At 30.4% G+C, this 288,358-nt stretch overlaps 5 protein-coding genes across 28 annotated transcripts in view; 3 read left to right on the top strand and 2 right to left on the bottom strand.

Annotated features, from left to right (window-relative positions):
• The window catches only part of LOC142222316 (uncharacterized), a 17,107-nt gene extending 5,211 nt beyond the window's left edge, over positions 1-11,896 (top strand). Inside the window, exons 1-2 of the mRNA XM_075292374.1 lie at positions 1-2,623; positions 7,632-11,896. The exon at positions 1-2,623 is cut by the window's left edge and continues 5,211 nt beyond it. Coding sequence (XP_075148489.1) covers positions 1-2,623; positions 7,632-11,821 — 6,813 coding nt within the window. The 3' untranslated portion in view covers positions 11,822-11,896. The remainder of the gene's footprint in view (positions 2,624-7,631) is intronic.
• The window catches only part of Syp (synaptotagmin binding cytoplasmic RNA interacting protein), a 529,002-nt gene extending 429,208 nt beyond the window's left edge, over positions 1-99,794 (bottom strand). For 3 of the 21 annotated variants that reach the window (XM_075292386.1, XM_075292409.1, XM_075292401.1), the window contains exon 1: positions 99,558-99,792. In XM_075292386.1, coding sequence (XP_075148501.1) covers positions 99,558-99,594 — 37 coding nt within the window. In that variant the 5' untranslated portion in view covers positions 99,595-99,792. Of the gene's footprint in view, positions 1-97,401; positions 97,421-99,557 lie in introns of those variants that run through there. The other 18 variants (XM_075292408.1, XM_075292400.1, XM_075292397.1 and 15 more) reach the window with 13 other exon arrangements.
• LOC142222315 (uncharacterized) lies at positions 26,698-30,386 on the top strand. Its single transcript, XM_075292373.1, has one exon. The coding sequence runs from the start codon at positions 26,992-26,994 to the stop codon at positions 30,307-30,309; it is 3,318 nt and encodes a 1,105-aa protein (XP_075148488.1). The 5' UTR covers positions 26,698-26,991; the 3' UTR covers positions 30,310-30,386.
• A 1,057-nt stretch (positions 99,795-100,851) lies between the features above and the next one.
• LOC142222314 (uncharacterized) lies at positions 100,852-117,224 on the top strand. The gene is made up of 7 exons (XM_075292372.1): positions 100,852-101,987; positions 102,164-102,459; positions 102,540-102,720; positions 102,789-102,906; positions 108,026-108,555; positions 114,280-114,397; positions 114,463-117,224. Exons 1-7 carry the CDS (start codon positions 101,074-101,076, stop codon positions 114,727-114,729), a joined length of 2,424 nt encoding a protein of 807 aa, XP_075148487.1. The 5' UTR covers positions 100,852-101,073; the 3' UTR covers positions 114,730-117,224.
• Positions 117,225-139,440: 22,216 nt separating this feature from the next.
• LOC142222313 (solute carrier family 35 member F3) lies at positions 139,441-284,204 on the bottom strand. Of its 4 annotated transcripts, XM_075292371.1 has the most exons (11): positions 284,104-284,204; positions 283,809-283,955; positions 202,708-203,755; positions 192,555-192,733; positions 192,246-192,374; positions 187,904-188,093; positions 183,490-183,579; positions 183,225-183,354; positions 182,753-182,822; positions 162,515-162,544; positions 139,441-140,436 (listed from the first exon to the last, which is right to left on the bottom strand). In XM_075292371.1, exons 3-11 carry the CDS (start codon positions 203,561-203,563, stop codon positions 139,900-139,902), a joined length of 2,211 nt encoding a protein of 736 aa, XP_075148486.1. In that variant the 5' UTR covers positions 203,564-203,755; positions 283,809-283,955; positions 284,104-284,204; the 3' UTR covers positions 139,441-139,899. The 4 variants fall into 4 exon arrangements, with proteins under 4 accessions (XP_075148486.1, XP_075148482.1, XP_075148484.1 ...); XM_075292367.1 differs by lacking the exon at positions 182,753-182,822 and having other exon boundaries at positions 140,174-140,436; XM_075292369.1 differs by lacking the exon at positions 182,753-182,822 and having other exon boundaries at positions 140,174-140,436; positions 284,098-284,200.
• Positions 284,205-288,358: the final 4,154 nt, after the last annotated feature.

Below are 288,358 nucleotides of genomic sequence, written 5' to 3'. Positions count from 1 at the left end.
GAGCTAAAAGAGTTTGGAATGCAGGTAGCACAAAATGATATAGATTCTGAAGAAACATTTACCGTAGAACCTTTAGTGCCGGATATAATTTATGAAATAGCAGAAAAAATTGAAATTGGCCTGTATACATTGGTTAAACATCAGGGTTCAAGTTATATATGGACCATTATAAGAAATATTATAAAGGAAGATAAATCACTGCTAAAGGGTTTTGTCTGCTGTATGCAATGCCATAGAGTATATCCTTATACATATCAATCGAATTTTACACAACACAAATGCTGTCGATTATTAAAGGAAATAGTTTTGGAAGAATGGAAGGAAGAAGATGATAATGATAATGAAGCGCATGGGGAGGAACTCCAAAGCTTAGTGGATTCTGGAAATGATCTTTTAAAAGATATACAAACTAAAATCGAACAAAAAATTTACCACTTAACTAAAGATCCTCGGAAAAGTTACATTTGGCAAATTACCCAACGTATTGTAAAAGAGGATAATACTTGGTTCAGCAACTTTGTCTTTTGTATTGAATGTCATAAAGTCTATGCTATATCTTATAGACGAGATATTTATCATCACCAATGTGTGGAGAATTTAAAAAAATCCATAATAAAGAATATCCACAGAAATACATATGAACCCGATCGTAGGCTAAGAAGATTGTGCCGCAATGATGTAGATGCTACTGATGGCGATTTACTGAGAGAGATAAAAAATGGATCGTACACCCTGCTAAAGGATGATCGTAAATCATACATCTGGCACATGCTAAGATATATTGTGAAAAAGGATAAAAGCCTTTGTCAAGATTATATGTATTGCATTAAATGTGAAAATATTGTCAATGCTAATAATCGAACCAGTCTTCATAAACACAAATGTTGCAAAGAATACAAATATTCGTTGAGGCAAAGCGAGAGAAAAGAATTGGTCGAAACAAAAGAATGTGGATCCTCAAAAGATGTGGAGAAAAAAGTCGATGGTAGCAACCAATATGACATAGTCTATAAAATTGAAAATGGCATCTATACATTGACCCAACGTTTTGGTAGAAGTTATCTATGGAAAATTATGAAAAATATCCTCAGAGAAGATCAAACTCTTGTCGAGGGCTATGTTTGTTGTATGAAATGTCGTAAAATCTATCCGGATGCTAACCATGCCAATCTTCATAATCATAAGTGTTGTATGAATTATAGAGAGGCAATATGGAAACAAATAATACAAGGTGATGACATTCTATCGGATGAAGCTCAACCAGATGAAGAAGAAAACCATGAGCATGACCATCGTACTATAGCTGAAGCCATCTCTAAGGGGATATATAGTCTGGCCGAATATAGTAAGGCTCCTGGATTCCTGGGTAAAATCTTCAGATCTATAGTTAAAGAAGATAAAACACTATTCGAAAATTATGTATATTGTTTGCAATGCCAAAAATTCCAATCCTCTCATCCCCTGGCCATGCTTTATAATCACAAATGTTGTAAAGAATTGCAAGAGACCATGGTTAAGAGGATCAAAGATTCTGGAAGTCTAGAAAATACCTCTCAGCCGCAAGAATGCCAAGCAGATATATTAGAAAACATTAGACAGGGTATATACACATTGGCCCCTCATTATGGTCGAAGTTATGTCTGGAAAGTATTCAAAGATATAGTAAAGCAAGATCATACCATACTGGAGGGTTATGTTTATTGCAGCCAATGTCATAAAGTTTACTCATCCTATTACAGATGCAATTTAAATTCACACAAATGTAGTAGAAGATTAAATTATTCTCTTGAAGCCGACGATGACAACGATGAAGATTCAAATCTGGATCAAGAAATTTCTACCAAAATTTCCTCCATAACAAATCATATCACTTCGGGTCTCTATACATTATCCAATCGTAAGCAAAATACTGATGATGATAGTGGAATGTGGAAACTTTTCTCTGAAATCCAGAAAGATGATGAAACCTATATCGAAGACTACGTGTGCTGCTCCATATGTCATAAAGTATTGCAATACTTTGGTAATGAAACTTTGCAAAAACATGCTAAACACAAATGTTTTGCCAATAAAATATCCCATCTGAATGTGGCTGGCACTTTAAAAACAATGCCTATCAGACGTCTCCATAACCTAGCTGGCCGCTATTTAAAGGACACTAAAGAAGTCGCTGATCAACTAGCTTTTGGTAAATATAGACTATCACCAAAAATGCCAACTAGTAGTTATGTTTGGAAAATTGCTGGAGAAATCTTAGAGGAGAATGGCCAATTAGTCAAGGGTTTTGTTTGTTGTCGCAAATGTAAACATGTGATACGATATTCAACGAGACATACATCGAGTTTATATCGACATAAATGTGTAGTAGCCTTTAAGAGATCAATGAAGCTAGCAGATAAAACATTTGATATGACTATAGCGGATTTACCAGAGGACGAGGAGGATAATACACAGGATACTTCCCAGCGACAGATCGAAAACGAAGAAGAAGATTCTCTATGTGATGATGACCAAATTGATGTGGATTTGATCAAAATTGAACCTTGCTCTTTGCAAGAAAATTCTTCATTTCTTGAAGCACCCATTTTAAAAGCCGATGACACCATTAAAGTGGAAGATTATGGTAAGTTTGAAAATATTTATTGATTGATTTTTGAAATTAAACAAACAATTTTTGGTAGTTCAAATTAAAAATTTTCAAATGTTTGAGAATTTATTGCGAAGAAAATTGTAACTGCACTCTTAGAAGAATATGTTTTTCATATGTTCCGATATAAACAAAATGTGTTTCGGGCACAATTTTAAAACACAATATATTTAAGTGCAAACAAGGTATGTTCCTAAACTAACACTAAATGTTTGGGACATCTATGTTAATATGTTAGAATATATTATGTTTGGGGCATGAATGTTTCATAAAAATCATATGTGTGAATGCAAACATATATAAATTTACAAATTTCGACAAAACATACATATGTTGTGATATTTTATTCAAAGCGACAGAGAGAGTATAGAGAAAGAAATAGAGATGGAAACCGGGAGAGTTGACGGGAGAGTCCACGTGGCAAACAAATGTATGTTTCTGCTAAATAATGTTATGTTTGCATGGGCTCGTGGGCGCTGCAAACTATGCTATATAAGTGTAACTTATAACGATAATTATCTACTGGTGACTATAACAGCTACGTAGTCCAGTGGGTAGTTTGTTGGCTTACAAACTGTATAGTCCTCGGTTCGATTCTCCGTGCAGGCGAAAGGTAAAATTTAAAAAATTTATAAAAGTGAATAATTTCTTCAACATTATTTGTATTACAGAAAAAGGTGCCAAGAACTAAAATATTTCGAGGAAGTGAAAATTACGAGTATGTTAGGCAATGAGCACAATCGTCTTTGGGAAAAATTCTTCCAAGCATATAATATTTTTGGGCTCAAAATGCTTCCAAACATATGATATGTTCACATAAAACAAACATATTAATGTTTCGGCAGTATCCAATAATATATGTGCTTCCTGCAAAATATGTTTGGAACATATGTTAAAGAAGCGATTTTTTTTGAGGGTGTGACTGATCAACCGAAGTACCTTTTATTTTTCGGGATTAGAGATCACATATAAATATTACTCATAGGTTTATTGCTTTTCTAAATGTTCCCCCATGCGCTTGAAGCAATTGTGGAAGCACTCTTGCCACTTTGATTGAGGTATCGCCAAAACATGCATTCTGGAACACATCAAAAGCTTCTTCAGGTGTCGCAAAATGTTGACCTATTATTTTACTTTTTAACTACAGGAAGGAAAAGTCAGTAGTATGCAGCGGATGCCTCATCAAATTGATCCATTTGCTTCAGCCGATATGTGAGAGTTCGCATTGCCATGGGGAAGAGTGATCTATTTTCGGTGATTGGTTTTCTTGGAAGAAAACTTTTAAACAAATCGTGTTGTACCACTCAGAATTGATTGTTCTGCCTTTTTCTAGTGGTACGATTGCGAAAAAAAAACTGGCGATCAGTTTCTTGGAAGTGGTTTGTATGCGAGAAACTTTTGTTGGATTTTGCTCATCTTGAAACACCCATAAAGTTTCAACTGCTGTTTACTTTCGCGCTAATACGTCACGATACCATAGACCTGCTTCGAAGCACCGCGATCATATTTTTGAGGTATTTCTTTCGACTAATCGATACGAGACTTTTTTTAAGCGATTGACAAATTTTTTGACGGTCATGCAAAATTGCAAAACCACCTCCACCTCATTGGATGCATGTTTTTGCAACTTCACGAAACGGCGCAAAAACTCTTGAAATGATCTCGCAATTGCGCGTGTTGTCTGGAGTAAAAAAAAACTTGGCATCTAATGTATCGGTAATTGTCTAAGCATTTAGAATCCGCCATTAAGAATTCGCGAAAACTTCTAACCGATCTGGCAGACATTTGTATATTTTTCATTTCGATACACAAAAAATACCATATGCTTGAGAATAATGACGAACCATCTTTGGACGGTGATCGAATAGGAATGCTTACCAAGAGCATTTGTGCCATAGCCTTAATTTTGAGAATAATGGCATAAAGGGTGATGCGGTCAAAATTTGGTCAATATAAACTTGACGTATTTCTTTCAATTTTGCATTTAAAAAACCTGAACACACCTCATATTGAAGGTGTGTGTGTAGAATGTTGCTCCTATTTTGATTTTGGAATTCACTCTTCAGTTGTCAAAATGCCGTCCAAGCAAGGAGAGCAGCGTATCATATTTTGCTCGCGCATCGCGAAAATCCGAGCTACTCGCACGCAAAGCTGGCAAAATCGGTAAAAGTTGCCAAATCAACCATTACAAATGTAATTAAAGTGTTTGGGGAACGTTTGTCGACAGCCAGGAAGTCTGGATCGGGGGGAAATAGAAAACCGGAAGCCGCTGAGACGACAAAGAGAGTTGCCGGTAGTTTCAAGCGAAACCCTAACCTCTCTCTCCGAGATGCCGCAAATAAGCTGGGTGTATCGTCTACAACCGTGTATCGAGCCAAAAACGAGCCGGACTATCGACTTACAAGAAGGTAGTGACTCCAAATCGCGATGATAAACAAAATACGACGGCCAAAGCGCGATCCCGCAGCTTCCGGGACAGGAGTTTTATACGGCAAAAGGTAGGGGAAAGGTAGCAGATATTTTCAAGCACATAAAACTGTCAAAGTTCGCAAAGAAATATCTGGTTTGGCAAGCCATCTGTACCTGGGGCTTGAAAAGCAGCATTTTCATAGCTTCCGGGACTGTCAACCAAGAAATTTACATGAAAGAGTGTTTGAATAAACGTCTGCTGCCTTTCCTGAAGAAACACGGTTGTTCCGTACTGTTTTGGCCGGATTTGGCATCTAGCCATTACGGTAAAAAGGCCATGGAGTGGTACGCTGCCAACAACGTGCAGGTGGTTCCCAAGGACAAGAACCCTCCCAGCACGCCAGAGCTCCGCCCAATTGAGAAATACTGGGCTATTGTCAAGCGGAACCTAAAGAAGACCAAAAAAAAAAAAACTGCTAAGGACGAGTAGCAGTTCAAGGCAAACTGGCTTTCTGCGGCGAAGAAGGTGGACAAGGTAGCTGTACAAAATCTGATGGCAGGTGTCAAGCGTTAGGCCCGGCAATTCGGATTTGGAAAAGCGAAAGCCTAACTGAATATTTTTCCTGAATTGTATACTAATTGAACTTGAAAAATAAATTTAATTTGATTTTTTAAATAAACGATTTCACCGATTTACACGCGTTTTCCCTTGACCAAATTTTGACCGTATCACCCTTTACTAACATAGTACTGTTGAGCGCCACCGTGTTCCAATAGTTTCCCGTCGTGCACAGCAAGGGTCTTGGGTTCAATTTCAGTTTCCACCCTCTCAGTAATGTTGGTGACATTTCTGAGTGTATTAAAAGTTCTTTAAATCATGTGGTGAATTCGGCCAGAAACTCAGTGATACCAGAGAAGTTCACAACGGATTGAATAGTCTAAGTGAGCCTAAAATAACGGGCTGCTACTATGCCTAACCTAACCTATTACATATAGACACTTCTAGTTTTTACCGTTGATGCCACTCGATTATTTGCCTAAGTTAAAATGTTCCATGTCTGCCAGTAATCTAAAGCTACCCTATGGATCAACCACAGGTCCGGTACAGAACTTGTCCTGTCACTTTAACATGGGTTAATCATTGACGAGGTAAATTTTTGGACACGTCTGGGCTCATTCCAAAGGACACGCTCTGGGACAATTTAGCAGGAGCACGCCACAGACAAGTCCTCAGGAACCAGTCGGACAAACTTTTAGAAATCTGTTTATGTTTCACCCGAAACTAACTAACTGGAGCACCGGTACCAGTTCTGCGATAGGTCCGTCAGTAACAATGTATGTGCCCCCAAGATTCGCTTACGACATGAGTTTATCATTGACGGGGTAAATTTACACTTTAGGACACGTCTTGGACTCATTCCAGAGGACACGCGCTGGGACAATTTAGCAGGAGCAAGCCACAGACAGGTCCTCAGGAATCAGTCGGACAAACTCTTAGATCTTTTTCATTTTGGGCATCCGAATCGCACCCGAAACTAACTAACTAGCGCCCCGGTACCAGTTCTGTGTTAAATCCGTCAGTGGCAATTTGCACCAATTTCCCGTACTGTAACGTGCCCCCAAGATTCGCTTACAACTCGCACAAAATACCCCGCACAGTCACGCAAGAGGTGTTCAATTAATTACTTTTCCTCCGCATCATGACAGCTCATGCACTAGTCTTTATATTTGACGCCAATAGATTTTGCAAATTCGCCTATCCAGCAGCGAACCGTTATGGCAGATACCAGGAATGATATCTGAGGTCTTGAAAACACTAGCATATCCAGTGTGCGCAATATGAGCTTGCAGGTAGCTGGAGACATCCCAATAGATTATAGTTCACCTGGAATATGTACGTTAGTTCCTAGCCTTGCTAACACATCCGCTTCGTAGTCCCCTAGTATGTACCATATTAGACCCACCTCGTTGAGAGACTTGCGGCATCGGAGTACATATATATGCCAACATTTGTTGGAATATTCCTTCCCAGCCAATTTGCCACCTCATTCACAGCAAATATTTCAGCCTAAAAAATACTCAAAAACCTACTTGTCCATTCAATTTGGAGCCATCGGAAAGTGCCACAGAGAAGCACTTTGCTTATAAGGCATACTACCAATTTTGAACTAGGTTAGGTATAGAGGCAGCCCGATATTTCAGGCTCACTTAGACTATTAGGTCCATTGACCTTCTCTTCTCCCCCTGACTGCTGCCAGATTCTATGTTAAGCTAATTGATAAGGGACCTCCGAGTCCGAACGGCGAATTTTGAACTAAGTTATTTCCAAAATTGTATGATAGTGAGAGGTTTTGCTGGGTACACTTAATAAATAAGTGTACCACTTAGTAAATAAGTGAGTTAGTAAATAATGCTATCTTGTTTTAATACCCAAAGGATCGCCTTTTTGCCAAATTTTACGATTCTGGTTTCAGAGATTTAGTCTAAGGGATAATCAGTCAGTTACCATTCAATTAGAAATTTTATCTAGTATTGAAAACTCTTCATGAAATAATATTTTACTCGATTATTTCAGGAAATTTTGAACAAACAGTACAATCTAATGACTCAATCTTCAGAATAACGTCTATAGATTATTGTAATAATCCCGAGTTTAATGAAACCTATTCGCCAGATATTTATGATGAAAGTAAATCCATCTCTCAACCATGGGAGGCAGATCAATGCATTTCTCCAAAGGAAAGTGATGCATCTGAAGAGAGAGAAAATCATGAAATTATATTTGATATAGAGTCATCATCATCATCTCAGTGCCTTAGGGATAAAACGAAAACGAGTGAAATACAAGGAAAAGTTTCTTCAGTGGACGATGATGAAGAAAAACAGGAGGGCGATGTAGTAGAAATATCAGATACAACCACACCCTACGAAGATACAAATCTTAATAATGATCTCAATGCTGCAAGAGTTAATGATATTGCAAAAACGATAGATGATGAGACGATAACTTCTACTTACAAGGATACAAATCTTGATTGCAATACAGTTGAAGATACTTCAAATGATACAGCAGCCGAAAATCTGACTTGTAAAACATTAGATGACATGACGATAACTTCCACCACCTCTAAACCATTGGAAAGGAATGATTCTACACCAGTATTAAACAGTGGTTTAATTGCCAAACAAATAGATGCTGGAACTCTTAAATTGGTTGAATTAGAAGAAGGTAAAAGTTGCCTATGGGAAATATTGGCTAAAATCCAGAGAAAAGATGGATCAGTTGTCAAAAACTATATTGGTTGTCTAAATTGTCGTAGTGTATTGAAAATCTCTATGGATGGAAGTCTATATCAACATAAGTGTATTGCGAAGGTTTTAAAATCTGCAAATGAACCAATAAGCATTTCAACTAAGGAACTTCAATCATATATTAGTATACCAGAATCTAGTCAAGTGGCAAGCACTTCAAAGAGAGCGATGGGTGAGAAAGAAGATGAGGAAATTACTAGAAAATCTATAAAACTGGATTCACAGAATCTGTCAAGCGATCGAATAGGAACTTCAATGACAAGATATAATACTTCTCGTATCTCCAGTGATGATTCCCATAAATCACAAGAAGTTGATATATCTCTTCACAATCAAGAAGAGTTTATAGAATGTGAACCATGTGCTCCATCTAAATCTTCAACTTCAAAGACTCTATCTGTGATGGAAGCTATGCAAAATATCACCGCTACTTCTCGTAAGAGGAGGAATACATCACAACCCGTTGTTGGAGAGTTTATTACAGCAGGAACTTCTATTTCAATAGGTTCTCATTCTATGTCTTTAACATCAAAAATTCCACATTTGGAAAAATCTATACAAGTTACCAGGAGAGGAATAACTTCACGAATTTTAAGTGATCATTCCCCCAAAACTGGGGAAGTGAATACATCACATATCACAAATGATCAGTCTATGCCATGTGAACCTTCCTCTATATCAACAGATTCTCAATTTAAATCGTCAAAATCCTCAACATTGAAGGAAGTTAGCAGTGGAAACATCAAAGCACTCAAGAGAAAGAGAAATTCACGAACCTTAAGTGATCATTCCAATAGAGCTGAGGAGTATAATACATCGATTATTACTGATGAAGAGTCTATGACATGTGAACCTTCCGCATTTTTAACAGATTATCAATTTACGAAGTCCAAATCGTCAACGTTGAAAGACGTCAGCAGTGGAAACATCAAGGGGAAGAGACCTTCTTTTACCTTAAGTCATCATTCCAATAAAATTGGAGAGAATAATACATCACTGGTTACTGATGAAGAGTCTATGGCATGTGAACTTCCCTCTATTTCAACAGAATCTCAATCCAAGTTATCAAACTCGTCAACATTGAAGGAAGATTGTGATGAAAACACCAAACCACGTCCGAGGAAAGACACTTCACGAATCTTTAATGATCCTTTGGAAGAATCTATTACCAGCAGGAGAACTTCACGAATCTTAAGTAATCATGAAGAAAACAATACATCACTTATCACTGATGAAGAGTCTATGGCATGTGAACCTTCTGCTATTTCAACAGAATCGCAGTATAAGTCATCAAAATTGAAGAAAGTTAGTGCCATAAACAAGAGGCAAAGGACTTCACGAATCTTTAGTAATGGTTCTAATAAAACTGACGAGCATAAGACATCGCATATCACTGATGAAGATTTTTTGACATGGGAACCTTCCGATATTATAAGAGATTCTCAATCTGAAACCTCAAAATCGTTAATATTGAAAGAAGATAGAAAAGGATCTTCATGCATCTTAAATAAGCATTCCAATGTCATTAAAATCAATCGACTTCCTTTGAATAAAACACAAAAATCCTCTATATCTCACCATAAAGATTTAAAGAAGAAATCATTTAGCGACGCAGCTTTAAAAAATTTGAATACTGAAGAACCTTTTGAAATTCTCGGAAAAATAGAGAAAGGCATCTATCGCCTATCTAAACGTAACAATGGTCGAGACTACATATGGTCCATATTTAATGATATTCAAAATGAAAATGGTATATATTTTAAGAATCGTGTGTATTGCCTTAAATGTCATAAAGTACTAAGAACTGGTACTGACGATGGAAATCTATACTTTCATAAGTGTAGCGTAGAACTTAAGAAAGAAATGGAAAAAGAAGCCACTATGAAATTGCTGAGTAATAAAAATGATGCCATAGAAGCATGTATGGAATGGTCAATTGATAACTGTATGCCTTTTTGGGCACCCAAGGATTCCCCATTATTCCATCTCATGGATTTCATAAGCAAATTGGGTTCAATCAATGCAACAGATAGAGATTTCACTCAGCTTAGATTACCACAAACTACAAAAATTATAAAAATATTGAAAATGAAAATGAAACAAAGATCATTGGAGCATTTGCAGTATGACCTAAACAATTTGGCCTTGAATGGTTCACTATCAGCTTCTCTAACAATGTGGGCTGACCCCAAAGAGAAACGGAATTTCCTAAGTGTTACTTTACACTATCACAACGAGGAAAAGTTCTATAATACAGTAATGGGTATTAAATCATTGCGGTTTCATAAATCTACACCAGAAGAGTTATTAAGAAAACTCAAGAGCTTATTTGAAGAATTTGGTATAAAGGATATTACCAATATAAAATTCATATCTTCAGGTGAAGAGCTGATTATCAAATCATTAGATTCTTATACTCATCTCTACAGTAATAGCCATTTACTTTCGGAAATATTGGATAAAGCATTTCAACAAATACCTGAGTTAGAGGAATTATTAAAATCTTGCAGAGATCTTATGAAAAATTTCCGAAAATTCTCAAAAACTTTTGATGTAGCAACCAAGGAGATTCCAGATACCATCATCACGCCATCATGGCTTAGATCTCTTCAAATTTTGAAAACCTTAACGAGTAATTGGACCAAAATAAAACAAACATTAATGGAGCATACTGAATATATGGCTTGCTTAAATCTCGATATAGATCTCGTTAGAGTTCTAACACAATTCTGTGATAATTTTGAAATAATTCTTAAGAGATTACAAGAAACTTCTTCTCCCTCTTTATGTTTTGTCATACCTTCAGTAAGAAAAATACAAATTCTTTGTGAATCTACAAATACTGATCTTCCAATAATGTCTGCCCTAAAGCAAATAATTTTGAAAGAAACCAATGAAATATGGTCTCCCAAATTGAATATATGGCATAAAGTTGCTTTTTTCTTACACCCCCTTACAATTTCCATGCAAAATCGAGATGATTTCGAGGAAATTAAAAAATTTTGCATTTCATCTATGAAACAGTATGAACAAATTTCTAAAACTTCCCTGCCACATGAAGATGCTGCCAGTCCAAATACTTCAAAATCACAAGATATACAATTTTCCGAAAAACATGTCATGGAATTTTTCTTCTCCGATATATTACCCGCTTGCAATGAGAATGAAGATTCGCATTATTTAAATCAAGAAATTAATACATATATGACAACAATTGTTTCGTTTGCAAATAAATTCGATGTGATACAATGGTGGTCTCATAATGCCATCAACTATCCAAATTTATCGAAATTGGCAATTCAAATACTTTCGATTCCAGCTAGCTGTATAACATCTGAGGAAGCTTCGATATTGGCGATCAATCTTATTGCAAGCAAACAAAATGGACTAACACCAAAAGTTAGTAACGATTTATTGTGTCTGCATTCTTGCAAAAACAAATATGTACAATAATAAACATTAGTCAGTATGTCTTACTGTGTAAGTCGACTACTTTTAAATTTAATAAAATTAAAAAAAATATATATATTCTATGGGTTTCTTCATTAATGAGCATATAATCAAATAAATCGTCGATATCATGGCCCTTCTCTTAAGGATATTGGTACTGATTCGGAGCCAAAGACAACAAAGACAGCTTCCATATTAGGTAAACCAAGTATACGAAAGTTGCCTTTTATATTTCAGGATTAGAGAATCAAAGCCAGTATTAATAATCGAAAATCGTTTTATTGTTTTTCGAAATATATTTATACACATTTGCATGCATTTAAACTGAAGCTGTCATTCGGGATCAGTTTATATAAATCGTCGCAGTCGACACTGGTCTAAGGGTCGTTTATACTGAATGAAGACACCAATTTATTAATAAAACAAGTAAGGAAAGCCTAAAAGCGGGCGAGACCGACTATATTATACGCTGCACCACTTTGTAGATCTAAATTTTCGATACCATATCACATCCGTCAAATGTGTTGGCTGCCATACATATATAATGGTTTGCCCCAACTACATCCATTTAAATATCACTCGATCTGGACATAATTTGATAGACATCTACAAAATGTATAGACTCAAAATTTAAGTCGGCTAATGCACTAGGGTGGAACACAATGTTAGTAAACAAATATCGGAAACATTAAATCTGAAGCAATTTTAAGGAAACTTCGCAAAAGTTTATTTATGATTTATCGCTCGATATATATGTATTAGAAGTTTAGGAAAATTAGAGTCATTTTTACAACTTTTCGACTAAGCAGTGGCGATTTTACAAGGAAAATGTTGGTATTTTGACCATTTTTGTCGAAATCAGAAAAACATATATATGGGAGCTATATCTAAATCTGAACCGATTTCAACCAAATTTGGCACGCATAGCTACAATGGTAATTCTACTCCCTGTGCAAAATTTCAACTAAATCGGAGTAAAAAATTGACATCTGTGGTCATATGACTGTAAATCGGTCGAAAGCTATATATGGGAGCTATAGCTAAATCTGAACCGATTTCAACCAAATTTGGTACAGACTGTTGGAATGTTAATTCTGCTTCCTGTGCAAAATTTCAAGTAAATTGGAGTAAAAGATTGGCCACTGTGGTCATATGACTGTAAATCGGTCGAAAGCTATATATGGGAACTATATCTAAATCAGAATCGATTTCAATAAAATTTGGCACACTTGACTACACTACTAATTGTACTACTAGTGCAAAATTTCAACCAAATTGGGTTAAAACTCTGGCTTCTGGGACCATATTACTCCATATCGGGCGAAAGATATTGTATGTGTGCGGGAGTAAGATCAACCTGTTAGAAGTGGAATCTCGTGAGCCGAAATAAAGTCAAATCTATTTGGAGTAATAGTTGACTTTGTACTCCAGATGGTAGGAAACGATCCAATATTAGTACAGTGGAACGAAAGAAAACACAAAAGGTTTGATTTTAGATGGGTTGTACAAAATTGGATTTATTTCTTTTCATTGGACTTCTTACCAGTATGGATGTTGATTTCAAACAGAGAGGATGATTTTATGATTTTTTACGGAAGTTGTTCTTCGACATTGCTTGACAGTATCGTTAAGTTTGGTTGTCATTTTGTATTGTTATCGTTTTATTTTTAGCTGTATCTTTTAAGTAAATAGGGATTTTAGAAATCCCAATAGGGATTTCAATGTTAGGGTGTTAAGGAAAAATGGGGAAAAGATTGGAGTTTATTTGGCATAAACAGATATATATCGGAGCTATATCTAAATCTGAACCGATTTCAATAAACTTAACCAGGGCTGTGGAGACGATTTAATTTTGCTCGACTCCGACTCCAGCATTTCTTATTAGCCTCGACTCCGAAGTCGACTCCAAGTGGTGTACCTTAAAAATTCAGAAGGTTATGTTCTACTGTTATATTGCCTTAAAATTGTACCTTTATCAAGAGTATATATAGGGTCAAAAATCGATATTTTAATATGTTAAATATGGACAATGCAATTGACCAATTTATTCCATATTTTAGTCAAACCTAATTTTTACATCACCGTGAAATTTCACCCGTATAAATACACTTTGAATGGCCTAAAATCCAGGACTTCGTTTTTCGATTGAAAACACTAATGGAATTTAATTTGTCGAAATATTTCTTTAGTTAGAAAGATATGAAGCGTTTTTCAAATTTTGTTTCGTCGGAGGCAGAGTCGAGCAAAATTTCTACGTCTCCGGCCCCGACTCCACAGCCCTGCATTTAACTATATATGGGAGCCCGGTCTAACAAAGAAAAACACATTTTTTTTATCAAAATTCGTTTTTATTATTCAACATAGTTCTTTTCAAGAAAGAGGCCATTACTTTGCCAGCGGACTTTTGAGTATTTCCACGCTTCGGAGACGGTTCACCGGTCGCTCTCCATTCAGCCGACTGTTGATTGGACTCAGGAGTGTAGTGATGGAGCCATGTTTCATCCATTGTCACATATCGACGGAAAAACTCGGGTGTATTACGAGTTAACAGCTGCAAACACCGCTCAGAATCATCAACACGTTGTTTTTGGTCAAATGTGAGCTCGCGCGGCAACCATTTTGCACAGAGCTTCCGCATATCCAAATATTGATGAATGATATGACCAACACGTTCCTTTGATATCTTTAAGGCCTCTCCTATCTCGATCAACTTCATTTTACGGTCATTCAAAATCATTTTGTGCATTTTTTTTTTTGATGTTTTCGTCAGTAACCACCTCTTTCGGCCCTCCACTGCGTTCACGGTCCTCCGTGCTTATTTCACCACGCTTGAATTTTGCATACCAATCAATTATTGTTGATTTCCCTGGGGCAGAGTCCGGAAACTCATTATCAAACCAAGTTTTTGCTTCCACCGTATTTTTTCCCTTCAGAAAACAGTATTTTATCAAAACACGAAATTCCTTTTTATACCCTCCACCATAGGATGGGGGTATATTAACTTTGTCATTCCGTTTGTAACACATCGAAATATTGCTCTAAGACCCCATAAAGTATATATATTCTGGGCCGTGGTGAAATTCTGAGTCGATCTGAGCATGTCCGTCCGTCCGTCCGTCTGTTGAAATCACGCTAACTTCCGAACGAAACAAGCTATCGACTTGAAACTTGGCACAAGTAGTTGTTATTGATGTAGGTCGGACGGTATTGCAAATGGGCCATATCGGTCCACTTTTACGTATAGCCCCCATATAAACGGACCCCCAAATTTGGCTTGCGATTGCTCTACGAGAAGCAAATTTCATCCGATCCGGCTGAAATTTGGTACACGGTGTTAGTATATGGTCTCTAACAACCATGGAAAAATTGGTCCATATCGGTCCACTTTTACGAATAGCCCCCAATAAACGGACCCCCAAATTTGGCTTGCGGAGCCTCTAAGAGAACCAAATTTCACCCGATCCGGCTGAAATTTGGTACAAGGTGTTAGTATATGGTCTCTAAAAACCATGCAAAAATTGGTCCATATCGGTCCATAATTACAAATAAGGCCCCTTATAAACCGATCCCCCGATTTGGCTTGCGGAGCCTCTTAGAGGAGCAAAAGTCATCCGATCCGATTGAAATTTGGTACATGGTGTTAGTATATGGTCTCTAACAACCATGCAAAAATTGGTCCATATCGATCCATAATTACATATAGCCCCCATATAAACCGATCCCCCGATTTGGCTTGCGGAGCCACTAAGAGAACCAAATTTCATCCGATCCGGCTGAAATTTGGTACATGGTGTTGGTATATGTTCTCTAATGACCATGCTAAAATTGGTCCACATCGGCCCATAATTATATATAGCCCCCATATAAACCGATCCCCAGATTTGACTCTAAGAGGCTCCGGAGCTCTTAGAGGCTCAAAATTTTATTTCTATACAAAATTTTGTCAAACTTAATTATATACGTATTTAATCGGCCTTTTTAGTTTAATATATACTACGTATGGACTACCTTGCAATTTAGAAGATAGTGTTTGGAGATACCTTGCCATCGGCAAGTGTTACTGCAACCCAAGTAATTCGATTGTGGATGACAGTCTTCAGTAGAAGTTTTTATGCAATCCATGGTGAAGGGTACATAGGCTTCGGCCTGGCCGAACTTACGGTCGTATATGCTTGTTTTCCATTTTTTTTCACAATAACAAAAGTTGCTTTACAAAAGACGCTCTATCTCACAAACTAATTGACTTACAGACGTCAAATTTTGACACGAATCATTTGAAGGTTGGTACTATATAAAAAATAATACTAGCGACGCCATCTATGTGTCAGACCGGGGACATATCAGCCAACCTGTTACAATTTCATCTTTTAAAATTAATAGATTCTAAAAAGAAACGGAAATGCCTGTTTTTCGGCTGTTTTCGAAAACCGAACGACATAGTACCAACCTTAATAGGGATGTTTTCTTTTAGCACTGGATGCAACATTTGTATGGGCTATCCAGAAGATCGTTGCACTGGTGATCTATCCAGAACATCATTGTATTTTGATAAAGTGAGCGTCTTCGATTCACAATAGCAATTTATTGTGACTAATTTATCGAGAAACAAGAAATTCAAAGTGGTACAGTGTCATAAATAATCGCAGCAGTAAATATTTATTACTAATTCGAGCATTTCATACATTAAAAATGCAAGATTTCACTTCTTTTCTGTGATTGTTTTTAAACAGCTGATGACAGTGTTGCATATTTTTGGAGATGTCCTGGATAAGTGTGTAACTCTGTTTTCTTTTAGTTCTTCACGGCTTAGAGTATCCAGTGTTAAAAGAAAACAGCCCTACTATATAAAATTTGCTTAACAACATACAATGCCCACTATAAACGCATTGTCGACTACTGTATGTTAGTTGAGTATGGTAACTCTGCATCTTGGCCTCTCTGAGAAAACTGAAGCATGAGTGTGTGTGTGTGTGCGTATGTGCGCGCGCATTTATCGACAGCAATAGGACTGGTATGTACAGTAGTAACAGATCAACCCTCAAATCGTACAGTAGCATATCGCGAACAAAGAGAAACGAGTACAGGATGATCGGTAGTAATCACATCATAAAAAATGACTCAAAATATATTCTTGATCAAATTGCCAGTGGTTTCTATGCGACAAGAAAAAGACCCAATGGACGAAGTATTGTTTGGGAAGTTTTTCACGAAGTGGTAAAAGAAGATCAAACAATCTATGAAGGATATGCATATTGTTCACTATGTCATACACTGATACGATTTTTCAATGATCAAACATCGAATCTTAATCGTCATACATGTGCAAGAGAGTACAAGAAGAGTGTTGAGCAAAAACTCAAATTGGCCAATGTGTCAACTTATGTGGAAAATATTCCAAATAATAGTAATTGCCAAGAGTCCACCAGGACATTTGAAGGGCATCGACAAAAAATTGCTATATCTACGAAAATACAAAATCCATCATCATATTCATCTTCAGACGAAGAGTTCTTGAAACAAGAACCGGAAAGCGATTTGGGCGAGGAATTTCTAACAGACGATGAAGCCGAATCGAAAAATGCCGCCTTCATTGCGGAAAAAATAGCCAAGGGTTCTTATACGCTATCGGAAAAACGAAAAGGAAGAAGCGATATATGGACAATTATGGCCGAAATTTTAAAAGAAGATAACACCATAGTAGAAGATTTCATTTGTTGTCGCGTGTGTAAGCAAATATTAGATTCTAATACGGGCAGAATTCGTCTTTATCGCCATAAATGTTATGTGATCCACAAATGGGGTGATGAGAATGATCAAGATATTGATCCGGATGAAGCAGCTCTCTTGCAGGAGAAAATTACCAAAGGAATTTATAAAATTTCCAAACGTCTTAAAGTTACAAGTAATCTTTGGCACATCATCTATGAAATTCGTCATGCGAATAATGATTCCAAAGTGAAAGGACGGGTGTATTGCATAAGATGCCGCAGTATTTTAAAATTAAGTACAAAATATTATACGAATCTATATAGGCATAAGTGTTATCGGGAATATAAACGATCACTGGAAGGTGGTGGATCGCATTCCCCAAATTTGAGAAGAGAACGAGAAGAAGAGACCGTCGTAGATCTTTCGACATCCGATGAAGATAATACAATGGAGAAAGTGAAACCTTCAGATGATAATAGAAAGGAAGCTTTTGATTTGTGTACAAAATGGATGACTAAGGAAGATTGTGGACCCATTTCTAGTCTCAATACCAAGGAATTTGTTAAACTTATGAATTTTTTCTTAAAAATGGGCTCTACTAATGATCAGCGATCTAATCTTGTTTCTGATCCCAGAACATTTCTCCCCAAGTTTGAAAATTTGGCTGAAGACATTAAATTCGAATTAACTCAATATATAGCAGAGAGAGTAAAATATCAAGAAATGTGCGCTACCATGGATATGTGGAAGGAGACGACTATAAATCGAACGTTTTTCACAATCAATCTGCATTATCAGAAAAACTCAAAACTTTGCAAACTATTTTTAGGTATTATATCTTTCGAATCACAAACATTTTCTAGAGAAGATCTTTCTGAAGAACTTTTACTTATATTCAATGAATTTGGTATATATGACTATGATATAAGTGCCATCAAATTTGTATCTTCCTCCGAGGAATTATCTTCATTACTAAGTAAAACCTTCAAGAATGCAAAACAATTTAGAAGCAATTGTCATTTATTATCAGATGTGTTGGATAAAGCTTTCGTAGATACTAAAGAATTGGATATTATAATTCAATCATGCCGAAACCTAAAAGAATTTCTCAATACCCTAAAACTACAAGAAGGATTATCGATAACGTCCATAATTAATCAAAAATCTACACCAGACTGGTATTCATCCTATACCATGATAAAATCTCTATACAATAATTGGTCATTTATTGAAAAAATACGGGAATCACAAAGAGAACCTCAAAACGTATTCAATATAAATACCAATTTATTAAAGTCGTTTCATAAATTAATGAGAAATTTCGACAAAATATTTAAGGAATTACAAAAATCTACCACTGCATCCATATGTTATGTTATACCTTCAATCCAAAAAATTAAATCATTATGTTCGCCAAAGATTTCTGATCTTCAAATTATAGCAAAGCTCAAGCTCAACATATTAAGAATAATAGACGTGATGTGGACAAGTAAATTGGATATTTGGCATAAAACAGCATTTTTTCTATATCCTCCCGCTGTGGGATTACAAAATCAGCAAGATCAAGAAGACATAAAGAAATTTTGCTTAAAATCTATGATCAGTTTAAAATCAAAGGAAACTTCTGACATTGAAACATTTTCCATGCTGAAATCCAAATATTTCTCCTCTGATGAGTTGATACCAAATGATAGTAATCCAGAACAAGAATTACAAAAATATAGTCAAGAAGTTGTAGAAGTATCACAACCATTTGATCCCATTCGTTGGTGGACATATAAAGCAAACATTTATCCCAATTTATCCAAATTGGCTCTTCAAATACTCTCGATTCCTGCTAGTAGTAAAATGCCAGAAGAAATATTGGCAATGAGAGATAATCTCGTATTCGAGAAGCTATATAACCTTCCCACAGAAACAATTAATAATCTATTGTTTCTTCAATCGTACAATAATACAAATAAATTAAACTAAACTAAATAAAAAAAAACAAAGTAATTCTTCATTTCATCTTAATTTTTGTATTTATTTTATATAAAAGATTTGTAGAAATGTCTTATAAAGCGTATACAAAACTTGGAGGGGGACCATTATTAACCCTCTAATGCCCAATACCGCCTTTGGGCGGGCTTCATTCAATAAGGAAGTTTTTAGTAAAACACACCTTAAGACAACAAAAATGGGTAAAATAAAAAGAAAACTTATGGCGATTTCGATTGGGAAAAAAGGTGCAACATTCCCGAAATTGATTGCCACATATGAAGGACACTGTCATAAATTTGAAAATTAAAAAATTTAATAAGCTGGCAAAAAATGTCCGTCCATCTGTCTGTGAATACTTTTTTGTAATAAATGTCTAGGCCGCAATTTTAGTCCACATCGTGGAACAGTAGGAGACGAGATAGACACATTGAGTCTTTGGCAATATTCTCAGGATCTGGATATGTGGATCCACAAAGTGGTGCATGGTATAAAATTGTCGATCCCGCCCGACTTACACCGTGGTGCAATGGTTAGCATGCCCGCCTTGCATACACAAGGTCGTGGGTTCGATTCCTGCTTCGACCGAGCACCAAAAAGTTTTTCAGCGGTGGATTATCCCACCTCAGTAATGCTGGTGACATTTCTGAGGGTTTCAAAGCTTCTCTAAGTGGTTTCACTGGAATGTGGAACGCCGTTCGGACTCGGCTATAAAAAGGAGGTCCCTTGTCATTGAGCTTAACATGGAATCGGGCAGCACTCAGTGATAAGAGAGAAGTTCACCAATGTCGTATCACAATGGACTGAATAATCTAAGTGAGCCTGATACATCGGGCTGCCACCTAACCTAACCTACACTACCCAGCAAAAAAAAGAGCTTCCAAAAAAGTAGTTTGGATCCCCAATCTGTGATCCGGAAGTAGTGCAAACTTGGATCATCTCCAATGAATTTTACATGGGCTTGTCATAGAACGGAAGTACTCCCTTTTTGGATCCTTTGTATTGCTTTAGAAGTTGTGCCCTGGAAGTTAATAGGTTGGCTGATAAGTCCACGGTCTGACACAGAGATGGCGTCGCTAGTATTAAATGCTTATTATTGTTATATAGTACCAACCTTCAAATGATTCGTATCAAAATTTGACGTCTGTAAGTCAATTAGTTTGTGAGATAGAGCGGCTTTTGTGAAGCAACTTTTGTTATTGTGAAAAAAATGGAAAAAAAGTTATATATATCCCTCAGATAAAGCGATTTCCAATCGCACAAAAATTGGTCCATATCAAGTTCATAATTGTATATAGCCCCCATATAAGCGACCCCCATATTTCAATTCTGGCTGTCTACGTCCGTGCAAAAAGTCCATATCGATTCGTAATTATTTGTAGACTTAACTATACATAACTTTTTTGTCTAATATATACCACGTATGAACTAACTCACAATTTAGAAAACGATGTTAAGAAGTTTTAAGATACCACAACCCAAGTATTTCGATTGTGGATGACAGTCTTTCGTAGAAGTTTCTACGCAATCCATGGTGGAGGGTACATAAGATTCGGCCTGGCCGAACTTACGGCCGTATACACTTGTTTTTTTTATAAAATTTAATTGTTTGCAATTTGCACTTAAAATAGCCTGATTGACTTCTTTTTAAAACTTGTCCACAAAAACTGTATCGGAAGTAGAAAAAAATCATTGGGGGATCCCAAGATGCGCTGTAGATGAAATGTTTGTGCACTTGTCCAAAAGGACTGCATCGGAAGTGGAAAAAAATCATTGGGGGATCCCACGATGCGCTTTAGAAGAAATGTTTGTGGATTTGTCCAAAAGACTTACTGCATCGGAAGTTGAAAAAACTCGATTGTGGATTCTGGGATGGGCTTTAAATGAAATGTTTGTGGAACTTCCAATTTTTTTGCTGGGTATTTAATATTAGTTATAAACAAATTTGCTTTGATATTTAGTGAAAATGCTATATTTTCTGTCTTCGTTACCATTCCCATATATTTCCAATCAATTTCAAAAAGTTGTTATTTTTCAATATTACAGAAAAAATATCAAATTTATCTTCATTGCATATTCCAATAATTATTTACACTATGTTCTGCTTGGAGTTTTAAAACTCAAAGCAGTTAAGAAAATTTTCAACAGTACATATAAAAAAGAAATTACTTTTCTTCGAAATGAAATTGTTGGCATATAACTCTAATTAAAAGTATGTTGCATTCGAAAATTAGTATTTTTTGGCATATTTCGTTTTAAATATGAAATACTAAAAATCTTAAGGATTTCCAATAAAAACAGCTAAAATCCTAAATTATTCATGCATTGACAACACTTATTACACGTTTAGTTCCAATTAAAATGATCATGAATTTGAAACATACTCGCCCTATTGTTTTAGGCACATGTCGATTTAAATAACCCTAAAACTGTTCCATGTTAAAAGATTTCCATTAAAATCTTAAATGCTTGAATCATTGACAACACTTATTTACTCAATTAGTAAACTCTCTCTCTCTCATTTATTTGCAAACACCTTTTTGAACTAATTGAAAACAGAAACGATTATATGGAGTTTCGGCATTTTTTGCAATCGTACTATGAGCCAAACAAGTAGAGTATTCTATAGCTCTTCATTTATTTGAAATAGCCCGTGTATACGAACACACACATTCATATGCATGTTTGTATGTACATCTATAAGAGAATGAACACAACGAGAACCGCAACATCGCTACAGTCATCCAATCATCCATAGTTATACTCGAAGCAAATAGAGATGTCAATGGAGATGCGAAGTTAGATAGAAATTGGGATAATTTAATTTAGCATGCATGAGGTACACTAAAAAAATATGCAATATTAAACCTAAATTTTTGGACACGTAATTTACCTATTTACATTTTTAATTAAAAGGAATTTTATGATATCTGCTTCGAAAAATTTTTTCAATTAAATTTAAATTAAAAATAAAGTCGTATGTATTTGAACTAAGGGAAAATTTCTTTAAAGTAAAGAAAAACATTTTGATTTAAAGAAATCGTCTTTAAATTAACTGATATTGCATTTTTAGATTTAACCAAATTTTCATGAAGCTCCGTTAGTGTTACACAGAAAAAAATTTCACGAAAATTTTTCCAATTAAAATCTTTATTGGGTTTAAAAAAAAAAAACCAATTAAAAATTTAATTGATTCAACAAATTGTTTTATTGAATCAAAAATCAATCACACAATTTAATAGTATCAATTAATTTTTTAATTGAATCGATTAATTTTTAAATTGACTGTCACCTTTTTAATTGATAAAAAATTAATTGGATCAATCACAAACAAAATGTTTGTGTGTACCTAACTAACAAAATTTTAAACCCTACTATGGACATATCTGTCATCTTGCCTATATATTCCATATGCCAGGTAGGAACATAACTGCTGAACTTTTGTGAGAAGATATTTGCCATTTACTTTCTATTAATTGGCAGCTGAATCCTATCTGAGCTACATAAAAATGACTGTTAAGATAAGAACGCTCCAATTATAGAAGACTTATTTTGCATCTTTGGTTTAAAGTTTGGTTGGAATTAAAAAAAGTTTTTATTTAGAAATTTGGATTTTAAACAGATTTTTTGGACGTGAATAGCTTTATTAATATACCACAAAAAAGGAATAATTTTAATTTTATTGATCCTAGATCTAAACTACAAAAATGTTTTTATTTCAAAGAAGCTGTATCTTTGGTAGGTAATACCAAAGTCCTTAAGGGTAGGTCAAGATCTTCGGTTCCAAGTAAACTTTTTTTTGAGTGCAGACGAATCTCTACCTAAAAGCAGGTACTATGTTCGGTTTTAACAATGAAATAGGATCATCAAAGGGATTTATTTGGTCTTAAACTAAAGTGATAAATTGTTATTTTTCCGAAGAATATATGAGGGCAGTTCGGAAACTTCTTAGCCTAGCACAAAAGCGCGGTATAAACATCTCTGTTATGAACACATGTTAAATTTTGTTTCGATGTGGCAACTCCTTCATATCGAAACAGCTGTTCAAAAAAGACGCATCCCCAATCTTTTTACAATGGAAAAATTAGAAATGCGTGCTGTCATTAAATATTTACAAAAAAAAGGTTTATCGGGACAAGAAATTCATAATGATATGGTGAATGTGTTAGGTGAAAGTGCTCCTTCATATGCAACAGTAAAAAATTGGGTTGCTGAATTTAAACGTGGTAGTACAAGCATTGAAGATGAACGACGTAGTGGACGTCCAAAAACAGCAACAACAACATAAATTGTAGCCAAAGTAATATGGTATTAAATAGAGGTGTGCACGTGAGTAATAGTTTACTCACGCTCACGCACACTCACGACTGAAAAATCATACTCACGCACGATATTTTTTTGGTAGGACTCACGCTCACGCCCATTCACGAAAAGAAAATTTGTACTCACGCACGAAAACGTCGTGACTCACGAAAAATACCGTGACTCACGAACAATTTTAAGATTAATTTACCTTACCGAAGTGTCTGAAAACATGAGCATTATTAAAATCGAGAGTGTTATTAAACTCTTAACATCTCAGGTGTCACTAAAATTGTAATTGAATTTAACTCTTAAGCGTTTTATGTTGGTGATCAGGAATATTTTCGTGAGTGTAATTCGTTACTCACGCACACTCACGAAGGTATTATTTTCGTGACTCACGCTCACGCACGACATTTTGGTTTGTTAATCACGCTCACGCACACTCACGTTGTTGTCATGAGCGTGACTCACGCACGAATCACGAAAATTTTCGTGAGTCACGACAATTTCGTGTCACGTGCACACCTCTATTATTAAATGATCGACGAATAAAAGTGCGTGAAATTGCTAATATCATGGGCATCTCAAATGATTGAGTCCATTTAGTTTAGCATGAAGAACTACAGATGAAAAAGCTTTCTGCAAGATGGGTGCCGCATTTGTTAACAGTCGATCAAAAACGCATAAAAATGAACATATTTGAAGACCTTGAGGAAAACTATTTTAATCAAGGGATAGAATTGCTAAAAAATAATTCTTTTCTCCCAAACGAAATTTAAGACAAACAAAGTTCGTTTCTCATTTGCTTTTCGTTGAAACGAAGTGTATTTGGAAGAAAAGTATATACTTTTTGTGATAAACGTTTATTCTTTTCCAGGATGTAAAAACAATTTCATAAAGACTAACTCAAAAAAATGTTTTTTCTGACTAATTACATTTTCCCTCACATCTTTCTCACTTCCACGAAGTTTTTTAGTTCTTTGCACCTTTTACTGTAATACAAACAATGTAGAAGAAATTATGCGATTTTATAAATTTTTAATTTTTTTTTACCTTTCGCCTGGATGGACAATCGAACCGCGGACCGTGCAATTTGTAAGCCAACACACTATCCACTGAGCTATGTAGCCGTTATTGTCATCAATAGACAATTACCCATATAAGTTATATTTATATAGCATAGCTTGCGGCGCCCATGAGCCGATTAAACAAACAGAAAAATACATTTAGTTGGGCACCGTGGAGCAGTGGTTGCTACGTCCGACTTGCATGCCAAGGGTCGTGGGTTCGATCCCTGCCTCGACCAAAGTTTTTTTTTTTTTACATATATTACACATATGGTTGGACGATTCCGAAAAAATGTTCAACATTACACTCTACTATATTAAATTTTTACTATGAACTGTAAAATGTGTCTTATTAAAGACCTAAAGTCAGAAAAGGACAGTGTTTGATATAAACGAAATGGACTGTGTTGTTGGTTCAAAAATAACTTTTTTATTGAACAAATAAAAATTTTGTAAAAAACGATTTTTTTGGTGATACAAGTGTATACTTTTCGAAGCAATTCAAAAAACTCTGACACAAGAAAAACGTTTTCGGTACACGTTTTCCAAACGTTTTTTTTCTTTGCGTGTATGGGCCCATATAAATAATAAAACTGTTTTTAAAAATATAAGTAAGCAGTTCTCATTTTTAAGTAAAAGGATTACCAATAAAATTATTCCATACACACAAAAAAATTTCACGAAAAAATTTTCAATTAAAATTTTAATTGAGTTTTAAAAAATATTCAATTAAAAATTTAATTGATTCAACAAATTTTTTAATTGAAACAAAAATCAATCACAAAAATAATAGTATCATTTAATTTTTTAATTGGATCAATTAACTTTTTAATTGACCTTCAATTAATTTTTTAATTAATACTATCATTTCCGTGATTGAAGACATTTCAATTAAAAATTAATTGGATCAATTAATTTCGTGATTGAATCAGAAAAAAATTTTTTTTGTGTGTACATCAACCCAATTCAGTTAAATTTTTGTATTTTTAGGATGGTGGTACAACATAAATGTAGAAAAATGCTAACTATAATATAGGACGAGTTCTTCCTAATTCCTACGAAAATAATATCGTTGAAACAAATAAAAATATCTTTGGGATATATGAAGTTAAACTTTTTTCAACAATAGTTCATTTTAGCTTAGAAGAGGTCACTTTATTTTGAGCGTACCAATATCAATAAGGGAAGATCAAATCAAATACCTACAATTTCATTTTGTCGTTTTTAGGGTAAAAAATCAACTTGGATATTCATTAAAAAAATAGTTGTTAAAAATAATCTGCAGTATTTCTCTTAATTTTTCTCTTAACTTTTCATTAAAAAAAAAAGTTTTTAAAAAATAATCTGCAATATTTCTCTTAATTTTTTTAGGAGGAAAATATTTGGTTTTTATATTTGATTCTAATTTTATTACAAAAAAATTTCCTTCACAGCATTTTTTCAAATATAATTTTTCCCAAGGTTTCACATTTAATTCCATTATAGAATTTCAATAAATTCTTTATTCCTAAACTGGCATCCCTATCATGTCGTTATATGAGTAAACACATATATACAAATATGAGAGAGAGGAGTAAATTGCTTTTCTCTTTAGTTTTCTGTCAGCAAACAAATGCCATGTGAATATGGTGAGAGTTTAATTGCGGTAACCGCAATCTGCAAGTCAACTAAACACATATCTGACTAACTCTTTGCAACTCGGCTTGATTTTGGTATTGACATTAACTCGGCAGATTGCTTGAATTGAACTGGGTATACATACAATGGTATACACAAATGACGTAGTAGATTTGAATTTGCTTTAGAGACAGTAGCGTATAGCGTTATAAGAACAAAATATTTCACCACTCTGGATGAATACAAACGTAGCAAACGAATACATACCACTCACAATACAGGGTGGTAATACTTTAACACCGCCACTCAGAGAACCACGAAAAGAGTGTAAATATTGCCTGAGAGTATTAATGCTATGGATAGCAACACATCGCTACCGCGTTGATTGACGACTAGTCATATTGCAACCCTCTAAGTGTTCGGTATAGTTTAAGAGCGGAGCGGTTAGTTAATTTTGCATTTCGGTATTTGCAAATATTGTATTATACAACAACAATGGCGTGTCATATATCGAAGCAAATAGAAATGGGAATTTACACAACGCAAAAACCAGAAAATAAGCAAAGTTTTATATGGAATGTTTTGGAGGAAATTAAAAAGGAAAACAATGAGATTGTTCAAGGAATTGTTTACTGTGTCAAATGTAAGACAACCATAACATACAATGATACTCTGTCATCTCTTTATACACATGAATGTTGCAAAGAATACAAACGATCACTTTTGGAAAGTCTCGGCGCAGCAGATGATATCGAGCAATTAAATGAAAAAAATGATCTGTCTCAGTCGGAACATGAAATTGATGCAACGGCCCCATGTATATATGGTGAATTTATAGAAACATCTAATATAAAAATTGAAGCTTCACATTCTGATGAATCTGATGATAAGGAGTTCCTCGAAACGAATTCATCGCTATTACCTAGAACCCCGCAAAGTACTGGAAAATTTATATTAACTACCGATCATTCATCATCTGCAGGACCACATAGAGTAAAAGCTCGAAATTCATTGCATATTTTTGATAAAGTACAAGATGGTATTTACACTTTCTCCAAGAAGAGGAGAAAAGGTCGAAGTTTCATATGGGAAGTTTTAGCTGATATTTTGAGAGAAGATGGTTCGGTGGTAAAAGGATATGCAGGATGTCGCAAATGTCATACTATCTTAAGATACAAAAACCATCAAACCTCGAATCTAAATCGGCATAAATGTTGTGTACAGTTTCGAAAGTCATTATCAATGAGACAGCTTGCCACTAACTATGCAGTAAGATATGAAGTCGCTCCCTTATCTAAAAGTACGACGACAAATCAGGCGGTAGAAGAAACATCTGATGAAGAGTTAGATTCCACAAGGGCATCTCGTAAACGTACTAAAACCTCGTTTGATACCTTCGGAAGGAGTGATGATACAGTTTTCTCAAATTCCAGTTTGCAAACAGATAAGAATCCAAGAATTAATACCATCTCAGGTGAAGAGGAATCCAGAGAAGCCCACTTTTCCAATATGTCCAACTTGGAGGAGACTACTACACATAAATCTGATATTAGAAAGGAGGAGAGCAATAATTCCCGAAAAAATATTGATAATCCCCAAGGGGATAGTGAAGCAACGAACCCCTTATTAAAGTCTTCAACTTTGGAGAGAATTAATCAAAATTATCCCGCTGAAAATATCATTGAAATTGCTGAGAAAATCAATGCTGGAATATATACAACTGCTCAACGGGAATATACTACCAATTATATATGGATAGTCCTGAGGATTATTCTAACTGGTGATGATGTTACACCCTTAATTGGATTTGTTTATTGTTCCAAGTGTCGCAAGGTTCTTTCTAGCCAACAATCAAATTTATATCGTCATGGATGCTGTGAAAAAGTCAAGGATAAACTATTGCAAGGCCTGAATGAGGATTCAAATAAAACTGCCCCCAATGGAATAGAAAATACTGGGGATTTATCTATTACTGAACAAATAGAGAAGGGTATTTTAACCATATCTCCAAGAGAAAAAGGAAAAAGTCCCTTTTGGAATATTATGGCCGAAATTAAACGGCAAGATGGAAGTATTTTACCTAAATATCTTTATTGCTTAAAATGCCAAAGTATCATAGAATTTTCTGTAACTCAACCAGCCAATATATGGGACCATGAATGTTGGATTAATTTTGTAAAGTCTTCAGGAGATGATAACAAGCAACAAGTTGACATGAGTATGCAATTTTTAGATCTCTGCTATGAACATTTTCGTCCCGAGGAAACCTTGACAAAATCCCCAATTTCCAATGAGGTGAAGAATGAAGTTGCTAAAGCTTGTGCCACATGGGCCATAGAAGATTGTTGCCCTTTGTCATTGATTCAAGGTTCAGGATTTGCAAAACTGGCAAAAGTGTTCATTAAACTCGGAGCTACATACGGTGAACATCTAGAACTTTCCGATTTTTTACCAGATTCAAAATCACCTTATGGGGAACTTGAAAAACTCGCTGAACAAAACAAAAATGAAATACGCCATGAGATAATTGATGTGTGTAAAAATCAAGGAGCCTCAGCCAGTATAGCTATCTGGTCAGATAACTATGTGCAGAGAAATTTTATAAGTGTTTGCCTACACTATCAGAAAAATGATCAACTTTCAAATAAATTATTGGGAATTAAATCCATGGATTTCCAAAAGTCCACTAGTGAATATGTTATAGGGAAATTGAAGAACCTTTTCCACGAATTTGGTATACAAAATCTACAACATATAAAATTTGTCTGTCCTCTAGGATCATCTATCTCCGGTAATCTGGGAGATTACACTCAACTCAATAGTAGCAGCCATTTACTATGTGATTTATTAAGCAAAGCATTTGAGATAACTGAAGAAGTCAAATTGATTGTCGATTCCTCCTGGGAGCTATGCAAACAATTTAAGAAATGTCACAAAGATCACAAGACTACTAAAAATATGCCACACTGTGATATCTCCACAAAGGGATGGTATTCAAAATATAAAGTGCTTAACTGGGTCATAGACAATTGGTCACAAATCAATGAATATTTAGCAGGAATTGAAACATTAAAAAACATCACCTTATCTAAAGTGGAGAGTCTAGTGGAAATTTGTAGAGATTTTGAGAAAATTCTCCAACGCCTCCAAGAAATTACTACACCATCGTTATGCTTTGTAATTCCATCAACCAAAAAACTTAAAGCTCTTTGCATTCCCGGCAGCAAGGATAATTCCCTAATATCAAAACTCAAAAGAAATATTTTTAAGGACATCGATGACATGTGGATTAGTAAGCTAAATATATGGCATAAGGTAGCATTTTTCTTATATCCCCCAGCGATTGCATTCCAAAAATCTGAGGATCTAATTGAAATTAAAAAATTCTGTACCACGGCCATTAACGAAATAAAATCTTTTTCGTCCGAAGAATCAGGACTCTCGGAAACTGTACCATCAAAAACTCAAAAAACCAATTCAATCGAATTCTTTTTCTCCGATTTATTAGGAGGAGATTGTGGCCCGAAAATTACTCCCGATACAGATCAAGAAGTTAGTCGATATTGTTCGGAATTGGTTGAAATAAATAATGAATTTGATGCTATCAAATGGTGGAAACATAATGCCATAAAATATCCCTATTTATCAAAATTGGCTTTACAAGTTCTTGCAATTCCAGCTAGCTCCAATATGGCAGAAGATTCAGCGTCATTGGCAGCCCGTCTTGTAGTATCAAAGAAAACTAAAGTCCATGTCAAGGAATTCGATAATGTAGTATTTTCACATTCTTGGAATAAATATTCTATGAACTAAAAATTATATTTAAATTTAAGATCATTTATATATTTTTAATTGTTTCTTATAATTCAGAATAAAATTTAAAAACTAAATCCATTTAGTATTAAAAAAAAAAAACAAATCCGTGTGGAGTTAACCCTTATTCTCCCATCGGACGCGTCCTCAGGTGGCGGATAGAGGAATGCCATGTGTAACCACATATACATAAGCTAGGTGGAATTACCACCCGCGGACCAAAAAAGGGGATAATTATCAAAACGAGAAGCTTATTGGCTGGAATGTAAACTAATAGAAGGTTGGGTTAGGTTAGGTATAGTGGCAGCCCGATATTTCAGGTTCACTTATGGCGATTTCGATTTGGGAAAAAAGTGCAACATTCTCGAAATTGATTGAAAAATATGAAGGACACTGTCATAGATTTTGGATCATGTATACCTCACAATATCATGAATTAAAAATAACTTTGGAATGACACTATCATTTGGGCGAAAATACAATGAGGGGAAAAGTAGTGTAACACCAAGGCAACATATTTTTTGCGAATCGAAAACGCCCTTAGACTATTCAATCCATTGTGATACCCCAGCGGCGGAATCGAGAAGGACCTTACAAATTCAGGCATGTTAAATGCCTTAAATTGGAAGGAGTTGTGTTTATAAGACATGCATGTGTACTGATTTTACATTCATCGTAGGCATTCTAAAATCAGACCTGTAATTAAGCATTGCGTTTCATTTACTTTTTCATTTTATACACCCGGACATTCTCTTTGCCTTCTTTATAGAAGTTGTATAGCATGGGTGTTAAAATGATGTAGCAAGAGAGTTATCTTGTGCTCTCGAGCTTTAAAATTGTTTGCATCCCTATTCATTTATAATTAGAATGCATTTGTAATGCCTTTGGAAGTCAAGTGGTTATTTCATATTATGTCAGAAAATATGTTCATTAATTGTCTTTGCATATGTTAATAAACGATAATAAAAGTGCATAATAATTTTGCGGACGCCAATTCACGCCATTCGTTCGTTCAGTTTTGATTTTGTGAAGTACAGACGCATTCCTTGTTTTGTGTTTTTAAATTTGTGAAATTGTGAAAAGTTAAACTTACAGCATGGGTGTTAAAGTTATGCAGAAGGAGCTATTTAATTATAATTACAATGCATTTTCAATGCCTTTCTAAGTCAATCGCTCGTTTTATAAAATCCCACTTACAAATATAAGTAGACAAGCATCTAACATAATTGGATTGCCTTCAATTTCCCAAAAAGGGCCATTATTTTTCTATAATTTCTTGAATTTAAATTCTTCCAGATCTCAACAACAAATGTGGCGAAAGAAGTCCTGACTTAAAAATTTGTATATTTTTTTTTTTTTCTTTAATTTTATATTAATTATCTATTTATTTATATATCTGTGAACTCGAAACTTCTTATTGTAACAATAAATCTGAATTAAAACAATAACTATGTCTAGTAATGAGAAAGTCATTCTTTTGAGAACGTATAGGGAAGACCGCTCTGTACTACAGAACACCTTCTTGACGTAGCGCTGCAACATGCCTGTAATAAGAAGGAGCGAAGGTGTGGTTTTATTTTCAGTAATTATGTAGGAATTCTTATATACACCCCTGTAGAACTCCTTCTGTTTAGAGGGCTGGTGAACGCCAAAGAAGGCCTTGCCCTCCAATCTCACCCTATGTTAAATGGAAAGGAAGGTGTAATGTCCTAAACAGGCCTCTGTAATGCCTAGACAGGCCTGGAAAAAGGCCTTCCAAGCACATGAACTACGCCGCTGGGACCATAGTGTTGAACGTCTCTCTTATCACTGAGTGCTACCCGATTCTATGTTAAGCTCAATGACAAGGGACCTCGTTTTTATAGCTGAGTCCGAACGGCATTCCACATTTGATCCGATGGACGGACCAAATGTATTTTGATAGACTTTGGTGCATTTTCATCAAATTTGTAATTTTTTGAGTTTTTTTTTTTCAATCACCAACTGAAATTTTTTAATTCACATCGTATTGAAATATTTGAATTATCATCGTATTCATACATTTATCAAGCGTTTTTCATTTGGGTTGAAGTTTAACATAATAATTAATGGAGTTGTCCAATTAATTGAATCAATAAAAAACTTAATTGTAATTTTCAAATCAAATCAATTAAATTTTTAATCAAATATTTTATTATGCCCAATTAAAACTGTGACTGGTACTATCATTTTCGTGATTAAAGACATTTCAGTCAAGAAATTGATTGGATCAATTAATTTCGTGATTGAATTAAAAAAAACTTTGTTTGTGTGCGTTTTTTTCATTTTCTCGTTATCATGAAGAAAATGAGTATGGACTGACTGGTAAGGATAAATTTACATATTTATATGTGATTGCTAATTTTGAGATTATTAGAGACATGTCTTTTATATCGTTAATATGGGTAATATGGCACTATTTAAATATTGACTGATGTACATAATTTTTTCTACGATTGTTAAATGGATATTGCGATCATCTAGTATGTACCACGGGCAACTAACAATGTTTTTTTAGAAATGTTTTTTCCTTGAATTTGGACAAATGGTCCGCTGGTTACGGTTGCCACTCGAATAATCCAAAATGCCAAAAATAATCTATCACAATTTGAAGAAAATTTTACCAAATTCAAAACAAGTAAGGAAAGTCTAAAGACGGGCGGGGCCGAGTATATTATACCCTGTACCACTTTGTAAATCCACATTTTCGATACTATATCAAATCCGTCAAATGTGTTGGGTGCTATATATAAAGGTTTTTGTCCCAAATACATACAGTTAAATTTGACTCCTTCTGAACAAAATTTATAATCTATAGACTTAAAATTTAAGTCGGCTAACGCCCTGGGATGTTAGTATGTTATATATGGGAAATATTTTAAATTCGATAGATATGTATTAGAAATAAAGGATAATTTGAGTAATTTTTTTTTCGACTAAGCAGTGCGATTTTATAAGGAAAATGTGGGTATTTTGGCAATTTTTGCCCAAATTGGAAAAACATATATATGGAAGCTATATAGAAATCTGAACCAATTTCAACCAAATTTGACATGCATATTTAGTACTTTAATTCTACTCCCTGTGCAAAAATTCACATAAATCGGACTAAAACTTTGACCTCTGTGGCCATATGACGGAAAATCGGGCGAAAGATACATACGACCAAGTGTAATGTTTGTACAAAATTTATTTCTATAGAAAATTCTGTCAAAATTTTATTTCCATAAAAAATTTAGCCAAACTTTTTAATTCTATAGAAAATTTTGTCAAAATTTTCAATTCTATAGAAAATTTTGTCAAAATTTTATTTCTATAAAAAATTGTCAACATTTTATAGAAAATTTTGTCTACATTTTATTTCTCTAGTAAATTTTGTCGAAATTTTATTTCTATAAAAAATTTTGTAAAAATTTTATAGAAATAGAATTTTGTCGAAGTTTTATTTTCATAGAAACTTTTGAAAACTAAATTATTCCTATAGAAAATTTTTTCGAAATTTTATTTCTATAGAACATTTTGTCGGCATTTTATTTCTATAGACAATTTTGTCGACCTTCTTTTTCTAGACAATTTTGTCAAAATTTTTAATTCTATAGAAAATTTTGTCAAAATTTTTAATTCTATAGAAAATTTTGTCAAAATTTTATTTCTATATAAAATTTTGTCACAATTTCATTTCTATAGAAAATTTTGTCTAAATTTCATTTTTTATAGAAAAATTTGTCGAAATTCTATTTTAATAGAAAATTTTATTTTTTATATATTTTTTGTCAAAATTTTTAATTCTCTAGATCAATTCTATAGAAAATTTTGTATAAATTTTTATTTCTATTAAAAAATTTGTCAACATTTCATAGAAAATGTTGTCTACATTTTATTTCTCTAGAAAATTTTCTATAAAAAAAATTGTCAAAATTTTATATAAATACAATTTTGTCGAACGTTTGTTTCCATAGAAAATTTTGAAAACAAAATTATTTCTATAGAACAGTTTGCCGACATTTTATTTCTATAGGCAATTTTGTCAAAATTTTTATTTCTATAGAAAATTTTGTCAAAACTTTTTTTCTATAGAAAATTTTTTCAAAATTTTATTTCTTTTGAAAATTATGTGGAATTTTTATTTCTATAGAAAAGTTTGTCAAAATTTTTAATTCTATAGAAAATTTTGTCAAAATTTCTAATTCTATATTTTGTCCAAATTTTATTTCTATAGAAAATGTTTTCAAAATTTTATTTCTATAAAAGATTTTGCCGAAATTTTAATTCCATAAAAAATTTGGTCTAAATTTTATTTCTATAGACAATTTTGTCAAAATTTTATTTCTATAGAAAATGTTGTCAAAATTTTATTTCTATAGAAAATTTTGTTAAAATTTAATTTCTATAGAATATTTTGCAGTGTTATGTTTGTACAAAATTTATTTCTATAGAAAATTCTGTCAAAATTTTATTTCTATAAAAAATTTTGCCAAACTTTTTAATTCTATAGAAAATTTTGTCAAAATTTTCAATTCTATAGAAAATTTTGTCAAAATTTTATTTCTATAAAAAATTGTCAACATTTTATAGAAAATTTTGTCTACATTTTATTTCTCTAGTAAATTTTGTCGAAATTTTATTTCTATAGAAAATTTTGTAAAAATTTTATAGAAATAGAATTTTGTCGAAGTTTTATTTTCATAGAAACTTTTGAAAACTAAATTATTCCTATAGAAAATTTTTTCGAAATTTTATTTCTATAGAACATTTTGTCGGCATTTTATTTCTATAGACAATTTTGTCGACCTTCTTTTTCTAGACAATTTTGTCAAAATTTTTAATTCTATAGAAAATTTTGTCAAAATTTTTAATTCTATAGAAAATTTTGTCAAAATTTTATTTCTATAGAAAATTTTGTCTAAATTTAATTTTTTATAGAAAAAATTGTCGAAATTCTATTTTAATAGAAAATTTTATTTTTTATATATTTTTTGTCAAAATTTTTAATTCTCTAGATCAATTCTATAGAAAATTTTGTATAAATTTTTATTTCTATTAAAAAATTTGTTAACATTTCATAGAAAATGTTGTCTACATTTTATTTCTCTAGAAAATTTTCTATAAAAAAATTTGTCAAAATTTTATATAAATACAATTTTGTCGAAAGTTTGTTTCCATAGAAAATTTTGAAAACAAAATTATTTCTATAGAACAGTTTGCCGACATTTTATTTCTATAGGCAATTTTGTCAAAATTTTTATTTCTATAGAAAATTTTGTCAAAACTTTTTTTTCTACAGAAAATTTTTTCAAAATTTTATTTCTTTTGAAAATTATGTGGAATTTTTATTTCTATAGAAAAGTTTGTCAAAATTTTTAATTCTATAGAAAATTTTGTCAAAATTTCTAATTCTATATTTTGTCCAAATTTTATTTCTATAGAAAATGTTGTCCAAATTTTATTTCTATAGAAAATGTTTTCAAAATTTTATTTCTATAAAAGATTTTGCCAAAATTTTAATTCCATAAAAAATTTGGTCTAAATTTTATTTCTATAGACAATTTTGTCAAAATTTTATTTCTATATAAAATGTTGTCAAAATTTTATTTCTATAGAAAATTTTGTTAAAATTTAATTTCTATAGAATATTTTGTCAAAATTTTATTTATATAGATAATTTTGTCAAAATTTTATTTCTATCGAAAATTTTGTCAAAATTTTTAATTCTATAGAAAATGTTGTCAAAATTTTCAATTCTATATTTTGTCCAAATTTTATTTCTTTACAAAATTTTGTCAAAAATTTATTTCTATAGAAAATTATTTCGAAATTTTATTTCTATAAAAAAATTTGTCAAAATTTTATAGAAATACAATTTTGTCGAAATTTTATTTTCATAGAAAATTTTGAAAACAAAATTATTTCTATAGAACAGTTTGTCGACATTTTAATTCTATAGCAAATTTTGTCAAAATTTTATTTCTATAGAAAATTTTGTCAAAATTTTATTTCTATAGAAAATTTTGTCAAAACTTTTTTTCTATAAAATTTTTTTTTTCAAAATTTTATTTCTTTTGAAAATTATGTGGAATTTTTATTTCTATAGAAAAGTTTGTCAAAATTTTTAATTCTATAGAAAATTTTGTCAAAATTGTATTTCTATAGAAATTTTTGTCCAAATTTTATTTCTATAGAACATTTTGTCAAAATGTTATTTCTATAGAAAATTTTGTCAAAATTTTATTTCTATAGATAATTTTGTCAAAATTTTATTTCTATAGAAAATTTTCTATAGAATATTTTGTCAAAATTTTATTTCTATAGAAAATTTTGTCAAAATTTTATTTCTATAGAAATTTTTGTACAAATTTTATTTCTATGGATCATTTTGTCAAAATGTTTCTATAGAAAATTTTGTCAAAATTTTATATCTATAGAAAATTTTGTCAAAATTTAATTTCTATAGAGAAATTTGTCAAAATTTAATTTCTATAAAATATTTTGTCAAAATGTGTTTTCTATAGATAATTTTGTCAAAATTTTATTTCTATAGAAAATTTTGTCCAAATTTTATTTCTATAGAAAATTTTGTCCAAATTTTATTTCTATAGAAAAATTTGTCCAAATTTTATTTCTATAGAAAATTATGTCAAAATTTTTAATTCTACATTTTGTCCAAATTTTATTTCTATAGAAAATTTTGTTAAAATTTTTAATTCTATATTTTGTCCAAATTTTATTTCTATAGAAAATTTTGTCAAAGCTTTTTTTCTATAGAAAATTTTTTTCAAAATTTTATTTCTTTTGAAATTTTATGTCTATTTGTCCAAATTTTATTTCTATAGAAAAGTTTGTCGAAATTTTTAATACTATAGCAAAATTTTGTCAATATTTTTAATTACATATTTTGTCCAAATTTTATTTGTATAGAACATTTTTTTCAAAATTTTATTTCTATAAAAGATTTTGCCGAAATTTTAGTTCCATGAAAAATTTTGTCTAAATTTTATTTTTTATAGAAAATTTTGTCGAAATTTTATTTCTATAGAAAATTTTATTTTTTATAGACAATTTTGTCAAAATTGTTAATTCTATAGAAAATTTTGTCAAAATTTTATCTCTAATTTTGCAAAATTTTATTTCTATAGAAATTTTTTTTTTTTTTTTTGAAAATTTTGTCGAAATTTTTAATTCTATAGAAATTATTGTCTAAATTTTTAATTCTGTAGAAAATTTTTATTTCTATAAAAAAATTTGAATTGTCTTATAATTAGAGAGGAACATTTTGGAAAATCTACCAAAACATAAAGAATACCAAACAGTAAAAAATCTACGATTTTGGTAGAATTCTACCATCTGTAGCAACCGTGCCGCTGGTGCGAATGTTGGTCCAAAATAAAATTTCGCTATGGCAACTCTGCATGAGAGCTACTTGACAGTGTTGTCAACTAGCGCAACCATGTTTTATTCATACATTTAATTGCCACAATATTTTTTCTATTTTATTTCAATTTACAATTGATGCAGGTATACAATACGGAATTTATAGAAATAATGTAAATAAAACGAATGTAATATTATTCTTACAATGTGTTAATATAACGAATTCTACAATCGGTCCATATTAAAAAAAGTGCTAAGTGCATAAAGGCAATGAAACAAACAGTTATTTCTCTGTGCTTATCAATTCTTCAACAGTACTACCGTTTTCTATTTATTCGAAAATTGATAACACTCGTACACATTAGGCATAACTACCAAGCAATTACGATTTAGTTGGCAACTCTTACTGAGACTCTCAACAAATCCACAAAACGGTGAGAGTTTGACTAATTTATAGAATAAATAAAAAAAGAAAATCTTTCGGCCATCCATATTCATTCGTTTCTTAACAGCGACTGATTAAAAGAGAGCAAGTATACATGTGAATTAAACTGGTCATATGATATAAGGGAGAATGCTGTATTAAAACAAGTAGTTGCTGATTGTCGTTTGCCGTGTCTGGAGGGAGTTTTTTTTTTGTGAGCATAGAAGTTGATTAAAAAATACAGAACACTCATATAATATGTTATATTCTTAAAACGATGAATACTTTAAATGATCAAAGGGATATAGCGTTCCTCATTGGTGGTAAAATTAAAACCGGCATTTATACTATAAGAAAACGACCCAAAAGAAGTCTAATATGGACCATTATAATGGATATAGTAACGGAAGATAATAAATTAATTGATGACTATGCGTACTGTACAAAATGTGAAAATGTATTGCGCGATCCTAAACGAAAGGGGAAAATTGTCTATAAACATAAGTGTTGGCAGGAGTTTTGGAAAAAATTATCGAAAAAAGATGATTGTATGGACATCACTGAGGATATAATCAAAATTGAACAAACCAGTGGAGAAGAAGATGCAAATGAGGAAGAAGAGTTTATAACAGAAACTGCGCCATCTCTGCAAAGCAGTGTGGTAAAAGAAGAAGAGGAAGAGTTCATAGCAGAAAATACGCTGTCCCTGCAAAGCACGATTTGCAAAACAAATGATAGTGCTGCAACTTGCCTTTTACCTCCAAATTGGAATAATATTACCAAGCAAACAGATAAAACAAACACTAAAATTGCTAATAGAATTTCCAGTGGCATCTATACAATAGAAAAACGAAATTCCGGTAGACATTTAATGTGGAACATTATGTATATAATTCGGAAACAAGATGGTAAAGTATTGAAAGGATATTTATTTTGTACCAAATGCTATAGATTGTTCGAATATAAATTGAAAGGCTATACCCGGTTAAGGCATCACATCTGCTGCAGAAAATATGAGGAGCTAATAATGAATAAAGTTTTAGAGAGCAATGAGCCAGGCCTAGTTGACAATAATGGTCCTTCGATCTCCGCCGCCGCTCCGAAACCTGATGATCCGATCAAAGAAATAATTAATGAACAAGGTCTTGGTGCCGCTTGTATTGTTGCCACAAAAATAAAAAAAGGCATTTACACCATACACCAACGCAACGTTGTCCAAAATTATGTATGGAGGATAATGGCCGAGATACACCGAGAAGATGGTTCTATTATTCCCAACTTTGTATATTGCCAAAAATGTCGTAATGTCTTCCACCATCATGCAACAAATCTGAAGCGACACATTTGTTCTCGAAATTTTAGACATAAATTTCCCTCAACGGAAACAGTTGATACAGACGACTTTGAGGGTTGGCTCAATGAAATTCCTTCGAAAAGAACTAGGAGGGGAAAACGTAATCAGGAAGTTGCAAATAAACCCGGCGAATCTTTCGAACTTACTTTTGCTAAAGAGGACTGTCGTCCATTTTCTGCAATAATGAGTCCAGAATTTATAAATCTTATGAAATAGTTTACAAAACTAGGGGCTAAATATAAACAATATACAGATGTTGATGATGTATTACCTCAAAGGACTGAAATCGCTTCCCACTTACAAAAGATGGCCGAGCAAAAGAAACAAAAACTTCAAACAGATTTATTGGAAGTATTTAAAAGTGGATGTGTTTCAGCTTCAGTAGATATGTGGACCGATGATTGTTTGCAACGCATTTACCTTGGTGTCATGCTACACTATCCAAAAAATTCACAACTTTCTAATACGATATTGGGTATAAAATCTATGGATTTGAAAGATTCCAATGAAATGAATATTTTGGAAAAAATAAAAGCTTTATTCACCGCTATTGGTCTCGATAATATCCAAGGCATAAAATTTATATCATCTGACACTGGATCTTTGATAAAAGCTCTGAGTAATCATATACATATTATCAGTAGTAGTCACTTGTTAACAGATTTATTAGATAAATCATTCAATAAATCCCAACAATTACAAAATTTAATAAATTTATGCAGACGCCTTATAAAAGATTGCAAAAACAATAAAAAGTTACAAAATAAATTGTGTGAGGATATGCAACACTTAAAAGAGTATCCTACAAACAGTTGGCAACAAATCTTCAAATTATTAAAATTCATTTCCACGAATTGGTCCTATATCAAAGAAATATTGGAAGCAAATGGAACTAATGAAATCTTCACTAATTTGGATATTTCCGATATAAACCCCATCTCTGAATTATGTTGCGATTTCGAACGAATTTTTAAACGTTTACACAATACTACATCACCTTCTTTGTGCTTTGCTTTAATATCAATTCCGAAAATTAAAAATCTTTGTTCCCCCGATAACAGGGACTCTAAAGCAATGGCTGAATTGAAATTGTCAATCTTAAATGACATTGATGCGGTATGGACAAATAAATTAAGCCTATGGCATAAGGCGGCATTTTTCCTATATCCACCGGCTGTAAGCTTTCAGCGAAATGATTTCATACATGAAATGAATAAATTTTGTATTGAAAACATGAAGCATGAAACGCCATTAACAAAACCAACAATAACGGAGAACTCATCAAATATTATTCGATTTCTATTTGAGGGATCAATAATCCAGTGCCAAGCGAAAATACCCACACCACTTGAACAAGAGATAGATAATTATCGTAAAGAAATGGTTCCATTGACAGATAACTTCGATCCCATACATTGGTGGACCAATAACAAAACCATTTATCCTAATTTATCAAAATTTGCTCTACAAGTCCATTCCATTCCAGCAAGCTGTTATACAGCAGAATTAGCTTTTTCAATGGCAGGAAATCTAACTATGGAGAATAGATATAAGCTGTTACCTAAAACTTGTAACAATTTGTTATTTTTAAATTCCCTTAAATTCGAATAAAATCATATTTTTTGTCTATGCAAATAAATAAAGTGTTTTTTATTTCCAGTAAACATCAATTTTTTGTTCTCAATAAATACGAGTATGGTGCAATAAGTACTTAGACTCATCGTCAGATGTGAGCTTCTCGCAATTTCGAAAGTAGCACTTTTAATAAAAAATAAAAAAAAAATAAAATTTTGATAAAATTTTCTATAGAAATAAAATTTTGACAAAATTTTCTATAGAAATAACAGTTTGACAAAATTTTCTATAGAACTAAAATTTTGACAAAATTTTCTATAGAAATAAAATTTTGACAAAATTTTCTATAGAAATAAAATTTTGACAAAATTTTCTATAGAAATTAAATTTCGACAAAATGTTGTATAGATATAAAATTTTCACAAAATTTTCTATAGAAATAAACTTTTGACAAATTTTTCTATAGAAATAAAATTTTGACAACATTTTCTATAGAAATAAAATTTTGACCAAATTTTCCATAGAAATAAAATTTTGACAAAATTTTCCATAGAAATAAAATTTTTGACACCATTTTCTATAGAAATAAAAATTTGACAAAATTTTCTATATAAATAAAATTTTGACAAAATTTTCTATAGCAATAACATTTTCACAAAATTTTCTATAGAAATAAAATTTTGAAAAAATTTCCTATAGAAGTAAAATTTTGACAAAATTTTCTGTAGAAATAAAATTTTGAAAAAATTTTCTATAGAACATTTTGTCAAAATTTTATTTATATAGAAAATTTTGTCAAAATTTTATTTCTATAGAAAATTTTGTCAAAATTGTATTTCTATAGAAAATTTTGTCAAAATTGTATTTCTATAGAAAATGTTGTCAAAATTTTATTTCTATAGAAAATGTTATCAAATTTTTATTTCTATAGAAAATTTTGTCAAAATTGTATTTCTATAGAAAATTTTGTCAAAATTTTATTTCTATAGAAAATGTTGTCAACATTTTATTTCTATAGAAAATGTTGTCAAAATTTTATTTCTATAGAAAATTTTGTCAAAATGTTCTTTCTATAGAAAATTTTGTCAACATTTTATTTCTACAGAAAATTTTGTTAAGATTTTATTTCTATAGAGAATTTTTGAAAATTTTATTTCTATTGAAAATGTTGTCAAGATGTTATTTCTATAGAAAATCTTATTTCTATCGACAATGTTGTCAAAATTTTATTTCTATAAAAAATTTTGCCAAAATTTTATTTCTATAGAAAATTTTGTCCAAATTTTATTTCTATAGAAAATTTTGTAAAAACTTTATTTCTATAGAAAATTTTGTCAAAATTTTATTTCTATAGAAAATTTTGTCAAATTTGTATTTCTATAGAAAATTGTGTCAAAATTGTATTTCTATAGAAAATTGTGTCAAAATTGTATTTCTATAGAAAATTTTGCCAAAATTTTATTCATATAGAAAATTTTGTCAAAACTTTATTTCTATAGAAAATTTTGTCAACATTTTATGTCTATAGAAAATTTTGTCAAAATTTTATTTTTATAGAAAATTTTGTCAAATTTGTATTTCTATAGAAAATTGTGTCAAAATTGTATTTCTATAGAAAATGTTGTCAAAATTTTTTTCTATAGAGCAATTTTTGAAAATTTTATTTCTATTGAAAATGTTGTCAAGATGTTCTTTCTATAGAAAATTTTGTCAAAATTGTATTTCTATAGAAAATTTTGATTTCTATAGAAAATTTTGTCAAAATTGTATTTCTATAGAAAATTTTGTCAAAATTTTATTTCTACAGAAAATTTTGTCAAAATGTTATTTCTATAAAAAATTTTGTCAAAATTTTATTCATATAGAAAATTTTGTCAAAATTTTGATTTCTATAGAAAATTTTGCCAAAATTTTATTTATATAGAAAATTTTGTCAAAATTGTATTTCTATAGAAAATTTTGCCAAAATTTTATTTCTATAGAAAATTTTGTCAAAACTTTATTTCTATAGAAAATTTTGTCAACATTTTATTTCTATAGAAAATTTTGTCAAAATTTTATTTTTATAGAAAATTTTGTCAAATTTGTATTTCTATAGAAAATTGTGTCAAAATTGTATTTCTATAGAAAATGTTGTCAAAATTTTTTTCTATAGAGCAATTTTTATTTCTATTGAAAATGTTGTCAAGATGTTATTTCTATAGAAAATTTTGTCAAAATTGTATTTCTATAGAAAATTTTGATTTCTATAGAAAATTTTGTCAAAATTGTATTTCTATAGAAAATTTTGTCAAAATTTTATTTCTACAGAAAATTTTGTCAAAATGTTATTTCTATAAAAAATTTTGTCAAAATTTTATTCATATAGAAAATTTTGTCAAAATTTTGATTTCTATAGAAAATTTTGTCAAAATTTTATTTCTATAGAAAATTTTGTTAAGATTTTATTTCTATAGAAAATTTTGTTAAGATTTTATTTCTATAGAGCAATTTTTGAAAATTTTATTTCTATTGAAAATGTTGTCAAGATGTTATTTCTATAGAAAATTTTGTAAAAATTGTATTTCTATAGAAAATTTTGATTTCTATAGAAAATTTGTCAAAATTGTATTTCTATAGAAAATTTTGTCAAAATTTTATTTCTATAGAAAATGTTGTCAAAATTTTATTTCTATAGAAAATTTTGTCAAAATTTTATTTCTAAAGAAAATTTTGTCAAAATTTTATTTCTACAGAAAATTTTGTCAAAATTTTATTTCTATAGAAAATTTTGTTAAGATTTTATTTCTATTGAAAATGTTGTCAAGATGTTATCAAAATTTTATTTCTATAGAAAATTTTGATAAAATTTTATTTCTATAGAAAATTTGTCAAAATTGTATTTCTATAGAAATTTTGTCAAAATTGTATTTCTATAGAAAATTTTGTCAAAATTTTATTTCTATAGAAAATTTTGTCAAAATGTTATTTCTATAGAAAATTTTATCAAAATTTTATTTATATAGAAAATTTTGTAAAAAATTTGATTTCTATAGAAAATTTTGTCAAAATTTTGATTTCTATAGAAAATTTTGTCAAAATTTTATTTCTATAGAAAATTTTGTCAAAACTTTATTTCTATAGAAAATTTTGTCAAAATTTTATTTCTATAGAAAATTTTGTCAAAATTTTATTTTTATAGAAAATTTTGTCAAATTTGTATTTCTATAGAAAATTGTGTCAAAATTGTATTTCTATAGAAAATGTTGTCAAAATTTTTTTCTATAGAGCAATTTTTGAAAATTTTATTTCTATTGAAAATGTTGTCAAGATGTTATTTCTATAGAAAATTTTGTCAAAATTGTATTTCTATAGAAAATTTTGATTTCTATAGAAAATTTTGTCAAAATTGTATTTCTATAGAAAATTTTGTCAAAATTTTATTTCTACTGAAAATTTTGTCAAAATGTTATTTCTATAAAAAATTTTGTCAAAATTTTATTCATATAGAAAATTTTGTCAAAATTTTGATTTCTATAGAAAATTTTGTCAAAATTTTGATTTCTATAGAACATTTTGTTAAAATTTTATTTCTATAGAAAATTTTGTTAAGATTTTATTTCTATAGAAAATTTTGTTTAGATTTTATTTCTATAGAGCAATTTTTGAAAATTTTATTTCTATTGAAAATGTTGTCAAGATGTTATTTCTATAGAAAATTTTGTCAAAATTGTATTTCTATAGAAAATTTGTCAAAATTGTATTTCTATAGAAAATTTTGTCAAAATTTTATTTCTATAGAAAATGTTGTCAAAATTTTATTTCTATAGAAAATTTTGTCAAAATTTTATTTCTACAGAAAATTTTGTCAAAATTTTATTTCTATAGAAAATTTTGTCAAAATTTTATTTCTATAGAAAATTTTGTTAAGATTTTATTTCTATTGAAAATGTTGTCAAGATGTTATCTCTATAGAAAATCTTATTTCTACAGAAAATGTTGTCAAAATTTTATTTCTATAGAAAATTTTGATAAAATTTTATTTCTATAGAAAATTTTGTCAAAATTGTATTTCTATAGAAAATTTGTCAAAATTGTATTTCTATAGAAAATTTTGTCAAAATTTTATTTCTATAGAAAATTTTGTCAAAATGTTATTTCTATAGAAAATTTTATCAAAATTTTATTTATATAGAAAATTTTGTCAAAATTGTATTTCTACAGAAAATTTTGTCAAAATTTTATTTCTATAGAAAATTTTGTTAAGATTTTATTTCTATAGAGCAATTTTTGAAAATTTTATTTCGATTGAAAAAGTTTTCAAGATGTTATCTCCATAGAAAATCTTATTTCTATAGAAAATGTTGTCAAAATTTTATTTCTAAAGAAAATTTTGCCAAAATTTTATTTCTATAGAAAATTTTGCCAAAATTTTATGTCTATAAAAAATTTTGTCAAAATGTTATTTCCATTGTAAATTTTGTCAAGTTTTTATTTCTATAGAAAATTTTGTCAAAATTTTTTTCCTATAGAAATAATTGTATTTTTTTCTATAGAAATAAAATGTTGACAAAATTTTCTATAGAAATAAAAACTTGACAAAATTTTCAATGGAAATAACATTTTGACAAAATTTTCTATAGAAATAAAATGTTGACAAAATTTTCTATAGAAAGAACATTTTGACAAAATTTTCTATAGAAATAAAATTTAGACAAAATTTTTGATAGAAATAAAATTTTGACAAAATTTTCTATAGAAATAAAATATTGACATTTTCTTTAGAAATAAAATTTTGTCAAAATTTTCTATAGAAATAACATCTTGACAACATTTTCAATAGAAATAAATTTTTCAAAAATCCCTCTATAGAAATAAAATTTTGACAAAATTTTCGATAGAAATAAAATTTTGACAAAATTTTGTATATATTTTTTTGTTGGATAGTTTTTTTTTTGGAAGAATTTTCTCAAAATTTTGGTAGATTATTTTTGCCTCGAATGACAATCGTGTCTGTAACCCATATTTTAAATGTAGAACAAATAGCAGAAACCATATCAAAAATGGCTAGATTTCTAGTTAAATAGCAATTTTACAATTTTTCTAACAACTCAAAAACATAAATAGCTAGATCTAGCTATAAAATAGCTAAATTGGCATCACTGCAGAAAATTCATATTTACCGATTCCCTTATGTGGTTCTCACACACACACACGAACAAGTATTGAATACAATGAGCAATATGACCGCCGTACCATATAAGAAATAAATGTTTATAAAAAAGTCATTTAACAAATAAACCTAAACGTATCAAATTATGATTACTTATGGTGTAAAGACCTAATGTTTTGTATAGAAAATTGTTCACCAGATAAAAACTTATTCCTACAAAGAAAATCATTGTGACTGACTATTTTTCACCACTTTTTTTTCTTTTTGCTGTTTAGAAAAACATTGTGACTGAATATTTTTCACCATTTGTTTTCTTTTTGCTGTTTAGCTGGTTATTGTCGATGTGTTTGATTAGTTTTTCGATAATTTCTGTAATGAAACAAAAAGAAAAAAATACTCAAACTCTCTCTCTCTCTCTTTAGTCAAACAATTTTAGCAATTCTCTTCTGTTGTTCTCACGGCATTGCTACACGCACACACATATGCACAAGTATTAAATGGAATGAATGACATGAATATAAGCATGTTTGCTGGTTGAGAGCAAAGTAGTTGTGGATTTTCGTTTCTTGTATACGGTCGTTTGGTAACGTTGCAAAAAAAAATCTCTATCGAACGATATAAGTTCCCAAGCCAGCCTACGTGTACAGTCATCGTTATTCAACGCTACAAAACAAGTATGGGTGTTTCCTATGAACAAGTGGAAATGGCTGTAGACATCAGTGAAAAAATTAAAAGTGGTGTTTATACTACAAGACGACATCCTAAAAAAAGTGCCATATGGAAAATTTTATTCAATATCCTAACGGAACGTATGCAAACCGTAGAGAAATTTGTATATTGTGTTATATGTCAAACAGTACTGCGGTGTCCAAGAGATATGGGAAATGTTTATAAACATAAATGTTGGAAGGATTACATGAATGATCTAAAGGAAAAATCAATTTCTTCTAAGAAAAATGATCGTATGGATACTGGCGAGGATATAATCAAAATTGAACCAACAAATTGGGAAAATAAACTACAGGAAAATGCTGAAAATCCATCATCATCCCTACCGAATTCGAATGTGGCCAGTACTACTACAGGATCGGAAACAGAAACCGCAATGGAGACAAATGATGGGACCTATCATCTACCTCCAGGGTGGAATGATATAATAAAACAAAAAAACGAAAGAGGTGCTATGATAGCCAATAAAATTGCAAGTGGCGTTTATACATTAAGCCGTCGAAATTCGGGTAGAAGTAGCATATGGAGTAAAGCGTACACAATTCTACAAGAAGATGACACCGAGTTGGAAGGTTATGTATTTTGCATTAAATGTTACAAGGTATTCAGAGAAAATGCAAATATGCGATATCATAAATGTCAAAATCGATATGAAGAGATTAAAAGTTTAATCGCCAAAAAATCAGCTGGTGGCATTAGTGGCACCGATGCTGTGGATCCAATTGAGGAACTAATTGCACTAAGTGGCAATAATATGACATATTGTGTTGCCGCAAAACTAAATAGAGGCATTTACACCCTACACCAACGTGATGCCCTCGGAGATTACGTTTGGAATATAATGGCCGAGATTCACAAAGAAGATGGCACAGTTGAGGATAACTTTGTATACTGCCAAAAATGTGAGAAAGTTTTGAACAGTCATAAAGAGGATCAATCTAATCTGAGGAAGCATTCGTGTTGTGTAGAATTTGAGAAAAATACTGGTCTAGATATACCCGAATGCGCCAATGAAATTGGATTTGCTATAGAGGACTGTCGCCCATTTTCCGGCATTATGAGTCCAGAATTTGCCAAATTTACGGAAATGATTGCAAAACTAGGGGCTAAATATAATGATTTGATAGACATTGATGATGTACTACCTCAGAGGAATGAAATTACTTCGCATCTCCAACAGATGGCAGCACAAAAGAAACAGCAACTTCAAACTTATCTATCAGAGATGATCAAAAATGGATGTATTTCAGCTTCATTAGATATGTGGACAGATGAGTGTTTGAAACGTAGCTTTATTGGTGTGATGATACACTATACAGAAAATTCCCAATTATGTAATAAATTGCTAGGCATTAAATCTATGGATATGGAGGGGTCTACAGAAGAGGACATATTAAGAAATTTAAATGCATTGTTCCATGACATTGGTGTAGATGACATCAAAAATATTAAATTTGTTTCTTCTGCAACACCATCTATATGCAAAGCTCTAAGTAATCACACACATATCATCAGTAGTAGCCATTTGCTAAGTGATTTATTGGATAGATCGTTCAGCAGATCTCGAGAACTTAAAACCATATTGAATTGGTGCACATGCCTTGTAGACCATTGTAAAATCAAGACCATATTAAATCCCCAATTGAAATTACAAATACTAGAGCTGAAAGTGTATTCACCATGTGGGTGGCATGAAAAATTCAAAGTATTAAAACTTATTTCCGATAACTGGTCCCAAATCGAAGAAACATTGCATGGGCGAAAATATATTGAAATGTTCTCCAGCATACAGATGTCGTATATAAAAAGTATAACAGAATTATGCAATAATTTCGAAAAGATTTTTAACAGATTGCAAAATACCACATCACCATCTTTATGCTTTGCTTTGATATCAATTCCAAAAATGAAAAATCTTTGTTCCTCGAATGACAATGACTCAAAAGCAATGACGGAATTAAAACAGCAAATCTTGAGGCATATCGATGAGTTGTGGGCAGATAAATTAAACATATGGCATAAGGCAGCATTTTTCCTATATCCACCGGCCGTAAATCTCCAGCAACAGGACTTCATACTAGAAATGAAGAAATTTTGTATTGAAAACATGAAACACCATCAATTGCATTCTGAGCAATTGTTGGAACCAATAAGACCGCAATTTTCGGATGCTATTCAATTTATAATATCGGGTTCAGTTCCAAAAACTCTAACTATAACACTAGAACAAGAAGTGGATAATTACAGCAGAGAGACTGTTCAATTAACAGAAAATTTCGATCCTATACATTGGTGGACATTAAACACAACAAAATATCCTAATTTATCGAAATTCGCTTTACAAGTCCATTCCATTCCAGCCAGCAGTAACTCGGCGGAGAAAGCTTTTGCAAAGGCGGGAAATCTTACTGCAGAGAATCGATATAAACTGTATCCTAAAACATTAGATACTATGATATTTTTAAATTCATGTGAAAATAATATTGAATAGATCGTACATAAATTATATTTCACTTGTGTTTTGTTTTTGTAATAAACATTGTAGTTTATATAATAAACTGGTTAATTTTTGCTCTCAATAAATAAATTAATCTTCGGATAGCAGCTTCACAATTTCCAATCAGGCCATTTCCTTTGTGAACAACTTTTGCTATTTGGGCAGTTTGATATCCAGTAACAACGGTAACGGAGAAGACGTCGACAACCGGCTGAAAAAAACCAGATCAGCGTTTTGCCGAATGAAGAAATATATAGCATGATACAAAGTAAAGGTCTTCAACTCGTGCGTAAAGTCAATACCATTCGGAAAATGGCTCTCAACACCAGAACCGGTATAGGACTAGTAAGTGGTGTATATGGACCAGCACCAGTTCCGGTCAATATGTATGGAAGGCACCGGTCACTTTATCATGGGTTTGTCACGACACGACGTGGACTCGTTCCAAAGGACACGTCATGGGATAACTTAGTAGAACTACTCAATAAACCGGTAGTAATGAATCAGTTTGGGAAAAATCTTAGTAATCAGTTTCATTTTGAGCATCAGAATTGCTCATAGATCGACCCTGGAATGGAACTTCCAAGGATCAAGAATACCGTGACGACCCAAAAACACATGGTACAGAACCATCCAAAATGAGTTATTAAAAATAAACAAAACGCTAAATGATATTAAAATTATATGTAGCGATAAAAGCAGATACAAGATTCTTGTCTATGCCCCAAGAGGAACAAACCAGGAAAAAAATAAGTCCGATGTTTCCTTCCATATTTCGAGATTAGGCGAGTTGCAATCTGCTAGCTGACAACTCTATCGCAACACAAAAATTTTTTTCTGATTCAATCACGAAATTAATTGATCCAATTAATTTTTTAATTGAAATTTCTTCAATCACAGAAATGATAGTATCAATTAAAAAATTTATTGCAAGTCAATTAAAAAATTAATTGATACTATTAATGTTTGTGATTGATTTTTGTTCCGATTAAAAAATTTATTGAATCAATTAAATTTTTAATTGAATATTTTTATTATTAAGACTTTAATTTGAAAAATTTTCGTGACATTTTTTTCTGTGAACGCTTAACATTTTTGAGGTTATACGTACTCAGAACATATATACGTACTCAGAACATATTGATGATTCCGTTTTGTATTGTTTACACGAACTTAAGATTCATCTCGTGAACATTTTGATGCAATTACTTTTTCCATATTTCAACGTGGATTAACTCAAGAACAGTGATTCAAATTCGGTTTGGTGATGAAACTCCAGCGTTTATCGTTAGATCTTAATGGGGAATATTTTGAAAGATAATAAATTGAGGTAAAGGTAAATCTCGTATGATCACTTCAAGCCAATTGACAAAATTTGGATGGAATGGAAATAAAATTTTGATAACATTTTCTATACACAGAAAAAAAATATCACCAAAATATTTCCAATTAAAAATTTGATTGACGTTGAAATTTTTTTTTCAATTAATAAATTGATACAATTAACTTTTTAATCAAGATAGAAACTTTAAGTTAATTAAGTCAATGATTGACAATTTTAAAATTTTTAATTAAAAATTAATTGATACAATTAACTTTTCAATCAAACTCGGAAGGCTGAGTCAGTTAAAAAAAGTGATGGACATTTTTTAAATTTTTAGTTAAAAATTTATTTCAAACAATCAATTGTTAATCAAACTAAAAACACTAAGCCAATGCAGAAAGTAATTGAGAATACACAGAAAAAAATTTCACGAACATTGTTCCAATTAAAATCTTAATTGAGTTTTAAAAAATGTTCAATTAAAAATTTAATTGAATCAACAAATTTTTTGAAATTGAACTAAAAATCAATCACACAAATTAATAGTATCAATTAATTTTTTAATTGGATCAATGCCAATTAATTTTTTAATTGATACTATCATTTCTGTGATTGAAGACATTTCAATTAAAAAATTAATTGGATCAATTAATTTCGTGATTGAATCAGAATTTTTTTTTGTGTAGTTACTTTTTTTAAACAAAAAATTTAGTTTTGCAATCGAGATCAATTAAAATTTTAATTGTATCAATTAAAAAATTGACATTTGCTACTGAAATCAGTTAATTTTTTAATCAAGTATTTTTTTATACCCAATTAAAACTGTGATTGATACTATCATTTTCGTGATTGAAGACATTTCAATTAAACAATTAATTGGATCAATTAATTTCGTGATTGAATCAGAAAAAAAATTTTTGTATGTAGAAATAAAATTTAGATAAATTTTTCTATAGAAATAAAATTGTGACAACATTTTCTATAGAAATGAACTTTTGACAAAATTTTCTATACAAATAAAATTTTGACAAAATTTTCTATATAAATAGAATTTAGACAACATCATCTATAAAAGATAAATTTTAACAAAATTTTCTATAGAAATAAAATTTTGGCAAAAATTTTCTATAGAAATAATATGTTGACAAAATTTTGTATAGAAATAAAATTTTGACAACAATTTGTATAGAAATAAAATTTTGACAACAATTTCTATAGAAATAAAATCTTGACATAATTTTCTAGAGAAATAAACTTTTGACAAAATTTTCTATAGAAATAAATTTTTGACAAAATTTTCGATAGAAATAAAATTTTGCAAAATTTTCTATAGAAATAAAATTTTGACAACAATTTCTATAGAAATAAAATTTTGACAAAATTTTCTAAAGAAATACAAATTTGACTAAATTTTCTCTAGAAATAAAATTTTGACAAAATTTTCTAGAGAAATAAAATTTTGACAACAATTTCTATAGAAATAAAATTTTGACAAAATTTTCTAAAGAAATAAAATTTTGACAACATTTTCTATAGAAATAAAATTTAGACAACAATTTCTATAGAAATAAAATTTTGACAACAATTTCTATAGAAATAAAATTTTGACAACAATTTCTATAGAAATAAAATCTTGACAAAATTTTCTAGAGAAATAAACTTTTGACAAAATTTTCTATAGAAATAAAATTTTGCAAAATTTTCTATAGAAATAAAATTTTGACAACAATTTCTATAGAAATAAAATTTTGACAAAATAAAATTTTGACAAAGTTTGCTAAAGAAATACAATTTTGACTAAATTTTCTCTAGAAATAAAATTTTGACAAAATTTTCTAGAGAAATAAAATTTTGACAACAATTTCTATAGAAATAAAATTTTGACAAAATTTTCTAAAGAAATAAAATTTTGACAAAATTTTCTATAGAAATAAAATTTAGACAACAATTTCTATAGAAATAAAATTTTGACAAAATTTTCTATAGAAATAAAATTTTGACAAAATTTTCTAGAGAAATAAAAGTTTGACAACATTTTCTATAGAAATAACCTTTTGACAAAATTTTCTATAGAAATAAAATTTTGACAAAATTTTCTAGAGAAATAAAATTTTGACAAAATTTTCAATAGAAATAACATTTTGACAACAATTTCTATAGAAATATTTTGACGAAATTTTCTAGAGAAATAAAATTTTGACAAAATTTTCTATAGAAATAAAATTTTGACAAAATTTTCTATGGAAATCAAATTTAAACAACAATATCTAGAGAAATAGACTTTTGACAAAATTTTCTATAGAAATAAAATTTTGACAAAATTTTCTATAGAAATAAAATTTTGACAAAATTTTCTATAGAAATAAAATTTTGACAACAATTTCTGTAGAAATAAATTTTTGACAAAAAAGATTTTCTATAGAAATAAAATTTTGACAAAATTTTCTATAGAAAAAAAATTTGACAATTTTTTTTAGAAATAAAATTTTGACAAAAGCTTCTATACAAATAAAATTTTTACAAAATTTTCTATAGAAATAAAATAAAATTTGTATAAAATTTTCTATAGAAATAAATTGTTGACAAAATTTTCTATAGAAACAAAATTTTGACAAAATTTTCTGTAGAAATAATATGGAAGTAGAAACAAAATTTTGATAAAATTTCTATAGAAATAAATTTTTAACAAAATTTTCTATAGAAATAAAATTTTGAAAAAATTTTCTGTAGAAATAAAATGTTGACAAAATGTTCTATAGAAATAAAATTTTGACAATTTCGAAAAAATGCTTTATACACTGAAAAAAAGCATATCCTGTTCCAAAAATTTTGTCTTTACTTTAAAAATTTTGGTATTGATTTCGAGCCAAAGAAGCGGAGAATACAAGTAAGGATACTTTTAAGATATAATTCTCTTTTAAATTTGGGTTTTGTGTACTTGCTTCTAGGAAGCAAATTTTAATTTTTCGTTTTTTCAGCTTTTTTTCTTCATATGCTATTAAAGTTCTTTAGAAACGAGTTAACGACAACTTTTTTCCAAATTCAGACTCGATTTCCAGTAGAAATTATGCTATGTTTCAAGTAAAAAACGTCTTTAAAATGAAGTTTTGAAAAAAATGTCGATTTTTTTAAAGACAATTTCATTAATTTTAAAGAATTTTTCTGAATTATACGACTTCATTGAAAAGCTTATCGACTTTTGGACAAGAAAAGCAAAATTTGCATTCGTATTTTCAAGACATAAAATCTTTGACCTTACGACACCATTTTTTTCAGTGTAGGCGTTGGAATATCAAAAACGTACAATTTCAACACAAATGTGGCCTCAAATGTCCTTGGTCGACAGCCTAAAATACCCACATAATCCATTGTGTTTTTAGAAACGTCGTTAAGCCACCATGGTACTTACAATTTGAAACATCATTCACATATAACTTACCTGCAAATAGAAAATATAACATAAATTAGACAAAATACATCTGCTAATCATTAAGAAAAATTACAGGTTATATCTACAATATAACAGGTATAAATGAACAATTTTAAAACTCTATTATAAAATAAAATATTTGTTCTAAAAACAATTGGAATATTTAATGTAATGTGTTGTTTTTATTCAAATCAGTTTTTATTAACCAGTTACGATAGAGCTCGTTCGACATACAGAAACAGGCTGTATATTTGTATACATAATTCATATGTTGAACATTTCATTGGCACTTATGAGCGGATCTGTCATGTCGGCTGGCTCTTTTTAAAAAGTGCCCAGCTTTATGTGTGCTCCGGCACTCAAATAAAAAAGGGTTGTTATGTACACTGAAAAAAATATTGTCGTGAGGTCAAAGATTTCATGTCTTTAAAATACGAATGCAAATTTTGCTTATCATAGAAGACGCATTTCTCTAATATAAAGTTTTTTTCCTTGTCCAAAAGTCGATAAACTTTTCAATGAAGTCGTATTGTCCTTAGTGATTTCACTTAAAAATGGGTATCATAACATGAAAGAAAAAATGTTTGGGCGAAGTTCAACTTGACTTTAATAATTCAGAAAAATTCTTTAGATTTAATGAAATTGTCTTTCAATTTGTTGTCTTTTTGCATCTTGACTACAAAGCAAAAAATCGTTCAAATATAGGACATGTTTTTCAACACTTTATTTTAAAGACGTTTTTTACTTGAAACACAGCATAATTTCGAGTCTTAATTTGGAAAATAAAGTCGTCGTTAACTTGTTTTTAAAGGACTTTGATGGCATATGAAGAAAAAAAGCTGAAAAAGTGAAAAATTAAAATTTGCTTCCTAGAAGCAAGTACACAAAACCCGATTTTAAAAGAGAATTGTGTCTTAAAAGTATCCTTACTTGTATTCTCCGCTTCTTTGGCTCGGAATCAATACCAATTTTTTTAAAGTAAAGACAAAATCTTTGGAACCGGGTATGCTTTTTTTTCAGTGTATTTTCAGCTCATTTTTGAGCAAAATTCAAAATCCAGAAAAAGTAAAAAAAAAAATGTGAATAAATAATTTTTATAATTTTTTATGATCTTTTATGCATTCTAACGCTTGTATGAAATTGTTGAACTAAAATGTTTTCAAAAACGCAATTTTGCTAGAATCGAAAAAAAGTTAAAATTTCCCATTAAAAATGTGAACTAAAGTGAATTAGAAAAAATTGAATGAATATAACTTCCTGTGGTTACAATAAAGAATATCTTTGGGAGGACATTTTTGGAAGTGGAAGTGCTTTTAAAGTTGTGCCTTTAGAACAACTTCCAAATTTTTTTGCTGGGTATGAATGAAAAATACAGAACAAATCTTACCAACGGTAATTTTTTATCAAATATTTTTCCAAAAAAATATTTTTTTTTAAATCGTTTTTATTTTGTTTTTTTTCGGCATATTTTTTTTGTAGAAATATATTTAGTGTAAAAAAATATTTTTTCCATTAAAAATCAACAAAATATGTATCGTAATTTGTAAAACCTTCTCAAAAGAACTTCCATAAAAGTGAAAAAGTCAAACAGCACAGGTTCAAATCTCAAAAGAACTTCCATGGAAGTGAAAAATGTCAAACGGCACAGATTAACTTTGTCATTCCGTTTGTAACACATCGAAATATTGCTCTAAGACCCCATAAAGTTTATAAAGGGTGATTTGTTAAGAGCTTGATAACTTTTTTTTTTTTAAAAAACGCATAAAATTTGCAAAATCTCATCGGTTCTTTATTTGAAACGTTAGATTGGTCCATGACATTTACTTTTTGAAGATAATTTCATTTAAATGTTGACCGCGGCTGCGTCTTAGGTGGTCCATTCGGAAAGTCCAATTTTGGGCAACTTTTTCGAGCATTTCGGCCGGAATAGCCCGAATTTCTTCGGAAATGTTGTCTTCCAAAGCTGGAATAGTTGCTGGCTTATTTCTGTAGACTTTAGACTTGACGTAGCCCCACAAAAAATAGTCTAAAGGCGTCAAATCGCATGATCTTGGTGGCCAACTTACCGGTCCATTTCTTGAGATGAATTGTTCTCCGAAGTTTTCCCTCAAAATGGCCATAGAATCGCGAGCTGTGTGGCATGTAGCGCCATCTTGTTGAAACCACATGTCAACCAAGTTCAGTTCTTCCATTTTTGGCAACAAAAAGTTTGTTAGCATCGAACGATAGCGATCGCCATTCACCGTAACGTTGCGTCCAACAGCATCTTTGAAAAAATACGGTCCAATGATTCCACCAGCGTACAAACCACACCAAACAGTGCATTTTTCGGGATGCATGGGCAGTTCTTGAACGGCTTCTGGTTGCTCTTCACTCCAAATGCGGCAATTTTGCTTATTTACGTAGCCATTCAACCAGAAATGAGCCTCATCGCTGAACAAAATTTGTCGATAAAAAAGCGGATTTTCTGCCAACTTTTCTAGGGCCCATTCACTGAAAATTCGACGTTGTGGCAGATCGTTCGTCTATTCATGATGAAATGTCAAAGCATACTGAGCATCTTTCTCTTTGACACCATGTCTGAAATCCCACGCGATCTGTCAAATACTAATGCATGAAAATCCTAACCTCAAAAGAATCACCCTTTATACTCTGGGTGGTGGTGAAATTCTGAGTCGATCTGAGCATGTCCATCCGTCCAACCGTCTGTTGAAATCACGCTAACTTCCGAACGAAACAAGCTATCGACTTGAAACTTGGCACAAGTAGTTGTTATTGATGTAGGTCGGATGGTATTGCAAATGGGCCATATCGGTCCACTTTTACATATAGCCCCCATATAAACGGACCCCCAAATTTGGCTTGCAGACCCTCTAAGAGAAGCAAATTTCATCCGATGCGGCTGCAATTTGGTACATGGTGTTAGTATATGATCCTTAACAACCATGCAAAAATTGGTCCACATCGGTTCATAATTATATATAGCCCCCATATAAACCGATCCCCAGATTTGGCTTGTGGAGCCTCTAAGAGAAGAAAATTTCATCCGATCCGGCTGAAATTTGGTACATGGTGTTAGTAGATGGTCTCTAACAACCATGCAAAAATTGGTCCACATCGGTTCATAATTATATATAGCTCCCATATAAACCGATCCCCAGATTTGGCTTGTGGAGCCTCTAAGAGAAGAAAATTTCATCTGATCCGGCTGAAATTTGGTACATGGTGTTAGTAGATGGTCTCTAACAACTATGCAAAAATTGGTCCACAACGGTGCATAATTACATATAGCCGCCATATAAACCGATCACCAGATTTGACCTCCGGAGCCTCTTGGAAGACCAAAATTCATCAGATTCAGTTGATATTTGGTACGTGGTGTTAATATATGGCCTCAAACACCCATGAAAAAATTGGTCGAAATCGGTCCATAGTTATATATAACCCCCATATAAACCGATCCCCCGTTTTGACCTCCGGAGCCCCTTGGAAGAGCCATGCCAAAAGTGGTCCATATCAGTCCGTAATCATATATAGCCCCCATATAAACCGATCCCGAGATTTGGTTTTGGAGCCTCTTGGAGGAGCAAATTTCATCCGAGTCAGTTGAAATTTTGTACATTGTGCTAGTATATGGCCGTTAAAAACCATGCCTAACTAGGTCCATATCGGTCTATAGTTATATATAACCCTCAGATAAATCGATCCCCAATCACACAAAAATTGGTCCATATCAAGTTCATAATTGTAGATAGCCCCCATATAAGCGACCCCCATATTTCAATTCTGGCTCTCTACGTACCGTGCAAAGAGTCCATATCGATTCGTAATTATTTGTAAACTTACCTATACATAACTTTTTTTGTCTAATATATACCACGTATGGACTAACTCACAATGTAGAAAACTATGTTAAGAAGTTTTAAGATACCACAACCCAAGTAATTCGATTGTGGATGACAGTCTTTCGTAGAAGTTTCTACGCAATCCATGGTGGAGGGTACATAAGCTTCGGCCTGGCCGAACTTACGGCCGTATATAATTGTTTACTTTTTTATTGATTTTCTATTTTTTTTTTTTTTTTGAAAATGAAACGTTTGAGGAACAACTTCCAATTTTTTGTTGGGTATTTACATATCTATAGCCCAATTCAGATGCTTCCACAGATTTGATTTCATGGACATTTAAAATGCTTACTTTTCACCCGATCAGCCTGTCATGTCGGTATGCCATACAAAGACAATTTAAAATAAAAACAAAACTGTTAAATTCAGTTAAACGAAAATAAACTTTGCCTAATTTCATTTATAAACAAAGTTCTGCGATATTAAATGTTGCCAAGAGAGTACAATGGCAGGAAATGGGTTAAGTAACCATATAAAAATTTGTCCATAAAGGGTGATACGGTCAAAATTTGGTCAAGGAAAAACGGGTGTAAATCGGCGAAATCGTTTATTTAAAAAATCAAATTAAATTTCTTTTTCAAGTTCAATTAGTATAAAATTCAGGAAAAATATTCAGTTAGGTTTTCGCTTTTCCAAATCCGAATTGCCGGGCCTCACGCTTGACACCTGCCATCAGATTTTGTACAGCCACCTTGTCCACCTTCTTCGCCGCAGAAAGCCAGTTTGCCTTGAACTGCTGCTCGTCCTTAGCAGTTTTTTGGTCTTCTTTAGGTTCCGCTTGACAATAGCCCAGTATTTCTCAATTGGGCGGAGCTCTGACGTGTTGGGAGGGTTCTTGTCCTTGGGAACCACCTGCACGTTGTTGGCGGCGTACCACTCTATGGCCTTTTTACCGTAATGGCAAGATGCCAAATCCGGCCAAAACAGTACGGAACAACCGTGTTTCTTCAGGAAAGGCAGCAGACGTTTATTCAAACACTCTTTCACGTAAATTTCTTGGTTGACAGTCCCGGAAGCTATCAAAATACTGCTTTTCAAGCCACAGGTACAGATGGCTTGCCAAACCAGATATTTCTTTGCGAACTTTGAAAATATCTGCTACCTTTCCCCTTCCTTTTGCCGTATAAAACTCCTGTCCCGGAAGCTGCTTGTAGTCGGCTTTGACGTAGGTTTCGTCGTCCATTACCACGCAGTCAAACTTCGTCAGCATCGTCGTGTACAGCCTTCGGGATCGCGCTTTGGGCGTCGTATTTTGTTTATCATCGCGATTTGGAGTCACTACCTTCTTGTAAGTCGATAGTCCGGCACGTTTTTTTGGCTCGATGCACGGTTGTAGACGATACACCCAGCTTATTTGCGGCATCTCGGAGAGAGAGGTTAGGGTTTCGCTTGAAACTACCGGCAACTCTCTTTGTCGTCTCAGCGGCTTCCGGTTTTCGATTTCCCCCCGATCCAGACTTCCTGGCTGTCGACAAACGTTCCCCAAACACTGTAATTACATTTGTAACGGTTGATTTGGCAACTTTTAGCGATTTTGCCAGCTTTGCGTGAGAGTAGCTCGGATTTTCGCGATGCGCGAGCAAAATTTTGATACGCTGCTCTTCTTGCTTGAACGGCATTTTGACAACTGAAGAGTGAATTCCAAAATCAAAGTAGGAGCAACATTCTGCACACACACACCTTCAAAATGAGGGGTGTTCAGGTTTTTTAGTGTAAAATTGAAAGAAATACGTCAAGTTTATATTGACCAAATTTTGCCCGTATCACCCTTTAATTAGATATAGACCCATATTGACGATCCCCATATATTAAATACAATGAAACCTCTGAAAGGTGAACACCCACAGTCATCTAAATTTTGTCCACATTTAAGAGGTGTCCAGGTATTTTTCTTAATATAACAAACGTCCCCAGACAACTGTCCACGTTTGGGAGCTGTCCGGTTTTCAGAGTGTCCAAGGTTGAGAGGTTTCACTGTATTGCTTCTTCCCAAACAGAATTGGTTTGTGTCTTGACTAGGTAAATTTACAATTTATCCTTAAGCACATATAATACCAGCGTATCATTAAATCAAATACAATATGGAGAAAACAATTTTACCAGAGAAATAATATTTTTTGCACACAAACTAAATTGCCGCGCTACCCAAAATGTTACAGTTAAAAAGTGCAAAAACGTATCATACGACGTCATAAGCAGACATAACAAGAGAGAGGTCATTGCTCGGCTGTCGTTATATTCAAATAAAGTCAATTTTTTCTGGCAAAACTAGAATCCAAATCCTTCACCCTAATTAACCCCCTTGGCTCGAATGGACGAGATATCATTGATATCTTTTTTTTTGTGAGTTACTCGTGAACTCGGTTGAAATAATCCCTAAGAAAGTGAATATTGTTCATCATCTCATTATCAGTGCATGCCATCCAAAATTAAAGAATAACTTAAGAATGAATGCAATAAAAAAAAAAAAAAACAAAAAAAATATTTGACTGAAAATTGCAGTGGCATTTTTGTTTTTGTTTAAACCACTATGAGACCATTGTTATGCACTTCTTGATTTCACTTCTTCAATTCGTATGCACTGAAACAATTAAATCTTTGGCAATGGTTATTCCCTCCCGTTTTGGCTCAAATTTTTATATGTTGTGAAGATGTGATCCTCTTTGGATGAAGAGTTCTTCTTTTTGCAAAGCTTCTTATATGCGTTTTTTTGGTTTTGTTTTCTGCAAAATATAGAATTTTTGTAAAGATATTCATGCATAAAATGCTTTTATTCCACATCACACAGCTATCGAGGGGACGAACCTAAGAAAAGCAAAAACAAAAATTACGATAACTCAAAACGTAAAGAAAACATATTTTGCAAACAAAAACAATACCAACAACTACAACACTTAAAGTTATGCATTTTTTTGTGTTCAGAAAATTTTAGGAAACAATGCATATCCTTTTCTTTTGGAGTACATTCACTCTCCTTCTCGACGATTTGAATACGGCAACGTGATGCAGAAAAATTGAAGATGAAAAAAACCCCACTACTTAACGTGCAAACATATAAATCATCTTCTATTTGAGTTAAAAAAGTACACTAGTGGGAATATATTTAGCAATGGATTATCTGTGGAACTAAATCAACCAAGATGAGCAAAAAGGGAACATTTTTCAAATTTTATATGTTTTTCAAACTTCTGCAAAATAACGTTACTTTTACAAACCTCAACAAACATCGGCTCGTTTGCGCCGAAAACTATGCTTTACAAACAGCGTTGCCATTTTTATTTTTGATCAAGATTTTTCCAAAATTGGACCAAAATCCTACCAGCGGATCATTTTTCCAAATTAAATTAATATCATTTAAAAATAAAAATTTTTTCAAAATTTTACTTCGATAGAAAACTTTGTAAAATGTTTATCTCTATTCAAAATATTTATTTCTATTTTATTCTATAGAAAATTTTGTCAAAATGTTATTTCTATAGAAAATTTTGTTAAAATTTTATTTCTATAGAAAATTTTGGCAATTTTTTTTTCTATAGAAAATGTTGTCACAATTTGACTTCAATAGAAAATGTCGCCAAAATTTTATTTCTATAGAAAATTTTGACAAAATTTTATTTCTTTAGAAAATTTAGCCAAAATGTTATTTCTATAGAAAATTTTGTCAAAATTTTATTTCTATGAAAATTTTGTCAAAATTTTATTTCTATAGAAAATTTTATCAAAATTTTATTTCTATAGAAAATTTTGTCACAATTTGACTTCTACAGAAAATGTCGCCAAAATTTTATTTCTATAGAAAATTTTTTCAATATTTTATTTCTATAGCAAATTTAGACAACATTTTATTTCTATAGAAAATTTTGACAAAATTTTATTTCTATAGAAAATTTTGTCAACATTTTATTTCTATAGAAAATCTTGGCAAAATTTTTTTCTATAGAAAATTTTGGCAAAATGTTATTTCTATAGAAAATTTTGTCAAAATTGTATTTCTATAGAAAATTTTGTTAAAATTGTATTTCTATAGAACATTTAGCCAACATTTTATTTCAGTAGAAAATTTAGCCAACATTTTATTTCTATAGAAAATTTTGTTACAATTTGACTTCTATAGAAAATGTTGTCAAAATTGCATTTCTATAGAAAATTTAGCCAAATTTTTATATCTATAGAAAATTTTGTCAATATTTTATTTCTATAGAATATTTGTCAAACTTTTCTTTCTGTAGAAAGTTATCGCAAGTAGAAAAGTAGGTTAAACTTTTAGTTTATTAGAAAATTTTGTCCAAATTTTTTTCTAAACAAAATTTTGTCAAAATTTCATTTCCATAGAAAATTTTGCCAAAATTGTATTTCTGTAGAAAATTTTGTCAAAATTTCATTTCTATAGAAAATTTAGCCAAATTTTTATATTTATAGAAAATTTTGTCAATATTTTATTTCTATAGAATATTTGTCAAACTTTTCTTTCTGTAGAAAGTTATCGCAAGTAGAAAACTAGGTTAAACTTTTAGTTTATTAGAAAATTTTGTCCAAATTTTTTTCTAAACAAAATTTTGTCAAAATTTCATTTCCATAGAAAATTTTGCCAAAATTGTATTTCTGTAGAAAATTTTGTCAAAATTTCATTTCTATAGAAAATTTAGCCAACATTTTATTTTTATAGAAAATGTTGTCAAAATTTTATTTCTATAGAAAATTTTATCAAAATTTTATTTCTATAGAAAATTTTGTCAAAATTTCATTTCTATAGAAAATTTAGCCAACATTTTATTTCTATAGAAAATTTTGTCAAAATTTTATTTCTATAGAAAGTTTTGTCAAAATCTTATTTCTATTGAAAATTTTGTCAAAATTTATTTCTGTAGAAAATTTTGTCAAAATTTTATATCAATAGAAAATTTTTTCAAAATTTTATTTCTATAGAAAATGTCGTCAAAATTTTATTTCTATAGAAAATTTTGTCAAAATTTCATTTCTATCGAAAATTTAGCCAACATTTTATTTCTATAGAAAATTTTGTCAAAATTTCATTTCTATCGAAAATTTTGTAAAAATTTAATTTTATAGAAAATTTTTTAAAAATTTTATTTCTATAGAAAATGTTGTCAAAATTTTATTTCTATGGAATATTTGTCCAAATTTCATTTTTATAGAAAATTTAGCCAACATTTTATTTCTATAGAAAATGTTGTCAAAATTTTATTTCTATAGAAAGTTATTGCAAGTAGAAAACTTGGTTAAACTTTAATTCCATTAGAAAATTTTGTCCAATATTTATTTCTAAACCAAATTTTGTCAAAATTTTATTTCCATAGAAAATTTAGCCAAAATTGTATTTCTGTAGAAAATTTTATCAAAATTTATATTTGTCAAACTATTATTTCTATAGAAAGTTATCACAAGTAGAAAACTTGGTTAAACCTTTAGTTCATTGGAAAATTTTGTCTAAATTTTATTTCTATAGAAAATATTGTCATAATGTTATTTCTATAGCAAATTTTGTCAAATTTTTATTGCTATAGAAAATTTTGTAAAAAATTTATTGCAATAGAAAATTTTGGCAAAATTGTATTTCTATAAACAATTTTGTCAAAATTTTATTTCTATAGAATATTTTAAAATTTTATTTCTTTAGAAAAGTTTGACAAAATTTTATTTCTATAGAAAATTTTGTCAAAATTTTATTTCTATAGAAAATGTCGTCAAAATTTTATTTCCATAGAAAATTTTGTCAAAATTTCATTTCTATAGAAAATTTATCCAACATTTTATTTCTATAGAAAATTTTGTCAAAATTTTATTTCTATAGAAAATTTTGTCAAAATCTTATTTCTATTGAAAATTTTGTCAAAATTTATTTCTGTAGAAAATTTTGTCAAAATTTTATTTCAATATAAAATTTTTTCAAAATTTTATTTCTATAGAAAATGTTGTCAAAATTTTATTTCTATAGAAAATTTTGTCAAAATTTCATTTCTATCGAAAATTTAGCCAACATTTTATTTCTATAGAAAATTTTGTCAAAATTTTATTTCTATAGAAAATTTTGTCAAAATTTTATTTCTATAGAAAATTTTGTAAAAATTTAATTTTATAGAAAATTTTTTAAAAATTTTATTTCTATAGAAAATGTTGTCAAAATTTTATTTCTATGGAATATTTGTCAAAATTTCATTTTTATAGAAAATTTAGCCAACATTTTATTTCTATAGAAAATGTTGTCAAAATTTTATTTCTATAGAAAGTTATTGCAAGTACAAAACTTGGTTAAACTTTAAGTCCATTAGAAAATTTTGTCCAAAATTTATTTCTAAACAAAATTTTGTCAACATTTTATTTCCATAGAAAATTTAGCCAAAATTGTATTTCTGTAGAAAATTTTATCAAAATTTTATTTCTATAGAATATTTGTCAAACTTTTCTTTCTATAGAAAGTTATCGCAAGTAGAAAACTTGGTTAAACTTTTAGTTCATTAGAAAATGTTGTCCAAATTTTATTTCTAAACAAAATTTTGTCAAAATTTCATTTCCAAAGAAAATTTAGCAAAAATTGTATTTCTGTAGAAAATTTTTATCAAAATTTTATTTCTATAGAATATTTATCAAAATTTTATTACTATAGAAAGTTATCGCAAGTAGAAAACATGGTTAAACCTTTAGTTCATTGGAAAATTTTGTCCAAATATTATTTCTAAACAAAATTTTGTCAACATTTTATTTCTATAGAAAATTTTGTCAAAATTGTATTTCTATAGAAAATTTTATCAAAATTTTATTTTCATAGAAAATTTTGTCAAAATTTTATTTCTATAGAAAATTTTGTCAAAATTTTATTTCTATAGAAAATTTTATCAAAATTGTATTTCTATAGAAAAGTTTGTCAAAATTTTTTTTCTATAGAAATTCTTCTCAAATTTTTTTTCTATAGAAAATTTTGTCAAAATTTTATTTCTATAGCAAAGTTTGAAAAAGAAAAATTTGAAAAAAATACCGATTTGACAAAAATGGACCAAAATCAACCAAATCCCACTTGGTCCGACCATCGGACGAAAGTTAAAAATTAATAGTTTTTTGGACCAATTTTGTCGGATCGGGCCAAACTAGCAACCCTGTTTACAAATGTAACTGCTTGACTGTAGCCCAGTGGATAGTGTGTTGGCTTACAAACTGTGTGGCCTCGTTTCGATTCTCCTTCCAAGCGAAAGGTAAAATTAAAAAAATATATAAAATCAAACAATTTCTTCTATATCGTTTGTCTTTCTTTGCGTATACTATCAAAATTAGACATCGCCATTTTTTGGTAAAAAAGTCTAACTTGAACGCGCCTGGAATTATGCTATACACATGCACACAACTGTAAAAATATCCTCGAGAATATAAATGATATAAAGAAATTTAAATATTTAAATGCAATTTTTGCAAATATGCACAAGAAACAAATCTCTGCACAATAATGCTGACTATGATGCTAAGATGAGGAAACAGCAACAGCTAAACATTTTTGTTTTTGAGGGACCAAGACTAAGACTAAAAACTTATGAGAAATATTTTCATAGTCTTTTGGTAAATATTTCTTATGCATATGGAGTGCACGCACACACATTCTATGGCTGCTGATTCCATTTGGACGTTTTGCATGTGCATTCTTCATTCATCCACCAAAAGCGAGCAAGAAGTGATTTCAAAATGGGTCCAAAAAAACCATATGAAGAAATCGATGCTGCACAACGGCATCGAGGAAAAAAGGAATCGCTTAAATGAAACAGGAAATGATTGCTTAGGCTTTGGGATTGAATCCATTCATTTTGGTATTCTACATTATGAAATTAATACGCATCAAACGTTGAGTAATGAAAAAGGATGTTTGTCCTGGTTTTGCTTGCTTGCATAACAATAACAACAGGCCCAATAGCATGTGTGTGGAGTAGTGTATGCGCAGCACACATAATAAGGGGAGTAGATACAATGGAATCTTTGATAAATTACAGGACCATTCATTTATTATTCGCGATCGCCTCGCCTCGACAAGACAATAAAATAATCAAAACAATAATAAAAAAAATGTGCATTCTTCAAAATAATTGAAGAATACCAATGTCTCTTTTTTCGTTCTCACAATAATGGGAAAATACAACAAGGACTAAGCGGAAAATTGTTGAATACTACCTTGAAATATGATGCAGTTATTGCAGCGTTTTTGTGTAAAAATTTGTTAGGGGCGAGTCCCAGCTGAAAGCTTATTGCATTCATCGGAGAAGATAAATCAGTTGGAGAAACGTGTGCGTATGCACAAAAAACTACTTCATGATAATTCCAGGATGCAATATCTTAAAAACACAACTTAACCTAGTTTTATAGCCCAGTAAAAAGCTGGAAGGCATTACTTTTAATATACATCCCAAATTCCATCTTCTAGAGATGGACTTAAATTTCACCGCACAAAAAGTTCTTTTGGTTTGATATATAAAAACCCACACAGTTTTCGCAATAAATTTGTATAATTTGAATTTTTCTGTAAGGACAAATCGAACAATGGGAATTTGTTAAAATTATTTGAAAATTGTATCGATCCTTTTCTCGGCCGTCGTGGAATTTGCGATAAAATATTTTCAATTGGATGCGAAAATTGGGCGGGATCGGCTAGAGATGACATAGTTTGGGATATATGCATCAGACAATACTGATGTTCTTTCATTTTCAATATGTGTCATTTTGAATTTTTTTTTTGTTTGCTCTTAATATGTCAAGTTTGGTGGCAAAAAAAAACTTCATTTACGGGAAGCTGCTCCAAAGGACAGCAGTACAAACGAATTCCAATTTCAAAATCCAAATTATGTTAGGTACTTAAAAGTAAAAACAGTTTTCTTAATGCTAAAAACGCTTTAAACCAAAGATGCAAATCATTAAAATAAGTTTTAGCCTATATTTGAAGCGTTTTTATCTTAAATTTAAAAATGCAATATGTCAGTTGAGTTAAAGACGATTTCTTTAAATTAAAAATGTTTTTCTTTATTTTAAGGAAAATTTGCCTTACTTTAAATATGTACAACTTCAACAGAGGGACGCAAAATTTCAAGATTTGTGTTCTAAATTTAATGAAAAAAAATTTTGAAACAAGGATTATAAACTTTCTTTTAATTAAAATGTCATTATTTAAAGAATTTTGTCCTTAAGATTGCGTAAATTTTGAGTCCTAAAATTTAAGCTGCATAATCTTCCATATTAGGTCAATATTTTTTTCAGTGTTAGTTATGCCTCAACAAAGCCAAATATTAATGGAAAGAAGCTAATGCTGTATAGTTGGTGGAAGGTTTGCCATTTTGATCCGATCGGACCAAAATTGGTGCAAAAAATTATTAATTTTTAAATTCCGATGGTGGAACCAAATGGAATTTTGTTTGGTCCATTTTCGTCAAATCAGTATTTTTTTTTAAATTTTATATAGAAAAAAATGGGCAAATTTTTCTGTAGAAATAAAATTTTGACTAAAATTTCTATAGAAATAAAATTTTGCCAAAATTTTGTACAGAAATAAACATTTAAAAAAATTGTATAGATACAAAATTATGCAAAAATTAGTATACAGATCCCATTTATCGTTTCTCATTACACGGTATATTAATAATTTAATATTCACTGAAAAAAATTCACGAAAGTTATTCCAATTAAAATCTTAATTGAGTTTTAAAAAATATTCAATTAAAAATTTAAATGATTGAACAAATGTTTTAATTGATACTATCATTTCTGTAATTGAAGACATTTTAATTAAAAATTAATTGGATCAATTAATTACGCGATTGAATCAGAAAACAAATGTATCAGTAAATGAATTTTCTTTTAATTAAAATGTATTTATTTTAATAAAATTTGTCCTTAATATCAAGGAAAAAAATATCAATAAAATATTTTGTTTGTTGTTTGAAACGTATTCAATTAAAAAATTTAACTTTTTAATCAAATCAAAAACATCGATTAGGAAAATGAAAGATTTTACATTTTCAATAATAAAAATTTTATAGTTACTTTAATCAATTAATATTTGAAGTAAATAAAAAATTAAATTAATTTAATTGTGTCTCAATTCTAAAGAAAAATCCTGCTATAAAATAAACGAAAAGCTCAAAAGAAAATATTTTAAAATTACAAGAAAATTATTATATCTAAAGGAAAAAATTATAAATGCTAAAATAAATTCAATTTTTTTTAGAGAAATAAAATTTTGACAAAATTTTCTAAAGAAATAAAATTTGGACAAAATTTTCTAAAGAAATAAAATTTTGACAAAATTTTCTAATGAACTAAAATTTTAACAAAGTTTTCTAAAGAAATAAAATTTTGACAAAATTTTCTAAAGAAATGAAATTTTGACAAAATTTTCTAAAGAAATGAAATTTTGACAAAATTTTCGAGAGAAATAAAATTTTGACAAAATTTTCTAAAGAAATAAAATTTTGAAAAAAAAGATTTCTAAAATAATAAAATTTTGACAAATTTTTCTAAAGAAATAAAATTTTGACAAAATTTTCTAATGAACTAAAATTTTAACAAAGTTTTCTACAAAAATAAAATTTTGTCAATTTTTTCTAGAAAAATAAAATTTTGACAAATTTTTTTAGAGAAAAAAAATTTTGACAAAATTTTCTACAGAAAAAAAAATTTGACAAAATTTTCTAATGAACTAAAATTTTAACAAAGTTTTCTGCAGAAGGAAATATTTGTCAAATTTTTCTAGAGAAATAAAATTTTGTCAATTTTTTTTAGAGAAATACAATTTTGACAAAATTTTCTATAGAAATAAAATTTTGATAAAATTTTCTAATGAACTAAAATTTTAACAAAGTTTTCTACAGAAAGAAGTATTTGTCAAATTTTTCTAGAGAAATAAAATTTTGTCTTTTTTTTAGAGAAATAAAATTTTGACAAAATGTTCTAATGAACTAAAATTTTAACAAAGTTTTCTACAGAAAAAAATTGTGTCAAATTTTTCTATAGAAATAAAATTTTGTCAATTTTTTTTTTAGAGAAATAAAATTTTGACAAAATTTTCTATAGAAATAAAATTTTGATAAAATTTGAAAGTTAAAACTTTCTTGGAAAAGTTTTAACTTTTAAATGATATCAATTTAATTTGGGAAAATGGTCCGCTGGTACGAATTTTGGTCCAATTTTGGAAAAATGTTGGTCCAAAATAAAAATTTATTGTGGCAACGCTGGTTGGTGGAACCAACTGGGTGTGTTGTACTAACATATGAGCTGCTGCAACAGAGTGAAACGTTCACAGGAGCTTTGTATTGAACTCAATCGATGCGTTTGAAGCGAGCATTGCATTGGTAAACAGCCCACTCGGCCGAATCTTGCAAAGCCCGCAAACTTATTTGGAAAACTCAAAAGAGAAGTCCTAATCCACCCAACATATAGCCCAGATATTGCTCCTTCTGAATACCATTTGTTCTGATCGATCTATGGCTCATTACTTGCATGAGGAAGCCAAAAATTGGGTCGATGCGCGGATTGAGTCAAAAGATGAGTCGTTTTTTTTTGCGTGTGTAGTCAGAAAGATGGGCAAAAAGTTGTGGTTACACTGAAAAAAAAAACCCTAAAATACGAATGCTAATTTTTCTTAGCATAGAAGATGGTTTTTTTTGTTAAGCATTTTTTTCCTTTAGGGCAAATTCTATAAACTTTCTATAAACTTTTAAACTTTTCAAGACGTTTTGTCCTTATAAAGGGTGTAACGGTCAAAATTTGGTCAATATAAACTTGACGTATTTCTTTCAATTTTGCATTTAAAAAACCTGAACACCCCTCATTTTGAAGGTGTGTGTGTAGAATATTGTTCCTATTTTGATTTTGGAATTCACTCTTCAGTTGTCAAAATGCCGTCCAAGCAAGAAGAGCAGCGTATCTAAATTTTGCTCGCGCATTGCGAAAATCCGAGCTATTCGCACGCAAAGCTGGCAAAATCGCTAAAAGTTGTCAAATCAACCGTTACAAATGTAATTAAAGTGTTTGGGGAACGTTTGTCGACAGCCAGGAAGTCTGGATCGGGGGAAAATCGAAAACCGGAAGGCGCTGAGACGACAAAGAGAGTTGCCGGTAGTTTCAAGCGAAACCCTAACCTCTCTCTCCGAGATGCCGCAAATAAGCTGGGTGTATCGTCTACAACCGAGCATCGAGCCAAAAAACGAGCCGGACTATCGACTTACAAGAAGGTAGTGACTCTAAATCGCGATGATAAACAAAATACGACGGCCCGGAGGCTGTACACGACGATGCTGACGAAGTTTGACTGCGTTGTAATGGACGACGAAACCTACGCCAAAGCCGACTACAAGCAGCTTTCGGGACAGGAGTTTTATACGGCAAAAGGAAGGGGGAAAGGTAGCAGATATTTTGAAGCACATAAAACTGTCAAAGTTCGCAAAGAAATATCTGGTTTGGCAAGCCATCTGTACCTGTGGCTTGAAAAACAGCATTTTCATAGCTTCCGGGACTGTCAACCAAGAAATTTACGTGAAAGAGTGTTTGAATAAACGTCTGCTGCCTTTCCTGAAGAAACACGGTTGTTCCGTACTGTTTTGGCCGGATTTGGCATCTTGCCATTACGGTAAAAAGGCCATGGAGTGGTACGCCGCCAACAACGTGCAATTAAGAAATACTGGGCTATTGTCAAGCGGAACCTAAAGAAGACCAAAAAAACTGCTAAGGACGAGCAGCAGTTCAAGGCAAACTGGCTTTCTGCGGCGAAGAAGGTGGACAAGGTGGCTGTACAAAATCTGATGACAGGTGTCAAGCGTGAGGCCCGGCAATTCGGATTTGGAGAAGCGAAAGCCTAACTGAATATTTTTCCTGAATTTTATACTAATTGAACTTGAAAAAGAAATTTAATTTGTTTTTTTAAATAAACGATTTCACCGATTTACACGCGTTTTCCCTTGACCAAATTTTGACCGTATCACCCCTTTATACTTGTTATTATAGAAAATTTAAAATCTTCCATTTTCCTAATTTTTGATTTGATTAAAAAGTTAATTGTAACAGTACATTTTTTAATTGAATACGTTTTAAACAACAAAACAAAATATTTTATTGATATTTTTTTCCTTGATATTAAGGACAAATTTTATGAAAATATATACATTTTAATTAAAAGAAAATTCATTTACTGATACATTTGTTTTCTGAATCAATCGCGTAATTAATTGATCCAATTATTTTTTAATTAAAATGTCTTCAATCACAGAAATGATAGTATCAATTAAAATTGCCATTTAAATTTTTAACTGAATATTTTTTAAAACTCAATTAAGATTTTAATTGGAACAATTTTCGTGAAATTTTTTTCAGTGTACGTGAATATTAAATTATTAATATACCGTGCAATGAGAATGAATATTCGATAAATGGGATTTGTATTCTAATTACGATTTTATTGATGCCATATAGGCCACAAAAAATGTGTCTATTTTAAAGAAGCCGGAGTCAATATCAAAATACTGAAGGGAATGTCAAAATCTTTGGATCCAAGTAAACTTGTTTTTAAATGCAGAATTAATAAGTTTTTCAACTAAATTCAATTCAATTAAATATTTAATTAATTTTAATTATTATTTAATTATTTAGAAAAACGTCCTTTTCAATATTTTGTTAGTTCGTAGTATCTTACTCCAATGACTTCCAAATTTTATTGGCATATTTTTTTTTGTGCCGCGTCTTTGATTTAATATTATTGGCATTAATGTCCAGCTAAGCAAAAATTTGTATTCACTATTATTGGAATCAGTGACTACAGGATAGGAAATCATCCAAATACAGCAATATTCTCTTAAAAGAAAAACAATGTTTTTTTGGCTTGCATATTTAGAGAAAGATTTATGCGAGTACATCCAATTGAACGCATTTAACTAATTTCTTGGCAAAGAGTTTTCAAATGCACATACAAGAAAAAAATTAAATACCATCAGAAGGCAAGCCCAGCATGAGAGTGTTTTTTTTTTTTTTTGAAAAATAACTGGAACTAAATCAACCATAGAAAGCGCAATCCAATGAACCATCTCTCCCCCTCGAGGAAGAGACCTTTCTATATTATACTTTTTTGTAGGGGGGAAGCAAATGACAAGGAATAAACCCCTCCATAAAGAATCGAGGAGGATATATCGAAGAAGAATAAAATAAAACTCTTGAACTAAGAATTCATTGGAGACAAAACGAAATTTCTGAGAGAAGCATACGAATCCAACCAAAAAAAAAAAAATGGGAATGTTATCAGTGCTCTAAAGCACCATGATTTCAAGACGTGACAAGTGGACGAATGGACAGACAGCACAGGCAGCAGAGAATAAAGCAGCAGCAAATGAAGAAAAATTGAAGTAGAAATTCTGCATGGAAAAGCACAAACCATCCAACCAACCAGTCAGCCAGCCAGCCAAAAAACAAACAAAAAACAAGAGTAGAAATTCAAAAGCCAGACACGGAGACAGACAGACTGACGGGTTAAGGGACAGACGGACCCCAAAACACAGTCACATTTCAAATGGCGGCTTGCAAAAAAATTTCAAATGATTGGCATGGGGCTGGCAATTTCAAGAGTTTTTAAGGTTTAATGAAATTTTAGACCTTACAAAATACATCACCATCACACCGCCACAAGCCATAGAACTTGCAGCCCACACACTCCATTATTTTGGGAGCTACCTAAGCAAACCAGTCAGGACTTAAAGAAATCACATCTAATATTTGATACAAAGGCAAAAGTACATACGTAGTTCTAAGAATAATAAAAGGGGAAATCTGGAAAAGAAAATTGTATTCGGTCACATGAGGATGACTACAAGAAGTACATATGTTTGCAATATTTGGTCAAGGATTATATGTTGATATAAATAACGTGAATTGTAAGTGAAAAATAGATTTTTCTATACAATATTTAGGAAAGGCATTTTTATTTTTATATATTGCTACCAAGTTCATACTACCCTGAAAAAATATTGTCGTGAGACCAAAGATTTCATGTCCTTAAAATACGTATGCAAATTATGCTTAGCATAGAATATGCATTTCTCTGATATAAAGTTTTTGTCATTGTCCAAAAGTCGATAAACTTTTCAATGAACTCGTTTTATCCTTATAGATAATTGATTCGACTTAAAATTGGGTATCCTACTAATATGAAAGGAAATTTCGTTTTATTACGCTCAAATTGGCTTTAATATTTCTGAAATATTCTTTAAAATTAATGAAATCATTTTTAAATTTATTAATTTTTTGTATCTTGACTACAAAGATAAAAAGTGATGTAAAAGGAGGTGTTTTAACACTTTATTTTAAAGACGTTTTTTACTTGAAACATAGCATAATTTCTACTTGAAATCGAGTCTGTACTGTTACTGTACTGTAGTTGTCGTTAACACATTTTTAAAAGACTTTGATGGCACAGGAAAAACAAAAGCTGAAAAACGGATAGATTTTAATTTGTTTTCTAGAATCAAGTACGCAAAACTTAAATTTAAAATAGAATTGTGTCTTAAGTGCAGCTTCACTTCAATTCTCCGCAGCCAATTAGTGCAAAGACAAAATTCTTGGAACCGGGTATGCTGTCTTTTCAGTGTAGGAACTGTAATGAGAATCACATAGTCGGCAAAACATAAAAAAGTCGTCTTTTCGGTTTCTCAATAATAGAAAAAACTCAACTTTCCGGCTTTATACAAAAAAGTTGACCGATTTGCTTGAAATTTTCGTTGAAGGTTGGGGTTGGCATCTAGACAAAGATCCGCTACTTTATATTTCGATATTTGGTGGCGGAGGGGGACCTCCCCTTTGATCGACTTTTTTTTTTAAAGTACAGTGAAAAACTCAAAATTCTCTAAATTATCTGAGATTTACAAAGAACATGCGGTGAGGTTATGGAATTAATATGGGGTACCTGATGATTTCATATGTGAACGGGTAGGGGGACCTCCCCCTTGCCCCACTTTTTGAAACTTGGAACCAAATTATGCGATTTGCTTGAAATTTTCATTGAATGTTGGGGTTGGCATCTAGACAAAAATCCGATATTGGACCACCCCTTTGCCCGACTTTTTTTTAAAGTACAGCGAAAACAAAACTAAACTCCCCCGACTGAAATTTTACGAAAAAATGGGTGAGGTTATGAAATTTATTTTTTCCTGATTTTTTTTATAAAAATAAAAGGGCATAGGGAGACATCCGCTTCTCTTATGTACATACAGAGAAACAATTAAACTTTACCGAGTTACTTGAAATTTACAGAGGACTGGGGAGAGCTTACGATATTAATAGTTGATACCTGATTTTGTGATATTTGGACGGAAGAGATGCCGCCCCTTTGCTTATAATTTGCTTGACATTTTCTGGGACGTTTACAAAAGATACGCTACATCACTTTTCGATATTTGGTCGGGGAGGAGGTCCTCCTTTAAAATTGCAAAAGAAAAAAAATAAACAAAAATTCTTAAGTTTTCTTGAAATTTACGAAGGCAGTGGGGGAAAGGTTATGAACGAAGAGGCAATCTTCCCTGCCCCACACTCGAAGAAAAGTTTCAAGAATTTTCAGAGAAGGTTAGGGGCTATTCACTACGGTGTTTGTCGATATTATATCGGGGAAAGTGACGCCCCTTTAAAACAATAGAGCAAAATTTAAGCATCTCCGATCTACTTGAAATTTACAGGGAACGTGGGAGGAGGTGATTAAATTTATACATGATTTTTAATTTAATATATGATATCTGGTTGGGGAAGGGGAAAATTTAAATAAACTTTGTCGATTTACTTCGATAAAATTTATAGGGACCATTGAGTAGTTGTGAAATTAATATTGGGTACGTGATAGTCCGATATCAGGTCGGAGTGGAACGAAGGTGGGGAGAGGGTTCGCTTTTGTCTGTTTTTTTTTTTTTTTTTCTTAAATTGAAAGTAGAGGGTTGTCCGTAAATGGGAACTCGGTACATAATTTTATGATTTTTTAGCAAAGAACTTTAAGTTACATGAAATTGGCAGCCAACGTAGAGGGTGCATCATTTTCCAACATTTTAGCAAATGTTAATGTGGTAAAATTGTTTACCACTTTTGCTTTTTCCGATTTATTGGATGGGAAACAGTAATTCTTTGTATGTTATTATAATATAGTGCTTAATTTTCAGATATGTTGAGGAGAAGGATACCTTCCCTTGACAAACCACACTTAAAATTCACATTTTTTAAGACGAACCGTTTTACATATGGATATCCGCCGTATTTGTACCTACACAGAAAAAAAATTCACGAAAATTTTTCCAATTAAAATTTTAATTGAGTTTGAAAAAATATTCAATTAAAAATTTAATTGATTCAACAAATTTTTTAATTGAAACAAAAATCAATCACAAAAATTAATAGTATCAATTAATTTTTTAATTGGATCAATTAATTTTTTAATTGACCTTCAATTAATTTTTTAATTGATACTATCATTTCTGTGATTGAAGACATTTCAATTAAAAAATTAATTGGATCAATTAATTTCGTGATTGAACCAGAATTTTTTTTTTTTTTTTTGTGTGTATAAACGAAAAAGCAAGTAGTCCGATTTGTTTGAAAGAATTCAAATCTTTTCGAATTTGTTTTCAACACGAAAAATATGGTTGACTAAGATGTTCCTACAAATACGCATCGGAAGGCGCAGCGAAGCGGGCCGGGTTACGCTAGTATTTTATAAATATAGGGAAGGTCAAAATATTTATGAACAAAAATGTTTACATTCCTAAAACCAAGAAAAAATAAATTTAGCAAATATATAATTTGACAATTTTTAAAGTTTTGGAGTTTTTCTACGCAAAATGGATAATTTACAAAGGACATCAAAAATACGATATCTATCCATTGTGTTCTAAGCACGGTTGCTACTCGTGCCACAAAAAAAAAATCTAACAAAATTTTACCAAAAATCCACCAAATAAAAAATTCCTATTTTGAGGTTTTTGTCAACATTTTATTTCTATAGAAAATTTTGTCAAAATTTTATTTCTATACAATTTTTTTTTTAATTTCATTTCTATAGAAAATTTTTTCATAATTTTATTTCTATAGAAAATTTTGTCAAAATTTTATTTCTAAGAAAATTTTGTCAAAATTTTATTTCTATAGAGAATGTTGTCCAAATTTTATTTCTATAGAAAATGTTGTCCAAATTTTATTTCTATGGAAAGTTTTGTAAAAATGTTATTTCTATACAAATTTTTTTCAAAATTTTATTTCAAAGAAAATTTTGCCAACATTTTATTTCTATAGAAAATTTTGTCAAAATTTTATTTCTATACAAATTTTTTTTTAATTTCATTTTTATAGAAAATTTTGTCAAAATTTTATTTCTATAGAAAATTTTGTCAAAATTTTATTTCAATAGAAAATTTTGTCAAAATTTTATTTCAATAGAAAATTTTGTCAAAATTTTATTTCAATAGAAAATTTTGTCAAAATATTATTTCTAAGAAAATTTTGTCAAAATTTTATTTATAAGAAAATTTTGTCAAAATTTTATTTTTGTATAGAGAATGTTGTCCAAATTTTATTTCTATGGAAAGTTTTGTAAAAATGTTATTTCTATACAAAATTTTGTCAAAATTTTATTTTTATAGAAAATTTTGTCAAAATTTTATTTCTATAGAAAATTTTGTCAAAATTTTATTTCAATAGAAAATTTTGTCAAAATTTTATTTCAATAGAAAATTTTGTCAAAATTTTATTTCAATAGAAAATTTTCTCAAAATTTTATTTCAACAGAAAATTTTCTCAAAATTTTATTTCAATAGAAAATTTTCTCAAAATTTTATTTCAAAACAAAATTTTGTCAAAATTTTATTTCAATAGAAAATTTTGTCAATATTTTATTTCAATAGAAAATTTTGTCAAAATTTTATTTCAATAGAAAATTTTGTTAAAATCTTATTTCTAAAAAAATTTTGTCAAAATTTTATTTCTATAGAAAATTTTGTCAAAATGTTATTTCTATAGAAAATTTTGTCTACATTTTATTTCTATAGAAAATTTTGTCAAAATTTTATTTCTATACAATTTTTTTTTTAATTTCATTTCTATAGAAAATTTTTTCAAAATTTTATTTCTATAGAAAATTTTGTCAAAATTTTATTTCTAAGAAAATTTTGTCAAAATTTTATTTCTATAGAGAATGTTGTCCAAATTTTATTTCTGTGGAAAGTTTTGTAAAAATGTTATTTCTATACAAAATTTTGTCAAAATTTTATTTCAAAGAAAATTTTGTCAACATTTTATTTCTATAGAAAATTTTGTCAAAATTTTATTTCTATACAAATTTTTTTTTTAATTTCATTTCTATAGAAAATTTTGTCAAAATTTTATTTCTATAGAAAATTTTGTCAAAATTTTATTTCAATAGAAAATTTTGTCAAAATTTTATTTCAAAAGAAAATTTTGTCAAAATATTATTTCTAAGAAAATTTTGTCAAAATTTTATTTCTAAGAAAATTTTGTCAGAATTTTATTTCTATAGAGAATGTTGTCCAAAATTTATTTCTATGGAAAGTTTTGTAAAAATGTTATTTCTATACAAAATTTTGTCAAAATTTTATTTTTATAGAAAATTTTGTCAAAATTTTATTTCAATAGAAAATTTTGTCAAAATTTTATTTCAATAGAAAATTTTGTCAAAATTTTATTTCAATAGAAAATTTTCTCAAAATTTTATTTCAATAGAAAATTTTCTCAAAAATTTATTTCAAAACAAAATTTTGTCAAAAATTTTATTTCAATAGAAAATTTTGTCAATATTTTATTTCAATAGAAAATTTTGTCAAAATTTTATTTCAATAGAAGATTTTGTCAAAATCTTATTTCTAAAAAAATTTTGTCAAAATTTTATTTCTATAGAAAATTTTGTCAAAATGTTATTTCTATAGAAAATTTTGTCTACATTTTATTTCTATAGAAAATTTTGTCTACATTTTATTTTTATAGAAAATTTTGTCTACATTTTATTTCTATAGAAATAGTTGGAGAGGAATATTTTGCAAAATCTACTAAAACACTTATCTACCAAACTGTAGAAAACCTTGGTTTTCGCACTATTTTGTGGGTTGATTATAGAGTATATTATTGAATAAAAATATAAAATTCTTTTATTTTGTTTAGAAATAGTTCTAAAACATTTTTATTTTTGGAGTATATTTTTGGTGAAAACCCCTCATTGTAACAACTAAGAGAATTTCGATGAACGAGTTTTTGTCATGTATTGGGTTTTATACTATTATTAGGTTTTTGTTTTCGATATAAGATACAGTTTTTGCTTATAATACCTCAAAGTACCTTCAGACCATACCGGTCCACCTACGGACGACTTTTTCAATTTTTGATTCCCTACTTTCGATTTTTTCTTTAAAGTACGATTAGTCGACTTTGATCAACATCTAAAGTAGAGATAAAAAAGTCGAAAAAAAGACTTTACCTAATCGATTTTTTGTCAAAAGGTGTTGAGTAGTAGAAGCCTATTTTTTGTAATTTTCAAATTTGACTATGATTTTTGAAAATTGAAATTTCATGTTAATTTCCAAAATTTCAACTTTGACTTTTGTCGATTATCGAAAAGTACATAACGTCACAGTAATGGTAGGTTAATAAATCTAGTCATGACATGTACCAAGGAACATTGTACAATTTAACTAATATATATTAAAAAAAAAACAATTAACTATAACTAAATTTAATTAGTATGAGGCGTTTAGTAAAAGACAACGACAGTATGTGATTGCTTTCTTAGCAATGGCATCAAATGTCCTTCCAAAATAGTTAACAAAATAGAGCAATAGCCAAAGATCCAAACAGTACCCAAAAAATAATAAAGCAATGTCCAAACTCCTACATAGCAATGACCGACAACGAAAAACAATCAGATGAGACATCCATAGCAAAAATTATGAAACTCCATGAAATTAAAGAAGGAATCAGATATAAATAATAACACAAAACAATTCAGAGTGATTGTCCAGTAAAAGAATAAAAGAAACATTCAATACTTGAAAATGTTGAAGCATACAATCAAATATTAGGAGGGCTATGCCACAAACAAAGATGTACCGGAAAAATGAACATAAATAAACCGCCACAACCAAATTTCGGGTTTTCAGACAGTGAATACCAACCAAACAACATAGCTCCACAGACAACCACGAGGAGGATACTTTCAAAGAGCGCACACACAAAAAAAAAATCACATTTCAGTCAAAGTTTTTAAACCAAAATAAAAATACGAAATAAAAACAAACACAAAAAAACAAAACAAAACAAAAAAGTGAAGAGCAGCTTCTAACATGGATAACCACGCACTAGGGTTGCCATATACCAATAAAATAGAATTGAAAAAGTTTAGTTGCTTAATAACTGTATCACATCATCTTTGTAAAATTTCTCAAAAAGACTCACTTAGACTATTCAGTCCATTATGATACTCTCAAACATTTAACTAAAAGTACCCATTACATATGGGCACTTCTAGTATTAACCACTGCAACTTCACTATTATTTTCTTTTGTTGAACCAACCAGATTGTTCCAAAAACATTAACAGACTGCTGAAGTTAACGTTTTCCAGGTCCGCCAGTTATCTAAAGCTATATGCCCCTAAAATTCGCTTACGCCTTACACAAAATGCAGGACACTCACACAAGAGGTGTTTAATTGATTCCTTTTCCTCCGCATCATGACAGTAGTCATTATAACAGGTTGGCTGATAAGTCCCCGGTCTAACAAAGAAAAACACATTTTTTTCTCAATATTCGTTTTTATTATTCAACATAGTTCCCTTCAAGAGCGATACAACGATTATAACGACCTTCCAATTTGTTGATACCATTTTGGTATTACTCCTTCGGTTTTGCCTCAAAATATGCCTCAGTTTCGGCGATCACCTTCAAGAGCGATACAACGATTATAACGACCTTCCAATTTGTTGATACCATTTTGGTAGTACTCCTTCGGTTTTGCCTCAAAATATGCCTCAGTTTCGGCGATCACCTCTTCATTGCAGCCAAATTTTTTCCCTGCGAGCATCCTTTTGAGGTCTGAGAACAAGAAAAAGTCGCTGGGGCCAGATCTGGAGAATACGTTGGGTGGGGAAGCAATTCGAAGGCCAATTCATGAATTTTTGCCATCGCTCTCAATGACTTGTGGCACGGTGCGTTGCCTTGGTGGAGCAACACTTTTTTCTTCTTCATATGAGGCCGGTTTGCCGCGATTTCGATCTTCAAACGCTCCAATAACGCCATATAACAGTCACAGTTGATGGTTTTTCCCTTCTCAAGATAATCGATAAAAATTATTCCATGCGCATCCCAAAAAACAGAGGCCATTACTTTGCCAGCGGACTTTTGAGTCTTTCCACGCTTCGGAGACGGTTAACCGGTCGCTGTCCACTCAGCCGACTGCCGATAGGACTCAGGAGTGTAGTGATGGAGCCATGTTTCATCCATTGTCACATATCGGCGGAAAAACTTGGGTGTATTACGAGTTAACAGCTGCAAACACCGCTCAGAATCATCAACACGTTGTTGTTTTTGGTCAAATGTGAGCTCGCGCTGCACCCATTTTGCACAGAGCTTCCGCATATCCAAATATTGATGAATGATATGGCCAACACGTTCCTTTGATATCTTTAATGCCTCTGCTATGTCGATCAACTTCATTTTACGGTCATTCAAAATCATTTTGTGGATTTTTTTGATGTTTTCGTCGGTAAACACCTCTTTCGGGCGTCCACTGCGTTCACCGTCCTCCGTGCTGATTTCACCACGCTTAAATTTTGCATACCAATCAGTTATTGTTGATTTCCCTGGGGCAGAGTCCGGAAACTCATTATCAAGCCAAGTTTTTGCTTCCATCGTATTTTTTCCCTTCAGAAAACAGTATTTTATCAAAGCACGAAATTCCTTTTTTCCATTTTTTTCACAATAACAAAAGTTGCTTCACAAAAGACGCTCTATCTCACAAACTAATTGACTTACAGACGTCAAATTTTGACACGAATCATTTGAAGGTTGGTACTATATAAAAATAATATGCATTTAATACTAGCGACGCCATCTATGTGTCAGACCGGGGACTTATCAGCCAACCTGTTACTTCGCACCAATAGTTTTTGCAAATTCGCCTATCAGGCAGGGACCCGTTATAGCAGATATTAGAAGTGATATCTGACGTCTTGAGAACACTAGCATATCTAGTGTGCGGTTCAAGTTTATATGGGGCCATATTTGCTTGGTGTCGTTCTAACCCTAGCAATTCTCCCATCGAACATATGTCATCATGACAGCCTTCTCACGCAGTAAGAGCTTGCAGGTAGCCAAAGACAAACCAACAGATTCTAGTTCCCCTGGAATATGTAAGGTAGTTCCTAGTCTTGCTAACTCATCTGCTTCGCAGTTCCCCGGTATGTTCCTATGGCCAGGCACTCATATTAGGTCAATATTGTACTGCTCAACCATCTCTTTGAGAAATTTGCGGTAGTCGATGGCCGTTTTCGAGTTTGGGACCACAGAGTCCAAGGATTTTATTACAGGTTGACTGTCTGAGTATATATTAATGCCAACATTTGTTGGAACATTACTTCTCAGCCAATTCGCCACCTCTCTTATTGCTAATATTTCAGCCTGAAAAACACTACAGTGATTAGGTCATCTTTTCGCTATTCGAAGTTTCAGGTCTTTAGAATATACTCCGAAACCCACTTGTCCATCCAATTTGCAGCCATCATTGTAGAAATCTATATATCTTTTATTCCCCGGGGTCTGTGTACACCACGCCTCACTGTTGGGAATTAGAGTTTCAAACTTTTTGTCGAAAAGTGGTTTCGCCAGAGTGTAATCCACTTGAGGACCGAACTGTGACCGTACATTTTTTCCGACCACAGCGATAGCTCGCGCAACCGCCGTTGTTGCAGCTGACTGTTTGGCCAAAATGTCTAAAGGCAATAGATGCAGCATGACATTAAGGGAATCTGTTCCAGTCATACTGAATGCGGCTTAGATACACAAGCACGAAATACGCTGAACTTTATCTAAACCTGTCGGTTGCTGAAGTGCCGGTCACCAGACTACAACACCATATAGCATTATAGGTCTAATCACTGCCGTGTCCAATACACAATTTTTATCCAATACACAATTTTCGGTTTTAGTCCCCACTTTTTTCCTATTGCATTTTTGCAAGAATACAAAGCTATAGTGACTTTTCGCGCTCTTTCTTCAATATTAAGCTTAAAGTTCAGCTTCCTTTCCAGAATAACGCCAAAGTATTTTGCACACTCACCAAAGGGAATTTCAATACCCCCTAAGGATATGGGCTTCACCGTGGGAGTTTTGCGATCTTTGCAGTACATGACTAATTCTGTCTTTGCAGGATTTACTACAAGACCATTCTCTTTCGCCCATTTCTCAGTCATCCGGAGGGCTCTCTGTGTAACATCTCTGATTGTGGAAGGGAATTTTCCCCTGACTGCTAGAGCCACATCGTCTGCGTATGCCATCACTTTTATCCTTTCTTTTTCTAGGGAAACCAGAAGGTTGTTTATAGCATCATTCCAAAGAAGATATGATAGAACTCCTCCTTGGGGAGTGCCTCTGTTCACATACCTTTGTATGTTTGCTTGTCCTAGTGTGCCCGAAATACGTCTCCTCATTAGCTAGACGAACTGCTAATGAGGTCTAAGTATACCTGGATCAACTTTCAGAGTAGCCAGTCCATTGAATATAGAGCTCGGATGGACGTTATTGAATGCCCCCTCGATGTCTAGAAACGCCACGATTGTGTATTCATCGACAAATAGTGAGCTTTCAATAAAGCTGGCTAGTTCATGCAAAGCCGTCTCAGTAGACCTGTCCTTTGAGTATGCATGCTGTATTTTCGAGAGCAAACTTGAATCTACGCTAGTTCTAAGATAAATATCTAGCATCCTCTCCAGAGTCTTAAGTAGGAATGAGGATAAGCTGATTGGTCGGAAATCCTTCGCACTCGAGTGAGAGGTTTTTCCCGCTTTAAGTATGAAAACGACTTTTGTTTCCCTCCACATTTTGGGGAACATATGCTAAGTTTATACATCCTTTATATATCACCGTCAACCAGGGGATAATTCTTTCATTCACTGCTTGTAACTCCGTCGGAGTTCCATCAGGTTCGGGGTATTTGAATGGCCCAAAGCTATTTAACGCCCTTTTATTCTAGATTCCGATACAATTTCCTCGATAAGAAATGACCGCTGAGCCACTGTGGCACCGCCAGAACATAGGTTAGGTTAGGTAGCAGCCCGATGTATCAGGCTCACTTAGACTATTCAGTCCATCGTGATACCACATTGGTGAACATCTCTCTTATCACTGAGTGCTGCCCGATTCCATGTTAAGCTTAATGACAAGGGACCTCCTTTTTATAGCCTAGTCCGAACGGCGTTCCAAATTGCACTGAAACCACTTAGAGAAGCTTTGAAACCCTCAGAAATGTCACCAGCATTACGGTTCGGTCGAAGCCGGAATCGAACCCACGACCTTGTGTATGCAAGGCGGGCATGCTAACCATTGCACCACGGTGGCTCCCGCCAGAACATGGTTCAACCGTCTGATTTCCAGGAAAATGTGTGTCTCCAGCGTCTCCTCACTGGACGTTGTCCAGTTGCCCTCCGATGTTTTAATGAAACCTGGAGCGGAGTTAGTGGATGCTAGTACCTTGCGTAGTCTGAAAGCCACGGACGTATTCTCAATACTGCTGCAGTAAACATTCCAAGAGTTATGCTGAGCCTTTCTCAGTTCTCGCTTGTATCCTCTCAGATTCTTCTTGTAAGCATCCCAATCCTCAGGAGCTCTGGTGGACTTTGCTTTGTTAAAGAGCTGCCTGCAGGATTCCCTCATATTACTTAACTCCGTAGACCACCATGGTGGTCGATTTTCCCCCCTTGGCTTCCCTCTAGGGCATGCAGCTTTCAGTGAGATGTTGAAAGCCTTAGTAATCCTCTCCACTGCGTATTCGATATCTTCTTGCACAGTACTCATATTTGTCTCTGTTATTTCCGGTATCATCATATCGAACGATTCCCTATACCTATTCCAATGAGCTTTCCTACACGCAGAGAAGGAATATGATCACCTCAAACATGTTTCAAGAGCAAAATGTTATTTTTGTGTGGTGACCATGTTTGTCACTAAAATGTTATTTTCTCGTCAAATATAACCTGCTTGCCGAAATCAGATACATGATTTCCGAGAAAATAACATGGTTGCGAAAGCCATGTTATATGGTCACCACCCAAAAATAACATTTTGCTCTTAAAACATGTTTGAGGTGATCATATTCCTTCTCTGGGTGTAACATTTGGCGGAAAGTAGGGATACAAAAGTGACTAAGATTTTTTAAGATTTTTCAATTATATTCATTTTTATTTTAAATTTATTTTGTGGTAACCCTAAATTATTGCATACAAAACAACAAAAACAGCAATGAAACCGCATGGAATAAAAACTCTGGAAAAAGGCACAAACCCAAAATGTTGTTTTTGCCCAGGGTTAATGACCCAAAAATCTTTACACACACACACACATAGACACAAATGCTGACGAATGAATACTTTGCCACCAAACCGCCAAACGAAAGGCTTTAAATCAACAACAACAACAACAACAACAACAAAACTAACAACACCCATTGCATATAGCTTTTGCAGAACAAACAGAGAAGCATTCGCATGGCATCACATCCTATGGCCTATATCACCATTCAATGCTCAATAATAAAACGAGCCAAAAGTGAGGGAAAATAAAAAAAGAGATTCAATGAGACAGTCGACTGATTATGCCGGTGTTATTATCCGTTTGGCAGAAATATTAGATGATTTTTTTGTTTGTTGCCTTGTGATTGTTATGGTGGGAGGGGAGGGGTCATTCCCTTTGATAAACCATCAATTGGTTCTTGCACCATCATTACCACCCATTGTAAAATTGCATTAAAAAAGATTTTGCCATAATAGAATTGTGGGATGTACATATTGGGGCTACATCCTTAGTTCCACGATTCGTCTATAGATAAAGGTCGATAACGAAATAATGGTAACGTTTATTTTTCTCCGAAATGATGCATATTTCCGACGTAAGCAATTTTCTTTACACACTAAACACTCTGGAAGCGAACTGATGAGCACGTGGAAATCCGAAAAATTTTCTTTCCCAAGAGTTTGAGCTGAATTGCCCAGAGGGAAAATTGCAAAGTACCGCATAAATCATACCTTCTTAACCCATGATTTTCGGATCCTTAATACCTTCCCATATGCCTTCTCCAATAATGCATGCTAAAATGCCTTGCACTTCCTTTCTAAAAAATGCCCGCAAACATTATTCTGTGCCTGTTCTTTGAGAATTGGAAAATGGAGGACCTACACAGAAAAAAATTTCCGTAGTTAAACTAACGCTAAATTTAACTTATTTTTATTGGAAAAAAATTATTTGCTAGTAGTTAAATTTTATTATTTTTTCGGAATTTTCTACAGCTTAATGAAATCTTACTTTTTTTAAGTATGTCTCAAAAATTTTGTGAACTAAACGTGGGTATAAAGTTCAATGACCGTAAATATAAAGTTCGTACGATTCTCAAAAATAGTAAGAATGAACTATTGTATAGTTAAAATGGTGATGATTTGGCGCCAATGATTTTCTTCTTTACTTTTAGTTCATTTTTTCTTCTATGAGATGATGTAATTTCGTGAAATGCACCCAGCAAAAAAATTTGGAAGTTCTTCCAAATGCACAACTTTAAAAGCACTTCCAGACGATGCACTCCCAATGATGTTCTTTATTTTAACTACCCAGAAAGTTCTTTTAATTCAATTTTTATAACCTGGTTTTTTTATACAACGCCTGTTGAAATGGAGGACTTCCGTCCTGTGACAAGCCCATGTTAAATTCATCGCTTCTGCGACAATTTTGCACCACTTCCGGATCCATAAAGAACATTTTCATTACTTTTTTGGCGACGCTTTTTTTGCTGGGAAGTTAAAAAGTACAACAGGGCATTAAATTTTCCTGGTTTTAACAACGCTTTGGGGAAATCTCAAAATGTGGAGTAAAATTTAGTTCAATTTTCGTGCGAGGTAGTTCATTCTTCCTATAAAACAGTTCACTTTTTTTCGGTGTACATTATTGTTATAAGAACGAAATTTCAGTTTTACAGACTGTTTTAATCAAATCTTGAAAATCCAAATTGTAAATATAGTAGACATACAGGATATATCTACATTGATGTTTATATCCTGCAACCTTAGTTATACAGGTGTCTTACAAAACATGTCATATGCTGTGGAAGTCACACTCTTCAACTTTTTTGTTGCTTATAAAAGGAGCTCTAGTTGTCCTATTTCTCTATGCAAAGAATAGCACATGTCCTGGGAATTGTATCCTAAAACCAGTTCTAAACTACATTGTGAAAACGAATAAATTCTCTAAGCAATCGTTATCCTTGTTCAAACGGCAGCAAAAAAAAATTAGCTCACTTAGGTCTTCATGTTTCCAACATCCGTCACACCTTTGCTCCTGTCCTCTTCCTTGAGGAAGCAATAGTTTATTTTATTTATTTACATTACATACTAACCCGATATGAAAACAAGCACCAGAAATACAACAAGGATTGCTGTCCGTCATAGGTATCGTAGGTCATTTTAATTTGCTTTTTCAATTCACTTCATTTTGTTGTTTTATGATAACAATTTAGATCTCCCCTTGTATATGTTTAATTCACCCCCAGAGAATATTCCCCATATAAAAGGAAAATGTTCTTCACTAGCAATTGTACAAGAAGTATGACGACAACAAGAACAATTGGTCGGTGATCGAAGATACATGCATAGAATCGCAGGACAACGTCAGGACTATGAACTGTCCTCAATGAAGGTAGTGAAGTGGAATAACAACAATAGGCAAATAAAATTGAATACAGGAAATGAGAACTTTAACTCGTTCACTACGATAATGTTTAACCCTATCAGTAAAGAGTCTTATGGGATTCTTGACTATTGCGCATTCTGTCTCCTAATGTAGATGTACGCAAAAAGTAGTTATTTTTTGTAAACCTTTGCCCTAATGCTGATCAATGAAAGACAATTTAGTAGGGAACATTTTTGGTATTATCCTGTCAATAAGGATATTGAGACAACTACATGTGGATAATTAGCTTAGAACAAAGGAAATAGCATGCCTCCTAGGAAATGTGGCGGCAAAAATAACTACAGTGAAATGGATGAAGTAGCCAGATAACATACACTGAAGGAAAATGTTCGGTATTTGGGTTTGCGATTAGAATATATGCTGGTTAGTGGAAAACCACGTAATAGTGGTATTGGAAAAATTCCTGGATTTACAGTATCGTTCAGACTGGATCAGAGGATGTGGATTGGGGTGAACCCTGTTGAAACAGAGCCGGTACTCTTCACTAGTAGAAGCAAGATCATTGGATACCAAGCTCCTCAATATCAAGGGACGAAATTAAGTCTCTCGAAATCAGCACGATACTTGGGAGTTCTTTTGGACTCTAAACTGAACTGGACGGCAAGATGATGACATTTGCAGAGGTTGTTTGCACCCGGAAGTTACGGAAGACTCGTACTACTTCTGCAACCTTCTGTCCGGCATTATCCTTTAGAGATACTGGGGCTCCATTTCATTCAGACTTATTTTTTCTATAGAAATAAAATTTTGTAAAATTTTCTATAAAAAATACAATTGTAAAAATTTTCTACAAAAATAAAATTTTGTAAAAATTTTCTATAGAAATAAAGTTTTGTAAAAATTTTTTATAGAAACAAAATTTTGGACAAATTTTTCTATAGAAATAAAATTTTGACCAATTTTTCTGTAGAAATAAAATTTTGACAAAATTTTCTATAGAAATAAAATTTTGTAAAATTTTCTATAAAAATAAAATTTTTACAAAATTTCCTATAGAAATAAAATTTTGATAAAATTTTCTATAGAAATAAAATTTTTTAAAAATTTTCTATAGCAATGAAATTTTGACAAAATTTTCTATAGAAATAAAATTTTGACAAAATTTTGTATAGATATAAAATTTTCTACAGAAATAAAATTTTTGGTACAATTTTCTACTGAGTAGAAAAACAGACAGCGAAGTAACAAGACAGCGGAAAAAAATCCTTGAAAACGGTTCTGACGAAATATCGGAAAATAAAAAAAGACAAGAAACCAACAATTTCAAGTTTAATTTAGAGACCTATAGCCGAGATTATGAGATAAAAAATCATAAAAATTAAAATAAAAAGGTCAACAATATCAACAACAAACACAAAATAAAATTTTTACAACGTTTTCTATAGAAATAAAATTTTGACAAAATAGTCTATAAAAAAAAGGTTTGACAAAATTTTCTATAGAAAAAAAATTTACAAAATTTTCTATAGGAATGAAATTTTGACAAAATTTTCTATATGAATAAAATTGTGACAAAAATTTCGATCGAAAAAAAGTTTTCTATAGAAATAAAATTTTGCAAAAAATTTTATACTACTGCAATAGATAAAGTAGACGAGAGCAGTGATGCTCCATTAAAATAGTAATTGTTTTGGGATCATTGGCTCATATATCAAATCGCCTCTGAAGAAGAAATTCAATGATAAATGCGAAATATTAGGAACGATGGATTAAAAATAAATAAAGGAAACTAAGATCTCAAGCTTTATAAAACTATTGCCATTTATTAGAAAGAAAATGTTGACAAAAATTTTCTATAAAAATACAGTTTTGACAAAATTTTCTATAGAAATAAATTTTTAAAAAATTTCCTATAGAAATAAAATTTTGAAAAAATTTTCTATAGAAATAAAATTTCTATAGAAATACATTTTTAAAAACTTTCCTATAGAAATAAAATTTTGACAAACTTTTCTATATAAATAAATTTTTAACAAAATTTCTTACAGAAATAAATTTTTTTAAAAATTTTCTACAGAAATAAAATTTTGCAAAAATTTTCTATAGAAATGAAATTTTGACAAAATTTTCTATAGAAATAAAATTTTGACAAAATTTTCTATAGAAATAAAATTTTTGACAACATTTTCTATAGAAATAAATTTTGAAAAAATTTCCTATAGAAATAAAATTTTGACAAAATTTTCTATTGAAATAAAATTTCTATAGAAATACATTTTGAAAAAATTCCTTATAGAAATAAAATTTTGACAACATTTTCTACAGAAATAAATTTTTAAGAGAATTTCCTATAGAAACAAATTTTTTTTAAAAATTTTCTGTAGAAATAAAATTTTGCAAACATTTTCTATAGAAATGAAATTTTGACAAAATTTTCTATATATAATTTATATATATAATTTATATAGACAAAATTTTGTATAGATATAAAAGTTTCTATAGAACTAAAATTGTTGGTACAATTTTCTACTGAGTAGAAAAACAGACAGCGAAGTAACAAGACAGCGGAGGAAATCCTTTAAAGCGGTTCTGACGAAGTCAAGCGAAATATCGGAAAATAAAAAAAAAAAAACAAGAAACCAACAATTTCAAGTTTAATTTAGAGACCTATAGCCGAGATTATGAGATAAAAAATCCTAAAAATTAAAATAAAAAGGCTAACAATATCAACAACAAACACAAAATAAAATTTTGACAAAATTTTCTATAGCAATAAAATTTTGACAAAATCGTCTATAAAAATAAAGTTTTGACAAAATTTTCTACAGAAAAAAATTGACAAAATTTTCTATATGACAAAAATTTCGATAAAAAAATTCTATAGAAATAAAATTTTGCAAAAAATTTCTATAGAAATAAAATTTTGACAAAATTTTCTATAGAAATAAAATTTTGACAAAATCGTCTATAAAAATAAAATTTTGCAAAAATTTTCTATAGAAAGAGAAAAATTGACAAAATTTTCTATAGGAATAAAATTTTGACAACATTTTCTATATGAATAAAGTTGTGACAAAACTTTCTATAGAAATAAAATTATGACAAAATTTTCGATCGAAAAAAACATTTTACAAAAATTTTCTATAGAAATAAAATTTTGCAAAAATATTCTATAGAAATAAAATTTTGTAAAAAATTTCTATAGAAATAAAATTTTGACAAAATCGTCTATAAACATAAAATTTTGCAAAAAATTTCTATAGAAAAAAAATTGACACAATTTTCTATAGGAATAAAATTTTGACAACATTTTCTATATGAATAAAATTGTGACAAAACTTTCTATAGAAATAAAATTATGACAAAATTTTCGATCGAAAAAAAATTTACAAAAATTTTCTATAGAAATAAAATTTTGGCAAAAATTTCTGTAGAAATAAAATTTTGACAAAATTTTCTATAGAAGTAACATTTTCACAAAATTTTCTATAGAAATAACAAAATTTATTGGTAAATTATATTTGGGTCGAGTGGCAACCGTGGACCCTAGCCACTGAGGTAAAAATCTGTGGAACAAGTAAATTTTTTGATTCTATAGAAATAAAATTTTGACAAAATCGTCTATAAAAATAAAATTTTGCAAAAATTTTCTATAGAAAGAAAAAATTGACAAAATTTTCTATAGGAATAAAATTTTGACAACATTTTCTATATGAATAAAGTTGTGACAAAACTTTCTATAGAAATAAAATTATGACAAAATTTTCGATCGAAAAAAACATTTTACAAAAATTTTCTATAGAAATAAAATTTTGCAAAAATATTCTATAGAAATAAAATTTTGCAAAAATTTTCTATAGAAATAAAATTTTGACAAAATCGTCTATAAACATAAAATTTTGCAAAAAATTTCTATAGAAAAAAAATTGACACAATTTTCTATAGGAATAAAATTTTGACAACATTTTCTATATGAATAAAATTGTGACAAAACTTTCTATAGAAATAAAATTATGACAAAATTTTCGATCGAAAAAAAAATTTACAAAAATTTTCTATAGAAATAAAATTTTGGCAAAAATTTCTGTAGAAATAAAATTTTGACAAAATTTTCTATAGAAGTAACATTTTCACAAAATTTTCTATAGAAATAACAAAATTTATTGGTAAATTATATTTGGGTCGAGTGGCAACCGTGGGCCCAAGCCACTGAGGTAAAAATCTGTGGAACAAGTAAATTTTTTGATATGGTTGTTGCTCTTTAATCTGGTCTTTCTGCACTCAAAAAAAAATTACTTTTATCCAAAGATTTTGACCTTCCCTTAAGGATTTTGGTATTGATTCCGAGCCAAGGATGCGGCTTCTTTGAAATGAAGTAATTTTTAGCGACCTATCTGGTTTTAAATCTAGGACCAATAAAATTAAAATTGGGATACATATCTCATTTATCAAATGTTCATTATCTTTTCGCGGTTTATTAATAAAGGTACTCACGTACAAACAAATGTCAGTTTAAAAATCCAAATTATAACGGATACTTCAAAGTAAAAAATGCTGTCTTAATTCCAAAAAAGCTTTAAACCAAATTCGCTAAATCCTAAAAAAAATCTTAGTCTATATTTGAAGCTTTTTTATCTTAAATCTATAGTTTCAATATTTCAGTTAATTTAAGGAACATTTCAGTTAATTTAAGGACATCAAAATGTGTTTCTTTACTTTAAGGAAAATTAGACTTAGTTCCAAGACATGCGACTTTAACGGAAGGGCGCGAATTTACAAAATTTGTGTCATAAAATTTAATGAAAAAAAATTGAAGCAAAGATTATAAACTTTATTTTAATTAAAATTTTATTATTTTAAAGAAAATTGTCCTTAATATTTTTAAAATTTCGCATCCTAAAATTTAGGTTGCATAATCACGTAAATATTTTTTTCAGTGTGACTAAAAATTTTTTGACCTCACCCAATATCCTGGTTTGGTCCTTCTCTGTTAGGAGTTTTTATTCTCCTGCCAAATTTGTTTAAATAGTTTTTGGAATTTTTTTAAGTTTGATTAGTGCCTTTACATTGATAACATCTATGATACGACCTCACTTCAAAAACAACAATTTTTCTTTGACTTTAAATTCGTCGAAAGTTCTATGAAAGCAAATAGGACCAGTATTTCTCTTCCGATTGCTGTCATGAAACTATAATTTTCTACAGTAATATGCTGGCATTGCCTCCTCTAGGGAGGTGGCCAGGGACACATTTATATACGGATGTGTGCTATTGTATGTACATCTAACTGCATAACCTTTACATTGCACCTTAACATGAAAATGTCAAGCAATTTACTTTGTATCCTGTAAAATGTGTCCATTTTTTTTGTGATCAAGTGAACAGTGAACAAGTAAAATATAAAAAACAAATGTCCAACAGGAAACCTAGGTCCTGTTTATTTGCCATGTGACTCTTTTGGTATAATTTGCTTCATGTAATGTCGCCATCCCCCCTTTGAGATTGCAAACAATTTGTAGAAAATTTTTGCTAGCATAGGAGAATATTTCATTTTTTTTATTATAGGCCAGCTATAATGTACGCCGTCTATAACACCGCACTAGGCAGTAACTTTGCCCTAGAAGTGTTGGTGATGACCAATCCGCCGTACTACATAACAATGGACTGCATGATATTGGTGTTTTTTTGGCGCATTGTAAACCATTATTCCCCGTGTTGGTGATGTTCACTATTTCCTATTGTTTTTAAAATTTGTTTTGTCTCTTATTCATGGTACTTTTTTTATACATGACAGTGTAGGTAAATTCCTGTATGTTTGCATCAATGTTCTTTATTTACTCTATTTTGTCTGGGACATCAATTAAACTTTAATGTCCACAGACAAAAACAGATGTCATAATTAATTTACAAATTCTGATTTGAGCTAGGGTTACTAACATACTTGTCTAACAATGCCGGAAGGTTGTTATATTGGGATTTCAGAGAATAGAATGAAACGTATATACGAAAAGACAAAATTAATTCCGTAAATTGTCTGAAATACACCTTAAACCAAGTGGTATTTTACGCCATATGCGTTTTTCAACTTTACGAACCCTACTGATTTTGGGTTTATTGGGACATTTGGGCGATGTTATATCAGAGCTGTCCTTGTGTAATGGTTAGCACACCGCTTTACATTTATATGTTTTTTATTTCAATTTATTTTAGCACTTCAAAGCCTTTAAAAGACCGATTTAGAGCCACCGTGGTGCAATGGTTAGCATGCCCGCCTTGCATAAACAAGGTGGTGGGTTCTATTTCTGCTTCGACCGAACACCAAAAAGTTTTTCAGCGGTGGATTATCACACCTCATTAATGCATTTGAGCTTAATATGGAATCGGGCAGCACTCAGTGATAAGAGAGAAGTTCACCAATGTGGTGTCACAATGGACTGAATAGTCTAAGTGAGCCTGATACATCGGGCTGTCACCTAACCTAACCTACTCTTCATCACAGTTTTAAACGAACACCAAAAAGTGTTTCAATTACGTTTTAATCTTTTCTCAGAGTTACTGACCATTTCTGAGAATTAACGTCTTCATATCATCTATTCCAATTCCATCAGGCAGTATTGAGGTGATGTATTACACAGTGCAACACAAAAAATCCAAACAAAAGATCACTCAACCCAGCCGAAAGTACTCGATGAGAAAAGAAAAGTAAATATTGGATTTTGCTAGATTGGTTTCCGTTCGACTTTTATGCGCCTCTAAATTTTTGTAGCCAAATTCGATTTTGAGCACTTTTTGCAATTTACGTATGGCCATAGCTCGAAAAAGGCTGTGAATTTATTTTTGATATATTCAGCAAAGTTGTAGCATTTGACTTGGCCAACAAAAATGCTGAATAAAGTAAGCCGGGAAATGTTCACCTTCATTCTCAAAATCACAAAAATGTCGAAAAAAAATTAACACTTTTATCACAGATTTTTTCGATTTTCGACTACTGCTCTTAAACTATTGAAAATTTCACCAAGTAGATGAGCAAAGAAATGAAGCCTATAAAACTATGAACAACTTTGTAGTACATGCTAACTTCATATGACCACTCCTTGATACAGATTTTGCCATACAAATGTGGTTGATTTTCATTTTGAATAACAACAACGATTCGATGGCGAAATAATTCCGACAGTGAACTACCCCAAGATACTCGGGGTCACATTCGGCAGCCTTTTTAAGTCGTCTGCCCATGCCACTGCAATTTGTAACAAGCTCTGTGGTAGAAACAAGGTCCTCAAGTCACTTGCCGGCAGTACTTGGGGTGCGGACAAAGAAACCTTGTTGACTACCTATAAGGCAATTGACCGGTCAGTAGTAAACTAGTGTGGACACCTCAGACAAGCGGCACGCAGTGGAATAACATCCAGACCTGTCAGAACGCTGCCCTTAGAACAGCAACAGGATGTCTCCGCAGTACACCCCTGGATCACCTTTATGCGGAGACCAAAATCATCCCGGTGCGTCGACACAACTAAATGTTGTCAAAGCAGTACCTCCTGGGTTGCTATCGAAGTTGTCATCCAAATAACAATCTTGTGGATAGGCAACCTCCACCCAGGAATGTAAGGGTTGATCTTCACCTTATAGAGCCCGAGATCCAGCGTTACAAAAGTGAGCCTCTAGATCAGGCAACATATCAGACAGGTCTGAACAGGATTCATGAGGATGCTGCAGCTGAAGCGGTGAGAAGCTACAAGGTTAATTCTGTTCTCGGAGTCCGACCACCGCCCATAGCATCGGAGGAAAGAGAGCTCCCAAGGCAGACTAGGGTAGTTTTAGCCTCAATTCCTACCCATCAGTGATTGATAGCAGCGTAGCTGACGTGTGTCCCATCTGTAACCAAGGGCCACATGACACTCATCACCTTTTTGCCTGCCCAGCTAAACCTACCCGACTCACCACCAGATCACTCTGGACGCACCCCACTCTTGTCGCAGAATTCCTAGATCTGGACATCAGCTGAAGCACAAAAGCATTGAACAGATTGGATGAAATTACATTAAAACTGTTACAACAATTTGTAAAAATAAAAATAATAAAATTGCAAAAGGAGTATGAAGGAGTGGTCTATGAAATTTATCATAAAACGAAAGAACATCAAAATATTGTGCAAAAATTAATATAGTTCGTGAAAATTCTTACACCCATATACTCTTTCACATTTACAGGCTGCATAGGTAGATGATAATCAACTGAAATCCCATCATATGCACATGGACAAACCTCCAATCAGGGCTGCCAATAAAATTTTAAGAAAAATCGTCACTTTTTCCCGAAAAAATCGTCATAATCGGCACTTGCATTATAAAAATCGTCCAAAAATCGGAAATTTAAATTTAAATAAATGCATCCAGATTTTATATCCTAACCCACATAGTGTTTAGGAAATAATAACTTTTATTGACTTTAGACTCCATAAAACATACTGATCGACTCAGAATCACCTCCTGAGTCGATCTATTCGTATTCGTCCGTTCACTGGTCGGTCTGTCTATGTATTGTTCGCACACCCATAGAAGGAATATGATCACCTCAACCATGTTTCAAGAGCAAAATTATATTTTTGAATGGTGACCATGTAACATGTTTGTCGCAACCATATTATTTTCTCGGAGATTATGTGTCTGATTTCGGCAAGCATATTATTTTTGGCGAGAAAAAAAATATTTTTGCCATAAACATGTTACATGGTCACCATCCAAAAATAACATTTTGCTCTTGAAACATGGTTGAGGTGATCATATTCCTTCTCTGCGTGCAGGATTCCGGTCGCAATTATTTTGATGAAACTTGATTCAGTGCTTTTTGGGCACAAGGACGAACGCTATTGAATTTGGAAAAAAATCGGATCACATTTAAATACAGGCCCCATATATATAGGCATCGCTCAATTTCAACAAGTGGCGTCGTATTGAGTTAAATAGGTCGTCTTCAAATTTAATACCAAGTAATTAAGTATTCTTAAAGTAAGCAAAATTTAATCAAAATCGGTTTTCGAATTCGCTCGATTTTTCCAAATTTTTGAACCGAGTAAATATCGTCATTTTCGAAGCAAAAATCGGAAACTGCTATTTTTTGAGTCAAAAATCGTCAAAATGCCGATAAATCGGCAAAATTGGCAGCCCTGCCTCCAATATATAATTTCACTTTCCGCTTGGGTAATAAATAAGGCTATGGTAGATTGCAGCAAATATAATTATAACTGTCCCAAAACTATTTCCAATGTTAAAGGATAGTAAAGATTAAACAAAACGAAATAGTTTCCGTTTTATGACTAACATTTATTTCATTTTCCCTGACGATCTTCCCTGGTCATTCAAGATTATCACTTATTTCCACATGGGGTTTCGCGGTATTCAGGGTTTATTGTTATTGTTGTTGTGGCAGTTTGTTGTGTTTTCATCCTTTTAATTTTGCGCTGTTGGTACATTATCTTTTCGAGATTTGAAATCTACTTTTTATAAGGCAAATGATAGTTGAAATCTATTAAAAGTGGATTTTGGAAGTGTAATGTGAATGAGGTATTAGCTTGTATCTAGATCGAGAGACCCTGCGACTTAGACGGGATACGTCCAGAGTGATGTGGTAATGAGGCGAGTAGGTCTGTCTGCATAAGCGAAAAAGTGAAGCGTTATGTAGCCCTTGATTACACAGGGGACACACGTCAGCAATGTCGCTATCAATCACTAGGAATTGAGGCGGTTGCACTTGCCTGATCTTAATTGGGTCAAAAATAATCTACTCTTTGGTGGGAGGTCTCTTTCCTCCGGTGCTATGGGCGGTGGTCGAACTCCAAAAACATGATTAGCTGTGTAGCTGTTCACCACTTCAGCTAAGGTATCCTGAAGAATCCAGATCAGAGCAGCCTTGTATGCTGCCTTTCAGGGTTTTTTTTTGAGGATAGTGTTGATAGAGGCGTTATTAGTCCATATAAATTAAAAACGTAATCACTCAACCAATGTCCAATGGAACCTTAGCCTTAATCTTAAATTATAATTATATTTTCTTATGGACTTTAAAAGAATCAACATCACTCCATCTATACGGGTTTTCGAAAACAGATAGGAAACTTTGTCCTCAACAAGAAAAGCTTATGAAGGGATCCACCATGAAATGTCATGGTTGTGTTCATGTTCGTAAGATGCATGATTTCCGGCAAGCTTTCATTTTATATGATCATAATTAATTTTGCAACACATTTATTTCCGGCCATATTGAATATCCTTACCGATTGTTTCAATTGACGTTGATACTTTAGGTTATGTTACTTTTTCTAATAATTTTTTAAAAGAAATGTACATATGTATAAGAAATTGTCTAGCTCACCTTTCTTTCTATAAATTATAGACTTATCTATACGTTGGAAAGACGAAAGCAGCAATAATGGCTTGATTTTTAAATGCAATAACAAATTCCGCGGTTTTTTTGTGAATATTGTTTTTTCAGTTTTTGTAATAGTATACACTCCGTTTTTACAACAGCACTTAAACACAATATCGAAACTCGCACATTTTTTACACAAATTTTCTATTTATTTCAGCGTATTGATTTAAGAGAATTTTTCTTTTTTATTTGCCATAGAACATTCGAATCTATTTTCTTTTCACTGACAATTCACAATGACAATGCAACACTGCATAGGAATGAATGAAATACAAAAACAAAAACACCCACAACTGTTATTACCGGTAGTAACAAAATAATGTAGTTGCCACATTATAGGTATTTGTTGAATGTTATATTTGAATCCATTTGAATAACGGATTTAATAAAATTCAAACAAAAAACACAACCCTAACGCTTGACTATTTGCCGTCAGTATTTAAACGTTGTGGATAATATGAAATTCTGACCAATAAACACAAGAATGTGCAGTTTTCATATTCAGCACCTTCTAAATTTGGGATTATACCCCATTCTAAAAATAAATTCAAGTGGCCGTACTAAAAAGTTAATCCATCATGAAAGATAGTGTCGATTTATTTTAGAATTTTAACTAAAATATTTTAATAATTCCAATATAATACAAATAACTTAATACTTTTCGTCAAATTGTAGAAAATTTATTATAAATAATGCATTTTATTCTGAGATATTTTTGAAGGAAAAATTGGATTTAACAATTTTTAAATGTCTTCATTTAACTTCTTTACAGGCATACCTTATGTAAATGTTATACATTTTAGAAAACTACGATCCTAATTTAATTAAAATTAATTCATTTTCAAAAAAATTTGTACTATTTTGTGCGAATTTGCATTATAGTAAAATTATATATCTCACTGTATAAACCTCTTTTTAATTGTTACTTTTCATGTCATTAAAGGGCCTGTTCGAAACCAAAACTTTTTACTAGCATTGGTAAAAATTTAACGTAAATCGAGGTGAGTATAATTTCACTATCCCAGGGCTAGTAAGAAATTTGACATTTGCTGAAAATTCGTGGCATTTACGACATCACTAGGCTTGGCATGTTTTGATTATATCAAAACAAACAAAAAGTAGTTTTATTTGTTAAAGAAATGAGTACTCCAAATTAGCAGTTGGTTTTCACCATAATAAAAAGTTTGGGTTTCGAACAGACCCAAAGTAAAGGTGGGGTATTAAGTTCGAGTTTATCCGCTAAAATCGTCATTTTTTTCACTTTTCTTTAACAATCCATTTTAAGGAATACAAACTTTGTGAAAATTTGCTTTGGGCTATTCCCCATCAAGTTGTAATAAAATTTGCAATAAATATGTCTAATTTTATGCCTCGAACTTAATACTCACCTTATGCGAAAAAATAATTAGAATAGGTAAATATTTCTCAAATTTGCGGCAATGTTTAACCAAAATCAACTAATTTTCACGAGCACAATAAAGTTAAACCTCCTATAGAATTTTCTTTTTGTCTTCCATAAGGGTATGAAATATAAAAATTAATCTCAAATTTGTGCTAATGAAAACCGATTTTTTTCACAATTTCTTAAATTAGAGCTCTCATCATTATTAAAAACAATTTTTGAGCTTATTTTAAAGTTTATACCCTGTTTTCTAACTCAATTTTTCTTTCGTATTTCAATGAAAGAAAATTTATTTTGGTTCTTCCACTCCGAAAGGCAAGTCACCACATATTTTGAACGTCAAGAAAACATTTTTATAATTTTTTCTTAGTTCAAAAATATAAAAGTATTCGATTTGAATCGAATTCCAGTGACTGCTTTCATACAATTTACAGGAACAGGACATTCGTCAATTAGAAAAGCTTACAAATATTACCAGCATTACTAAGAAGAGATAATCCAAGGCTGCGAAACTTTTTGATGTTTGGTAGAAACTGGCATTGAAGCCTTTAGCCTTTTTATTAAGAATTTCATTTATATGAGCTATTATGATTCAACTTATTAATTCATGCCTCTCGTCAGTAGGTTCAAAAATACAGATATTTCCATTTTTTATGAAGAGGTTATATTTTAAAATTTGTAACAAAAAATGTTTTACCTTTTTGTCGATAAACTGGAGAAAGAACCGATGCCATAGCTTTTAGAAAAAATCTTTGACCAAAATTCACAAAATGAATGTTATAGTTCGTTCACAGGGATCCGCTTTAAGTTTTCTTTATTTAATATTAAATTCTTTTTAATATTGCACAAGGTTATTGTAGATATATGGATTCTTTTAGAATTTTTTTTTTATTGAACCAATGATTCGATTTTTTGCCAAGAATGTTAGAAATTTTTAGATAAAATTTCAATGGTTTTAATTTTTTGACAATATCTCCGAAGCCTGCTTTGAGAAAATTTAAATCAATTTGAATGTTCTACCAATGCTGTCGTTATTAGTAGTTCACAATAGGTGTTGTTCATAGGAATGAATGGGAATGAATAACCTGCATAACTTATATCTGGTAATCTCACAAACCGTTGTTGCCATATATTATTACTTATGTAAATGATAGCAATATAGGCGGTGATCCGTTACTGAAATATGATATTAGAGATTGTAGTCAGTATCGAACATCGATATTTCCATCTATTTTAGAATGCTCATTGGGACAAAGAATGACTTTTTTAAAGACATCAACAACATATTTTACAATTTTTAAAAAATGCCTTTTAAAAACTTAAATTCATTTGTGGTTAAAGTTTGAGCTTTCCATTGATAAAACGCTGATTTGACTTTTGTAATCAATTTCCTCTAATCGTTTTTTCATAATTATCATTCATTTTCCATTTTCATTTATGTTATGAGGCCGAGAACTTTTCAATTGACCTCCTATTTCATTATTGGAGTTCGGATTCTAATATGGCAACACTTCCACCATTGATAACGGAATGGAAATGAATTTAGAACAAAATCTAATAACGTGACGTCATAAACCACTTGTTGCAGAGCTATGTTGAGTATGTACATTTAAATGTCTATTGAACATATTTCGTCTGTTGATTGTCCATTGGTGTATGGATATGTTCGTGTTGAAACCATTAGTTACATTCATCCCTTCAATTATTATGCGCAAGTGCGGATCTAGAGATGCCAACTTACATAATTATTCACATATACCGTTAAAATGGAAATAAGTTAAAATACTTTTAATTATTTTTTTTGCATTTTTTAGTTTAAAATAAAACCTTTTTGTATATATGACATATTAGATATACCAGCTCTTGCTAATTTTCTCTTGCCTTAAGTCATTTCTCTTCAATACAGCTTGGCAACACTGTTTTTGTTTGATTGTTTTGTTTTGTTGCTCAAGCCAGACACTGGTTTCATTTCCAACTCGTCTCAAGTCATTCTTTTTGAGGGCGTAGTTCGACAAGTGTCATTTACTCATTTTTTCTGTAAAGGAATTAGTCAATAGGGTCGTGAAAACACAAAGTGGCGTGCAAATAACTTTTATAATTTTATTTTAAGCTTGGCTTTATTTTTGTTGGTCATTTATTTTACTCTCATATTGGAGCGGCAGACCAGGAATTATTGATTATCTTTTTGGTGCTGGCGTTTGGTGTGTAGCATCATGTTTTTTGGGAGTGCTCTGGGGAAGAGCTTGTTGCTCTTCTTTATGATATTGGCCGTTGGTGTATTGGCCCAATTCGAGTGGCAAGCCAGAGATGCTTTTGATGAAATAAAAATCAAATATGATAAAGTAAATGGTGACAATTGTCCCATACAACATGTAAGCGATCTGTATTTGCCCGAAGATACCGTGTCCCACAAGCCAGATATTAAGGAGATCAATATAAATCCCATATTTCCAAATCGTACGGCTTTGCTGCATTTACACAACATGGCTCTGAGTCGAAGTTTCTTTTGGAGTTATATTCTCCAATCGAGATTTATACGGCCAGCCATTAATGATACCTACGATCCGGGTATGATGTATTACTTTTTGTCAACGTTAGCAGATGTCTCGGCCAATCCCTCAATTAATGCTTCGGCTATTTACTTTGCACCAAATAGTTCGTATACATCATCTTATCGTGGTTTCTTCAATAAGACATTCCCTCGCTTTGGGCCACGGTCATTCCGTTTGGATGATTTCAATGATCCCATACATTTGCAAAAGATCTCAACATGGAATACATTTGATGTGCGTGATTTAGGTGCCCATCCCCCAGAGTCTGTGTCGCACGATTACACATCAGATTTGTACAAAATAAATGAATGGTATAAGAAATGGTTGCCCGATGATGTAGAGGGTCGTCATGATACAAAGACAACATATCAAGTGGAGATACGTTATGCGAATAATACAAATGAAACATTTACATTCCATGGACCACCAGGAGCAGACGAAGATCCTGGACCAATTAAATGGACACGACCCTATTTCGATTGTGGCCGTTCGAATAAATGGTTGGTCTCTGCCGTTGTACCCATTGCTGATATTTATCCCAGGCATACACAATTTAGACACATTGAATATCCCAAGTGAGTAGGTTAGGGGTTAAACAAAGAAATAATTTCTGACCTTTCGAGTAGTTAAGATTGGAGACGGAATGAAATTTATACGAGTGCTAGCTATTCACTTCATGTTAATTAAAGAAAATGAGTAAATTATTTTCATTTTCAAAACATACATACTTCTTTTTATTTTTCTTTTATAGATACACTGCCATAGCTGTTTTGGAAATGGATTTTGAGAGATTAGATATAAATCAATGTCCCAAAGGTGAAGGCAATAAAGGACCAAATCATTTTGCTGATACGGCGCGATGTAAAAAAGAAACAACGGAATGTGAACCACTGCATGGTTGGGGCTTTAGGCGAGGTGGCTATCAGTGTCGATGTAAACCAGGTTTTCGATTACCGAATGTTGTAAGGCGACCGTATTTGGGAGAAATTGTAGAACGTGCTTCAGCTGAACAGTATTACAATGACTATGATTGTTTGAAAATTGGATGTAAGTTTTCCAACTTTTTAAAATTTTCAAGAACTCCAAAATAACTAACTCCTACTTTTTTAATTTCTTACTTTCGACAGGGGTCCAAAAGGTTCCCATACAATGGGAAAGAGCACCATATCATATACGTGAGAAATATTTAGATATGCGTCCAGAATATAGAAACTTTTCAACTGGAGCCAATGCTTTGCATACGGAAAATTTGAATATTGATCAGGCATTGAAGTTTATACATGGTGTTAATCATAAAACATGTAAAAAGTAAGAAAATGAAATTATTCTTATTTTGATTATTTATTTAATAAAAATATTTCATATGTTTTTTGTAGCTTCCATCCTCAAGATTTGATTTTACGTGGCGATGTAAGTTATGGTGCTGCAGAACAATTCGAGAATGAAGCTAAAATGGCCGTACGGTTAGCTAACTTCATTAGCGCCTTCTTACAGGTAAATATCAATTTTTCGTAATTAGTTTTTGTGTCAAAAGTTCCATTGAAACAATTCTTTGATTTAAAAAGTGTGCAGTGTATTCTTCAGTTAATTTTTATGAATTTCTCTTTGGGGCTGATGCTCCATTTTCTACTAAAAAGATATATAAATTATGTTTTTTCACGGTCACAATAGGAAAATATTTGACGGAAATCAAAAAAGTACTCGTTGCCACCAGCACCCATTTTTATTTCAAAAAGTGTACATAACATCACGATAGGAGTATTTTCCAAAAAAGGTACCAACATATACCGAAAATATTTGTGGAAAAAAGTTTTACGCTCATTTTTGTCAAATATTTGCCAAAATAATCGTGCCAAAAATAATCTACCAAAATTCGAAGAAAACTTTACCATAATCTATCATGTTAAAAAATATTATTTTGAAGTTTTTGTTCAAATATTTGTGGTATGAAAAAGCTGTTTTTTTCTCCTATTAGCTACAAATTTTTTGGTGTATAAATACCCTTGAATTGTAAATGTGTCAAATTTTATATGTTTTAAGGATTTTGTACAATCAGGGGAAAATTGCCACTTCTACAAAAAGGGAGAACTTATTCACAATGGACTTTAATAGTATGAAATAACAACAAAATTAAAATTTTTGAAGATATTGAATTATAAAAAATCTCAAGATTTTATTCATTTCTATAGAATTTTTTTAATCAAAATATTATTTCTATGGATATTTTTCTTAAAATTTTATTTCTTTAGAAAATTTTCTCAAAATTTTATTTCTATATAAAATTTTCTCAATTTTTTTATACATAAAATTTTATTTCTGTAGAAAATTTACTCAGAATGCTATATAAAATTTTCACAAAATTGTTTTTCTATTTCTGTAGAAAATTTACTAAAAATGTTATTTCTATAGAAAATTTTCTCAAAATTTTGTTTCTATAAAAATTTTTCTCAAAATTTTATTTTTATATAATATTTTCTCACAATTTTATTTCTATATAAAATTTTATTCCTCTAGAAAATTTTCTCAAAATTTTATTTCTATAGAAAATATTCTCAAAATTGTATTTCTATAAAAAAAATTCTCAAAATTTTATTTCTATATAACATTTTCTCACAATTTTATTTCTATATAAAATTTTATTCCTCTAGAAAATTTTCTCATCCCTACTATTAGCTACAATTTTTTTTTTTTTGGTGCATAAATACCCTTTGAATTGTAAACGTGTAAACGTGTAAACGTTTATTTCTTTAGTAAATTTTCTCAAAATTTTATTTCTATATAAAATTTTCTCAAAATTTTTTTTATACATAAAATTTTATTTCTGTAGAAAATTTACTCAAAATGTTATTTCTATAGAAAATTTTCTCAATATTTTATTTCTATATAACATTTTCACAAAATTTTATTTCTATATAACATTTTCTCACAATTTTATCTCTATATAAAAGTTTATTCCTATAGAAAATTTTTTTCTATAAAAAATTTTCTCAAAATTTTATTTCTATATAACAATTTTATTTCTATATAAAATTTTATTCCTCAAGAACATTTTCTCAAAATTTTATTTCTATAGAAAATTTTCTATCCCTCCTCTTAGCTACAATTTTTTGGTGCATAAATACCCTTGAATTGTAAATTTTCAAATTTTATAAAAATCTTCTCAAGATTTTATTCACTTCTATAGAAATTTTTTTCTAAATATTTCTATGGATATTTTTCTTAAAATATTATTTCTTTAGAAAACTTTCCCAAATTTTTATTTCTTTAGTAAATTTTCTCAAAATTTTATTTCTGTATAAAATTTTCACAAAATTTTATTACTATATAACATTTTCACAAAATTGTATTTCTATATAACATTTTCTCACAATTTTATCTCTATATAAAATTTTACTCCTCTACAAAATTTTCTCAAAATTTTTTTTCTATAAAAATTTTTCTCATCATTTTATTTCTATATAACATTTTCTCACAATTTTATTTCTATATAAAATTTTATTCATCTAGAACATTTTCTCAAAATTGTATTTCTATAGAAAATTTTCTCATCCCTCCTCTTAGCTACAATTTTTTGGTGCATAAATACCCTTGAATTGTAAACGTGTCAAATTTTATGTTTTATCGATGTTGCACCATCAGGGGAAAATTGCCACTTCTACAAAGAGGGAGAACTTATTCCCAATGGACTTTGATAGTATGAAATAACAAAATTAAAAGTTCTAAAGATATTGAATTATAAAAAATCTTCTTAAGATTTTATTCACTTCTATAGAAAATTTTTTCAAAATTTTATTTCTATTGAAATTTTTCTTAACATTTTATTCCTCTAGACAATTTCCACAAAATTGTATTTCTATAGAAAATTTTCACAAAATTGTATTTCTATAGAAAATTTTCACAAAATTGTATTTCTATAGAAAATTTTCACAAAATTTTATTCCTCTGGAAAATTTTCTCAAAATTGTATTTCTATAGAAAATTTTATTTCTTTATGAAAATATTCTCAACATTTCATTTCTATATAAAATTTTCTCAAAATTTTAAATCTTTAGAAAATTTTCTCAAAATTATATTTCTCTAGAAAATGTTCTCAACATTTCATTTCTCCAGAAAATGTTCTCAAAATTTGATTTAGAAAAATTTCTCAAAATTTTATTTCTATATAAAATGTTCATAAGATGTTATTCCTCTTAAAAATTTCTTCAAAATTTTATTTTTATACAAAATTTTCTTAAAATTTAATTTTTTTTTTCTATAGAAATTTTTTCAAAAGGTTTTTCAAAGAAAAATTTCTCAAAATTTTCTCAATTTTATTTCTATAGAAAATTTTCTCAATTTTATTTCTATAGAAAATTTTCACAATATTTGGGAGCCACCGTGGTGCAATGGTTAGCATGCCCGCCTTGCATAAACAAGGTCGTGGGTTCGATTCCTGCTTCAGCGGTGGATTATCCCACCTCAGTAATGCTGGTGACATTTCTGAGGGTTTTCAAAGCTTCTCTAAGTGGTTTCACTGCAATGTGCCGTTTAGACTCGGCTATAAAAAGGAGGTCCCTTGTCATTGAGCTTAACATGGAATCGGGCTGCACTCAGTGATAAGAGAGAAGTTCACCAATGTGGTATCACAATGGACTGAATAGTCTAAGTGAGCCTGATACATCGGGCTGCCACCTAACCTAACCTAACCTTCACAATATTTTATTTCTTTAGAAAATTTTCTCAAAATTTTATTTCTATAGAAAATTTGGTCAAAATTCAATTTTTATCGAAAATTGGAGTACCTCTTAGTTGCAGAGAAATATTTTGCAAAATCTCCGAAAACATCAAGAATTCTACCAATCTACCAAACAGTAAAAAATTTATCATTTTTTGTAGAATTCTACCAACTGTGGCAACCGTGGTCACCTAACCTAACCTAGACTAGTATATTTCGTACACCTTAGAACAATCGTTCGATTTTTGTTTTATCTGTTCTGCTTTTACTACATGAACACTTAATGATGGAAATTTAATTAGCTCTTCATAAAATTCACATTGAAGTTATTTCAGATCCAGGCCCATCTATTGATATAGGTCCTTATGCATCAATGTCCCGATACCGGTTTCTTACAAAGAGCTCAATTTTTTATTATGTTTTTTTTTCTGAAATTATGCTTGTTTGGATTCGAGTTTGGTAATTCAACTTTTGGAATTTTGATCTTTGGAATTTAGAATTAGCTCTTCATAAAATTCACATTAATGTTATTTTAGGTGCAGGCTCTTTTATTGATATAGGCCCTTATACATCAATGTCCCGATACCGGCATCTCACAAAAGGCTCCATCTTTTATCATATTTTTCTGAAAATATCCTTGTTTTGATTCGATGTTGACTATTCATCTTTTGGATAAGTCGACTTGTACTAAAATTTTGAAAAATTTATATTTAGACTTTTGAAATTTTTAAGAAGTACATTTTTCATAATCTTCGACTTTTGGCTTTTCGGTGCATTTTCAGCATAAAAAGAACTTCAGCGCATTCCCCTATCAATTCAAATTTAACTTTTTCCTTAAATTTCGTCCATTTTTGTCACTAACAAATGTCGAATAATCGATTTGAATGGATATGCAAACACTTCAAAAGACGATTTGTTGATTTTAGACATACAAAAATACCCACTTCGACTTTTTGTGATAAAAGGCCGATTAGTTGAATTTCGAATTCTGTGTCCCCTTATTGTGAATCAGTTTTACATCCAAAAGAGGATTTTTAGTCCCTTTTTTATCTGCCTTAGGATTATTAAAGTAATTTCCCAAGTAAAGTCTAATTATCCTAATCTATGTTGGTCATATTAACTTACAATTGGATCGACTAAAGTCAGTCAGCACAATTCTTTCTATCCCCAAGTTCCAATTATTGTAAATCAAATTCTTAATTTTTGTATTCGCGACTTACCACATTATCCTTAACCAAAAATTATTAATGATTTTATCACCTTTTCTTTTTATTATGCCCTTCATTGAAAGCTCTTAAGATGAAAAAAAAAACGAGTGTTAATAAAAATTATTTACGCCTCATAAAAGGAAGATAACTGGAAGATGTTCAATATTCTTGTTGTTTTTCTCTGCTATTTTAATCTCGTGTTCAACAACTTGTTTTTGCTAACACTGAATTCCTAGAGAAAAAATAGATGCCGCCTTATAGTCATCATTTTATGCAAATGAAATTATAAATTCAGTGTCAAATGATTTTTCTTTCTATGACATTATAAAAGAAATACTAGAAAAACTAGTTGGTCATTTTTATTTGCACAAGTTGTTAAAACTCCTTGTGGGGAATGTGAGCAACGAAGTTCTTAGTATTTGAAGGGAATATGCTATGATGAAACCCTAAAGACGCTAAAAACCTAAATTTACAAATTAAGATCCTTTAAGAGACAAACAGAACAACAACAGAAAGGCGACATTGGCAAAGGAGGAAAAATAACTTGAAGTTCTATGGTAAATTTGTTGTTTCCTTCCTTCGCCTATGATAGAGACGAGTTTTTTTCTATTGAAAATTATCACATCCATTTATTTTTAGATGTTTCCAAGTGATATTCATTCTTTTTTGTTATTATTATATTTTTTTCTAGGTTTCCGATCCCAATGAAGTATATACCGGCAAACGTGTGGCCGATAAACCACTTACGGAAGATCAAATGATCGGCGAGACATTGGCCATTGTTTTGGGTGACACAAAGGTCTGGTCGGCTGCCACACTTTGGGAACGTAATAAATTCACAAATCGTACATACTTTGCACCCTATGCCTATAAGACTGAGTTGAATACACGTAAATTTAAGGTTGAGGACATAGCACGTCTCAACAAGACCCACGAATTGTATACGGAAAAGAAATATTTCAAGTTTTTAAAGCAACGCTGGTCGACCAACTTTGATGACTTGGAAACCTTTTATTTGAAAATGAAGATACGTCAGAATGAGACAGGTGAATATTTGCAAAAGTATGAGCACTACCCGACATCGTATCGTGCAGCCAGTTTGAAGCATGGTTACTGGTCTCAACCACAATTCGACTGTGATGGTTATGTTAAGAAATGGCTTGTGACCTATGCGGCACCCTTTTTCGGTTGGGATAGCATTAAAGTAAAACTGGAATTCAAGTAAGTATTGTTTTTGTTCATACAAATAGATCTCTTGTTATTTCTATGAAAACAATTTGTTTTGGGGCGATGGTAGTGATGATAGCTTTTTGTGATTTCAAAAATGTGGAAAATTATATAAATGTTTTGTTTTGATAAAGTCATATATAAGTGTCATGCTGTTACTATTTGTCTATTTCAGAAGGGGTTTCACTATTGTTTGTATTATTTTTTTGTGTATCCTATTTTGTTATAGGAGAGGCCTATATGGTGGTAGTTCGGGAGTAGAGTACTTTTGAGATGGGTTGTGGTTGAATAGGATATCTATTGTGAAAATTTGTAATCGCATTTGTGTCATGTCATTGTTTCCCAAGTGTTGACATTTTGGTATACCTTATCAATTTTGCCGGTATTGTTTTGAAGTAAAGGCTTGATCATTATATTTAATATTAAGACGTAAAAGGGCACTCGTTAAGAGTGTTTATCATAGAAATTCTAATAATAAGGGGGAATTTTGCAATCATCTTGACATTCGGCATGAGTGTTTTATATATGGAACAGTTTAATGAAAACAATATCCTGCAATAAAAGGGAACCTATAATTCCTGCATGGCCTATAGAGGATATAAATTCAAATGCTACATGCAAATTCCGCAAAGAGAAGTGTACCATAAAATCATATACCTAAAGAAATTGGATAGTAGAAACAGCAGAAAGACCACTGAAAATAGGAAGCCAAAACTAAATTACACTTAAACATGTTTTAGTTTGACTGAAACAAAAGAAGTTAATCTATGTCTATTTTGACATCATATACGCACGAAAAATTTATTTTCTGATTCAATCACGAAATTTATTGATCCAATTTAATGTTTTTAATTGAAATGTCTTCAATCACGAAAATGATAGTACGTTAGGTTAGGTGGCAGCCCGATGTATCCGGCTCACTTAGACTATGCAGTCCATTGTGATACCACATTGCTTGACTTCTTAATTGAAATGTCTTCAATCACGAAAATGATAGTATCAATCACAGTTTTAAATGGATATTGGAAAAATACTTGATTAAAAAATTAATTGATTTCATTAGCAAAAGTTAATTGATGTTGACTGCAAAACTCAATTTTTTCATTCATTTTTAAATCAAAATTTAAATATTTTCAATCATTGACTTAATTAACTCAATGTTTCTATCTTGATTAAAAAGTTGATTTTATCAATTAATTTTTAATTAAATTTTAATTGGAAATATTTTGATGGTATTTTTTTTCTGTGTAAACAATATATTTAGTATATGTCTAGCATTTGCAAAACAGTATGAATATTTCTCAAATTAAGGCATAATAGCAACCAATTTCTGATCGAATTTAGGAGTTTTTGTGGATTTTATAGAACAGTTATGTTGAAGAAAGTATTAAGAAATACTTTGGGTAACATTTTAGATCATAAAAAATTTACAAATTGTTGTCCGTTGGAGCACAACTTCCAAAAATATAAAAGCAAACATTTATTGCCAGTATTGGGGACCCCCGCAATTGGGGATTCCCTCAAATCGGGGATATTTTTCAAGGATTGGGACCAGGGCTGTGGAGTCGAGTCAATTTTGCTCGACTCCGGCTCCGACTCCAGCATTTCTTATTAGCCTCGACTCCGACTCCAGGTGGTGTACCTAAATCTCATTTTAACAGTATTCCAACTGTATTTTTAAGGTTCCAAAAATAGCCCGATATAAGATTCCATTTTGCCATATGTGTTTATATGTTTAAAAAAACTCTAATTATACCCTGCGCCACACTGTGGAACAGGGTATTATAAGTTAGTGCATATGTTTGTAACACCCAGAAGGAGACGAGATAGACACATGGTGTCTTTGGCAATAATGCTCAGGGTGGGTCCCTGAGTCGATATAACCATGTCCGTCCGTCCGTCCGTCTGTCTGTGAACACATTTTTGTGACCAAAGTCTAGGTCGCAATTTAAGTCCAATCGCCTTCAAATTTGGCACATGTTCCTAATTTGGGTCAGAATAGAACCCTATTGATTTTGGAAGAAATCGGTTCAGATTTAGATATAGCTCCCATATATATCTTTCGCCCGATATGCACTAATATGGACCCAGCAGCTAGAGTTTTATACCGATTTGCTTGAAATTTTGCACAAGGAGTACAATTGGTAGTATAGTCATGTGTGCCAAATTTGATTGAAATCGGTTCAGATTTAGATATAGCTCCCATATATATGTTTTTCTGATTTCGACAAAAATGGTCAAAATACCAACATTTTCCTTGTTAAATCGCCACTGCTTAGTCGAAAAGTTTTAAAAATTACTCTAATTTTCAGAAACTTCTAATACATATATATCGAGCGATAAATCATAAATAAACTTTTGCGAAGTTTCCTTAAAATTGCTTCAGATTTAAATGTTTCCCATATTTTTTTACTAAAATTGTGTTCCACAATAGTGCATTAGCCAACTTAAATTTTGAGTCTATAGATTTTGCAAAAGTCTATCAAATTCTGTCCAAATCGAGTGATATTTAAATGTATGTATTTGGGACAAACCTTTATATATAGCACCCAACACATTTGACGGATGTGATATGGTATCGAAAGTTTAGATCTACAAAATGGTGCAGGGTATAATATAGTCGGCCCCGCCCGACTTTAGACTTTCCTTACTTGTTTTAAATGTTGATATGACTCGACGACAAACCTCAGCATTTTTGGGATGTAAAGAACTCTACATTTTAATTTCAGGCCAATAAATTAAAATACGACACAAGACTATATAGAGACCACATCAAATATGGGTAGACAACAACAACCTCCAGAATATGTATTTATAAAAACACAAAATTTCAAAAAATAATTAGGCTTCCAGAAGTTTTAGAAGTCAAATCCTGGTATATTGGTCTATATAGGTATTTTATAAAAAAATAAATTTACATAAAAAAGAAAAATAATAATAAAATCAAAATGTCGGACTAATCAAATAGAATGTTTAGATGTTAAAAAAATGTAATGTGTCGGATATATGTACAAAACGAACATAAACTGCCAAATAATAGGACGGGCGGAATTTTAAATAACATCTACCATACAACATATGACAAGAATAGCTGGGCAGTTAGGAATATTGCTATAGAAATAAAATGGTGAAACATCGATTTAGAAATGGTCTATCAGTTATGGACATTACAGGCAGAGAATTGTGTCTTAAAAGTATATTCTACGCTTCTTTGGCTCGGAATCAATACCAACATTTTTATGCCCGCCTTGCATACACAAGGTCATGGGTTCGATTCCTGCTTCGACCAAACACCAAAAAAGTTTTTCAGCGGTGGATTATCCCACCTCAGTAATGCTGGTGACATTTATGAGGGTTTCAAAGCTTCTCTAAGTGGTTTCACTGCAATGTGGAACGCCGTTCGGATTCGGCTATAAAAAGGAGGCCCCTTGTCATTGAGCTTAACATCGAATCGGGCACCACTCAATGATAAGAGAGAAGTTCACCAATGTGGCATCACAATGGACTGAATAGTCTAAGTGAGCCTGATACATCGGGCTGCCACCTAACCTAACCTAGAATATATGAAGATGGTTCACCTTCATTTTGATCTACCACCCAATTTTATTACTTGAGTATTTCCAAGCTAACTTACATTCATAAATACATGGTGAATGAACTGTCATTTTCATTTCTCGAGCATTTGGAAGATGATTACAGGTCTCCTGGTGTTGTGTTTCGAAGGGTTAATCTGGTATGACAAAAAATTTATAAATTTTTAAATTATTACTGATTTTCTACAGCAGGGCTTATTTCTTCAATTTTTTCACAAATACTTGTAAGACATTTATTGGGTATGTTTAAGAGGAATTTTAATTTTAATTGGGGATTTTTGGGGACGAAAGCGTCCTAATTTGAGGACAAAAGCAGAAAAATACTGACAACACTACCCTGCATCACTTTGTAGATCCACATTTTCGATAGCATATCAAATCAAATCCATTTTTGCCATTTTTGCCCAAATCGGAAAAACATATAATAAATGGGAGATATATCTAAATCTGACCCGAGTTCAACCAAATTTGACATGCATAATTACTATGTTAATTATACTCCCTGTGCAATATTTCACGTTAATCGGATAACGACTTTGATCTTTGTGGTCATATGGGGGAAAATCGGGCGAAAGATATATATGGGAGCTACATCTAAATATGAACCGATTTCAACCAAAGTTGGCGTGCATATCCAGAACCTCAATTCTACTCCCAGTGCAAAGTTTTAAGTAAATCGAAGTAAAACTTTGGCCTCTGCGGTTATATGGGTGTAAATCGGGTTAAAGATATATATATGGGAACTATATCTAAATCGATTTCTGCTTTTCCTTTTCCCTCAGACTTTCTGCTGTGTCTGCTAACAAATTTCTTTGAGTTTAGAACCTAGTTGCACTAATGACTACATTACAATCTTTATTTTACAATAAAACGAATTATCCCAGACACCCCGAAAATGTTGATTAATTGACAATTACAGAGCACTTGCGGTAACATCAACTAATTAAAGCCAAGAGAGTTCATTTTAGCGAAAATGTTCACGTTAGCGAATTTCAAAACATAACATTATTCGGGAGTTTTACACATTCTAGCGATATAGTCTTTTATTTTTGTTATTATTAATATTAAAAACTTAATTTAATTTCACGAAAAATTAAAAAAGAAAAAAGAAATCGGAAAAATATTAGTGGGTATGGAATTATAAAACAATTTAAATTAATAATTAAAATTCACGAAAAAAAAACCAAACTAGGTCACTAAAAAATTCCGAAAGTGTATTTGAAATAGTATTTGACAATGTGAATCTGCCTTTAACGTCAAATTCCATGTTTTTCGGCGTTACGGGTTAGTTGGTATAAGAAAAAGCGTGCTCACGTTAGGCGGTGTTTACTAGATAGGGTCACGAAAAAAAGTTGATGTGGTTTTCAGTTTTGTAGCATATTCGAAGACAATTTCAGAACACCAAAAAAAAAACGTGCACCCTACGATCCCCCGAAATATAATTATTAGGGGTATACGAAGTGAAATAAAAAAATTAAAAATCAAATTTGACGTTGGAGTCAAAAATGACCCCAGTTTTGTAGCATATTCGAAGACAATTTCAGAACAATTTCAGAACACCAAAAAAACGTGCACCCTACGATCCCCCGAAATATAATTATTAGGGGTATACGAAGCGAAATAAAAAAATTAAAAATCAAATTTGACGTTGGAGTCAAAAATGACCAATGCACGAAATATAGCCCCTGATCAACCACGAACAACGATATGCGTTTCTTTTCGATCGAACTTCAAAGGACGACACAGCACAATAAATTATATTTCGGGGGGTCGTAGGGTGCACGGAAAACAAATGTTTGGTGTTCTGAAATTGTCTTCGATTATGCTACAAAACTGGGGGGTGACCGCATCAACTTTTTTCCTTTCCTCTAGTGTTCACGTTACCCGCGAGTGCACTATATGAGCAACTACAACAAATTTCTACATTCTACCATTCGATTTATTAGTTAAGCCCCCGCCTTGTATGTAGTTGGAGTATCCAATACTTTATTTTTTATTTTTATTTTCATTATATAATTTGAAGCCACAAAAAATTTAAAAAAATATAGATATGATTTAATCAAACATAATTTTTGAACTAAAAATTCATTAATTTTGTTTTTTTTTACTTATTTAATTTTTACAGAGGTGTTGTTGCTGTCTCAATGGATATGATGCAATTGGATATCAAACAATGTCCGGATTGGTACTATGAACCAAATGCCTTCAAAAACACCCACAAATGTGACGAGAAATCATCTTATGTATGGATATACCCTAATCTAATAATTATGGTCAACTAAATTATGATTTTCTTAATTTTTTATAGTGTGTTCCAATTATGGGTCGAGGCTTTGAAACTGGTGGTTATAAATGTGAATGTCTACAAGGTTATGAATATCCCTTTGAGGATCTAATCACATACTATGATGGTCAATTGGTTGAAGCTGAATTCCAAAATTTAGTTAATGATATAGAAACTCGTTATGACATATTCAAATGTCGCCTGGCTGGGGCATCGGCAATACAAGCAGCCACTTCATTAATAATTGCATTACTGGGTTTTACATTGATAATGTTGTACAAATACAGATGAGTGGAGTAAATGGAGAATAACAACAGGAAGGTAAACATAATACCCCCCTCCCCTCATTATGGGTAGGTATTTGTGTGAAATGTAGTTTTGTAGTATTTTTTTTGTGTGTAGAAAAATAAGTTAAAAAAAAACGAATCCGTCCAAAAATGAATTCTATATGTTCTAAGCAACTTTCTCAAATATCATCATTGGGATAAATTCATGCAAACAAGATCAGTTGACTGGCTAGTAGGATCTAAAACAAAAAACAACAACAAAAATAAAACTTGTCACAACTTATTTCACTTCACTAACTATTAAATAGGAAACCGAAACACCATCAGCGACAAAGACAAATGGCCAGGGAAGAAGATGAGCTAAGTTCTTTTTATTTTCCTTTATTTTGTCCTTTTTATTTTAATTTCATAGAAAACATTGTCATCATTTATCCAAAGCGATTAAGTTGTAGACACAATCTATTACAATGAATCTCATTATTTGTCATGCTCCTTTGTGTGGTGTATGTGGCTGTGTGTTGTATTCATGCACCCTATATAGTGTGTTTATAATGTTGCTTTTCACCCGAAAAAGATAAATAAAAAAAGAGGTCCTCGTTAAACGAAAATTTCCAAGGCATCATATAACTTAAAATTAAAATTATGCACACTTTAGTGGCTCTGGCTCTGGCATCAGCATCATCATCTCTCATAGACAACAAAAATTCTAGAATGAGAAAATACAACGCCTCTCTTTTTTGTATCTCGTATTTCAGTTCAAGATTTTTTCCGGCAAAACAAAAAAAAAAAGCAATACAAAGATTTCATGTTGATTAATAACAAAAAGCGCAAAGCGGAAATACTTCGATGCCAAAGCCAGAAAAGAAGTAGAGAGCAGAAAAACCACCCAATGGTCAAAACTACAAAATCTTCTTTTTTTAATATCCATGAAGTTTTGTTGAATGATGATCTTCTCTGCTCAGGAACAGCTGTGTATTTGAGGCTTTCTGCAAAAGCTACAATCTAAAAGTAGGGAAAAGGTTGAAAACCTGTTAAAATTTATAAACTGCGAAGAGTATCTTAAGATTTCAAATGATTGGATAGAATCTCTTCCACACGCACACTCAAATAATTTTATTTGGATAGAGCATATGTGTTATAGGAGCAGTAGCGCAGTAGCAGCAGCGCATCAGAAGCAGCATTATTGATAGCAGCCTTGAGCGAGAGAGTAGGGTTGTTTAGTGGTACCATTGCCCAGTGTGATTTGCACCCCTTCCACTATGGTCACATTACAGCCATTGCCACTGCCACTGCCACTTTGCTCTGCCCAATGTCTTTAATGATCACCACTTTGGCATTGACCGTTGAGAAGTTTTGTGTGACTCTTTATTTATTTTTTTTTGTATACGCGTGCATTAATTTTGGACTTCCTCGATTAGAACCAAAAAGGATGGGGGGTTTCTTTTTTCACCACATAAAAGATATGAGGTACATTATTTTTTCTATATAGAACCAGGAGACCTTTATTATTTTTTTGTTCCTTCTTATGATGATGATCATCCTCATCATTTATTGTGTGTGAGTGTGCGTTATCATAGCCTGAGAACTTTTTCCAGCAAGAGTTTTTTTTTGGTACACAAACCAGTTTACCACTTGGCAAAATCGTATCTATAATTTTTTTATTATGATTTTGCGCACTACTTCCTTCCAAAACCAAGAAAAAAAATCGAAGGCAGCGTAACAGAAAAAAATGAGATGAGTATTATATGGAAAAAACGGACACCAACTGTCGCTGGATGTTTGTTTCAAAATATTTTCACACATTTTTCATCGTCTAGAGAGACAAGACACTGGCAGCCATCGAGTCATCCACTCTATCATCATCATTATCCATAGAGTGACCAATATCTAAAAAAAAACTATACAAAGGACCCTCTTTTGTTTAGGAGCTTTCAAGAACAATAGAAATCTTTGGGATTTTTATTCAATATAAATAAACTCCTGCTGTTTCATGTTGGATGTATATACATTTAATATTCTTCAAATAATTTCTTTCTATGCAAATTTTTTAACTGGACAACAGCAAAATTATGACTAACCATCTACTAGCTATTACTGATCTTGTAATTTATGAATTATGTCCATACTTAAACCGTTAATTAATGTTATCCATATTTGTTTTTTTTTTTATTGAAAGTAGATTTTAATGAAACTCACACATTTGTGCCTTGTATTGAAAGATAGTAGAAAAATAACAGCCCTTTTGTCAAAGTGCAAAAAAAAAGTTATTAATAAAACGACCCATTGGTTAAGAATAATTAGTTTATATTGACAATATTTTATATGGGTCCTTATAATAGCGTCCTTTTTATGTTTTGTGTAGTAGACATTTTATTTAAGATCATTTTAATATTATATAAAACGACCATTTTTTTATACAAATAATTTTTATATTAAGAAAAAACAAAAACAAAACTTGCAACATATCACAATAAAACAAAAATATTTACATATTATAAATATTGTGGTTTTCTTTGAATAGGTGAATCTTAATGATGGGGATCTTTTATTTTATTTTTTTTTATGGTTTTTAATAACCTGCACAACAAGAATTAATTCTTATAATCAGTGTTGCCAGTATTTTTCTGGCTCTTGTCCTCAAATTATGATGTTTTTGTCCCCAAAAATCCCCGATTTAAATTCCTCACGAAAATCAATACATTTTTGACAATTTCTTTTGGAAAAAAAAAATAAATAAATAAAGCAAAAGGCTCTGCTGGAGAAAATCAGTAATAATAATCCAGTAAGCTGCAATAAGATCAAGATTTCGAACCAGACTGTTGATCGTCTTCCAAATGCTGGAGATATGAAAATGGGAGTTCCTTGTATTTATGAATGAATATAGAAAAAACATTTTTGAGAAAAATTTCTATATAGAAATAAAATTTTGAAAAAAACTTTCTATAGAAAAAATTTACATAATTTTCTATAGAAAAAAATGTACAAAATTTAAATATAAAAAATAAAATTTCTTTCTGTAGAAATAACATTTTGGCAACATTTCCTTCAGAAATAAAATTTTGCTAAAAAAGATTAAATCGATTTCTCGCAAAAAATCCCCAAATTTATGGAAATTCCCCACCAAATCCCCATGTCCCCAACTCAAATATTTCGGCCCCATTCACAAAAAAAATATACCCAATTTTGGGGAAAATCCTCAATACTGGCAACACTGCTTATAATTACAGTACAGGCGTTTTAATAACCAACAATAATATCCTTAGATTACTTGAATGAAAATAAATAATTTGAACATAAGGAAATGCAGAAATTAAATTAAATATTACAATTTGTTTGTTAAAAAAAAAAAAAAAACGAATAAATAAATTATATAAATTTAAATTAAAAAAAGTAAAGAAAGTCGAAATTCGGGCGGGGTCGACTATATCATACCCTGCACCACTTTATAGATCCACATTTTCGATACTATATCAAATCCGTCAAATGAGTCTATATATAAAGGTTTGTGTTGCCATATACATATACTTAAATCTGACCCGATCTGGACAACAATTTTTAGACTTCTACAGAATCTATAGACTTAAAATTTATAGACTAATACAGTATCAAGTTCGGCCGGGCCGAATCTTAAATACCCTCCACCATGAATCAAATATACTAGTTTCCTTTGAAAATTTCAGGGGGGCTTGATGACAGATATTTTCCCAAGCAGATCAGTTCAACTAGTACGCTTCCCGAAGATAAATATATAGATTTTACCTATAAAGACTAGATCAGATTCAGGATTTATAAGAAGCATTTTTTAGAGGTATCATAAACATCTCTTGTAGGTGTGCAAGAAAATGATGAAATAACGCCTTGATTTGAAATCTAAAATCTGTAGATTTTCACCCCAATTATTTAAATGATTACGAGAAGTAAACCTTCTGTACCCTCAAGATCTGAAATCAGCCTATATGGAGGCCTTACCAAATGGACCGATAGAAACTAAATCATATACATTTTTCTTGTGGGTCTAAAATGCCAGTATATTTTCAATTTGTGGCACATTCGATAAAAATTACAATTTCTAGAAACCCTATGAGTTAAATCGGGAGATCGGTCTAATGGAGGCTATGCCAAAAACATGGATGGTTATATACAATATTCAGCACATCTATTCTTTATTCTTATTCATTCAGAGGGCTATATCAAAACTGTACCGATATACAATATATTCGGCACACCTCTTTATGGTGCTAGAATTCCTCTAGATTTCCAATTTCAGCCAAATTAGATAAAATATACGGATTCAAGAAGCCCAAGAAGTAAAATCGGGAGCTCGGTCTATATGGGGCCTACATCAAAACAAGATCCAATAATCACCATTTTCGGCACACCTCTTTATGGTCCTAGAATACCTCTAGATTTCCAATTTCAGGCAAATTGGGTAAAACCTACGGATTCTAGAAGCGGTGGAAGTAAACTCGGGAGATCGGTCTATATTGGGGCTATATCAAAACATGGACCGGTACTCACCATTTTCGGCACACATCTTTATGGTCCCAAAATACCTCTAGATTTCCAATTTCAGGCAAATTGGACAAAAACTACTGATTCTAGAAACCCAAGAAGTAAAATCGGGAGATTGATCTATATGGGGGCTATACTCAAACATGGAACGATACTCACCATTTTTGGCACACCTCTTTATGGTCCCAAAATACCTTAGATTTCAAATTTCAGGCAAATTGGATAAAAACTACGATTTCTCAAAGCCCAAGATCCCAAATCGGGTGATCAGTCTATATGGGGGCTATACCAAAACATGGTCCGATACCCACGATTTTCGACACACTTCTTTGTATTCCTAAAATATCTCTAGATTTCCAATTTCAGGCAAATTGGATAAAAACTACGGATTCTAGAAGCACAATAACTAAAATCGGGAGATCGCTCTATATGGGTGCTATATAAAAACATGCACTGATAGTCACCATTTCCAGCACACCACTTAATGGACCCAAAATACCTCTAGATTTTCAATTTCAGGCAAATTGGATAAAAACTACGCTTTCTATAAGCTCAAGAAGAAAATTCGAGTGACCGGTCTATATGGGGGCTATATCAAAACATGGATCGATACTCACCATTTCCAGCACACCACTTAATGGACCCACAATACCCTTTAGATCTTCACTTTCAAGCAAATTGGATAAAAACTACGCTTTCTATAAGCTCAAGAAGAAAATTCGAGAGACCGGTCTATATGGGGGCTATACCAAAACATGGACCGATACTAACCATTTCCAGTACACCCAAAATCCCTCTATATTTTCAATTTCAGGCAAATTGGATAAAAACTACGCTTTCTATAAGCTCAAGAAGAAAATTCGAGTGACCGGTCTATATGGGGGCTATATCAAAACATGGACCGATAATCACCATTTTCGGCACACCTCTTTGTGGTCCTAAAATACCTCTAGATTTCAAATTTCAGGCAAATTGGATAAAAACTACGATTTCTCAAGGCCCAAGACCCCAAATCGGGTGATCAGTCTATATGGGGGCTATACCAAAACATGATCCGATACCCACGATTTTCGACACACCTCTTTGTGGTCCTAAAATACCTCTAGATTTCAAATTTCAGGCAAATTGGATAAAAACTACGATTTCTCAAAGCCCAGGATCCCAAATCGGATGATCAGTCTATATGGGGGCTATACCAAAACATGGTCCGATACCCACGATTTTCGACACACTTCTTTGTATTCATAAAATATCTCTAGATTTCCAATTTCAGGCAAATTGGATATAAACAACGCTTTCTATAAACCCAAGACCCCAAATCGGAAGGTCGGTTTATATGGGGACTATATAAAAACATGGACCGATAATAACCATTTTCGGCAGTCTTCTTTGTGGTCCTAAAATACCTCTAGATTTCCTATTTCAGACAAATTGGATAAAAACTAAGGATTCAAGACCGCTAATCGGGAGGTCGGTTTATATGGGAACTATATCAAAACCTGGACCGATATAATAGCCCATCTTCGAACTTGACCTGTCTGCAGACAAAAGATGAGTTTGTGCATAATTTCAGCACGATTGCTTCATTATTGAAGACTGTAGCGTGATTACGGATGTGCTTATATCGTCTTAGAATTTCTCCTTGATCAAGAATATATATACTTTATGTAGTCGGAAATTGATATTTCGATATGGTACAAACGGAATGACAAACTTATTATACCCCCGTCACCATTCTATGTTATAGGAAGTATAGGAAAATTGGAGTCATTGTTAAAAATTCTCGACTTGGCAGTGGCGAAAATGTGGGTATTTTGGCCATTGTTGCCCAAATCGGAAAACATATATATGGAAGCTATATCTAAATCTGAGCCGATTTCAACCAAAATTGACATGCATAGTTACTGTGTTAATTCTACTCCCTGTGCAAAATTTCACGTAAATCGGATTACAATTTTGACCTCTGTGGTCATATGAGGAAAAATCGAGCAAAAGATATATATGGTAGCTATATCTAAATCTGAAGCGATTTCAAACAAAATTTCAACAGAGGAAATGTGTTATATTTTTCTGCGACTCAATGTTTGCATGAATCGGATGGTAGAAATTTAGTACGAAGTCTGAAAGGAAAGTCTAAATCCAAGAAATACAAACAGGTCCGTCCCTCATGGTGGGGACAATTTTATGGGTTGGGGGTATTTTTCTGGACAAGTTATTGGCCCAATTTATAGAGTTTATGGCAATATCACATAGCATTTTGTGCTATGTGATATTGCCATAAGCATTCCGGGAAATGCCGTCTTCATGGATTATTCAGCGCGATCAGCAGACGTGAAAGAAAGTAAAACAATGGATTTCGGATGAAAAGATGCAGGTGCTTGACTGGTCTACTCAGTTGCCTAATGGTAAAAGTCATAAAATAACCTTTGGAAAGTTGTAAAATGAAAAATTGGTATTAAATTTTTCCAAAAGGCTTATGATCTCTATTTGAACCTGAACCATAGGATATCATTGACCATTTAATCCATGTCAAACGACATGGCAATAGTATAAACTATTAACATTTATCTTTCAAAATTACGAAAACTTTAATTATTTTTAAATTTATGTGATACCTAATATTAGTTGCAAATGTTTTGAACTGTTGAAAACTCTCTTTTTTAAATAATTTTATAAATTATTACAAAGTCTTTGTCGTTAGTTCCCTTATTTCCTTAAATTTTTAAAATTGACACAATAAGTACAACCCTGCCAACATTTTTTTGAATTTGACGGCGCTTCTGAGAATTCCCACCACGTCGTATATGACATACAAAATACGTCGGAAAAGCGCCGTCACTTTTGAGATGTTGTACCACGCCAAGTTACTACAAAAAGGCATCGCATGAGTGCAATTATTAGGTGCCTATTTAGATACATTTAAGGCGACGCAACAAAAGGGCCCCTTCAAACTGTTAGAAAAAGTGCATTTTAAGATAGTTGTAAAAGAATCATTGTGGTCAAGTAATACACGATTGTTTAGATGTTTATTTTTTTGATTAAACATTTATAAATTCTTATAAATATAACATTCATACGACTATCACTTCACATTTAACATAATTTTTTGCATAAATAAAAGAATGATGTTGAGTTACAAGTAGCAAGTTACATGTTGCAGCGTCTATCAGTTTGTTTATTCTCGATGAAGGCAGCGTGTCTGAAAAACTACCACTTAATCCTTTTGGAAATACGGAAATTGTTCACCAATATACCTTTCACAATTTTAAGCGTAATAACTATGTTTTCAGTACTTCGTTTTGGTTTTTATTTAAATAAATTATAATTAGATAGTTGCGATTGGCGTTTCACAAAATATAAAATGGCTTTTGTAACAATAGTGATGGCAAAATACCTTCATATACATTTTGTACTTTCTGATACGCTTCCCCCATCACAGTTGGCGATTGTTGTAGTGCCACTTACGAGTCTGTGGTAGCGATGAGGATGAAATGGAACTTTAAAATGCTGGCAGGGAACATTGTATTAAAAGTTTTAATATTTTTATTTTCATTATAATTACGGCTTATTTTCAACAGGGAATGTGGTTGCAAATGTTTTGAACAGCACTGTATATGGGAGCCTATATCTAAATCTGAACCGATTAATAAAATTTTGCACACTTGACTACCACAGTGTGGCGCAGGGTATAAAAATTGAACAAAAGGAAATGCAAAAATTAAATATTACAATTTGTTTGTTAAAAAAAAATAAATAAATAAATTATATAAATAAATTAAATTAAAAGTTAATAATAAAAAAATTGAATAATAACAAGTGTATACGGCCGTAAGTTCGACCGGGCCGAATCTTATGTACCCTCCACCATGGATTGCGTAGAAACTTCTACGAAAGACTGTCATCCACAATCGAATTACTTGGGTTGTGGTATCCTAAAACTTCTTAACATCGTTTTCTAAATTGTGAGTTAGTCCATACGTGGTATATATTAGATAAAAAAGTTATGTATAGTTAAGTCTACAAATAATTACGAATCGATATGGACTTTTTTCACGGTACGTAGAGAGCCAGAATTGAAATATGGGGGTCGCTTATATGGGGCTATATAAAATTATTAGCTTGATATGGACCAATTTTTGTGTGATTGGGGATCGATTGAGGGCCATATATAACTATAGACCGATATGGATCTAGTTAGGCGTGGTTTTTAACGACCATATTCTAGCACAATGTACCAAATTTCAACTCACTCGGATGAAATTTGCTCCTCCAAGAGGCTCCAAAACCAAATGTCGGGATCGGTTTGTATGGGGCTATATATGATTATGAACTGATATGGACCACTTTTGGCATGGTTGTTAAATATCATATACTACCACCACGTGCCAAATTTCAAGCAGATCGGATGAATTTTGCTTCTCCAAAAGGCACCGGAGGTCAAATCTGGGGATCGGTTTATATGGTAGTTATATATAATTATGGACTGATAGGAACCAATTCCTGCATGGTTGTTGGATACCATATACTAACATCACGTACCAAATTTCAACCGAATGGGAAGAATTTTGCTCTTCCAAGGGGCTCTGGAGATTAAATCTGGGGATCGTTTTATATGGGGGCTATATATAATTATGGACCGATGTGAACCAATTTTTGCATGGTTGTTTGAGACCATATACTAACACCAATTTCAGCCGGATCGGATGAAATTTGCTTCTCTTAGAGGCCTCGCAAGCCAAATCGGGGAATCGGTTTATATGGGGGCTATATATAATTATGGACCGATGTGGACCAATTTTTGCATGGTTGTTAGAGACCATATACTAACACCATGTACCAATTTTCAGCCGGATCGGATAAAATTTGCTTCGCTTAGAGGCCTCGCAAGCCAAATTTGGGGATCCGTTTATATGGGGCTATACGTAAAAGTGGACCGATATGGCCCATTTGCAATACCATCCGACCTACATCAATAACAACTACTTGTGCCAAGTTTCAAGTCGATAGCTTGTTTCGTTCGGAAGTTAGCGTGATTTCAACAGACGGACGGACGGACGGACGGACATGCTCAAATCGACTCAGAATTTCACCACGACCCATTATATTATATTATTTATATGGGGGCTATATATAATTATGGACCGATGTGAACCAATTTTTGCATGGTTGTTTGAGACCATATACTAACACCATGTACCAAATTTCAGCCGGATCGGATGAAATTTGCTTCTCTTAGAGGCCTCGCAAGCCAAATCGGGGGATCGGTTTATATGGGGGCTATATATAATTATGGACCGATGTGGACCAATTTTTGCATGGTTGTTAGAGACCATATACTAACACCATGTACCAATTTTCAGCCGGATCGGATAAAATTTGCTTCGCTTAGAGGCCTCGCAAGCCAAATTTGGGGGTCCGTTTATATAGGGGCTATACGTAAAAGTGGACCGATATGGCCCATTTGCAATACCATCCGACCTACATCAATAACAACTACTTGTGCCAAGTTTCAAGTCGATAGCTTGTTTCGTTCGGAAGTTAGCGTGATTTCAACAGACGGACGGACGGACGGACGGACATGCTCAAATCGACTCAGAATTTCACCACGACCCAGAATATATATATATGGGGTCTTAGAGCAATATTTCGATGTGTTACAAACAGATTGACAAAGTTAATATACCCCCCATCCTATGGTGGAGGGTATAAAAATTAATAAATTAATTAATTTAACTAATTACAAAATGGAGGAAAAATGCTAAAAAACGCATCTTAATCCGATCGAAATTCTTTGGCCAATTGTAAACGGTTTGACATACGATCGTTATTTGTGTTATTTACAACAACTTAAAAATTTCATCTCGCCCAAAAAATGGAACTAAATTTTCCACGTGGATTAACTCAACAAAAGTGCATCGATGGATTTACATAAAGTTTTGGCGATGAAGCTCTTTTAAGGACCAGCCACCTGCAGGGATTAGCAACCCTGCAGGTGGCTGTATTGCAACCCTCTTCAAATTGCTATCATTTCTAAACCGTTTGTCTGGCAGCTGACATTTTTTATTTTAGTGACAGTTCATTTTATTATTAACTCTTTACAAAAGCATTTTGATCTATTGCATTCAAAAATGCAGTTATTCGCGATGAAATTCAAGTTTGGTAGTGTGATTGCTTTATATATGTGGCTATCTTTTGAGCCCACCAGCCCTTTTTATACCCTCCACCATACACTGAAAAAAAAGCATACTCGGTTCCAAAGATTTTGTCTTTACTTTAAAAAATTTGGTATTGATTCCGAGCCAAAGAAGCAGAGAATACAAGTAAGGATACTTTCAGGGAGCCACCGTGGTGCAACGGTTAGCATGCCCGCCTTGCATACACAAGGTCGTGGGTTCGATTCCTGCTTCGACCGAACACCAAAAAGTTTTTCAGCGGTGGATTATCCCACCTCAGTAATGCTGGTGACATTTCTGAGGGTCTCAAAACTTCTCTAAGTGGTTTCACTGCAATGTGGAACGCCGTTCGGACTCGGCTATAAAAAGGAGGTCCCTTGTCATTGAGCTTAACATGGAATCGGGCAGCACTCAATGATAAGAGAGAAGTTCACCAATGTGGTAGCACAATGTACTGAATAGTCTAAGTGAGCCTGATATATCGGGCTGCCACCTAACCTAACCTAAGGATACTTTTAAGACACTATTCTCTTTTAAATTTAGGTTTTGTGTACTTGCTTCTAGGAAGCAAATTTTAATTTTTCGCTTTCTCAGCTTTTTTTCTTCATATGCTTTCAAAGTCCTTTAAAAGCGAGCTAACGGCAACTTTATTTTCCAAATTAGGACTCGACTTCCAATAGAAATTATTCTATGTTTGAAGTAAAAAACTTCTTTAAAATAGAGTTTTGAAAAACATGTCCTATATTTGAACGATTTTTTGCTTTGTAGTCAAGATGCAAAAAGACAACAAATTTAAAGACAATTTCATTAAATTTAAAGAATTTTTCTGAATTATTAAAGTCAAGTTGACCTTAGCCTATAAATTTTTTCTTTCATGTTAAGATACCCATTTTTAAGGCAAATCACTTAATTATAAGGACAATACGATTTCATTGAAAATTTTATCGACTTTTGGACAAGGAAAATAAGTTTATTTTAGAGAAATGTGTCTTCTATGCTAAACAAAATTTGTATTCGTATTTTAAAGACATGAAATCTTTGACCTCACTACAATATTTTTTTCAGTGTAGGAGGGGGGTATATTAACTTTGTCATTCCGTTTGTAACACATCGAAATATTGCTCTAAGACCCCATAAAGTATATATATTCTGGGTCGTGGTGAAATTCTGAGTCGATCTGAGCATGTTCGTCCGTCTGTTGAAATCACGCTAACTTCCGAACGAAACAAGCTATCGACTTGAAACTTGGCACAAGTAGTTGTTATTGATGTATGTCGGATGATATTGCAAATGGGCCATATCGGTCCACTTTTACGTATAGCCCCCATATAAACGGAACCCCAAATTTGGCTTGCGATTGCTCTAAGAGAAGCAAATTTCATCCGATCCGGCTGAAATTTGGTACATGGTGTTAGTATATGGTCTCTAACAACCATGCAAAAATTGGTCCATATCGGTCCACTTTTACGTATAGCCCCCATATAAACGGACCCCCAAATTTGGCTTGCGAGTGCTCTAAGAGAAGCAAATTTCATCCGATCCGGCTGAAATTTGGTACATGGTGTTAGTATATGTTCTCTAATGACCATGCAAAAATTGGTCCACATCGGCCCATAATTATATATAGCCCCCATATAAACCGATCCCCAGATTTGACATCCGGAGCCTCTTAGAGGAGCAAAATTTATCCGATCCGGTTGAAATTTGGTACGTGGTGTTAGTATATGGTCTCTAACTACCATGCAAGAATTGGTCCATATCGGTCCACAATTATATATAGCCCCCATATAAATCGATCCCCAGATTTGTCCTCCGGAGCCTCTTAGAGGAGCAAAATTCATCCGATCCGGTTGAAATTTGGAACATGGTGTTAGAATGTGGTCTCTAACAAGCACGCAAGAATTGCTTCATATCGGTCCATAATTATATATAGCCCCCATATAAACCGTTCCCCAGATTTGATCTCCGGAGCCTCCTGGAGGAGCAAAATTCATCCGATACGGTTGAAATCTTAGTATAAGGCCGCTAATAATCATGCCAAAATTGGTCCATATCGGTCTACAGCTATATATAGCCGATCCCCAATCACACAAAAATTGGTCCATATCGGTTCATAATCATGGTTGCCACTCGAGCCAAAAATAATCTACCAAAATATTATATCTATAGAAAATTTTGTCAAAATTTTATTTCTATAGAAAATTTTGTCAAAATTTTATTTCTATAGAAAATTTTGTCAAAATTTTATTTCTATAGAAAATTTTGTCAAAATTTTATTTCTTTAGAAAATTTTTTCCAAATTTTATTTCTATAGAAAATTTTTTCCAAATTTTATTTTGCCAAAATTTTATTTCTATAGAAACTTTAAACTTAATTATATACGTTTTTAATAGGCTTTTTTTTAGTTTAATATATACCACGTATGGACTATGTGGTATATATTACGGTGTTAGGAAGTTTTAAGATACCTTGCCATCGGCAAGTGTTACCGCAACCCAAATAATTCGATTGTGGATGACAGTCTTCAGTAGAAGTTTCTACGCAATCCATAGTGGAGGGTACATAAGCTTCGGCCTGGCGGAACTTACGGCCGTATATACTTGTTGTTTCTCGTACCATTGCTCATTATCTTGATACTAGGAGTGTTGCATCGCGTCATATAGACGAATAAAACAGGAACAGTCCCAGGAATGATCCGAAAAGACAATGCCAATTTCGAACGAAATCTATGCCGCAGTGATAGAAATCCAAATCGTGACCTGAACATATCGCGAACAAGAGATTTTGAAAAAATGAACTTGGGCTAAAGTCATTGAAGTTTCAAAAAATGTAATTAGATGGGAAAGAGCCAAGGAGTTACTTCGCTTGCACAAAAGTGGCCAGTTATTGAATTCGATGGTTTTTCTCGTATTTTAACCATAAAACTTTGTCCTCTCGACAATTTTGTTTTTCAATATATTTAATCTTTAGACATTTGAAAATCATTTCTGGAAGTTGAAAGAAATAAAGTCCGAATATTATGGGGAAAAATACCTAAAGTCCGTATTGAAGAAGCCCTGGGCAGACAAACATTTCGGCCGCAGACAATGGCCATTCCAACAGGACGCCATCGGACTCAGGACGAGTCAATTAAGAATGTCCTAAAAAGGAGGTTGCACGCTTAATTGTTACTACATATTGGCCAACAAAACCTGCGTATTTCAATCCATTAGGATTTAGCGTCTGTTTGGCACTCAAAAATACTAAAGTGTCGATCTTTTCATGTCGACGCTTTGCCGAGAATGGACCAAAATACCGCAGAGCCACATTCGTGCAACGTGTGATGGTTTTGTCGACCGTTTGAACACAGAAAAAAAATATTTTTTGTCTTCTATCACGAAATTAATCGATCCAATTAATTTTTAATTGAACATTTTTTCGAATTCAATTAAAATTTTAATTGGAAAAATTTTGGTGATATTTTTCTGAAAAACGGACACCTCAAAAGTGGACAATTTTCTTTAGACGTTTCATATTTATATATCACATTAAAATTAACCTCTTAGAAGTGGACACGTTCCAAACCGGACAAAATGCAGGTGATCTTGGGTCGGAGAGAATTCACTGCTGCAGTCTTCATCTCAGCTCTTTAAAGTTCACTTGATATTTGTTTCTCTGATCAAAGTTGTCAGTTACATTCTCCCTGTGTATCCCTTATTCAAATCTTTGATCGTCGAAAATAAAACAAAAAAATCCAACACTTATTCATAATATGATTTATTGAGATTGACTATAGTTTCAGTTTATTCGAATTCAATTCATTTAAGTTTCCATTATGATTACCTTAATTTAATGTTTTTTTTTATTTATTTTGTTTTGGATAAATTACTAAATTTCTGAGTTTTTGTTTTGTTTTGTGTTGTGTTATGTGTTTATAATTAAGACATATTTTACTTAGTTACCATAAAATAACATTTACATTTTATTTTATAATTAAAAATTAATTCCAAACTATCACAAATTATTATTGGGGTTTTTTTTTAAGTTTTCATTTTTCGTTAACGAGATGGTTCCCTCTATCCCCTAATTCTATATAAACTATTTATAATTAATTGATAACAACAGTTAGGACAATACAATGTAATAATTGCATTTAGTATATGACAAAATCAACAAATTTAATGAGGTTGTCATTATGTAATTTATTTATTTTTGTTTTTACAAAAAAATATAACGGTAAATAGGACAAAAAACAATCATTATAAAGGGAGGTGTTTAGTGAAAATTATTTAATTAATTTTCATAAGATTGTTATTTATTTAATAGACATTTTTTTAATATTGTTTTTTTTTTTTTAATATATTATAGTTTTTAATACTTATTATTTCATTTTTTTTTAAATTTTACATTTTGTAGTCTAAAAGAATTGATAGAAATTTACAAATAATTTTTTTTATAAAGATTATTTGTCAAATCAACTAAAATGTTATATATTTGGGTGTGTGCAGCATCATAGTAAAAATTAAAAGAAATTTAAACCAGACGCGGAACGATATGGAGTTAGCTTTGATTATAACAGCATTTTTGAGGATAAATAAATATATTAAAAAAAAAAAATATTTTATTATATAAAAAATTATTTTATTATTTTAATAATATTTTATTGGAAAAATGTTTAAGAAATTCTAACCAACTCACATTAGCTTGAATCTAATTTGAATTCAACACACTTGCAAATATTCGAATTCGGCGGATACTCTTTGTTTCCAAAGTCTCTCGCTGAGTACAAATATCAGTTGAATGACGAATGGAGCACTCGAATTGAAAGAAAATCACAACTTTATTTTTTGTGGGCTAAGTATTTACCACACTCGGTTACAAAACCAATTGGAGGGTAAAAAAAAAATTGTTAAATTTATTTATTTTTTTTTTTTTGCAAAAATTAAAACAATAGTAACCCTCAATTGGTAGAAAAATTTTACTTCTATAGAAAATTTTGTCAAAATTTAATTTCTTTAGAAAATTTTGTCAAAATTTAAATTCTATAGAACTTAAATTTTGTCAAAATTTAAGTTCTATAGAAAATTTTGTCAAAATTTAAGTTCTATAGAAAATTTTGTCTAAATTTGATTTCTATAGAAAATTTTGTTGAAATTTAATTTCTATAGAAAATTTGTCGAAATTTTATTTCTATAGAAAATTTTATTAAAATTTATTTTCACTAGAAAATTTTGTCTAAATTTTTTTCTATAGAAATTTTTTTCAAAATTTTATTTCTATAGAAAATTTTGTCAAAATTTTAATTTCTATAGAAAATTTTGTAAAAATTTTTTTAGTTACCCTAAAAAAATTAGTAATACGTTTTTTGTGATGTTTTGAAAATTCCATTAATATTGAGCCAATGAAATTTATTCATTGATATAACGAAAAGTTTCATTGACATAATAAAGCATTTACATTAACACAATACAAATTTTTATTAATAGTATGTATGTTATTAGGTATAGTTCAACATAATTATAATAAAATATTAAAAAAAAAACATAATTATATTCAACTATATAAAAAATTAAAATTTTATTTATATAGAAAATTTTGTCAATATGTTATTTTTATAGAAAATTTTGTCAAAATTTTATTTCTATAGAAAATTTTGTCAAAATATTATTTCTATAGAAAATTGTATCAAAATTTTATTTCTATAGAAAATTTTGTCAAAATTTTATTTCTTTAGAAAATTTTGTATAATTTTTATTTCTATAGAAAATTTTGTTAATATTTTATTTCTAGAGGAAATTTTGTTAAAATTTTATTTCTATAAAAATTTGTTAAAATTTTATATTTAAATTGTTTCAGCATTTTATTTTTAGAGGCAATTTGTGAAGTACCTCTTAGTTGGGGAGAGACATTCTTCAAAATCTACCAAAACATCGAGAGAAATAAAATGTTAAAAATTTTAACAAAATTGTTTATAGAAATACAATTTTGACAAAATTTTCTATAGAAATAAAATTTTGACAAAATTTTCTACAGAAATAAAATTTTGACAAAATTTTCTATAGAAATAAAATGTTCACAAAATTTTCAATAGAAACAAAATGTTGACAAAATTTTCAACGGAAATAAAATTTTGACAAAATTTTCTATAGAAATAAAATTTTGACAAAATTTTCTATAGAAATAGAATTTTGACAAAATTTTCTATAGAAATAAAGTTTTTACAAAATGTTCTATAGAAATAAAATTTTGAAAAAATTTTCTATAGAAATAAAGTTTTTACAAAATGTTTTATAGAAATAAAATTTTGACAAAATTTTCTATAGAAATAAATTTTTTTTACAAAAATTCCCATAGAAATGGAATTTTGACAAAATTTTCTATAGAAATAAAGTTTTTACAAAATGTTCTATAGAAATTAAATTTTGACAAAAATTTCTGTAGAAATAAATTAAAAAAAAAAATCCACAGAAATAAAATATTGACAAAATTTTCAATAGAAACAAAATTTTGACAAAATTTTCTACAGAAATAAAATTTTGACAAAATTTTCTGTAGAAATAAAATTTTGACAAAATTTTCTATAGAAATAAAGTTTTTACAAAATGTTCTATAGAAATAAAGTTTTTACAAAATGTTCTATAGAAATAAAACTTTGACAAAATTTTCTATAGAAATAGAATTTTGACAAAATTTTCTATAGAAATAAAGTTTTTACAAAATGTTCTATAAAAATAAAATTTTGACAAAATTTTTTATAGAAATAATTTTTGTTTACAAAAATTTCCATAGAAATGGAATTTTGAGAAAATTTTCTATAGAAATAAAGTTTTTACAAAATGTTCTATAGAAATTAAATTTTGACAAAATTTTCTGTAGAAATAAATTTTGTTACAAAAATTTCCGTAGAAATAAAATATTGACAAAATTTTCTGCAGAAATAAGATTTTGATAAAATTTTCTATAGAAATAAAATTTTGACAAAATTTTCTATAGAAATAACATTTTGACAAAATTTTTTATAGAAATAACATTTTGACAAAATTTTCTATAGAAATAATTTTTTTCTTACAAAAATTTCCATAGAAATGGAATTTTGACAAAATTTTCTATAGAAATAAAGTTTTTACAAAATGTTCTATAGAAATAAAGTTTTAACAAAATGTTCTATAGAAATAAAATTTTGACAAAATTTTCTATAGAAATAGAATTTTGAAAAAATTTTCTATAGAAATAAAGTTTTTACAAAATGTACTATAAAAATAAAATCTTGACAAAATTTTCTATAGAAATAATTGTTGTTTACAAAAATTTCCATAGAAATGGAATTTTGACAAAATTTTCTATAGAAATAAAATTTTGACAAAATTTTCTATAGAAATAACATTATGACAAAATTTTCTATAGAAATAACATTTTGACAAAATTTTCTATAGAAATAACATTTTGACAAAATTTTCTATAGAAATAAAATTTTGACAAAATTTTCTATAGAAATAATTTTTTTTTTACAAAAAAATCCATAGAAATGGAATTTTGACAAAATAAACATATATTAAAAATTAATCAGATTTATTTTTATTTGTAAACATTGCTCCAAACTAATTTGAATTCCACACACCTTCAAATATTCAAAGTCGGTGGGTGCTCTTGATTCCGAACTTAATTTAACATTCTCGTAAAGCCCTTCGGTTGTGAAAATATTTTAAAAAAAATTACATATACCTGCCCTTATACAATCGCTTGAAACAAATTTGAATTCAACACACTTTCAATAAAATGTTTTTTCTGTTAGCACAAACGTTTAAATAAGGATAATTATGGTTGAACGTATGATGAATTAAACTAACACTCACGTCTATGGATTTATGTTGACTTGACAAATATTCATAGTATGTTATATCATATTTCAGTTCATTGTTATACATAAATCAATTTCAAATTATTCTCAAATATTCGGTATTAAAATCATTGTAATTTTCTCTTTTTGTTTATTTAAATGCATTTTATCGCTTTTAAGAAAATTAGAAAAAGATTTGAAAAATAAATCATTATATGCACAGTAATTTTGAGATTCATTAGATTAATTGTATTTTATTATAATTTTGCTTATAATCTAAAGTAATCTGTATAGCATTATTTTATTTGTATTTTAATTTGGAATAGAATCATGTTCTATGTATGTTTTCATTTTTTTTTGCATAATACTTTCGAAATTCTAATTTGGAATTATGAACAACGGGGTGAGTGTTCAATAAATTTATGTTTGAGTTCTTTCACGTTTAGATTTGTTGATATTGTTATTTAGTGTTATTTTTAATTGATTTAAACAATTGGCTTATAATTGGTATTGGTGGTTTTTTGTATTCATTATATGATATATTCTCTTAGATTTGCCATGATCTTTAATTAAGGGACATCATTTTCAACAAATATGAATAATAAATTCGTTTGGGCGATGAGTATTAAAAGCTGAATGCATTTCTTCGATACGGATTTTTCGTCTGAGTTACCCTAGAAAAATTAGTAATAAGTTTTTTGTGATCTTTTGTAGTCCACACACAATCAAAATTCCATTAATATTGAGCCAACGAAATTTATTCATTGATATAACGAAAAGTTTCATTGACATAATAAAGCATTTACATTAACACAATACAAATTTTTATTAATAGTATGTATGTTATTACGTATAGTTCAACATAATTATAATAAAATATTAAAAAAAAACTAAAATTATGTTTTTCAACTAAATAAAAAATTAAAATTTTATTACACACCAAGAAAATTCCAATAATATTGAGCGAACCAAATTTATTAATTGATATAAAGAAAATTTCATTGGTCTAACGATACATTAAGACAATACAAATTTTTATGAATAGTATGAACGTATTAAGTTTAGTTCAACAGAGTTTAAAAAAAATATTAAACAAAAAAAAATTATTAAAATATAAAAGAAAAATAAAAAAATATAAAAGAAAAGTAGAAAACAGCAGATTTTTATATATTTTTTTTTTCGTTTAAAACACGAAGGAAAACATTCCTATGAGATAGGGTAACAGGACATAAATTTTGGAATTTATTTTTTTCAATTTTAAAAAACGAAATTTCAAAATATGAACCTTTTGCAATCACGGTAGCCACAATTGGTAGAATTCTATAAATTTTTATTACTGTTTGGAAGATTGATAGAATTCGTGATGATTTGGTAGATTTTGTAGAATGTTCTTCCCCAACTAATTAATTTTGCAAAAATTTTCTATAGAAATAAAATTATGACAAAATTTTCTATAGAAATAAAATTTTGACAAAATTTTCTATAGAAATAAAATTTTGACAAAATCTTCTATAGAAATAAAATTTTGACAATTTTTTCTATAGAAATTAAATTTTGACAAAATTTCCTCTAAAAATAAAATTTTGACAACATTTCCTCTAGAAATAAAATTTTGACAAAATTTTCTATAGAAATAACATTTTGATAAAATTTTCTATAGAAATAACATTTTGACAAAATTTTCTATAGAAATTAAATGTTGACAAAATTTTCTATAGAAATAAAATTTTGACAAAATCTTCTATAGAAATAAAATTTTGACAATTTTTTCTATAGAAATAAAATTTTGACAAAATTTACTCTAGAAATAAAATTTTGACAAAATTTTCTATAGAAATAAAAGTTTGACAAAATTTTCTATAGAAATAAAATTTTGACAAAATTTTCTATAGAAATAAGAATTTGACAAAATGTTCTATAGAAATAGAATTTTGACAACATTTTTTATAGAAATAAAATTTTGACAAAATTTTCTCTAGAAATAAAATTTTAAGAAAATTCTCTATAGAAATAAAATGTTGACAAATTTTTCTATAGAATTAACATTTGGACAAAATTTCCTCTAAAAATAAAATTTTCACAAAATTTCCTCTAGAAATAAAATTTTGACAAAATCTTCTATAGAAATAAAATTTTGACACAATTTTATATAGAAATAAAATTGTGACAAAATTTTATATAGAAATAAAATTTTAACAAAATTTTCCATAGAAATAAAATTTTAACAAAATGTTCTATAGAAATAAAATGTTGCAACATTTTTCTATAGAAATAAAATTTTGACAAAATTTTCTATAGAAATACAATTTTAAGAAAATTCTCTATAGAAATAAAATTTTGGCAAATTTTTAAAATTTTGACAAAATTTCCTCTAGAAATAAAATGTTGACAAAATCTTCTATAGAAATAAAATTTTGACAAAATTTTCTCTAGAAATAAAATTTTGACAAAATGTTGACAACATTTTCTATAGAAATACAATTTTTGTCAATATTATAGAAAAATTTTCTATAGAAATAAATTTTTTCTATAGAAATAAAATTTTTGTCAGTATTATGGTAAAAACTTTGAAAAAATGTTCTATAGAAATAAAATTTTGACAAAATTTTCTATAGAAATAAACTGTTGACAAAATTTTCTATAGAAATAAAATTTTGACAAAATTTTCTATAGGAATAAAATTTTGACAAAATTTTCTCTAGAAATAAAATTTTGGAAAAATTTCCTATAGAAATAACATTTGTGTCAATATTTTCTGTAGAAATAAAATTTTTGTTAATATTTTCTATAGAAAAAAACTTTGACAAAATTTTCTATAGAAATAAAATTTTGACAAAATTTTCTGTAGAAATAAAATTTTGCCAAAATTTTCTATAGAAATAAAATTTTCTACTTTCTATAGAAATAAAATTTTTGTCAAAATTTTCTATAGAAATAAAATTTTGACAAAATTTTCTATAGAAATAAAATTTTTGTTAATATTTTCTATAGAAAAAACTTTGACTAAATTTTCTATAGAAATAAAATTTTGACCAAATTTTCTATAGAAATAAAATTTTAACAAAATTTTTTATAGAAATAAAATTTTAACAAAATTTTCTATAGAAATAAAATTTTAACAAAAATTTCTATAGAAATTAAATTTTGACAAAATTTTCTATAGAAATAAAATTTTGCAAAATTTTCTATAGAAATAAAAGTTTGCAAAAATTCCGTATAGAAATAAAATTTTGGAAAAATTTTCTATAGAAATAAAATTTTGACAAATAGAAATAAAATTTTAAGAAAATTCTCTATAGAAATACAATTCTGACAAAATTCTCTATAGAAACAAAATTTTGACAAAAATTTCTTTAGAAATAAAATTTTAACAAAATTCTCTATAGAAATAAAATTTTTACAAAATTTTCTATAGAAATAAAATTTTGACATAATTTTCTACAGAAATAACATTTTGATAAAATTTTCTATAGAAATAACATTTTGACAAAATTTTCTATAGAAATTAAATGTTGACAAAATTTTCTATAGAAATAAAATTTTGACAAAATCTTCTATAGAAATAAAATTTTGACAATTTTTTCTATAGAAATAAAATTTTGACAAAATTTACTCTAGAAATAAAATTTTGACAAAATTTTCTATAGAAATAAAAGTTTGACAAAATTTTCTATAGAAATAAAATTTTGACAAAATTTTCTATAGAAATAAGAATTTGACAAAATGTTCTATAGAAATAGAATTTTGACAACATTTTCTATAGAAATAAAATTTTGACAAAATTTTCTCTAGAAATAAAATTTTAAGAAAATTCTCTATAGAAATAAAATGTTGACAAATTTTTCTATAGAATTAACATTTGGACAAAATTTCCTCTAAAAATAAAATTTTCACAAAATTTCCTCTAGAAATAAAATTTTGACAAAATCTTCTATAGAAATAAAATTTTGACACAATTTTATATAGAAATAAAATTGTGACAAAATTTTATATAGAAATAAAATTTTAACAAAATTTTCCATAGAAATAAAATTTTAACAAAATGTTCTATAGAAATAAAATGTTGCAACATTTTTCTATAGAAATAAAATTTTGACAAAATTTTCTATAGAAATACAATTTTAAGAAAATTCTCTATAGAAATAAAATTTTAGCAAATTTTTAAAATTTTGACAAAATTTCCTCTAGAAATAAAATGTTGACAAAATCTTCTATAGAAATAAAATTTTGACAAAATTTTCTCTAGAAATAAAATTTTGACAAAATGATGACAACATTTTCTATAGAAATACAATTTTTGTCAATATTATAGAAAAATTTTCTATAGAAATAAATTTTTTCTATAGAAATAAAATTTTTGTCAGTATTATGGTAAAAACTTTGAAAAAATGTTCTATAGAAATAAAATTTTGACAAAATTTTCTATAGAAATAAACTGTTGACAAAATTTTCTATAGAAATAAAATTTTGACAAAATTTTCTATAGGAATAAAATTTTGACAAAATTTTCTCTAGAAATAAAATTTTGGAAAAATTTCCTATAGAAATAACATTTGTGTCAATATTTTCTGTAGAAATAAAATTTTTGTTAATATTTTCTATAGAAAAAAACTTTGACAAAATTTTCTATAGAAATAAAATTTTGACAAAATTTTCTGTAGAAATAAAATTTTGCCAAAATTTTCTATAGAAATAAAATTTTCTACTTTCTATAGAAATAAAATTTTTGTCAAAATTTTCTATAGAAATAAAATTTTGACAAAATTTTCTATAGAAATAAAATTTTTGTTAATATTTTCTATAGAAAAAACTTTGACTAAATTTTCTATAGAAATAAAATTTTGACCAAATTTTCTATAGAAATAAAATTTTAACAAAATTTTTTATAGAAATAAAATTTTAACAAAATTTTCTATAGAAATAAAATTTTAACAAAAATTTCTATAGAAATTAAATTTTGACAAAATTTTCTATAGAAATAAAATTTTGCAAAATTTTCTATAGAAATAAAAGTTTGCAAAAATTCCGTATAGAAATAAAATTTTGGAAAAATTTTCTATAGAAATAAAATTTTGACAAATAGAAATAAAATTTTAAGAAAATTCTCTATAGAAATACAATTCTGACAAAATTCTCTATAGAAACAAAATTTTGACAAAAATTTCTTTAGAAATAAAATTTTAACAAAATTCTCTATAGAAATAAAATTTTTACAAAATTTTCTATAGAAATAAAATTTTGACATAATTTTCTACAGATAGTTAATCCCATTTAAATTGGGTCAAATAAAGAAATTAACAATTTTATTTAAGACACTGACAATTTTCATTAATAATATGAAATGTTTCATTATTTAGTAACAAACCATTACAATATTATTGTTTCATTATGCAATTGTTTTGTTGGGCCAAATTTAGTGAAAACATTTGTTATATTATGAAACTTTTCTACCAGTGTAATATATTCCTCCAAGGAAGTGTGTTTTCCCTTTTTTTGAAAATCCTTTTAAGAAAAGTCATCTTTCTGAGACTGATTAAAATAACATACAATAAAATAAATTATATCATTTTAAATTAATGTAAATTAAAATAAGGTTAATTAAGCTTTGGTAAAATAAATTAATCAAGTTACAAGAATTAGTTATTTGTATTAATTAGTTATACATAAAATTGAATTAAAAAAAATTAAAATAATATAAATTAACTCATTTTGCTCCGCTGTTCCATTTTTCAAATAGTTAAAAACAACTTTTTCAAAAATATCTTTGTATGACAACGGTAAAATGTTAAACAAATTATGATATATGTATTAAGTCCCACCCTTCAGCAAAAAGTCATTTAATGAAATTTTCTGATAACCATAATTTTATATACATTTTTAAAATTAATTTTATAAAAAAAATTAATTAATGATATATTATAATAAATAATTACAAATAATAAAAAAAATAAAATAAATACAATTTAATTAAGTTAGTTATGTATGTTTAAACAAATTTAATCCCGTAATGGAAATTTCTGAAAACCGTATTTGTTGATATTTTTAAAATTATTGGTATAAAATAATAAAAAAGAAATAAAACTAAAAATAACCATGAAAAATTATGTTAATAAAATAACAACAAAAATATGTTAATAAAATACCAAACATAAAAAAATATAATTTACAAGCGTGTAAACACTGTTACCAGGAAAATTAAATTATTTGTATAAAAAAAACATGAGAAATTATTGCTAATATATATAACCGTTTTGCAAAACATAAAAAATATGATTTGCGAGTGTGTAAACTTCACGGTTAGAATTTCAAACACTGCTTCCGGGAAAACAAAAATGAGAAATTATTTTGAGCAGATTTTTGACATCAATGTGTTCTAATTACTCTAAGGAAGTGTTATTTTAAAAAATTAATCTCTGAGCGAAATTGTTTTTAGTTTAAAATAATTTAATTTAAAATTTAAAACATCGTCTGTTGTTTTGGAAAAGAGAACTCTTTAACTTATTTCGACCATTGTTTTTTCTATTAATTTTTGATAACCAATTTCTTTACATTTTCTGCATTATTTTATGCGTTATATTTTTTAATATCTCTAAGCGTATATGAGCATTCTCACCAGAAGCCTTATATAGTTACACTACCAATAATTGATTTTATAAGAGCTGCATTTGTTATACTAATCGGTGGCCGCATAGTAAACCACTGTAGATTTGCGACGAAAACCCAAATTGAAAAATGATGTCTCAGATTTTTTACGTTCATGTTCATGATCATTGCCAAAATATGAAAATAGACGGCCACCACCACTGCCAACTGGAGGAGCACGTATACTGCTGCTATGACTGCTTGTAGTAGCATGATGAACAGACCCAGCGCCACCGCCGGTTGCAAAACCTCCCCCGCCACCACCGCCTGCAGAGGATGACAACGAAAGGCTAGAGTATTGTTGATGATGCAGTGCCAGTATTTGCGAATGCGGTCCATGATGGGAGTTCTGATGCACAAGTGGTGGATGATGCAAATGGTGTTGAGACTGTTGCGAATGTTGCCGACTAAGGACATGATTGTTTTGTATAAAACCTGTAGGTGACAAATCAGTCATCTCACACGGCCAGAGGGTGACCGAAGATGGGACCTTATGTATCCCGTCCGATAATCGATAATGGTGGGATGCTGACCGGCTAACGAACCGTGGCGAGGACCTCGACCCCATCTTTAATGTTGTTGGCATGGTTGTTTGTTTCATTTGATTGTGTTTTATTTTTGTTTTGGTGAAAATACAAAATTAAAGAAAATAATTGAAATATTTGTATAAAATTTTAATAGAAGTTTTATGTGAAAAACATTAGTAATCTAAGTTCATTGCAAATATGTTAGGGAGCCCTAATTAAAGGTTCTAATTTTATGGATATATATATATATATATATTGAAATAAGTTGGCTTAATAAATTTAATACAAAAAGTGAAAAACGATATTCGTTCCAAAATCAAAAGATTTTTTTTTAATCAAAATAAAAGACCGATTAATAAATTTTGACGAACACAAAAAGTTGGAAACCCAATAACAAATCATATTAATTTTTAGGTTCACTTAGACTATTCAGTCCATTGTGAAACACAGGTGTCGAACTTGCCACAATTCTACCAAAAATGGTAAATTTTTTACTGTTCACAATTTTGAAATAGAAATAAAATTTTGAGAAAATTTTCTCTAGAATTAAATTACGACAATATTTTCTATAGAAATAAAATTTTAACAAAATTTCCTATAGAAATAAAATTTTAACAAAATTTCCTATAGAAATAAAATTTTGCAAACATTTTCTATAGAAATAAAATTTTGCAAAAATTTTATATAGAAATAAAATGTTGACAAAATTTTCTATAGAACTGAAATTTTGAAAAAAAATTCTAAAGAAATAAAATTTTAACAAAGTTTTCTAAAGAAATAACATTTTGTATGTTTTTTTTTTCTGTAGAAAATTTTGTCAATTTTCTATAGAAATAAAATTTTGACAAAATTTTCTATAGAAATACAATTTTGACAAAATTTTCTATAGAAACACAATTTTGACAAATTTTTCTATAGAAATTAAATTTTGACAAAATTTTCTAGAGAAATGAAATTTTGACAAAATTTTCTATAGAAATAAAATTTTAACAAAATTTTCTATAGAAATAAAATTTTGACAAAATTTTTTATAGAAATAAAATTTTGACAAAATTTTTTATAGAAATAAAATTTTGACAAAATTTTTTATAGAAATAAAATTTTGACAAATTTTCTATAGAAATAAAATTTTGAAAAATTTTCTATAGAACTGAAATTTTGACAAAATTTTCTATAGAAATAAAATTTTGACAAAATTTTCAAGAGAATTAAAATTTCGACAAAATTTTCTATAGAAATAAAACTTTGACAAAATTTTCTATAGAAATAAAAGTTTGACAAATAGACAATAGAAATAAAATTTTGACAAAATTTTCTACAGAAATAAAATTTTGACAAAATTTTCTATAGAACTGAAATTTTGACAAAATTTTCTATAGAATTGAAATTTTGACAAAATTTGCTATAGAAAAAAATATTAACAAAATTTTCTAGAGAAATAAAAAAATAAATTTTCTAGAGAAATAAAATTTTGACAAAATTTTCTATAGAAATAAAAGTTTGACAAAATTTTCTATAGAAATAAAATTTTGACAAATAGACAATAGAAATAAAATTTTGACAAAATGTTCTACAGAAATAAAATTTTGACAAAATTTTCTATAGAAATAACATTTTGACAAAATTTTCTAGAGAAATAAAATTTTGACAAAATTTTCTATAGAAATAAAAGTTTGACAAAATTTTCTATAGAAATAAAATTTTGACAACATTTTCTATAGAAATAACATTTTGACAAAATTTTCTAGAGAAATAAAATTTTGACAAAATTTTCTATAGAAATAATATTTTGACAAAATTTTCTAGAGAAATGAAATTTTGACAAAATTTTCTATAGAAATAAAATTTTAACAAAATTTTCTATAGAAATAAAATTTTGACAAAATTTTCTATAGAACTGAAATTTTGACAAAATTTTCTATAGAATTGAAATTTTGACAAAATTTTCTATAGAAAAAAATATTAACAAAATTTTCTATAAAAATAAATGTTAACAAATTTTTCTATAGAAATAAAATGTTGACAAAATCTTCTATATAAATAAAATTTTGACAAAATTTTCTATAGAAATAATATTTTGACAAAATTTTCTGGAGAAATGAAATATTGACAAAATTTTTTATATAAATAAAATTTTTACAAAATTTTCTATAGAAATAAAATTTTGACAAAATTATCTATGGAAATTAAATTTTGACAAAATTTTCTAGAGAAATAAAATGTTGACAAAATTAGAAATAAAATGTTGACAAAATTTTGTATAGAACGTAAATTTTGACAATTTTCTAAGGAAATAAAATTTTGACAAAATTTGCTATAGAAATAAAATGTTGACAAAATTTTCAATAGAACGTAAATTTTGACAACATTTTCTATAGAACTGAAATTTTGACAAAATTTTCTATAGAAATAATATTTGGTCAAAATTTTCTAGAGAAATAAAATTTTCCATTTGTTTTGTTTTGTTATTGTTGGTTTTGTTCTTTAAGCATTGTTGTTTTTTATTTCAGCTTAAAACCATACATTGACTAAACTACAAGAGTAGCTTAACCAACAGAGGAAAAGAATGTTTGTCAAATTTATTTGGGCAAAGCCCTATAGACTGCAAGATGGTTGGATGGACGCACGTTTCGGAATTACCACATTCCTCATCAGCATCCTCTACTTGCAGCAAAACTATCAACCAATTATCAGAATAAATTCAGGCAGTTTATTAAACCCAACAAAAACCACACTTGAACCCTCCGAAAAAAGGTTTTACATTGATAGCCGGCTTATGCCGAAATAAATTCGAAAACAAACATATCTCTTTTCCTATGCCACTGTCAAATCATCGATAAATAAATAAATAAATTTGACAAACATTCTTTTCCTCTGTTGGTTAAGCTACTCTTGTAGTTTAGTCAATGTATGGTTTTAAGCTGAAATAAAAAACAACAATGCTTAAAGAACAAAACCAACAATAACAAAACAAAACAAATGGAAAAAGAAGAGGAGGCACGCTCAAAATAAACCCAGCCATGTGAATTCAAATCGATGATTTGACAGTGGCATAGGAAAAGAGATATGTTTGTTTTCGAATTTATTTCGGCATAAGCCGGCTATCAATGTAAAACCTTTTTTCGGAGGGTTCAAGTGTGGTTTTTGTTGGGTTTAATAGACTGCCTGAATTTATTCTGATAATTGGTTGATAGTTTTGCTGCAAGTAGAGGATGCTGATGAGGAATGTGGTAATTCCGAAACGTGCGTCCATCCAACCATCTTGCAGTCTATAGGGCTTTGCCCAAATAAATTTGACAAACATTCTTTTCCTCTGTTGGTTAAGCTACTCTTGTAGTTTAGTCAATGTATGGTTTTAAGCTGAAATAAAATTTTGCAAAAATTTTATATAGAATTGTGACAAAATTTTCTATAGAAATACAATTTGGACAAAATTTTCTATAGAAATAATATTTGGACAAAATTTTGTATAGAAATAAAATTTTGACAAAATTTTCGATGAGAAATAAAAGTTTGACAAAATTTTCTATAGAAATAACATTTTGACAAAATTTTCTAGAGAAATAAAATTTTGACAAAATTTTCTATAGAAATAAAATTTTGACAAAATTTTCTATAGAACTGAAATTTTGACAAAATTTTCTATAGAACTGGAAATTTGACAAAATTTTCTATAGAAACCACTTAGAGAAGCTTTGAAACACCCAGAGTAGTATAATCCACCGCTGAAAAACTTCTTTGTGGTAGAAACTGGGATTGACCCACGCAATTTGTTGAAGCGTCTAACCATTCAACTTATTGTCCTTCTTGGATTTTCCATTATCAAATCATAGATTTTTGCCACTTTTCGGGTTTGGCCAGACCAGACTAGTTAAAACAAATTATTGATTGATGAGTCCTCAAAAGAAATGATTCACAGTATACAGCTTCCAAAAGCGCGTTGAGGATACCGCCACTCTCCTATGACTCTATGTTTCGGGATATTGGGTTTAGAATAGAGATGCAAAAATTGTTCATCTTGGTACAATATCCTCTTTAAAATCGACTATCTTATTTTGAGTGTTTTTTAAATAGAGCAAAATCGACTAATGGACTTTTGATGTTGGTCAAAATCGTTTAATCGTCCCTGTATAGCACCAATATCGACTTATCGGATATTACCGAAAATATCACGTAGCTCTTTTTATGCTTAAAAGACACATTTAAACATTTTTTAAACAGCGAAAAGACTAGATTCGCAAAATTCGAATTGTCAAAAATAAACATTTTCGAATTTTGAATAATTCGAAAAGTTGACTTTCCGAAATTTTGAAAAGTCAACTTTTTGATTCCCATCTTTGGTTTAAGAAAAATTCCTAGTCGACTTTCAGAAATGCCCACCCAAGGTCGCCAAACAATTTAGAAGACTATGTCAAGAGTTGACCACAACCCAAGTAATTCGATTGCCGATGACAGTCTTTAATATAACTTTGTTCACGATCCATGGTGGAGGGTAGGATTCGGCCTCATTTCAATCCTTGGATAAGGTGAGATTCTTGAATGCTATCCGTGCTAAGGCTTTTGAGATATTTCTGTGATTATTGTGAGAGTTCTCATCGATTTACTGCTGCTGTTGATGCAGAATGTTTGACCAAAATGTCTTATGGTATTAGGTGCAATATGTCATTAAGAGCGTTTTTTAAACCGATCAATCAGATTTCAATAGAATTTAGCATTACATGTCTTAATAGTGCTGTATACAGACACTGCATAGTTTTTTTTTTTTTTTTTGATTTAGTTGACCAAGTAAAAAGGGTTGAGGTTTTGGCTCTAAGTAACTTGTTGGACTTCAAATTGTTCTCTATAAAAAAATTAAAATTTTTTTTTTTCAAAAATAAAATTTTGTTTGTATATAATACCAACCAACTTATTTCAATATATTATTTTCATATGATTTTTTTTTTTACTTAAAACTAATTTGGTTTTGATTTTTTTTAATAAAAATTTGCTTCTAATCATAAACATTTTACAGAATTTTTTACTGATTTTACTGATAAATAGTAATGATACAAAAAGTACTTAGATAAGGGTGAAGATAGAAAATTACATATGAAATAAATTTCTATGATAAAAGATAAAAGAAAATCAAATAAAAAAATCAAACAAGAGAAGCTTAAAATTTGTATTTTTCATTTAAAAGCAGTGAACTAAATTTTAAGAAGGCGCGTGTTTTTAATATTTTCAAGAAACCAAGAACTAAAGCAAAAGCATTGTTTGTGCTGAAAGCGTACAAAACAAAACTTCATTAATTATTTCTTTTATCTAAGATTAAAAAAAAACATGAAAGTTCTTGATGGCAATATAGGCACTAAATAGGATTTAGAGTACCCAAGTACTTGGTGGTAAGCACACAAGAAGTGGAAATGTATGAAAGTTAGATAGGTAGTTTAGGGAATACAGAAGCACCAATAGGTAATGCATTACAATATAGACGACAGTATATTCTACTATAAATAATTCAGAGAGATTGTACAACACAATACAATTAAATTTTGTTTTGCAAAGAAACTATTTATATGAAATATATTCTATATTTTTTTGTTGACACCATTCTTTGTAATTCTTATATATGTTAGGAAGAGCTTTGGTGAACTTTGAATAACTTGATTATAAAAAATGTAATTGTTTATTATAAATGAATTTTCACTTATTATAATTAAAATTAAAAACTCGAAGAAAATCCAATGAACCCTTAAATGCACAAGAAAACCAATTCCTTCAAAAAATATATAATATGCATAATGGTAAAAAAAAAACATCTGCATAACACATTTTTTCTAAATTTTTGTTTTTTGGCGTTGTTTTGCAAAAATAGCGGTTGAATCTTAAAAGGTACAGTGCTCATTAAACATTAAGTTTTTAAAAATACACAATTTGATTGTAGTAGAGAATAGAGATATTTTTACAATACACAAATTTTTTACCAACATTCCTTTTATTTCTGGTAAAATTTAATTATTCTCCAATTTGTAGGTTTTTGAATTTTCGGGCAAAATTTCATTTCAATTTTGGCTTCAGTTTACACAAAAGTACTATAGATTTTGCGGAAAAAACATATTTTCTAAAACTTCGTTATGATGTTTTAAATGCAACAAACTTCATTTCATAGAATTCGGTCAAAATTTCAAGACGTATGAATTTTTGTCTGATTGTAAAACGAATAATTTAATTCTTTATTGCAAATCCTTATAAGATAGCAATCGCGGAAATACGGAAAATTTAACATAACCGACATCAAGAAAACCGGATCAAGTATAGGACCGAATCATTGATTCACTTCCCAGTAAAGAAAGCGTCACCAAAAAAGTAGTGAAAACACAGAAAAAATATCACCAAAATATTTCCAATTAAAAAGTTAATTGAAGTTGAAAATGTTTTCAATTAATAAATTAATTGATACAATTAACTTTTTAATCATGATAGAAACATTAAGTTAATTAAGTCAATGATTGAAAATTTTAAAATTTTTAATTAAAAAATTAATTGATACAATTAACTTTTTAATCAAATTCGGAAGACTAATTCATTAAAAACAATGCTGATTTTTTTTTTTAAATTTTTAATTAAAAATGTATTTCAAACAATCATTTGTTAATCCAAATAAAAACTCTAAGCCAATTCAGAAAGTAATTAAAAATAGTTACCTTTTTTAATTAATAAATTAATTGAGTTTTGCAATCAACATCAATTAAATTTTTAATTGAATCAATTTGAAATTTGCTGAAAAAATCAATTAATTTTTTAATCAAGAATTTTTTCTATGCCCAATTAAAACTGTGATTGATACTATCATTTTCGTGATTGAAGACATTTCAATTAAAAAATTAATTGGATCAATTAATTTGGTGATTGAATCAGAAAGAAAATTTTTTGTGTGAATGTTCTTTTTGGATACGGAAGTGGTGTAAAATTGGCGCAGAAGTGATTTATTGAACATGGGCTTGTCATAGGACGGATGTCCATCATCAACAGCCGTTGCACTGAATTTGCATCACTCTTTAAGGTGTGATTCGAATTCAGTGTTTTGTATGTGTCTTAAAAAAAATTTTGTAAAATTTTGGCAAAGAAATAATTTTGAAAAATTTTTATGACTTTTAATACATTCTAACAATTTTCTGAAACGATTGACCCCAAACATTCTCTGAAACTCGCAATGGAGCAATGTTGGAATTTAGAAGTGTGCACATGATACGAAATTTTCGTGGCTCACGCGTGATCGTGAATGAAATTTGCATCAGCTCGAATGAAAATCAAATTTTGTTTGTGAACGTGTGTGAATAAAATTTCTTCAAATTCGCACTCAAGAAAACAAGTAAGGAAAGTCTGAAATCGGGCGGGTCCCTTATACCCTGCACCACTTTGTAAATCCACATTTTCCATACTATATCATATCCGTCATATGTGTTGGGTGCTATATATAAAGGTTTTTGTCCCAAATACATAAATTAAAATCTGATCAATTTTGACCAAATCGGAAAAGCATACATATGGAAGCTATATAGAAATCTGAACCGATTTCAACCAAATTTGACATGTATACTTAGTATTTTAATTCTACTCCCTGTGCAAAATTTCACGTAAATCGGACTACAACTTTGAACTCTGTGGTCATATGACGGAAAATCGGGCGAAAGATATATATGGGAGCTATATCTAAATCTGAACCGATTTCAATAAAATTTAGCACACTTGACTACACTACTAATTGTACTCCTAGTGCAAAATTTCAACCAAAGTGGGCTAAAACTCTGGATTCTGGGGCCATATAAGTCTATATCGGGCGAAAGATGTATATGAGAGCTATACCTCAATCTGAACCGACTTCAATCAAATTTGACACACCTGACTATAGTACTTATTGTTCTCCTGGTGCAAAATTTCAAGCAAATTAGGGTAAAACTCTTGCTTCTGGGTCCATATAAGTCCATATCGGGCGAAAGATATATATGGGAGCTATATCTAAATCTGAACCGATTTGAATCAAATTTTGCACACTTGACTATACGACCAAGTGTTATGATTGTGCAAAATTTTAAGCAAATCAGGGTAAAACTCTGGCTTCTGGGTCCATATAAGTGCATATCGGGCGAAAGATATATATCGGAGCTATATCTACATCTGAACCGATTTCTTCCAAAATCAATAGGGTTCTATTCTGACCCAAAACAGGAACTTGTGGCAAATTTGAAGGCGATTGGACTTAAACTGCGACCTAGACTTTGATCACAAAAATGTGTTCACAGACAGACGGACGGACGGACAGACTGACATGGCTAGATCGACTCAGGGACCCACCCTGAGCATTATTGCCAAAGACACCATGTGTCTATCTCGTCAAATTTGAAGACGATTGGACTTAAACTGCGACCTAGACTTTGATGACAAAAATGTATTTACAGACAGACGGACGGACGGACAGACTGACATGGCTAGATCGACTCAGGGACCCACCCTGAGCATTATTGCCAAAGACACCATGTGTCTATCTCGTCTTCTTCTGGGTGTTGCAAAAATATGCACTAACTTATAATACCCTGTTCCACAGTGTGGCGCAGGGTATAAAAATACGTTCACGATGGAATTCAAGCTCACCATAAAATGCACGTTCACTATAAAATTCATGCTCTCGGTAAAATATATAGGCACACGAACAAAAATCACACTTACGAACAAATTCACTTCTCGTGAGTATGAGTCGGAATGCAAGTTTGACTGTCCAATGTTGTGATGTCGAGTATGCGAGAAAGCTCTTAGAAGTTAGGACGGAAATACTAAGAATGTGAATGAACGTCGCCACCGAGATAACGTGAAATGCACGACTATAAAGTGGTGGTCATAATCTAGAAATGGGACCTAAGGTTTAGTGGTGTGAACACACAAAAATTTTGATCCAATTAATTGATCCAATTAATTTTTTAATTGAAATGTCTTCAATCACAGAAATGATAGTATCAATTAAAAAATTAATTGAAGGTAAATTAAAAAAAAAATAATTGATCCAATTAATTAATTAAAATTAATTGATACTATTAATTTTTGTGATTGAGTTTTGTTTCAATTAAAAAATTTGTTGATTCAATTACATTTTTAATTGAATATTTTTTAAAACTCAATTAAAATTTTAATTGGAAAATTTTTCGTGAATTTTTTTTCTGTGAACAGATTTATCACAAATCCTATTGAGATCGGAAGAGGTAGTCAACTTTGCTATTGAACATATACAGGGTGGCTGATATGTCTTGCAACCCACTTCGAATTACTTTCATTTACAAACAGCTCGTCTGACAGATTAATTCAAGTGCACACAAAAAATGTTTTTTTCTGATTCAATCACGAAATTAATTGATCCAATTAATTTTTTAATTGAAATACCTTCAATCACGAAAATGATAGTATCAATCACAGTTTTAATTGGAAAAATTAAATTAAAAAATACATTATTAAAAAATTAATTGATTTCATTAGCAAATTTAATTGATTCAATTAAAAATTTAATTGATGTTGAATGCAAAACTCAATTAATTATACCCTTCGCCACTATTTTGGTACAGGGTATAATAGTTTGTGCATTTGTATGTAACGCCAAGAAGGAGTAATCATAGACCAAACTTTTAATATACGGATCGGCTTAGAATTAAATTCTGAGTCGATTTAGCGATGTCCGTCTGTCTGTTGATGTATTTTTGTGTGCAAAGTACAGCTCGCAGTTTTAGTCCGATTATCCTAAAATTTGGTATAGGGTCCTGTTTCGGCTCAAAGACGATCCCTATTGATTTTGGAAAAAATCGGTTCAGATTTAGATATAGCTGCCATATATAGTTTTCACCGATCTGGTCATAATTGGCGTGTATATCAACCGATCTTCCTCAAATTCCGTACATCTGAATATTTTATGAGTCTCGAAAAACTTGCAAAATATCAGCCAAATCGGTTCAGATTTAGATATAGCTCCCATATATAGCTTTCGCCCGATTTACACTCAATTACCCACAGAGGCCAATTTTTTGTTCCGATTTAGTTGAAATTTTGCATAGGGAGTAGAATTAGCATTGTAACTATGCGTGCCAAATTTGGTTGAAATCGGTTCAGATTTGGATATATCTCCCATATATAGCTTTCGCCCGATCTACACTCATATGACCACAGAGGCCAATATTTAACTCCGATTTAGTTGAAATTTTGCACAGGGAGTAGAATTAGCATTGTAGCTATGCGTGCCAAATTTGGTTGAAATCGGTTCAGATTTAGATATAGCTCCCATATATATGTTTTTCTGATTTCGACAAAAATGGTCAAAATACCAACATTATCCTTGTTAAATCGCCACTGCTTAGTCGAAAAGTTGTAAAAATGACTCTAATTTTCCTAAACTTCTAATACATATATATCGAGCGATAAATCATAAATAAACTTTTGCGAAGTTTCCTTAAAATTGCTTCAGATTTAAATGTTTCCCATATTTTTTTACTAACATTGTGTTCCACCCTAGTGCATTAGCCGACTTAAATTTTGAGTCTATAGATTTGTAGAAGTCTATCAAATTCTGTCCAAATCGAGTGATATTTAAATGTATGTATTTGGGACAAACCTTTATATATAGCCCCCAACACATTTGACGGATGTGATATGGTTTCGAAAATTTAGATCTACAAAGTGGTGCAGGGTATAATATAGTCGGGCCCGCCCGACTTTAGACTTTCCTTACTTGTTATACCCTCCACCATAGGATGGGGGGTATATTAACTTTGTCATTCCGTTTGTAACACATCGAAATATTGCTCTAAGACCCCATAAAGTATATATATTCTGGGTCGTGGTGAAATTCTGAGTCGATCTGAGCATGTCCGTCCGTCCGTCTGTTGAAATCACGCTAACTTCCGAACGAAACAAGCTATCGACTTGGAACTTGGCACAAGTAGTTGTTATTGATGTAGGTCAGATGGTATTGCAAATGGGCCATATCGGTCCACTTTTTCGTATAGCCCCCATATAAACGGACCCCCAAATTTGGCTTGCGAGGCCTCTAAGAGAAGCAAATTTCATCCGATCCGGCTGAAATTTGGTACATGGTGTTAGCAAATGGTCTCTAACAACCATGCAAAAATTGGTCCATATCGGTCCATAATTATATATAGCCCCCATATAAACCGATCCCCCGATTTGGCTTGCAGAGCCTCTAAGAGAAACAATTTTTATCCGATCCGGCTGAAATTTGGTACATGGTGTAAGTATATGGTCTCTAACAACCATGCAAAAATTGGTCCATATCGGTCCATAATTATATATAGCCCCCATATAAACCGATCCCCCGATTTGGCTTGAGGAGCCTCTAAGAGAAGCAAATTTAATCCGATCCGGCTGAAATTTGGTACATGGTATAAGTATATGGTCTCTAACAACCATGCAAAAATTGGTTCACATCGGTCCATAATTATATATAGCCCCCATATAAACCGATCCCCCGATTTGGCTTGCGGAGCCTCTAAGAGAAGCAAATTTCATCCGATCCGGCTGAAATTTGGTACATGGTGTTAGTATATGGTGTCTGACAGCTATGCAAAAATTGGTCCATATCGGTCCATAATTATATATAGCCCCCTTATAAACCGATCACCAGATTTGACCTCCGGAGCCTCTTAGAAGACCAAAATTCATCTGATTCAGTTGAAATTTGGTACGTGATGTTAATATATGGCCTCAAACACCCATGCAAAAATTGGTCGATATCGGTCCATAATTATATATAGGCCCCATATAAACCGATCCCCAGATTTGACCTTCGGAGCACCTTGGAAGAGCAAAATTCTTCCCATTCGGTTGAAATTTGGTACGTGATATTAGTATAGGGTATCCAACAACCATGCAGGAATTGGTTCCTATCAGTCCATAATAATATATAGCTCCCATATAAACCGATCCCCAGATTTGACTTCCGGTGCCTTTTAGAGAAGCCTGGCCGAACTTACGGCCGTACATACTTGTTTTTTCATTAAAAACGTACGCACAAAAATTTTTTTCTGATTCAATCACGAAATTAATTGATCCAATAAATTTTTTAATTGAAATGTCTTCAATCACAGAAATGATAGTATCAATTAAAAAATTAATTGATCCAATTAAAAGACTAATTGATACTATTAATTTGTGTGATTAATTTTTGTTTCATTTAAAAAATTTGTTGAATCAATTAAATTTTTAATTTAATATTTTTTTAAACCCAATTAAGATTTTAAATGGAAAAGTTTTCGTGATTTTTTTTTGTGTAACTATTTTTAATTACTTTCTTAACTGACTTACGGCCATTATCATGTAGCTCCGTTAGGCTTTAACTGTCAGTTAACAGAAAGTAAATTGCAAATAACTTCTCTCCAGTTAACTTTAACTGAAAAATTTTCGTCAGTTAAGTTCCTAACTAGCATATGGAATAATATATATGCAAGATGACAGCTTCGTTCATAATACGGTTTAAAAGTTGGTTAGTTAACGGAACACTAACAGAGCTTTATGAAAATGGGGGTTATTGTTTTTAGTTTGATTAACAAATTGTTTGAAATAAATTTTTAGTTAAAAATTAAACAAATTCGATCACTTTTTTAAGTGACTTAGTCTTCCGAGTTTGACTTAAAAGTTAATTGTATCAATTAATATTTTAATTAAAAATTTTTAAATTTTCAATCATTGGCTTAATTATCTTAATGTTTCTATCTTGATTAGAAATTTAATTGTATCAATTAATTTATTAATTGAAAAAATTTTCAACTTCTATCAAATATTTTGGTGATATGTTTTTCTGTGTTACAGTTCATTTGCCTTCAGAAATAAAGTAATTCGTGGTGGAATTCAAGCATGAAACACACAAAAAAATGTTCTGATTCAATCACGAAATTATTGTTGCAATTAAGTTTTTAACTGAAATGTCTTCAATCACGAAAATGATAGTATCAATCACAGTTTTAATTGGACATAAAAAACTATTTGATTAAAAACTTAATTGATTTGATTTGAAAATTTCAATTAATTCTTTAATTGATTCAATTAAAAATTTAATTGGTGTTGATCGCAAAACACAATTAATTTCTTTGAAATAAAAACGTAACTATTTTCAATTACATTCTTATCTGACTTTTTGTTTTTAGTTTGATTAAAAAATTGAAAAAAATCTTTTAATAAGATTGAAATTTTTATTTAAAAAAAAAATATTAAAAAAAAAATCCCATGACATTTTTTAACTGATTTAGTCTTCCGAGTTTGATTAAAAAGTTAATTGTATCAATTAATTTTTTAATTGGAGAATTCTCAACTACAATTAACTTTATAAGTAGAAATATTTTGGTGATTTTTTTTTTCTGTGTAGTGTAATTGAAACAGGATTATTTCGAGAAATGGACCGGTGAATTGGCCTCCGCGATCATGTGATTTGAAGCCACTCGATTATTTTTTTGTGGTGATACTGAAGTCTTTGGTTTACGTGGATAAACCAGCAATGATTGACGCTTTGGAAACCGATATTCATCGTCTCATTACTGAATGCTTGAAAATGCGTGGGAGCCACCGTGGTGCAAGGGTTAGCATGCCCGCCTTGCATACACAAGGTCGTGGGTTCGATTCCAGCTTCGACCGAATACCAAAAAGTTTTTCTGCGGTGGATTATCCCACCTCAGTAATGCTGGTGACATTTCTGAGGGTTTCAAAGCTTCTCTAAGTGGTTTCAGTGCAATTTGGAACGCCGTTCGGACTCGGCTATAAAAACGAGGTCCCTTGTCATTGAGCTCAACATGGAATCGGGCAGCACTCAGTGATAAGAGAGAAGTTTACCAATGTGGTATAACAATGGACTGAATAGTCTAAGTGAGCCTGATACATTGGGCTGCCACATAACATAACCTAACCTAACCTAATGCTTGAAAATGTCGTGGAAAATTTGACTTCCAGAATGACCTTTGTGCAAAATAGTCCTGGTGGCCATATGACCGACTATTGGCCAAATGTTAAATGACTAGAAGTTATATACCAAATAATTTTGTTGGGCCATTTTATAATTTGACATGTGTTTTATTTAAATGTCAAATCAGCAAGCTCCTAGAAAATCACCTTTTATTTGATATTTTACTAAAATGAGTAAAATTTACTAAAATGAGTAATTTTAGTATAGAGCTTAAGACTTTTCAAAAAATTTTAACTTTCCTTCAAAATAGATAATAGATAAAACCACAGAAAGAAGTGTTATTTGTAATTTTTAATTCAATTAAATAATTTAGTAATAAATTTAATTAATAAAATAATTACTTTAATTTTCTTCAATTTGCCAAAAGGTATTAACTCATGTGTGTCATTTTGCAATTAGCAAAATATTTTCTAAAAATCTCATTCCCTCCAGGGTCATTATAACCATTTATTTTAGTATTTAATTGACTTAATCATAGTTCACCAAAGCTTCTATTTCCTAAAAATGGTTCTTTGTGAGTTTTTCTGTTTGGTTCATATATACAGTGATTGGTGTCTTTTATTTTCTAAAAAAATTGCAAAGGATTGGGATTTTTCGCTAAAGCTCTTATAACAATATTTACACAAGCCGCTGGTAAAAAGTTGTAATTAAGAAAAGTTCTATTTAGATGAAGCTTAGATAAAAGTTCATTTGGAAAAGCTCACCCTTCCCCAATAAAGGTTTGGCTTGTCAAAATATTTGCTTTCGAAAACAGACTTTACATATACTGTTTTATTTTATTTTTATTTTTTGTTAATTCTTTTACAAATCACATTTTTATATTTTCATAATTTGTTTTTTTTTTTTTTTTTGTTTTCTTCGTTTAAGCAAAAGCATGAGTATTAACGGCATAATATTTTTGTTTTGTATAAATTTGTTGGGATCTGGAAAAATGATATTGCAACAATATACAAAAACAAACAAATCAAATTTTATTTTATTTCAAATATTTAGAAAAAAATGAAAGAATATATATTCTGGTATATATTAGATCATATAAAGAGAAAAAAGATTTTTTAAAAAATGCCTAACTGTTTAAAAAAAAATAACCTATTGTGAATGAAGAATTATGAAAATAATTGTTGTTGTTTTGAATTCCTGCTTTAGTACTTACCCTTGAGTTCATCGAGTCCTTTTTTTTTCTTATGAGATTTTTTGTTTTATAAAAAAAGCATAAATTTATATGCTTTTTTTGTTTTTTAATAAAACAATATGTTTGAGCAAAAAAACATTTGGCGTTTGTTGGATTGACTTGTAGTTTTCGAGTTTCAAGATAGTTTTTTTTTTATATATATAAATATAAATATTTTTTGTTTTGTTTGCAATTTCTTGTTTGAATACCTGTGTGTGCGTTTATCTTGTAGGTGGTGAGGCCACCACAACATCTCGTCTGCAAAATGCAGGACGACTAATTTCGAAATATATATTTTTGAGAACAATGAGTTTTTGTTTTAGGTGAAAGTTAAGCATAAGAAAAAATTCCAATTGATAATATTGAGTTTTGGGGTTTTGTTTTACATGAAAAGTGAAATAGAAAAGAATTTAGAAGCCATAGTTAAAGATTAGTTGTGTTAAGATGATTAGATTTTGTTTTTGTATTAGATAATTTCTTGGTTATATGGTAAACTAATAAATACTTATTGACTACTAAGAAAAATTGTCTACAAACAAATAATAATTTTAAAAATTCAGTTTATAACATAATAATAAAAATAACAAAAGAATTTAATCATATTTAAATAACAAAAAGTTTGAACAGAAATTAGAGTGTCATTAGTAGTTATAGTTTCGATGTGTTTTTTTTTTTTTTTTTTTTTTTGGCCAAATTTGCAGAAAGACAAAGGCAATTTATTTATGGTTCATTTTATATGCTGTGCATAAATGGATATTCGAAATTATTTTTAAGGATTCAGATACATTTTATATAAATACAAATACATACAAAGGTTCAGCCAAGCCGAGCAGAATCTTAAATACCCTCTATCATTGAACGCATTCTATTATGTTCTCGTTGTTCTTTTCTTTCTAATATTAGAATTTTGTTGATTGGGCTATACAAGATTTACATCGAAGCATTGATAGATATAAACTACATAGATATAAACTACATTTGGCACAGATCCCAAAATTTTCTATAGAAATAATATTTTGACAAAATTTTCTATAGAAATAAAATTTTGACAAAATTTTCTATAGAACTAAAATTTTGACAAAATTCTCTATAAAAAATAAAATTTTGACAAACTTTTCTATAGAAATAAAATTTTTACAAAATTTGCTATACAAATAAAATGTTGACAAAATTTTTTATATAAATGAAATTTTGACAAAATTTTCTATAAAAATAAAAGTTTGAGAAAATTTTCTATAGAAATAAAATTTTGACAACATTTTCTAAGGAAATAAAATGTTGACAAAATTTTGTAAAGAAATAAAATTTTGAAATTTTTCTATAGATATAAAATTTTGACAAAATTTTCTATAGAAATAATATTTTGAAAAGATTGTCTATAGAAATAATATAATGACAAAATTTTCTATAGAAATAAAATTTTGACAAAAAATTTCTATAGAAATAAAATTTTGACAAAATTTTTAAAGAAATAAAATTTTTCACAAAATTTTCTATAGAAATAAAATTTTCACAAAATTTTCTATAGAAATAAAATTTTGACAAAATTTTCTATAGAAATACAATTATGACAAAATTTTCTATTGAAAAAAAATTTTCACAAAATTTTCTATAAAAATAAAATTATGACAAAATGTTCTATAGAAGGTTAGGTTAGGTTATGTGGCAGCCCGATGTATCAGGCTCACTTAGACTATTCAGTCCATTGTGGTACCACAGTGGTGAACCTCTCTCTTATCACTGAGTACTGACCATTGCAAAATTATTTTCTATAGAAATAAGATGTTGACAAACTTTTCTATAGAAATAAAATGTTGACAAAATTTTCTATAGAAATAAAATTTTGACAAAATTTTCTATAGAAATAAAAGTGTGAGAAATTTTTCTATAGCAACACTCGTAAAATTTTTACATTTTCTAAGGAAATAAAATTTTTACAAAATTTTCTAAAGAAATAAAATTTTGACAAATTTTTCTGTAGATATAAAATTTTGAAAAAAATTGTCTATAGAAATAATATAATGACCAAATTTTCTATAGAAATAAAATGTTGACAAAAAATTTCTATAGAAATAAAATTTTGAAAAATTTTTTAAAAAAATAAAATTTTGACAATCTTTTCTATAGAAATAAAATTTTTACAAAATTTTCTATAGAAATAAAAGTTTGAGAAATTTTTCTATACAAATATAATTTTGAAAAATTTTTCTATAGATATAAAATTTTGACAAAGTTTTCTATAGAAATAAAATTTTGACAAAATTTTCTATAGAAATTAAATTTTGACAAATTTCTCTATAAAAAAATAAAATTTTGACAAAATTTTCTATAGAAATAAAATGTTGACAAACTTTTCTATAAAAATAAAATGTTTACAAAATTTGCTGTAGTATTTCTACAAAATTTTTTTTGACAAAATTTTATATAAAAATAAAATGTTTACAAAATTTGCTGTAGAAATAAAATTTTGACAAAATTTTCTATAGAAATAAAATGTTGACAAAATTTTCTATAGAAATAAAAGTTTGAGAAAATTGTCTATAGGAATAAAATTTTGACAACATTTTCTAAGGAAATAAAATTTTGACAAAATTTTTAAAGAAATAAAATTTTTCACACAATTTTTTATATCAATAAAATTTTGAGAAAATTTTCTATGGAAATAAAATTTTTCACAAAATTTTCTAAAGAAATAAAATTTTGACAAAATTTTCTATAGAAATAATATTATGACAAAATTTTCTATAGAAATAAAATTTTGACAAAAAATTTCTATAGAAATAAAATTTTGACAAAAATTTTAAAGAAATAAAATTTTTCACAAAATGTTCTATAGAAACAAAATTTTGACAAAATTTTCTATAGAAATAAAATTTTGACAAAATTTTCTATAGAAATAATGTTTTGACAAAATTTTCTATAGAAATAAAATTTTGACCACATATTCTATGGAAATAAAATTTTTCACAAAATTTTCTGTAGAAATAAAATTTTTCACAAAATTTTCTATAGAAATAAAATGTTGACAAATTTTTCCATAGAAATAAAATGTCAATTGCCTCTCAATGTCAATTGCCTGTTTCGGTATCAGGCTAACATGAAATATAATAAGCAACGATGAGCCCGTCGTAAAACTATGGAAAACACGACTAATGTACGCGTTAGAATTGTTGTTGTATCCTGGAAACCAGTTTCTGTAAGTTGTCACATGTTGTAGTTGACTGTAGAAACAATAAGCATTGTTCGACTGTTCACCACTTAGGTGAATTCTAACAAATTAGCTTTCTAAAAATAAATTTCGTGTTGTTGCATTACTATGTAACAAAACGAAATAAAAATAAGATTAAGGGACTTGTAAGTTATATGAAAAGATGATGTACAGTGGGAGAAAAGATGATTCAATTTGTAAGAGGAAATTTCCCAAATGTTTTCTCCATAAGGAGTTAGCATAAAGGGCCCAAAATTGAGTTATCTCTCCCAGCCAGATCTATACTAAAGGCTGTGGAAAGGTTCATTCGCCCGAACTGAAACATGTACAGTCCAGGCGAGTATAGCTTTGTATCTGGCGTTTTCTTTTCAATGGCTCTATTAACCATGTTCCTTAATCTATATCTGTCCATAAAGCTCGAAAAATAATTGTATAATTAGATATAATGCATTTGGACGTCAATTGCCTGTTTCGGTATCAGGCTAACATGAAATGAAATAAAATGTTGACAAAAATTTCTATAGAAATAAAATTTGATGACAAAATTTTCTATAGAAATAAAATGTTGACAAATTTTTCTATAGATTTAAAATCTTGACAAAATTTTCTATAGAAATAAAATGTGGACAAAATTTTCTATAGAAATAAAATTATGACCAATTTTTAAAGAAATAAAATTTTGACAAAATTTTCTACAGAAATAAAATTTTGACAAATTTTTCCATAGAAATAAAATGTTGACAAAAATTTCTATAGAAATAAAATTTGATGACAAAATTTTCTATAGATATAAAATCTTGACAAAATTTTCTATAGAAATAACATTTTGACAAAATTTTTAAAGAAATAAAATTTTGACAAAATTTTCTATAGAATAAAATTTTAACAAAATTTTCTATAGAAATAAAATTTTGACAAAAAATGTCTATAGAAATAAAATTTTGACAAAATTTTTAAAGAAATAAAATTTTTTACCAAATTTTCTATAGAAACAAAATTTTCAAAAAATTTTCTATTGAAATAAAATTTTGACAAAATTTTCTATAGAAATAAAATTTTGAACAAATTTTCTATGGAAATAAAATTTTTCACAAAACTTTCTGTAGAAATAAAATTTTTAAAAAAATTTCTATAGTAAAAAAAAAATTTCACAAAAGTTTCTATAGAAATAAAATGTTGACAAATTTTTCTATGGAAATAAAAAGTTGACAAATTTCTATAGAAATAAAATTTTGACAAAATTTTCTATAGAAATAAAATTTGGATATAATTTTCTATATTAATAAAATTTTTAAAAATTTTCTATAGAAATAAAATTGTACAAAATTTTCTATAGAAATAAAATGTTAACAAAAATTTCAATAGAAATAAAATTTTGACGAACTTTTCTATAGAAATACAATTTTGACAAAATTTTCTATATTTATAATATTTTTACAAAATTTTCTATAGAATAAGGGAATTTTTTCATGGATGTGTGTGTTTTTTTTTCATAAATTATTTGTGTAGCTTTTCATTTTGTAATTCTATATAACAAATTTCTATAGAAATAAAATTTTGACAAAATTTTCTATAGAAATAAAATTTGGATATAATTTTCTATATTAATAAAATTTTTAAAAAATTTTCTATAGAAATAAAATTGTACAAAATTTTCTATAGAAATAAAATTTTGGCAAAATTTTCTATAGAAATAAAATTTTGACAAACTTTTCTATAGAAATACAATTTTGGCAAAATTTTCTATAGAAATACAATTTTGGCAAAATTTTCTATATTTATAATATTGTTACAAAATTTTCTATAGAATAAGGGAATTTCTATATATAAGGGAATTTTTCATGGATGTGTGTGTTTTTTTTTTCATAAATTATTTGTGTAGCTTTTCATTTTGTAATTCTATATAAAAATATATAAATATTTTTTAGCCGTCTTCGTATTTTCTATAGAAATAAAATTTTGGCAAAATTTTCTATAGAAATAAAATGTTAACAAAAATTTCAATAGAAATAAAATTTTTACAAACTTTTCTATAGAAATACAATTTTGACAAAATTTTCTATATTTATAATATTTTTACAAAATTTTCTATAGAAGTAAAATTGTACAAAATTTTCTATAGAAATAAAATTTTGGCAAAATTTTTTATAGAAATAAAATTTTGGCAAAATTTTCTATAGAAATAAAATTTTGGCAAAATTTTCTATAGAAACAAAATGTTGAGAAATTTTTCTATAGAAATAAAGTGTTGACAAAAATTTCTATAGAAATAAAATTTTAACAAAATTTTCTATAGAAATACAATGTTGACAACATTTTCTATAGAAATAAAGTTTTAACAAAATTTTCTATAGAAATAAAATTTTAACAAAATTTTCTATAGAAATAAAATTTTAACAAAATTTTCTATAGAAATAAAATTTTTGGCTCGGAATCAATACCAAAATCCTTAATGGATGGCCTAGATCTTTGGTACTTAGATATAACTTTTTTTTATTTTTATTTTTTTAGGGTATATAAGATGCGGCCTGGCCGACCGTATATGCTACTTATATTTATCTGAACCCTTATCGTTATGTGGGATTAATTGTGATTGGTTAGGAAAAGAAGCATAGGACTTTAAACAAAAGCAGATTTAAGGAAATATAGAGCAAAATAAGACTGTTTCTTACTTACCTTATGTCGATTTTACATTTGAAGGGAAATAATTGGGAAAAACTCAGTATATGTACAAAACTACAATACTTTAAGCAGGTATGAAAGTGTTCAAGTGATAGAAATGCGATTTTGGTAAAACTTTGCGTTTAGAAAAATGTTTACAAATTATTGAAGTTACAAGTGTAGAAGTGTTACAACATTGAGATTTTCAATATAGAAGGGAAAAAATTACTTATATTCATAGCAATACCAGTAGTGGGAGTATAATCTTTAAATCTGCCATATCCAAGAATTTAGATTATATTTTAGTGTTATTGTAGTTTATGATGAATGTTGGATGTTTTTATTTTGGTTTTAGTTTTGGGAGATTTTAGTTTAGTTTTTTTTTTTGGGAATTTGGTTTTGTAGTAGTTCAGAGCACAAAAAACACACACGCACACAAACATATATAAAAAATGGTTTAAGAAAAAAATGTATGTTAAAAAAACTTTTTAACTTGTTAATTTAAATGTAAAATAATGTATATGTCTAAGTTTTATTGGTAGTTTTTTTTTTTTTTTTAATTTCCAAACCAACAAACAAACCAAATAAAATGAAAAAAACAATGTAGCAAAAATTTTGTGTTTGATCACAGGCGATTTAAACAAGAAACATATTTCATAAATATTTTTTGTTTTTAATTTCATTTTCTTTGTGAAGATAATTTTTGTTCATAATTTTGCAATAACAACAATGACACTCTTTTTGAATAATAGTAATCGATTTATTCTATTCTTAGAAACAATGCAAGGAAATCATAGAAACAAAAACTTCATATTTCTTATAAACGAATTATTTTGTTTTTTTTTTGTCATAACAAAAACATAAATAAAAATGTCTTTGAATTATATATTCGTGTAATATAGGCAAATTATTAAATATAAATTTGAAAATAATCAAAAAAAAAATTAAAAATTTCCAACCTATATTAATAAATATAACCTGCTGAGTTAGTAATTATATTCAAGTCCTGATTCAAATGAAAATATTTTCAGTTTATTTTGTTTTGCGTTTGTTTCTTAAGTCTTTTGTTTTGTTTGACATCAAGACGAAACTCACCTCGCGTTGTGACCCAATAAGATGATATTTCTGTAAATATAATTAAAATGTCAAAGACATTTGTTTTTGTTTAATCAAACATTGCTGTATTGGGAGTATATATGTGTGTGTGACTATATATAACTATAATGAGAATTTTGTACAGAAAATCTTTTCTTCTTTGTTTGTTTGGTTTATCAGCAGGTTTTTTTTTGTATGGAGTTTATTTATTCTTGTTGATTGATTGCAAATTTAAAGCATTTTGGTTTTATTATTTATTTGCTGTATAATTATTGCTAACATATTTTTTGGGTAAACATAAATATGAAATAAATAAAACATGCAAAATAATATTATTAAAAATTAATATAAAACAAAATTCATTTATTTTATTTTCTTTTTAATAGCTTCAGAAAAAGAGGTTGCTGATTTTTGATTTTCTCCTAAAAACTTTGCAGAAATTATTCTAAAGAAACTTTTTTGAATTAGAATGGCACTGGGCTGTGCCAATTTTTTTGTTTGCCATAGAAAAGGCTTTTATTATAATGAACCTAATAAGATGTATTTTATTGGCAAATTAATTAAAATAAGTATCGTAACAGAAGTACGAGTATATTATTTCCTAGCTCCCGATTTTGACGACATCTCTGTATTAACACTATCTTTCTCTCCCTCGGGATCACAACCATATTAACAAACGGAATGGTTTCAAAATATTAAAAACAAAGTCCTAAAGTGCAAAGCACTATTTTTTTATGTTAAATATGGTGTTTTGCAACCCGGTTTTTAAAGCTCATTTTATGGAAAGGTAAAGGTAAAATTGTGGCTTGTTTTTTTGACATTGTTGCAATATTTAATAAAATGCATCGGAGATTTTTTGGACCTTGGAATATATAAGAGTTTGTTGGCGATTGTGAATGTTTTCATTATATAAGGGAATTATTTCATGAATGTGTTTCATAAATTATTTTTGTAGCTTTTCATTTTGTAACAGGTTGGCTGACAAGTCCCCGGTCTAACAAAGAAAAACACATGTTTTTCTCAAAATTCGTTTTTATTATTCAACATAGTTCCCTTCAAGAGCGATACAACGATTATAACGACCTTCCAATTTTTTGATACCATTTTGGTAGTACTCCTTCGGTTTTGCCACAAAATAGGCCTCAGTTTCGGCGATCACCTCTTCATTGCAGCCAAATTTTTTCCCTGCGAGCATCCTTTTGAGGTCTGAGGACAAGAAAAAGTCGCTGGCCCATATCTTGATAATACTGTGGGTGGGGAAGCAATTCGAAGCCCAATTCATGAATTTTTGCCATCGTTATCAATGACTTGTGGCACGGTGCGTTGTCTTGGTGGAAAACACTTTTTTTTTCTTCATATGGGGCCGTTTTTCCGCGAATTCGACCTTCAAACGCTCCAACAACGCCATATAATAGTCACTGTTGATGGTTTTTCCCTTCTTAAGATAATCGATAAAAATTATTCCATGCGCATCCCAAAAAACAGAGGCCATTACTTTGCCAGTGGACTTTTGAGTCTTTCCACGCTTCGGAGACGGTTCACCGGTCGCTGTCCACTCAGCCGACTGTCGATTGGACGCAGGAGTGTAGTGATGGAGCCATGTTTCATCCATTGTCACTTATCGACGGAAAAGCTCGGGTGTATTACGAGTTAACAGCTGCAAACACCGCTCAGAATCATCAACACGTTGTTGTTTTTGGTCAAATGTGAGCTCGCGCGGCGCTCATTTTGCACAGAGCTTCCGCATATTCAAATGACCAAATTGATGAATGATATGACCAACACGTTCCTTTGATATCTACAAGGCCTCTGCTATCTCGATCAACTTCATTTTACGGTCATTCAAAATCATTTTGTGGATTTTTTTGATGTTTTCGTCGGTAACCACATCTTTCGGGCGTCCACTGCGTTCACCGTCCTCCGTGCTCATTTCACCACGCTTGAATTTTGCATACCAATCAATTATTGTTGATTTCCCTGGGGCAGAGTCCGGAAACTCATTATCAAGCCAAGTTTTTGCTTCCACCGTATTTTTTTCCCTTCAGAAAACAGTATTTTATCAAAACACGAAATTCCTTTTTTTCCATTTTTTCACAATAACAAAAGACGCTCTATCTCACAAACTAATTGACTTATAGACGTCACGAATCATTTGAAGGTTGGTACTATATAAAAATAATATGCATTTAATACTAGCGACGCCATCTATGTGTCAGACCGGGGACTTATCAACCTGTTAATTCTATATAAAAATAGAAATATTTTTAGCAGTCTTCGTATGGGGGATTTTTCATAGAACCATAAATGACTTGTTGGTTCAATATTCACTTATAATGTAACTGCACGGTCAAAAAGACTGTTTTTCATATGTTTGGGTGTAAAAATTATATGTTTAGAACACAAATTTATTAACACAATATTTTTAAGTGTAAGCATATAATGTTCATAAACTAGCATAACATGTTTGGGATGTTAGAACATATTATGTTTGGGACATAAACTGTTTGTAAATATAATATGCTTAGATGCAAACATATATTAATTTAGAAATAACCTATAAACATATATGTGTTTCGAGAGAGAGAGACCTAGAGAGTATGCTGCAAGTATAATAATGGAAGTAACCAATTGGCGCCTTAAAAATATATATCCACACAAAGAAAATTTCATTAAAATTTTTTTCTACCAGTGTATTCCCTAAAGTGAAACATAATATGTTTGAACAATACAAACAATATTTTGTTTGGACCAATCCTGAAAATATATATGCTTGAAGCAAAATGTGTTTGAGGTATATGTTACAGAAGCAATTTTTTTTGAGGGTGTGCAAATGAGATGAGTTAACAAGACTTCCTCATATATTCTAGTAGAACTGGATTCTGTTGTATGTCATTAGAAATGGTTGCAAAGTTCAATATTGCGAATATTGGGGATTGTCTTCCATGAATGGGTACAATATTTTTGTGTTGTGCACTTGTTGGGGAATTTCGAAAAATTTGGGGATTTTTTGGAATCTATTTATTAAGTCTTACTAACACAGACAGTTTCTCTAAATCGCATGAGCTTTTCCTTCCACTAAAATATAGATCTGGTTTGGACGTAGTAAAATGGGATAGATCAAGTTTGGAGTAATTTTCATTTACATGTTAGTTTCGCACGGATGATTTTTTTACTTCTAACAAAAAATGCCTTAAATAATTTTGCTTATCGAAAAATACACCGTATAATAAAGTTTTATTTTTATACCCTGCGCCACACTGTGGAACAGGGTATTATAAGTAAGTGCATATGTTTGCAACACCCAGAAGGAGACGAGATAGACACATGGTGTCTTTGGCAAAAATGCTCAGGGTGGGCTCCTGAGTCGATATAGCCATGTCCGTCTGTCCGTGAACACATTTTTGTAATCAAAGTCTAGGTCGCAGTTTTAGTCCAATCGACTTCAAATTTGGCAAAAGTATGTGTCTTGGCTCAGAATAGAACCCTGTTGATTTTGGAAGAAATCGGTTCAGATTTAGATATAGCTCCCATAGATATCTTTCGCCCGATATGGATTAATACGGTCCCAGAAGCCAGAGTTTTTCCCCAATTTGGTTGAAATTTTGCACTAGGAGTACAATTAGTAGTGTAGTCAAGTGTTCCAAATTTTATTGAAATCGGTTCAGATTTAGATATAGCTCCCATATATATCTTTCGCCCGATATGGACTAATACGGTCCCAGAAGCCAGAGTTTTTCCCCAATTTGGTTGAAATTTTGCACTAGGTGTACAATTACACGCACAGAAGCAATATGATCACCTCAAACATGTTTCAAGAGCAAAATGTTATTTTTGTATGGTGACCATGTAACATGTTTGTCACTAAAATGTTATTTTCTCGTCAAATATAACCTGCTTGCCGAAATCAGATACATGATTTTCGAGAAAATAACATGGTAGCGAAAACCATGTTACATGGTCACCACCCAAAAATAACATTTTGCTCTTAAAACATGTTTGAGGTGATCATATTCCTTCTCTGGGTGTAGTAGTGTAGTCAAGTGTGCCAAATTTTATTGAAATCGGTTCAGAATTTAGATATAGATCCCATATATGTCGTTCACCCGATTTACACTCATATGACCACAGTGGCCAATCTTTTACTCCGATTTAATTGAAATTTTACACAGGGAGTAGAATTAGCATTGTAGCTATTCGTGCCAAATTTTATTGAAATCGGTTCAGATTTAGATATATCTCCCATATATAGCTTTCGCCCGATTTACACTCATATGACCACAGAGGCCAATTTTTAACTCCGATTTAGTTGAAATTTTGCACAGGGAGTAGAATTAGCATTGTAGCTATGCGTGCCAAATTTGGTTGAAATCGGTTCAGATTTGGATATATCTCCCATATATAGCTTTCGTCCGATTTACACTCATATGACCACAGAGGCCAATTTTTAACTCGGATTTAGTTGCAATTTTGCACAGGGAGTATAATTAGCATTGTAGCTATGCGTGCCAAATTTGGTTGAAATCGGTTCAGATTTAGATATAGCTCCCATATATATGTTTTTCTGATTTCGACAAAAATGGTCAAAATACCACCATTTTCCTTGTAAAATCGCCACTGCTTAGTCGATAAGTTGTAAAAATGACTCTAATTTTCCCAAACTTCTAATACATATATATCGAGCGATAAATCATAAATAAAATTTTGCGAAGTTTCCTTAAAATAGCTTCAGATTTAAATGTTTCCCATATTTTTTTACTAACATTGTGTTCCACCCTAGTGCATTAGGCGACTTAAATTTTGAGTCTATAGATTTTGTAGAAGTCTATCAAATTCTGTCCAGATCGAGTGATATTTAAATGTATGTATTTGGGAAAAACCTTTATATATAACACGTTTGAAGGATGTGATATGGTATCGAAAATGTAGATCTACAAAGTGGTGCAGGGTATAATATAGTCGGCCCCGCCCGACTTTACACTTTCCTTACTTGTTTATAATATATTCGCCTAACACTCCATACACACACACACACACACACACACACACACACACACACACACATATATATATATATATATATATATATATATATATATATATATATATATATATATATATATATATATATATATATATATATATATATATATATATATATATATATATATATATATATATATATATATATATATATATATATATATATATATATATATATATATATATATATATATATATATATATATATATATATATATATATGCAAGGCGGGCATGCTAACCATTGCACCACGGTGGCTCCCATATATATATATATATATATATATATATATATATATATATATATATATATATATATATATATATATATATATATATATATATATATATATATATATATATATATATATATATATATATATATATATATATATATATATATATATATATATATATATATATATATATATATATATATATATATATATATATATATATATATATATATATATATATATATATATATATATATATATATATATGGGAGCCACCGTGGTGCAATGGTTAGCATGCCCGCCTTGCATACACAAGGTCGTGGGTTCGATTCCTGCTACGACCGAACACCAAAAAGTTTTTCAGCGGTGGATTATCCCACCTCAGTAATGCTGGTGACATTTCTGAGGGTTTCAAAGCTTCTCTAAGTGGTTTCACTGGAATATGGAACGCCGTTCGGACTCGGCTATAAAAAGGAGGTCCCTTGTCATTGAGCTTAACATGGAATCGGACAGCACTCAGTGATAAGAGAGAAGTTCACCACTGTGGTATCACAATGGACTGAATAGTCTAAGTGAGCCTGATACATCAGGCTGCCACATAACCTAACCTAACCTATATATATATATATATATATATATATATATATATATATATATATATATATATATATATATATATATATATATATATATATATATATATATATATATATATATATATATATATATATATATATATATATATATATATATATATATATATATATATATATATATATATATATATATATATATATATATATATATATATATATATATATATATATATATATATATATATATTCGTAGCAAAATTCTGAATAGATTTTATAGGTTTTTAAATTTCTATATAAAAAATTTCTATATAAATAAAGAAAGAAATCTTCATGATTTGGGCATTTAGATTAGAAAAATTTTGCGCAAAATTGTCTCTTTATTTTACAGTATTCTAGTCCATAAATGTAACCTTCCGATGGGTGGTTCTGAACTCTGTATATTATCTGATCTCAAACATGATAGTTTCTGTCTACTACTAATTAGTACAGGAATAACCATCATATTTAAATCATATAAAACACATATTTATGCATGAATAAAAGTCCAAGAAGTCCATAGGAACCTTACCACCCATCGGAGGGTTAACATAAATGTCAGTAAGCATAAATGGTGTTGGGGATTTTTATTGCGGAAATTCGGTTCAAACTGGGTATTTTAAGGGACGAAGGAGGACAAAAACTGCTAAAACTGGCCAAAAAGAGTCTCATCTAAACTTAATGAACTAGCACCCAGAGAAATGATTGGTTGGAATTCGATTATGACAACAGTTTGATAGTGGAAACCCACAAATTTTAAGTGTGTGGAATAATTATTATTTATATCTCTTGTTTGATAGTTTATATAATCAAAATAATGGTAGTGTGACCAAAAGTTGGTACACACGACCAAATATTGGTTGTTATTTATACATTTAAGTATCTAACCATTTCAATTTATTCCACCCTGTCGTGATAACTGATTTGTTTTGCCAATGTGTCACCAAACCCAACTGAAAGTCCGCCTAATCAATAAGTTGGTTGTGTTAACAAATTTTATAGTTATAAAGAGAATTTGTTGCTATGGACTACATATATGTGACAAAAAATAAGTTGTTTATTTCGGTTGATATATGAAACTCCAAAATTTAAATATTTGATGACGTAAGTTCAATTTTAAAAATGCAATCTACCCAACAGGGACTGCTACGAGTTATATCTAACCATCTTTTAAACAGTTCAAAATTTAATATAGTACAATGTAATGTCTTTTTTTGTGAATCTTCCGAACATATCTGGAATATATGTAAAAAAAAAAACAAACAAAAAACTTTGGTCGAAGCAGGGATCGAACCCACGACCCTTGGCATGCAAGTTGGACATAGCAACCACTGCTCCACGGCGCCAAACTAAATGTTTGTTTCTGTTAAATAAACTTTGTTTATTCGGTTCGTGGGCGCCGCAAGCTATGCTATATAAATATAACTTATATGGATAACTATCTATTGATGACCATAACAGGTACATAAGAGGTTGGCTGATAAGTCCCCGGTCTGACACATAGATGGCGTCGCTAGTATTAAGTGCATATTATTTTTATATAGTACCAACCTTCAAATGATTCGTGTCAAAATTTGACGTCTGTAAGTCAATTAGTTTGTGAGATAGAGCGTCTTTTGTGAAGCAACTTTTGTTATAGCGAAAAAAAAAGAAAAAAGGAATTTCGTGTTTTGATAAAATACTGTTTTCTGAAGGGAAAAAATACGGTGGAAGCAAAAACTTGGCTTGATAATGAGTTTCCGAACTCTGTCACAGGGAAATCAACAATAATTGATTGGTATGCAAAATTCAAGCGTGGTGAAATGAGCACGGAGGACGGTGAACGCTGTGGACGCCCGAAAGAGGTGGTTACCGACGAAAACATCAAAAAAAATCCACAAAATGATTTTGAATGACCGTAAAATGAAGTTGATCGATATAGCAGAGGCCTTAAAGATATCAAAGGAATGTGTTGGTCATATCATTCATCAATATTTGGATATGCGGAAGCTCTGTGCGGCGCCCATTTTGCATATATGATTGTGAGCGATGTTTGCAGCTGTTAACTCGTAATCGACCGAGTTTTTCCGTCGATATGTGACAATGGATGAAACATGGCTCCATCACTACACTCCTGAGTCCAATCGACAGTCGGCTGAGTGGACAGCGACCGGTGAACCATCTCCGAAGCGTAGAAAGACTCAAAAGTCCGCTGGCAAAGTAATGGCCTCTGTTTTTTGGGATGCGCATGGAATAATTTTTATCGATTATCTTGAGAAGGGAAAAACCATCAACAGTGACTATTATATGGCGTTATTGCAACGTTTGAAGGTCGAAATCGCGGCAAAACGGCCCCATATGAAGAAGAAAAAAGTGTTGTTCCACCAAGACAACGCACCGTACCACAAGTCATTGAGAACGATGGCAAAAATTCATGAATTGGACTTCGAATTGCTTCCCCACCCACCGTATTCTCCAGATCTGGCCCCCAGCGATTTTTCTTGTCCTCATACCTCAAAAGGATGCTCTCAGGGGAAAAATTGGCTGCAATGAAACTGAGGCCTATTTTGAGGCAAAAACGAAGGAGTACTACCAAAATGGTATCAACAAATTGGAAGGTCGTTATAATCGTTGTATCGCTCTTGAAGGGAACTATGTTGAATAATAAAAACGAATTTTGACAAAAAAATGTGTTTTTCTTTGTTAGACCGGGGACTTATCAGCCAACCTGTTACTACGACAGAGCCTATTTGCTTATTGTTTTTATAAAAACTCGGCAACGAAAGCACACCATTTTGGGGACAAGAGCCAGAAAACTACGGACAACACTGGTGTACCAATCTATTTTTCGGCGGACAACGCATATTTCCATGTCGGCGGACATGGAAATATGCGTTTTAGAGGAATCATAAACATCTTTTGTAAGTGTGCAAGAAATTGATGAAATAACGCCTTGATTTGAAATCTAAAATCTGTAGATTATTATTTAAATGATAACGAGAAGTAAAATCTGGAAATTTTGCATTCAGTTTCAAGCAATTTTCATGACCAGTGCACCTTCGGTACCCTCAAGATCTGAAATCGGTCTATATGGAGGCCCGATAAAAACTAAATCATATACACTTTTTTATAGGCCTAAAATGCCCGTATATTTTCTATTTATGGCAAATCGGATAAAAACTACAATTTCCAGAAACCCTAGGAGTTAAATCGGGAGATCGGTCTAATGGAGCTATGCCAAGAACATGGAAGAATAAACACAATATTCAGAACATCTAATTCTAGTTCTAGAATCTACACCCCAAATCGGAACCGGGTTATAAGGGGGCTATATCAAAAACTGTACCAATACACAATATATTCGGCACACCTCTTTATGGTCCTAGAATAGCTCTACATTTACAATTTCTGGCACATTAGATAAAAACTACGGATTCTAGAAGCTCAAGAAGTAAAATCGGGAGATCGGTCTATATGGGGGCTATATCTAAACATGGTCCGATAATCACCATTTTCGGCACACCTCTTTATGGTTCTAGAATAACGCTAGTTTTCAAATTTCAGGCAAATTGGATAAAAACTATGGATTCTAGAAGCCCAAGAAGTAAAATCCGGAGATCGGTCTATATGGGGGCTATATCTAAACATGGTCCGATAATCACCATTTTGGGCACACCTTTTTATGGTCCTAGAATACCTCTAGATATCCAATTTCAGGCAAATTGAATAAAAACTACGGATTCTAAAAGCCCAAGAAATAAAATCGGGAGATCGGTCTATATTGGGGGGCTATATTAAAATATGGTCCGATAATCACCATTTTGGGCACACCTTTTTATGGTCCTAGAATACCTCTAGATATTCAATTTCAGGCAAATTGGATAAAAACTACGGATTCTAAAAGCCCAAGAAATAAAATCGGGAAATCGGTCTATATTGGGGGGCTATATTAAAATATGGTCCGATAATCACCATTTTGGGCACACCTTTTTATGGTCCTAGAATACCTCTAGATATCCAATTTCAGGCAAATTGAATAAAAACTACGGTTTCTGTAAGCCCAGGACCCCAAATCGGGCGATCGGTTTATAACATATGGGAGCTATATCAAAACCTGGACTGATATAGCCTTCGAACTTGGCCTGCATGCAGAGATTCTGTGCCAAATTTCAGGACATTAGCTCTGTTATTGAAGATTGTAGCTTGATTACAACATACAGACAAACGGACATGCTTATATCGTCTTAGAATTTCTCCCTGATCAAGAATATATATACTTTGTATAGCCAGAAACAGATATTTCGATGTGTTACAAACGGAATGACAAACTTATTATAGCCCCGTCACCATTCTATGGTACACGCAAAAAAATAATTCTTTCCTCCCAAACGAAATTTTAGACAAACAAAGTTCGTTTCTCATTTGCTTTTCGCTGTAAGGAAGTGTATTTGGAAGAAAAGTATATACTTTTGGTGATAAACGTTTATTCTTTTCCAGGATGTAAAAACAATTTCATAAAGACAAACTTAAAAAAAAAATTGTTTTCTTGCTCATTGCATTTTTCCTCACATCCACGGGGTTTTTTAGTTCTTAACACCTTTTCCTGTATGTTAATACCAACAATGTAGAAGAAATTATACGATTTTATAAATTTTTAAAATTTTTTACCTTTCGCCTGAGAATCGAACCGCGGACCATGCACTTTGTAAGCCAACACACTATCCACTGAGCTATGTACCTGTTATGGCCATCAATAGATAAATATCCATATAAGTTATATTTATATAGCATAGCTTGCGGCGCCCACGAACCGAATAAACAAAGTTTATTTAAGAGAAACAAACATTTAGTTTGGCACCGTGGAGCAGTGGTTGCTACGTCCGACCTACATGCCAAGGGTCGTGGGTTCGATCCCTGCTTCGACCAAAGTTTTTTTGTTTTTTTTTTTTACATATATTCCAGATATTTTCGGAAGATTCCGAAAAAATGTTCAACATTACATTGTAGTATATTAAATTTTGAACTGTAAAATGTGTCTTATTAAAGACCTAAAGTCAGAAAAGAACAGTGTTTGATATAAACGAAATGGACTGTGTTGTAGTTTCAAAAATAACTTTTTTTATTGAAAAAATAAAAATTGTGTAATAAACGAATTTTTTTGGTGATAAAAGTTTAAAATTTTCGAAGCAATTCAAAAAACTCTAACAAAAGAAAAACGCTTTCGATACACGTTTTCCAAACGTTTTTTTTCTTTGCGTGTAGTGGGTATAAAAACCAAAATACTGAACAGCATCTGAAGAACTAATGCAAATTCAAGCAGCGAATTCTTCAAAAGAATGACTTCCGCCCTATGGGAAGCCCATGTAAAATTTACTGCTGCTGAGCCAATTTTGCAATGGAACCAAAAATATAATTTGCATTTTTTGGTTTTTTTTTTGCTGCTTGATTCAAAAAAATCCCATAAAAATTTAAATTTACATTGTGTCCTCAATAAATGAATAATAATTTAGAAAAACTAGGAAAAAAATAAAAATTTTCATTATGTTCAAACCTGTTAGTTTTTCATAAGTAAATAATTAAAACAAACATTGTAATTCCTCATCCTCTGTTATTTCTAAGCAATGCATTTCCAGCCATCGTAAAAACAGTAATGACGTAAAACAATGAATTTCCACTTATCATTATAATCATACCACGAACTCCTTGAATATTCAGTCCAGTCTAGGATTTAGTTCTATTTTCTGTCTCATGTAAATGGTTACAAATAATAATTAGAATTTCCAAATTTTTAATATTTTTTTCTAAAATTATTGATATCTGAAATATTTAAATCAAAACTCGAAATAAACACAATTGAAAATGAAAGGATTTTTCTAAATTATTTTAACAACATGCGTTTTCTTGTGATCCATTGGAAGCAATTGTGCTCAAAAATAAAAGAAACCAGAAAAAAATCAAACAACGGCCAACGTAATATCTTTCCATATATATACACAATAATAATAATTTATTAAACAAAAACTTATAATCATCGACTATAATAATAGTTTCCAATAAAATGCAATAACTATTTTATATTTTCTTGGTGAAACTATACTTTGACAGCCGCCCATAAATATCATAAAAATAACAATGGTGTCTTTAGTGTCTTCTTGTGGGACAGAGAGCTTTTAAAATGAAGTAAAAATCATATATAGAGGATTTCAGCCAAAAATATATTATTATACTTATGTATTTTATAAAAACAATTATATATTTTTTGTTTAATACATAGGAATATTTAACCACTTAAACAACAACTAGAGAAGGATCAATTAATGAAACAACCAAATTAATTAATTAATTAATACCATATGTATATAGGGAATATCTCTTTTTGTTTTGCTTTTATACAACACCAATTACAACAGCCACCAATTAAAAAAATGTTTGCTTAATATTACTATTCAAAATTTTATATCCATCAACAGCATTATAAGTAATATTTAATTCAAAACCATTTAAACAACCAACAAAAGTGGGGTGTGTACGTACAACACAACGGCAGCACAGCAATTCTTATAACGTATGTATGGAGATATAAATACGCAAACTGAGGCTGAGCGAGAGGGAGAGAGAGAGCGAGAGTAAGAGAAAAAATTCTGTTTTTTCGACTCTAATGATATCGGTAGTTTACAACAGCAGCCTTTTTTGTATAACGGGAGATGAGAAATTATCAAAGAAAAATAGAGGTTATCATTGAACTCAACCCAAATCACAAAGACAGAGAGAGAGATAGGGACAGAGAAAATTAGACTAGAGAAGGAATTGTTTTCAAAGGGCAGAGAGATAGTTTTTTTTTAGTTTGGAAATTGAAAGCCTAAATGTTACATTTAACTAAAATAAATTATTTTCAAAAAAAGCTTAATCAGTTGTTGTTCAGTAAAAAATCTTTTCTTATGGATTCTAATGAGAAATTCTAAAGAAATCGACTCGCAAGTTGAATATATTTGATAATGATTTGTGATTCGTTGTTCTCAAAGTAGTGTTTTTTTTTCATCTCAGCAAACAATAATGTGAATTATAATTGGTAAAGGTCATTTATTGGGATTATAATAAATAAGTTTACAGTGTGACTGATATGTATTGAAACCAACTTTGCTATTATTTCTGAGCCGACAGCTGACAGATTTATAAGCTTACAAAACAGAAATCACGAATAACTTGTGATTGTGTGACTGCATTATATTTGTTTTGAAAACCAGAAGGCGACCATCATTTAAATTTAAAAAATAAAAGCATTTGTTTCTCGTACATTTAAAAAATAAAAACATTTGTTTCTCGTACACGGAAAAAATTTTCACGAAAATTTTTCCAATTAAAATCTTAATTGAGTTTTAAAAAATATTCAATTAAAATTTTAATTGATTCAACAATTTTTTTAATTGAAATAAAAATCAATCACACAAATTAATAGTATCAATTAATTTTTTAATTGGATCAATTAATTTTTAATTGACTGTCAATTAAATTTTTAATTGATACTATCATTTCTGTGATTGAAGACATTTCAATTAAAAAATTAATTGGATCAATTAATTTCGTGATTGAATCAGAAAAAAATTCTTTGTGTGTACCATTGTTCGATACCGTGATCGCGTCAAGGACCAACACCAGAAATGATCCGAAGTTTAAGGTCAGATTTGATCGAAAAACAAACCGCAGTGGTAGAAAACTTGTTAGTGAGATTAACATATGACATATGAGCTTGGACTAAATCCCTTGGTGCTATGCTTAGCAAGCCCGCCTTGCCCACAAAGGATCTGAGGTTGAATCCCACACAGAAAAAAAATTCTCGAAAATTTTTTCAATTAAAATCTTAATTGACTTTTAAAAAATATTCAATTAAAAATTTAATTGATTCAACAATTTTTTTAATTGAAACAAAAATTAATAGTATTAATTAAGTTTTCAATTGGATCAATTAATTTTTTAATTGATACTATCATTTCTGTGATTGAAGACATTTCAATTAAAAAATTAATTGGATCAATTAATTTCGTGATTGAATCAGAAAAAAATTCTTTGTGTGTACCATTGTTCGATACCGTGATCGCGTCAAGGACCAACACCAGAAATGATCCGAAGTTGAAGGTCAGATTTGATCGAAATACAAACCGCAGTGGTAGAAAACTTGTTAGTGAGATTAACATATGACATATGAGCTTGGACTAAATCCCTTGGTGCTATGCTTAGCAAGCCCGCCTTGCCCACAAAGGGTCTGAGGTTGAATCCCACACAGAAAAAATTCTCGAAAATTTTTTCAATTAAAATCTTAATTGACTTTTAAAAAATATTCAATTAAAAATTTAATTGATTCAACAATTTTTTTAATTGAAACAAAAATTAATAGTATTAATTAAGTTTTCAATTGGATCAATTACTTTTTTAATTGATACTATCATTTCTGTGATTGAAGACATTTCAATTAAAAAATTAATTGGATCAATTAATTTCGTGATTGAATCAGAAAAAAAATTCTTTGTGTGTACCATTGTTCGATACCGTGATCGCGTCATGGACCAACACCAGAAATGATCCGAAATTGAAGGTCAGACTTGATCGAAATACAAGCCGCAGTGGTAGAAAAGTTGTTAGTGCGATGAACATATTGAAATATGAGCTTGGACTAAATCCCTTGGTGCTATGTTTAGCAAGCCTGCCTTGCTCACAAAGGGTTTGAGGTTGAATCCCACACAAAAAAAAATCTCGAAAAATTAAAATCTTCATTGACTTTTAAAAAATATTCAATTAAAAATTTAATTGATTCAACAATTTTTTTAATTGAAACAAAAATTAATAGTATTAATTAAGTTTTCAATTGGATCAATTAATTTTTTATTGATACTATCATTTCTGTGATTGAAGACACTTCAATTAAAAATTAATTGGATCAATTAATTTCGTGATTGAAGACAAAAAAATATTTTTTGTGTGCAGTTTCGACCAAACTTCAAAACGTTTTTTAAACGGTGGATTATCCCCTTTCAGTAATGTTGGTAACATTTCTGAGTGTTTCAAAGATTCTCTAAGTGGTTTCACCGCAATGTGAAACATCTTTCGGACTCGCCTTTCAAAAAACATCTTTTGTTATTAGATTAAGTATAGAATCGAGGAACACTCACTGATAAGTATGGTATGGTATAACAATGAATATTGTAAGTAAGCCTGAAATTATGGGCTGCCACTATACCTATACTAAGCTAACCTAAAACAAGTAAGGAAAGTCTAAAGTCGGGCGGGGCCGACTATATTATACCCTGCACCACTTTGTGGAATTTGATAGACTTTTACAAAATCTATAGACTCAAAATTTAAGTTGGCTAATGTACTAGGGTGAAACACAATTTTAGTAAAAAAATATGGGAAACATTTAAATCTGAAGCAATTTTAAGGAAACTTCGCAAAAGTTTATTTATGATTTATCGCTCGATATATATGTATTAGAAGTTTAGGAAAATTAGAGTCATTTTTACAACTTTTCGACTAAGCAGTGGCGATTTAAAAAGGAAAATGTTGGTATATTTTTGTCGAAATCAGAAAAACATATATATGGGAGCTATATCTACATCTGAACCGATTTCAATCAAATTTGGCACACATGACTATATTACTAATTGTACTCCTAGTGCAAAATTTCAACCAAATTGGGCCAAAACTCTGGCTTCTGGGGCCATATAAGTCCATATCGGGCGAAAAATATATATGGAAGCTATATCTAAATCTGAACCGATTTCAATCAAATTTGGCACACATGACTATACTACCAATTGTACTCCTTGTGCAAAATTTCAAGCTAATCGGGATAAAACTCTGGCTTCCATATAAGTGCATATCGGGCGAAAGATATATATGGGAGCTATATCTAAATCTGAATCGATTTCAACCAAATTTGGCACGCATAGCTACAATGCTAAATCTACTCCCTGTGCAAAATTTCAACCAAATTCGGCCAAAAATCTAGCTTCTGAGGCCATATAAGTCCATATCGGGCGAAATATATATATGGGAGCTATATCTAAATCTGAACCGATTTCAATCAAATTTTGCACGCTTGACTATACGACTAAGTGTTATGTTTGTACAAAATTTCAAGCAAATCTGTATAAAACTCTGGCTGCTAGGTCCATATTAGCGCATATCGGACGAAAGATATATATGGGAGCTATATCTAAATCTGAACCAATTTCTTCCAAAATCAATAGGGTTCTATTCTGACCCAAAATAGGAACAGGTGCCAAATTTGAAGGCGGTTGGACTTAAATTGCGACCTAGACTTTGATCACAAAAATGTGTTCACAGACAGACGGACGGACAGACGGACATGGTTATATCGACTCAGGGACCCCCCTGAGCATTATTGCCAAAGACACCATGTGTCTATCTCGTCTCTTTCTGGGTGTTACAAACATATGCACAAATGATCGACCAAAGAGGTCCATTGAAAATGTATACCTTCGATTGGCTACCAGAATTCAAGCGCCGCCGATAGTAATGTTATGGGTCGCTGTAACTGCCACTGGTCGCTCACCGCTCGTATTGAGGGGTCAAATAATGCCGAATTTTATAGGTATTGAATTCCTAGAATTCCTAGGCAGATAAACACTTCGACCGCTAACCTTGGACATTCCCAGAGGACTCAGCGCCTTCGTCGCATGCTGAGTGCCAACCACGAATGACTTAAAAAGGAGGTTTTTTATGTTAATTAATTTAAACCGCACAATGACCAGCAAAATATATAGATCTCGCGACGGCGGGATTGGACCAAAATACCGCAAAGCCACTTTCATGCAGCGTGTGATGGCAATGTCAATAGTTTGGAAATTCGTTCCAAAGGTGGCCAATTTGTACAAATCCAATGTTGCCAACTTGGATTTGCCGCTAGATTTTTTTTAAATATTCATTTCATAATTTTTTTTTTTAAGATTTTTAGCCTTTTTTATTTTCGCCTTGTTAATGGATAATATGGAAATGTCGACATAACTGCATCTAAGCTGTCAGAATAAGGGTTTCCAAATATTTCAAAACTCAATCTAAACATTAACAATAATTGCCACCTTTTTAATATAAAAACAAGTAAGGAAAGTCTAAAGTTGGGCGAGGCCGACTATATGATACCCTGCAGCACTTTGTAGATCCACATTTTCGATAGCATATCAAATCCGTCCAATATGTTGGGTGCTACATATAAAGGTTTATGTTCCATATTAAATTGAAGTCGGCTAATACCCTGGGGTGGAACACACTGTTAGTAAAAAATTTGGGAAAAAATTAAATCTGAACCAATTTTGAGGCAACTTTGCAAAAGTGTATTTATGATTTATCGGTCGATAGATATGTATTAGAAGTGCAGGAGTAATTTTTAAAAGTTTTCGGCGATTTTACAAGCAAAATGTGGTTAAAGGGTGATACACCTCTCATTTTGAAGGTGTGTGTGTAGAATGTTGCTCCTATTTTGATTTTGGAATTCACTCTTCAGTTGTCAAAATGTCGTCCAAGCAAGAAGAGCAGCGTATCAAAATTTTGCTCGCGCATCGCGAAAATCCGAGCTACTCGCACGCAAAGCTGGCAAAATCGCTAAAAGTTGCCAAATCAACCGTTACAAATGTAATTAAAGTGTTTGGGAACGTTTGTCGACAGCCAGGATGCCTGGATCGGGGGGAAATCGAAAACCGGAAGCCGCTGAGACGACAAATAGAGTTACCGGTAGTTTCAAGCGAAACCCTAACCTCTCTCTCCGAGATGCCGCAAATAAGCTGGGTGTATCGTCTACAACCGTGCATCGAGCCAAAAAAACGAGCCGGACTATCGAGTTACAAGAAGGTAGTGACTCCAAATCGCGATGATAAACAAAATACGACGGCCAAAGCGCGATCCCGAAGGCTGTACACGACGATGCTGACGAAGTTTGACTGCGTGGTAATGGACGACGAAACCTACGTCAAAGCCGACTACAAGCAGCTTCCGGGACAAGCAGCTTACGGCAAAAGGAAGGGGAAAGGTAGCAGATATTTTCAAGCACATAAAACTGTCAAAGTTCGCAAAGAAATATCTGGTTTGGCAAGCCATCTGTACCTGTGGCTTGAAAAACAGCATTTTCATAGCTTCCGGGACTGTCAACCAAGAAATTTACGTGAAAGAGTGTTTGAATAAACGTCAGCTGCCTTTCCTGAAGAAACACGGTTGTTCCGTACTGTTTTGGCCGGATTTGGCATCTTGCCATTACGGTAAAAAGGCCATGGAGTGGTACGCCGCCAACAACGTGCAGGTGGTTCCCAAGGACAATAACCCTCCCAACACGCCAGAGATCCGCCCAATTGAGAAATACTGGGCTATTGTCAAGCGGAACCTAAAGAAGACCAAAAAAAACTGCTAAAGACGAGCAGCAGTTCAAGGCAAATTGGCTTTCTGCGGCGAAGAAGGTAGGCAAGGTGGCTGTACAAAATCTGATGGCAGGTGTCAAGCGTGAGGCCCGGCAATTCGGATTTGAAAAAGCGAAAGCCAAACTGAATATTTTTCCTGAATTTTATACTAATTGAACTTGAAAAAGAAATGTAATTTGATTTTTTAAATAAACGATTTCACCGATTTACACGCGTTTCCCCTTGACCAAATTTTGACCATATCACCCTTTATATGAGTGTAAATCGGGCGAAAGATATATATGGTAGTTATATCTAAATCTGAACCGATTTCAACCAAAATTGGTATGCATACCCAGAACCTTAATTCCAATCCCTGTGCTAAGTTTTGGAGTAAAACTTTGGTCTCTGTGGTTATATGAGTGTAAATCGGGCGAAACATATATATGGGAGCTATATCTAAATCTCAACCGATTTCAATAAAATTTAGCACACTTGACTATACGTCCACAGTGTGGCGCAGGGTATAAAAATATATAGCGTGTTTTCTCGTTGGTAAAAATCTAGCGGTTTTTAGCGAAACCGTTCTTGCAACGCTGAATAAATTAAAACTGATTGTAAAATTTTATGTTATTTCCGACATTTTTGTTGTTGAACAATAAAACTAAACAAAAAATTTTTAATATATAACGATTTACCTCGTTGCATTACATATCAGCCACACTGTATATTTGTTGTGGTACAAAGGTGGAAAACCTACTTTTCTGGTTTTATATATACCTAGAATTACCACGTGGCTAATCCCTTAGTCCATTCCTTCTTCTTGAAGACAAGGCCTTTGGCACAATAACAAACGAAACCAACGAACTTTCTAACCGACTTTAAATTTGGCATAAGGTAATTTTTTTTAATACAGTGTTTTTGAAGGGACCACTGTTTTCAAAATTTAAGTTCAAAATTGATTTTTATTCCATCTATATTTTTTTCAAATTTTAATTAATGTTTAAATCTGGGCAAAATATTTTAAAAGCTCTGAGTCTCAGCATATTTGTAGTTACAGCTATTTCAACAAAAAATTTTACCACCATATGCAATAAAGTTACAGAATACTTCAAGCCTACTTTTGTCATATAAATTCATTCGATACACTTGGACATTAAAATTAAAGATTTTTGTCAAGAGTAATGGTACGATCAAACTGGGCAAATAATTGACAGAAATCCAATAACAGAATTCCTCCCCGCAGTCAAACCAGCAAAAATTTTTAATTTCACGAACATTTTTCCAGTTAAAGTTTTAATTGAGTTTTAAAAAATATTCAATACAAATTTAATTGATTCAACAATATTTTTAATGAAACTAAAATCAATCATAAAAATCAATAGTATCAATTAATTTTTTAATTTCAATTAATTTTTTAATTGATACTATCATTTCTGTGATTCAATTACAAAATTTGAATTGAATCAGAATTTCTTTTTGTGTCTATAACATCACGATAGGAGTATTTTCCAAAATGGTATCCAGATATTACGAAAATTAACTTAGAAAAAAACTTTGACACTCATTTTCGGAAGTATTTGCCTAGAGTGACCACACCCTAAGAATTTGACTAGAAATACTAGGTCCATTTGAAAAATTAAAAAAATCACAAATCATCATTTCTATAGCCAATTAGATATTAATATTTACTGTTTGTCGATTATTCGTAGAATTTCTCATATTTTTTCTCAAAATAGCCTTAGTTGTTTTTTTTATTTTTTATTTTAATTTGGTGATTGTAAGCACTCCATTGTGGATTTGCGATGCTACAAGTATGAAAACTAAGAGCATTTTCATATTATTCTGTGTGTCAGCGTGAACACGGCTATTGCATATTTAGGGATATTTCTTTTGGGTTTGCTACAACAACAAAAAAAAAATATACATATATACGATATAGGCCTCCTACCGAATGGGTATAGTGAATTTCGGCCAACTCACAACAACACTGATAACGCAGTATAGCACGACCACTTTTTCTGAAAGGCATTTCATACAAAAAAATATATATTCATTTTTTTAAGATTAATAACGAATTTTGTTTATAAGCAATGGAATTTTATCAAAAATTTAAAAAAAAAAATATATATATATAAAGTTTTTGATAAAATTCAATTTTCTTATTTTATTTTATTTTTTTTTTGTATTAGGAAACAGAAAAATCACAAATATATTCAAATATTATAAATAAATATAAAGTATTTAAATTGTTGTTTTTTTTTTCAAAATAACACATTAGCTTTAGGTCATTAATTTAGCATTAAATTTAAGAATGATGTTAGCATTTAATTTATAATGATTTTTTAACACATTTAAATAAATAAAAAATTGTACGGAAATTTAAATGGAAATTGTAGTAGAATTATTTTCAACCAACATACCTGAGCAGACGTGTTATATAGTCTGGCCAATTTTCCGGAAACATTACCAAAAAGAAGCCCACTGCAATTAAGATTACCCCAGCCAATTTCATTCCAGCAAAAGTGGCTCCATACAGAACAACATCCAGTGCTGTAATATATAAATAGAATATCATCCATCCAATCAATGATATAAACTGAAGCTCAATTAGTCGGCATGTAGTAATCAACAATGATTATTACATCAGTTGACCCCTCACCATATCTGAGAGGTTAATTCACTTACCTCCTGAGACAGGAACAGCTGTAATTAAACCTAATGTCACGAACATGTTGTAGGTAACAGCCGAGCTAAATTGCATTAGAATATGGAACACTGTAAATGTTGTAAAAAGATAATTAATCAAATGAGTAAGAAGAATATCATCATAAAATAAGGTATGGATGACAAGTTCTTCCTCTATGTTCCGATAATGGCAAACACAAAGATTTCGATAATCATATAACTTAAACAAACCCTTGTACAGAATAACTTAAATTTGAATTGTAATTAAGCAAAATTTTTAATTTACAGATTTTGATTAAATTATAAAATGGAAAACTTCCGATTGATTCTAACAAAAATTTTCTATAGATTAAAATTTTGACAAAATTTTCTATAGAAATAAAATTTTGACAAAATGTTTTATAGAAAAAAAAAATTTTGACAAATTTTTTATAGAAATAAAATTTTGACAAAATTTTCTATAGAAATAAAATTTTCACAAAAATTTCTATAGAAATAAAATGTTGACAAAATTTTCTACAGAAATAAAATTTTGAAAAAAAATTGTATAGAAATAAAATTTTGACAAAATTTTCTATCACCACTGTGTTGACTAAACTACAAGAGTAGCTTAACCAACAGAGGAAAAGAATGTTTGTCAAATTTATTTGGACAAAGCCCTATAGACTGCCAGACGCGCGTTTCGGAATTACCACATTCCTCATCAGCATCGTCTACTTGCTGATAAAATAGCAACCAATTATCAGAATAAATTCAGGTAGTTCACTAAACCCAAAGTGAACCACACTTGAACCCCCCGAAAAAAGGTTTATGATAGCCGGCTTATGCCGAAATAGAAATAAAATGTTGACAAAATTTTCTGTAGAAATAAAATGTTGACAAAATTTTCTATAGAAATAGAATTTTGAATGGAAATTAAATTTTGAGAAAATTTTCTTTAGAAATGGAAGTTTGACATAATTTTCTATAGAAATAAAATTTTCTTTAGAAATGGAATTTTGACATAATTTTCTATAGAAATAAAATTTTGACAAAAAAAAATTTATAGAAATAAAATTGTTGAGAAAATTTTCTATAGAAATAAAATCTTGACAAACTTTTCTATAGAAATAAAATGTTGACAAAATTTTCTACAGAAATAAAATTTTGAAAAAAAATTTTCTACAGATATAAAATTTTGAAAAAATTGTCTATAGAAATAGAAGTTTGACAAAATTTTCTATAGAAATAGCATTTTGACAAAATTCTCTATAGAAATAAAAATTTGACAAAATTTTCTATAGAAATAAAATTTTGACAAAATCTTCTATAGAAATAAAATTTTGACAAAATTTTCTATAGAACTACAATTTTGACAAAATTTTCTATAGAAATGAAATGTTGACATAATTTTCTATAGAAATAAAATTTTGACAAAAAAAATTTATAGAAATAAAATTTTAACAAAATTTTCTATAGAAATAAAATTTTGACAAAATTTTCAATATAAATAAAATTTTGAAAAAAATTTGTATAGAAATAAAATTTTGACAAAATTATCTATATAAATAACATTGTGACAAAATTATCTATAGAAATAAAATTTTGACAAAATTTTCTATAGAAATAAAATATTGACAACATTTTCTATAGAAATAAAATTTTGACAAAATTTTCTTTAGAAATAACATATTGACATAATTTTCTATAGAAATAAAATTTTAACACAATTTTCTATAGAAATACAATTTTGAAATATAATTTTCAATGGAAATGAAATTTTGAGAAAATTTTCTTTAGAAATGGAATTTTGACAAAATTTTCTATAGAACTAAAATTTTGACAAAATTTTCTATAGAAATAAAATTTTGACAAAATTTTCTATAGAAATAAAATGTTGAGATAATTTTCTAAAGAAATAAAATTTTGAATAGAAATTAAATTTTGAGAAAATTTTCTTTAGAAATGGCAGTTTGACATAATTTTCTATAGAAATAAAATTTTCTTTAGAAATAGAATTTTGACATAATTTTCTATAGAAATAAAATTTTGACAAAATCTTCTATAGAAATAAAATTTTGACAAAATTTTCTATAGGAATAAAATTTTAACAAAATTTTCTATAGAAATAAAATTTTGACAAAATTTTCTATAGAAATAAAATTTTGACAAAATTCTCTATAGAAATAAAATTTTTACAAAATTTTCTATAGGAATAAAATGTTGACAAAATTTTCTACAGAAAAAAAATTTTGATAAAATTTTCTAAAAAAATAAAATTTTGACCAAATTTGCTATAGAAATAAAATTTTGACAAAATTTTCTATAGAAATACAATTTTAACAACATTTTCTATAGAAATAAAATTTTGAAAAAAATTTCTATAGAAATAAAATTGTTGAGAAAATTTTCTATAGAAATATCATTTTGACAAAATTTTCAATGGAAATGAAATTTTGAGAAAATTTTCATTAGAAATGGAATTTTTACAAAATTTTCTATAGAAATAAAATTTTGAGAAAATTTTCTATAGAAATAAAATTTTGAATGGAAATTAAATTTGGCGAAAATTTTCTTTAGAAATGGCAGTTTGACATAATTTTCTATAGAAATAAAATTTTCTTTAGAAATGGAATTTTGACATAATCTTCTATAGAAATAAAATTTTGACAAAAAAATTTTTATAGAAATAAAATTTTGACAAAATTTTCTATAGAAATAAAATTTTGATCAAATTGTTTATAGAAATAAAATGTTGACATAATTTTCAATGAAAATAAAATTTTCTATAGAAATAAAATTTTGAGACATTTTCTAAAGAAATAAAATTTTGAGAAAATTTTCTATAGAAATAACATTCTGAATGGAATTTTGACAAAAAATTGTATAGAAATAAAATTTTGACAAACTTTTCTATAGAAATAACATTTTGACAAAATTTCCTATAGAAATAAAATTTTGACATAATTTTCTATAGAAATAAAATTTTGACAAAAAAATTTTTATAGAAACAAAATTTTCTATAGAAATAAATTTTTGACAAAATTTTCTATATAAATAAAATCTTGACAAAATTTTCTATAGAAATAAAATTTTGACAAAATTTTCTGTATAAATAAAATTTTGACAAAATTTTCTATAGAAATACAATTTTAACAAAATTTTCTATAGAAATAAAATTGTTGAGCAAATTTTCTATAGAAATAAAATGTTGGCAAAAGTTCCAATGGAAATGAAATTTTGAGAAAATTTTCTATAGAAATGGAATTTTGACAAAATTTTCAATAGAAATAAAATTTTGACAAAATTTTCTGTAGAAAAAAATTTTTACAAAATTTTCTATAGAAATAAAATTTTGCAAAATAAGAGTTTTTTGTTTGTTATTGTTTTTTTTTTTTTTGTAACAATGTCTTCAAATTTTGTTTGATTATTTGTTGGCTCGAGTGGTAATCGCTGTAATGATACGAGGAAAAACAATTTATTTACATTTAAATGTGAATAAATCGGTTTCCTAGCCACTTCTGAGAGGTTTCATTGTAGTTTTTCACAGACAATCCATGTGATTGTGTTACAGTGTGCGACTCTAAATTCAAAAAGACTTTTTCGACTACCAAATATTTCTAAGTTGATCATACTCTATCCAATCCAATTGATGTATGTACAATAGAGGTGTGCACGTGACACGAAATTGTCGTGACTCACGAAAATTTTCGTGATTCGTGCGTGAGTCACGCTCGTGAGCGTGATTAACAAACCAAAATGTCGTGTGTGAGCGTGAGTCACGAAAAAAGTTCATTCCTGCTCACCAACATAAAACGCTTACGAGTTAAGTTCAATTACAATTCTAGTGATACCTGGGATGTTAAGAGTTTAATAACACTCTCGATTTTAATAATGCTCATGTTTTCAGACACTTCGGTAAGGTAAATTAATCATCAATTTATTCGTGAGTCACGATATTTTTCGTCAGTCACGGTATTTTTCGTGAGTCACGACGTTTTCGTGCGTGAGTACAAATTTTCTTTTCGTGAGTGTGCGTGAGCGTGAGTCCTACCAAAAAATATCGTGCGTGAATATGATTTTTCAGTCGTGAGTGTGCGTGAGCGTGAGTAAACTATTACTCACGTGCACACCTCTAATGTACAATACTTACATAAAATGTCATATAAAACGATATAATATCTCTTAATAAAGAATTTTACTTGAGTATAAAAATAAAACCTAATAAATAATATTTTTTCCGTCAATAAAACTTAATCCTTATAAGTTGATTTACTTATTAACTTTTCAACATATTGAGGTTTTATGGTTGACAGGCCGTTGCAGTAAATTAAACAAATAAACAAAAAACGACATAGGAAACCACTAACCAATACTACTTAAACAAGTCATCCATCCATCCATCCATCCTTCTGACCATCCATGAAATACTTACCCAATAACAATATACTGGCAATCAATAAAATAATCCAAGGCATACGATCTGATGGCATTATTTCCGTCCCCGTCAAATATAATGCCACACATATTGGCCACATGAGTAGGGCATTTAAAAAACCCAATGTGGTAAAGGCAAAGGCAATTTGCCCAACCGGTGGATCACCCATCACTTTGCGAAACATGACCTTGATTAAATATTTAACAAAAAGAAAAACAACAATAATATTATATTGAAAAAGAATGGTAAGGACAATATTAAAAAAAACCAAAATAACAACAAACTAACTAAAAAACGACAATACCAGCCATCATAAGCCTAACCAGGTAATACAAAGCACTGAAAAAAATGTTACCATTAAATTTGTGATTAACTCAAAATAGTAAATTATTCAATTGCCAAAATAAATTATTTATTTTTATGTTAGTCTGCTATCAATGTTTTATGCCAAAATTAATTATTCTACGTACATATATTTTTACAATTGTTATACGAACTTGTTGAAGATGAAGGGAAGGGGATGAATTAAAAAGAAAATGACAGATATCAATCTAACCAGACGTAACTATAAGTTTTGGCAAATTTTCTATAGAAATAAAATGTTGACACAATTTTCTATAGAAATAAAATGTTGACAAAATTTTCTATAGAAATAAAATTTTGACAAAATTTTCTATAGAAATAAAATTTTGACAAAATTTTCTATAGAAATAAAATTTTGACAAAATGTTCTATAGTAATAAAATTTTGACAAAATTTTCTATAGAAATAAAATTTTCACAAAATTTTCTATAGAAATAAAATTTTCACAAAATTTTCTATAGAAATAAAATTTTCACAAAATTTTCTATAGAAATAAATTTTTCTATAGAAATAAAAATTCGCTTGCACGAAAGTGGCCAGTTACCGAATTTGGTATTCTCCGTTTTGTTTGCCAAAGAGTTCAGTTTAAAGTGTACACCACCTTCGATTGGCCACCAAAACTCAAGCGCCGCCAATGGAAATGGTATGGGCCACTGTAACGGTCGATGGAGCCACCGTGGTGCAATGGTTAGAATGCCCGCCTTGCACACACAAGGTCGTGGGTTCGATTCCTGCTTCGACCGAACACCAAAAAGTGTTTCAGCGGTGGATTATCCCACCTCAGTAATGCTGGTAACATTTCTGAGGGTTTCAAAGCTTCTCTAAGTGGTTTCACTGCAATATGGAACGCCGTTCGGACTCGGCTATAAAAAGGAGGTCCCTTGTAATAGAGCTTAACATGGAATCGGGCAGCACTCAGTGATAAGAGAGAAGTTCACCAATGTGGTATCACAATGGACTGAATAGTCTAAGTGAGCCTGATACATCGGGCTGCCACCTAACCTAACCTAACCTAACGGCCGATGGTCCCTTCCCGTAGGTTTAAATAAACGCCGAATATTATCGGGAAAATATCCTAAAGACATGGCAGACAAACATTTCGGTCGCAGACCATGAGCATTCCAACAGGATTCAGGACCGTCGCACTCAGCATGCGTCAACCAAGAATGACTTAAAAAATAAGTTCCTCGCTTCATTTCTACCGTACAATGCCCACCAAAATCTCCGGATCTCAATCCGTTGGAATTTTTGCGCCTGTTGCATTTTGCAGAGTAAGTTTTGTCGAAACACAGAAAAAAAATTCCCCAAAATATTTCCAATTAAAATTTTAATCGAATTTTCTAAAATATTCAATTAAAAAATTAATTGATTCAAAAAATTCTCCAAAATATTTCCGATTCAAATTTTCAAAAATATTCAATTAAAAATATAATAGATTCAACAAATGTTTTATTTAAAATAAAAACCAATCACAAACATTAATAGTACCAATTAATTTTTTTAGATGGATGAATTAATTTTTGACTTCGGTGATTGATACTATCATTTCTGTGATTGAAGACATTTCAATTAAAAATTAATTGAATCTAATTGATTTCGTGATTGAATCCAAAAATTATTTTTTTTTTTTTTGTGAATGGGTCAAAATACCCCAGAGCCACACTCGTGCAGCGTGTGATGGCATTGAGGGCCTTTTGAATAAATACAAATTGATTCTTAAATTTGACGTAATTTCTGAATTTTTTTCTTTTTATACCCTCCACCATAGGATGGGGGTATATTAACTTTGTCATTCCGTTTGTAACACATCGAAATATTGCTCCAAGACCCCATAAAGTATATATATTCTGGGTCGTGGTGAAATTCTGAGTCGATCTGAGCATGTCCGTCCGTCCGTCTGTTGAAATCACGCTAACTTTCGAACGAAACAAGCTGTCAACTTGAAACTTGGCACAAGTAGTTGTTATTGATGTAGGTCGGATGGTATTGCAAATGGGCGATATCGGTCCACTTTTATGTATAGCCCCCATATAAACGGACCCCCAAATTTGGTTTGCAGACCCTCTAAGAGAAGCAAATTTCATCCGATGCGCCTGCAATTTGGTACATGGTGTTAGTATATGATCCTTAACAACCATGCAAAAATTGGTCCACATCGGTTCATAATTATATATAGCCCCCATATAAACCGATCCCCAGATTTGGCTTGTCGAGCCTCTAAGAGAAGAAAATTTAAACCGATCCGGCTGAAATTTGGTACATGGTGTTAGTAGATGGTCTCTAACAACCATGCAAAAATTGGTCCACATCGGTCCATAATTATATATAGCCCCCATATAAACCGATCCTCCGATTTGGCTTGCGGAGCCTCTAAGAGAAGCAAATTTCATCCGATCCGGCTGAAATTTGGTACATGGCGTTGGTATATGTTCTCTAATGACCATGCAACAATTGGTTCATATCGGCCTATAATTATATATAGCCCCCATATAAGCCGATCCCCAGATTTGACCTCCGGAGCCTCTTGGAGGAGCAAAGTTCATCCGATCCGGTTGAAATTTGGAACATGGTGTTAGAATGTGGTCTCTAACAAGCACGCAAGAATTGCTCCATATCGGTCCATAATTATATATAGCCCCCATATAAACCCTTCCCCATATTTGATCTCCGGAGCCTCTTGGAGGAGCAAAATTCATCCGATCCGGTTGAAATCTTAGTATAAGGCCGCTAATAACCATGCCAAAATTGGTCCATATCGGTCTATAGTTATATATAGCCGATCCCCAATCACACAAAAATTGGTCCATATCGGTTCATAATCATGGTTGCCTCTCGAGCCAAAAATAATCTACCAAAATTTTATTTTTATAGAAAACGTTGTCAAAATGTTATTTCTATAGAAAATTTTGTCAAAATTTTATTTCTATAGAAGATTGTGTCAAAATTTTATTTCTATAGCAAATTGTGTCAAAATTTTATTTCTATAGAAAATTTTGTCAAAATTTTATTTCTATAGAAAATTTTGTCAAAATTTTATTTCTATAGAAAATTTTGTCAAAATTTTATTTCTATAGAAAATTTTGTCAAAATTTTATTTCTATAGAAAATTTGTCAAAATTTTATTTCTATAGAAAATTTGTCAAAATTTTATTTCTATAGAAACTTTAAACTTAATTATATACGTATTTAATCGGCCTTTTTTAGTTTAATATATACCACGTATGGACTATGTGGTATATATTACGGTGTTAGGAAGTTTTAAGATACCTTGCCATCGGCAAGTGTTACCGCAACCCAAGTAATTCGATTGTGGATGACAGTCTTCAGTAGAAGTTTCTACGCAATCCATGGTGGAGGGTACATAAGCTTCGGCCTGGCCGAACTTACGGCCGTATATACTTGTTGAACATTAAAATTAAGAAAAAACTAAAAAAAATATATAACGCTTTACATTGTTGCATTACATATCAGCCAACTTGTATACTCATTGGCTCATTAATTTTTTATTTGAATTATTTGCATTTTTTAATTGAATTGAAAAAAATGTGAGGTGAAAGGCCAATCTAAATAATTAAAAAAATAATAAAAATCAATAAAACTGTGCATTGAAAAAAATAAATTGAAAGTTCGAAAAAAAAATATTTAAATTTTGAATGAAGTATATCTTTGTATGTTTAATTAATTATGTTATTGCTTGTATAACTTTCTTCATTGAAGCAATTTCAATAATAAAATTAATTGGTTCTATTAATTTAGTAATTGAATTAAAAAAATTAAAAATGGTGTGCACATCATAGAAAAATATAAATTTCCTGACAATTTTGTTTTGTTTTTTTCAGTGTAACAAACAAAATTAAATATATCGCTCATGTGTCATCAATCGATGAAGATGGCAATGATGATGCAAAACAAAAACGTGGGCAATATACGACTTTGGCCTAGGCTACAGGTATTGTAATGTCGGTAAACCACATACTCGAAAGACGGCATAACAAGCAGCTGCCAAAGTGGCCAAGACCACCCCACTCAATGTGGGAGACTCTGTAATACCATCCATATAGGCTAGTAATGCTATTCCCGTATCACATAATATAACAGCGACAATCTACAAAAAAAGAGAAAGAAACAGACAAAGAGTGGGTGAAATGGTTATGCAGTAAACATAAGGGAAATGCAATTAATGTGCGTTTATAAATAATTTCATAAACATTTTTATTTAATTATAGCTTTCAGTCCACTTGGCCTGAGGCCTGAGCTTGTGAAACAAAAAACGACATTTACTTACCCGTACGCCTACAAATTGCTCATGCAATATCACCCAGGATAGGAGGTAAACGCAGGCCACATTTGTGGCAAACAAGGCCATAGCATCGGTGGCAAATAAGACACGCAAAGATAACGTATAAAGATAAGTCGTTAAGAGCCATAATATACAAAATGATAGGCAGCGATTAAGAAAACGTCCTGAAAAAGAAATTAAAAAAAAAATCAAATATAAAATAAAGGAATGGAAATGTGGCATGGATGCTTTTCTTATCTACTATATAAAATAAGTCGGTTCCTGACGCAATAACTCCAGAATGCACGAACCACGAGCTCTGTGAGGTTTATAGCAAAGAAAAGTTTCAACGGAAAAGCGGGAAATTTATTTCAAATACAGCGCACATTACAAAAAATTATAATTTGAATTCATCGCAGTTGCTTTTGTTATAAAAATTTTATTTTTTCACATGATAAATGTTCGGAGAACGTAGAGGGTAATCATGTGGGGAAAATAGGGTACCTCATTTTTTGATATCTGGTGGGGAAGGTGGACACCCCCCTTGCTCGACTGTGGTGAAATTTCCAAGGAAGGTTAGGGGTGATATCTAGACAAAGACCTGCTACTTTATTTTTCGATATTTGGTCGCGGAGGTGGACCACCCCTTTATACGATTTTTGTTTAAAGTACAGTAAAAAACAGATTTGTATCTGGCGTTTTCTTTTCAATGACTCTACTAATCATGTTCCTTAATCTAAATCTCTCCATAAGGCTCGATTAATATTTGTAAAATTAGATATAATGCATTTGGACGTTAATTGCCTGTTTCGGTATCAGGCTAACATGAAATACAAAAATCCTCTAATTTACTTGAGATTTACAGAGAACATGCCGTGAGGTTATGAATTTATTATGATTTGGCCGGGAAGGGGATTTTTTTTTTAAATATTTGGACGGGAATGTGCAACTACCCCTTGCCCGAATTTTTGAAAATTGGAACAAAATTATCTGATTTGCTTAAAATTTTGAGGGAAGGTTGAAGGGGCGTCAAAGAACAGCTACTTTATTTTTCGATATTTGGTCGAGGAGGAGAGCCTCTCCTTTGTCCGACTTTCTCTAAAGTACAGTGATAAAACTAAAATTTGTCGACTTACTGAAATTTTACGGAGAACTTGGGGGATTATTATGAAATTTATGAGGTATATGATTTTTTAATATTTGGTCGGGGAAACATAAAAGGGCACAGTGAGACCTCATTTCTCCTCAAGTACATACAGTGAAACAATTAAACTTGTCCAATGTACTTGAATTTTACAGATGATGTGGGGTAGGTTATATTATTATAATGGATATCTTATTTTGTGATATTCGGAAGAGAAGAGGGGCCCCTTGGCCTGCTGTTTAAAAATTGGGTTTATTATTTGCTTGAGATTTTCTGGGACGTCTACACAATATACGCTATATCATTTTTCGATATTGGGACGGGGAGGGAGACCTCCTCTAAAACTGAAAAAAAACTAGAATTCTAAAGTTTACTTGAAATTTACAAAAGCCGTAGGGGAAGGTTATGAAATCAATATGGTCTACTTGATTTTTGGGTATTTGGATTGGGACCTTCTCCTTGCCTCACACTATGAAACTTGAAGGAAAGTTTACAGATTTTCTTGGAATTGGCAGAGTGACGTCCCTTTACAAAAAAATAGAGCAAAATCTAACCTTTTTCGATTTACTTGAAGTTGGGAGAAGATGATTAAATTTATACAGGGTACATGTTTTTTCGATGACTGGCTGGGGACGGGGAATAGTGAAGTTGGGTAGTTTGTGAAATGAAAACAAGTTCGGCCAGGCCGAATCTTATGCACCCTCCACCATGGATTGCGTATAAACTTCTACGAAAGGCTGTCATCCACAATCGAATTACTTGGGTTGTGGTATCCTAAAACTTCTTAACATCGTTTTCTAAATTGTGAGTTAGTCCATATGTGGTATATATTAGACAAAAAAGTTATGTATAGGTTAGTCTACAAATAATTACGAATCGACATGGACTTTTGCACGTACGTACGTAGAGATCCAGAGTTATGGGATATGGGGGTCGCTTATATGTGAACTATATAGAATTATGAAGTTGATATGGACCAATTGTTGTGTGATTGGGGATCGATTTATCTGAGGGCTATATATAACTATGGACCGATATGGACCTAGTTAGGCATGGTTGTTGGCGGCCATATACTAGCACAATGTACCAAATTTCAACTGGCTCGGATGAAATTTGCTCCTCCAAGAGGCTCCACAACCAAATCTCAGGATCCGTTTACATGGGGGCTATATATGATTATGGACTGATATGGACCACTTTTCGCATGGTTGTTAAATATCATATACTACCACCACGTACCAAATTTCAATCAGATCGGATGAATTTTGCTTCTCCAAAAGGCACCGGAGGTCAAATCTGGGGATCGGTTTATATGGGGGCTATATATAATTATTGACTGATATGAACCAATTCCTGCATGGTTGTTAAATATCATATACTAACATCACGTACCAAATTTCAACCGAATCGGATGAATTTTGGTCTTCCAAGAGGTTCCGGAGGTCAAATCTGTTGATCGTTTTATATGGGGGCTATATATAATTATGGACCGATGTGGACCAATTTTTGCATGGTCATTAGAGACCATATACTAACCCTATATACCAAATTTCAGCCGGATCGGATGACATTTTCTTCTCTTAGAGGCTCCGCAAGCCAAATCTGGGGATCGGTTTATGTGGGAGCTATATATAATTATGAACCGATGTGGACCAATTCTTGCATGGTTGTTAAAGACCATATATTAACACCATGTACCAAATGTCAGCCGGATCGGTTGAAATTTGCTTCTCTTAGAGGCTCCGCAAGCCAAATCGGGGGATCGGTTTATATGGGGGCTATATATAATTATGGACCGATGTGGATCAATTTTTGAATGGTTGTTAGAGACTATATACTAACACCATGTATCAAATTTCAGCCAAATCGGGGACTATATATAATTATGGACCGATGTGGACCAATTTTTGCATGGTCATTAGAGATTATATACTAACACCATATACCAAATTTGAGCCGGATCGGATGAAATTTGTTTCTCTTAGAGCAATCGCAAGCCAATTTTGGGGGTCCGTTTATATGGGGGCTATACGTAAAAGTGGACCGATATGGCCCATTTGCAATACCATCCGGCCTACATCAATAATAACTACTTGTGCCAAGTTTCAAGTCAATAGCTTGTTTCGTTCGGAATTTAGCGTGATTTCAACGGACGGACATGCTCAGATCGACTCAGAATTTCACCGCGACCCAGAATATATATACTTTAGAGCAATATTTCGATGTGTTACAAACGGAATGACAAAGTTAATATACCCCCATCCTACACCCAGAAAAAAAGTGCCTTTGAAATTAAAGGAAAAAATTTTCATCAATATAGTTTATCCATTTTATTTCCATTAAGGTAAATTTTTGTGAAAAATAATAAAATTTACTCGTTTCAGTAAAAAAATCCTAAACTGTAAGCAGTTAGGAATAGTTCATTAACTAGAATAAGGCATGGAATTTTACTCATACTATTTTCTTCGCTGGGTATAAGAATTTACTACTGAAAAAGAAAATTTTATTCACCGATAACAAAGCATTCGTTAAAATAAACAAAAACCGAACTAAAACCAAGTTTCCTCAAAATTAGTAAAATTTCTTATAAAATGATAATTGCGACTTCCTTTATAATAGAAAGTTTTTCATACATACGAACAACACTTGGCATAGAAAAATATTTTAGTTCATTCGTACTAAGAAGTATGCAATCCTTTCAAAACTTAAGGAAACACACTTGTTAGAATATAGGAAATTTTCCTAAATTTCTATTGTCTACCTGTAATCGATACCTGTCATCGTAATCGATGTGTTTGCGCGTGGGTGTAATCGATATATTTGCGCGTCGGTTGTTTTTTTAGTTGGAATCGCGTTGTTTTGGTATACGGAGAGATTGTTAAAAAATAATATGGTAAAATAATATAATAAATAACAAATAAAATATATAAAATATTTGTTATTTTAAATTAGTGAGAAAAATTTTCGTTTTTTTAATAAATCTATCAATGTTCGTGATAGTGTATAAAGAAAGAAAACACCAGCAGAATAACAACCCTTTCATTTGTCTTCATTTTGGAATCTTCAATTATCAGGTAATATTCAGTGACGCTAACCTTTTGCAACAAAAATGTTTTATGATTTTTTATATTTGTAGGTATTGAAATTGTAAAAGGAGGACAAAATCGTTAGGCAGCAACTTATTAAAAGTGAAAGTACAAGAAGAAGAAAAAGTGCGTTTTACAGTTGATAATATCACACGGAAATTGGAAATAGTGGAATAATAAACTAATATTTCAAAGAGATTCGATGCTGTTGATTCTTAATAAATATATTCAATATATTAATAAAACATGTCTTTTATTGAAGATAAAGCTGCTTATAGAAATAAATAAAATTGTATTTAAAAACGAAGGTAAGCAGTTCTAATTATGAAGTAAAAGTTTTACCACAAATGTGTAAGATTTGTCGAAATGAATGAAAAAATTTCAATAAAATCATTCCATATATGAATTCAAATTAGTTAAATTTTTTCATTCTGTAGTATAGTGGTACATAAATATAGGAAAATGTTAACTAATATATGGAATACATTATTCCTAATTTCTACGAAAATCACATCGTTCAAACAAATAAAAATGGCTTTGGCGCTATACGAAGTTCAACTTTCTTCACAATGAGTTCATTTTAACTTAAAGAAGGGGTCACTTTTTCTGGGTGTATAGTGGAGGGTATAAAAAAAAACTTAAATTTAAATGAAGTGTACTGGCAACGTAGAGGGTGCTTCATTTTCCCTTATATGTTTGGGAAAGGCATGTTCTCCGTGTCCAACACTTTACCAAATGTTAATATGGTAAATTTTTAAGTACTTTTACTTTTTCCGATTTATTGGACGGTATGTTGAGGAGAAGTAGTAACAGGAAATTTAGAAGATTGTCCAATGATTTGTCCCTACCCGACGTTTGTTAAGCCGATCCGTTTTACATCTGCAAAACCGCCCTATTTCTGTATATAAACGAAAAGGCAAGTAGTCAGATTTTTTTGAAATGTACGGGACACGTGTGTGGAAAGCATGGAGTGATTGATCAGTACTTAAGTTTTTGTGTCAGATTTCCCCTGACCCTACTCTTTAAAAGAGTTAAAATCTTTTCGAATTTGTTTTCAGGGGGCGCAGCGAAGCGGGCCGGGTTATGCTAAAGGGTGATACGGTCAAAATTTGGTCAAGGGAAAACGCGTGTAAATCGCTGAAATCGTTTATTTAAAAAATCAAATTAAATTTCGTTCAATTAGTATAAAATTCAGGAAAAATATTCAGTTAGGCTTTCGCTTTTCCAAATCCGAATTGCAGGGCCTCACGCTTGACACCTGCCATCAGATTTTGTACAGCCACCTTGTCCACCTTCTTCGCCGCAGAAAGCCAGTTTGCCTTGAACTGCTGCTCGTCCTTAGCAGTTTTTTTGGTCTTCTTTAGGTTCCGCTTGACAATAGCCCAGTATTTCTCAATTGGGCGGAGCTCTGGCGTATTGTAAGGGTTCTTGTCCTTGGGAACCACCTGCACGTTGTTGGCGGCGTACCACTCCATGGCCTTTTTACCGTAATGGCATGATGCCAAATCCGGCCAAAACAGTACGGAACAACCGTGTTTCTTCAGGAAAGGCAGCAGGCGTTTATTCAAACACTCTTTCACGTAAATTTCTTGGTTGACAGTCCCGGAAGCTATGAAAATGCTGCTTTTCAAGCCACAGGTACAGATGGCTTGCCAAACCAGATATTTCTTTGCGAACTTTGACAGTTGTGCTTGAAAATATCTGCTACCTTTCCCCTTCCTTTTACCGTATAAAACTCCTGTCCCGGAAGCTGCTTGTAGTCGGCTTTGACGTAGGTTTCGTCGTCCATTACCACGCAGTCAAACTTCGTCAGCATCGTCGTGTACAGCCTCCGGGATCGCGCTTTGACCGTCGTATTTTGTTTATCATCGCGATTTGGAGTCACTACCTTCTTGTAAGTCGATAGTCCGGCTCGTTTTTTGGCTCGATGCACGGTTGTAGACGATACACCCAGCTTATTTGCGGCATCTCGGAGAGAGAGGTTAGGGTTTCGCTTGAAACTACCGGCAACTCTCTTTGTCGTCTCAGCGGCTTCCGGTTTTCGATTTCCCCCCGATCCAGACTTCCTGGATGTCGACAAACGTTCCCCAAACACTTTAATTACATTTGTAACGGTTGATTTGTCAACTTTTAGCGATTTTGCCAGCTTTGCGTGCGAGTAGCTCGGATTTCATAATCTCCCCCTAGTTGTCAACACACACTGAAAAAAATATCGCGTGATGCCAAAGATTTCATGTCCTTAGGTTAGGTTAGGTGGCAGCCCGATGTACCAGGATCACTTAGACTATTCAGTCCATTGTGATACCACATTGGTGAACTTCTCTCTTATCACTGAGTGCTGCCCGATTCCATATTAAGTTCAATGACAAGGGACCTCCTTTTTATAGCCGAGTCCGAACGGCGTTCCACATTGCAGTGAAACCACTTACACGCTCACAAAAAATCGCTTCTGTAACATATACTCCCAAACATATTTTGCTTCAAGCATATACATTTTTGGCTATTGCCCAAACATTTATATGTTTGATTTCTTCCAATATATAATATGTTTGAAAGCATATTGGTCTAAGCAATATATGTTTGGGTAGTCAATTTCCAAACATTTTGTATTTTTGCATCCAAATTCAATAATGTTGTCTTCCAAAAAACAATATGTTATTATGTGAACATATAATATGTTTGGAAGCATTTTGCACCCAAAAATATTATACGCTTAAAAAAATTCTCCCAAACAATATTGTGCTCAAAATTTTATTTATTTATTTATATATTTACAATCATAATGAATTATGAAAATAAACAGGTAATATAGGTGCTAACAACATAGGTTTTCGACCTGAATGCTCAAAATTTTGTTTCTGCCCAATTGTATATTCCCCCACATCTTTCTCACTTCCACGAGATTTTTTAGTTCTTAGCACCTTTTTCTGTAATACAAACATTGTAGAAGAAATTATTCAATTGTATGATTTTTTTATTTTAATTTTACCTTTTGCCGGACGGGGATTCGAACAGCGGACCACACAGTTTGTAAGGATCAAAGAAGTAGCTGATCAATTGCCCAAGGAAAAATAAAATGTTAATTTTGTAACAACAAGCAACAACCACCAACTTAATTCAATATCGCTCCCTGTTAAATAGCGCTCCAAGCTACTAAACACATATATGTTTATAGGCTATTTCTAAATTAATATATGTTTGCATCCAAGCATATTATAGTTAAAAACATTTTATGTCCCAAAATTAATATGTTCTAACATATTAACATATATGTCCCAAACATGTTATGCTAGTTTATGAACATTATATGCTTGCACTCAAAAATATTGTGTTTAAAAATTTGTGTTCGAAACATATAATGTTTATAGCCAAACATATGAAAAACAGTCTTTTTCATCCGTGTAGAGAAGCTTTGAAACCCTCAGAAATGTCACCAGCATTACTGAGGTGGGATAATCCACCGCTGAAAAAATTTTTGTGTTCGGTCGAAGCAGGAATCGAACCCACGACCTTGTGTATGCAAGGCGGGCATGCTAAACATTGCACCACGATTGCTCCCTGTCCTTAAAATACGAATGCGAATTGTGCGTTGCATTGAACACGTATTTCTCTGATATAATTTTTTTCCTTGTCCAAAAGTCGATAAATTTTTCAATGAAAGGGTTTTTCGTTATAATTAAGTGATTCGACTTAAAAATGGCTATCATATCGTGAAAGAAAATTTTTTTGGACTAAGATCAGCTTGAAAATTTCTTAAAATAATGAAATTGTCTTTAAATTTGTTTCTTTTTGCATCTTAACTACAAAGCAAAAAAGTGTTCAAAAATAGGACATATTTTTTTAAGACGTTTTTTACTTGAAACATAGCATAATTTCTACTTGGCGTCGAGTCTGAATTTGGAAACAAAAGTTGTCGTTAACACGTTTTTAAAGGACTTTGATAGCATATGAAGAAAAAAGCAGTAACAACGAATGAATTCAAATTTGTTTCCTAGTATCAAGGACACAAAAATCCAATTTAAAAGAGAATTGTGCCTTTATCCTTATTTCAATTCTCCGTTTCTTTGTCTCGGAATCAATACCAAAAGCCTTATGGCGATTTCGATTGGGAAAAAAGGTGCAACAATCTCGAAAGTGATTGCTATATACGAAGGACACTGTCATAGATTTTGGATCCTGTATCCCTCACAATATTATGAATTAACAATAACTTTGGAATGATACTATAATTTGGGAGAAAATAAATACAATGAGGGAAAAAGTAGTGTAACCCCAATGCAACATATTTTTTGCGAATCGAAAACGCCCTTAGTTTAAAGACAAACCGGGCATGCATTTTTTCAGTGTGTCCCAAACTACACTAAAAAAATATTTACGTGATTTTTAGGATGCGAATTTACAAATATTAAGGACAATTTTCTTTAAAATAATGAAATTTTAATTAAAATAAAGTTTATAATTTTTGCTTCAAAATTTTTTTTATTAAATTTAGGACAAAAATTTTGTAAATTTGCGTGTCTCCGCTAAAGTCCCATGTCTTTGAACTAAGGCTAATTTTCCTTAAAGTAAAGAAACACATTTTTGATTTAAAGAATTTGTCCTTAAATAAACTGAAATATTGAAACTTTAGATTTAAGATAAAAACGCTTCAAATATAGGCTAAGACTTATTTTGAGGATTTAGCGTCTTTGGTTTAAAGTTTGTTTTGGAATTAAGAAAACATTTGTTACTTTGAAGTATCCGTTATAATTTGGATTCTTAAACTGGCATTTGTTTGTGCGTGAGTACTTTTAATAACCCGCGAAAAGAGAATGAAAATTTGATAAATAAGATCTGTATCCTAATTTTAATTTTATTGGTCCTAGATTTAAAGCCAGATAGGTCACAAAAAAATTTCTTCATTTTAAAGAAGCCTCATCTTTGGCTCGGAATCAATACCAAAATCCTTAAGGGAAGGTCAAAATCTTTGGATCAAATAAACTTTTTTTGAGTGCTGTAAGTCAACAAATTTTAGTTTTTTTACTGTACTTTAAAAAAAAAGTCGGACAAAGGGGAGGCCACCCTCCTCGACAAATTTCGAGGAGGGTGGCCTCCCCTTCGTCTATGTTGTTCTTAGCCTTGACGCCTCCTTCAACCTTTCCTGAAAATTTCAAGCAAATCGGATAATTTTGTTCCAATTTTCAAAAAGTCCCTCTTCCCGTCCAAATATTAAAAAATCAGGTACCCCACAATAAATACTTAAATCCACGACGTGTTCTCTGTAAATCTTAAGTAAATCTTGTTGTTTTTACTGTACTTTAAACAAAAATCGTAGAAAGGCGTGGTCCACCTCCGCGACCAAATATCGAAAAATAAAGTAGCTGGTCTTTGTCTAGACATCACCCCTAACCTTCCTTGGAAATTTCACCCAAATCGGGGAATTTTGAAAAAGTCGGGCAAGGGGGATGCCCCCTCCCCCACCAGATATAAAAAAATGAGGTACCCTATCTTCACCACATGATTACCCTCCACGTTCTCCGAACATTTTTAATGTGAAAAAATAAAATTGTTTTATAACAAAAGCAACTGCGATGAATTCAAATTATAAATTTTTGTAATGTGCGCTGTAACATATATAAAAAAATAATTCCTGCTTTTCTTAAATTTTCTTTGTTATAAACCTTACAGAGCCCGAGACCGTGGAAATAGGTTCATGCGTTCTGGAGTTAAAGCGTCAGGAAGGAAAACCCGACTTATTTTTGTATATTAGACGATTTTGTCAATTTTTTTTTCTATAGAAAATTTTGTCAAAATTTAATTTCTATAGAAAATTTTGTCAAAATTTTATTTCTGTAGAAAATTTTGTCTAAATATTATTTCTGTAAAAAATTTTGTCAATTTTTTTTTCTATAGAAAATTTTTAGAATTAAAAATGCATTTTCACACTTACCTACGGTAAACCCCCGATCACGAAATCCCCTCAAGACATCACCCAATATTTCACCTGGTTTATCACATTTTCTCAAAGATACTCTCCCCAGGACATATATGGGAAAAAACAACAAAGAGAAATTTGTAAAAAACCAAGCAGCAAAAAATGGTGCACTAAAGATATTCGCTTGGGCTGGCGGTTCTGGTGGTATATGGAATATTTTCGTAGCATCTTCAACATCGTCATCGTCATTTATGGGCAACAGTGAATCGATGCCTAGATCAGGGCCCTCATGTACATCGGTGACAAAATCCAATTCATCGATACCCAATGTATCCAGATCATCAATGGCTGTCATATATGAGCTGCGATTTAAATATAAAAATTTAATACAATGCGTTGCCCCCACCCATGAGGCTGTGACGAGAATGGTAACGCATACACCGAAATACATTTTTTGTGCCAATTCGGAGCAGCAGGTTTCTTTGCAAGCTTTAAGGCGGGGAAAGCGAGTTGTAGCATTGTCATTTTGTCCTCCGGCATCTGTGGTTGGACTGTCCGAATCATTACCGCCACCACCTGTGGGTCCACCACTAGTAGTTCCACCTCCACCTGCGCCTCCTCCTCTTGTCAATGGTATTGGGCAGGATGTTTCTGGATGTATAGTTATAACTTCATTAGGATCCTGTTGACTAGACGATATTGAATCTTGGTGGGTTATTTGAGGATTACTGGCATTAAGGATGTTGGTGAATCCACCACCACCACCACCATATGGACCATTTGGTGAGTCTCCCGTCACCACAACAGAGGGCGTCCTAACCCGATGTTGTTTGGGATTGAAAATAGCTGGTATTTCACCGTCTCGCGTCATTCTCTGTTCGTTACTGATGTCACCTTATGTTTATGGTGGGGGTGGAACTGCTTTTGCAGCTGCCTCGTGATTGATGTTTGCAATAAAGAAGGTCGCCAATGTTTTTCACACATTTCGATTTTTTCTCCTGAAGTTACTGCATTCGATCATTGTGGTTTATTGCTGAGTAGTTGCGTAGTAGTAATACAATGACTGAAATTAAACAGATAGCAAAAGAAAAGTTATAATTTAATGTTGAAGAAGTCTCAAGAATAATATAACAATTTAAAAAGAAAAAACATTTCCGTACCCCAATTCAAGATGAAATGTCTCCAATTGAACAATATAGTTTCAAAAGGAGAAGTGACAAATCTTTTGGCTATTCTATCTCGATTAACATGAACATTGACTTGTCAGAAAAATAGTGCCAGTTAACTCCCACGTAGGTTACTATTCACCAGTCCATTAACATATTACTAAGAATGCATACAATTTCCAGTTTAAATTCTCAGAAAAAAAGTTCACGAAATTTTTTCCAATTAAAATATTAATTGAGTTTTAAAAAATATTTAATTACAAAATTAATTAATTCCAAAAATTTTTTAATTGAAGCAAAAACCAATCACAACAAGTATATACGGCCGTAAGTTCGGCCGGGCCGAATCGTTTGTACCCTTCACCATGGATTGCGTAGAAACTTCTACGAAAGACTGTCATCCACAATCGAATTAATTGGGTTGTGGTATCTTAAAACTTCTTAACATCGTTTCCATACGTGGTATATATTAGACAAAAAAGGTATGTATAGGTAAGTCTACAAATAATTACGAATCTATATGGACTTTTGCACGGTACGTAGAGAGCCAGAATTGAAATATGGGGGTCGCTTATACGTGTGCTACAAGGCCGTAGCCAGGATTTTAATTCGGGGGGGGGGGGGGGGGGGTGGTTCAACTTAACAAAACAAAATATTCATATAATCTCATGTGTAGAAAATTTTATTTATGCATAGGTATGTATACAATATTTTTATAATATTAAATTGAGCCGACGGGCTTTTGGGCAGCAAATAAATCAATGACTTCTTCAGACGGCACATTTATTCGGCGATGAACCGACATTAATGCCAATCCATTGAGTCTACTCTCGCTAGTCGAATTTCTAAGATACGTCTTTATTCTCTTCATTGTTGAAAATGAAAGTTCGGATGTGTACGTAGTAACTGCAGGGATGGAAAATGCAGTACTATAGTACTTTTTTCAATACTTTTTCACCCCAGAAAAAATTTTGCAACATTTTTTTTTCTACAGAATTTTTTTGCAAAATTTTATTTCTATAGAAAATTTTTGCAAAATTTTATTTATATAGAAAATTTTGTCAAAATTTTATTTTCTTTAAAATTTAGTCTCTTGACAATAATTTTCCAGTGAAATTTTTGTTGAAATTTAGTAAAAAGTACCTTTCCGCTCAAAAAATACCTTTTTTGTACTTTCTTAAAAATTGTATTTTCCATCCCTGAGTAACTGGCAAAGTGACCAAAATTTTTAAAAGAATATGCGCGTTTGGAAATATCTCTTTATTGCACTCTCCAAGTGCTTCCATCGCTGAATTAGGCAGGTTCTTTTCGCAGGTTTTGCGCCATTTCATTGACACATGTGTGTTTGGCTGTTTCGTTGTTGTTGCTATGGCCAAACAAAGCGAGTCATGTTCAAAAAACGAACAACAAACTCGAATAAAAAGCAGAAAAACATTTTTCAAAAATAAAATTTGTGGTGAGAGAAAAAAAACAATTTGTTTTTTTTCGACCGTCGTTTGACGGACTTTTCAACTAGTATTCTATGATTTGTGCAAGTTTTATAGGTAAGCGTTTTTCAAAATAAAACCTCCACCTTTTCTTCAACATCTTCGATAAGATTTTTCTATGCAGCTAAAAATATATATTTATATAAAAATATTCATTCATTTCGGGGGGGGTTTGATCCCCCTCACCCCCCCCCCCCCCCCCACCCTGAATACGGCCTTGGTGGGCTAAATACAATTATGAACGTGATATATATAACTATAGACCGATTTAGTTAGGCATAGTTGTTAACGGCCATAAACTAGCACAATCTACCAAATTTCAATTAACTCGGATGAAATTTGCTCCTCCAAGTGGCTCCAAAACCAAATCTCGGGATCGGTTTATATGGGGGCTATATATGATTATGGACTGATATGAACCAATTCCTGTATGGTTGTTGGATACCATATACTAAGATCACCAAATTTCAACCGAATCGGATGAATTTTGCTCTTCCAAGGGGCTCCGGAGGTCAAATTTGTGGATCGGTTTATATGGGGGATATATATAAGTATGGACCGATATGAACCTATATTTGCATGATCGTTAGAGACCATATACTAACACCATGTACCAAATTTCAGCCAGATCGGATGAAATTTGCTTCTCTTAGTGGCTCCGCAAGCCAAATCGGGGGATCGGTTTATATGGGGGCTATATATAATTATTGACCGATGTGGACCAATTTTTGCATAGTTGTTAGCAGGGCTGTGGAGCCGGAGTCGGAGTCTTGGAGTCGGAGTCTGAAGATTTTGCTGGAGTCGGAGTCGGAGTCGGAGTCGTAAAAATTTTGCTCGACTCCGACTCCGGCTAAACCAAATTTTTTAAAACACTTCACACTTTTGTAACTAAGCAAGTTTTTACGCAAATTAGTTTCCATTGTGTTATTCATTCCATCAATGTACAGCATGATTGTAAATGAAAATCAACTTCCAATTACGGCTATCTTTTTATGTTTCCTAGAATGTTAGACTAGCAGATGGGCTGGATCGATCCATTTTAATGCCCATATCAATTTATTTAAAATATTTCGAACAATCGGAATTATTTTTTTTAATTTTATTTTAAGGCCATATACATATGTGGAATATTGACAGAAAATTTTTTTCAAAGTTGTTTTTTATAGAAAATTTTATCAAAATGTTATTTCTATAAAAAGTTTTGTCAAAATTTTATTTCTATAGCAAATTTTGTCAAACTTTTATTTCTATAAAAAATTTATTCAAAATTTTATTACTATAGAAATATTTTTTTCTATAGAAAATTTAGTCAAAATTTTATTTCTATAGAAAATTGTGTCAAAATATTGTTTCTATAGAATATTTTGCAAAATTTTATTTCTATTGATAATTTTATTTCTATAAAAATGTAAATCAAAATTTTATTTCTATAGAAAAGTTTGCCAAAATTTTTGATAATTTTATTTCTATAAAAATTTAAGTCAAAATTTTATTTCTATAGAAAAGTTTGCCAAAATTTTGTAGTAATAGATTTTTTTATTAGAAAATTTGGTCAACATTTTGTAGTAATAAATTTTTTTTAATAGAAAATTTGGTCAAAATTATATTTCTAAAAAAAATTTTTGTCAAATTTTATTTCCATAGAAAATTTAGTAAATTTTTTTCTCTGTAGAATATTTTGCAGAATTTTATTTACTACACAAAAAAATGTTTAAAATTGTAGTTTTATTGATATTTTTTTCAAAATTTTATTTCTATAAGAAAAAATTGTCAAATTTTTATTCTATAGCAAATTTTCTCAAAATTTTTTTCTTACTGATGTTCACTGATACTCACTGCTATAAAAAATGTATTCAAAATGTTATTACTATAGAAATATTTTTTTCTATATAAAATTTAGTCAAAATTTTATTTCTATAGAAAATTTAGTCAAAATTTTGTTTCTATAGAATATTTTGCAAAATTTTATTTCTATAGAAAATTTTGCAAAATTTTGTTTGCTACACAATTTTTTTTAAATTGTATTTCTATTGATAATTTTTTCAAACTTTTATTTCTATAAAAAAATTTGCCAAATTTTATTTCTATAAACATTTTATACAAAATTTTGTTCATTTTTTGATTCCTTTAGAAAATTTTGCCAAAATTTTATTTCTAGAGGAAATGTTGTCAAAATTTTATTTTTAGAGGAAATTTTGTCAAAATTTTATTTCTATAGAAAAATTTGTCAAAATTTTATTTCTATAGAAGATTTTGTCAAAATTTTATTTCTATAGAAAATTTTGTTAACATTTTATTTCTATAGAAAATTTTGTCAAAATTTTATTTCTATAGAAAATTTTGTAAAAAATTTATTTCTATAGAAAATTTTATTTCTATAGAAAATTTAGTCAAAATTTTATTTCTATAGAAAATTGTGTCAAAATATTGTTTCTATAGAATATTTTGCAAAATTTTATTTCTATTGATAATTTTATTTCTATAAAAATGTAAATCAAAATTTTATTTCTATAGAAAAGTTTGCCAAAATTTTTGATAATTTTATTTCTATAAAAATTTAAGTCAAAATTTTATTTCTATAGAAAAGTTTGCCAAAATTTTGTAGTAATAGATTTTTTTATTAGAAAATTTGGTCAACATTTTGTAGTAATAAATTTTTTTTAATAGAAAATTTGGTCAAAATTGTATTTCTAAAAAAAATTTTTGTCAAATTTTATTTCCATAGAAAATTTAGTAAATTTTTTTCTCTGTAGAATATTTTGCAGAATTTTATTTACTACACAAAAAAATGTTTAAAATTGTAGTTTTATTGATATTTTTTTCAAAATTTTATTTCTATAAGAAAAAATTGTCAAATTTTTATTCTATAGCAAATTTTCTTAAAATTTTTTTCTTACTGATGTTCACTGATACTCACTGCTATAAAAAATGTATTCAAAATGTTATTACTATAGAAATATTTTTTTCTATATAAAATTTAGTCAAAATTTTATTTCTATAGAAAATTTAGTCAAAATTTTGTTTCTATAGAATATTTTGCAAAATTTTATTTCTATAGAAAATTTTGCAAAATTTTGTTTGCTACACAATTTTTTTTAAATTGTATTTCTATTGATAATTTTTTCAAACTTTTATTTCTATAAAAAAATTTGCCAAATTTTATTTCTATAAACATTTTATACAAAATTTTGTTCATTTTTTGATTCCTTTAGAAAATTTTGCCAAAATTTTATTTCTATAGAAAATTTAGTCAAAATTTTGTTTCTGTAGAAAAAAAATATTTTTCCAAAATTTTATGCTCACTGATACTCACTGCTAAGTCGAAAACTTGTAGAAATGACTAAAATTTTCAAATTTTTCAATGAATGAATCATAAATGCATTTTTGCGAAATTGTCTAAACAATTACAAATATTTCCCAAATATTGCCCGAGATTTTGTAAAAGTCTGATTTGAGATTTTATCAAAATGTCGATCTAAATACAAAGTTGTGCAGAGTATATTATAATCGGCCCGCCCGACTTTAGACCTTCCTTGCATTTTTATTTTTTGTTAAAGTTGTGTTACGTCCCATAACGTTAGATTTAAATTTTAGGTACATAGATTTTGTAGAAGTATATACAATTTTGTCTAAATCGATTCAGATTCAAATTCATGCGTATGGGAATATAAACCTTTATATAGCTCGCAACAAATTTATCAATAATTTTGGTCCACAAATACATATACTGTTGGTATCTTCTCATATTATGATGGGTATTTATATCATTATTTTTTTTATTAAACATTGTCCTAAAATTGAAATATAGAGTTCAATTGGCATCTAATGTGAAATTAAGACCTTTTTTTTAAAGACATAAATAAATAGGATACTTTATATCGATCCACTTACGGTACCCCCACAATAGAACTACAAATTATTGGTATTAAAATGAGATTTAGTTATATTACCCGGAGTCGACTCCGGAGTCGGAGTCGGAGTCGAGCTGATGAAAAATGCTGGAGTCGGAGTCGGAGTCGGAGTCGAGCAAAATTGGCTCGACTCCACAGCCCTGGTTGTTAGAGACCATATACCAACACCATGTACCAAATTTCAGCCGGATCAAATAAAATTTGCTTGTCTTAGAGGCTCCACAAGCCAAATCGGGGGATCGGTTTATATGGGGGCTATATATGATTATGGACCGATTTCGACCAATTTTTGCATTGGTGTTTGAGGCCATATATTAACACCACGTACCAAATTTCAACTGAATGAGATGAATTTTGGTCTTCCAAGAGGCTCCGAAGGTCAAATTTGGTGATCGGTTTATATGGGGAATATTTATAAGTATGGACCGATATGGACCTATTTTTGCATGGTCGTTAGAGACCATATACTAACACCATGTACCAAAGCCAGATCGGATGAAATTTGCTTCTCTTAGAGGCTCCTCAAGCCAAATCGGGGGATCGGTTTATATGGGGGCTATATATAATTATTGACCGATGTGGACCTATTTTTGCATAGTTGTTAGAGACCATATACCAACACCATGTACCAAATTTCAGCCGGATCAAATAAAATTTGCTTCTCTTAGATCGGGGATCGGTTTATATGGGGGCTACATATAATTATGGACCGATTTCGACCAATTTTTGCATTGGTGTTTGAGGCCATATATTAACACCACGTACTAAATTTCAACTGAATCAAATGAATTTTTGTCTTCCAAGAGGCTCCGAAGGTCAAATCTGGTGATCGGTTGATATGGGGGCTATATATAATTATGGATAGATGTGGACCAATTTTTGCATGGTTGTTAGAGACCATATACCAACACCATGTACCAAATATCAGCCGGATCGCATGAAATGTGCTTCTCTTAGAGGCTCCGCAAGCCAAATCGGGGGATCGATTTATATGGGGGCTATATATAATTATTGACCGATGGGGATCAATTTTTGCATGGTTGTTAGAGACCATATACTAACACCATGTACAAAATTTCAGCCGGATCGGAAGAAATTTGCTTGTCTTAGAGGATCGGCAAGCCAAATTTGGGGGTCTTTTTATATGGGGGCTATACGTAAAATTGGACCGATATGGACCTACATCAATAACAACTACTTGTGCCAAGTTTCAAGTCGATAGCTTGTTTCGTTCGGAAGTTAGCGTGATTTCAACAGACGGACGGACGGACGGACATGCTCAGATCGACTCAGAATTTCACCACGACCCAGAATATATATACTTTATGGGGTCTTAGAGCAATATTTCGATGTGTTACAAACGGAATGACAAAGTTAATATACCCCCATCCTATGGTGGAGGGTATAAAAATTAATAGTACCCATTAATTTATTAAATGACTTTAAATTAATTTTTTAATTTATCCTATCATTTCTGTGATTGAAGGCATTTCAATTATAAATTAATGAGATCAATTAATTTCGTGATTGCAGACAAAGAATATTTTTTGTGTGAATTATGCCTTTTTATCAGGACAGAACTAAGTAAATTGAGACAGATAATTGAATTGAAATGAGAAGCTTTGAAACACTCAGAAATGTCACCAGCATTACTAAGGTGGGATAATCCACCGAATCTGGGTTTGAACCCACGACCCTGTGTATGTAGGAGGGCATGCTAACCATTGCACCACGGTGGCTCCCAGAAAAATGGTAGGATCGAAATTATGCCTGAATCCAAATATTAACATTAGACCTACGGATCCAAAGCGTGGAGGTTATTCGATTGAAGACAATGGGAGCATAGGCTTATATAGGAAACATTACGAACTATCAGCTCATAATAGTAGCAGTAGTCCATGACCCTATACCCGAGATAACTAGGATCACTGAGTAAGTCTTTATGACACAGGACTGTGGGTCCTAGACCGGTGAAATACGGGACTGGTGGCAAAGGAGGTGGACCGGAACACCGATATCCTATTCCGACCACAACCCGTTTCTTCGACAATAATACTTCCATTCAGAATACAGCATCTTTATCTCCCAACGCCGCTGACGGGGCGTACAGTACTGGGATGTTTATAGTGTTTCCAAACCGAGAGTGTTTTGGAATTATGTGGCATGCGTTGTTTTGGAGTTTTACTCCACCTGGATGTGAGTCCTGAATCAAGAGTGTAATAGTGGATCGGAGAAGGACAGGACTGGAACCAAACGAGGTGAACCAGGACCCAGAAATTCTACTCCGACCACAATCTTTTGTTTGTAATGTTGCCATACTTGTAATACAGCAAAATCTTTTTCGGTCCTTATTATCCCCCAAAGCCTCTGATGGACGGTACAATACTGCACTGGTAGGAAGATAAAGATTTGAGAAATGCAGTTGTATGCGCCGTTCTTAATACTGCTCTAATCACTAGTGTTGCCGATCTTAAATCGAACCAAATGGCTCGTTCAGAAGGTGGCCTCTTTGTACTTATAGTGCTGTCTGCCCGAGAGAATTTTGGAATTCGGCGACATGCGCTGTTTCGTTGTTTTGGAGTTTTGCTATGAAAGGATATTTCTCCATAGAGGTTTCATACTGGGAGTCCACACCCAGAGAAGGAATATGATCACCTCAAACATGTTTCAAGAGCAAAATGTTATTTTTGGATGGTGACCATGTAACATGCTTATTGCAATAATGTTGTTTTCTTGCCAAACATAACATGTTTTCCGAAAACAGATACATAATTTCCGAGAAAATAACTTGGTTGCGGTAAAAATGTTACATGGTCACCATTCAAAAATAACATTTTACTCTTGAAACATGTTTGAGGTGATCATATTCCTTCTCTGGGTGCAGAAGTATGAACCTTGAACATGGGAATGCACGGATATGAATTTAGAGCTCTTGGGAGCCACCGTGGTGCAATGGTTAGCATGCCCGCGTTGCATACACAAGGTCGTGGGTTCGATTCCTGCTTCGACCGAACACCAAAAAGTTTTTCAGCGGTGGATTATCCCACCTCAGTAATACTGTTAACATTTCAAAGCTTCTCTAAGTGGTTTCACTGCAATGTGCAACACCGTTCGGAGTCGGCTATAAAAACGAGGTCCTTTGTCATTGAGCTTAAGATGGAATCGGGCAGCACTCAGTGATAAGAGAGAAGTTCACCACTGTGGTATCACAATGGACTGAATAGTCTAAGTGAGCCTGATACATCGATAGTCTAAGTGAGCTGCCACCTAACCTAACCTAATATAGAGCTCTTGAGTCACCTCTTTAGACAATGAAAATAAAGTGCTTGCTGGCGATTTGACGTCAAAATTTCCGGAAAATTAGCCCCTAACTTCAAGGGGGTAATCATTAATCTTCATCTTATTTTTTTTAATCTTCTGGTTTGGATGGATGTTGCGAAAATCTCGGTGTACGGTCTTGGCCTCAACAAGAGAATTTTCCAGAGGAGTAATATGGAGTTTGGTGCTGCATACTCTGAAAACAAATATTGTCTTGTGTACAAAGATTGTCATAAAATACGATTGCTAGTTTTGCTTAGCATAGGAGACGCCTTTCTCCTTGACCTAAAGTCAATAAACTTTTCAATGAAGCCTTTGTGTCCTTAAGGTTGGGGAATTGAACTCAAAACATGGTATCTTTATACAAAATATAATTCTATAGAAGGTCTATATGTCCTTAAAAATTGGAAACATATATTCAAAATTATATAATTATATTCAAAATTATTGAAAATCTGATTTAATCAGGAAATTAATTGGCCCAATTAATTTCTTAATTGATGTGCCTTCAATCACAGAAATGATAGTATTAATTAAAAAATAAATGAAAGTAAATTAAAAATTAATTGATACTATTAATTTTTGTGATTGATTTTTATTTCAATTAAAAAATTTGTTGAATCAATTAAATTTTTAATTGAATACTCAATTAAGACTTTAATTGGAAAAATTTTCGTGAAATTTTTTTCTGTTGGACTTCAAAGGTGATTAGCTTTCTGCCTTATGAACACAGAAGTCACTGAAATTTATTTATGATTCGCTACGATTTCAATTACACCTCTACCACATGCATTTCGAAGAATTTTAAATAATTCTTTTTGTGAACCCCTAAAGTCAAATAAGATGCATTTTAAAACGTGACCTTTGGCAGATTTTCCTTGGATTTGTCATTCTGTGAGGCTGTTGTATCCTACTCTACCCAGAATTTTTGTAATTTATTCCAATAAAAGCAAAATAATAAATTTATTCTCATTTATATTTGATATCAAATGGTCACATTAGACCACTAAATTGCATGTTCAACATGCACAATTATCATTGTTCTTGACAATGGATAATGCCATTGTCTTTGTATGGCTAACTACAAAGCCCCATAAGCAACGTTGGAAAATACCAATTTAATAGTTCTTAATACATGAATCCATAGAGTATACAATCTCAAAAAAATAAAAAAAAACAAAAACACCAACCTCAATATTTAAGGATACACTGCTTGGTTTGTATTTGCCTTGAAAATTGTGGTGCTGTGCTTGACTCTATGAATTATAAATAAGTTCAAGAATATTTTTGTCTATAAAAAAAGAGGACGGTTTGAAAATGGCTAGGGGATCGAGTTATGGTAAGTGGAAAATTATTGTGCGATATATGGTTTGCCATACCGATGTTTTGTTGGAAAATACGTAATATGGCCGTTTAAAGAGAAAATTTAAATTTGGACATTTTAATGTCTCAAAAAAGAATGGACAATCAATAAAAAAGTAAAGAAACAATGAAAAAAAATAAAAATTGTATTCTCGCGGGGATTTGAACCTGAGCCAATTGATTTTTTCACTCCCATAGAAGTTCTTTTGTGAAGATTTTATATAATTAAAAAAATTTCCTACAAAAATATTAACTTCAAAGCAAAAATGTTGTTCTTTTATTTTTGTTCCACCCTATGACATGGTGCAGCAGTTTGTGTGGTCGTAAGTATCATGTAGCCCTAAGTATTAAGTTAATTATTAAAATATAATATCTTTATTCTCCTTTTGACAGCATCTTCTATATAGAATTCTCCTTTTGATAGCATCTTCTATATAAATAAATTTTTTAAACAAAATTTCTATAGAAAAAAAAATTTTGACAAAATTTTCTACAGAAATAAAATTTTGACAAAATTTTCTATAGAAATAAAATGTTGACAAAATTTTCTATAAAAATAAAATTTTGACAAAATTTTCTATAAAAATAAAATTTTGACAAAATTTTCTATAAAAATAAAATTTTGACAAAATTTTCTATAAAAATAAACTTTTGACAACATTTTCTAAAGAAATAAAATGTTGACAAAATTTTCTATAGATATAAAATTAGAAATAAAATTCTCTATAGAAATAAAATTAGAAATAAACTTTTGACAAAATTTTCTATAGAAATAAAATTTTGACTAAAATTTCTATAGAAATAAAATTTTGACAAAATTTTCTATAGAAATAAAATTTTGACAAAATTTTCTATAGAAATAAAATTAGAAATACAATTTTGACAAAATTTTCTATAGAAACAAAATTAGAAATAAAATTTTGACAAATTTTTCTATAAAAACAAAATTTTGACAAAATTTTCTATAGAAATACAATGTTGACAAAATTTTCTATAGAAATAAAATTAGAAATAAAATTTTGATAAAATTTTCTATAAAAATAACATTAGAAATAAAATTTTGATATAATTTTCTATAGAAATAAAATTTTGACAAAATTTTCTATAAAAATAAAATTTTCTATAGAAATAAAATTAAAAATAAAATTAGAAATAAAATTTTGACAAAATTTTGTATAGAAATAAAATTAGAACTAAACTTTTGACAAAATTTTCTATAGAAATAAAATTTTGACAAAATTTTCTATAGAAAATACAATTTTGAAAAAATTTTCTATAGAAATAAAATTAGAAATAACATTTTGACAAAATTTTCTAAAGGAATAAAATTTTGACAAAATTTTCTATAGAAATAAAATTAGAAATAAAATTTTGACAAAATTTTCTATAAAAATAAAATTTTCTATAGAAATAAAATTAGAAATAAAATTTTGACAAAATTTTCTACAGAAACAAAATTTTGACAACATTTTCTATAGAAATTAAATTTTGACAAAATTTTCTATAGAAATACAATTTTGACAAAATTTTCTATAAAAATAAAATTTTCTATAGAAATAAAATTAGAAATAAGATTAGGAATAAAATTTTGACAAGATTTTCCATAGAAATAAACTTTTGACAAAATTTTCTATAGAAATAAACTTTTGACATAATTTTCTATAGAAATAAAATTTTGAAAACATTTTCTAAAGAAATAAAATTTTGACAAAATATTCTATAGAAATAACATTTTGACAAAATTTTCTATAGAAATAAAATTTTGACAAAATTTTCTATAGAAATAAAATTTTAACAAAATTTTCTATAGAAATAAAATTTTAACAAAATTTTCTATAAAAATAAAATTTTGACAACATTTTCTAGAGAAATAAAATTTTGCAAAAATGTTCTATAGAAATACAATTTTGACAAAATTTTCTATACAAATACAATTTTGACAAAATTTTCTATAGAAATAAAATGTTGACAAAATTTTCTATAGAAATAAAATTTTGACAAAGTTTTCTATAGAAATAAAATTTTGACAAAATTTTCTATAGAAATAGAATTTTGACAAAATTTTCTATAAAATAAAATTTTCTATAGAAATAAAATTAGAAATAAAATTTTGACAAAATTTTCTACAGAAATAAAATTATTAATAAACTTTTGACAAAATTTTCTATAGAAATAACATTTTTACATCATTTTCTATAGAAATAAAATTTTGACAAAATTTTCTGTAGAAATAAAATTAGTAATAAACTTTTGACAAAATTTTCTATAGAAATAAACTTTTGACAACATTTTCTATAGAAATAAAAATTTGGCAAAAATTTTCTATAGAAATAAAATTTTGACAAAATTTTCTATAGAAATAAAATTTTGACATTTTCTATAGAAATAAAATTGTGCAAAAATTTTCTATAGAAATAAAATTTTGACATTTTCTATAGAAATAAAATTTTGCAAAAATTTTCTATAGAAATAAAATTTTGACAAAATTTTCTATAGAAATAAAATTTTAACAAAATTTTCTATAGAAATAAAATTTGGAACAATTTTCTATAAGATAATATTTTGTCAAAATTTTCTATAGAAATAAAATTTTGACAACATTTTCTATAGAAACAAATTTTTGACAAAATTTTCTATAGAAATAAAATTTTGACAAAATGTTCTATAGAAATAATATTTTGACAACATTTTCTATAGAAATAAAATTTTGTTTTGTTTTGTTATTGTTGGTTTTGTTCTTTAAGCATTGTTGTTGTTTTTTATTTCAGCTTAAAACCATACATTGACTAAACTACAAGAGTAGCTTAACCAACAGAGGAAAAGAATGTTTGTCAAATTTATTTGGGCAAAGCCCTATAGACTGCAAGATGGTTGGATGGACGCACGTTTCGGAATTACCACATTCCTCATCAGCATCCTCTACTTGCAAATTTTGACAAACTTTTCTATAGAAATAAAATTTTGACAAACTTTTCTACAGAAGTAGAGTTTTCACAAAATTTTCTATAGAAATACAATTTTTACACTCCCATGTGGAAGTTCTTTTGTGAAGAATTTACATATTACGAAAAATTTCAAATTTTCAAATATTTTAATTGACGTTTCCATTCTACATGTTCAATGGCGTTTGTGGTTGATAAATCCTACGAGAATATTAACTTCAAAGCAAAAATGTTGTTCTTTTATTTTTGTTCCACCCTATGACATGGTGCAGCAGTTTGTGTGGTCCTAAGTATCATGTAGCCCTAAGTATTAAGTTAATTATTAAAATATACTAAAATCTTTATTCTAAAAAGTCCAACAACAAGTTCATTACATTTGAAAAATTTCTCCTCTGGTGAAAACAAATTTCAAATGATGACCATCTTAAATAATTCCTTGTTAGCAGATACTCCACAATACTCGTAATAATGTTGTGGCATGTGGTGAAGGACTTTCGTGAAAGTAAAACGTCAGAGAATCTCATGAATGTCAAGAGGTAAGTAGGTGGTGGTGGTAGAACGAATGGTTTTTGTGGCCAAAATAAAACGAACTCTCCTAAAAAGCTTCAACACTCAAGAACTACGGTGAACTACTACTGTGTGCGTGAGTTTTGGCGCGATAATGCTCACACACATACTAACACGCAATTCGGAGGTAACATGCTCATGAAATCAAACACACGCATACATACAGATACAGTACACTCTCATGCATATTCATATACTTTAGAGTAGTACTTAAAGCTGCTTCTTACACCAAATGCACGTGTTTGTTTAATTAATATAAACACGTAAAATAACCTTGCTACTGTTGTTGTTGTTGCTCTTGCTTAAGGTTTTCTGGTTTTCTTTTTTTTTTGATGGTTTTATGAATATCTACAAATATTTTAAATAAATTCACAGTGGAACTACTACTTCTTCTTGTCATGACATTTGATAATGTTTAAAATGTCCACATTAATTGTCACAATAATCACAATTACTGTAAGTCAACGACCTCTTTTAAAATGGCAAGTAGGAGTGTTACTCACTCTTACGCATGTAATTTTTTTAATTAATCACATGCTAAATGATTCATATTGTTCAACTTTTTGTTTGCACCATCCACCGTAGAATTGAAGATAGGCATAAAGAACATAGGTGACACGAACTTTTACCAAGTTAATATTGACAAACTTTTAGAAAAAAAAAATTTTGACAAAATTTTCTATGGAAATAAAATTTTTACAACATTTTCTATAGAAATAAAATTTTGACCAAATTTTCTATAGAAATAAAATTTCAACAAAATTTTCTATAGAAATAAAATTTTGACAATTTTTTTTTGTCAAAATTTTATAGAAAATTTTGTTAAAATTTATTTCTATAGAAAAATTTGTGAAAATTTTATTTCTATAGAAAAACTTGGCAAAATTTTATTTGTATAGAAAAATTTGTGAAAATTTTATTTCTATGGAAAAATTTGTCAACGTTTTATTTCTGTAGAAAATTTCGACTAGATTTCTATGGTTTTCTATACCATTTGGTCAAAATTTTATTTCTATGGTATGGATAATTTTGTAAAATTTTATTTCTATAGAAAATTTTGTCTTTTCAATGGTTCTATTGATCAATTTACTCAATCTATTTGTCCATAAAGCTCGAATAATAATTAATTGTAAATTAAGATATCATGCATTTGAACGTTAATCGCCTGTTTTGAAAAAATTTTCTATAGAAATAAAATTTTCATTCGTTTTGTTTTGTTATTGTTGGTTTTTTTTTCTTTAATCATTGTTCTTGTTGTTTTTTTTTTTTTTTTATTTCAGCTTAAAACCATGCATTGACTGAACTACAAGTGTAGCTTAACCAACAGAGGAAAAGAATGTTTGTCAAATTTATTTGGACAAAGCCCTATAGACTGCAAGATGGTTGGATGGACGCACGTTTCGGAATTATCACATTCCTCATCAGCATCCTCTACTTGCAGCGAAACTATCAACCACTTATCAGAATAAATTCAGGCAGTTCACTAAACCCAAAAGTAAACCACACTTGAACCTTCCGAAAAAAGGTTTTACATGATAGCCGGCTTATGCCGAAATAAATTCTTACAAACATATCTCTTTTCTTTTGCCACCATCAAATCATCGATTTGAGTGCAGTTGGCTGGGTTTATTTTGAGCGTGCTTCCTCTTTTTTTCATTCGGTTTGTTTTGTTATTGTTGTTTTTTTAATTTTGACAAAATTTTCTAAAGAATTAAAATTTTGACTAAATTTTTTATAGAAATAAAATTTTGATAAAATTTTCAATAGAAATAAAATTTTGACAAAATTTTGTATAGAAATAAAATTTTGACAAAATTTTCTATAGAAATAACATGTTGACACATTTTTCTATAGAAATAAAAATTTGATAAAATTTACTATAGAAATAAAAATTTTACAAAATTTACTATAGAAATAAAATTTTGACAACATTTTCTAAGAAATAAAATTTTGACAAAATATTCTATAGACATAAAATTTTGACAAAATTTTCTATAGAAATAAAATTTTGACAAAATTTTCTATAGAAATAAAATTTTGACAAAATTTTCTATAGAAATAAATTTTTACCAAATTTTCTATAGAAATAAAATTTTGACAAAATTTTCTATAGAAATAAAATTTTGACACAATTTTCTATAGAAATAAAATTTTGACAAAATTATCTATAGAAATAAAATTTTGACAAAATTATCTATAGAAATAAAATTTTGACAAAATTTTCTATAGAAATAAAATTTTGACAAAATTATCTATAGAAATAAAATTTTGACAAAATTTTCTATAGAAATACAATTTTGAAAAAATTTTCTATAGAAATAAAATTTTGACAAAATTTTCTATAGAAATAAAATTTTTGAAAAAATTTTCTATAGAAATAAAATTTTGACAAAATTTTCTATAGAAATAAAATTTTGAAAAAATTTTCTATAGAAATAAAATTTTGAAAAAAAAAATTCTATAGAAATAAAATTTTGACAAAATTTCCTATAGAAATAAAATTTTGACACAATTTTCTATCGAAATTAAATTTTGACAAAATTTTCTATAGAAATTAAAGTTTGACAAATTTGACAAAATTTTCTACAGAAATAAAATATTGACAAATATTATTTCTATAGAAAAACTTGGCAAAATTTTATTTCTATATTTTTCTATAAATTTTGTCAACATTTTCTATAGAAATAAAATCAAGTCAAAATTTTCTATACAAATAAAATTTTGACAAAATTTTCTTTATATTTTCTATAGATAAAATTTTCTATAGAAATCGAATTCTGACAAAATTTTCTATAGAAATAAAATTTTGACAAATTTGACAAAATTTTCTACAGAAATAAAATTTTGTCAAATTTTATTTCTATAAAAAAATTTGTCAAAATTTTAGTTTTATAGAAAAATTTGTCACAATTTTATTTCTATAGAAAAATTTGTCAAAATTTTATTTCTTTCGACAAATTTGTCAAAAATTGATTTCTATAGAAAATTTTGACACAATTTTCTATAGAAGTAATCTTTGACAAAATTGTCCATACCATAGAAATAAAATTTTGAAAAAATTTTCCATACCATAAAAATCAAATTTAGACAAAATTTTCTATAGAAATATAATTTTGTAAAAATTGTCTATAGGAATAAAGTTTTGACAACATTTTATTTCCATTTCACTTCTATAGAAATTTTGAAAAATTTTGAAAAAAAAAAATCTATAGAAATAAAATTTTAACAAAATTTTCTATAGAAATAACATTTTGACAAAATTTTCTATAGAAATAAAATTTTGAAAAAAATTTGTATAGAAATAGAACTAAAATTTTGTAAAATAGGTGTTTTATTTTATTTTATTTTATAATTTATTTGGTAATTTTTTTGGTAAAGTCTTCTCCATTTCGATGACTTAGATAAGCTTCGAAACGCTCAGAAATGCTAACTATTGCACCACGGCAACAAAAATGTTACAAAAATAACATTTTATTCTTGAAACAGGTTTGAGGTGATCATATTCATTCTGTTGGTGTGAGAGGCATTCCTCCCCTTTTTATAAAAAAATCCAAATATGGTATATAACTTCTACTTATTTTCACTAATTTTTTAACAACTGTAAATTCTCGAAATGTATTTATTATTTTTTGTTTTATTGAATCATAAACTATCCAAAGTCATATGACACAATGTAATTGGTATGGCTGGAGATAAACGACTCCAAACTGACTTTTTCGATTACCCCATATTTGCTTAACCATTTTACTTCTCCTTGGATTTTGGTTGGTTTTGTTTAAAATTTTGTTTTTAATTTTTTTTATTTTATAAACATTATCACTTATTAACCAACGCATTAGATCGAAACACTGTGCTTGTCATGTCGCATTACAATTTTCGCAATTGCGTTGTGTTCTCAAGTTTACTTCATGGTTATGTCCAAAAACCGCGAAACATGAACGTGAACTCACATAAATAATCCTTTTCATCCCAATACTGGATATTTTTAGCACATTACAAAACTACGAACGATTTTTGTAAACGCAAAAAGCCTTCAGGACAACACCAACCAACTATTGTTGAAATTTACTGTTGAAGGTTCGCGCTTCAGCAACTCCTTAGTCCAAGCAAAACACGAAGCTTTTATTAAATATGAATTTATTTACACTCAACCAACCCCTTTCCATGTGAAAATGATGAACGACTATAATATTTCTCAAGTGGTAAAGGAAAAAAATTAAGAAATATTTATGGCCGCCTATTAAAATGAATTCTTATTAAATACACAAAACAAGAAATTTGATTTGTTGTTGTGCGAAGGTGGGTGGTGGAAATCAAAGCGACAAAATGGGAGGAAAATTTCTATTTGATATACTAAAATAAATCATAGAAAAAATGCCAATAGACAATTTGAGTGAATTGTATAAAATGTTTCTTTTGTTAATTTTAGCAAAAAAAAGTGTATGCCCTTTACTCTATAATATGACCGAAACAGGATATTGTAAGGTTTTTAAATAAATATCTATCTAACCCCCATTTTCATGAAGCTCCGTTAGTGCTACGTTTGCTAACGAATTTTTAAACCGTTCTATGGACATATCTGTCATCTTGCCTACACTCAAAAAAAAAAGTTTACTTGGATCCAAAGATTTTGATTCCGAGCCAAAGATGTGGGTTCTTTAAAATAAGGACATTTGTTTGCGTCCTCTCTGGTTTTAAATCTAGGATCTATAAAATTAAATTTACACATCTCATTTATCGAATTTACATTTTATTTTTCCGGTATATTAATAAAGTTATTCACGTACAACAACAAAGCTATTCACGTACAGTTTAAAAATTCAAATTATGACGGGTACTTCGAAGTAAAAAATATTTTCTTAAAAATTTTTTCTCAAAAAAACTTTAAACGAAAGATGCTAGATCCTCAAAATAAGTCTTAGCTTATATTTGAAACTTTTTTATCTTAAATCTAAAGATTCAATATTTCAGTTAATTTAAGGACGATTTCTTTAAATCAAAAATGTATTTCTTTACTTTAAGGAAAATTTGCCTTAGTTTAAAGAGATGCAACTTTAACGTAGGGACGCACATTTTTAAAATGTGTGTTCTAAATTTAATGAAAAAAAAATTTTGAAGCTAAGATTATAAACTTTCCTTTAATTAAAATTTCATTATTTTAAAGAAATTTGTCCTTAAAAGTGTGTAAATCCGCATGCTAAACTTGAGGTTGCGAAATATTTAATATCACGTAAATATTTTTTTCAGTATATATACACTTTCCATATGCCAGTTAGGAACTTAACTGCTCAATTTTTATACCCTCCACCATAGGATGGGGGTATATTAACTTTGTCATTCCGTTTGTAACACATCGAAATATTGCACTAAGACCGCATGAAGTATATCGTTAGCTTAATGTGTAAAAGTGCTAAGTCAAATTTTTGAGATTTTACAGGAGAGACAAAAAACTTAATAAATTGTGAAATAACACTATTTCCGCAAAATCGCACACAAGAAATTGCTATAAAATTTTTTTGGCAAAGCCTACTCAACCTACAAATTGATTTAGCACCTGTATTTTAACAGGCGCAGACTTAGCACTTTTACACATCATTACCAAACAGAGATGAAAACAGATATTTAATACTTTTTTGTTGGTAAACTATGTATTTTTGATTTATCTGTCGATCTGCATCTTAATTCATTTTTTTGTAAAATGTTGACTTAGCACCTTTACACATTAAGCTAACGATATATATTTGGGTCGTGGTGAATCGATCTAAGCATGTCCGTCCGTCCGTCTGTTGAAATCACGCTAACTTCCGAACGAAACAAACTATCGGCTTGAAACTTGGCACAAGTATTGATATTGATGTAGGTCGGATGGTATTGCAAATGGGCCATATCGGACCACTCGGTATAGCCTCCATATAAACCGACCCCCAGATTTGACCTCCGGAGGCTATTGAAGGAGCAAAACTCATCCAATCTGGTTGAAATTTGGTACGTGGTGTTAGTTTATGACCTCTAACACCCATGCGAAAATTGATCCATATCGGTCCATAATTATATATAGACCCCATATGAACCGATCCCCAGATTTTACCTCCTGAGCCTAAATTCATCCGATGGTTGAAATTTTGTACGTGGTGTTAGTTTATGACCTCTAACACCCATGGTCCATATCGCTTCATAATTATATATAGACCCCAAAAGAAACGGACCCCCAGATTTGGCTTTCGGGGTCTCTAGAGAAGCAAATTTCATCCGATGCGGTTTAAATTCGGTACTTGGTGTTAGTTTATGACCTCTAATATACATGCAAAAATTGGTCCATATCGGTTCATAATTATATATAGACCCCATATGAACCGATCCCCAGATTTTACCTCCTGAGCCTAAATTCATCCGATCAGGTTGAAATTTTGTACGTGGTGTTAGTTTATGACCTCTAACACCCATGGTCCATATCGCTTCATAATTATATATAGACCCCAAAAAAAACGGACCCCCAGATTTGGCTTTCGCAGTCTCTAGAGAAGCAAATTTCATCCGATGCGGTTTAAATTCGGTACTTGGTGTTAGTTTATGACATCTAATATACATGCAAAAATTGGTTTATATCGGTTCATAATAATATATAGCCCACATATGAACCGATCCCCAGATTTTACCTCCTGAGCCTATTGGAGGAGCAAAATTCATCCGATCAGGTTGAAATTTTGTACGTAGTGTTAGTTTATGACCTTTAACACCCATGCAAAAATAGCTCCATATCGGTCTATAATTATATATAGCCCCTTTATAAACCGATCCCCAGATTTGACCTCCGGAGGCTATTTGAGGAGCAAAATTTATCCAATCTGGTTGAAATTTGGTACATGGTGTTAGTATATGGTCTGCATCAATCATGCAAAAATTGGTCTATATTGGTCCATAATTATATATCGTCCCCAGATTTGACCTCCGGAGCCTCTTAGAGAAGCAAACTTCATCCGATCCGGTTGAAATTTGGTAAGTGGATTTAGTATATGGTCCCTAACAAGCACGCAGAAATGTATCCATATCGGTCCAGAATTATATAAACCCTATATAAACCGATCCACAGATTTGACTTCCGGAGTCTCTTGGAGGAAAATGTGGAGTACAATGAAATGGATATAAATCGGTTAATATCTTCGGTTGTAAGAAGAATTTATATCCCTAATTTCTATCCCCTAAGACGAACAGTGTTTCTTTTTAAACCGGTTATGGGTATAAATGAGTTAATATTTTCAGTTATAAGAATTATAAAATCACTGCAGGCTAAACGTTTTTAATTTTTGTTTAAAACCGGATATGAATATAAATCGGTTAACATCTTTTATATAAACGGCAATTTACTTGCGCTTTAGAACCGAATAACCGGATTACTCAGTAAAAAATTTTTTGTTGTAATATACTCTTAGAGTTCTATGAAGTCTTGGAAATAATCTGAGAGTTATAGCTAATTTAGAGTTTAGCCTAATTTTTTAATTGATTACGTTTTGAACTTCAATCAACTTTTTAATTGGAAATATTTTGATTATATTTTTTCTGTGTAGGCTTTAAGTGTCAGTTAACGAAAAGTAAATTGCAGATAACTTCTAAATAGGCGTTTAATTTCGTTCCCAATTTGAAAATTCAGGTCAAATATAAGATCACGATAAACCAGTGACATCAACACTGTTGTTGCCATGCCAAGATTGAAATGTAAATAATAATTTGAAACAAACAAAAAAAATAATAAATGTAAATTGTGTCGCAAATTAGACGGGAAATTGAAACTAAAAGTAAACGAAATTGCAATCTATGATTGAGCGCAAAACATGGTGGTGGGTAGTAGCCCCCAGAGAAAATATGAAAACTTAACTACAAGATTCTAGATAACAGAAACATTACTTTTTGGAGGAACTTTTTATTAGGTTGTATCGGAAAATGTAATAACAAAGAATACTTCAAGAAAGGAATAAGACCTTCATGAGGTCCATTTGCTTTGGTTGATTTTGTAATGCAACAAAGTAAAGCGCTATATAAATTTCTTTCCATTTTTGGTGTTGGTTCCTGTTGGAATATTCATGGTGTCCGTGCGAAATGTATGTTTGCCCAAGACGATATGATACGGCCCCAGCGGAAACGACCATCGGCGGCGCTTGAGATCTTGTGGCCAATCGAGAACTCAAGCACGGTTGCCACATGGGTTAAAAAATCTACCAAGATATTCAAAAAATTCGACTAAAAATCCATCAAATTTAGAAATGGTCATTTTGAAATTTTTTTTTTATCCAATTTTGGAAGTTGGTATGGGAAACAGGATTTTCTTTCAAAGAAATATTTTATTATTTAAGTTATAAGCAGCATTGCCAATTTAGCTTTTTTCCCGCTAGATTTGGCTTTTTTTGAAGACGTTTAGCGGGAAAAAAATGCATTTAGCTTTTAGCTTTTTTTCTGGCTTTTTTTCATGACCCTTTTAGCTATTTTTGGCTTTTTTTATTTTCGACATGTTTCTATTGAAATATGGATAAATCGGCGTTTTTATCTATGCCTTGCTGCAAGTATAAGGGTTTCCACATATTTCAAAGCTCAGTTGAAACATTAATAATGAGTCCAGCCATTATGCGGGCATTTTTGTAGCAAATACACCTTGTTGTAAAGTTTTTTCATTATATACATAAAAGTTATCGTAAACTTTAAATCTACTATTACCATACAAATTTGTTAGATAAACTGTCAGTAAATTATTGGGAATATTATCATTTGACTCGTTTATCCTTTTTATGTTATTATAATATTCTAAAGTTATTACGATATTACTAAATTAAAATAGTAGATGTGAATAGCTTTGTGCACTGAAAAAATATTGTCGTCTCCTTAAAATACGAACGCGAATTTTTGTTATAATAACATTTGTAAATTTCTTTTATATAAACTGTTTTCCTTGTCCAAAAGACGATAAAGTCGTTTTGTCCTTATAATTAAGTGATTCAACTTAAAAATGGGTATGTTTTCATGAAAGAAGGAAGAATTAATGAAATAGTCTTTAAATGTGAGGAGTTTTTGCATCTTAACCACAAACCAAAATAGCGTTCAAAAATAGAAGATGTTTTTCAACACTTTATTTTAAAAACGTATATATATACAATAATTTCTACTTGAAGTCGAGTCTGAATTTGGAAATTTAAGTTGGCGTTAGCACGTTTTTAAAGCACTTTGATAGCTCATGAAGAAAAGGAAAATGTTTTTACTGGGAAATGTAAACTATAGGTATTTTCTACAATTTAAATAAAAGTAATGTATTTCGAATTTTTCACAATTTCAAAACCAAACTAAAATTTTATTTAAAAAAATGACAAATCATTTTTTTACCAAATCCAAAGCATGCTTAGATCATTTAATATTTTAAAATAACAAGTAAATAAAATAGAGGTGTTGGGAAGGTAGCTCCCACAAAACGAAGGACTTCCAGTAAAAAATTTGTGATAGTAATCAAAATGTATCGAATACGCAAACAGAGCTAATATGCCTTAGATATTGTTACAGTCTCACAGAAGTGGAATTAAAATGATAATAATATGCATTGTAAGTGAAATAAAGCCTTTAAGTTTGTTAAATTTCAATCAAAAATGTGACTTTTGATACAAAAAAATTTAGCTTTTTTTCTAGCTATTTTTTTAACATTTTTTAGCTTTTTTAGCTATTTTTTTGGGCAAAACTAGCGGTTTTTGGTGAAACAATTCTGGCAACGCTGGTTATAAGGCAATCCAAAAATTATAGAATTTTCCTTAATAACTTAGAAATTAAGATCCAAGTCGAAAATAAAGATTTTTTAAGATAGTGGCTAAATACTGCTATAATTCAGGATAGACTTGCCAAAAATAATTTACCAAAAGTTGAAGAAAATTGTACCAAAAATCTACCAAATTTAAAAACAAAAAAGCTATTTTCTTCGAAAGAAATGTTTTATTATTTTATTTTAGAAGTTTATTTCATTTTATTTCTATAGAAAATATTGTCAAAATTTTATTTTTTTATTTGAAGCCTTACAGACTATTAAGTACATTATTTCTTATCTATTTAAAAGTAACATAATATTTCTTTTTAATGATTCTCGATTTTCAGACAAGTTTATAATATAATAAAGTTGATTAAATTGTAGGCATAATTGACGAAAATTATTAGCATAATTGGCTCCACAGTAAGAAATACGCAAAAGTTCAAAATTTATATTTATTTATAGAAAATTTTGTAAAAATTTTATTTCTATAGAAAATTTTGTAAAAATTTTATTTCTATAGAAAATTTTGTCAAAAATTTTTTCCTAAAAATTTTTGTCAAAATTTTATTTCTATGGAAAATTTTGTCAAAATTTTATGTCTATGGAAAATTGTTCCAAAATTTTATTTTTATGGCAAATTGTTCCAAAATTTTATTTCTATAGAAAATTTTGTCAAAATTTTATTTCTATAGAAAATTTTGTCAAAATTTTATATCTATAGAAAATTTTATTTTTATAGAAAATTTTGTCAAAATTTTATTTCTGTAGAAAATTTGATCAAAAATGTATTTCTAACGAAAATTTTGTCAAAATTTTATATCTATAGAAAATTTTGTGAAAATTTTATTTCTATAGAAAATTTTGTGAAAATTTTATTTCTATAGAAAATTTTGTCAAAATTTTATTTCTTAGAAAATTTTATTTCTATAGAAAATTTTGACAAAATTTTATTTCTATAGAAAATTTTGTCAAAATTTTATTTCTATAGAAAATTTTGTCAAAATTTTATTTCAATAGAAATTTTGTCAAAATTTTATTTCTATAGAAAATTTTGACAAAATTTTATTTCTATAGAAAATTTTCTATAAAAAAAAATTTTGTCAAAATTTTATTTCTATAGGAAATTTTGTCAAAATTTGATTTCTATAGAAAATTTTGTTAAAATTTATTTTCTATAGAAAATTTTGTCAAAATTGTTTTTCTATAGAAAATTTTGTCAAAATTTCACGTAAATCAGAGTAGCACTTCTGCCTCTGTGGGCATATTAGTCCAAATCGGTCGAATGATATATATGGGAGCTATATCTAAATCTGAACCGACTTCAACTACATTTTGCACACTTATGTTAACGATACTATTAAACGTACTTGTTGTGCAAAATTTGAAGCAAATCAGGGCAAAACTCTGGCTTTTGGGGCCATATAAGTCCAAATCGGACGAAAGATATATATGGGAGCTATATCTAAATCTGAACCGATTTCAACTAAATTTGGCAGAATTAACGATACTATTAAACGTACTCCTTGTGCAAAATTTGAAGCAAATCAGGACAAAACTCCCGCTTTTGGGGCCATATAAGTCCAAATCGGACGAAAGATACATATGGGAGCTATATATAAATCTGAACCGATTTAGCTGATATTTGGCAGTTTTTGCGGGACTGGCAAAACATTCAAATGTACAAAATTTGACGAACGTCGGTTCATAAATACGTGAATTATGTTCAAATCGGTGATAACTATATATGGCAGCTATATCTAAATCTGAACCGATTTTTTCCAAACTCAATAGCGATTGTTTTCGACCCGAGGAAAGACGTTATGTCATATTTGAGGACGATCGGACTTAAACTGCGACCTGTACTTTGTGCACAAAATTACATATACAGACAGACAGACAGACGGACATCGCTAAATCGACTCAGAATTTAATTCTAAGCCGATCGGTATACTAAAAGATGGGTCTATGACAATTATTTCTTGGCGTTACATACACACGCAGAGAAGGAATATGATTACCTCAAACATGTTTCAAGAGCAAAATGTTATTTTTGTATGGTGACCATGTAACATGTTTGTCACTAAAATATTATTTTCTCGTCAAATATAACCTGCTTGCCGAAATCAGATACATGATATCCCAGAAAATAACATGGTTGCGAAAACCATGTTACATGGTCACCACCTAAAAATAACATTTTGCTCTTAAAACATGTTTGAGGTGATCATATTCCTTCTCTGGGTGCAAATGCACAAACTTATTATACCCTGTACCACAGTAGTGGTGAAGGGTATAAAAATAAATTGCATCCCCGCTGGGATTTTGCAAACTACGAGAATTTTTAATTTTTTTGTTGATTTTTAATGGAAAAAATATATTTATACTAAAATATATGCCGAAAATAAAAAATAAAAAAACGATGCATAACATAAAAAAAAATAATTTTTAGAAAAATATTTGATAAAAAATTGCCGCTGGTGAGATTTGAACCCGCGTTTCTTATCTTTTCGTTCATACTAATAAGAACATCTCGAGAAGCAATTAGAATGTTATTGGTGTCGTATTACGATCATATCACAAACATTTGAATTGACCTATCGGCGCTTTATGTTCAATGGCGTTTGTGGCTGAGTGTGCTAAGGCGTTCTGTTATGGTGCCGACAAACCCAGGCTCAACCCCTGGTCGGAGCGAAAAAGTTTTTCAAATTGTAAAAATTATATCATAGGAAAATAATAGTGTAATAAAAACATATGAATGAAAAAAGTGAAATTGGTTGAAAAAAATGTTTTGTCACTTTTTGAATTTCTTCATTCAAATTAACTTCCATGGCACAACTTCTAAAGCAATGCAAAGGATCCAAAAAGGGAGTACTTCCGTCCTATGACAAGCCCGTGTAAAATTCATTGGAGATGATCCAAGTGTGCACTACTTCCGAATCACAGATTGGGGATCCAAACTACTTTTTTGGAAGCTCTTTTTTTGCCGGGATATTAAAGGGTGATACGGTCAAAATTTGGTCAATATAAACTTGACGTATTTCTTTCAATTTTGCATTTAAAAAACCTGAACACCCCTCATTTTGAAGGTGTGTGTGTGTAGAATGTTGCTCCTATTTTGATTTTGGAATTCACTCTTCAGTTGTCAAAATGCCGTCCAAGCAAGAAGAGCAGCGTATCAAAATTTTGCTCGCGCATCGCGAAAATCAGAGCTACTCGCACGCAAAGCTGCCAAATCAACCGTTACAAATGTAATTAAAGTGTTTGGGGAACGTTTGTCGACAGCCAGGAAGTCTGGATCGGGGGGAAATCGAAAACCGGAAGCCGCTGAGACGACAAAGAGAGTTGCCGGTAGTTTCAAGCGAAACCCTAACCTCTTTCTCCGAGATGCCGCAAATAAGCTGGGTGTATCGTCTACAACCGTGCATCGAGCCAAAAAACGAGCCGGACTATCGACTTACAAGAAGGTAGTGATTCCAAATCGCGATGATAAACAAAATACGACGGCCAAAGCGCGATCCCGGAGGCTGTACACGACGATGCTGAGGAAGTCTGACTGCGTGGTAATGGACGACGAAACCTACGTCAAAGCCGACTACAAGCAGGAGTTTTATACGGCAAAAGGAAGGGGAAAGGTAGCAGCTTTTTCAAGCACATAAAACTGTCAAAGTTCGCAAAGAAATGTCTGGTTTGGCAAGCCATCTGTACCTGTGGCTTGAAAAGCAGCATTTTCATAGCTTCCGGGACTGTCAACCAAGAAATTTACGTGAAAGAGTATTTGAATAAACGTCTGCTGCCTTTCCTTAAGAAACACGGTTGTTCCGTACTGTTTTGGCCGGATTTGGCATCTTGCCATTACGGTAAAAAGGCCATGGAGTGGTACGCCGCCATCAACGTGCAGGTGGTTCCCAAGGACAAGAACCCTCCCAACACGCCAGAGCTCCGCCCAATTGAGAAATACTGGGCTATTGTCAAGCGGAACCTAAAGACCAAAAAAACTGCTAAGGACGAGCAGCAGTTCAAGGCAAACTGGCTTTCTGCGGCGAAGAAGGTGGACAAGGTGGCTGTACAAAATCTGATGGCAGGAGTCAAGCGTGAGGCCCGGCAATTCGGATTTGGAAAAGCGAAAGCCTAACTGAATATTTTTCCTGAATTTTATACTAATTGAACGAAATTTAATTTGATTTTTTAAATAAACGATTTCAGCGATTTACACGCGTTTTCCCTTGACCAAATTTTGACCGTATCACCCTTTATAACATATATACTTTATATAGCCGGAATACAGTATTTCGCTGTGTTACGGAATGACAAACTTATTATACCCCCATCACCATCCTATGGTGGTGGGTATAAATTAGAGGTGTGCACGTGAGTAATATTGTACTCACGCACACGCACACTCACGACGGCAAAATCTTACGCACACTCACGCACGATATTGTTTGGCAGGTCTCACGCACACTCACGAAAATAAAAAAATTATACTCACGCACGAAAATGTCGTGATTCACGAAAACTGTCGTGACTCACGAATAATTTATGAGTAATTTACCTAATGGACATGTCTGAAAACATGAACATGATTAAAATCGAAAGCATTATTTAACTTTTAACAACTCAGATGTCACTAAAATTGTATATGAATTCAACTCGTAAGCGTTTTATGTCCCTGGGCGGGATTATTTTCGTGAGCGTATTTTTCCTAAATTTGTTACTCACGCACACTCACGAAGAAATTATTTTCATGACTCACGCACGACATTTGGTTTGTTAATCACGCTCACGTGCACTCACGCCGTTGCCATCAGCGTGACTTACGACTCACGCGTGAGTCACGATAATTTCGTGTTATGTGCCCACCTCTAGTATAAATATACTAATTTCCTTTGTTGCATTACATATCAGCTACCCTGTAAGCATTTTTTTGTTTTTTCTCCTATGTTAAAAACAAATCATCCTATTCTTCTTCGGTACATTCTATTATTTAAATGATACCTCTGTATACGCCTACGCTCGCTCGAGTAGGCATTTACGCTAAGGACCCATTTAAATGCTAAGATCCTTCCTTGCAACATTCACTTTAATGGAAACTGTTTGAAAACAAAAATAACCATTTCACATTGGGGAAAATTGTAAGAAAAAAATTGTTGTTGTTCAATAAATTTTATTTAGCGAAAAAATATAAAATTAATATATACACTGAAAAAAAAATCATTTTCTTTCTGAGCATCGAAATTTGAAACAAACGAAGTTTTCTCTTAACGCTAAATAATTTTCTTTAAAAGCAAACAAAAAGAGACAATCGTAGCAATTGGGGTTGATTTGGTCTTTAAGAAAATGCTTTATAACAAAGGGGAATTATATGGGAAAAATGATTTATACACAGAAAAAAATTTCACGAAAATTTTTTCAACTTAAGTCTTAATTGAGTTTTAAAAAAATATTCAATTAAAAATTTAATTGATTCGACAAATGTTTTAATTGAAACAAAAATCAATCACAAAAATTAATAGTATCAATTAATTTTTTAATTGGATCAATAAAAAACATATAAGAAAGTATATGAGAAAAATGATTCATACACAGAAAAAATTTTCAGGAAATTTTTTTCAATTAAAGTCTTAATTGAATTTTAAAAAATATTCAATTAAAAATTTACTTGATTCAACTAATGTTTTAATTGAAATAAAAATCAATCACAAAATCATTTTCTTTCTGAGCATCGACATTTGAAACAAACGAAGTTTTCTCTTAACGCTAAATAATTATCTTTAAAAGCAAACAAAAAGAGATAATCGTAGCAATTGGGGTTGATTTGGTCTTTAAGACAATGCTTTATAACAAAGGGGAATTTCGTTGGTCTAAAAATCTACTTCTTTGTGTGTAGTCTTTGATAGCAATACCACCGTAATCAATACAAAATTAAATTGTTATAACTTTGTTTGTAATTAAACAACTCTGTGAAAATATAACCCATTGTATAGTATGTGGTATTAAATATGAATGAATGCACTTTAAGTATTTCACAAAATTTACCCTGAGGTGTTTCAAGGTAAAATACTACAACAGCGCTACAGTGAATACAAACAATACCATGGTATTGTACTTGAAAGTACAAAGATAAATATTCACATTCACATACATATACACACACATATACTCTAACAAATTGTAGACAATGAAAGTTAAAATATGACCAGAAGGATTTACTTTATACGAAATTTTCATTTACACGCATACACATACACGCATTTGTAAATACATTGAATGTGAAATATATTTCATTCATTGTGTTGAATCCGTATATATGTATACGAATTGGATATTGCAAAATCATATCGAACCAGATTTCAATAAGGCAAGGTTAAATAGGTCTTTTTAGATCAATGCAAAAAGTAAGAGAATGAGTACAGCACGTACTCGCAGAAAAAAGACAACGACATTTATTATAGCCGATTTTACTTTATTTTAATTCATGAAAATTTAAATTTTTATACCCTCCACCATAGGATGGGGGTATATTAACTTTGTCATTCCATTTGTAACACATCGAAATATTGCTCTAAGACCACATAAAGTATATATATTCTGGGTCGTGGTGAAATTATGAGTCGATCTGAGCATGTCCGTCCGTCCGTCCGTCTGTTGAAATCACGCTAACTTCCGAACGAAACTAGCAATCGACTTGAAACTTGGCACAAGTAGTTGTTATTGATGTAGGTCGGATGGTATTGCAACTGGGTCATATCGGTCCACTTTTACGTATAGCCCCCATATAAACGGACCCCCCAAATTTGGCTTGCAGACCCTCTAAGAGAAGCAAATCTCATCCGATCTAGCTGAAATTTGGTACATGGTATTTGTATATGGTCTCTAACAACTATGCAAAAATTGGTCCACATCGGTCCATAATTATATATAGCCCCCATATAAACCGATCTCCCCATTTGGTTTTCGGAGCCTCTAAGAGAAGCACATTTCATCCGATCCGGCTGAAATTTGGTACATGGTGTCTTTAACAACCATGCAAAAATTGGTCCACATCGGTTTATAATTATATATAGCTCCCATATAAACCGATCCCCAGATTTGGCTTGCAGACCCTCTAGGTTAGGTTAGGTTAGGTGGCAGCCTGATGTATCAGGCTCACTTAGACTGTTCAGTCCATTGTGATACCACATTGGTGAACTTCTCTCTTATCACTGAGTGCTGCCCGATTCCATGTTAAGCTCAATGACAAGGGACCTCCTTTTTATAGCCGAGTCCGAACGGCGTTCCACATTGTAGTGAAACCACTTAGAGAAGCTTTGAAACCCTCAGAAATGTCACCAGCATTACTGAGGTGGGATAATCCACCGCTGAAAAACTTTTTGGTGTTCGGTCGAAGCAGGAATCGAACCCACGACCTTGTGTATGCAAGGCGGGCATGCTAACCATTGCACCACGGTGGCTCCCTTGCAGACCCTCTAAGAGAAGAAAATTTCATCCGATCCGGCTGAAATTTGGTAAATTGTGTTAGTATATGATCTCTAACATCTATGCAAAAATTGGTCCACATCGGCCAATAATTATATATAGCCCCCATATAAACCGATCCCCCGATTTGGCTTGCGGAGCCTCTAAGAGAAGCAAATTTCATCCGATCCGGCTGAAATTCGGTACATGGTGTTAGTATATGGTCTCTAATGACCATGCAAAAATTGGTCCACATCGGTTCATAATTATATATAGCTCCCATATAAACCGATCCCCAGATTTGGCTTGCGGAGCCTCTAAGAGAAGAAAATTTCATCCGATCCGGCTGAAATTTTGTAAATGGTGTTAGTATATATCTCTAACATCTATGCAAAAATTGGTCCACATCGGTCAATAATTATATATAGCCCCCATATAAACCGATCACCCGATTTGGCTTGCGGAGCCTCTAAGAGAAGCAAATTTCATCCGATCCGGCTGAAATTCGGTACATGGTGTTAGTATATGGTCTCTAATGACCATGCAAAAATTGGTCCACATCGGTTCATAATTATATATAGCTCCCATATAAACCGATCCCCAGATTTGGCTTGCGGAGCCTCTAAGAGAAGAAAATTTCATCCGATCCGGCTGAAATTTTGTAAATGGTGTTAGTATATATCTCTAACATCTATGCAAAAATTGGTCCACATCGGTCAATAATTATATATAGCCCCCATATAAACCGATCCCCCGATTTGGCTTGCGGAGCCTCTAAGAGAAGCAAATTTCATCCGATCTGGCTGAAATTCGGTACATGGTGTTAGTATATGGTCTTATAAACCATGCCAAAATTGGTCGAAATCGGTCCATTATTATATATAGCCCCCATATAAACCGATCACCAGATTTGGCTGGCGGAGCCTCTAAGAGAAGAAAATTTCATCCGATTCGGTTGAAATTTGGTACATGGTGTTTAACAACCATGCAAAAATTGGTTGAAATCGGTCCATGAATATATATAGCCCCCATATAAACCGATTCCCAGATTTGACCTACGGAGCCCCTTGGAAGAGCAAAATCCATCCGATTCGGTTGAAATTTGGTACGTGATGTTAGTATATGGTATCCAACAACCATGCAGGAAATGGTTCATATCAGTCCATAATTATATATAGCCCCCATACAAACCCTCCTCTGCCTTTTGGAGAAACAAAATTCATCCGATCTGGTTGAAATTTGGTACGTGGTGGTAGTATATGATATTTAACAACCATGTCAAAAGTTGTCCATATCAGTCCATAATCATATATAGCCCATATAAACCGATCCCGAGATTTGGTTTTGGAGCCTCTTGGAGGAGAAAATTTCATCCGAGCTAGTTGAAATTTGGTACATTGTGCTAGTATATGGCCGTTAACAACCATGCCTAACTAGGTCCATATCGGTCTATAGTTATATATAGCCCTCAGATAAATCGATCCCCAATCACATAAAAATTGGTCCATATCAAGTTCCCAGCAAAAAAATTTGGAAGTACTTCCAAAGGCACAACTTTAAAAGCACTTCCAGAAGATGCACTCCCAATGATGTTCTTTATTTTAACTACCCAGGAAGTTCTTTTATTTCAATTTTTTATAACTTGGTTTTTTCATACTTTTAATGGATAATTTTAACTTTTTTTGTTTCAAATAGGTTAACAACAGAGTAAGAATTCATAAAATGGTAAAATATTTAAAATTTTGTCGAAAAAAATGCTAAATCCAATCTGAAAAAATTTTGAAGTTGTGAATCCACTAAAAATTATAAAAAATTATAAAAATTATTTATTTGGCAGAATATCAAAGAATTTTTTAATTTACATCCAAAACATTGAATTCGGATCACATCTAAATAAGTGATGCAAATTCAGTGCAACGGATGTTGAAATGGAGGACTTCCGTCCTATGACAAGCCCATGTTAAATTCATCGCTTCTGCGTCAATTTTGCACCACTTCCGGATCCAGGAAGAACATTTTCTGTACTTTTTTGGCGACGCTTTTTTTTCTGGGTTCATAATTGTATATAGCCCCCATATAAGCGACCCCCATATTTCAATTCTGGCTCTCTACGTACCGTTCAAAATTCCATATCGATTCGTAATTATTTGGAGACTACCTACACATACCTTTTTTGTCTAATATATACCACGTATGGACTAACTCACAATTTATTTCAATTTTGCCAAATGTGAGAATTTTTTTCCTATTTTTAATTATTTTTTGCTTACTTTAATGACACGAATTAAAACTGAGAAAACAAGTTTTATGCAAATGAAGTACACAATTTTACAAAATATTAAAATAGTTCAAATGTTCCCAAAATGGGCGAAGTTAGCTGAAATTGAGTTCATAACTTTCTCAAATGAGTAAATTTTAATAATTTTTAATTCCAATTTTTTCTTCCAAAATATATGTTTTATTAAACACCAGAAAAAATGTATGCTATTTTATTTAAAATTTTTTAATATAAATTAATATAATATAAACATTAATATAAACATTTTATATCATGGTGGGTTCACTTTTTTCTGGGTTGTAACGGGTATATGCCCATTTCATATAAAAATAAAACACATATAAGAAAGTATATGGGAAAAATGATTCATACACAGAAAAAATGTTCACGAACATTTTTTCAATTAAAATCTTAACTGAATATTAAAAAATATTCAATTAAAAATTTTATTGATTCAACAAATGTTTTAATTGAAATAAAAATCAATCACAAAAATTAATAGTATCAATTAATTTTTTAATTGGATCAATAATTTTTTTAATTGACTTTCAATTAATTTTTTAATGTGATTGAAGACATTTCAATTAAAAAATTAATGGGATCAAATAATTTCGTGATTGAATCAGAAAAAAATTTTGTATGTATAAGAAAATAAAAGAACAAATTGACAACCACGCCAGATGACAATCATATTAAAAATGCAACTTCTATAAGAAAAGTTGGTTGTTCGACGGCAAATATCCGTTGTTCTTTTTCAAAATAGGTTAGGTTAGGTTAGGTTAGGTTAGGTTAGGTTAGGTAAGGTTAGGTGGCAGCCCGATGTATCAGGCTCACTTAGACTATTCAGTCCATTGTGATACCACATTGGTGAACTTCTCTCTTATCACTGAGTGCTGCCCGATTCCATGTTAAGCTCAATGACAAGGGACCTCCTTTTTATAGCCGAGTCCGAACGGCGTTCCACATTGCAGCCACTTAGAGAGGCTTTGAAACCCTCAGAAATGTCACCAGCATTACTGAGGTGGGATAATATACCGCTGAAAAACTTTTTGTGTGTGCAAGGCGGGCATGCTAACCATTGCACCACGGTGGCTCCCTTGTTCAAAGTAAAGCGCCATATTTTTCTTTTCAGTTTACACTGAAAAAAATATTTACGTGATATTAAAGATTAAGCAACCTAAACTTTAGGAATCTCAATTTACAAAATATTAAGGACAAATTCCTTTAAAGTAATTAAATTTTAATTAAAATAAAGTTAATAATCTTTGCTTCAATTGGTTTTTCATTAAATTTACGACGCAAATTTCGGAAATATACGTCCCTCCGATAAAGTCGCATATCTTTGAACTAAGGCAAATTTAATTTTAAAGGAAAGAAACGCATTTTTGATTTAAAGAGATCGTCCTTAAATAACTTTAAATATTGAATTTTTACATTTAAGATAAAAACGTTTCAAATATAGGCTAAGACTTATTTTGAGGATTTAGTGTCTTTGGTTTAATGTTTTTTTACTTAAAAGTATCCGTTATAATTTGAATTTTTAAACTGGTATTCGTTTGTACGTTCATAGCTTTATTAATATATCGCGAAAATAGAATGAAAATTCGATAAATAAGATCTGTATCAGGGATGGAAAATATAATTTTTAATAAAGTACAATGAAGGTATTTTTTTGAGCGAAAAAGTACTTTTCACTAAATTTCAAAAAAAAAATTCCATTTGAAGAATATTGCCAAAAGCTCCTTTAGGCTGAAATTTTCTATAGAAATAAAATGTTGACAACATTTTCTATAGAAATAAAATTTTATCAAAAATTTTCTAAAGAAATAAAATTTTAACAAAATTTTCTATAGAAATAAAATTTTAACAAAATTGTCTATAGAAATAAAATTTTAACAAAATTTTCTATAGAAATAAAATTTTGACAAAATTTTCTATAGAAATAAAATTTTGACAAAATTTTCTATAGAAATAAAATTTTGACAAAAATTTCTATAGAAATAAAATTTTGACAAAATTTTCTATAAAAATAAAATTTTGACAAAATTTTCTATAGAAATAAAATTTTGACAAAATTTTCTATAGAAATAAAATGTTGACTAAATTTTTAATAGGAATAAAGTTTTGACAAAATTTTCTATAGAAATAAAATTTTGACAAAATTTTCTATAGAAATACAATTTTGACACAATTTTCTATAGAAATAAAATTTTGAAAAAAATTTCTATAGAAATAAAATTTTGACAAAATTTTCTATAGAAATAAAATTTTGAATTTCTATAGGAATAATTTTTTTTCTATAGAAATAAATTTGGCACAATTTGATATAGAAATAAAATTTTGACAAAATTTGCTATAGAAATAAAATTTTGAAAAAATTTTCTACAGAAATAAAATGTTGACAAAATTTTCAACAGAAATAAAAGTTTGACAAAATCTTCTATAGAAATAATATTTTGTCAAAAATTTTCTATAGAAACAAAATTTTGAATTTCTATAGGAATAATTTTTTTTCTATACACTGAAAAAATATTATCGTGAGGTCAAAGATTGTCTTTAAAACACGAATGTAAATTTTGCTTAGCATAGAAGACGCATTTCTCTAATATTTTTTTTTCCTTGTCCAAAAGTCGATAAACTTTTCAATGAGGTCGTATTGTCCTTATAATGAAGTGATTTGACTTAAAAATGGGTATCATAACATGAAAGAAATTCAGAAAAATTCTTTAAATTTAATGAAATTGTCTTTAAATTTATTGTCTTTTTGCATCTTGACTATAAAGCAAAAAATCGTTCAAATATAGGACATGTTTTTCAAAACTTTATTTTAAAGAAGTTTTTTACTTGAAACATAGAATAATTCCTACTAAAAGTCGAGTCTTAATTTGGAAAATAAAGTTGTCGTTAACTCGTTTTTAAAGGACTTTGATAGCATATGAAGAAAAAAAGCTGAGAAACAGAAAAATTTAAATTTGCTTCCTAGAAGTAAAATCTTTGGAACCGGACATGCTTTTTTTCAGTGTAGAAATAAAATTTTGACAAAATTTGCTATAGAAATAAAATTTTGAGAACATTTTCTACAGAAATAAAATTTTTAAAAAATTTTCTACAGAAATAAAATTTTTAAAAAATTTTCTACAGAAATAAAATTTTGACAAAATTTTTAACAGAAATAAAATTTGACAAAATCAAACTAAAATTTTGAATTTCTAACATATAGGAATTGAACAAATCCGAGATCAGTAACTGCAATGGACTGTATATATCATTTAATGCTCCCGGAAAAGTAAAGAAAGAAATGAAAAAAAAGCAGTATTTCAGTATTCAGTTTACAATAGGCAGTTTATTGGCAGATAGCTGCGGCTTACCCTTTTGGTTGTCGATGCACAAGTGAAGTTACATGACAAAGCATCAGTCAGACATTTCTATTTAGTACATACAACAAAGATTTTAATTCAAAGTGAAAGGGACAAATATTAATAAAATTATTGAGTGAAAATGATCAGAGTTGCCGCTTAATGAGAATTGATTTCGAATTTTAAGTTAAGCGTTATATTGACAATTCATGTTAATTCAATGCAATTTAATTCAATTCAATTCAGAATAAATGAAGAAAATACTTAAATCTAATGAAACCAAGTAAAACAGAATAAAATGTTGTTGAACAGAGTTCAACATGCCGGCCCCTTGCGTGGATGCAACTCAATATCTGCAAACTCCGGATATAATCCAACCGAAGATTGAACTTTGGGCAATCGGCATCGTTGTAGATGTTTGTACCAAGCCTGCGAGGATAATTTTGGATAGCTGGTCGTTGGCAATGCTAACTTCGACATTAGAAGGTCTGAAGAAATGCGGGTCCGCAAGTGGAGTTAGATGATCGTATACCCGTTGAAGTTTCTTTTCAGTTGTTTCTGGTGGAAGAGGCGTATTGAAGTGAGATTTCACAACGCCGATAATTTGCACCTTTGCAGATGGATCATGATATGACTGCAGATTGATGATGCAATACTCCCGATCATTTTTCCTTGTAGTGCGTAGATGTAGACGATCCACAAGAGATCGCAAAATAACAGTTTGAAGCCCAGCTGAATTTAACATTAATCTAGCCTTTTGTGGACCATCCTGTGTTAGTACTCGGGCTAGAGCAGTAGGCATAAAAACATGCATCTTCGAACGTGGACTTAAACGTTCACGCACCATAGGCTGAGACCGGCTTTCGGATTGCCTTTTTTTCGAAGATATGCGGTCGGAAATTTGCAAGCATTTGTTGAGACCAGAAGACGTTCGTATCGTATGTGTTGGCGGTTTCGCTTGAATTTTTGTGCGGTTGCTAATGTTCCTTTTATGATCATCAATGTGCAACATTGTATGATGGTTATAGTTACACACCATACATGTTTTCCGTGATGGACACCAATCACGAGTGTGTGACGAGCACAGACACTTAAAACAGAATCGCTTCTCCTTTACTTCCTTCCGCCGGTTTTGAACATCCATACGATAAAAAACAGGACAATCTTTTAGAGAATGTCTGTTGAAACAGATGCGGCATTTTGGTATACGTGATGCAATGCTGTAAAGTAAAGTTAGTTAATTTATGAACGGAAGTAAGAAACTAAAAATTTAATTGGCAACTGGTAGAATACAAAGCTTGACTAGTGGACGCACCAACGTTCCATTTTGGGTTTTTAGTTCGGCAACACGAACTTTTGAATCTGGTCCATAGTAAACTTTAGTAACGCGCCCAAGCCGCCAATCAGTAGGGGGTAAATTATCGTCTTTGACAATTACAAAGTCATTTTCTTTCAAGTTCATTTGTTCAGTTTTCCACTTATATCTTTTCTGTAAATTAGTGATGTATTCATTTTTCCATCTTTTCGCGAAATGTTGTTGAATCGCTTTCAGTTTCTGCCAGCGATTAATTAGAGAGATATTTTCAGGTAATTCCTCTGGTACTGCGATTAATGGTGACCCTCTTAGAAAATGGCCTGGGGTTAATGCATTCATTTCCATAGGATCTTCACTTATGGGAGATAAAGGTCTTGAGTTTAGTACACTTTCGATTCGAACCAGCAGAGTAGAAAATTCTTCGAATGTATATTTCAGATTTCCTGCCACTTTGCGGAGATGAATCTTCATACTTTTTACTGCAGCTTCCCACAAGCCACCCATATGTGGGGCATGAGGGGGAATGAACTGCCAAGTAAAATCATGAACATTGTATTTATCTACTAAATGATTTTCTGCAGATTGCAGAAAGTTACGATATTCACGCATCAGAGTACGACTGGCTCCAACAAAATTGGTGCCATTGTCGGAGAAAACCTTTTTCGGAAACCCACGCCGCCCAACAAATCGATCGAAGGTAGCCATAAATGCCTCAGTAGTCAAATCAGAACATGTTTCTAAATGAATGGCTCGTGTAGCAAGACAAACGAAAACTGCTGCATATCCCTTTTGGAGTTTTGCATTTCGCAGTTGAGACGTTTTCAAGTCAAAAGGTCCCGCAAAGTCTATTCCAGTATGAGTGAATGGCAACGAGAAGGTGCATCGCTCGGGAGGTAAGGCCGCCATTAAATATTTCTTAGTTTCCTTTCCTTATATTTTACTTTACTTTACGAAATCTTGATCAGAATGACTGTCTGTCAATAAATAACCCTTCTGTCAACACGCTCTCTTTTTCTCTTTTCATGTTAGTTTGCATACCAAATGTTGTATAGGTCAGTATTAGCAAACCATAAATGCAATCAGTGTAGAGTTGCCAAATTCAAATTATACAAATAGGTTTGGATGCAAAATTCTAAGGATTATTTTTTAGGCAGAATTCGTTTTCATTAGCAATCTATATCCAAAAAATAGATTGTGGCAATGGAACTAAAAAATGTCTGGATATAGTACATAGATTACCATAAACCAAAATAAGTTACAACTTTTAATAATTCAAGTTGGTATTCCACCAGCAAATATGTGGCATAGACAAATTAGAAGAAGATACAGTTTTGTCATAGCAAACTAAAGCTGCAGAGGACTCTGTCAACAAAATATCATTAAGTTTGCGTTGATGTGCCTCTCAAATGTACTGGCATTTGCTTCGGAAAATCTCTTAACATCTGAATTTTTCATAAATTAAAAATTAAAATAAACCATATGTGTCAATATTGCTGTTTAACTTTATTCCCGGCAGAGCTGCCTTGAAAAAAATTGATAAATAAAACAATTTTTTCTCATAGCCCTTTACACATTAACATTTGTTGTCTCTTCATAAGAGCACCATGCTGAATCCTGTTATACTCAATTATCTTTGTATGTGGCAACGCTTCCAAAAGGTTTGTTGAAAAGACAAGAGAGTGGTGTGATCTTAAAGTTTTTCCTATGGAGGAGGGGTAATGTGAAGAGGTTTTTTTTCCTTTTGTTTTTGGCGATTATTCTTGATGCTTAACTCCAAATGATTTTCAACTTAAGTGCTAGCTGTTGTTATTAATAATGGTGTGTGTGCGTGACGTGAGGAAATGAGAGTTCAATAATTGCAATAAGCCGAAGAAATACCTTTTCTGTCTTTGAAAAGTATTTATAAATCGGCTACGGTCATTAGCAGAGGTGAAAGAGTAAATATTGAACATGTAAGTGCGAATGTCAACCGCTGAGGCAGGTTGAGGATAGTGATAACTGGTTGCCAATATTTTTTTTTTTTTTAAAGTGGGTGTATGTCTCAATACAAATCAAAGACAATAAACTTGAGGAAGATAGGAAATTGGCTTGCGTCATACCAAATGTTGCATTTACCATGTTAGTTCCATACATGTTGGTAATTTTTTTATTTGTTTTTCGTTTTTATTTTTTAAATGAAAAACTTAATTTTCCTAATGAAATAATGTTAAATTTTAGGCAACAACAAAAAAACTATATTTTCCCGTTTAAGGAAATTTATTTCGTGCACTTAATTTCTTTTTATTTGCATTTTAATGCTATGACAATACTTGTCGTATACGCGTTTGGTTCGAGTATGAAACTAACACGGTAAATGGTTTGATCTCCTCAGTAGCCAATTTCCTATCTTCCTCAAGTTTATTGTTTTTGATACAAATGTTGCAGATGTTTTTGCTTTTTACTTCTGATGTGTTTTGTTTTCGTTGACGGTTCGAACATGTATGAAGGTTGAAAACAACATATGTTGCAGTGAGTATGGTCGATTACAGCTGTAAGTATCAGTATAGTAATAGATGTTGCTAATGTAGATGACCACTGTTAACATAAATTTGGGGGTAATTGTTGCTAAACCAAACTTTATGTTCTACCAAACATTAATGGACGAATGTTAGCAGTACATTTTATGGTAAAATAAAATGTTAAAAATTTAACATCAACTTCGATCTTTCGATGTTATTTGAAGAATGCTCATATCAGAGTCCAGATTTTACAGAGATTTATGTCTTTTTCTTTGAAATGCTAGAGACCTGTGCTCTTAGCAATAAATCTCTCTGTTGAACTGCTATGTAGCCGTTGTGTAATATTATGTGGAGTTCGTTAAACACCAAATAATGTTACAAGACAAATGTACATTAACAGAAAATAGCAATGAAAGTCATTTACCCCAGCGTTGAGTAAATCATATGACTATATGCATCCCAAACAGCGGTAATGAAAGCAAATTTGCATTCAAATTAATAATACCAAAAAAGTATTCCAGACCTGAGTTGCCAATAAACTTAAAGCTTCAATTTTTCTACCGATCACAAATTAAGAAACTTTACGTACCTTTTCTCCATGATAAGTATATAGACTTTTCAGAAATTTGTATTTACAGCGGTGGACGTGATCCGATACTTTTCCAAAAAATCGTTTTATTGGCTTCTTTGACGGTTCGAAGGACCATGAACAAATCCGAGATCAGTAACTGCAATGGACTGTATATATCATTTAATGCTCCCGGAAAAGTAAAGAAAGAAATGAAAAAAAAGCAGTATTTCAGTATTCAGTTTACAATAGGCAGTTTATTGGCAGATAGCTGCGGCTTACCCTTTTGGTTGTCGATGCACAAGTGAAGTTACATGACAAAGCATCAGTCAGACATTTCTATTTAGTACATACAACAAAGATTTTAATTCAAAGTGAAAGGGACAAATATTAATAAAATTATTGAGTGAAAATGATCAGAGTTGCCGCTTAATGAGAATTGATTTCGAATTTTAAGTTAAGCGTTATATTGACAATTCATGTTAATTCAATGCAATTTAATTCAATTCAATTCAGAATAAATGAAGAAAATACTTAAATCTAATGAAACCAAGTAAAACAGAATAAAATGTTGTTGAACAGAGTTCAACAGGAATAATTTTTTCTATAGAAATAAAATTTTGACACAATTTGCTATAGAAATAAAATTTTGAAAAAATTTTCTATAGAAATAAAATTTTAACAAAATTGTCTATAGAAATAAAATTTTAACAAAATTTTCTATAGAAATAAAATTTTGACAAAATTTCCTATAGAAATAAAATTTTGACAAAATTTTTTTTTATAGAAAATTTTCTATAGAAATAAAATTTTGTCAAAATTTTCTATAGAAATAAAATTTTGACAAAATTTCTATTGAAATAAAATTTTGACAAAATTTTCTATAGAAATAAAATTTTGACAAAATCTTCTATAGAAATAAAATTTTGTCGAAAATTTTGTATAGAAATAAAATTTTAACAAAATTTTCTATAGAAATAAAATTTTAACAAAATTTTCTATAGAAATAAAATTTTAACAAAATTTTCTATAGAAATAAAATTTTAACAAAATTTTGGCAAAATTTTCTGAAGAAATAAATTTTTGCAAAATAATATTTTTTAGTAGTTTTTGATAAGATTTTCTCTAAATGTTGGTATATTATTTTTGTCTCTATTTTCGAGCGTGACTCTAATGTTTCACATTATTTTAGTACGCGATCGATAACTTATCTAGAGAGTGTTCGTGTGGAAGCGTAATATAGAATAACATGCTTTTTCCACTAAAACATTCTTGAAATTCAATAAAATCGTGTTTTGATTATGCATTTTACAAAATCTTCCCGCATAAAATTGTCTGTTTTACCAAATTTGTTAAAGACTATTAGCAAATAAGTTTATTAAAGGTATCGGCTCAAAAATGTCTACACAAAAGGTACTAAATCATTCGTGGGGGTATTGGAAAAAGTACTATAGTACTGCATTTTCCATCTCTGATCTGTATCCTAATTTTAATTTTATTGATCCTAGATTTAAAGCGAGATAGGTCGCTAAAAAATGTCTTTATTTTAAAGAAGCCGCATCTTTGGCTCGGAATCAATACCAAAATCCTTTAGGGAACGTCGAAATCTTTGGATCAAAGTAAACTTTTTTCTTTGAGTGTAGCTTAATCAGTAGTTGATGGCAAGAAATGGATGATAATACAACACTCAAGTGCCGCAACTCTTTGGCAAATTCCTGTAGACTTTTCTGACACCTATCGATCGAAATGCATTTCCACGCCTGAAAATGTTGGGGCTACGCAGCAAACAGAAGTGACTTCGACATTTACAAAGGGACTCCAATATTGTGATAATTAATAGTGCCATTTTTCTATTCACTCAAAAATATTTGCCTTTCCTAGTATAAAAAGGCAAAAAATACTTGCACTCCTTATTCCAATTGAATGAAGCTCACATCTATCTAACATACAGTATAATGCAGAGTACATAGATATTTTATTGCGAACTTGCATTTTTTTTTTCTTTTGATATGCAAATGAAATGTGAAGTTTCCGCACAAGTATAAAAAAAAACATTTTCTTAATGGAACACTTAACGTAGATTAGCATTATGACGACGGAAGAACACTCCATTAAAACAGTGTTTGTCAACACCATTGAAAGAATTATGAACACACCAAACAGGACTTTTATCAACATTTTTATAAAAGAGTGAAGAAGAATATATTAAATGGGTTGTAAAAAATTTAATAAATCCTCATAAATTGCAAAGAAGTGATAGAGATAATAAGGGTTTTGATATTGATTCCGAGCCAAAGATGCAGATTCTTTATAATGAAATGAATGAATTTTTTTGGGAGACATTCAGCTTTAAATCTAGGCTCAATGAAATTAAATTTAGGATATAGATCTCTTTTTTCGAATTTTCATTACCTTTTCGTGATATTTTTAAAAATTTAAATTTAACGAAAAAATCAGTTTAAAAAGTATTATTTTAAAGATTATTTCTTTAAGTCAAATAAGAAGACAATTTTACATCAAATCTACTAAATTTAAAAAAAAATGTTATGGTTAGTACTAAGAAAATGGATTTTTGGTATATAAATATCCCATGAATTATAAATGTGTCGAATTTAAAACTTTTTATTTTTGCCAAAATTTCATTTATATAGGAAATTCTTGTCAAAATTTCATTTCTATAGGAAATTTTGTGAAAATTTCATTTCTATAAGAAATCTGGCAAATTTTTATTTCTATCGGAAATTTTGTCACATTTTCATTTTTATAGGAAATTTTGTGAAAATTTCATTTCTATAAGAAATCTGGCAAATTTACATTTCTATAGGAAATTTTGTCAAAATTATATTTCCTTAGGAAATTTCCTATAGAACTGAAATTTTGTCGAAATTTTATTGCTGTAGAAAATTTTGTCAAAATTTCATTTCTATTGGAAATTTTATCAAAATTTAATTTCTACTGGAAATTTTGTCAAAATTTTATTTCTATAGGAAATGTTGTCCATATTTTATTGCTATAGACAATTTTATCAAAATGTCATTTCTATTGGAAATTTTGTCAAAATTTAATTTCTATTGGAAATTTTTTCAAAATTTAATTTCTATAGGTAATTTTGTCAAAATTTAATTTCTATTGGAAATTTTGTCAAAATTTTATTTATATAGGAAATTTTGTCCAAATTTTATTGCTATAGAAAATTTTGTCATAATTTCATTTCTGTAGGAAATTTTGTCAAAATTTTATTTCTATAGGAAATTTTGTCCAAATTTTATTGCTATAGAAAATTTTGTCATAATTTCATTTCTGTAGGAAATTTTGTCAAAATTTTATTTCTATAGGAAATTTTGTCCAAATTTTATTGCTATAGACAATTTTGTCAAAATTTCATTTCTATTGAAAATTTTATCAAAATTTAATTTCTATTGGAAATTTTGTCAAAATTTTATTTCTATAGTTAATTTTGACAAAATTTCATTTCTATAGGAAATTTTGTCAAAATTTTATTTCTATAGGAAATTTTGTGAAAATTTATTTTGTGAAAATTTCATTTCTTTTCCAAAATTTCCTATAGAAATGAAATTTTGACAACCTTTTCTATAGCAATGAATTTTTTTTATATTGTGGATGTTTTTATTATATTCGACCTGTATATAGATTTTCCAATTGATAATTGTTGATAAAAACGAGCTCGAGGTCTGTTTGATTAATTTTTATTTATTCAATATTTTGTCTTTTCATTGAAAGACTTCATCGGGAAAATTTTTCTGTGTATACAAATAGAAGTGTTTCAATGAAAAGACGAAATATTGAATAAATAAAAATTAATCATACAGACCTCGAGCTCGTTTTTATCAACAATTATCAATTGGAAAATCTATATACAGGTCGAATATAATAAAAACATCCATAATATAAAAAAAAATTCATTGCTATAGAAAAGGTTGTCAAAATTTCATTTCTATAGGAAATTTTGGGAAAATTTCATTTCTATAGAAAATTTTATCAAAATTTCATTTCTATAGGGAATTTTGTCAAAATTTCATTTCCATAAGATATTTATTCTAAATTTCAGTTGTATAGGAAATTTTGGAAAAATTTCGTTGCTATAGGAAATATTGTCATAATTTCATTTCTGTAGGAAATTTTGTCAGAAGTTAATTTCTATAAAAGATTTTGTCAAAATTTCATTTCTATAGGAAATGTTGTCAAAATTTCATTTGCTATTGAAAATTTTGTCAAAATATCATTTCTATAGAAAATTTTGTCAAAATTTCATTTCCATAAGAAATTTTGTCAAAATTTCATTTCTATAGAAAATTTCATTTCTATAGGGAATTTTGTCAAAATTTCATTTCATTAGAAAATTTTGTCAAAAGTTCATTTCTATAGGCAATATTGTCAAAACTTCATTACTATAAGAAATTTTGTAAAAATTTCAGTTGTATAGGAAATTTTGTCAAAATTTCCTATACAACTGAAATTTAGAATAAATTTCTTATGGAAATGTCAAAATTTCAATTCCATAGGAAATTTTGTGAAAATTTCATTTCTATAAAAAAGGTTGTCAAAATTTCATTTCTATAGAAAATTTTGTGAAAATTTCATTTCTATAGAAAATTTTGTCAAAATTTCATTTCTTTAGGAAATTTTGTCAAAAGTTCATTTCTATAGGAAATTTGGTCAAAATTTTATTTCTATAGAAAATTTAAGTATCTCTTTCTGGAAGAAAAATTTTGTCAAAATTACATTTCGTTATAAAATTTTGTCAAAATTTCATTTCTATAGGGAATTTTGTCAAAATTTCATTTCATTAGAAAATTTTGTCAAAAGTTCATTTCTATAGGCAATATTGTCAAAACTTCATTACTATAAGAAATTTTGTAAAAATTTCAGTTGTATAGGAAATTTTGTCAAAATTTCAATTCCATAGAAAATTTTGTGAAAATTTCATTTCTATAGAAAAGGTTGTCAAAATTGCATTTCTATAGGAAATTTTGTGAAAATTTCATTTCTATAGGCAATATTGTCAAAACTTCATTACTATAAGAAATTTTGTCAAAATTTCAATTCCATAGGAAATTTTGTGAAAATTTAATTCTATAGAAATTTTGTGAAAATTTCATTTCTATAGAAAAGGTAGTCAAAATTTCATTTCTATAGGAAATTTTGTCAAAATTTCATTTCTGTAGGAAATTTTGTCAAAAGTTCATTTCTATAGGAAATTTTGTCAAAATTTCATTTCTATAGGAAATTTTGTTAAAAGTTCATTTCTATAGGAATTTTTTTCAAAATTTTATTTCTATAGGAAATTTTGTCCAAATTTTTATTGCTATAGAAAATTTGGTCAAAATTTTATTTCTATAGTAAATTTTCTTTCTAGAAGAGAAATGTTTTGCAAATTCTACTAAAATATCAAGAATTCTACCAAACAGTAACAAATCTACCATTTTTGCTAGAATTTTACGAACTGTGGCAACCGTGATACGACTTTAAGATTCGTGTCTTAAATGTAATGAAAAACATTTTTAATACAAAGTTTATGAACTTTGTTTTAATTGAATTTTCTTTATTTTAAAGAATGTTGCGTAAATTGCATATCCCAAAATATAGGTTGCATAATGTAGCATATTAGATCAATATTTTTTTCAGTGTAAAAACCCATAGTGTAGCATTTAATTTTGCTCGATATGCCCACATTTTGAATTTTTTTTTTAATTTTGTTTATAAAGTCGTAACCATAACGTTGTCAGACATGAACGCTGGTTGTTGTTTTGGCAACGCATGGTGTCATTTTATCGTTGTCAGATTGACACCGCATGTTCACAGTTTGACACCATATGTGTGTTGATTCACTTTCATGAACGAATCGTTTTGAAATGAGCACGCCGTGCATGATTTTTTCTATGAGTGTACAAAAATGAAACATGGTGATAGTGTGAATTATCCCCCGCGAAAGTTCTCGAAAGAAGACAAATATTGTGCCATTAGCCACACAGAAACTGATGCTAAAATGAACTGATGTTTATTGAAAAAAAAAAAATTGTTTTAGTTTTTTTTATAAATTTTTTAAAGAAATTTTCCCCAGCCCAACGCAATTTTCTTTATTCCGAGTATGTCTCAAAAATTATACGAACTAAATATGGGTATAAATTTCAATGACCATACAAATAAGCCCATGTTAACTGAAACAGAAGAAGTTTTTCCTACACTTCTTAAAAATAGTAAGAGTGAACTATAGGGTGGTAATCGTTAATTTTTAGTTCATTTTTGTTTTTAACGAATTTCATAAGTGGAGTTAAAAATCTGAAAATTTCACTATATACTCGTCAATTTAACAACACATTGTTTTTTTCACAAAATTATTTAACTTGTCTGTAAAAGTGTAATACGATCATATGACTATACTTTGTTGAATTTTAATTATTTAACCGACCTACCCTAATGTACATCCAACAAGGTAAGCTCAACGGGGTCAAAATGTTTTGATGTTTGATTTTTGTTTTTGGTAAACAATGCACACTTGTGTCGCATTGCACAAGTGTGCAATGGGAAAATGTCAATCACTTTTTATAGAGATTTGCGATGCTGTTTAAATTGCTGTTTGGGTCTTTTTTTTAACTGCAGAGGCATAACTTTGAATTAGAACTGCTGGACAAACACATCTGACATATAAACAAACAAAGTCTATTCTCTAATACATGAAAAAATAATTTATATATTTCTAAAAAAATACATTATGGCCAAAAAATCATAGGCGACCGAACATATCCCCCAACGGACATATCGCCCCAAATAATTTTTGGGCGTTATGACCTCCCTTGGTGGCGGTCACATCGCCCAATTTTAGTTTGGGCTTTATGTCCTCCCTCATCGCAGTCATAAGGCCCATAAAAAAATTGGGTGTTACGACCGTTTGAATATAATTGAATATAAAAAATATTTTAAAATAGCAAAATATATTTTTTTTAATATTTCAAATGCTATATATGATTACTTCATCTATCCATTAATTTTTTTTAATATTTAATAGATAGATATGCCACTTATTGACAAATATCGAATGTTGCTTTTATTTCATGTGCTGTAAGAAGAGGTAGAACTAGCATATTTTGGCTTCATCGTTTGTGTTCAGGTTGACACCCTGTTAGGTTTAAGTATAATGAATTGTAAAATACACCCCTGAATTATAACGATATCTGAAAAAATGACAAATGACTTATCGAAACACTCTCTCACTTACTCTCTCGCTCAAATACCCGAAGGTACGAATAACCCCGCCAATAAATTGAATTTTAATTTATTTTGTAAAAACCAAAATTAAATTGCGTTTTTATTTGTTTTCCCCCTCATTGATAAATTATTTTATTTAATTCCCCGCCTTTTCAGTTTGTTTTAATTGTTTTTGGCTGTATCAGAATTTTTGACCATTTTTCTTCTCAGCGTACGACAGAAATGGAAAAGCGGCTAAAGTGACACTACGAAGACCTATTTCACTCGTGAAATAGTCGGTTTAAGCTCAAAGTCATTTGAAGATAATCAACGTGCTACTGATAGGTACTTGAAAAAATCCCGCGCGCGTTTTATTTCAAGTATCCATCAGCAGCACGTCGATCATATCATCTCTTTCCAATTTAAATGTTTAGAACAAGTTAATAAAACGAAAGATGCAAGAACTTGGAGACAAACTGAATGTGATGAGTTTAAAAAATCCTTTTTTAAATTCATCACATTTAGTTTGTCCTTAAGTTCTTGCATCTTTCGTTTTATTAACTTATTTTAACAAATTAATACTGTTATACTGACATGTCGTTCGTAAATATTAGTAATTTCGTAAATATTAGTAATTTCTTGTACCCACACGCTCACAAAAAATCGCTTCTGTAACATATACTCCCAAACATATTTTGCTTCAAGCATATACATTTTTGGGTATTGCCCAAACATTTATATGTTTGATCTCTTCCAATATATAATATGTTTGAAAGCATATTGGTCTAAACAATATATGTTTGGGTAGTCTAAGTTCCAAACATTTTGTTTTTTTGCATCCAAATTCAATAATGTTGTCTTCCAAAAAACAATATGTTATTATGTGACCATATAATATGTTTGGAAGCATTTTGCACCCAAAAATATTATATGCTTAAAAAAAATTCTCCCAAACAATATTGTGCTCAAAATTTTATTTATTTATTTATATATTTACAATCATAATGAATTATGAAAATAAACAGGTAATATAGGTGCTAACAACATAGTTTTTCGACCTGAATGCTCAAAATTTTGTTTCTGCCCAATTGTATATTCCCCGACATCTTTCTCACTTCCACGAGATTTTTTAGTTCTTAGCACCTTTTTCTGTAATACAAACATTGTAGAAGAAATTATTCAATTGTATGATTTTTTATTTATTTTAATTTTACCTTTTGCCGGACGGGGATTCGAACAGCGGACCACACAGTTTGTAAGGATCAAAGAAGTAGCTGATCAATTGCCCAAGGGAAAATAAAATGTTAATTTTGTAATAACAAGCAACAACCACCAACTTAATTCAATATCGCTCCCTGTTAAATAGCGCTCCAAGCTACTAAACACATATATGTTTATAGGCTATTTCTAAATTAATATATGTTTGCATCCAAGCATATTATATTTACAAACATTTTATGTCCCAAACATAATATGTTCTAACATATTAACATATATGTCCCAAACATGTTATGCTAGTTTATGAACATTATATGCTTGCACTCAAAAATATTGTGTTTAAAAATTTGTGTTCCAAACATATAATGTTTATAGCCAAACATATGAAAAACAGCCTTTTTATCCGTGCATAAGATGAGATGGAACGACCGAAAAAGGGACGTCAATAAAATAATTATTTCAGTTAATGGGTGGAACACAAAGAGACTGTATGCCAAATTGGCTTCCATAATAGTGGTTTGCTAAAATATCTTTTCTGGCACACTTTTGCGTATTCAGTATTCACTCATACACCCTCAAAAAAAATCGCCTCTTTAACATATGTTCCAAACATATTTTGCAGGAAGCACATATATTATTGGATACTGCCGAAACATTAACATATTTGTTTTATGTGAACATATTATATGTTTGGAAGCATTTTGAGCCCAAAAATATTATATGCTTGGAAGAATTTTTCCCAAAGACGATTGTGCTCATTCCCTAACATACTCGTAATTCTCACTTCCACGAAATATTTTAGTTCTTGGCATCTTTTTCTGTAATACAAATAATGTTGAAGAAATTATTCACTTTTATAAATTATTTAAATTTTACCTTTCGCCTGCACGGAGAATCGAACCGAGGACCATACAGTTTGTAAGCCAACACACTATCCACTGGGCTACGTAGCTGTTATAGTCACCAGCAGATAAATATCGTTATAAGTTACATTTATATAGCATAGTTTGCAGCGCCCACGAGCCCATGCAAACATAATATTATTTAACAGAAACATACATTTGTTTGCCACGTGGAGCAGTGGTTAGCATGTCTGCCTTGCATGCAAAGGGTCGTGGGTTCAATACCTGCTCCGACCGAACACCATTGTTTTTTTTTTAATTTACGCATTTATATTTATACTATATTAAATTTTTATAATGAAACTTCGAAATGTGGGTTATTAAAGATTTATAGTCAGTAAAAGTGCTTGATATAAACGAAATTGACTGATTTTTGGATAACATATTATTTTTTTATTGCAAAAATAACAATTTTGCAACAAAAACCTGTTTTTGGTACAAAACTTTAAAATTTGGAAGGAATTCAAAAACTCTAACAAAAGAAGAATGTGGAGTCGAGTATAAACATACGTATATAATTTTATAATATAAACATAAATTTATTTAGGCGTGAACAGTTTTTTTACTAGCATTTAACACCATCGCTCTAAAATGCCTTTTATTTTTCTTTAATAATTCATTTTAAAGAAAATAAACTTTTTAAATTGTTTTAGCTGCAAAACTCGAACTTAATGCTCGCTTTTATATTTGAAGGTGTCCGTCAACTCCTCGTGAACTACTTATTAATAAAGAGGAACTAAACTTTGTTTTTATACATTTTACTGTGTAATTTTTCACTATTTCCTCCTTATTTCATTTTACTGTTCCAACTGTAAAAAGAGTATAGTGCCCTTTCGTTATTTTAATGAAGACCCCTGATTCCTTTTAACGAACCAAGAAAAAAAATTGTGCCCATAATGCCAAAATGATAAACAAAACACATGTCCACACATACATAAAATGCTGCTCTCACGGCGAAAACACATGCTGTTTTTTTTAATGTCTATTCTCTTGGTTCCAAATGTCTATTCTCTTTATTCAAATTAAATAATATTTAGACTTAAGCATATCAAATTTTTGGCGTTATCATAAACCAGTTTTCCGAAACAACATACAAGCGGTTTCATAGAAATTGTTCTCTTTTGATTCTTTCGCTGTGTTATGTTGATATCTTTTGTCAACTCTCCCGGTTTCCATCTCTATTTCTTTCTCTATACTCTCTCTGTCGCTTTGAATAAAATATCACAACATATGTATGTTTAGTCGAAATTTGTACATTTATACATGTTTGCATTCACACATATGATTTTTATGAAACATTCATGCCCAAACATAATATATTCTAACATATTAACATAGATGTTCCAAACATTTAGTGTTAGTTTAGGAACATTACATGTTTGCTCTTAAATATATTGTGTTTTAAAATTGTGCCCGAAACACATTTTGTTTATATCGGAACATATGAAAAACATATTTTTCTAAGAGTGTATATTTCGATTTGGCAAATAGTGCTATGAGTCCTTGGGCGCTTTGTGGAGCGTTTGGCACCATTTTCTCCTTAATTGTCTTAGCATTTTCTTATATGTTAGACCACGAGATGAGCACTGTCTTTCTATTTTGGATTAAATACCGTACGTATTTAGTTAACCATAATTGGGGATCAAAACTACTTCATTTAGGACAGTTTTTGGGTTGTATTCCGACATTCATTTTCCCCATAAAATATTGGGCGTTTTGACCGCTTATTTTTTGGGACATATGGTCAATTTTAGTTTGGGCTTTATGTCCTCCCTATAAAGCCCAAACTAAAATTGGGCGATGTGACCGCCCCAATAGAGATCATAACACCCAAAAATCATTTTGGGCGATATGTCAGTTGGGGGATATGTCCGGTCGCCAAATCATATACCTCATAAATTGCATAATAATCCCCCAAGTTCTCCGTAAAATTTCAGTAAGTCAACAAATTTTAGTTTTATCACTGTACTTTAAAAAAAGTCGGACAAAGGAGAGGCTCCCCTCGACCAAATATCGAAAAATAAAGTAGCTGTTCATTGCCTAGACGCCCCCATCAACCTTCCATCAATTTTAAGCAAATCAGATAATTTTGTTCGAATTTTCAAAAATTCGGACAGATGTAGGTCGCCATTCCCGTCCAAATTTTACAAAAAAATCCCCCTTCCCGGTCAAATATTAAAAAATCATAATAAATTCATAACCTCACGGCATGTTCTCTGTAAATCTCATGTAAATCTTATGTAAATCTCATAAATCAGAGGATTTTTGTTTCTTTTTTGCTGTACTTTAAACAAAAGTCGAATAAAGGTGTGGTCCACCTCCGCGACCAAATATCGAAAAATAGAAAAGTAGCGGGTCTTTGTTTAGATATCACCCCTAACCTTCCTTGGAAATTTCACCCAAATCGGAGAACTTTGGCCCAATTTTGAAAAAGTCGGGCAAGGGGGTGTCCCCTCCCCCACCAGATATAAAAAAATGAGGTACCCTATTTTCCCCACATGATTAGCCTCTACGTTCTCCGAACATTTTTCATGTGAAAAAATAAAATTTTTATAACAAAAGCAACTGCGATGAATTCAAATTATAATTTTTTGTAATGTGCGCTGTATTTAAAATAAATTTTCCGCATTTCCGTTGAAACTTTGAAACTGCTATAAACCTCACAGAGCTCGAGACCTTTCCAACGAATGCAAAACCGGAAAAACCAACGAATGGAAATCGGTTCGTGCATTCTTGAGTTATTGCGTCGGGAAGGAAAACCCGACTTATTTTTATATAGTAGAAGATTTTTGCACGATTATTAGAAAACATATATGTATGTACTGACATGCGACTCAGAGTATCACAACGACCTAGAATATCATATATTTTATGGGGTCTGAGATCAATATTTCGACATGTTACAAATGGAATGTTTTTTTCATACCTCATCCTATGGTGCAGGGTATAAAAAATACTGTTGAACTACAAAAAATACCAAGAGTGACATTTCTGACCTTAATCCAAAATACTTGTTTTGGCCAAACGTATCAACATTATCCTCATCCTTAATGGTAATTTCTTAAACATCTTATTTTATTTCCCTTGTTACAAGATATACCTATGAACTATTCCATGTCTATTCTTTTATTTAGATAGACTTTTATATGCAAATGGATTGCTACTTATCATCTCAACAGCAAACACTCTGCATTAAAATAAAAACAAGACATCAAATAAAACAATATATATAAATATATATTTTTTAAGCAAATTATTCTATAAAATTAAAACTTAAAGTGTTTGTATTTGGAAACGTTTTTCAATTACGTAGGGGTTGAAATTTTAATGAAATTAAACATCTTTAAAATATTCATAAGCATGCTTAACCATGAACTGTATCATACAGTGGCCCAAATAAAACGAAAATTGTTTTAAAATAAATCCCTCGATAAAGAAAAATCCATTTTAAAGATTTTGTATATCTAAGATGTGTTTAAAATCAAGTTTTGTACAAAATATGTACGACTGATATGTACATGCAATCAGCAGGATGGGGATAAAAAGTCAAAGTTGTCTTTTTGTTTCTTTATATAGTTTTCGAGTAAGAAACATGAGTCTTAACGAATAATAATTTTGGCCTCTACAACGGGCGATCCTGCCAGGATATAGCATTATTAAGAGCTTGGACAACAATAAGCAACCACTTTGCTGTAAGGGCTTCCAACAAAAAAGCCCAAAAGCAGGCGGTAAAGTTTATATTCCGAAAGATTTAAGTAGTTGCAAAAGTGATGTGACATACTTTCATGCTTCATGTCACATGTAACCAGTTTCCAAATGGATTCTCAAGCTTGATCTGACCATATGCCCTTAATGTTATCACTCACGATTGAAACAACACCAAACAATACTGACTCAAATGTACTATTGCCCAAACTCAAATGGAACAAAAATAAACGTGAGGAATATCAGATCAGTTTGAAAAATTTGATTTGTGTCATTAGTAGGGCTGTGGAGTCGAGCTAATTTTGCTCGACTCCGACTCCAGCATTTTTCATCAGCTCGACTCCGACTCCCACTCCGGAGTCGACTCCGGGTAATATAACTAAATCTAATTTTAGTACCACTAATTTGTAGTTGTATTGTGGGGGTACCGTAAGTGGATCGATATAAAATATCGTATTTATTTATGTGTGCAAAAAAAGGTCTTAATTTCACATTAGATGCCAATTGAACTCTATATTCCAAATTTAGGGCAATGTTTAATAAATAAAATAATGATATAAATACCCATCATAATATGAGAAGATACCAACAGTATATGTATTTGTGGACCAAAATTATTGATACTATCTCAAATCCTTTAAATTTGTTGCGAGCTATATAAAGGCTTATATTCCCATATGCATGAATTTGAATCTGAATCGATTTAGACAAAATTGTATATACTTCTACAAAATCTATGTACTTAAAATTTAAATGTAACGTTATGGGACGTAACACAATTTTAACAAAAAATAAAAATGCAAGGAAAGTCTAAAGTCGGGCGGGCCGATTATAATATACTCTGCACAACTTTGTAAAGGGTGGTTAAATTGTAAGGGCCAATGTTGAATGTGAACCATACCTAAACGCCAAGTTTTTTTCCGAATTTTATTTGACATTTCTCTATTTCAGACTTACTAAATTTGAACCATGGAGAGATACACAATCCAACAACGTGTTAAATGGTTCCAAGAAATGGCAACAGTGGATGATCAATTTTCGAAGAAAATCATCTTCAGTGATGAGGCACATTTTCACCTCAGTGGATTCGTCAATAAACAGAATTGCCGCATTTGGACGAATGAGAATCCAAGAGTGATTGTAGAAAAACCAATGCACCAACAAAGAGTGACTGTTTGGTGCGGTTTATGGGCTGGCGGCATCATCGGGTCGTATTTTTTCGAATATGAGGCCGGTCAGGCAGTTACTGTGAATGGTGTTCGCTATCGTGAGATGATAACGATCTTTTTATGGCCCGAATTGGAAGATATGGATGTGGACGATATATGGTTTCAGCAGGACGGTGCCACTTGCCACACAGCTAACGAAACAATGTCTCTTTTGCGCAACAAATTCAATGGCCGTGTTATCTCACGTAATGGTGATGTCAATTGGCCGCCAAGATCATGTGATTTGACACCGTTGGACTTTTTTCTTTGGGGTTATTTGAAAGAAAAGGTGTACGTCGATAAGCCAGCAACAATCCAAGAGCTAAAGGATGAGATAATTCGGCACTTTAACGGCATAGAACCTCCATTATGCCTCAGCGTCATCGAAAATTTGGACCATCGGATGAAGGTGTGCCACCGAGGTCGCGGCGCCCATTTGCCCGATATTTTGTTCCATACATAATTGAGTAATACCAATATATCATAATAAAATAAAATTACAATAATTTCCTAAATAGTTTGTGTTATATTCAAAATCAACATCGGCCCTTGAAATGTTAACCACCCTTTATTTAGATCTACATTTGGATAAAATCTCAAATCAGACTTCTACAAAATCTCGGGCAACATTTTGGGAAATATTTATATTTGTTTAGACAATTTCGTTAAAATGCATTTATGATTCATTCATTGAAAAATTTGAAAATTTGAGTCATTTCTACAAGTTTTCGACTTAGCAGTGAGTATCAGTGAGCATACAATTTTGGAAAAATTTTTGTCTAGTAAATAAAATTTTGGAAAATTTTCTACAGAAACAAAATTTTGACTAAATTTTCTATAGAAATAAAATTTTGGCAAAATTTTCTAAGAAATCAAATTTTGACTAAATATATAGAAATTAAATTTTGAATAAAATTTTTATAGAAATAAAATTTGGCAAAATTTTTTATAGAAATAAAAGTTTGAAAAAATTATCAATAGAAATACAATTAAAAAAAATTGTGTAGCAAACTAAATTTTGCAAAATTTTCTATACAAATAAAATTTTGCAAAATATTCTATAGAAACAAAATTTTGACTAAATTTTCTATAGAAATAAAATTTTGACTAAATTTTATATAGAAAAAAATATTTCTATAGTAATAAAATTTGGAATACATTTTTTATAGCAGTGAGTATCAGTGAGCATCAGTAAGAAAAAAAAACATTGAGAAAATTTGCTATAGAAATAAAATTTGAAAATTTTTTCTTATAGAAATAAAAGTTTGAAAAAATTATCAATAGAAATACAATTAAAAAAAATTGTGTAGCAAACTAAATTTTGCAAAATTTTCTATAGAAATAAAATTTTGCAAAATATTCTATAGAAACAAAATTTTGACTAAATTTTCTATAGAAATAAAATTTTGACTAAATTTTATATAGAAAAAAATATTTCTATAGTAATAAAATTTTGAATACATTTTTTATAGCAGTGAGCATCAGTAAGAAAAAAAATTTTGAGAAAATTTGCTATAGAAATAAAATTTAAAAATTTTTTCTTATAGAAATACAATTTTAAAAAAATTATCAATGAAAATACAATTTTAGATAAATTTTTGTGTAGTAAATAAAATTCTGCAAAATATTTTACAGAAACAAAATTTTGACTAAATTTTCTATAGAAATAAAATTTTGACTAAATTTTCTATAGAAATAAAATGTTGACCAAATTTTCTAATAAAAAAATCTGTTACTTTTGCAAAATTTTCTATAGAAATAAAATTTTGACTTAAATTTGTATAGAAATAAAATTATCAATTGAAATAAAATTTTGAAAAAGTTTTTGTGTAACAAACAAAATTTTGCAAAATTTGCAATAGAAATAAAATTTTGCAAAATATTCTATAGAAATAAAATTTTGACTAAATTTTCTATAGAAAAAAATATTTCTATAGTAATAAAATTTAGAATAAATTTTTTATAGAAATAAAATTTTGACAAAATTTGCTATAGAAATAAAATTTTGACAAAACTTTTTATAAAAATAACATTTTGACAAAATTTTCTATAAAAAACAACTTTGAAAAAATTTTCTGTCAATTAAAAGAAAATAATTTCGATTGTTCGAAATATTTCAAATAAATTGATATGGGCATTAAAATGGATCGATCCAGCCCATCTGCTAGTCTAATATTCTAGGAAACACAAAAAGATAGCCGTAATTGGAAGTTGATTTCCATTTACAATCATGCTGTACATTGATCGAATGAATAACGTAATGGAAACTAATTTGCGTAAAAACTTGCTTAGTTACAAAAATGTGAAGAGTTTTAAAAAATTTGGTTTAGCCGGAGTTGGAGTCGAGCCAAATTTTTACGACTCCGACTCCAGCAAAATCTTCAGACTCCGACTCCAAGACTCCGGCTCCACAGCCCTGGCCATTAGTCTAGAAACCCCATTTGAATGTAGCGAACTTACTAAGTTTATTAAGAATACACAAAACAATCCTCACAAGCATGGTTTTACATTTGAAAAATCCGAAAAATGGTTCGACATGAATTGCTACAATGCTAGAAAAACATCCTTCGAAACCCTAAGGAAAGTTAGACATGAACCGACTTTCGAGAATAAAGAGATATGTTGGAATTTTAATAGACGTTACAAAGAAATATGTTCACTGGCCAAGTCCGACTATTACCGTGAATTAGAAGAGAAAATAGACCATGTAAGATACTCCAAGGACTGGTGGAAAATAGCTAAAGAGATTCGAAATGAGGAATCCTTCAATAGCATTATCGCTCCTATGGAAGAACTCAATACATATTTCGAACAATTATTGAACCGCCCTCAAATAAGTAATGACATACAACATGCCCCAATGCACTACATTGATGAAGATTTGGATACGGAAATAACCATAATGGATGTGAAGAGAGCCCTCGCAAAGGTGAAGCTTAATAAGGCGAAGACCGCATACCCTATGAAATTTATAAATTTGCTCCAGATGAGTTTCTTCGAGAAGTTGCCAAACCCTTTAATGATTTGTTTGAAAGATGCGAAATTGACTCCTCATTCAACAAAAGCATTATTTTTCCAATTTTCAAAAAGGGAGATAAAAAATTACCTCAACATTATCGTGCCATCTCATTCATGAACTGTCTACCAAAAGTTATGATGGAAATTCTTACAGAACGTCTTTCGGACTGGGTTGAAAAACACAACAAATTAAGAGAATGCCAATCGGGATTCAGGCAAAATTATTCTACCACAGACAATGTCTTAAATTTGTCGTCAATTATACATTCATATGCAACAGTAAAAAATTGGGTTGCTGAATTTAAACGTGGTCGTACAAGCACTGAAGATGAACCACGTAGTGGACGTCCAAAAACAGCAAAAACAACAGAAATTGTAGCCAAAGTGCATGATATGGTATTAAATGATCGACGAATAAAAGTGCGTGAAATTGCTAATATCATGGGCATCGCAAATGATCGAGATAAGAATGAACATTTCTCAAACTTGTTTGGATCGTTTTAAACGAAATAAAATGGATTTTAAGCGTCGTTTCATAACTGTTGATGAGACATGGATCCACCACTATACTCCAGAGACAAAAGAACAATCCCAACAGTGGACTGAAGCTGGAGGAAGTGCCCCAAAGAAGGCAAAAACAATTCAATCGGCTGGTAAGGTTATGGCAACGGTTTTTTGGGACTTCAAAGGTATTTTATTGATTGACTATCTGCAAAAGAGTAAAACAATAAATTCAGAGTACTATTGCAACCTTTTGGATCAATTAAATGTACAAGTTCGGGAAAAACGTCCTGGCTTGCAACACAAAAAAAATAATTTTTCATCAAGACAACGCACCAGCGCAGAAGAGTGTTTTAACAATGGCTAAAATCAACGAATTAAAGTATGAGTTGCTTGACCACCCACTTTGTTCTCCTGATTTAGCTTCCAGAGACTTTTACTTGTTCCCAAATTTAACAAGTATATACGGCCGTAAGTTTGGCCAGGCCTAATCTTATGTACCCTCCACCATGGATTGCGTAGAAACTTCTACGAAAGACTGTCATCCACAATCGAAATACTTGGGTTGTGGTATCTTAAAACTTCTTAACATCGTTTTCTAAATTGTGAGTTAGTCCATACGTGGTATATATGGGACAAAAAAGGTATAGGTAAGTCTACAAATAATTACGAATCGATATGGACTTTTTGCACGGTACGTAGAGAGCCAGTATTGAAATATGGGGGTCACTTATATGGGGGCTATATACAATTATGAACTTGATATGGACCAATTTTTGTGTGATTGGAAATCGATTTATCTGAGGGATATATATAACTATAGACCGATATGGACCTAGTTAGGCATGGTTGTTAACGACCATATATTAGTACAATGTACCAAATTTCAACTCACTCGGATGAAATTTGCTCCTCCAAGAGGCTCCAAAACCAAATCTCGGGATCGGTTTATATGGGGCTATATATGATTAGGGACTGATATGGACCACTTTTGGCATGGTTGTTAAATATCATATACGATCACCACGTACCAAATTTCAAGCAGATCGGATGAATTTTGCTTCTCTAAAAGGCACCGGAGGTCAAATCTGGGGATCGGTTTATATGGGAGCTATATATAATTATGGGCTGATAGGAACCAATTCCTGCATGGTTGTTGGATACCATATACTAACATCACGTACCAAATTTCAACCGAATGGGAAGAATTTTGCTCTTCCAAGGGGCTCTGGAGGTCAAATCTGGGGTTCGGTTTATATGGGGCCTATATATAATTATGGACCGATTTCGACCAATTTTTGCATGGGAGTTTGAGGCCATATATTAACACCACGTACCAAATTTCAACTGAATCAGATGAATTTTGGTTTTCCAAGAGGCTCCGGAGGTCAAATCTGGTGATCGGCTTATATGGGGGCTATATATAATTATGGACCGATGTGGACCAATTTTTGCATGGTTGTTAGAGACCATATACTAACACCATGTACCAAATTTCAGCCGGATCGGAGGAAATTTGGTTCTCTTAGAGGCTCCGCAAGCCAAATCGGGGGATCGGTTTATATGAGGGCTATATGTAATTATGGACCGATATGAACCAATTTTTGCATGGTTGTTAGAGACCATATAAAGGGTGATTCTTTTGAGGTTAGGATTTTCATGCATTAGTATTTGACAGATCACGTGGGATTTCAGACATGGTGTCAAAGAGAAAGATGCTCAGTATGCTTTGACATTTCATCATGAATAGACTTACTAACGAGCCACAACGTCGAATTTTCAGTGAATGGGCCCTAGAAAAGTTGGCAGAAAATCCGCTTTTTTATCGACAAATTTTGTTCAGCGATGAGGCTCATTTCTGGTTGAATGGCTACGTAAATAAGCAAAATTGCCGCATTTGGAGTGAAGAGCAACCAGAAGCCGTTCAAGAACTGCCCATGCATCCCGAAAAATGCACTGTTTGGTGTGGTTTGTATGCTGGTGGAATCATTGGACCGTATTTTTTCAAAGATGCTGTTGGACGCAACGTTACGGTGAATGGCGATCGCTATCGTTCGATGCTAACAAACTTTTTGTTGCCAAAAATGGAAGAACTGAACTTGGTTGACATGTGGTTTCAACAAGATGGCGCTACATGCCACACAGCTCGCGATTCTATGGCCATTTTGAGGGAAAACTTCGGAGAACAATTCATCTCAAGAAATGGACCGGTAAGTTGGCCACCAAGATCATGCGATTTGACGCCTTTAGACTATTTTTTGTGGGGCTACGTCAAGTCTAAAGTCTACAGAAATAAGCCAGCAACTATTCCAGCTTTGGAAGACAACATTTCCGAAGAAATTCGGGCTATTCCGGCCGAAATGCTCGAAAAAGTTGCCCAAAATTGGACTTTCCGAATGGACCACCTAAGACGCAGCCGCGGTCAACATTTAAATGAAATTATCTTCAAAAAGTAAATGTCATGGACCAATCTAACGTTTCAAATAAAGAACCGATGAGATTTTGCAAATTTTATGCGTTTTTTTTTAAAAAAAAGTTATCAAGCTCCTAACAAATCACCCTTTAGTAACACCATGTACCAAATTTCAGCCGGATCGGATGAAATTTGCTTCTCTTAGAGCAATAGCAAGCCAAATTTGGGGGCCCGTTTATATGGGGGCTACACATAAAAGTGGACCGATATGGACCAATTTTTGCATGGTTGTTAGGGACCATATACTAACACCATGTACCAAATTTCAGCCGGATCGGATGAAATTTGCTTCTCTTAGAGCAATCGCAAGCCAAATTTGGGGGTCCGTTTATATGGGGGCTATACGTAATACCATCCGACCTACATCAATAACAACTACTTGTGCCAAGTTTCAAGTCGATAGCATGTTTCGTTCGGAAGTTAGCGTGATTTCAACAGACGGACGGACATGCAGACAGATCGACTCAGAATTTCACCACGACCCAGAATATATATACTTTATGGGGTCTTAGAGCAATATTTCGATGTGTTACAAACGGAATGACAAAGTTAATATACCCGCATCCTATGGTGGAGGGTATAAAAATGAATGTCCTTGCTATCCTGGTTCGTCATATAATGCAAAAAATCGAATGTCGGACATATCAAAATAACGGGACTTAGAAGCATATAAACACAATATTGCCTATAGGCAACATTGGGCATGAGAGGGTTAACTGAAATTAATTTAGCTGTCGAACTATATTTTATTTTTGAATTTCGTCACCATTGCTCACTCCGGTTGGAAAATGTCATGAGTCTCGTGAATCACGTGAATTGTCGTGAATCGGTAGTGAGCTTCAAAACAAAAATGTCTTTATTTTAAAGAAGCTGCATTTTCGGCTCGGAATCAATACCATAATTCTTAAGGGAAGGTCAAAAGCTGTAGATTAAAATACATTGTGTAAGAGTGTGTGGACAGTAGGTGGTAACATAATATTTTCATCCAGAACTATTTTTTTTTTTACTATTGAAAGTGTAATTGTATTTGCGCACTTTTTGTTTTATGCTATCCAATATAAATTCAGCTCAACTAAACCTCCAAGATCCACATGAAAAAAAAATCCACAGTCTTTGGTGAAATATGGAACCATGTTTTTAATTGTTTCCTCCGGCTACTGGACATTGTGACATTCTCCTGAAGTACCCTCACAATAAATGGTGGATGTCATACTCAAATATTCATTAGCGCCGGAGAGACGCTAAATGACTATGACACGAGCAGTGTCATACCACATTGCAGGATATTATAGCAGCAAACACCCGGCCAAGGCGACATTCTCAAGTAGAGAGTTTAGCTTTTGTATGGAAGCAAACAAAAATGCCATCACCAACATAAAACAACATCAGCAGAAGCAAAAAATCAACAGACAAAAAGAAAGCGACCATAGCGAGAAAAAAAGACAGGAAAAATAAACAAGGACGATACCATGAATGGGTAAATGAATGGTTAGGAGAGGCTAATGTTTATGCTTGAAAAGAGGACAAACAAAGAAGTTTACAGATAACTTGAAAACATCTACATTATACTCTACAATAGAATTTTTTATTCCACCATTTGTAAATATGAACTTTCAGAATAATAATTTGTATTGGAACGAAATTTATTTGATATTCATTTAATGAAAATGTCTATTTCTAGATTCGGAAGAAGGTGCAAGATCGGATCAGAAGCAATGAATTCTACATAGATTTGTCATAGGGCGGAAGTCATATTTTTAAATATTCACTCCATTGATTTCGTATTAGTTCTTCCGTGTTGTGTTTCTATTTCAGTATTTCGGATTTTAAAGCAAGAAAACTATATTTATCATATATGATGCGCAATCAAGAATATTCTTGGACGAAGTACAATTAACGTCCCTTAGTACAGGTAGTGATATATGTTTAAGGTAACTTGGAGAAGCTTTAAAACACCCCTCTCAATAATGCGTCCCTCGCATTAATGAGAGGGGATATACCGCCGCTGAAAAGCTTTTTATTCTCATAACACATATGAAATCGATTTGATTCGTACATAACACTAGGCAACAAATAACAAACTTTTCTCTGTGAATTGTTTCTAGCATATTTTTTCTTATTGATTATGACCTACTAAACACGAAAATGATTTTTATTTTTTTCGAGATATAATTTTTTAATTTTTTTTTTTTAAATTTTTGGAGGTACACCTACAATTTTGAGCATATCTTTCGTTTTCTTTGACCTTTTTGATCCTAATACTACTAAAATTAAAGAAAATTGAGCCGTCTACAACTCATTCTCAGAAAATTTTCAAATCGGGTAAGTAGTTTGGATGTTAGCGGCTTAAAAAGGTAAAAAACGGCGTTTTTTAAGTAAAAATGTGGCAAAAAACATATAAAAATTCATATAAAATATAAAACAATTTCTAACGGCAATCTGACAACAAATAGCGGACTTATAATTTTTTTGGTAAAAGATCGAAAGAAGAAGTCAGCTGTTTTTCCACATGGCATAAAATGTACAGTTATACCTTTGTTTCTACTCATTTCTTTTTTGGGCGTTGATTTGGTTACTTTTGTTAGTTTAGGTTTTACAAAAAAATATAAGTCCGCTATTTGTTGTCAGATTTTGTTAAGTAAGGGCTTAATTTCTTTGTAAAGATTCCAGCTACACGTAAAAAAACAAAAAATTGCCGTTAGAAATTTTTTTATATTTTATATGAATTTTTATATGTTTTTTTTTTGCCACATTTTTACTTAAAAAACGCCGTTTTTTTACCTTTTTAAGCCGCTAACATCCAAACTACTTACCCGATTTGAAAATTTTCTGAGAATGAGTTGTAGACGGCTCAATTTTCTTTAATTTGAGTAGTATTAGGATCAAAAAGGTCAAAGAAAACGAAAGATATGCTCAAAATTGTAGGTGTACCTCCAAAAATTAAAAAAAAAAACAAGTAAGGAAAGTCTAAAGTCGGGCGGGACCGACTATATTATACCCTGCACCACTTTGTAGATCTAAATTTTCGATACAAAATCACATCCGTCAAATGTGTTGGGTGCTATATAAAGGTTCGTCCCAAATACATACATTTAAATATCACTTGATTTGGACAGAATTTGATAGACTTTTACAAAATCTATAGACTCAAAATTTAAGTTGGCTAATGCACTAGAGTGGAACACAATTTTAGTAAAAAAATATGGGAAACATTTAAATCTGAAGCAATTTTAAGGAAACTTCGCAAAAGTTTGTTTATGATTTATCGCTCGATATATATGTATTACAAGTTTAGGAAAATTAGAGTCAGTTTTACAACTTTTCGACTAAGCAGTGGCGATTTTAGAAGGAAAATGTTGGTATTTTGACCATTTTTGTCGAAATCAGAAAAACATATATATGGGAGCTATATCTAAATCTTAACCGATTTCAACCAAATTTGGCAGGCATAGCTACAATGCTAATTCTACTCCATGTGCAAAATTGGCCTCTGTGGTCATATGAGTGTAAATCGGTCGAAAGCTATATATGGGAGCTATATATAAATCTGAACCGATTTCAATCAAATTTGGCACGCATGGCTAGAATGCTAAATCTACTCCCTGTGCAAAATTTCAACCAAATTGGGCAAAACTCGGGCTTCTGGGGCCATATAAGTCCATATCGGGCGAAAAATATATATGGAAGCTATATCTAAATCTGAACCGATTTCAATCAAATTTGGCACACATGACTATACTACCAATTGTGCTCCTTGTGCAAAATTTCAAGCTATAAAAAACGATAAAACTCTGGCTTCTGGGTCCATATAAGTGCATATCGGGCGAAAGATATATATGGGAGCTATATCTAAATCTGAATCGATTTCAACCAAATTTGGCACACATAGCTACAATGCTAAATCTACTCCTTGTGCAAAATTTCAACTAAATCGGAGCAAAAATTGGCCTCTGTGGTCATATGAGTGTAAATCGGGCGAAAGCTATATATGGGAGCTATATATAAATCTGAACCGATTTCAATCAAATTTGGCATGCATAGCTAGAATGCTAAATCTACTCCCTGTGCAAAATTTCAACCAAATTGGGTCAAAACTCTAGCTTTTAGGACCATATTAGTCCATATCGGGCGAAAGATATATATGGGAGCTATATCTAAATCTGAACCGATTTCAATCAAATTTTGCACACTTGACTATACTACTAATTGTACTCCTAGTGCAAAATTTCAACAAAATTCGGGCAAAAAACTGGCTTCTGGGCCCATATAAGTCCATATCGGGCGAAAGATATATATGGGAGCTATATCTAAATCTGAACCGATTTCAATCAAATTTTGCACACTTGACTATACGATCAAGTGTTATGCCAATACAAAATTTCAAGCATTTCAATCCGTATAAAACTCTGGCTGCTGGGTCCATATTAGTGCATATCGGGCGAAAGATATATATGGGAGCTATATCTTAATCTGAACCGATTTCAATAAAATTTGGCACACTTGACTATAGTACTAATTGTTCTTCTTGTGCAAAATTTTCAGCAAATTAGGGTAAAACTCTGGCTTCTGTGGCCATATAAGTCCATATCGGGCGAAATATATATATGGGAGCTATATCTAAATCTGAACCGATTTCTTCCAAAATCAATAGGGATCTATTCTGAGCCAAAACACATACTTGTGCCAAATTTGAAGTCGATTGGACTAAAACTGCGACCTAGACTTTGATTACAAAAATGTGTTCACGGACAGACGGACAGACGGACAGACGGACAGACGGACATCGCTATATCGACTCAGGAACCCACACTGAGCATTTTTGCCAAAGACACCATGTGTCTATCTCGTCTCCTTCTGGGTGTTGCAAACATATGCACTAACTTATAATACCCTGTTCCACAGTGTGGAGCAGGGTATAATTAAAAAAATTATATCTCGAAAACCAATCGACAGAAAATTTTTTAAAAATCATTTTCGTGTTTAGTAGGTCATAATCAATAAGAAAAAATATGCTAGAAACAATTCACAAAATGGCTGTTGGCTAGTGTAATCAGAGTTGCCATTTTGGTTTGATAGGACCAAAATTGGCCTAAAAAATTTTTAATAGTCGTACCAAATGGAATCTGGTCGATGTTGGCCCATTGTCATCCAATTGGTAACTTTCTCAAATTGTTGGCTAAATTTTCTACAGAAACAAATTTTGACAAAATTTGTATAGATACAAAGATTTTACAAAATTTTCTTTTTGACAAATGTTTTCATACAAATCAAGATTTTTCTAAACTTTAAAATCTTTGAATTTGGTTCAAAAAGCGAACCAAATAGAATTTTGTTGCTTTTCGCCCATTTTTATCAAATTGGCAGTTTTTCAAAATTTTTCTAAGACTACACAAAAAAAATTTTTGTGTTCAATCACGAAATTAATTGATTCAATTAAAAAGTTAATTAAGTTATTAATTTTTGTGATTGATTTTTGTTTCAATTAAAAAATTTTGTTGAATAAATTAAATTTTTAATTGAATATTTTTTGAAACTCAATTAAGTAATTAATTGGAAAAAATTCCGTGAAATTTTTTTCTGTCTATAATTTGAGTTACTATTTGCAATTATCCACTAACTGAAATGTTTGAAACATGTGTGAATTTTCATCGTATTCACAAATCTATATACATTTTTCAAAATGTCCCCTACATACGAAATTCTACCAAAGAAAATCAAATTACTTGAATTACTACAATCGAATTAACCCTTTGACTACCGATGTCCATATAGGAGGACATTCGAAAATAATGGCAAACTCTATTTCCCCATTTAGTTTCGATTAATTTATTGATGTTTTAAAGTTTTTCATCTAAATAAGTTATAAATATTTCCCATATTGGTTAGCACTAAAATCTATGAAAACAAACTTCTTTAACGATAAACGACAAATACGAAAGTTTAAGTCCATTTTTCTAGTGTATGTCTCATTCAAAACGTTGAAAAAAAATTTCTATAGATATAAAATTTTGACAAAATTTTCTATAGGAACAAAACAATTCAATAGAAAATTTCTTTTCATTGAAAATTTTGTTAAAATTTTGAATATAGATATAAAATTTTGACAAAATTTTCTATAGAAATAAAATTTTGACAAAATTTTTTATAGAAATAAGATTTTGACAAAATTTTTTTATAGACACAAAAAAATTCAATAGAAAATTTCTTTCCATTGAAAATTTTGTTAAAATGTTGAATATAGATATACAATTTTGACAAAATATTCTATAGAAATAAAATTTTGAAAAAATTTTCTATAGAAATAAAATGTTGACAAAATTTTCTATAGTAATAAAACTATGACAAAATTTTCTATAGATATAAAAATTTGACAAAATTTTATATGGAAATAAAATTTTGACAAAATTTTATATAAAAATAAAATCTTGACAAAATTTTCTATAGAAATAAAATTTTGACAAAATTTTCTATCGAAATAAAATATTTACAAAATTTTCTATAGAAATAAAATGTTGACAAAATTTTCTATAGAAATAAAATTTTGAAAAACTTTTCTATAGAAATAAAATTTTGACAAAATTATCTATAGAAATAAAATTTTTACAAATTTTCCTATAGAAATAAAATTTTTACAAAATTTTCTATAGAAATAAAATTTTAACAAAATTTTCTATAGAAATAAAATTTTGACAAAATTTTCTATAGAAATTAAATTTTGACAAAATTGTCTATAGAAATAAAAGTATGACAAAATTTTCTTTTCCTCTGTTGGTTAAGCTACACTTGTAGTTTAGTCAATGCATGGCTTTAAGCTGAGATCAAAAAAACAAAAAAACAACAATAACGATTGAAGAGAAGCCAACAATAACAAACAAAACAAATAAAATTTTGACAAATTTTATATAGAAATAAAATGTTGACAAAATTTTCTATAAAAATAAAATTATGACAAAATTTTCTATAGAAATAAAATGTGGATAAATGTTTCTATAGAAATAAAAAATTGATAAAATTTACTATAGAAATAAAAATTTAATAAAATTTACTATAGAAATAAAATTTTGACAACATTTTCTATAGAAATAAAATTTTGATAAAATATTCTATAGAAATAAAATTTTGACAAAATTTTCTATAGAAATAAAATGTTGACAAAATTATCTATAGTAATAAAATTTTGACAAAATTTTCTATAGAAATAAAATTTTGACAAAATTTTCTATAGAAATACAATTTTGACAAAATTTTCTATAGAAATAACATGTGGACAAATGTTTCTATAGAAATAAAAATTTGATAAAATTTACTATAGAAATAAAATTTTGACAACATTTTCTATATAAATAAAATTTTGATAAAATATTCTATAGAAATAAAATTTTGATAAAATTTTCTATTGAAATAAAATTTTGACAAAATTTTCTATAGAAATAAAATTTTGACAAAGTTTTCTATGAAATAAAATTTTGACAAAATTTTCTATAGAAATAAAATTTTGACAAAATTTTCTATAGAAATAAAATTTTGACAAAGTTTTCTATGAAATAAAATTTTGACAAAATTTTCTTAGAAATAAAATTTTGACAAAATTTTCTATGGAAATAAAATGTATACAAAATTTTCTATGGAAATTTTATTTCTATAGAAAATTATCTATAGAAATAAAATTTTGACAAAATTATCTATAGTAATAAAATTTTGACAAAATTTTCTATAGAAATAAAATTCTGACAAAATTTTTTATAGAAATAAAATTTTGGCAAAATTTTCTATAGAAATAAAATTTTGACAAAATTTTCTACAGAAATAAAATTTTGAAAAACTTTTCTATAGAAATAAAATTTTTAGAAATAAAATTTATAGAAATAAAATTTTGGCAAAATTTTCTATAGAAATAAAATTTTGAAAAAAATTTCTATAGAAATAAAATTTTGAAAAACTTTTCTATAGAAATAAAATTTTTACAAATTTTCCTATAGAAATAAAATTTTTACAAAATTTTCTATAGAAATAAAATTTTAACAAAATTTTCTATAGAAATAAAATTTTGACGAAATTTTCTATAGAAATTAAATTTTGACAAAATTGTCTATAGAAATAAAAGTATGACAAAATTTTCTATAGAAATAAAAGTATGACAAAATTATCTATAGAAATAAAATTTTTACAAAATTTTCTATAGAAATAAAATTTTTACAAAATTTTCTATAGAAATAAAATTTTCTATAGAAATAAAATTTTGACATATTTTTTTTTTGGAAATAAAATTTTGATAAAATTCTCTATAGAAATAAAATTTTGACAAAATTATCTATAGAAATAAAATTTTGATAAAGTTTTCTATAGAAATAAAATTTTTACAAAATTTTCTATAGAAATAAAATTTTAACAAAATTTTCTATAGAAATAAAATTTTGACAAAATTTTCTATAGAAATAAAATTTTGATAAAATATTCTATAGAAATAAAATTTTGACAAAATTTTCTATAGAAATAAAATTTTGACAAAATTTTCTATGCAAATGAAATGTATACAAAATTTTCTATGGAAATTTTATTTCTATAGAAAATTATCTATAGAAATAAAATTTTGACAAAATTATCTATAGTAATAATATTTTGACAAAATTTTCTATAGAAATAAAATTTTGACAAAATTTTCTATAGAAATACAATTTTGACAAAATTTTCTATAGAAATAACATGTGGACAAATGTTTCTATAGAAATAAAAATTTGATAAAATTTACTATAGAAATAAAAATTTGATAAAATTTACTATAGAAATAAAATTTTGACAACATTTTCTATATAAATAAAATTTTGATAAAATATTCTATAGAAATAAAATTTTGATAAAATTTTCTATTGAAATAAAATTTTGACAAAATTTTCTATAGAAATAAAATTTTGACAAGGTTTTCTATGAAATAAAATTTTGACAAAATTTTCTATAGTAATAAAATTTTGACAAAATTTTCTATAGAAATAAAATTTTGACAAAGTTTTCTATGAAATAAAATTTTGACAAAATTTTCTATAGAAATAAAATTTTGACAAAATTTTCTATGGAAATAAAATGTATACAAAATTTTCTATGGAAATTTTATTTCTATAGAAAATTATCTATAGAAATAAAATTTTGACAAAATTATCTATAGTAATAAAATTTTGACAAAATTTTCTATAGAAATAAAATTCTGACAAATTTTTTTATAGAAATAAAATTTTGGCAAAATTTTCTATAGAAATAAAATTTTGACAAAATTTTCTACAGAAATAAAATTTTGCAAAAATTTTCTATAGAAATAAAATTTTGAAAAAAATTTCTATAGAAATAAAATTTTGAAAAACTTTTCTATAGAAATAAAATTTTGACAAAATTATCTATAGAAATAAAATTTCTACACTTGTAGTTTAGTCAATGCATGGCTTTAAGCTGAGATCAAAAAAACAAAAAAAACAACAATAACGATTGAAGAGAAGCCAACAATAACAAACAAAACAAATAAAATTTTGACAAAATTTTATATAGAAATAAAATGTTGACAAAATTTTCTATAAAAATAAAATTTTGACAAAATTTTCTATAGAAATAAAATGTGGATAAATGTTTCTATAGAAATAAAAAATTGATAAAATTTACTATAGAAATAAAAATTTGATAAAATTTACTATAGAAATAAAATTTTGACAACATTTTCTATAGAAATAAAATTTTGATAAAATATTCTATAGAAATAAAATTTTGACAAAATTTTCTATAGAAATAAAATGTTGACAAAATTATCTATAGTAATAAAATTTTGACAAAATTTTCTATAGAAATAAAATTTTGACAAAATTTTCTATAGAAATACAATTTTGACAAAATTTTCTATAGAAATAACATGTGGACAAATGTTTCTATAGAAATAAAAATTTGATAAAATTTGCTATAGAAATAAAATTTTGACAACATTTTCTATATAAATAAAATTTTGATAAAATTTTCTATAGAAATAAAATTTTGACAAAGTTTTCTATGAAATAAAATTTTGACAAAATTTTCTTAGAAATAAAATTTTGACAAAATTTTCTATGGAAATAAAATGTATACAAAATTTTCTATGGAAATTTTATTTCTATAGAAAATTATCTATAGAAATAAAATTTTGACAAAATTATCTATAGTAATAAAATTTTGACAAAATTTTCTATAGAAATAAAATTCTGACAAAATTTTCTATAGAAATAAAATTTTGAAAAAAATTTCTATAGAAATAAAATTTTGAAAAACTTTTCTATAGAAATAAAATTTTTACAAATTTTCCTATAGAAATAAAATTTTTACAAAATTTTCTATAGAAATAAAATTTTAACAAAATTTTCTATAGAAATAAAATTTTGACAAAATTTTCTATAGAAATTAAATTTTGACAAAATTGTCTATAGAAATAAAAGTATGACAAAATTTTCTATAGAAATAAAAGTATGACAAAATTATCTATAGAAATAAAATTTTTACAAAATTTTCTATAGAAATAAAATTTTTACAAAGTTTTCTATAGAAATAAAATTTTCTATAGAAATAAAATTTTGACATATTTTTTTTTTTGGAAATAAAATTTTGACAAATTTTTCTATAGAAATAAAAATTTGATAAAATTCTCTATAGAAATAAAATTTTGACAAAATTATCTATAGAAATAAAATTTTGATAAAGTTTTCTATAGAAATAAAATTTTTACAAAATTTTCTATAGAAATAAAATTTTAACAAAATTTTCTATAGAAATAAAATTTTGACAAAATTTTCTATAGAAATAAAATTTTGATAAAATATTCTATAGAAATAAAATTTTGACAAAATTTTCTATAGAAATAAAATTTTGACAAAATTTTCTATAGAAATAAAATTTTGACAAAATTTTCTATGCAAATGAAATGTATACAAAATTTTCTATGGAAATTTTATTTCTATAGAAAATTATCTATAGAAATAAAATTTTGACAAAATTATCTATAGTAATAAAATTTTGACAAAATTTTCTATAGAAATAAAATTTTGACAAAATTTTCTATAGAAATACAATTTTGACAAAATTTTCTATAGAAATAACATGTGGACAAATGTTTCTATAGAAATAAAAATTTGATAAAATTTACTATAGAAATAAAAATTTGATAAAATTTACTATAGAAATAAAATTTTGACAACATTTTCTATATAAATAAAATTTTGATAAAATATTCTATAGAAATAAAATTTTGATAAAATTTTCTATTGAAATAAAATTTTGACAAAATTTTCTATAGAAATAAAATTTTGACAAAGTTTTCTATGAAATAAAATTTTGACAAAATTTTCTATAGTAATAAAATTTTGACAAAATTTTCTATAGAAATAAAATTTTGACAAAGTTTTCTATGAAATAAAATTTTGACAAAATTTTCTATAGAAATAAAATTTTGACAAAATTTTCTATGGAAATAAAATGTATACAAAATTTTCTATGGAAATTTTATTTCTATAGAAAATTATCTATAGAAATAAAATTTTGACAAAATTATCTATAGTAATAAAATTTTGACAAAATTTTCTATAGAAATAAAATTCTGACAAATTTTTTTATAGAAATAAAATTTTGGCAAAATTTTCTATAGAAATAAAATTTTGACAAAATTTTCTACAGAAATAAAATTTTGCAAAAATTTTCTATAGAAATAAAATTTTGAAAAAAATTTCTATAGAAATAAAATTTTGAAAAACTTTTCTATAGAAATAAAATTTTGACAAAATTATCTATAGAAATAAAATTTTTACAAATTTTCCTATAGAAATAAAATTTTTACAAAATTTTCTATAGAAATAAAATTTTAACAAAATTTTCTATAGAAATAAAATTTTGACAAAATTTTCTATAGAAATTAAATTTTGACAAAATTGTCTATAGAAATAAAAGTATGACAAAATTTTCTATAGAAATAAAAGTATGGCAAAATTATTTATAGAAATAAAATTTTTACAAAATTTTCTATAGAAATAAAATTTTTACAAAATTTTCTATAGAAATAAAATTTTGACATATTTTTTTTTTTTTGGAAATAAAATTTTGACAAATTTTTCTATAGAAATAAAAATTTGATAAAATTCTGTATAGAAATAAAATGTTAACAGAATTTTCTATAGAAATAGAATTTTAACAAAATTTTCTATAGAAATAAAATTTTGACAAAATTTTCTATAGAAATAAAATTTTGACAAAATTATCTATAGAAATAAAATTTTGACAAAGTTTTCTATAGAAATAAAATTTTTACAAAATTTTCTATAGAAATAAAATTTTAACAAAATTTTCTATAGAAATAAAATTTTGACAAAATTTTCTATAGAAATAAAATTTTGACCAAATTTTCTATAGAAATAACATTTTAAGAAAATTTTCTATAGAAATAAAATTTTGACAAAATTTTCTATAGAAATAAAATTTTGCAAAATTTTTCTATAGAAATAAAATTTTGACAAAATTTTCTATAGAAATAAAATTTTGACAAAATTTTCTATAGAAATAAAATTTTGCAAAATTTTCTTATAGATATAAAATGTTGACAAATTTTTTCTATAGAAATAAAATTTTGACAAAATTTTCTATAGAAATAAAAAGTTTGTGTATTTATCTTATTTTTCTCTCCAAAAAACATTATTTCACGATACCTAACATTGATTCCCTCAAAATGCTCTAATCCATACACTAATAAGCCAACAACTACAATTTGCAATTCTATTCATATTAGGACAACAAAACAAAAAGTTTAGAAAATTTTAGATGCAAAAAACAAATATTATTTATTTATTAAAGCCTTTGAGATATTAATGCGAATGCATTATGGAAACATAGACAATGTGTCTTTCACAACATTATATACGAAGCAAATACAAAGTGCTTCAAAAAGTATAGACAAATACTAACCCTAAAAGCGCAATGCCAACTATTGTATGACTACCATCTCTATTCGCTTTTGGCTATAGCCAAAAAAATTTTAAATTTATAAAAGGCGAAAAAGAAAAACACAAAACAGTTTCAAATATCCTCCCGGCTGTAGGTCAATAAAATATACAGTCACAAAAGAAAACAAAAAACAAGCAAAACCAAACACAAAAGCCGAAGAACAATGAAAAATGTCAGCCATGACAAAAGACGCATTTTGTGAAATGTAATGGCATTGGTAATGGTTATGGTCAAAGTTGAATTATTCAAACAGCTGCAATTGTAAATAAAAGCGATATCAGGCGGCTCCACATTAGCGTAACTCAAATTTAAGCACACTCTCACACAGATCTGAATACGTATGTGAATAGACAAGAGCATGTAACTTAAAATGTATGGTATGTGTATTTGACACAGTGGTTTTCGAAATGTGCACAAAAAATTCGTATTAAATTTTTTTAATTGAAATTTCCTCTATCACGAAAATGATATTATCAGTCACAGAGTTAAAAAATTATTAATTCGATTAATTTTTAATAGGTGCAATAAAAAAAATTTAATTGATTTTGGTCGAAAACCCTAATTAAATGTTTAATTGAGACAATCAATTATTTATTGCATTATTATTTATTTATTAATAATGATGTTTTTAGGTACATTAATTGTACAGTCGACTCCGCTTTAGCGCAATGCGCTTTACTGAAAAACCTCAGATAACTGAAATCGATCGCATTCCCCAGTTGTTTTTTCTGTCCATTTCATTTAAATTACTCCGCTTTAGTGAAACTCCGCTTAACTGAAAAAATCGGATTACTGAAAAGTTTTTTGTGTTCAAATGAGTTTCGTCACATTAGTATGACTTCGCTTTACTGAAAATGCCACATTCTCGCTATTGAGAGAGAGTACATTTTCTTCTCCGTATTGAGAACGCTTTATTTCAAGTGAAGATGGCACTTTCAAAACAGTTTAAATCACTCTAAATCACAAATAAACGAATTCCAATTTTCCTACACAAACCTGTGACGGAATCAAACACATTGTTTTTATTATTTTATGTACATAGCATTGGTCATAAGTTCGGTTAACTGAAATTGAGTGGATTTTTTTCCAGTTATACGGAGTCCGCTTTACTGAAACTTTTTCAGTTATCCGAAGTTCGCATTACTGGAAGTTTTTTTCAGTTATCCGTAGTCCCCTTTAGCAAAAACTTCGGATAACTGAAATTAAATGGCTGCATTTTTAACGTTTCAGTAAAGCGGAGTCGACTGTATTGTAATTTTATGAGATTATATGTTTTCTTACAGATTTTCCGACAATAATTATATAGTGCACTCGCGGTAACGTGAACTAATTAAAACCAAGAGAGTTCTCGTTAGCGAAAATGTTCACGTTAGTGAACTTCAGCGAATTTCAAAACAAAACATCGCCATATTCGGGAGTTTTACACGTTCTAGCGTGATATTACTAATATAACAAAAATATTAGTAATATTCAAACCTTAATTTAATTTCATGAAAAATTAAAACAAAAAGAGATCTGAAAAATATCAGTGGCCATGGAATTATAAAGCAATTTAAATTAATAATAAAAATTCACAAAAAAAGCCAAACTAGATCACTAAAATTTGCGTAAGTGTATTTGAAATAGTATTTGGCATTGTGAATCTGCCTTTAACGCAAAATTTCATGTTTTTCAGCGTTACGGAGTAGTTAGTATTAGAAAAAGTGTGTTCACATTAGGCGGTGTTCACGTTAACGCTAGTGGACTGTAGTTGGATTTTTTGGGTCAAAATTTAGTGAGCCAAAAAATAGTAAGAAACTATTTCCAAAAAAAGTGTTCAATTATATTTTCCATTGGAAATGTTTTTTATTTAATTGAAATAATAATCATTTTTTAACTGATTTGAAATTGATTAATAATTTATTGTATATTAATATAATTTTAATATAATTTTTAATTGCAAATATTTTGGTATTTTTTTCTGCGTAGCCACATTAATCGTTAATTATATATGTAAATATTTTCAAAAGATTTGTTCTACTATGGCAATTTTTTATTTTACTTACAATTAAATAACTAAACTTTTGTTTTAACTAAATAAAGTGGCACTAAAGCCAATTTAACTTTATTTTAGGCCATGTTTATTAAATTTTATTTAAAATTTCTCTAATATAAGAAAATTGCTCACGTTAGTTAAATTCGCATCTCCCTAAATTTTAAAAATTTACCAAAAATATGTATTACTTAAATTTTTACAAATATAAATTCTATTTTTTGTCTTCAAAATATCTTCAAAAAATATTTACTTATTTTTAACATAATATACTATAATTAAAATTTTCTAAAATTAACCTGCAGTGAAAAAATACTGTCGTAAACACAAAGATTTCATGTCCTTAAAATGTGAATGAGGACGCATCTCTCTGACTCAAAGGTTTTTTACTTAGCCAGAAAACTTTTCACCAAAGGCGTTCTATCTTTTGAGTTAGGTGAAACTACTTCAAGATGGCTATCTTTACATACAAGAAAATTCCGGTGAACTGAGGTCACACTGAAAAAAATATTTACGTGATATTAAAGATTACGCAACCTAAATTTTAGGATGCGAAATTTACAAAATATTAAGGACAAACTACTTTAAAATAATGAAATTTTAATTAAAATAAAATTTATAATCTTTGCTTCAAAAAAGTTTTTTCATTAAATTTAGGACATACATTTTGTAAATTTGCGTCCCTCCGTTAACGTCCCATGTCTTTGAACTAAGGTTAATTTTCCTTAATGTAAATAAACACATGTTTGATTTAAAGAAATTGTTTTTAAATTAACTAAAATATTGAAACTTTACATTTAAGATAAAAATGCTTCGAGGAATTAGTGGCTTTGGTTTAAAGCTTTTTGAATTAAGACAACAGTTTTTAATTTGAAGTATCCGTTATAATTTGGATTTTTAAACTAGCATTTGTTTGTACGTGGGTACCGCGAAAAGATAATGAAAATTTGATAAATGAGACATGTATCCTAATTTTAATTTTATTGGTCCTAGATTTAAAGCCAGATAGGTCGCTAAAAAAATTCTTTATTTTAAAAAAGCCGCATCTTTGGCTCGGAATTAATACCAAAATCCTAAAGGGAAGGTCAAAATCTTTGGATCCAAGTAAACTTTTTTTTGAGTGCACCATTACTTTAATAAATCTGAAAAAAATCTTCAATGTTATTGAAATTGCCGTTAAAAGCCATGAATGTTTGTATCCAGACTATAAAGGTAAAAGCTGTCAGAGATATTATGCGCCTTTCAAAATTATATTTTAAGACTTTTTTTAATAAAAAATTACATAATTTATAGATGAAGTCGACCTTGAATTTGTTATTTTATGTAGCGATTAACACGTCTATGGAGGTCTTACGATTCGATGAAAACATATGAATAAATTCATAAATTAAGATTTGTAAATACGCAAAACCTTAATTTAATTTTCATCTTAAATATAAAAAATAAAGAAAAAAACTGTGGAACTGGGTAAGCTTTTTTAAAGTCATTTGTCTTGGATGTAAAAAATGCATCCTTAATATAAACATAAATATTTTTGATTTAAAGAAATGGTCTTTAATTAGATGAGAATAAATCTTTGAATTTACAACAAAAAATTGGATTACTTCTTAACACTACCTTCATTTCGCAGAAGTCGCTTCTTTGATCCATGTCAAAATCTTTAAATGAAGGTATCCATATCAAAATCCTTAAATGAAGGTAAGAAGGTAGATTTTTTTTTTGAGTATATAAATATCAACAACGACAAAAAGTGGCGAATTTGCCACTTTTTTTAGCGGCGATACTTTTGTACCATTAACAGGTTGGCTGATAAGTCCCCGGTCTGACACTTAGATGGCGTCGCTAGTATTAAATGCATATTATTTTTATATAGTACCAACCTTCAATTGATTCGTGTCAAAATTTGACGTCTGTAAGTCAATTAGTTTGTGAGATAGAGCGTCTTTTGTGAAGCAACTTTTGTTATTGTGAAAAAAATGGAAAAAAAGGAATTTCGTGTTTTGATAAAATACTGTTTTCTGAAGGGAAAAAAATACGGTGGAAGCAAAAACTTGGCTTGATAATGAGTTTCCGGACTCTGCCCCAGGGATTGGTATGCAAAATTCAAGCGTGGTGAAATGAGCACGGAGGACGGTGATCGCAGTGGACGCCCGAAAGAGATGATTACCGATGAAAACATCAAAAAATCCACAAAATGATTTTGAATGACCGTAAAATGAAGTTGATCGAGATAGCAGAGTCCTTAAAGATATCAAAGGAACGTGTTGGTCATATCACCGTATTCTCCAGATCTGGCCCCAGCGACTTTTTCTTGTTCTCAGACCTCGAAAGGATGCTCGCAGGCAAAAAATTTGGCTGCAATGAAGAGGTGATCGCCGAAACTGAGGCCTATTTTGAGGCAAAACCGAAGGAGTAATACCAAAAAAAAAATTGGAAAGTCGTTTTAATCGTTGTATCGCTCTTGAAGGGAACTATGTTGAATAATAAAAACGAATTTTGACAAAAAAAATGTGTTTTTCTTTGTTAGACCGGGGGCTTATCAGCCAACCTGTTATTTCGTTGTACCACTAAATGCATTTTACATTTGGAACTAAATTTTTGCAAACAGTAACGCTAAAAAGTTCCTTGAACCAATCGTAATGGTATTAGTAACAGCTTTGACATAATCGATTTTCAAAGATTTTGGCAAAAAAAAAATAAAAATTCGACTAAATTTCAAGATTACGACAATCTCATCGTATCATTCAATGTATATCCTCCATTTAAAATGTCATAATTAGATTTATTGAAGCTAAATGTTCAATAAATCTAATAATAAATATCGCCCGTGCAAAACGTATTTTATTTTTCAGCTGCAATATACTTAACACATTTGGTGTTATCCCCATTTATAGGAATCAAAACTGATTAAATGTGTTGTGAACTTTTAAAATACCACAGTGCATAGTATTTAACAATCGACCATAATCATCATCGTCCATACTTTACTTGAAGTACTTCAAGAGCAATGCTACTTATGGACACCGGAGCGTATACATATTTAACATTCATTCATTCATACGCACCGTGGTATTCTTGCTACTCAATCAAACTGTGAAACAACAACATAAACAACAGAAACAACATTGTTTGTAGAAGCCACATTTGTATTGAGACAATGAGAAAGTAAAGAGAGCGCACGTGGTTTTGGTTTTTTCACATAGAGAGAGAGAGTGAGAGAAAGGTTATTTCACTTATGCTCCTTCAAAGCTATGGAATGGAATGAAATAAAATCCCGAAAAACATCCAAAAACAAAACCCAATTGTGGACAACACAATACCATTTAAGAAAGTACACACAACAGATTCGGGTAGGTCTGTCCATTCGTTTGTCATTTTCCGTGTTAGCTTAACTGACGGAAAGCAATGTTTGAAAGAACCTAACAGCAGGTTGTAAGTGCGTAAGTGTGTACGTGTGTGTGTGTGTGCACATATAAATATCCATCACATATATACACAAATTTTACTGTTTATTCCTCCCACCAAACCAAAGGGAATACGAACCCTTCGATATAGAGGGAACCCATCCGCCGCCCCCACCACCATATATGTAACCCTCTACATATGAACGTAAGTAAAGCTGTCTGTTAGGACCACCGTACTTGTATGTATTTAAATACGTGTATACACACATACAATTTTCTTTTCGTCTAATTATAATGGAAATGAGTATTGGTTTCTTTTGTTGTTTTTGTTATTTCATTATTAAATTAATTGATTCAATTTGAAAGCTTTCATACTCATACATCACAAAAAAGGGGGGATATAGTTAACAACGAAAATTAAAACAAAAATTCTATAAATATTAAATAACCTAGTAATTTACCTCTTTCTAGATGTATAAATTTTATGTTAACCTTGCTGGTCACTCAGCGGCAGAGTATGATTTTCTTCAGGATAAGAAAAAAAAAACAGACTGGTGATTGCTTCAATTTTTTTTTTCATTCATACACCACCACAAATACTTTTCACTCTGAAATCATTTTGAAAATTAATTTTTTGGTAAATATAAAGAAATATTTCTTTAAAATTATTTTTTTTTATGGTAAGAAATTTTTTAATTATATATTTTTTTCTTTATCTGCACAATAATCAAGGCAAATACATATACACACACATACACATGTACTAGCCACCAACAATTAAACTACAAAAAACTGATTATGCGTTGCTTTTCTGTTGGGGTTTAATGCGCTCAGCAACGTTTTTATATCTGGGGATCTCAACACGAACTGAAAGTAAAATGTTCATTGAATTTTCACTATGGTGTTCAAGAAGAGCCTTAAAATGTTGGAGAATTTTACTTTGTTTGTTTTTTTCCCAAAATTCTGTCCAAGTTGTACTCACTCAACTCATTTCGTGTTGTATGAGAGGAAATATGATTGTAACAGTTATTCTCCGTTTCTTAGCTATTATATTGTGAGAAGTATTCGTCCTCGTTGTCTCTCAAAAAACACTTGTTAAATGTTTTGTTTATGTTTTTGTTGGTGAAAACAATTCTTGTGCGCCGAAGTCACCAACGATTGGTATGGTAAGTAAACACATTGATTACTTCATATGAATAAGTATGTCTACATTAAGGCAGGTTTTATGGAAAACATGATACAAAATTCATGGCGCAAACCTTGAACGTTGAAAACAATTGTCTAAGTAGCAAAGTCGAAATAACACAAAACAAGAACGAGGCTTAGTTCAGGCGTCAAATCAAGTCATATATTGGCTTTATCATCTGTTGAACTTAAAAACCTCCTCACAGAGTTCAATCAGGATACTATTAGAAAAACCACTTGTGGTATCACAAAGGAGTGGTCTAGTCTAAGTAATTCTAAAACATTGGGTTGCCACTATAACTAACTTGAACTTGATCTACTATTAGAAAAATTAATGGTCAATAGTGAAGACATTAGGAATTGTAATCAGAAATAAAAAATCGTCTTTTAGTCTTTTTACAAAATTTTATTTTCCGACTATACCAATTTCTGATGTTTGGTAACAAGTCAATTCTGATGACAATTAAGCCTTCTCTATCCATGCGAAGCTCTATTGACTCTTTTCGGCAAATAGCTTAGCAAATAGCTTAGCTGATAAGTCCCCGGTCTGACACATAGATGGCGTCGCTAGTATTAAATGCATATTATTTTTATATAGTACCAACCTTCAAATGATTCGTGTCAAAATTTGACGTCTGTAAGTCAATAAGTTTGTGAGATTGAGCGTCTTTTGTGAAGCAACTTTTGTTATTGTGAAAAAAATGGAAAAAAAGAATTTCGTGTTTTGATAAAATACTGTTTTCCGAAGGGAAAAAATACGGTGGAAGCAAAAACTTGGCTTGATAATGAGTTTCCGGACTCTGCCCCAGCGATTGGTATGCAAAATTCAAGCGTGGTGAAATGAGCACGAAGGACGGTGAACGCAGTGGACGCCCGAAAGAGGTGGTTACCCACGAAAAGATCAAAAAATCCACAAAATGATTTTGAATGACCGTAAAATGAAGTTAATCGAGATAGCAGAGGCCTTAAAGATATCAAAGGAATGTGTTGGTCATATCATTCATCAATATTTGGATATGCGGAAGCTCTGTGCAAAATGGGTGCCGCGCGAGCTCACATTTGACCAAAACCAACAACGTGTTGATGATTCTGAGCGGTGTTTGCAGCTGTTAACTCGTAATACACCCAAATTTTTCCGTCGATATGTGACAATGGATGAAACATGGCTCCATCACTACACTCCTGAGTCCAATCGACAGTCGGCTGAGTGGACAACGACCGGTGAACCGTCTCCGAAGCGTGGAAAGACTCCAAAGTCCGCTGGCAAAGTAATGGCCTCTGTTTTTTGGGATGCGCATGGAATAATTTTTATCGATTATCTTGAGAAGGGAAAAACCATCCACAGTATTATATAGCGTTATTGGAGCGTTTGGAGGTCGAAATCGCGGCAAAACGGCCCCATATGAAGAAGAAAAAAGTGTTGTTCCACCAAGACAACGCACCGTGCCACAAGTCATTGAGGACGATGGCAAAAATTCATGAATTGGGCTTCGAATTGCTTCCCCACCAGCGTTACCGTTGTGCCACTTTAGTGGCAAATTTGCCACTTTTCTTGGGCGGTGCCACTTTTGCGCCACTTTTTGTTTGTGCCACTAAATGTGATATTTTTTATGATTTTGTGCCACTTTTCCAATAATTCGTGCCACTTTTTCAAAAGTTTAAATATTATGGATAGTTATCACCATAGATGTGTTATTAAGAAAATTTAATATTGTGCACCAACAGCCTTCGCTCATTAATTCTTATTACGTGAACAGTTACGATTAAACTTATTTGGTAAACCGTACTTTGAATATGCCAAATTTATTGTGCCATGAAATATCAGGATAAATATGAAAATGTTTAAGGTTTGTATTACGACCGCAGGAAATAATTGATGATGGATCCCATAAGGACCCAGTTAGAAAAAATTGCAATCGCCCTTTGAGACAGATTGTTCCAATTCTACTATATTCCTCAAAATGAATGCTGGAACAGTGGACAGTATTGAAGCATTACCTCATTAGAGAAAAATTGGAAGAAAAGTGTCCTAAGAAATTAGAGAAAGTATATGTTAAAGATCCAAAATGCACTTTCAAATACCACAGATTTATCTTAAATTTTTAGTTTATATTATCAAAAGTATGAATACCGTTAACAAAATATTCCAAAGCGAATCCTCCTAAACGTGAGTACTATGTTCGGTTTTCGAGTTGAAAATCACTTTATTTTCGCGATTACTTTTCCTGAAATAATCAAAATTATAAATGATTGAGTTATTGTGTTAATTTATCTGCTTTATATTGAACTGTTTTAGTAAAGTAACGCGAAAATTTCAACTCGAAAATCGAACATAGTGCTTACTTTAATTGTTTATTACTTATATTTAACAAAAGTATTCTATTACAAATATACATAAATTTTGTAAGAAAGTTTGTAAAAACGTGATTTAGCAGATATCGACTATAAAAATTCTTTGTATATTAAAAACATTAAAACAATATAGATAGGTCACAAAATGACATCACAATCCACAAAGTCGTGGACAAATTTTACCATGAATTGACATAAATGACAAAAAACTGAAGAAAAGGGGGTTCCGCATTACTTCAAAACCAATGATGATATAAATTATTTTGATATCGTAAATAAATTTAAAGATATAATTGAAAGGCCTGATTATTTTATAGACGCTTAAAAAATAATTTTAAATAGGATTTGTTCACCAATTTGTATGAATTCGCAAAATATATTTTAACTTAACCTCATAGCAGTATTTATTTCTTAAGTTTTTTTTTTTTTGTATAAGTTAATAAAAAGAATGTGCCACTTTTTGTGCCACTTTTCAAAAATAATTGTGCCCCTTTTTTCGACGTTTGCCACTTTTTGTGCCACTTTTTGAAAATTCCCAACGGTAACGCTGTTCCCCACCCACCGTATTTGGCTGTAATGAAGAGGTGATCGCCGAAACAGAGGCCTATTTTGAGCCAAAACATAAGGAGTACTTCCAAAATGGTATCAAAAAATTGGAAGGTCGTTATAATCGTTGTATCGCTCTTGAAGGGAACTATGTTGAATAATAAAAACGAATTTTGACAAAAAATGTGTTTTTCTATGTTAGATCGGTGACTTATCAGCCAACCTGTTATATCCCAAACATATTATGTTTGGGATATAACATTTTCTTAAATATAATATCTCTGGATACAAACATATAGAAACATTAGAGAAAGAGAGAGAGAGAGAGTAGGGAAGAGAAGAAAGATACACGTTCATGATTGCTTATCGACTTAGACATTTTGTATATAAATAAATGTTTGTAGCATTCAAATAAATTACAAACATATGTTTTTATTTGTCTTCCAACACAAATATATTTGGACATTTTTCTGCAAACAAGCAAATGTTTAGAAACTGGAATTAGCTATTTGGGGCCTTAGAAAAATATATTCGTAGGGTGTTACATAGGTGATCTTTTGAGGGTGTACAGACAGTAAATGAAATACGCCACTAAATCCACCTGAGATACACTAACTGTAAATGAACCCCACCTATAGCATTATAAGTCTTATTACTCTCGTACATCACATAGCCAAATCCCAATTTTTGATTTATAGGGTGCCTGATATGTAATGCAACTCACGCAACATAAAGCGTTATTTTGTCATTTTCATTTTTGTTTAATTTATTGTTCAAAAACAAAAATTTTTGGAAACAACTTAAAATTGTAAATTCAGTTCGGAGATGATCGACACTTTGGTATATTTTAATGTCAACCTTACTCTCCGAAATAACCCAAGCGCAAAGTCCAACGGATTGAGGAAATATAAAGCGAGGAACCTACACA

Source organism: Haematobia irritans, chromosome 1 (assembly GCF_050003625.1).
Source record: "Haematobia irritans isolate KBUSLIRL chromosome 1, ASM5000362v1, whole genome shotgun sequence".
Classification (NCBI taxonomy): Eukaryota; Metazoa; Arthropoda; class Insecta; order Diptera; family Muscidae; genus Haematobia; species Haematobia irritans.
This window is presented reverse-complemented; position numbering and strand designations above follow the sequence as displayed.

Coding starts and splice junctions, on each gene's coding strand:
- LOC142222314 (XM_075292372.1), top strand. CDS start 101,074: ATGTTTTTTGGGAGTGCTCTGGGGAAGAGCTTGTTGCTCTTCTTTATG. Junction 102,460..102,539: donor TGATTGTTTGAAAATTGGAT/GTAAGTTTTCCA, acceptor TACTTTCGACAG/GGGTCCAAAAGGTTCCCATA. Junction 114,398..114,462: donor GTGACGAGAAATCATCTTAT/GTATGGATATAC, acceptor AATTTTTTATAG/TGTGTTCCAATTATGGGTCG.
- LOC142222315 (XM_075292373.1), top strand. CDS start 26,992: ATGGCGTGTCATATATCGAAGCAAATAGAAATGGGAATTTACACAACG.
- LOC142222313 (XM_075292371.1), bottom strand. CDS start 203,563: ATGACGCGAGACGGTGAAATACCAGCTATTTTCAATCCCAAACAACAT. Junction 192,375..192,554: donor AGCAATTTGTAGGCGTACGG/GTAAGTAAATGT, acceptor CTTTTTTTGTAG/ATTGTCGCTGTTATATTATG. Junction 162,545..182,752: donor AAATTCACTATACCCATTCG/GTAGGAGGCCTA, acceptor TTATATTTACAG/AAATATCATCTTATTGGGTC.